We start from the raw sequence: 288,358 nt of genomic DNA on the forward strand, positions 1-288,358 counted from the left end.
CAGTGCCATCCGATCATTTCATTTTCTTAGCGTAAGACTTCCTTCCCTACTTTAATGTGAAATGGCTCAGTGAAATCCATTCCTGTTTCTTGAAAATGTTTCACTGATTTCACACCGTCTCCGGTAAGAGGAGCCTCGATGATTAGGCCACACAAATTCTTAGTAACTTTACAGGGAAGACACTTTCCTAATAATTTTGTTGTGGACTGGCAGGCACGTAAGATCCAGAATTCTTCTCGCAGTTCAGGAGGGACCTTAAAACCACCAAGCTGATGAAGAAGAATTAACACACTTTGTATTATTAAATGAACTAAATGGTGACATCCACCAAGTAAGATTGGATGCCGTGGCGCCTTAGAAAAATCCTTCTACAAAATGTACACGTCCACCTACGTCCGCTTTTCAGAAATGGGGTGTGAAGTTCGTCTGGAAGCGATGCTCTCTGTACTATTTTAATCCAGAGAAGACGTGCACCGTTCACTTCCAAGGTTGAAAAGTTCCAAAGAAATTTTTAAGGTTCCTATGTTTCGAAGGAAATTCAAGGTCCTACCAGTTGCTGGTAGTAATTTCCAGTAAGGAATGTGGTTTCAGACATTGACGGGAGAGCCAAAAACATTTCTCATTAGTGCTTGATGGTTTAACTTCCTTGCCTCTGTCAGTACAACTGAGGGGATGTCGTTTCCTGGACAGGTGTCTGTGGAATTCGCAAGCTATGGCATCTATTGCCACTTGTGATCCGAGGAAAGGAGCCGAGTTGAAGTGATTTCTCTTGAAGGGTGGTCCTCTTGGTTATCATCCCCTGGTTAGTGCCTCCACTGGGAATGCAGTCACATATGTGTGGATCTCTAAAATTCTACTGCAAATGAAAGTTTTCCACTTCTGTAGAGCTTTACGTGTCTATCCTAACTTTACTGAAGAGTCGTCCAAAGAGAGGCAAATTGTCACGTACATCGATATTATGAGGAATGTTGCAGAGCAACGGTGTTCTTACCAACACTGCAAGACGCTCTAGGCTAGGTGCAGACAACTTTACCGGAGCTAACTGCCTGCATTCTAGTCGTACTTTTACTCCATCCCTCGTTAATTAAAAATGTGCCAGTTTCTACATTCCTATAAACTCCGAGTACCTGACCTCCAACAGGTATTTCTCGTCTTCATATTTCCAAATACTTTGAATTGTACTGAATTTGAAGACCACGTAGGTAACTGAATGGTTTTCATTAAAGCAGAGAGTTCATAGCGTAAATAGATAATCCCGACGTCGCCTTGGGCAGCCGCGGTGGGGTCATCCATGTCAGTATTGCAGAGTAGCAGAAATGCAGAGCGCGGAACTTCTTGTTTATGAACATCTAGTTCCCGCAGAGTAGCGGAAAGCAGGAAAGGACACCAAGTGGAGCCAAGATGAAGTCGAACGCAGTACTTCATCTGTCGATTTACAGTCGTCTTCACCAGAGTAGCGGAAAGCAGGAAAGGACACCAAGTGGAGCCAAGATGAAGTCGAATGCAGTACTTTATCTCTCGATTTACAGTCGTCTTCACCAGAGTAGCGGAAAGCAGGAAAGGACACCAAGTGGAGCCAAGATGAAGTCGAACGCAGTACTTCATCTGTCGATTTACAGTCGTCTTCACCTCAGTCAGCGTGTTTGTACCAGAAAACCCTGGTCTAGTCTCTGTCGTAAGTGTTTATCACAAGATGTAGAAATTCCCTGGTACCATCACCAATTATTGCAACTTGCCACAGTCAGAATCTGAGCAGCAGTGATAAGATTCCAGGAAGAAGGGTGAGACCCTTTTCCACAGAATCGTCGAGAGACTAATAATTACGCTCATGTGAAGTCTCTTCGAAAACAATTCTCCAATTAACCTTCCTTCTTTTCTCATTACTTGCCATGTAATGTGACAGATAATAGCACTGGACGAGTATTTGTTCTGGTTCACCCACTTCCACGCATACATTATAATGCAGACTAGCGTTTGCTGATGGCGCATTTTTCTGAAATCGTCTTCTTCCAGTAACCGTGTCTATAGTGACCAGAACCGTTTTTCTACGTTTTGGTGGTTGTTTGTGAAAATTACGTCCCCCTTTCTTGGGATAGTGATAACCGTTCGGCTATTTTCGAGGCGTCGAGATTCTGGAGACTGTTACAGAACGTTAAAATTTTGTAGCTTAACAATTGTCTCTGTAATGGCGTTACAGTTCCCAGAAACATCGAAACGTGTCATCCACAGGAGGGACTGTCGTCCTGGTGAACATGATTTACCATAACTGTTTTCACAGCAGTACCAGCTCAGTTTCCTTTCAGCACCCAGCGTAGTGCACAAGAAATCAAGATCAATGATCCGGCAAGACCTAAGGGGTAGAAGTATTTCACAATCTCAATGGAAATGTCATCGTAATTATCCGTAAGACAGACGTCCCGTAGTTCCCTTGACTCACCTAGTACAATTATGCTGTGTGGCTGTGATGAAGCATAACGAATGACAGTTAACACTATAATGGATGTCCTGAAGTTACTGAAAATATTCTTACAACTTAATTTAGTATCTAATCTGCACGAATATGAAGCAGGTGGCCGTGTTTCAAAGGAGCTAATTGCTAGTCGTCTACCCTCAGTTATTTTCAGATGCACATTGTAACGTGACACCCTCCTCTAGCATTACTTTTCCTCAGCAGTAGTTGTCGGCACCAGTATTCTTTTTCGAATTTTTGACAGTTGAATATTATCTCAGCTGCTTTTTTGAAAACTTTCACGTAATTTTATACACAGTATGTTATATTTCAAGCTAAAATATCTGAAAACGAGTTACTTTATTTTGGATGTTATGATGAAAGCGAATTACTACATTATGCATTTTATGATCGATAACTACTAGTTCTGAATGTACAGTTAAAATTGTTTTTTTAGAGACATTTGAAATTACGAATTATGTGGCACTCTTAAAATTTCTATTATTAATTAAACTAATAGAAATTCATTTTCCAAGAAAAATTGTAAATCCTTTGGAATATTGTTATTCCCGCTGAGTGAGACAGTAGTAAGCATGCCTCTGATGTGTATTTTGTGTCAACAATGTAATTTCGTCTTTGTTAACGTGAAAAATCAAAAGACTGTGTGTACTATGTATTAAAATGTGACAAAATATATTAAAGTAACAACAAAAACTCTGCAACAACAATCTTCAAATTTATTTAGATCAAGTTAACTATGAGGACCTAAAATGTGAGAATTTCAGCTTCAAGAATCAGACCCTCAGGCAAGAAGAACTGGAGCCAAGTCTACGTGAAAAGATAAGTAAACTAGAAAACTTATTTTAATCTTCGCTCCTCTTAAAACTTCATAAGAGACTAATGTGGACAATAGCTGCAAGTAGGCAGGAGGGGGTGGATTACAACATCTTCTATCAGAGGTGCTGCAACCAAGATTGTTTGGCTTTAGCAGTCTAAGACATATCCGGTTAACCCACATTCGTGAAGTTTGAAGGTTAGTAAGATTAGAAGCTGCAATGTCTGTACAGGGGACTTTTCTTCTGGAGAAACTGGCACCACCTATGTTCGCGCATTCGGATAATTGATGATTTTTTTGGGATAAGAATCAACATTATGGTCACCATTTGAACAGAGAAAACAATGATTCTTTGCTTTCAGTTTGTCTTTATGAAGATTACCTCAGCAAATGTTTTCCCGTTTAGTGCCCAGTGGTGTTGTTTCTCGCAAGAAACACAGAATCGCCTTGCATTTCAAAGCCATATTTACTGTTAATCGACTGTGATTCTTTCAAAAACATGCAAATGTGTTTCAGGGGCCGCTAACAGACAGTATCTGTGAGAAGATTTATCACGTCAGGCATGCTCTTTCCTCTTGAATGACGTCCCCGATCTGTTCGAATTGATATGGTAAGTCGTAGCAGTTGGAGTGAGGTGGAAAACTTCCATAGATTCACCATGTATCTTCTGTGTTATGAGGGCTCCACCTGTAACCTTAGGCACTCCATTAATTTAAAATTTCGCCTTCCTAGACTTCTTCCCACCTGCGCACACATCAGCGTGTTGGTTGTTTTTTCTCTGCTTTGAATAGTCCTCCCATAAACTGTCACATAATTTGCTATCCGATGGTCCCAGTGCGGTCGTTAACTGCACCACTAAGCGGACCAGACCTGTCTGTACAGGCTAACCGTTCTGCGCCCACCTTCAGTCCGCAACCACGCGGCTGCTACGGTCGCCGGTTCGAATCCTGCCTCGGGCACGGATGTGTGTGATGTCCTCAGGTTAGTTAGGTGTACGTAGTTCTAAGTCTAGGGGACTGATGACCTCAGGTGTTAAGTCCCATGGTGCTTAGAACCATTTGAACCATTTTTTTCTGCGCTCAAATGTCCACGCTTAAACACGTGACTTGCTGCTCAGGGGAAAATTAATGACTTGCTCTTGCCACATGTACTTAGTGAACCAACCACCGTAAAAACATATTACACCTAATATCTATAATTACTATTCCGAAAATGGAGTAAATACTGAAGTAATGTCGTTCAGTACATCGTTCATAGAAACCAATAACAATATCTGCACTTACACCCGTCACACCCCGTATATTTAAGAGATCGCTACTATAAATATTAATCCGACAAAGTATGTCAGTTGTTCAAATTCCTTACCATTAACAGTAATTTAACTTTAAAAACAAACATTCTAGTATTGCCGTTTTGGTTCCGATTTTTACTTTTATGCTTCAAGATGATTCAGGAAAAGCAGCACATTCACAAAATCATTCAAAGTTGAAAATATCATTAGGTATACAGCCCCGCTGCCTCGCGATTATTTCGCGGTACGTTCTCGCTTCCCACGCCCGGGTTCCCGGGTTCGATTCCCGGCGGGGTCAGGGATTTTCTCTGCCTCGTGATGGCTGGGTGTTGTGTGCTGTCCTTAGGTTAGGTAGGTTTAAGTAGTTCTAAGTTCTAGGGGACTGATGACCATAGATGTTAAGTCCCATAGTGCTCAGAGCCATTTGAACCACCATTTCGCGGTAAACCACGTGTAACCAAGGATTTTGTCGAAATCAGGAGCCTGCAGTCGATTACGAATCAAAGTGCGTATTCTAGTTTGCATCGCTTCTACTTGTGATATCCCTTTACTGTGGAATGATATTAGGGCACTTCCGTAATCGAGCAAGTAATTTCCACTTGTTAGTAAAAGCATACATCGGAGGGTTTACATAATGACATGCACGTTGGCGGAATTACTTTTGATGAACATGTCTGCACTCCTATTTCACCGACAAACAGGCCATCATACACTACGTCGTCCAAAGTATCCGGACATCCAAAAACACATACTTTTCTCATATTAGGTCCATTGTGCTGCCACCTGCCGCCACGTACTCCATATCAGCAACCTCAGTAGTCATTAGACATCGTGAGAGAGCAGAATGGGGCGCTCCGCGGAACTCACGGACTTCGAACGTGGTCAGGTGATTGGGGGTCACTTGTGTCTTGCGCGAGATTTCCACACTCCTAGACATCCCTAGGTCCACTGTTTCCTAAGTGAAGTGGAAACATATAGTGAAACGTACAGCACAAAAGCGTACAGGCCCACCTCGTCTGTTGACTGACAGGGACCGCCGACTGTTGAAGAAGGTCGTAATGTGTAATAATAGGCAGATATCTATTCAGACCATCACACAGGAATTCCAAAGTGCATCAGGACCCATTGAAAGTACTATGACAGAGGCAGGAGGTGAGAAAACTTGGATTTCGTGGTCGAGCGGCTTCTCATAATCCACGTATCACGCCGGTAAATGCCAAACGACGCTTTGCTTGGTGTAAGGAGCATAAACATTGGACAACTGAACAGTGGAAAAATGTTGTGTGGAGTGTCGGATAACGGTACACAATGTGGCAATCCGATGACAGGGTGTGGAAATGGCGAATGCCCGGTGAACGTCATCTACCAGCGTGTGTAGTGCCAATAGTAAAATTCGGAGGTGGTGGTGTTATGGTGTGGTCGTGTTTCTCATGGAGGGGGCTTGCACCTCTTGTTGTTTTGCGTGGCACTATCACAGCACAGGCCTGCAATGATGTTTTAAGCACCTTATTGCTTCCCACTGTCCTGATCTGAATCCCATAAAATACCTTTGGGATGGTTTGGAACGCCAGATTCGTGCCAGACCTCACCAACCGACATCGACACCTCTCCTCAGTGCAGCACTCCGTGAAGAATGGGCTGCCATTCCCCAAGAAACCTTCCAGCACCTGACTGAACGTATGCCTGCGAGAGTGGAAGCTTGCATCAAGACTAAGCGTGGGCCAACACCATATTGAATTCCAGCATTGGCGATGGAGGGCGCTATGAAATTGTAAGTCATTTTCAGCCAGGTCTCAGAATACTTTTGATTACATAGTGTATAAGATGGGATCGTTTTGCCCATCCCACGAGTCAATAATGTACAGAAACGACGCAATTTTTACGTAAGGTTGTAGAAACTTCTCCAGAAACGGATGATAGATATATTTTTTGAGTCTCCAGATGCTGTGGCTGTTGTGTTCATATTCTGACGTCGTTTCTGACCAAATTTGCTACTAACTTTTGGCGACAAAGGAAGATTTCTGGCCGGTGTAGATCCGCGTCAGTCGTGTTCACAAAATCTATTTTTTAATGAGATTTGAAATCTGAATTTCTTTTTCCATTAATTCCATTGTGTTTCACAACGTTAAATATTGATATCACATACTTCCATGGCAGCCAAATAAAAATAAAAAAGGAAGATTGTATTTGAACAGAGGGCACAAAATTTCAAAACCGTTCTGTTAACACGTTATTATACGCCACGCGATTAGCCATATGAAGTCGACTCGAAACTTTGACCATCATTTTATTGGATGGAATTACGCATTGGCATCTAAGACAAAGTAGGTGTCCCTGTGAAAGGACACGGCCGCTTCATTCCCCAACCTTCCCTAATCAGATAGTACCGATGACCTCGTTGTATGGTTCCCTCCCCCAAACCAACAAACCAACATTTATATTCATCATTCTGCCACGATGCCAAGTTCCGAGTGTTTCATAGAGTGACCTCTGGGAGATTCCTTCTGTGGCAGTGTATTCCTTAGGCAAGCCGTTTGATTAGAAGCTGCTTTTGGAATATGATAGAAATACGGAAGGAACTTGAAACCGGTCTGTAGTACTGATTGCTTCGTGTGAATATAGAGTACCTCCTATACTGCCCGCAACACACCGCACTGTGACTTGTGTCGATTTATGTGAATAACACTGGTTACTTACCCTGCACAATCCATCAAAATCAAAATTATTGCTAGCAAGAAGAGATAGACAGAGAGCGGGTGCATGCACCCTACATACGGATATCTACATCTACATCTACATCTACATCTACATGGATATTCTGAAAATCAAATTTAAGTGCCTGGCAGAGGGTTCATCGAACCAATTCTCTATTATTCCAATCTCGTAGAGAGCGCGGAAAGAATGAATGCCTATATCTTCCCGTACGAGCTCTGATTTCCCTTATTTTATCGTGGTGATAGTTCCGCCCTGTGTAGGTCGGTGTCAACAAAATATATTCGCATTCGGAGAAGAAAGTTGGTGATTGAAATTTCGTGAGGAGATTCCGCTGCAACGAAAAACGCCTTTCTTTTAATGATTTCCAGCCCAAATCCTGTATCATTTCTGTGACTCTCTCTCCCATATTTCGCGATAATACAAAACGTGCTGCCTTTCTTTGAAGTTTTTTGACGTACCCCGTCAGTCCTATCTGGCAAGGATCCCACACCCCACAGCAGTATTCTAAAAGAGTACGCACAAGCGTAGTGTAGGCAGCCTCCTTAGTAGGTCTGTTGCATTTTCTAAGTGTCCTGCCAATAAAACGCAGTCTTTGGTTAGCCTTCCCCAAAACATTTTCTATGTGTTCCTTCCAATTTAAGTTGTTCGTAATTGTAATACCTAGGTATTTAGTTGAATTTACGGATGTAGATTAGATTAGACTGATTTAACGAGTCCTTTTTAGTACTCATGTGGATGACCTCACGCTTTTTGTAATTTGGGGTCAACTGCCACTTTTCGCACCATTCAGAAATTTTTTCTAAATCGTTTTGCAGTTTGTTTTGATCTTCTGATGACTTCATTAGTCGATAAACAACAGCGTCATCTGAAAACAACCGAAGGCGGCTGCTCAGATTGTCTCCCAAATCGTTTATTCAGATAAGGACAGCAAAGGGCCTATAACACTACCTAGGGGAACACCTGAAAAACTTCTGTTTTACTCGATGACTTTCCGTCAGTTACTACGCACTGTGACCTCTCTGACAGGAAATCGCAAATCCAGTCACATAACTGAGACGATATTCCATAAGCACGCAATTTCACTACGAGCCGTTTGTGTGGTGCAGTGTCAAAAGCCTTCCGGAAATCCATGAATACAAAATCGATCTACACTAGGCGCAGAACCCATTCATTATTTAGAGCGACCTAGTGGACGGGAGGTAGATCATTCAATCCTCGTGGCCAGCATCTTGTGACGATACCTTTGGCTTTCGGGACTAGAAGGAATACGTTTCCTGCGCGTTACGGGTGCTCCGCTGATGAGACGACCAGTCCCGTTCCGGCTGTGAGGTCGCACGGCTGGGCAGCCGCGTTCCGGGATCCGGTCTTCAAAGGGCCCAACAGCGCAGCACAGCACATCACGTCTTCTTATCAAAGGCATGCATCTCGCGAGTTCAACCGGCCGCGGAACCGTCTCGCTGCGCTGGTCAGCCTCCCGGGTGAACGGGGGAACCTCTTGCAAAATGAGAGAACGTCCTGTCTAACACATCAGGTGGGCCGTCTGTGATCCGCCTTTCAAGTTTCTCTCATTTTCCATTCACTACTGTAAGTTGCACTCGGCTCAGCGACTCGCTCTAAGCACCATTTACAGGGTGTTACAAAAAGGTACGGCCAAACTTTCAGGAAACATTCATGTGGACATGTGTCCGGAAACGCTTACTTTCCATGTTAGAGCTCATTTTATTACTTCTCTTCAAATCACATTAATTATGGAACGGAAACACACAGCAACAGAACGTACCAGCGTGACTTCAAACACTTTGTTACAGGAAATGTTCAAAATGTCCTCCGCTAGCGAGGATACATGCATCCACCCTCCGTCGCATGGAATCCCTGATGCGCTGATGCAGCCCTGGAGAATGGCGTATTGTATCACAGCCGTCCACAATACGAGCACGAAGAGTCTCTACATTTGGTACCGGGGTTGCGTAGACGAGAGCTTTCAAATGCCCCCATAAATGAAAGTCAAGAGGGTTGAGGTCAGGAGAGCGTGGAGGCCATGGAATTGGTCCGCCTCTACCAATCCATCGGTCACCGAATCTGTTGTTGAGAAGCGTACGAACACTTCGACTGAAATGTGCAGGAGCTCCATCGTGCATGAACCACATGTTGTGTCGTACTTGTAAAGGCACATGTTCCAGCAGCACAGTATGAAATCATGATAACGTGCTCCATTGAGCGTAGGTGGAAGAACATGGGGCCCAATCAAGACATCACCAACAATGCCTGGCCAAACGTTCACAGAAAATCTGTGTTGATGACGTGATTGCACAATTGCGTGCAGATTCTCGCCAGCCCACGCATGTTGATTGTGAAAATTTACAATTTCATCACGTTGGAATGAAGCCTCATCCGTAAAGAGAACATTTGCACTGAAATGAGGATTGACACATTGTTGGATTAACCTTTCGTAGAAGTGTACCCGTGGAGGCCAATCAGCTGCTGATAGTGCCTGCACACGCTGTACATGGTACGGAAACAACTGGTTCTCCCGTAGCACTCTCCATACAGTGACGTGGTCAACGTTACCTTGTACAGCAGCAACTTCTCTGACGCTGACATCAGGGTTATCGTCAACTGCACGAAGAATTGCCTCGTCCATTGCAGGTGTCCTCGTCGTTCTAGGTCTTCCCCAGTCGCGAGTCACAGGCTGGAATGTTCCGTGCTCCCTAAGACGCCGATCAGTTGCTTCGAACGTCTTCCTGTCGGGACACCTTCGTTCTGGAAATCTGTCTCGATACAAACGCACCGCGCCACGGCTATAGCCCCGTGCTAATCCATACATCAAATGGGCTTCTGCCAACTCCGCATTTGTAAACATTGCACTGACTGCAAAACCACTACCACTAACCTGTTGATGCTACGTACTGATGCGCTTGATGCTAGTACTGTAGAGTAATGAGTCGCATGTCAACACAAGCACCGAAGTCAACATTACCTTCCTTCAATTGGGCCAACTGGCGGTGAATCGAGGAAGTACAGTACATACTGACGAAACTAAAATGAGCTCTAACATGGAAATTAAGCGTTTCCGGACACATGTCCACATAACATCTTTTCTTTATTTATGCGTGAAGAATGTTTCCTGAAAGTTTGGCCGTACCTTTTTGTAACACCCTGTATACTGAAGCGCCGAAGAAACTGGTATAGGCATGCGTATTCAAATACAGAGATATGTAAATTGGCAGAATACGGCGCTGCGGTCGGCAACGCCTATATAAACAACAAGTGTCTGGCGCAGTTGTTAGATCGGTTACTGCTGCTGCAATGGCAGGTTATCAAGGTCTCAGTGAGTTTGAACGTGGTGTTATAGTCTGCGCACGAGTGAAGGGACACAGCATCTCCGAGGTAACGATGAAGTGGGGGTTTTCCCGCACGATCATTTGACGAATGCACCGTGAAAATCAGGAATCCTCTAAAACATAAGATCTCCGACATCGCTGCGGCTGGCAAAAAATCCTGCAAGAACGGGACCAGTGATAACTGAAGAGAATCGCTCGCGGTAATGGAAGAGCAACCCTTTTCCAAATTGCTGCAGATTTCAATGCTGGGCAGAAAGCCCGAAAGTGTACCCTAGAAGACTGCACGACACAAATCTTTACGCTTTGCCGGGACCCGTAAACGCCGACAATGGACTGGATAACTGGAAACATGTTACCTGATCGGACGAGTCTCGTTTAAAATTGTATCGAGCAGAAAGAGCTATACAGATATGCAGACAACCTCAAGAATCTATGGACCCTGCATGTCAGCAGGGGATTGTTCAAGATGGTGGAGGCTCTGTAGTGGTGTGGAACGTGTGCAGTTGGAACGATATGGGATCCCTGATAGGTATAGACACGACTCTGACAGGTAACATGTACGTAAGCGTCCTGTCTGATCACCTGCATCCATTAACGCATATTGCACATTCCGACGGACTTCGGCAATACCAGCAGGACCATGCGACACCCCACACCTCCAGAATTGGTAAAGCGTGGCTTCAGGAACACTCTTCCGAGTTTAAACACTTTCACTGGTCACCAAACTCCCCAGACATGAACGTTATTGAGTATATCTGGGATGCCATGCAACGTGCTGTTCAGAAGAGAACTCAACCCCCTCGTACTTTTACGGATTTATGGACAGTCCTCCAGGATTCGTAGTGTCACTTCCCTCCAGCACTACTTCAGACATTAGTAGAGTCCATGTCACGTCGTGTTGGGGTACTTCTGCGTGATCGCAGGGGCCCTATACGATATTAGGCAGGTGTGCCAGTTTCTTTGGCTCTTTAAGAGATGCAACGATTTGGCTTTGATGCTCCTGTTACAGCAATTTACAAACTATATACCATAAAACTTTGCAGTAGATTTACTCCAAGCTAAGAGAACATAACGGCCACCATAACATATGGAATAATATTGTGGGACAATTGATTTCAGCTCCAAAGAACCCAGGATGAGTGTTAAATAATGGGAAAAACTAGAGGAGATGTTTATGACATTTAAAGATGCAGAAAAACGTCCTTATCAACATGAGCTTCCAAATGGACTGTGATTCTGATGATATGGAACCTTTACAAAAACGAGACAAAACCAAGAAGAATTGCGATACGAAAAGTTTTATGACTGGATAATATACACTCCTGGAAATGGAAAAAAGAACACATTGACACCGGTGTGTCAGACCCACCATATTTGCTACAGACACTGCGAGAGGGCTGTACAAGCAATGATCACACGCACGGCACAGCGGACACACCAGGAACCGCGGTGTTGGCCGTCGAATGGCGCTAGCTGCGCAGCATTTGTGCACCGCCGCCGTCAGTGTCAGCCAGTTTGCCGTGGCATACGGAGCTCCATCGCAGTCTTTAACACTGGTAGCATGCCGCGACAGCGTGGACGTGAACCGTATGTGCAGTTGACGGACTTTGAGCGAGGGCGTATAGTGGGCATGCGGGAGGCCGGGTGGACGTACCGCCGAATTGCTCAACACGTGGGGCGTGAGATCTCCACAGTACATCGATGTTGTCGCCTTTGGTCGGCGGAAGGTGCACGTGCCCGTCGACCTGGGACCGGACCGCAGCGACGCACGGATGCACGCCAAGACCGTAGGATCCTACGCAGTGCCGTAGGGGACCGCACCGCCACTTCCCAGCAAATTAGGGACACTGTTGCTCCTGGGGTATCGGCGAGGACCATTCGCAACCGTCTTCATGAAGCTGGGCTATGGTCCCGCACACCGTTAGGCCGTCTCCCGCTCACGCCCCAACATCGTGCAGCCCGCCTCCAGTAGTGTCGCGACAGGCGTGAATGGAGGGACGAATGGAGACGTGTCGTCTTCAGCGATGAGAGTCGCTTCTGCCTTGGTGCCAATGATGGTCGTATGCGTGTTTGGCGCCGTGCAGGTGAGCGCCACAATCAGGACTGCATACGACCGAGGCACACAGGGCCAACACCCGGCATCATGGTGTGGGGAGCGATCTCCTACACTGGCCGTACACCACTGGTGATCGTCGAGGGGACACTGAATAGTGCACGGTACATCCAAACCGTCATCGAACTCATCGTTCTACCATTCCTAGACCGGCAAGGGAACTTGCTGTTCCAACAGGACAATGCACGCCCGCATGTATCCCGTGCCACCCAACGTGCTCTAGAAGGTGTAAGTCAACTACCCTGGCCAGCAAGATCTCCGGATCTGTCCCCCATTGAGCATGTTTGGGACTGGATGAAGCGTCGTCTCACGCGGTCTGCACGTCCAGCACGAACGCTGGTCCAACTGAGGCGCCAGGTGGAAATGGCATTGCAAGCCGTTCCACAGGACTACATCCAGCATCTCTACGATCGTCTCCATGGGAGAATAGCAGCCTGCATTGCTGCGAAAGGTGGATATACACTGTACTAGTGCCGACATTGTGCATGCTCTGTTGCCTGTGTCTATGTGCCTGTGGTTCTGTCAGTGTGATCATGTGATGTATCTGACCCCAGGAATGTGTCAATAAAGTTTCCCCTTCCTGGGACAATGAACTCACGGTGTTCTTATTTCAATTTCCAGGAGTGTACTATCACCTGAAGACAGAGGCATTTAAAAATATCAGAGAAGACTCACTAATACTATATACTATATACTAATACTAATACTATATGCTATATACTAATACTAATACTATATACTAATACACCACCAAAGAACACATATGCTCGCCGATGTTACAACTGTCCCACATGGAAGCAAATAAGATCTTGAATCCATGTTAATTACAATGAATAAGATTATTTGGGAAGAATATAACAAGATAATAAGTCCAAAACTAAGGTGATGGCTTGCAATAAGGAGGAGAAGACAAAGTCCGAATTCACGTACGTAATGAGCTAGTTGAGAAGGATGGTTCATTTATTCATTTACGTAGTAAAATCAGTAGGATGAAGCAAGCACGCGTTAGAAGTAGAAATGCTCAAGCAAAATCTGTTTCAAACAAGAGACACAAGCTCTTAACTTCAAAATCAGGCAAAGGTTGCTCAAAGACTAGGTTTGCCATGTGTCATGCTATGGCTGGAAGATGGAGCCTAGGGACTGAGGAACTGAAGAAACTGTATTCATTCGGAATAGGGTGCTATAGACGTATTCTGAAGATGAATTGGTCTGACATAGTTAAGAACTAAGAGCCTGTGGAAAGTCAGTTGCCAACTTATTGGCAATATGATGAACACAATGACAAAAGATATATTAGTGAAAAGAGACCTAAAGGAAGAACACTACTCGGAGAAAAAGAGCAAATTATAAATGATGACGAATGTTAGACAACGAATTCCCCTTTTGTACCAACCTCTTCGTCACAGAGTAGCACTTGCGCCCGACATCCTCACTATTAGTTGGATATATTTCAGTCTCTGTCGTCGTCTACAGTTTTAACCTCTACAGGTCCCTAGAGTACCAAAGCAAAGCCCTGATGTCTTAACATTTGTACTGTCATCCTGTTCGTCCTTCTTGTCAGTGTTTTTCATAAGTCCCTTTTTCCCCAATTACCGGGTGAATTTCCTTATTCCTTATATTATCTGACCATCTAAATGTCAAAATCCTTCTTTAACACGACAGCTGAAAGGCTCCGATTCTCCTCCTTTCCGGCTTTCCCACAATCCATGTCTCAGTGCCATACAATACTGTGCACCAAAAATACATTCTCAGATATGTCTTCCACAATTTAAGGCCGACATTCTGTACTAGTTGACTTCTCTTGGGCATCAGTTCCCCTTTGCATGTCCCAATCTGCGCTTTATGTCTTCCTTACTTCGTGCGTCATGTGTTATTTTGCTTCCAATGTAGCAGAATTCCTGAACTTCGCCTACTTCATGGTCCCCAGCCACACAAATTTGTGCTGTAGCGATAATATCATTTCTCCTACTCCTCATTCCGTCCTTCTGCCAATCCATATTCTGCATTCCTTAGTTTGTTCAATCTATTCAACACTTACTGTCATTCTCCTTCACTTTCATTGAGGATATTAACGTCATCGGTGAATCTTAAAAACGGGATCCTTTCACCTTGAGTTTTAATCCCAGTCTTGAATCTTTCTTTTATTTCCGTCATCGATTCTTCAATATATTGAGTGACCAGTAGGGGCGAAAGACAACATCCCTGTCTGACTCCCTGCTTAATCCGGGTATATCGTTTTTGGTATTCGATTTCTATTGTTCCCTCTTGGTTCTTGGCTGAAATCATTGGGGGAAGTGGCAAATATAAATATTTTGAATATTTTCGTTCAGTAATTTCATATGGAGCAATGTTCTCACATAAATGTTCTCACATAACTGTAATTAAAGGATGAAAGTTTTCATTCCTCAAAAACGCGTTATAAGAATAGTAGTGTTCACCCATAATCGTCTTATAGACATCTGCTTAAGGAATAAGCCTTTTTGACTACTGTTTCACCCTATATTTATTTCCTTGTGAATTTTGATGTAAATAACCCACTTCTGTCGAAAAGAAGCAATGCTGTTCATAAATTCCAATACAAGAAGAAAAGTGAGATTCACTTCGACACATTAAAGTTCCCTTTAACACAAAAAGACGCACAATGCTGCAACTAAATTCTTTGATCTTTACCTCAGTGATGTAAGGTGTGATATACATCAAAGTATATTTTGAAAAAAACTGAAGGATGTAGCACTTGCGCCCTACATCCTCACTATTAGTTGGATATATTTCAGTCTACTTCGTAGAAGGATTTCTATTACTGCAATGTGTAAAATGTGGTGGGTTGGGTTCACGTCTGCAGGATAGCTTGTTCCACGTCATTGCGACTTATCGTGCAAATGATCCATACAATATTAAATTAACTTGTAGAGCTTGTTCGTGTATAGAATCTATGAGTCTTGAGTTATATCACCAGGCCTTCAAGAATATTTCGTCAACATAATGCTGAAAATAGCAAAGGCAGGTAAGTGCGAGAAATATCACAGTGAGCTTAACGGCACATGCATGCAAGTGGCTGCTAAGAATAATATACAGATGAATGGAAAACATAATTGACGATCTGTTAGACAAGGATGACTTTTTCTCTTGGAAAGGTAACGGGACCAGAAAGGCGGTTCCGACGTAGAGTGTGATAATGAAAACAAGACTTTTTAATACTACTACACGTTCATAGGATTTGTTTACCTGGAAAAAGAATTTGACAAAGTAAAATGGTAGCATATAAGAAGGTCGAAATTCTAAGAAAAATACAACTAAATTATTGGGAAAGGCGAATACTACAGTCCCCTTTTTTTTTGCATTTGTAGATTTCTTTCTTAATTGAGGACTGCCTTTACTGCACACAACATATTATTTAAAAGTACTACAGTACCGTACTACAGGTACTCCTATTATAAATAAGGAAACCTTATCGGAAGTGCTACTGTGCTAGTTTTCATTCTATATATATAAATAGCATTTCTAGCTTATCTTCCATTGTGGGCAATGGACTCCCACAAATGGTCGACTGAAAATGGTTGCCACAATGACTGATGGGTATCGTGTTTCCATTTGTTTCCTATCACCCTCAGGAAGTGAAGGAGTTGCTTTACCCCCGGTACTTGCACTGTCTGCAGTAAAGGAGAGTCAAAAAATGGTTCAAATGGCTATGAGCACTATGGGACTTAACGTCTGAGGTCATCAGTCCCCTAGAACTTAGAACTTTAAAAACCTAACTAACCTAAGGACATCACACATATCCGTGCCCGAGGCAGGATTCGAACCTGCGACCTTAGCGGCCACGCGGTTCCGGACTGTAGCGCCTAGAACCGCTTGGCCACTCCGGCCGGCCAAGGAGAGTCAACATCAGTTTAGTTTTACGTTTTTAGTAACGTCGTGTTTACGTGAATGATATAATGTGGTAACAGATCTTCAAGAGAGGAAGTAGAATACCAAATAAAAAATACTGGCTGCTATTTAAAAAAGACGTTCTACAGTTTACATATTCGTAACTTACAAGTTTCCAAGAAAGGCAGTCATTCCTGTTAATGTCGCCCTGGTAGCTAAACAACTTTTACTTAGTGCATTTTTTATTTTGCTTCTGGACAAAATGTTATTTGTGGCGGTCAAGAGAAATATTTCTGTGACGTAAAACTGTTGTTCTCGGTGTCTGGTAAAGAAAACTAATCGGAGCGTAGTACACATTCGAAGGCGAAGTCCGATCACTGGATTCGGTAAGTAGGACCAATTTGTTTCTTAACCAATCCCACTTTTGAATTCAGACGTAGGACACAAATGTGTGCTGTATTGAATCAATCATTAACAATATTAGAATGCTGGACCTGCTCTTAATTTCGCCTTGAACAATTACTCACCAATGGAGAAATGTTATTTAGTATTTTGACCCACGTAGGTGGTATGTGCGAGTGTAAGACCAAACCGTGAATGTAGTTTCCAGAAGTCGTATCGTTCGTATACTGGACTTTATTTTCCATTTTATTTCCTGAGCATAAAATTATTAAAATTTTAGAAATATTTTCAGCCTTTAACGAGTAAAACACCTAGTAGGTACTTCATTTCTATGTGTTCCAAGTCTGTAGTTATATGTGCCACGTTGATGGATGCTAGTTCCGTGAAGTTCAGTCTATCGCATTTAGATGGTATTTTAGAGCGTGGTACGTTTCTTTGGTGTACTTCTCTGTGCATAAAATGCGTAAATCTCGAAGTCCTCAACCTTATTACCAACCCAGCAAGGAAGCTGTTTTAAAAGGAGCCTTAGGAATTCTGCCACGCCCTACAAATCAACAACCCAATAATTTGGACAATTAAAGTAGATGAGTTAGGGAACAATGAGTTAATATGATTTATCTTGCTTGTAACACAGACTGTGAAAAAGATCGCCCATACTGAGTCACTCCTTACACCTAATATTTTGTAAATATCTGTCTTAATCATTTTGTGAAACACTGTTCGTCACTTTCGATATGAAGCAAATGTGGATAGAAACATTGCACACACTGACGAAACTTGTCAGATTGTAACCCAATATTGTGCGGTGAAAAGCGTCGCTTCTCGATACAGTCGGAAGTCCTTGCTGCAAAGTAAGCTGGCTGAATGATTTAAGCAGTTACGCACAGCTTCATAGACTTTGTGAGCCAAATGTGTTGAGCACACAAGGAGGGATGTCCTATCTCACGATTTTATTTTTCTGCCTTTCCTCTAATTTGGTAGTTCTGGCCGCACATTCGTTCAATCGGTATTGGAAGCTTCGGAGGGTATAGTTCCTATGCGAGCTACAGGGATGAGAGCAGGTTACACACATAATGTGGCAAATGCTAGGAGCACAGTTGGATTATCCAACTTTTTCCAATAGTTACTGTGTTTCCCTTGTGTAAATCCACTCTGCTTTTTGATATCAACATCGCTTAGTAATCATCATTTCGCAAATAAATTATAGAATAAGACTGCACAGATATCTAAACACGAATGTTCAGAGCATGTACAATCACTCCTACTTAGAAGAGTCATACACTCACACACCGTGCGGAAAGTAGACGTGTTACGTTAGTAGTGTGATTGCAAGAAACGTGAATAGCTTATCTTAGCTCCTACAGCATCGTCATTGACTACAAATAAAAAAACTCGGCCGCATGATTTTTGTAAATGTGACTATGGTCCACTAGAGGCTCGTGTACATTTAGTGGCTAGACGTGTTCACGCTGACATGCGTCTAGGTTTTAGCTCCATATTGCTCAATGAAACAAGATTTCAAAAATATTAGTTTAAAGTAGTTTTACCCTATATGGAAAAGCAAGATCACTGTCAAAGGCTATAAGTTTTTAACACTACCAAAAATTATGCAGATCACACTGAAAGGTGGTACGAAGTGTTTTCATATTTTTCTCTTTTTTGTGTCGAGTAAATGTTTGAAGGAACAGTAGAAAACAATATGAAATACGAATTTACAGTAGGTGTGATACTTTAAACCAAAGTCTGTTGAAAGTATTGACAACGCGGGATTTTCGGCTTTTGTTCTGTATATGAATGATCTTTTAGGTCGATTTCAATAGTGTCAACAGTGTGTTCAGTTTCAAGCAGATCTACTGCTGTTTTATTTGGTTGTTGAAGGAGAAAGACTCAGTGAACATCTTGAAGTTTAACTTCCCGGAGTTGTAACACACTTTTCATATTTGACGGCAGTCTTGTTTCTCTAATATATCGTATCCCTGAAGCAGAGCCAGAACCACTTTCGTCTTTACTCATATAGGAAATCTGTTTTCAGTGTTTCCACATTCATTTTGTTGACGATGTGTGTGCAATAAAAAGCAGTTTGGAGTAATTTTACCATAGACCACCAGTGAAGCTGATTCTCACAATATCGAGACATGCTGATAGCGTTGCATTGTGTTTTAGCGCTTGTAAGTTTTGCCGTTTATATACAAACATAAACTTCTTCAGGTATGACTACTTCACTATGTCATGACTAGAAGTCTAAAGTGGACCTTGGAAACGTTGATGATGGATCTTTCGCTCTGGAAAAACCTAAAAAAACGAGATACAGACAGTCGATGAACTTTTATTCATAAAATAGGAATAACTTTGGTTTGATGACGTATGTCCTAAGCGGCAGGGTGCAAATCATCTCCAAGCAGCAGTTCGTGGTGGGCACTGAAGCCTAATGAACACCATTCGTGTCACAGGGGAACCTGAATTTTGCTTACTCGTAGTCATAGTACGTTGATGCCTTTGTGCACTACATACTTGCAAACAAATTTTCATTAGCATGTTATGCGTTAGAGTCCTGTCATCAGTGTTTACCAGCCTGTGACTTTGTTGGGAACAGTTCACATGTAAACTTAGTTCTTTGCTATGGAATCCTTTTTTGGAGAACAAATGCACTAAAAATTAACACAGTTTTCAATCTGCACAAAAGAGCCCTAAAAATAATAACCAAAACAAGGAGTCCACCTCATAGAAAAAAATCTGTTCAGACCACTGGGGATTTAAATTACACCACGAGATTACATTAACCAGTCAGTTATGTACGTAAAAAGTAACACCGATAAATATTACACAAATAGCCTTGTCTACTAGCGTGTTGATAATCGTAATAATAATAATAATAATAATAATAAGGCATCTACTATTTCACATGACACTTTAACACTATTGATTTTTCCTTCCTTTTCTCATTTTTTTTTTTTCCTTTTCTAGAAGATTTTATGCCTAAAGACATGCAATGTCTAATGCTAACTTCTTACACCGTTTCTGAGCTCAACAGTTCACACATTATTGAAGAGTGCTGACTCAGTTTTCCAGGGTAGCAAATGGAAGCTGGTGTACACAAAATGGAAACCAAACGTTGTCACTTTGCTCCTGATGTCAGCTGACAGTATGTGTTGTGTTAAATTACGAAATACTGTGTGTAGTGTGCCAGTGACTGATAATGAGAAACGAATGAACAGTGTATCCCTGCCATTTTGCATTATTCAATAACTTCTTCGCTCAACCTTACCGTACACCAAGCATACACCGATTAAGGCAAAACGTACGAAATCTTTGGTCAATGAATGTTGACTCTGAGATACCATCTCAGGCATCTACAACATTATTTATTTGTTCTATTTTTTTCTCTTTAGGGTCAGTGGGAGAACGGGAGGAAATGCCATTACTAGGACGAGTCGCTACATAACATATGGAATGCTGATGCAAATTTGACATCGTGGTAAACAAATAATTATTGCTGTAACATATGAAAATAAGTAACGCATTGCAGTGAAACGATCTAAGCTGCTACAAGGAAATCATGTAGAGAAACTTTTCAGCTGCGTTTTAAAATCTGTGCGATCGAATGGAAAATGGAACCTACAAAGGAAGCATACCTGTCTGTACGACGTTTAGAAATGTGTAATCCACATGTAAATCGTTGTAACTCTGTACCTCTGTCATCTACAACAGACAGCAAGTTCTCTTGATGGAGAATGAAAACATTCTGTTGCCAGAGTTCCGTGTAATCAGAAAGCGTCGAAAGATGTATTCCTTAGCGCCTTCACAACGGGATTGCTATTTAGTAATTACTGCATTATCTACACTCTGATAGACGAAGTGTCAAGCTACATTTAAGGGGAAACATCTATGATATTTTTATAATTATAACATCTTAATTACAGAATTGCAGCTGTTATTTTTAATTTTCACACATCCGATATCACTTACCGCTCCACACCAGTAACGAAAGAAATATTATGCGTGTAGCTTGTAACACTAACGAAATGACTGACTATCCAGACGTTCTTTGTGCGTCTCAAAAAGACAGGGGAAACCGTTATAAACAGCTAATAACGAGAACGTATTGGAATACATTTCTGTAGCCTGCGAGTTTTATCAAATGTAAACTTCATTTTTAGTTATTATACCCCACTGATCACGTTTTTGTGACATTTCAATTTTACAAAAACATGTTCAGCAACTGCAGAAAAACATTCAATGTTTGGATACTTTACAGGAAAACGCACATATGTTAATCTAAAGTAAATAATTAAATGTTAAACGCACCATAGGTCAAAACAGTAGGGAGGAGGTTTGATGCAACGTTATTATGAGTGTAGCTATAGTCATAATAAAATATTATTATTGACACGAAAAGCAAGGCGAGAGAAAACTTCCAGCGATTCAGTTATCAATAACAGGACATTTGAGAGCACTATAAACAGGAGTTACATGTTTACGTCACAACTGCCAAAAGATATAACCTGGTAGTCATCTGCTGCAGCAGTTTTCTATCATCAGCTACCCACCTTACATCACAACAACCCGTTATTTCATTTCTTTTGGAATGCAGCAAAGAACTCCCTTGGTTCATCTACCAATCGTTTGGATACTTTGCAATGTCCACCCTATTTAATTTTCGTTCCAGTCATAATTACGTATTCGACTCAAGGGTGATCAGTGATCCGTGTGTTTGTTTCTCTGTCTTTTTCAACATATCCCAGCAGCCATCGTCAGAACGCTATTAGAACTAAAAATCTGAGTTTCAGTGCAATCCGTCAGAATTGGCAGTACACAATGCAAGCTCATATTTTGAAAACTTTTTCCACTTTTTCAACTTTCTTTTTCGGCCCGCCGTGGATTCCTCTCCTGTTCGAATCTCTTCATTTGAGAGCACCGGTGGATCCAACGACCTCAATTATTTCTTTGTATTTATATCTCTGTCTTCTCTCAGTTTTTAGCCTTCACGGCTCCCTAAAGAACCATACAAGTTATTTTTTGATAGTACACATACCCTATCATTCTGTCCCTTCTTCTTATCGATATTTTCCACATTTTCCTCGCCTCACTAATTCTGCGGAGAACTGTCTCATTTCTTACCAGTCCACATAATTTTTCAATATCTTTTGAGAGCACTACATCTCAAACAATTCGATTCTCTTCTCTTTCCGCAGTCCATGAGTCACGTCCACCAATGCTGTACTCCATAATGCACAATCTCAGAAACATTTTTCTCAAATGTAGCCCGATGGTTGATCGTAGAAGGGTTCTTTGGTCCGGGAATGTCCATTTTGCCTGAGGTAGTCTGTTTTTTTATGTCCTCCTTGCTTCGTCTACCATGTGTTTCCTTCCAAGCTACGACTCCTACTGCACAGTTTACAATAAGGTTATTTCTATTTCCATAAATTTAGTCATAATCAACTGTCCTGAATGTAAAGTTCATCCGTTAGCTTTCCGACTTCAATGTTATCCGTACAATCTCTTTTCTTGTTGACTATCCATTATGGTATTTGATCCTTAGGCCTACTTACATTAGTGTTTTATATTTGGGCCCACAGACGTAGTGCAGTTCTCGATAGAAGTCATTTTCCTGAGCGAAATGGTTTCTTTACGCTCTTCTAATTTCTTCGTTTTGTTCTTGATATTTATGTAAATAATGGCGAATATAAAAATGTTATGACCAAAACGAAAATGTTCAGGTATGGGGTTCTGGAACGAATATCCTATAACTCCATTTACAGACAGTTGATAATACTGTATAAAACTGAAAGAAAAAAAGCGTCAGAACTGTAAAGTAAATTCAAATAATTACACCAATTTGTGTAAGACTGAAGAAAAATTCTACATTGTTCCATAATGGTGCATCGAATGTCACATGTATTGGTTGGACTCAAAGGCTCCCTAGGTTTTTCGTGCGACTCAGAATCAGATGGTGGTTTAAGTCACACATTCTTGTAGTGTGCTTCAGGCTGAGAAAATGTAAATATATACCGTTAGTAAACATCAGAATCAGTAATAACTTACGTCTACGTCTGTACACATACTCCGCAAGCCACAATACCGCGCCTGACTGAGTGTACGTTCTACTACTGCTTATTCACTGTCTTTCCATTTCTACTCGCGAAATGGAGCGACAGAAAAACGAGTGTCTATATGCTTCCGTACGAGCATTCATTTATGTAATCTTATCTTCGCGCTCTCTGGGCGATATACACAGCCGGACAAAAATAAGAGAAGCACCGAGAAGATATAGTCGGATGGCAATGCACTTTCTTACACATACACACCATCAGCGGGTATGAAAGTAACTAGAAATGCAATTCTCTGAGGCCTCTCCCGCCGGAGGTTCGAATCCTCCCTCGAGCATGGGTGTATGTGTTGTTCGTAGCATAGGTTAGTTTGTAGTGTGTGGACTAAGGACCGATGACCTCAGCAGTTTGGTCCCTTAGGAATTCACACACATTTGAACAGTTTTTTGCAATTCTCTCCGACAGAAAGATATCCAGAGTACAGTAGGGCTTTTTGTGTTTAGCTTTGTTACCAGGCGTGGTTCGGTATGCAAGAGTCATGAACAGCGTCAGACGTTGAGTGACCGCTATGGTGGACACGAAGCTTCCAGGCACTGGTGTGAAACAGCGTTTTCAGTACCTGACAGAGTTTGAAAATGGTCTCATTGTGGGCCTTCATTTGGCCAGTTGGTCAAATCGCGCAGTGTCCAGATTTTTGGGTCATTTAAAAAAGGGCTCTGAGCACTATGGGGCTTATCATCTGAGGTCCTCAATCCCCTATAACTTAAAACTATTTAAACCTAACTAACCTAAGGACATCACACACATACATGCCCTACGCAGGATTAGAAACTGCGACCGTAGCGGTCGCGCGGTTCCAGACTGAAGCGTATAGAACCGCTCGGCCACACCGGCCGGCTGGGTAATTTAGATGTCACACTGACCAGATTCTGGACTGCGTGGGAACTTGAGGACTGGCATTCTCGTCATGAAAGTTCCGGTCGAGCACCTCTGGCCACCGCAAAAGAGAACCACCGTATTGTGCACCGAGAGTATAATACTCCCTTCACATCTGCATCTGCTACCTGAGAACAATTAATGGAATCCCTCCGATATTTTACGTCAATACGCACTATTGGCCAGAGACCAACAGCAGCCGACTTGTTAATTATCGTCCCATGCGTACGCTGCCCTTAACGTCACAACACAAACGGCTGCGTTTTGAATGGTGCTGTGACAGGTAAGCACTGACTGGTGATGAATGGCGTCACATTCTCATGAATCGCGGTTCTTCACTACTCTGGTTGAAATTTGTCGGCCAGTATGATGGTGAAGTGGGAAACGTCCCACTCATCCAGTGTCTTAGAGAGTCAAAGCGGATTACTACTCACTAAATAATGCGAGGAGCCATTAGGTATGACTTCAGGTCGCGGCTGGCGCTGGTTCAAAGAAGTCTGATGGCGCAACGGTACGTCACGGATAGCTTGCGTCCTCTTCTGTTAACTCACATGCGAACGCCTAAACAGGACAACCTGTCTCTATGGACTGTCTGCATGGTGATGAGGTGCTCCTATGGCCAGCAAGATACCAAGATGTGTCCCCGACAGAAAATGTGTGGGACCACCGTAGATGTCAACTCAAACCAGCGCCAGTATCCACAATGTCAAGGACTAGCTGCAACAGTTGTGGGCTAGCTTGCATCAGGACATGACACATCGTGGTGCTATTTCTCTATAGGACAACCTATCTCTATAGACTGTCTGCGTGGTTATGAGGTGCTCATATGGCCACCAAGATACCAAAATCTGTCCCCAACAGAAAATGTGTGGGACTACCGCAGATGTTAACTCATCCCAGCGCCAGTATCCACGTGTCAAGGACTAGTTGCAACAGTTGTGGGCTACATAGGCTCAGGACACAACATATAGCGGTGCTGATTCTCAACAGGACAACCTGTCTCTACGGATGTCTGCGTGTTGATGAGATGCTCAAATGACCAGCAAGATACCAGTATCAGTCCCTGATAGAATATATGTGGGACCAGTGCAGACATCAATTCATCCCAGCTCCAGTATCCACAATGTCAAGGACCAGCTGCAACAGTTGTGGGATAGATTGCCACAGGGCGCTACATATGGTGTTGATGTTTCTCAACAGGACAACCTGTCTCTATGAACTGTCTGCGTGGTGATGAGGTGCTCCCGTGGCCAGCAAGATATCAAGATCTGTCCCTGACAGAATATTTGTGGGACCTACGGAAATTTCAATTAACCCCAGCGCCAGTGTCCACAGTGTCAGGGGCTAGTTGCACAGTTGAGGGCTAGCTTGCCACAGGACATGATACAATGGTTTTGTGACCATCCTCCAATCAGAGCAGTACATGCATCTATGGGATGCATGCACCTGTTCATATTGGGGACAGATATTGATTACCTGGGCTTATACTGCCAATTCGTTTGTGATCCTGACTCGATTCTTTAAGCACTGAAATAACATCATGTAGTCTCTCAAAATGTTTCACTTCGTTTACTCCTTCCCATTGTGGGTGCTTAACTTTTTCTTTGTCAGGCAGTGTTTGTCAGTGGCAGAAGGATTGTTCTACAGTCTATCTCAGATGCTACTTTTCAATAGCTTTCTCAATAATATTTCGTGAAAGGGACGTCTTTTTCCCTCCAGGAATTCCCATCTGAGTTCATGGAGCATGGATCCTGTTGATCAAATACGCTGATTAAAAATCTAGCAGCACGCCTCTGAGGATCATCTCCAGATCAGTCTTCATTAATGGAATTGCACAAAAAACATTGTGTTAACACAGATTAATCTGAAAATGATCATCCCTGATAGAAATTGTTTATTAAGTACAATACACAATACAGATTCGATCAGAAACACTTTCCCATGTCCCAGACGCTGCGCCCTCCTCGTGACGATGTCAACTTCTTCAAGAAGACGTTAAGCTCAACAGTCGTCAACTTGGAAATGTTTTAAATCTTAGTATTTAGCTCGCGCTTATAAAAATAATTCGGTGATCGCCTATAGTATAGGAAGCAGCTCAACAAAGTATCAAAATAATTGGAGGGATGGAAAAAATGATTCCTTAGAATAACTACACCGCGTATCGCACGCTTTGTCATTATTTCGCATCACACCTTCACTCCCTTCCTCCAGGTTTCTTACATGCTCTGCTGCCGTAATGCGGAACTAATATCTGAGAGGTGCAGAATAGAATGTAGATAGGACGTCTAGACAAACGGGTTCCGCGCTCTGGAGAAAACTTGTTGTTAACTAACGTCATTACTTCTCATTGTGAGACAGGTTCACTGCTCTTCATTACTGAGCAGAAGTTCTTGCTTTCCGTCTTCTAGGCATAGTTCCGCTACGTACTTTCTATCTAGAATAATCTTGTCTTGCTACAAAAGACATATTTTTTTTCAAATATGTGGTTTGTAATGGCAAACATAAACTTTTGCAAGATGGGCTCATAATACGAGTTTACTCATTCCGGATTTCAAATTTATTTTTAAGGTAACGCCACTGGTAGTTATCAAACGATTGAGTTAAGTGGTACACTGAAACTACATTAAACTCGGCGTTCGAAAGCACCGTCCGTGGTTCACCTGCGGACCATTCAGGTTTAGGTTTCTCGTGGTAGCAATAAAATGTATGTGAGCCTGGTAAACATAGTTAAAAGTATTAAAACTAGGTAGACCAGATTATACCTTTTACTAGGAGAACGCTAGGTCAATTTAACAAGCATGTCGTAGGATGCCATGTCAGACCCTTGTGCTGCTGCTAGCGCAACCTGCCCAAGGCAGAGAAGGCACATAGAGTGCTGAGATCGCTTTCATACTCTAGAGCTGGCAATGTAAGTGATCTGGGAAGGTGATGAATAACGCAACCGGCCACGGATATTTTTAAAATGTTTTATTTCAGTTCCATAGCCGGTTACATTGATGTTCAGGTCAGTAGCATGTCGTCTGTCCTTGCACTAAAAAGGAATATCAGAATATTTAGATCCACTTTATATGCTGGTATGTCAATAAATACAACCTAATATGTCTGCATTTATTTAAATATAAGGTGAAACATTTGTATACACCTACATTACTGGCCAATAAAATTGGTACACCACGAAGACGACGTGGTACAGACGCGAAATTTAACCGACAGGAAGAAGATGCTGTGATATGCAAATGATTAGCTCTTCCGAGCATTCACACAAGGTTGGCGCCGGTGGCGACATCTACGACGTGCTAACATGAGCAAAGTTTCCAACCGATTTCTCATACACAAACAGCAGTTGACCGGCCTTGCCTGGTGAAACGTTGTTGTAATGCTCGTCACAATACGCCAGTCACTACTCTTGATGAACTGTTGTATCGTGTTCAAGCTGCACGGGCAGCTGTACCTGTACACGCCATCTAAGCTCTGTTTGACTCAATGCTCAGGCGTATCAAAGCCGTTATTACGGCCAGAGGTGGTTGTTGTGCGTACTGATTTCTCAGGATCTATGCACCCAAATTGCGTGAAAATGTAATCACATGTCAGTTCTAGTATAATATATTTGTCTAATGAATACCCGTTTATCATCTGCATTTCTTCTTGGTGTAGCAATTTTAATGGCCAGTAGTGTACATATGTTTCAGTACAAAGAGAATTGTTTTTTCATTGTCCCTATGGCTTTCTGGGACTATGTATAAAATGTCGCATTGTAGGCAGCACATGTTTTGTAAATATATCACTGTGCCATGCTTTACAATGTTCTCAGTATATGTTTGAGCTTTAGACATGTGCTTTACACTTCGTAAAGTATATTACGAAACTTTTAGCAGCTGAGAGAAATATTCATTTTGCAAACATACTCGTAACTTCAGTCAGTAACCGTCATTTACTATTAATTTGCGATGAAGGTTGTTATAGCCACTAAAAATGAAAAGCAGCTGTATTTTCATCAAAGTTTTTACATCGGAGAGTGGTTGTATTAGAAGACGAACCCCCTTCGCATGAATATGAACAAGATGTTCACCCCTATTCACGTTGCCCTGCTTACACATAACATGACACTGTCGTAAACTGACGAAAACTTTACTGAGAGAGGTGGTGCATTGCTTTATAAACAAGACTCTTAATAGAGAGGACAACTGTTCATACCTCATCCGGTCATCCATTCTTCGGTTTTCCACCATTTCTCCAAATCACTTCGGGCAAATGCCGGTATGGATCCGATTAAAAGGGCGAAGCCGACTTCTTTCGCTATCCTTAATCCGAGTTTGTGCTGCTTCTCTTATAACCTCGTTCTCGGCGGGACGTTGAACATTAATCTTCCTTCCTGCCTCCCTTCAACTAAATCTGCGTAATATGAATATCTATTTTCAGTCTCGAATGTATTTCACATACGCAGGTGTGTACTGCCTCTTATTCACAATGAATATTTTTAATCGTGCCGCTAAAACACAGGTGCTAATTCTCAGTACTAGTCCGCAACTAATGTAAATAAATATTGGTATTCTGCGACTTCAGTCAATAGTATTATATCTACAAGGGCTATTCGGAACGTAAGGTCCGATAGGTCGCGAAATTAAACGGCATTGAAAATCCGATGAAGCTTTCCACAGATGTGCTGGACAGTATGTCCGCTATGCCTCTCGACCGCATCACGGCGCTCTTTTCAGTTCTTTGTGTAGCGTGAATACATGAACATGCGTAGCACAATAGTCTCCCCCCCAAGTATAGGTACCCGCTGAGAGGTTTCGCCTGATTTCATGCAGCCTCACATAACGTAATGGTGATGCGTTTCCTTTTCCATGATAATTCTCGACTACACACTGCAATGGGAAGGAGGATGACCCTGCGGTGTTTTCGATAGGAAATGTTTGAGCACCGACCATACAGACCTCACTTGGCTCCCTCTGATGTTCATCTCTGCCCACATGAACCGCTATCAAGACAACATTTTTACGCTGTAGACCAGCGTAGAGAAGTGGCGGAGAGCACAGGCAGCTGGCTACTATGATGCAGATATTGGTACAACGCTACGACAAATATAAGAGTGGCGACTATGTAGAGAAGTAGCTGGAAAGTGTAGCAAACTATTGCAGGTAAAACGTTTTTGATTTTCACTGTCGTTTCCATTTCGTGACCGTTCTGACCTTACTTTCCGAATAGCCCTCGTAAATTGCCTTTATTCAACTTATTCAAGCTGGTAATGACGAGTGTTCTAAAGTTAACAAAAGGATTTATTTCAGTTCGCCTGTGATGACATACTCCGTGCTTTAAATCTGATGTATTTCGGCGTAACTACGCTGCATCTCAAGTACAGAATAGTCGTTTGACGCTCTAAGTAAAAGTTATCAAATTTTTAATGAAATTCCCAAAAATATCTTTGGTGATTTTAGTTGTATTGGCATTGGGTCGTGGTCTAAGACATGTTTATACACCTATCGTTTCGTCTCTTAATACTGAAAACATCATCATCAGTTATGAAGATTTATTTAATAGCTTCAAACACAAACAAGCCGACCTGTTTATACATATTCGCGCAACAACTGGGTCGTGACGTCCCCTGCATTAAGATAGCAGGCAGGGATATATGCCTTACACCAAGGCCTATATAACAAAAATCACTGAATTCTACGTCTCGACTATATTATACAATGTTTGGCGGCGGGTATATGGCACCAGTCTTATCGACTTTCGTTCCTGTTTCATTCTTGTACTGAGCGAGGAAATTATGACTGTCTAAACATCTCTTTGCATGGTCTATTCTCGTGGTCTCTACGCGGGTAAGAGTAACACAAGGATGGCAGCATAATGGTTGGTCAGTGAACTGCTGAGCCAATCCGCGAACGTCTCAGTCATAGGTACAAGATGGTCTTGCTGCGTCTGCTACGCAGAGTGCTATCAGTGACCAGGGCGGAAGTGGAGCAGCGTTAGCTACTGCAGAGTCTCAGACACCGTCTGCCTGAGGAGGAAGAAGCCGCCACATGCTCGACTGGGCTGCTTTGAGGAGCAGCCAGCTGGTGTATGGAGCCATTGAGGCGCGACCGCTGAGCCACGCCGGAGTGCCGAGCCGCTAGCAGATGGGCCAGCGCGACTGTTGGTTATCCGCTCGTCACCGTGTATGCAGTACGGCGTCCAGATGGATAGTGAACAGATACCGGCAACGAATGCAGGCTGCGTGTCTGCCAGTTTTCGCTGCTGTGTAAAGAGTGTGAAGTCGGATGGACACCGTAAAATTGCATCCAACGGGTGCAGGCTCTGGGCCTGCCATCTTCTCGCTGCCTTCTACCAAGTACGGCGTGCTGGTTCGCGCTATGATTGTCACAACAGCAAAAAATAATTAAAATAGAGTAATGACATTTCGGGAATATAGTTGTCTACGCAACATACGCGTATTTAAGTGATTATCATTGAAATATCTCAGACTAATCTAAGTGCGAGTAAGCCACAACAAATATGAAATACTGGTACATTAATAACCGACATAACTGCCAGAATGTTCAATGAAACCATGAAAACATGCATGCGTTCTGTTGTACAGGTGCAATTTGTGTAACTGAGTTCTATGCCTATTGCACTTGGTCAGTCAGTACAGGCGTGATTAATGCTGTTTGTGGATGACCTGGAGTTGTCATCTGATGACGCCCCATATTTTCTCGGTTGGAGGTAGATCTGGTGATCGAGCTCGCTAAGACAACATGTCGACACTCTGCACAGCTCACTAGGTTACTACAGCGGTAAGTGGGTGAGTGTTATCCAGATGGAAAACACTCCCTGGAATGCTGTTCATGAACTCAAGCACGACGGATCGAATCACCAGATTGGGGAAGAATTCTGCAGTCAGGGTGGTTGGAATATCCACGAGAGTACTCCTGCTGATATAGCAAACCCCAACCGAGGGTAGATTTACTCTTTGGTCCAGTGTACTTAGCACGCTGACAGGTTGGCTACAGTCCTGCCAAATCTTTCTGCAGTATCGCAGAAGGAACAATCAGCTTCTCGTAGCCCTATTACAACACGTTGTTCATACTCATTTAATGGCGTATGTGTCGCCTTAAAGCCGTTCTTCACTTACATCAACTCACCATACCCAGTCTCAAAGGTAACTAACACTCACGACCGATATACAGTGTATTTAAAACAAACCTGACTTGTATGCTCATAGTGGTGGTGGTGGTGGTTAGTGTTTAACGTCCCGTCGACAACGAGGTCATTAGAGACGGACTCATAGTGGTACTACTAGCACCACTGTTATGGGAAAAGTTCAATAGAGTTCTTTCAGAAACAGAAAATGTTTTCGCTTATGTTGCCCAGCACCTTCGCGGTGTTGCGATTTTTTTCTATCAGTGTATATGTTAAAGTAATTGTCTAGGATAACTGTGGTGTTGGTTGGTTGGTTGGTTTGGGGATGGAGACCAGACAGCGTGGTCATCGGTCTCATCGGATTAGGGAAGGATTGGGAAGGAAGTCGGCCGTGCCCTTTCAGAGGAACCATCCCGGCATTTGCCTAGAGTGATTTAGGGAAATCACGGAAAACCTAAATCAGGATGGCCGGACGCGGGAAACTGTAGTGTTTTTTGCTCGTCCACCCCCAGTTTTAATGAATATTAAGTCTGCCTTACCTTTCATGGATTAGTCCTACCTATGGTTGAACTCATGTAAGTAAATTTGTGTTTCTGAGCGATGAAAGCAGTTCCCATTTGGTTGTTTTAAAGTCTTTTGTACTCTGGTAGTGGTGAGGGTAGACACAGACGGAAGCATGTATATGAGAGTGCTATCACGATTAAAAGATTAATTTGATGGCTATCAAGAATCGAGGGGCATGAAAGGGAAGCAGTGGTTGGGAAAGGAGTGAGACAGGGTTGTAGCCTCTCCCCGATGTTATTCAATCTGTATATTGAGCAAGCAGTAAAGGAAACAAAAGAAAAATTCGGAGTAGGTATTAAAATCCATGGAGAAGAAATAAAAACTTTGAGGTTCGCCGATGTCATTGTAATTCTGTCGGAGACAGCAAAGGACTTGGAAGAGCAGTTGAACGGAATGGACAGTGTCTTGAAAGGAGGATATAAGATGAACATCAACAAAAGCAAAACGAGGATAATGGAATGTAGTCAAATTAAATCGGGTGATGCTGAGGGGATTAGATTAGGAAATGAGACACTTAAAGTAGTAAAGGAGTTTTGCTATTTAGGGAGTAAAATAACTGATGATGGTCGAAGTAGAGAGGATATAAAATGCAGGCTGGCAATGGCAAGGAAAGCGTTTCTGAAGAAGAGAAATTTGTTAACATCCAGTATTGATTTAAGTGTCAGGAAGTCATTTCTGAAAGTATTCGTATGGAGTGTAGCCATGTATGGAAGTGAAACATGGACGATAAATAGTTTGGACAAGAAGAGAATAGAAGCTTTCGAAATGTGGTGCTACAGAAGAATGCTGAAGATTAGATGGGTAGATCACATAACTAATGAGGAAGTATTGAATAGGATTGGGAAGAAGAGAAGTTTGTGGCACAACTTGACCAGAAGAAGGGATCGGTTGGTAGGACATGTTCTGAGGCATCAAGGGATCACCAATTTAGTATTGGATGGCAGCGTGGAGCGTAAAAATCGTAGAGGGAGACCAAGAGATGAATACACTAAGCAGATTCAGAAGGATGTAGGTTGCAGTAGGTACTGGGAGATGAAAAAGCTTGCGCAGGAAAGAGTAGCATGGAGAGCTGCATCAAACCAGTCTCAGGACTGAAGACCACAACAACAACAACAGTGTGTATGTTAAAGTAATTGTTTAGGATAACTGTAGTGTTTTTTGCTCGTCCATCCCCAGTTTTAATGAATATTAAGTTTGCCTTACCATTCATGCATTAGTCCTACCTATGGCTGAACTCATGTAAGTAAATTTGTGTTTCTGCGCGATGAAAGCAGTTCCCATTTGGTTGTTTTAAAGTCTTTTGTACTCTGGTAGTGGTGAGAGTAGACACAAACGGTAGCATGTATATGAGAGTGCTATCATGATTAATAGATTAATTTGATGGCTACCAAGTGATTGTTTAGTAACCGTCAGACTGAACTAAAATTTTCGACTTTCTTGCCCTAGATCTATGTGAAGCATTTCTGTGAAGTGATTTGATAGTATTTTTTAATGTATATTTTAATATGTGTGCCGAAGACGTTTTGTTAAAGGTATGAAACACTGAGTTGTAAATGTTTTTGATGATTGCCAAAGTCAGAAATTTGCTTAACTTATTAGCTAAGATGACCAAATGCAAATGTCGGTTAAATGCCATCATAATTCGTGGCTATAGAATGGCCGTTGGTGCCCAGTATAGATGGTTAATACTTTCACTAGTAAACGATAAGGGGCCGATGACCTCAGCAGTTTGTTCCATAGTACTTACCACCACAAAAAAGTAAACGATAACTTGAAACTTTGTCCAGTATACTCCCCAAGTTGCTTCCACTCACCACCACCGGCACATATACGTTGTCTTTCGTCCAGCGATACTCTTTTCAGTTCGCCAAACATTACTATTACAATTTCATATGGAATATATGGCCACCTGTAATGATAATTGCAGTTTTTCTCTGAAATCGTTCGGTGTCTGATGTCATGCCTAGGTGATGAAAACACAAAACGCTGGAACAGTACCCTGTAATTGTGAAATGATACAGTTTCGCAGACTTTACTGGCCTCACGCAGATATGATTCTATGTATGCGGCGATTGAAAATTTGTACTAAGGCTGGAAATCGAACCCGCGTCTCCTGCTGAACAGGCAGGTGTGTTAGCCACTAAGCCACATTGGCACAGCGGTTCACACAATGACACGGATTACGCTGGTACGCCACCGTCCTCAGTCTAAATTCTCACAGCCGCCACAGTCTACTTTAAATTCCCCCTTATACACAAACAGAATTGCCAAGGCTCTACGTGTTCTGGAATAGCACGTCAGCATCGAATGTAAATGGGGAATCCAGCCTGAAGCCCCGGTGCAGGTATTTATACAAGTGAAATGACACAATTTCAGAGACTTCAGTGGTCTTCTACACATGTTTATAGATGGAGGACGCGAGTGAAAATTTGTACCAAGGCCGAGAATTTAAGGTAGATTGGGGCGACAGTGCGACGAAGAGGGAGGCGTGCCGTGGTAATCCGTGTAGTTGTGTGAACCGCTGTGGCAAGGTAGCTTAGAGGCTAACGCGCCGGCCTGTTAAGCAGGAGATACAGGTTCGGTTCCTCCTTCTGGTACAAATTCCCACTCGCCGCTTCAGTCTATATAGATAAAATCATACGAATGTCTTTCTGAGACCAGTAAAGTCTCAGAAATTTTGACATTTCATTTGTCTAAGTGCCTGCACCTGGTTTTCAGGCTGGATCCCCCTTTTACGGTCGGTGCTGAGGTGCTAAACCAAAACATGGAAACACACAGCAATTCTGTTCGTGTGTAAGGGGGAATTTGAAGTAGTTTGGGGCGGCACTGATAATTTGGGTCGAGGAGGGAGGCGTATCAGGGTAATTCGTATACTTTCTAAACCGCTATGGCAAGGTGTCTTAGTGACTAATGCCCCTGCCTGTTCAGCAGGGGACTCGGGCTCGATTCCCGTCCTTGGTACCAATTTTCACTCGCCACTTCTGTTTCTATACATAAACTCAGTAACTGGTCCACTAGCGACTCGTGTGCAATTTCCTTTGAAGATGCGTTGCATTTTCCTAGAACACTTCGAGCAGACTGAAATCTTCCGTTCGCCGTCCCTAGTACTGGCTTTACGTAATCACATGTTAGTATTACCTTTAAATACTTACGCCATTTCCACGGTACGAGCTGTTTATCACTGGTCTTGTAATCCGATTGTGCACAGTTCTTGCTCTTTGTTACACGCATTATATTTATCGATACTTAATTTGAGCTATCATTCATTGCAGCAAATGTTCACTTTTCCCCTATTCTTTGAGCATTTTCTGCCTCTACACAACAATATCGTCGGGAAACAATTATCGTTTTAGTTTCGTATTGGTTTTCCGCCCGTGTGGAGTTTGCTGGTCTCCCATCGGGCGCCTCCCCAGGTGGCGGATAGGGGAATGCTCACCAGATATGGTGGGTATCGGGGAAATAAAATACCCAGGGTGGACCAAAACTAGCAGCTGCTGCCTTGTAGTATGATATTGGCTTATCAAAGGCTAAAGGAGGAAAACCTTGAGTAAAAATAACCTGGTCCTCCGGGTTGGGGGTTGTGCAGTGGGCCAGCTCCTCACTCACATAAAAACATAAAAATGCTAAAAAAATAATAATATGCCTCGGAAAAATTGGAACTTTGTACGACGAACTGGTGATGAGAAACGGAAAATTATGTTTGGATGCTGGAATGTGCAAGGTATTTCCACTCAAATAAATTTACTACCTGCAGAACTTGACATGTTCAACATGGATTTTGTCGTACTCTCTGAAACAAAGGAGAAGAACTGGATAATTATGTACATATCTGGAGTGGGGTATCAAAAGCAGTAAGAGCCAAAGCAGGAGTCTCCACTATGATAAAGAAATCATGGAAAGAAAGAATCACATGGTTCCAAGATGGCCGCCGAGTAAGTGACACCAGAAACCATTTCCAGAAAATTAAGTGATTTAGACAGGAATATAATTCCGTTTAACTCCGACAACAAATTAAATACGTGCATTAGTGTATCGTTTAGTCCTGCCGTTAAAGGTTTGGCTTTTCTTTGTGTATTTTTTCAGAAAACACGAAAAGATCGTAACTTCGCGAAGTCGCGCTTAGGCTTAAATTTTGTAAACGTGTTTGTTTCTTGTTTCACGGTAATTTACCTCGGTAACAAATAAGTAAACTACCGTAAATAGCGTATGACTTCATTGTTTTAATACAGATTTCAGAAAAACAGCGTAACGTTATATCAGAAACTTGCTTATATACATTTGTTTATAGGCCTAATTCTCGTAACGTTTTTGGAGAATTAAAGTTAAAGTATCTCGTTTAATTGTCCTTTTTTTCATTCCATCGAGTGAAATATATAATAAATAGCGAATACCTTCATTGTTTTAATACAGATCTCAGAAAAACAGCGGAATTTTAAATCAGAAACTTGCTTATATTCATTTGTGAATAGGCTTAATTCTTGTAACGCCTTTTTTGATTTTCGATAATTTAATTGGTTTATTCTAGCTAAACTATTATTTTTGCCATGAGTGAGAAGTGCCTGACTTGCTGTAGAATTGTTAGTTCCGGGGTTTGGTGTGATGGATGCAGTAGTTTTTTTCACTGGGGGGACTGCAGTGGCGTGGGTGTCGGGAAAGTGGATCAGGCTCATCAGTGGTTATGTAGGATTTGCAGCAGAGATAGGAAGATAGTGTCAGGCTAAAGGAAGAAAACCTTGAGTAAAAATAACCTGGTCTTCCGGGTTGGGGGTTGTGCAGTGGGCCAGCTCCTCACTCACATAAAAACATAAAAATGCTAAAAAAATAATAATATGCCTCGGAAAAATTGGAACTTTGGATAACGAACTGGCGATGAGAAACGGAAAATTATGTTTGGATGCTGGAATGTGCAATTTGATACCCCAATTATATGTACATAATTATTTAGAAGATTTAGTTATCTGGTGAGCCCTTCAGGCTGAGCTAGATCAGGCTAGGGAAGATCTGGACAGGTTAAGGAGGGAGAAGGGCAAAGAGAGGTGGGAAGTGGCAACAGGTAGCAGAAGGAACAGGCCTAGAACTAAGTCTGACAGTTTTGTGGTGAATGTCAAAAATAAGTTTGACCTGTTGCTTCACTTAGAAACTGATGAGCCTCAAGCAGAGGTAGGTGTAGACAGGACACAACAAACTTTCAATAATAAATTGAAAAAGAATGTAGGAAAGTCATCGAAAAGGAAGAAAGTTTTGTTGTTAGGCAGTTCTCATGCCAGAGGTGTAGGCCAACTTCTGCAGGAGGAATTAGGACCAGAATACCAGGTCACAAATTTTTTCAAACCAAGTGCTAGTCTGGATCAGGTGACAGAGGATTTAGGTTCACTCTGTAAAGGATTTACCAGGGAAGACACCGTGGTTATTGTGGGAGGGCCAGGGAACAGCATCGACAGAGATCCTGGGTACAGTATAGAGTGTGACCTGGTAAAGATTGCGTCGGCATCGAGACACACCAATATTGAGTTTGTATCTGTCCTGAGACGCCATGACCGGCCTCATTTGAACTCTTCTGTTGGGAGAGTTAATTTGGAGTTGGAACGGCTGCTTGGGTCGGGTGCGGGGGCTCATATTGGTGTGGTTCCTGTTGATCCTCTCAGTAGGTGGGACTATACCAGGCACGGCCTACATCTCAACAGGAAAGGGAAGGGGAAACTGGCTGGGGTAATAGCAGGAAATTTAAGGGGGGGAGGCACTGCCATGAATGGTAAAATACCAGTGGTTACAGGTGTTGGAGCAGCACCTTTTTTAGGATAGGTAAGACAGAAAGATGTCAAGTTCTACGAGAGGTCAGGATTGAAACAAATCTTCAGTTTAGGAAAGAAATTAAACAGCACAATTCTAGCACATTGGATCACCAATCACAGCTGTCAATTATAAATTTTCACCAGTCACCAGAAATTTTATCTCCACCAAGTTGTATCTCAGTCCTAGGTTATTGCATTGACCCAGTTGACATAATCTGCCTCTCTGAACACCATGTGACCACTGGTATAGGAACTAGGCCTAAGCACAATGAGAAACTCAGACAGGAGAGTACTGCAAATGTTAGACTAAGGAAAGGTTCTCATAAAAATATAATTAAAAATAATGTAAGTATATTTCATCAAAATATTGGGATTTTAAAGAATAAAATAGATGAGCTTCTGGTTTGTTTAGAAGATTTAGAAGCTGAGGATGAAATAGATATACTATGCCTGTCTGAGCATCACATTATTACTGATATGGATAAGGTAAATGTAAGTGGATATAAGCTCTCTGCACATGTAATGAGAGAAAATATGGAGAAAAGAGGAGTTGCCATATATGTCAAAAGTTATCATTGTGCAAAAAGTATAGAAACAAAAAAGTTTTGTGTAGAGAAACATATAGAAGCATGTGCCTGTGAGCTTAAATTAAATAAAGGCACATTTATAATTGTAACTGTATATAGGTCCCCATTAGGAAATTTTCATCTATTTCTGAAAAATTTGGACTCCTTGTTGTGCTATCTGTCAGACAGGGGGAAGCAAATTATTATTTGTGGGGACTTCAATGTAGATTCTCTGAAAGAGAGTAATAGGAGAAATGACCTTGAAGTGTTACTCTGTCCTTTCAGTTTGACACCTGTTATTGATTTTCCTACTCGGGTGGTAAAGGATAACAGCTCACTGATAGATAACTTCTTTATAGACCAAGGTAAGTTTAACCAGATAAATGCTCAGCCTGTTGAGAATGGTCTTTCTGATCATGGTGCACAGCTAGTTACAAAATATGACATAGCTCCATTCAGCAATACTAAACAGTCCTCCGAAGTAGTATGTTCAGTCAACGATTTAACAATTGCAAATTTCAGGGAAAGCCTACAGCAGTTAGACTGGGAAGAGGTGTACCGTGAACCTGATGATAATTTAAAATATAATTTATTTCATGACATTTTTGTAAATGCATTTGAAAACTGCTTCTCCAAGAAAATAGTTAAATATACTCGTAAGAAACCTTGTAACAAACCATGACTTACTAAGGGTATAAAAATATTTTGTAACCGGAAAAGGAAAATGTATCTGACAGCAAGAAAGAGTAGTGACCCAGTAACTGTCAAACATTATAAAAACTACTGTGTTATACTAAGAAAAGTTATTAAAAAATCTAGAAGTATGTGTATCATGTCTGAAATCAGCAACTCTGATAATAAAATTAAAACAATCTGGAATATTATTAAAAGAGAAACAGGTCAACCAAGAGCACAGTAAGACAGTATTGCCATCAAATTGAATGAAAACTTTACGAACAAAAAGTCAGAAGTTGAAAATATTTTTAATAATCATTTTCTAAATGTTTTGGATATAGTAGGATCCATGTGTTCATTAAAAGATGCTAGGCTGTTAATGGAAGAGGCCATACATATGCAATTTGATACAATAGAAATCTCACCCACTTCTCCCTCTGAAATTAGGAAAATAATAAACTTGCTTAAAAGCAAAAACTCACATGGAATTGATGGCATTTCCAGCAAAATACTAAAAGCTTGTTCTCAACAGATAAGTAAGATTCTCAGCCACCTGTGTAATAGCTCTCTGGAACAAGGCATTTTCCCTGATAGACTGAAATATGCTATTGTTATACCTTTGCATAAAAAGGGGGATAGATTTGATGTCAACAATTACCGTCCAATCTCCCTTCTAACAGCTTTATCCAAAATTTTTGAGAAAGTAATGTATTCCAAAATAGCTTCGCATATCTGTAAAAAAGAAGTACTAACAAAATGTCAGTTTGGTTTCCAGAAAGGTTTTTCAACAGAAAATGCCATATATGCTTTCCCCAATCAAATTTTGAATGATCTGAATAACCGAACACCACCCACTGGGATTTTTTGTGATCTCTCAAAGGCTTTTGACTGTGTAAATTATGAAATTCTGCAAGACAAGCTCAAGTATTGTGGCATGAGTGGGACAGTGCACAAATGGTTTAATTTGTACCTAACTGGAAGAGTGCAGAAAGTTGAAATAAGTAGTTCTCATAATATGCAAAGATCAGCACATTCCTCAAACTGGGGAACTATCAAGAATGGGGTTCCACAAGGGTCAGTCTTTGGTCCTTTGTTGTTCTTAATATATATTAATGACTTGCCATTCTATATTCATGAAGAGGCAAACTTAGTTCTCTTTGCTGATGATCCAAGTATAGAAATCACACCTGACAAACAAGAATTAACTGATGAAATTGTCAATACTGTCATTCAGAAAATTACTAAGTGGTTCCTTGTAAACGGACTCTCACTGAATTTTGATAAGACACAGTACATACAGTTCCATACAGTGAATGGTATGATGCCATTAATAAATATAGACCTTAATCAGAAGCATAAAGCTAAGGTAGAATATTCAAAATTTTTAAGTGTGTCCATTGATGAGCAATTAAATTGGAAGAAACACATTGATGATTTGCTGAAACGTTTGAGTTCAGCTACTTATGCAATAAGGGTCATTGCAAATTTTGGTGATAAACATCTTAGTAAATTAGCTTACTACGCCTATTTTTACTCATTGCTTTCATATGGCATCATATTTTGGGGTAATTCATCACTGAGGAATAAAGCATTTATTGCACAAAAGCGTGTAATCAAAATAATAGCTGTAGTCCACCCAAGATCATCCTGCAGACATTTATTTAAGGATCTAGGGATATTCACAGTAGCTTCTCAGTATATATACTCTCTTATGAAATTTATTATTAACAACCAAACCCAATTCAAAAGTAATAGCTTTGTGCATAACTACAATACTAGGAGAAATGATGGTCTTCACTATTCAAGATTAAATCTAACTTTGGCACAGAAAGGGGTGAATTATACTAGGACTAAAGTCTTTGGTCACTTACCAAATAGTATCAAAAGTCTGACAGATAACCAACAAGTATTTAAGAAGAAATTAAAAGAATTTCTGAATGACAACTCCTTCTACTCCATAGAGGAATTTTTAGATGTAAATTAAGAAAAAAAAAACACAAGAAAATAAAAAAGTTGTTATATTAACTTAAGTATGTTGTTAAATTAACTTAACTATGTCATGTATTGGAAAATTTGACTCGTTCCACACCATTACGAAATGTCGTATTCATGATCCATGGAACTAGTATTAATCTAATCTAATCTAATCTAATCACAAATTGGACATTCATCAATCAACGTATTATAACTGTTGAAATGACATTATTTGCTAGTGAAGTTGTGATTATTGGCGTATATGCAGCCACGAACGACACAAAAGATAAAGAGAAAGATACATTTTGGGCCACCCTCACGGAGACTATTGAAAAAATCCCAAGAAGAAAGGTACTGATTATCATGGGAGATCTAAATGGAAGAGTAGGAATTAGAGAATCTTGTAGAATAGTAGGAAAACATGGAGAGGGCGAATATAATGACAATGGGGAACGATTGATTGCAATTTGTGAACAATTTGATCTAAATATTAGCAACACATTTTTCAAACATAAGAACATTCATAAATATACTTGGCAACAGAACACTAAAGAACTTAGTTCTATAATAGATTATATTATCATTAGGCAAACAAGTAGTTTCAAAGCAGTAGACGTCAGAGGAGCCCAGTGTGGATCAGACCACTATCTAGTTAAAATGAATACTTTCTGGCCATGGAAGAATGCAAGGATTGATACAAGTAACATAATAAAACGAACCAGACTGAAAAGATGAAAATTAACCTTTTAATATTGACAGCCTACAAGACGAAAGTATCAGAACACTCTTTGCGACCAGGTTGGAAAGGAAACTGGCTGAATCATTTGAAGGAAGTACAGAGGAAATATATGACTATATAAAAGCTAATGTGAAAATCATAGCAACAGCGGTGTTGGGTGAAAAAGGTAGCAACCACAACCGTGCACCAGAGTGGTGGTCAGAGGAACTAGAGGTCCTCGTTAGAGAAAAACGAAATGCGTTCCTTCAGTGGTTGAATGATAAATCAGAAGAAACAAGATCAATATACAAGGAAAAGAAGAATGAAGTGATGAAAAAAAATAAGGATGGCAAAAAATGAAGCATGGGAAAGAACATGTGCCAAGGTGAATAGCAAATTAGGATTTGGGAGAGCAAAAGAAGCATGGTCAGTATTGAAAGGGCTTCGACAGGATACAAAAAGCAAAACTAATCTCCAACTGATAACACAAAAGGAATGGGAAGAGTATTTCCAAAAATTATTAAACGAGGACAGAGAAGAAAATCTAGAAGAAGGAACAGGGGAAGAAAAGGACATGAAGATGATGAGATCCAGATTTTAGAAAGTGAAGTACTTCAGTCGTTGAGGACAGGAAAGAATGGTAAATCAATGGGACCAGGCAATATCAATCTGGAGTGCCTGAAATATGGTGGTGACAAAATTGTGAAACTGATAACACAGCTCTTCAACAAAATGATACATGGAGATTCAATACCCAACGAGATGAAGCTAGGTTACATTAATACAATATTTAAGAAAGGAGATCGCAAAATTTGTTCAAACTATCGAGGAATTTGTGTTACAAACACATTAATGAGAATTTTTGCAAAAGTAATTAGAAACAAACTGGAAAAAAATTTTAGAACCCAAGGAGAACAATGTGGATTCACGGCTGGGAGATCATGTGTAGACCATATTTTCACATTACGACAGATTTTGGAGAAACATAGGGAAAAATCAAAAAATATAGGATTAATTTTCATAGATCTAGAAAAAGCGTATGATACTGTTTCAAGAAAATTACTTTGGAGAGCACTACATATGGCAAACATAAACCCTTCCTTGACTAAAATAATACAACAGATGTATAAAGATAACATTTGCCAAGTGAAAGTTGGTAATAAACTTTCACAGAAATTTAGAACAAGCAAAGGCCTTTTACAGGGCTGTCCCATGTCACCATCATTATTTAAAATCTAAATAGATATTAGCCTTAGAACATGGTCTTGTAAATGTAATAGTATGGGATTAGAAATGAGAGATGGAGTTTACCTACATCATTTATTATTTGCTGATGATCAAGTAGTCGTAGCACAAGATGGGGAGGATGCTAACTATATGTGCAATCAACTAGCAGTAGCATACAAAACTTGGGGTTTGAAGATTAATTACCAAAAAACAGAATACTTGACTAATGATTCAGATGAGCTATACATTGAAGGAAAGAAAATCTAAAAGATAAACACTTTCTGTTATTTAGGATCCATTTTAGAAATCGAGGGAAAATCAGAGCCAGAAATCAATAAAAGAATTAGTAGCGGACGGAGGGTCATTGGGATGCTTAACTCAGTCTTATGGAGCAGGAATGTAATGAGCAGAACTAAAAAATTAATATACAAATCCATATTAGAGAGTGTGGTTCTGTATGGGACGGAGACCTGGACAATTAACATGAAGCACATTAAAAAATTACAAGCTCTAGAGATGGACTTTTTGAGAAGATCGGCAAGAATCTCCAGGAAAGAAAAGATAAGGAACACCGAAATAATAAGGAGAATGGAAATAAAAGAAAGAATATATGACGTAATGGATAGGAAGAAATTACAGTGGTACGGGCATGCACGACGAATGGAGAAAACCAGAATACCAAAATTGATACTGGAGTGGGAACCGGAGGCTAGAAGAAGAAGACGACGACCTATGACCACCTGGTTCCAAAATGTACTGCTCACAATGAGGAGAATGGGCGCAGAGGAAGAAGACACACAAGATTGAAACACATGGAGGAATATTTTGAGAATATAGTTTAAGAACTTTTATTGTTTGTATTGTAATTTCCAAGTAAATTATTATGTTGGAGATAAGCCTCTGTAATGAGGCAAAGCTCAAAATAATAATGAAATTGGGTTTCCGCCTGATACATTTTTAGCGTGCGTCTTAAAAGAGGCTGAACGTAGCTTTGAAGCAGAAGTATTTTTCAGTGTATTAACACATATCGCTAATGGAACGTTACCGTTCGAAAGAGCCAACAAAATTAACAGTGAATTTTCATTTGTTAATGCTATTATGTTCCACGCGTCCCGTGTAGGTATGTGTCTTCTAAGAGATCCCCCGCATTACCGACGCGGAAACCAATAAATCCGCACAGTTGTGCTCAGTGAGCACAAGAGATGGTTCCCCTTTAACTGAATTTGCTTGCTCGCGGCGCGCATCCGGGCAGCCGTCGCACCTAAAGGGACGATTTTCCCACTGTTTAGGCGTGGTCCACCGACTCCCTTTCAGAGCCCGTCCCTTTAATTAAAGATATCTTTCTAATGAGACTTCGCATCTCAATATTGCTTTCGTGTTACGTGGAATGCTCGTTCTTTCATCTGTAATCGCATTTTACGGTTCATTAATTTCATCACCGAGGAGCAGAATCTTCACCGCCAGTCACGGTTCCGACGACATTGGTTCCAGGTAGCGGAACTCGAAACGGTCGTACTCGGAGACGCGACATTTGCGTTTTGATTTACCTGAGTTCAAAACACTTTTTAAGTATTCCTGATTTATGATTAATCTAATTTTCCTAAATAATTTCCGGCTAAAGGCACTGATGGTCTCTTCAGGAGGTCAGGGTGAATTCTCGCCACCTATTTCTTACATTGGGCCTTTCCTGTGTTCCGGTAGACGATGAGTCGTCTTTGCTTTCTACATAAATACTCCGTAAGTCACATTAGGGTGGGTTCTCGCTGAACGACATATCCTGCAACATTCTTTACCATCCTATTGTCCGGATAATAGCAGCAGCAGACTAGGTAATTACTAGGACTGATGATATTTTTAAGAATTGCTTGAATCCGATATATCGATATTTAAAGAAGTATCATTAACGGCGCTCGATACACCGATAAAATTATCGATATATCTCCGTAACATATATCGGCTACACATAGTAAGTATATTGCCGCTTTTAGAGCTGTATATTGATTTAGTATTACATAACTACAAAAATGGTTCAAATGGCTCTTAGCACTATGGGACTTAACATCTATGCTCATCAGTCCCCTAGAACTTAGAACTACTTAAACCTAACTAACCTAAGGACAGCACACAACACCCAGTCATCACGAGCCAGAAGAAATCCCTGACACCGCCGGGAATCGAACCTGGGAACCCGGGCGCGGGAAGCGAGAACGCTACCGCACGACCACGAGCTGCGGACACATAACTACACTGAAGCGCACTACTTACAGAAGTTTTAAACCGGTTGTGAGAAAATTTGAATACATACGAGAGGGAACTACACTGGAGTGCCAAACAAACTGGTACAGATATGCGTATTCAAATACAGAGATATGTAAACAGGCAGAATACGGCGCTGCGGTCGGCAAAGCCTATATGGAAATGAAAGTGAAGTACCACGCTTCTTGACAGAGTGTAGGGGGACGATGCAGGAGACCCGCACCGCCGTACTAGGCAAGGTCCTAATGAAAGAAGTTTGCCATTGCTTTCCTCCGACCGTAGTGGGACTAAATGACGATGATGAAGACGACACAACAACACTCAGTCATCTCGTGGCAGGTGAAAATCCCTGACCCCACCGGGAATCGAACCCGGGACCATGTGCTCGGGAGCAAGAACACTACAGCGAGACCACGGATAACGCCTATATAATACAACAAATGTTTGGCGTAGATGTTAGATAGGTTACTGCTGCTACAATGACAGGTTATCAAGATTTAAGTGAGTTTGAACATGGTGTTAAAGTTGGTGCACAAGCGATGCGACACAGCATCTCGGAGGTAGCGATGAAGTGGAGATTTTCTCGTACGAACGTTTCACGAGTGTACCGTGAATATCAGGACTCCGGTAAAACACGAAATTTCCGACATCGCTGCGACTGGGAAAAGATCCTGCAAGAACGGGACCAATGACAACGGAAGAGAATCGTTCTACGTGACAGAAGTACAACCCTTTCGCAGACTGCTGCAGATTTCAATGCTGGGCCATCAACAAGTATCACCCAGCGAGCCATTCAACAGGACATCATCGGTATGGGTTTTCGGAGCCGAAGGCCCACTCGTATACCCCTGATGACTGCACGACACAAAGCTTTAAGCCTCGCCTGGGCCCGTCAACGCCGACATTGTACTGTTGATAAATGGGAAGATATTGCCTCGTCGAACGAGTCTCGTTTCAAATTGCATCGAGTGGATGGACGTGTCAAGCACATGAGTCCATGGACTCTGTATGTTAGCAGGGGACTGTTTAAGCTGGTGGAGGCTCTGCAGTGGTGTGGGGCGCGTGCAGTTCGAGTAATATGGGACCCCTGATACGTCGAGATACGACTCTGACACGTGACACGTACGCAAGCATCCTGTCTGATCATGTGCATCCATTCTCCTCGTCCTGTTCTCTGCCAGTCAAAGACTGCGACTTTCTTCATTTCTTTATCCCAGCTGTCGGGTGGTCTGCATTGTGTTCTTCGTCTTTCCTGAGTACTTCACTCTAGTACCGCCTTCGTCCAACTTCCTTCTAATTTTCGGGCGGTGTGTTTTGCCGTTTTCCATTTCAGAACCTTTATCCTTTCCAAAACTTCATAAACTCCTGTTGTTCCCCTTATGTCTTCGCTTCGTTTCTGTTCCTCCTCAGTGACGTCTATAAGTGACCTTTGACCTTTCCGCAGCTCACTGAATTGTTCGAAGTTTTCTTTTGAAAAGCTAGTGTCTATACGAAGTTTTACAGCCACATGTTAGTATAGGTTTAATAGAATAAAAGTTGCCACCGAATAATTGTGGAAACATAAATGGGTGGCAGCAGAGCCTATCGGTCCGAAGGGGTCATACCTAAGCCAAACAAACGCGTTGTAGAGTCTAACCAACAACCGGGTCACCCATCTGGACAGCCGACACGGAAGTTCGAGGTAACATCACCCACAGCTCGCTTGGGGCTAACCATTCACGTAATGTTTATGTTGTCAAATTCTCCCACTATGGACTGACAAGCAAAACGTTCTCCTGCTACTGGCCTCTCTGAGAATAATGGAGATACGGGCCTAAGCAAGAGCCTCGTGTCTTAACTAGAATTTGTGGTTTAATGTGGTCAGTGACGTCGATTTCTTAACTGCCTTTTTCGGAACACTGAAGTCGTAGCTTTCACAATTATGGGAAGGAAAAGTTTTCTCTCAGTGTGCGACAGTTTCGAACATGGGTGCCCTGGAGTAAGATACAAAAACAGGTTGTTCGCCTACAAGACCCTAACGACAAGAACGTGGTTGCGTGTTCCCCACTCGCTGCACTGTCCCCTCTCCAGGTAACCAGACCTAAATCCTATCCCATTGGCGCCCTGTCAGGCTAAACATGCGCGCCTAGGACGCAGCACCCTATAGTCCTCGTGAAGGTGGCTGAGTGGTCATGGAGCGCAGTGGTCCCCCAACGTCCTCGCTATCTCATGGGGTCACCACCATGATCGATCGCTACTGGCATCGGTAAGTTATTGTGCTGGTACACGCCACACCCTGTTGTATAAAGACTGGCATCGTGTCGTGAAAAGTAACCATATAGCAAGTACGACACGCGAGTTTCAGCTGCGTTACAAAATAGTTACTTGAAACATTAATTTGATCACTGAAACCAGTTTTGAAGTAGCTGGACGAGTACGACTTGAGAAACACAATTTCCGTAAACGTAACTTAAACTCCAACCGCCGAGCCAGCATCAGCCAATGGTCTCATTGGAGGGGCAAGCGATCAGTTTTTCGGTCTCTTGGTCCTGTCAGTTTTCTTGACCTCTAGCCGGCAGTACTAGGTCAAGTCACTCGTCTATTAGCTTCAGTAGGCTGAGTGCATGCCGTGTCAGTCCCTCCTCCAAGGTAAAATCCGTGTCAGTACCGGGAATCGAAACCGGGTCCGCCACATAGCAAATGGTTCAAATGGCTCTGAGCACTATGGGACTTAACTTCTGACGTCATCAGTCCCCTAGAGCTTAGAACTACTTAAACCTAACCAACCGAAGGACCTCACACACATCCATGCCCGAGGCAGGATTCGAACCTGCGACCATAGCGGTCGCACGGTTCAGACTGTAGCGCCTAGAACCACTCCGGCACCCCGGCCGGCGCCACATAGCAGCCACCCGCTCTGTCCTCTTCTTTTTTATTTTTTTATTACTTTATTTTATTCGCCTGCGATATAGACTATGTTTGCCTACATATGCATATGATTTCTTCTAAAAGGGTGCGGATGCTGCAGCGTTCCAGGAGAAAGCAGGAAGAGCAATCGGCGTCTGAACCGCTCTACGTCGGAGACATTCAGAACGGACATGGCCTTCCTGGTATAACCTGAAGAGGTGCGCGGCTGGCCATCGTACATGACGACAGCCATGCAGCCGGCAATAATCAAGTGCGAATGCACGTGTTTCCGTAGTTCAATTTTTATCTGACCGACACCAGGACGCAGTATGTACCGAACGTCTTCCACGTTTCAGCAACGTGACTGACGATGGTGCCTTAAGGTTTAAAGGAGGCCACCACAACCTTCGACGGTACTTGAAACGGGAGCTCGAAAATCTACAACGATCGGAGGCCAAAACCAGCGTGATCAACCACAACAGTCCCTATATATGTCCGTCAGCGTAGCGGAACTTCAGACCAAGGCTGGCGCCGCACGACGACTGCGCAAAATTCGTCATTCGAGAGCTTTATGTACACATCGTACTGTGGATCTAAAAATGTATTCCGAGAACATTTTGTGGCAGGAGACGCAATTCATCCCATATAAAACTTTCTACATCATACGCCTCCAGCAACTCGTCATCCAAAGGAAAAGTTAATTTAATTTTGGCTTGGTGGTAAGAAAACGCCACGATGGTCAATGAAGTCGGACTCTGAGACAAGCCGTTACGAGGAAGTAAACAAACGTGCGCTCGCTCGCAAGCTGCACAACAGGCGAAACCCAAACAAGGCATGCGCGCCTCAGCACTGCCGACGGCGGGCCAGGGAAGCGACGCTATATCATAAAGATGTATTTGCCGCCTATAAGACTTATAGTACCTAATATAATCTAATCAGTTTCTTATAATAATTTTTTATATAAAATAGACTAAAATCTGTTTCGTCGAGATTTGACGAGCGCTGACGGCTATACACTGAAGTAACAAAAGGATAGCGATATGCACATATACAGACGGTTGTAGTACAAGAAGGTGTAAAAGGACGGTGCATTGGCTGAGCTGTCATCCGGATGATGGCCGCAAGTCGGTAATTATCACATTTTGAAAGTGGGATGGTGTTCGGAACTTTCCATTTCGAAAATCTTTATGGAATACAATATTTCGAGATCCACCGTGTGAAAAGTGTGCCGCGAATATCAAATGTCAGGCATCATCTTTCACCGCCGGCAACGCAGCGGCCGAAGGCCTTCACTTAACGACCGAGAGCACCGGCGTTTGCGTCGAGTTGACAGTGCTACCAGAGAAGAAACACCAGGTGAAATAACCGCAGAAATCAACGTGAAACGTGATGAAGTATGCGATAGGACAGTACAACGAAATTTTTAGTTAAAGGGCTACGACATCAGACGGCCACCAGAAGTGCCTTTTGCTAACAGTACGACATCGTCTGCAGCGCCTCTCCTGGGTTTGTGACCATGTCGGTTCGACCTAGACGACTGGGAAACTCTGGCCTGATAACAAGAATTCCGAATGCCGTTGGTAAAAGCTGATGGTAGGGTTAGAATGTGGAACAGATTCCACGGAGCCTTTGACCTACGTTGTCAATATGGCACTGTGCAAGCTGGTGGTGGCTACGTAATGGTATGGGAATGCATTGCGTCCTACGTCCCAACTGAACCGATCATTGACTATAAATGGTTACGTTCGGCTACTTGGAGACCATTTGCAGCCAGTCATTGACTTTACGTTCCGAAACAACGAAGAAATTTTTATGGATGACTCTGGCCGTGGCCGGCCGAAATGGCCGTGCGGTTCTAGGCGCTGCAGTCTGGAACCGCGAGACCGCTACGGTCGCAGGTTCGAATCCTGCCTCGAGCATGGAAGTGTGTGATGTCCTTAGGTTAGTTAGGTTTAACTAGTTCTAAGTTCTAGGGGACTAATGACCTCAGAAGTTGAATCCCATAGTGCTCAGAGCCATTTGAACCATTTTGAACACTGGCCGTGTCACCGGGCCACAATTCTTCGCGATTGGTTTGAATAACACTCTGGACAGTTCCAACGAATGTTTCAGTCACCCAGATCTCCCGACACAAAATCGTAACGAACTTATGTGGGAGATAATCGAGAGGTTAGTTCGTGCACAAAATCTTGTGCCGGCAACGCTTGCGCAATGACGGACGGCCATAGAAGCAGCATAGCTTATTATTTCTGCATGGGACTTCCGACGACTTGTTGAGTCCATGCCACGTCGAGATGCCGCACTACGCCGAACAAATGGAGGTCCGACACGACATTACAAGGTACCCCACGACTTTTGTCACCTCAGTGTACTGTGCGCGGAACGAGTTTATTACGATGTCCAGACGATCAAGGCCCGTTCACTGCAACAAGAAGCCTCTTGCTACACCACTCTACAGCGGCGACTATGGTCTAATAGGAAAATAATGTTATGAGTGATTTTAAAAATGTGTTCAGTCTCTTCGCGGTCACTCTCGAATCCAGTTCACATTGCTGAGTAAGTTAAGACCATTACGCGACTAAACGATGTGTATCACTGGTGGAAATAAATTGCGTCAAAGTGTTTTGTGTAATGTAACTGATATTATTTTTCCTGACGTGTAATAGGCTTAGATTGCATATCCATAGAGGCGATCTTTCCGGCTGTGCGTTTGTGAAACTTTAAACAACTGGTTAGCTGCAAGTGAAAAAAATTGTTTAGCTTTGTGAAGAGGCGAAGTCAGAAGTGTACATTTTGATTTATAACACTTCGATGATGACAGTTTACAAAAGAATTTGTGTTTCACGGACGGGAAATTTGGCGATGAAAAGTTTACGCTCATATTACTTGGTAAATAATCCTATGGTGTAATGATGCTGAAACATGTAAATTTCAAGTGTTACTGCTAGCGCAGAAATTATCGATTTACCATTTTCTTGAGAGCCCAACGAGGCATACAAAGTTCAAATGGTTCAAATGGCTCTGAGCACTATGGGACAAAGGGGATACGGAATCGGATTTTGGGTTAAAAAATCGAATTTTTTTTTATTGGCGTATTATATTCTGCCATGTTTCCTCTTTAAAATGACGTATCATACATAGCTCTACTACAATTATAACTATTTTATTTTTATATATTTGTGAGATCGGGTATTGCGCTTTAGTTATACACGTCTCTCGTGGCTGACCATGAACTTTTTGGCAGTACCTTTAAAGTGACATGAATTCAAATATCCCGGTTTCCAGCGACTATTTATACACTAGTTGCCCGAAAATGTTTCTCTCTGGTTTCCTCAAGTTACTCTTTGACTTTGTGGCGGGACTGTTTTGTAAACAGTGTGATATAAGAAAGTAGTTGTTGTTGAGTTATTTCGTATTTAGTGCTTCATTTTTCGCAGTGAAAATGCCTAGAGCTAAAGCAAAAGTATTTAAAAAGCGTGTGAACTGGCAAAAGAAAAGAAATAATGATTCATTAGCAAAGCAAAGCAGTTCATCATCATCACTGTTGGAAAATGTGAATCCACTTATTACTGATTTGCCGAACGAACTTACACCAAATGAAAACAGTGCTTCTCATAAAAAACTAAGAGATTTGGAAGAGAAATATAATTTACTTGATAGAGGGAATGAAGTTTTTGAACTCATTGATACGAATATATTGTGTGAAGCTCTTGAAAACAGTTTGTGCTGCAAAAAATGTCATGGAAACGTTTCTCTGAAAGTAGAATCCCATGTTGGCCTGGCTGCCCAGTTTAATTTAATATGCAGTGTTTGTAAATACAGCTGTAAGTTTCCAAGTTCGGTTTCAGTAACTGTAAATAATGGATACAAGAAAACTGAACTTTATAGTGTAAATATTAGGTTAGTTTATGGATTGCGAGCAATTGGTAAGGGCAAAGCAGCTGGTGATATGCTATGTGGTGTTCTAAATCTTCCAAGTGCACCTTCAAAGTTTGAAGCTTACAATTATGTACTAGGATCTGCAGTTGAAGATGTAGCACAGAAGTCAATGCAGGTTGCTGTGGAAGAAGCAGTGGAAGAAAATGACGGCAGTCGTGACCTCACAGTGGCGTTTGATGGCACGTGGCAGAAAAGGGGCCACACCTCCAACAATGGTGTTGTAACAGCAACTAGTGTTGATACTGGCAAGGTTATTGATGTTGCAATAATGTCTAAATACTGTAGGTGCACAGGCAGGCTGAAAAATGAACACAGTGATGACTGTATTGCTAATTATTATGGTAGTAGTGGTGGCATGGAGGTTGCTGGGGTGAAGAAAATTTTTCATCGCTCTTCACAGTGGTATAATGTTCGCTATGTCAAATATCTGGGAGATGGTGACTCTAAAGCATTCAAAGAAGTTTTGGAAAGCAAACCACATGAGACCAGTGTAAATATAAGCAAACTTGAATGTATAGGACATGTGCAGAAGAGAATGGGTGCCAGGCTGAGAAGGTTAAAATCAGTTATGAAAGGGAAGAAACTAGATGATGGGAAAACCTTGGATGGCAGAGGAAGATTGACTGATTCCATAATAGACCACATTCAGAACTGCTATGGCCTTGCAATCAGGCAAAATACAGGCAATCTTGAAGAAATGAGGAGAGCTATATGGGCTTTATATTTCCACACCGCATCCACGGATGAGCATCCACAACATGGTTTGTGCCCCAAAGGTGAAAACAGCTGGTGTAAATACAATAGGGGACTAACAACAGGAGAGAAATACATTCACCACCACAGTCTACCATCAGCCATCATGGCAGAAATAAAGCCCATTTTCAGAGATCTGGCTGACAGAAGTCTTCTGATGAAATGTCTTCACGGAAAAACGCAGAACCCCAACGAGTGCTTGAATAGTGTGATATGGCATCGTCTCCCAAAAACAGTGTTTGTCGGAATTAATACACTACATTTTGGTGTGTATGATGCTGTGGCAACCTTCAATCTTGGAAATATAACTAAATGCCAGGTCTTTCAAAAGTTGGGTATGTGTGTTGGTTCCCGTACGGTACGTGCTATGTTCTTTTTAGATCAGCACAGACTAAGGCATGCTGATAATATAATCAAGACATTAGTGAAAAAAGCAAGACAGGTGCAGAGGGGTGCCAAAAGAAGACTTGAAGATGATTATGAAGACTGTGAAGGGGGTATTAGCTACGGATCAGGAATGTTTTAATCTTCTTTCTCCGTTTCCCGTAAGTTTACTTTTTACTTCATCTAGGAACATTATCTCAGGTACTGGTCAACCTAGCAGTCTGAAATTTTTATGACGTAGTGACATAGGTCCCTATTACATACTGAAACAACGATTTTTTAATTACTTGATTTACAAAAGACTTAGGGGTGATAGTCTAGTAAAAAGCGATGGAAAAAATTTACTTAAAAATAAATGTACAATATCTCTGTAAGAAAATACTTTGACAATAAACTGTTGTTTCAGTATTGTTGTAACATATGAATGCACATACAGTAAAATTTTTACCTCTCTGTCTCCAGTAGTTTGTGAGAAAATGTTCCCTATAGTAGGCATATATTAACATTGCGGGGATAGGTGATTCCGTATCCCCTTAAAACATCTGAGGTCATCAGTCCCCTAGAACTTAGAACTACTTTAACCTAACCAACCTAAGAACATCACACACAGCTATGCCCGAGGTCGCGCGGTTCCAGACTGAAGCGCCTAGAACCGCTCGGCCACACCGGCAGGCGGTATACAAGGGCAGATGGCGCTGCAGACTTAACGATGTACGCTGCTCTGTAGCCGACGCCGCCATGTTAGATCCCCCTGAACGTTGGAATACTGTTTGCGATTTCTTATGGCTCTTAATTTCTGTCGTGCGCATGCAACAGTTGTAAATAGTAAATGTTACAGTGCCTCAGTGCGTAATACAGTGTCAGCAATGGATAGACATTTTTCTGGCCTTATATACATATTATCTCCGGTAATATGACGCATTTGGCCTCGTTAAAGAACAGGGAAAGGCAGGATTCGGTGTGGACGGAGCCGTAATCAGTTACCGTTGGTTGCTTAGTTTTTTTTTTTTTTAAATCACGTTCACTTTATCTGGAAACAATAGCAAATAAAGTTGACAATAAGGAACAATTATCAAATTTGACTGTTAAGGCACAATGTCTAATTACAAGAAAATTCTTAAGCAAGTTGCACTCACGGCTGAAGGCCTTATTGACCAGAAATTCAAATTATTTGTCGGCTGAAGACCCCAATAGTAATAACTCAAAAAACAATTTGATCACTTAAGGCCTGGATAGCAAATTCTTAAGAACCAGTTAAAGTTCTCCAAGAGATACTAAAATATTTTTTAAAAAATCATCAAAATTTCACTACTAAGAGCCAATATCTAATTAAAAATTCTTAGGACCAATTGCATTCACGGCTGAAGGCCTTATTGACAAGAAATTCAAATTATTTGTCGGCTGAAGGCCCTAACAGTAATAACTTAAAAGCTGTTGGACGGCTGAAGGCCTGGATAGCAAATTTTTGAGAAGCAATTAAACTTCTTCGAGAGATTTAAAGAACAATCAAAAATGGTTCAAATGACTCTGAGCACTATGGGACTCAACTGCTGAGGTCATTAGTTCCCTAGAGCTTAGAACTAGTTAAACCTAACTAACCTAAGGACATCACAAACATCCATGCCCAAGGCCGGATTCGAACCTGCGACCGTAGCGGTCTTGCGGTTCCAGACTGCAGGGCCTTTAACCGCACGGCCACTTCGGCCGGCAAAAGAACAATCATCAACATCTCAGTGTTAAGATATTTTGTCTAATTAAATTTTCTTAAGGCAAGATGCACTCATGGCTAAAGGCCTTATTAACAAGAAATTCAAACTCTTTGTTGGCTGAAGGCCCAAACAGTAATAAATCAAAATACATATTTTTTTAAAAAAAAAAAAGTCATCACCATCTGACCAAATCAAGAGAGAAGTGGGCTTCAGACAGTGCTCCAAGGATCGACCTGGGAAAGTCGCTCAACTTCGTAAACGATGAGACAGGCAGCCAAGAGTTGTATTCACTTAACCGGGTGGCAACTCAAACTAGTGACAGTTTAAACGCAGACCAACACTCTTGCAATATCTACCTAACGTCTGATAACCAATAGCCGGCCCGGATGGCCGAGCGGTTCTAGGCGCTATAGTCTGGAACCGAGCGACCGCTACGGTCACAGGTTTGAATCCTGCCTCGGGCATGGATGTGTGTGATGTCCTTAGGTTAGTTAGGTTTAAGTAGTTCTAAGTTCTACGGGACTGATGACCGCAGAAGTTAGGTCCCATAGTGCTCAGAGCCATTTGATAACCAATACAACGATGGAATAACCCAGGCAAGGCGGAACCGGCGGACAGCACTGCGTCTTCAGCATCCGGTGTTAAGCACCTCCAGAAGCAGAAGGAACCACTACGACCATAGTAGTCCAAAAGAAACAAAATATCCGACCACAATAGTCTGTCGAACTACACGCCTTACCGGACACTGCTGCTCCGTCCCAACCGAACTCCCTGTAACACTCCGACCCGGAAAAGCACTTGACGTCCCTCCAAAGACAGTACCACCGTACTTTAAATCGATAACAGCTGCTGCTGCCCCTCGCGGACAGACAACGCTAGCAGACGTAATGGTGCCAGTAAACACAAGAAGAAAACGAGACGCCACTATCCCTATTACACGATGCCAACCTACCAACGGCACCAACGCGAGCCACAACACGGCTCAAATATGTGATGTGAAAGATTGCTGTTGTAACTCATCATTCTCCTAAATACGGTGTGAGGAGATTGATGTTCCGTCTACGTCCACATCCCTCCTAAGCAGAAAACATATTTTGCTATGTCTGCACGGTATCTAATCTTACAACGTCACAACGTTCAGCCAGAAAGCTTTTAGAGTTGGAGCGCAGAGAATCTACAGTCAAATGACAGAAAGAAAACCAGTACAGTAAAAGTAAGGACAGCAACCAAAATCAATGTACTTAAAAGAAAATATGGCATGAATGAGTCCACTTACTGATGAAATGTGCCCTTCACACTTAAGAGTATTACACCAGTATTTCTAGTACACGAGTAAATGACTCAAGCTGTCTCTTTGATCAAAAACCTTCCACCAGAAGCTAATGATTGAGATTCCGACTTGACGGACGTTGGCTTCAATATCGTGACGTAATGAAAACTCTCTTACTTCCTACACGTAAGTGCCTGTTTGAAAGCATCACTGGGCGATGGAGGAAGTCAGTTACTGAACTTTTCGTCCGCCCCGTAGCTGAGTGGCGCAGTCCGCCTTTCGCCGCGGAGCAGCTCGGACTTGTTTACGTCTCGGCTGCGAACGGTCGCGGAAGAAGCGGTGTTTACACCGTCGTCACTCGCGTGTGTTACTGTTTGAATCGAACGCAATGGCACACAATTTCCGAAAAACCACGATACAGTTCACGTTCTGTAACGAGTATGCAAGACCGAAGGCTTTCGAAATCGAACGTTTCTTGAGGGACGAAGTGCATCTTAATTACACGGAGATTATTGGAATTCATTTATCATGCCGGCCGCGGTGGTCTCGCGGTTCTAGGCGGGCAGTCCGGAACCGTGCGCCTGCTACGGTCGCAGGTTCGAATCCTGCCTCGGGCATGGATGTGTGTAATGTCCTTAGGTTAGTTAGGTTTAAGTAGTTCTAAGTTCTAGGGGACTGATGACCACAGCTGTTAAGTCCCATAGTGCTCAGAGCCATTTTTTTTTTCATTTATCAATCGTGAACAGCACTCTTTACGTAAAGATGATTGACGACGCAGCATGTGATAGGATCATTGAAGCTGCCAAACGAGGATTCCAGTTCCGACACTCCGATGGTCATATTGGCGAAGTTTTAGTCGCTCATTCGGGCCTGGGCGTGCGTACGATTCGAATATTCGAGCTGCCTTTCGAGGTAACCGAATCATTGGACACTGAATCACTCCAGCCATATGGCAGAGTTATTAGTCATACGGCCGAACGCTGGGCAAGTTTTAGCACGTATCCAGTGCTCAATGGTGTCCGGCAGGTGCGAATTGCCCTTACGAAACATGTGCCATCGTACATAAACATCGGCGGCTGTAGAGCTATTGTCATCTATGATGGACAGCCCCGGACATGCTCCGGGTGTGGTGGTGAAGGACATCTTCGATCAGCGTGTATGGAGAGGAGACTCGTGCAACTCCCCAGCGGAGACTTCCAGAATCCGACTACACCAACGTCACTGCCGATGACTTACGTGACGGCACTTCGCGGGGAGGTGACGCCGAGGTCGGAGCGCACCATCGAACCGACGCCGCAGTTGATTGAGGCGCCTTCGGACGCCACTGAAGAAGGAATGGCTCCGACCAACCTCCAATCTCAGACACTACAGGTGGTGCAGAAAGAGGATGAGAGCATCACAATAGGCATGGAAGCTGAAGTGGAACGGCCCCAGAGCATTGTGGCGGCGGCGGGAACGCAGGAGATGCAAAATGCGCCAACACCAGAGGCCGAGGTTAGGGCCCGCAAACAACGCTCGCCAAAGCGCCGCAAGAAGCGCCGACTAAACTCTGCGGAGACGCTCCCTTCTCTTCTAGGGAGCCCAGACGAGTCTAACACTATGGCCCTGTCTGACATGGAACCACAAGCTTCGGATGTCGCAGATCATATGAGTTCGGACAGTGAAATGATCTCATATCGTTCAGACGACGCATCCGCTCGGGGGCCTGCTACCCCTTCGGCGGTGGAGTCCACAGCTGCGAAAGAACAACAGATGTCACACATCAATGCCGCACAGGAAAATTTGGAGCACACCAATAGTATCAGCTAGTATGAGCAGGACGACGACATCACCGATGCGGACCATTCTATTGGTGGGGCCTTGGATCCGTACGCATCTCAAGAAACCTAATTCCGCAGGGACACGTTCCTCGGGCGACCCTCGGCGGATGTACAAAGGGACTATCGACACGGTGAAACTTTGTCATTTTAACATCATGTGGAGATTACAGCTACTCGACCCCAGGCACACATAATAGGGACAGTGAATGTAAATACCATTAGATCGCCCGTGAAACAGCAGTTGTTTAGGGACATGATATACGCGTCGGATGTGGATATACTGATGGTGCAGGAAATTTACATTCCTGAGTTCCAGGAAGTACATGGATACATCTCCTACACCTCGCCGCACTCGAACAACGACAGTGGAACGGCGATATTGGTCCGCGACGGGATTCCGGTCCGAGACCTGGCTTATCTACCTTCGGCACGAGGACTGGCGATAACTGTTAATGGAATTCGCATTCTCAATGTTTATGCCCCTTCCGGCACAGACAACAGACGGGCGCGTGCGAGATATTATTCGGAAGAGATTGTGCCCTTATTTACCGGCAGATTCGATCATTTCATTATAGGTGGTGACTTCAATTGTGTTTTAGCCCAAAAAGACCAGACACCACATTACAATACCTGTCGTGAATTGCATGTGCTATGCCGGGATCTGGAGTTAAGCGACACCTGGGACATGATTCATAGGAACCGTGAGGGATATACTTTTTTTACCAGTCACTCGGCGAGCAGACTCGATCGAATATATGTTTCGGTTGGCCTACAGGATAAGGTGGTCGACGCGGAACGATGGCCTGCGGCCTTTACTGATCATCTGGCTTACATTTGTACCATGTCACTCCCTAGGCAACATGTGTGAAGAAGCCGCGGGACATGGAAGCTCAATTCGTCCCTTTTGGCGGACCCCGAATGTCGTCAGAGAGTCGAGGAGGTATGGGCCACATGTCAACGCCGTCTACCAACGTATACCTCCGTGCTTCAATGGTGGCTCGAGTGCACTAAGCCGGCAACAAGAAGAGCTCTAATACAGTATGGTCGGGATAAGGCGAGATGGCAGAGAGACACTCTTGATTATTATTACACCATGCTTCGTGAGCTGTCCTTCCAGGTGCCGTCTGCAGAACATTCTGCGGAAGTTCATCGTGTCAAGGCACAAATCCTATCGATCACGCGACGACGACTGGGTGGCATCCCAATACGGGCAAGATGTCTTGACACCATCTACATCTACATCTACATTTATACTCCGCAAGCCACCCAACGGTGTGTGGCGGAGGGCACTTTACGTGCCACTGTCATTACCTCCCTTTCCTGTTCCAGTCGCGTATGGTTCGCGGGAAGAGCGACTGTCTGAAAGCCTCCGTGCGCGCTCTAATCTCTCTAATTTTACATTCGTAATCTCCTCGGGAGGTATAAGTGGGGGGAAGCAATATATTCGATATTTCATCCAGAAACGCACCCTCTCGAAACCTGGCGAGCAAGCTACACCGCGATGCAGAGCGCCTCTCTTGCAGAGTCTGCCACTTGAGTTTATTAAACATCTCCGTAACACAATCACGGTTACCAAATAACCCTGTGACGAAACGCGCCGCTCTTCTTTGGATCTTCTCTATCTTCTCCGTCAGACCGATCTGGTACGGATCCCACACTGATGAGCAATACTCAAGTATAGGTCGAACGAGTGTTTTGTAAGCCACCTCCTTTGTTGGTGGACTACATTTTCTAAGCACTCTCCCAATGAATCTCAACCTGGTACCCGCCTTACCAACAATTAATTTTATATGATCATTCCACTTCAAATCGTTCCGCACGCATACTCCCAGATATTTTACAGAAGTAACTGCTACCAGTGTTTGTTCCGCTATCATATAATCATACAATAAAGGATCCTTCTTTCTATGTATTCGCAATGCATTACATTTGTCTATGTTAAGGGTCAGTTGCCACTCCCTGCACCAAGTGCCTATCCGCTGCAGATCTTCCTGCATTTCGCTACAATTTTCTAATGCTGCAACTTCTCTGTATACTACAGCATCATCCGCGAAAATCCGCATGGAACTTCCGACACTATCTACTAGGTCATTTATATATATTGTGAAAAGCAATGGTCCCATAACACTCCCCTATGGCACGACAGAGGTTACTTTAACGTCTGTAGGCGTCTCCCCATTGATAACAACATGCTGTGTTCTGTTTGCTAAAAACTCTTCAATCCAGCCACACAGCTGGTCTGATATTCCGTAGGCTCTTACTTTGTTTATCAGGCGACAGTGCGGAACTGTATCGGACGCCTTCCGGAAGTCAAGAAAAATAGTATCTACCTGGGAGCCTGTATCTAATATTTTCTGGGTCTCATGAACAAATAAAGCGAGTTGGGTCTCACACGATCGCTGTTTCCGGAATCCATGTTGATTCCTACATAGTAGGACATAGTACAACAGATCGACGTCAGAGATATAGGTCTATAGTTTTGCGCATCTGCTCGACGACCCTTCTTGAAGACTGGGACTATCTGTGCTCTTTTCCAATCATTTGGAACCCTCCGTTCCTCTAGAGACTTGCGGTACACGGCTGTTAGAAGGGGGGGCAAATTCTTTCGCGTACTCTGTGTAGAATCGAATTGGTATCCCGTCAGGTCCAGTGGACTTTCCTCTATTGAGTGATTCCAGTTGCTTCTCTATTCCTTGGACACTTATTTCGATGTCAGCCATTTTTTCGTTTGTGCGAGGATTTAGAGAGGAACTGCAGTGCGGTCCTCCTCTGTGAAACAGCTTTGGAAAAAGGTGTTTAGTATTTCAGCTTTACGCGTGTCATCCTCTGTTTCAATGCCATCATCATCCCGTAGTATCTGGATATGCTGTTTCGAGCCACTTACTGATTTAACGTAAGACCAGAACTTCCTAGGATTTTCTGTCAAGTCGGTACATAGAATTTTACTTTCGAATTCACTGAACTCTTCACGCATAGCCCTCCTCACGCTAACTTTGACATCGTTTAGCTTCTGTTTGTCTGAGAGGTTTTGGCTGCGTTTAAACTTGGAGTGGAGCTCTCTTTGCTTTCGCAGTAGTTTCCTAACTTTGTTGTTGTACCACGGTGGGTTTTTCCCGTCCCTCACAGTTTTACTCGGCACGTACCTGTCTAAAACGCATTTTACGATTGCCTTGAACTTTTTCCATAAACACTCAACATTGTCAGTGTCGGAACAGAAATTTTCGTTCACCATCACTGGGGAACGTACCTCGATGCACCATGTGTCGCGGAAACATAAGCGTTACCGCCGGGCATTGGTAACAGTGCTCCACGGTTTAGATGGCCGTCAACTGACAACACAACAGGACATTGCAAATGAATTTTTAGAGCATTTCCGCCATCTCTATGCCAGTACACCGACGGACCGTCAGATAGGGGAAGAGATACTGCAACATCTGCAAACGACACTGACAGAGACGGATAAGGCAGCGCTTATGGAGCCACTCACAGAAGACGATATAAAGGTGACACTCACAAAAGGAGCGGCCCATAAATCACCGGGGCCAGATGGGATTACGCTAGAGTTTTATCGAGAATTCGTGGACATGATGATGCCACAGTTGGTGTCGATGTACAATGAGGCGATGAGTCCGAACATGCGCCTACCGTCGGATTTTGTGACGGGCTTTCTTCTTCCCATCCCGAAGATGGCGGGGAGTCGCAGTGTTAATCAATATCGGCCTCTCACTATGCTAAACACCGATTATAACATTTTTGCACGGCTACTAGCGTCTCGTCTCAAGCTGGCGATATCTAGGACAATATCCCCTGATCAGGCTTGCCTAGGGGTGCGAAGCAACATCTCCTCGGCGTTAAGTGAATACCGTGACGTTATCGCCCTTGCGGAAACTTGGAAAATGCGAGCAGCGATGATATCTGTGGACTTCGATCGTGCGTTCGACAGGATAAACCATGACTTCTTGGCGTCAGTCATGAGCCGAATGGTGATTCCACCTGTTTTCATCTCCATCATTATGAGGCTAATACGAGGGGCTACATCGAAGGTGATTGTAAACGGTCGGGAAGCGGGCTCGGTTCCTATTAACAGCTCCGTCCGACAAGGGTGCCCACTCTCCATGATGCTGTTTGCGATAGCGCTTGAGCCGCTGATGTGTGTTATGAGGCGCTCACTTACTGGGATAGCGCTTAATGAGAACTCTTTCGTTTGTCGCGCATATGCGGACGACCTGATCCTTCTTGTCAGATCAGGTCATGAAGTGCATCAGGCTGTTGAATATCTAGACTCTTACGGGACGGCAGAAGGCAGTGTCATTATCATGACGAAATCCAAAATTATGCACATTGTACGGGGTCTGGAAGACATACCGGGACCGTTTCAGACGGTGGAATCGCTGAGATGTCTGGGGATCACATTTACCCGTTCACTACGGCGGTCAGCGGCGGCGAGTTCTCGGCGGCTTCTGCAAAATGTTCGTCTGGCGATACGGAACAACTCACTGAGAGCCTTTGACATGATCCAGCGTGTGGCATACACTAACGTTCACATAGCGTCACGACTGCCCCATTTAGCGCAGATCCTACCAATACCGAAGGGTACTGCAGACCGCCTCATGGCTGCCTTTGGTTACTATGTTAGTACTGGGATGTTGTTTAAGATCACATATGACACGTTAACGCTACAATTCCGGAACGGTGGCCTCAACCTCACAAACGTGCGAAACCAAGCTCTGGCGCTTTACATGCGAGCGATGATACGAAATTGGCAACAACGAAAGCACACCATAACGTCAGCTCTGATAGAAGAACTTGTTCTGCCTTCGTACGAACCCCCTATTGCGGTGGGCAATATTTCGCCTTCTCTTGCACACATTGCCTCATTTCTTGTTGATTACAGTTATGTTCGTCTGAAAGTACCTTCGACGAGAATACCCACGACTCGGGAGATCTATAGGTGCTTGATGGATCACCATGCCCGCAACGTAATGGAATTCAAATACCCGTCGAGAACGTGGAACCACATTTGGTGTGCAGTACATACTCCATTACTGTCAACAGCAGCGAGATCGATGTGGTACATTCTCATAAACCGTAAACTTGTGACCAGGAGTCGATTACATACAATTCATATGGTCGATTCTCCTCTTTGCACAAACTGTGGCCTGTTAGCAACGGAAGAACATGGTTTAGTGTGTGGCGCAGCGAGGGACGTCTGGATGCTGACGCGTCGAATATTGGCCTTCCTTCGGCGCACTAACTACACAGAAATCACATCGAATGTACTTTTTCTACCGGACAAGACCTTTTTTCCGAAACAAAAGAGACGTATGCAGTCAATTGGATCGCTGGACATGCGACGAAATATTTGTATTCGTACGATATTAAGTCCGTGATGGATTATTGGATGTATTTACAAGAACAACACGAGCTCATACGGAGTCATACGAAATACAGGACTTACTTTTCCAATTTTTTAGGAAGTGTTTTTCACAATCCGCCCGACAGCTGGGGTGTCCCAGAACTGAGAAGACTCCTGCAGCAGAACGACTAGAGACAATACTGCGCGGTTCAGTTATATTGGCATACAGCACACTGAGAAGAAAACTGGCCCCTACATGGTCGACGCAGGAGAAATACATAAATACATGCCGCCCACAAAGGCAGAAATGGTCAAGATTATATGGCTGTCTCCCAGATTTATGATGCGACACCGTGTGCTGCAGGGATTGTGATGCAGATGATAACTTCATTTTCACTCCCGCCCGTGACTAGGATTGTCATTTAATTTATTCATGTTACACAAAAAAAAGGGTGGCCTTTACGTTGATTTTCTGGTTTCCAAATTGTTTTTGCTTTGTTTTTGCTGTCTCGATCCCTTTCTTATCCCTAAGATAGTACAATTGTACGAATAAAAATTGTTTGTTTACCCTGCCTTCCTGCTCCCCAAAAAAAAGATCAAAAAATCCGCTTGGAATACGAATTTTTATTTTTTATTTTCACTTTCATTTAACTTTTATGTAAATCTTATTTATGTACACTCCTGGAAATTGAAATAAGAACACCGTGAATTCATTGTCCCAGGAATGGGAAACTTTATTGACACATTCCTGGGGTCAGATACATCACATGATCACACTGACAGAACCACAGGCACAGAGACACAGGCAACAGAGCATGCACAATGTCGGCACTAGTACAGTGTATATCCACCTTTCGCAGCAATGCAGGCTGCTATTCTCCCATGGAGACGATCGTAGAGATGCTGGATGTAGTCCTGTGGAACGGCTTGCCATGCCATTTCCACCTGGCGCCTCAGTTGGACCAGCGTTCGTGCTGGACGTGCAGACCGCGTGAGACGACGCTTCATCCAGTCCCAAACATGCTCAATGGGGGACAGATCCGGAGATCTTGCTGGCCAGGGTAGTTGACTTACACCTTCTAGAGCACGTTGGGTGGCTCGGGATACATGCGGACGTGCATTGTCCTGTTGGAACAGCAAGTTCCCTTGCCGGTCTAGGAATGGTAGAACGATGGGTTCGATGACGGTTTGGATGTACCGTGCATTATTCAGTGTCCCCTCGACGATCACCAGTGGTGTACGGCCAGTGTAGGAGATCGCTCCCCACACCATGATGCCGGGTGTTGGCCCTGTGTGCCTCGGTCGTATGCAGTCCTGATTGTGGCGCTCACCTGCACGGCGCCAAACACGCATACGACCATCATTGGCACCAATGCAGAAGCGACTCTCATCGCTGAAGACGACATGTCTCCATTCGTCCGTCCATTCACGCCTGTCGCGACACCACTGGAGGCGGGCTGCACGATGTTGGGGTGTGAGCGGAAGACGGCCTAACGGTGTGCGGGACCGTAGCCCAGCTTCATGGAGACGGTTGCGAATGGTCCTCACCGATACTCCAGGAGCAACAGTGTCCCTAATTTGCTGGGAAGTGGCGGTGAGGTCCCCTACGGCACTGCGTAGGATCCTACGGTCTTGGCGTGCATCCGTGCGTCGCTGCGGTCCGGTCCCAGGTCGACGGGCACGTGCACCTTCCGCCGACCACTGGCGACAACATCGATTTACTGTGGAGATCTCACGCCCCACGTGTTGAGCAATTCGGCGGTACGTCCACCCGGCTTCCCGCATGCCCACTATACGCCCTCGCCAAAGTCCGTCAACTGCACATACGGTTCACGTCCACGCTGTCGCGGCATGCTACCAGTGTTAAAGGCTGCGATGGAGCTCCGTATGCCACGGCAAACTGGCTGACACTGACGGCGGCGGTGCACAAATGCTGCGCAGCTAGCGCCATTCGACGCCCAACACCGCGGTTCCTGGTGTGTCCGCTGTGCCGTGCGTGTGATCATTGCTTGTACAGCCCTCTCGCTGTGTCCGGAGCAAGTATGGTGGGTCTGACACACCGGTGTCAATGTGTTCTTTTTTCCATTTCCAGGAGTGTATTTGTATAGATGTATGACATTTAAGTAAAACAAAACAAAAAAATTCAGACAGAGATCTGCTGTTTAGGTAATTGTAATTGTAGTGATTTGTCGAGATGGAAGCTCAGTTTCCTCCATTAATTCTACGAGAAAAAAAAAAGTCGTTAGAGCACTTGCCCGCGAAAGGCAAAGGTAAAAAAAAAAAAGTGGTCAGCGTGACAGACTGTCAATCCTAAGGGCCCGGGTTCGATTCCCGGCTGGGTCGGAAATTTTCTCAATTTTCTCCGCTCAGGGACTGGGTGTTGTGTTGTCCTAATCATCATCATTTCATCCCCATCGACGCGCAGGTCGCCGAAGTGGCGTCAAATCGAAAGACCTGCACCAGGCGAACGGTCTACCCGACGGGAGGCCCTAGCCACACGACATTTCCATTTCCACTGAACTTTTCGACAGTATCTGACGGTACCATAGAGAAAAATTTTCCTTACTGTACCATATTCTTCCTCAAATGAGGCGAAACTGTAGATATTCACAAAATCAACGATATACAGCAAACCTGTATCAAGTATCTGTCAAAGTTGTGGTGCTGATAGGACATTTCATAGTCATAAAATTATAAAAAAATACGTGCTAAGAAAAAAAAAAGAAAATGCGTACCACGAAAGAATTATCCGACTGTTACAGGGATTGGTAAATGTTATGTAGACGTACCGGCAAACAAATGATTACCATTTTAGAAAAAAGTGGATGGTTTATTCAAGAGAAAGGCTTTACAAATTGCGCAAGTGAATAACGTTTTGGTCCATCTCTGCGCAGTATGCAAGCAGTTATTCGGCTCGATATTGATTGATAAAGTTGTAGGATGTTCTCCTAAGGGATATCATGCCCAATTCTGTCGAGTTGTCGTGTTAGATCCTCAAAAGCTCGGGCTGGCTGCAGGACCTTTTCAATTGAGAAGAGTTCCGGTGAAGTTGCTGGCCAAGGTGGGGTTTATCAAGGAAGAAGACAAGCAGTAGAAACTCTCACCGTGTGCGGGTGGGTATTAGCTTGCTGAAATGTAAGTCCAAGATGGCTTACCATCGAGAGCCGCAAAACGTAGCGTATTGTCGAAGTACCGCTGTGCTGTAAGGGTGTCGTGGATGACAACCAAATGTGTCTTGGTATAAAATGAAATGGCATCCCAGACCACCAGTCGTGACCAGCAACGGTCAAGTTGGTCTTCCACCACCACCTGGGACTTCTCCAAACACGTCTTCGCTCGTCGTGAGCTCACTGTTTCAATCGGGGCTCATCACTGATGACAATTCCACTCCAGGTCGTGTATGTGCCCAACATCATTGCAGAAGGGCTTTTTGGTGGCAGAGATCAATGGTGGCCGGCGCTCAGGGCGCTGTGAGTCAGTTCCCTTTCTGCGAGCAGCCTATTAATCGCTCTTGAGGTCACTGAAGCACCAGTTTCCCGTCGGATCATAATGACGACTCCGGGACTCTGAGGGCGTCCCTGACGATGGCTCCGTCCTCTCGTTTGTCTTCTCTCTAGGTCGACCGCTTCCATCTTCACTATCTTCGGCCATTGTTCACCCATTTCTGTCAACTTCGTCGAATAGTGGCATAGCTCCTATTCAAATGTCGAACGGTTTTCCGATCACTCCAACCGGCTTCTTTGAGCCGAACTAGACGTCCTCTCTCAAATGCTGACATCTGCGTGCATTGTTCACGCGCCTGTCTGCGAGGTATAGTACACGGAATGCAATTGGTGCAAATGGCTCTGAGCACTAAGGGACTTAACATCGGAGGTCATCAGTCCCCTAAGACTTAGAACCACTTAAACCTATCTAACCTAAGGACATCACACACACCCATGCCCGAGGCAGGATTGGAACCTGCGACCGTAGCAGCAGCGCGGTTTCCGGATTGAAGCGCCTAGAACTTCTCGGCCACAGCGGCCGGCGTATAAATATCAACTTGTGAACAGTTTACATAGCGTTTTCGTCGTGCGCCATTTTCTTTTGTTTCGCACTGTGTTTTTTATCGTCGTTTCGTCTTCAAAGTCGACCAGTTTCACCACGCGCTGTAGCATGTGAGACTGGTTGGACTCTGAGCAGTTCATTTAGAACGGCGTGTTTTACTTTCAGAACGTACGCGTAGTATTTACCAGAAACTAATGACTGCCACTGACAACTTCACCCCAGCCTCAGTCGAACAGCCAGTAACAGGTACTATACAGCAGTGTACACTGGGCTTTCAGCGAAATTGGATGCAATAGTTAGAAAGGACACAGCTCTTTGACGAGATGCGTAGGGTCACAGGAACGAAGGTTTCTGGAATTCATTACACTGATAAACAAGCTATAGATAGTCGTAGCTACTTTTTCTGACGTAGTTGTCTATACTGATTATAAAAGTGTAAACCGTTTTCCTCTAACACGTCTGTCACTGAATATACCGCAAAAAAATTAATTTTACTGGAAAACCATTCACCAATTTTTTTTACTCCCAAGTTTTTAGTATCTTTTTATGCAGTGTCACATAAAACTTTCGTCGTCTGTGAAAATAGTAATATTTAAGGAAGTATGGCATTACTAATCTTTCATTTATTTTTCTTATTTCTTTTCAGTTCAAAGCGATATTATGGCGTACAGAGGCTGCATAAATTCATTAGATCCGTTTCGCTATGTAACAGATAAATCCCTTTGGTAAACATCTATACCCTTCCTGAAGAAAGCGTAGTAACGGTACTACGATTCAGTGGTGGATTCTGGTAAATCCGCGGCCCCGCAGTTCATCTGTTTAACACGAAATGCAACTTATGCGGTTGGATAAGGAAGGCTAAGAAGAACAACCATCTGGCATTCGGAGTTCCTACGGCATAGTGTGAGTGGAGCGATCACACCACAGACCGTTATTTCTGTTTGGCAAATATCACAGAATTTTCCTACAAAACTCGTGCTTGTGTAAGGTATCCAGACGTTCTCTCAGTTCCTTGGCAATTGCCAACTGCATATGATCCGTCGCTTGCCCGATGACAACAGCATCAACATAATATACAATCGATGAAAAACCGCAAGAAGAAAGTTCTCTTTCATCTTCCAGAACTGTATCAGACCATTACTACCAGTCTGGAGAACTTATTTATTTAATGAACAATTCTGACCTTTGTGACCTTGTACGGGACCTGGCACTAACAAAAAGTCAAGCTGAACAGCTCAGTTCATGCCTTAAAGAATTTAATTTGGTAACGCTGGTGCAACAACTTCACATTTTCGGCACCGACACAAAGAACTTGAGAAATTCTTTGCAAAGAGTGAAACTGTTTGCAACTGTGCAGACGTTCAGAGTATCATGTCAAGCTTCAGGGTGGAACACAACATTGAAGAGTGGCGGTTGTTCACCGACTCACCTAAAGCAAATTTGAAGGCGGTTTTATTATACAATGGAACACTACATGCTCAGTACCGGTTGGAATGAGACATATCAAACTATGTCGCTACTTCTGAAATAATACGCTGTAATGAGTATGAATGGCCTAGTTGTGGTGATTTAAAAGTTATAAAAAGAACTGGCCAGTCGGAACCAGGAAATCAGAATGTCCTTGTGCCGTTGGCTGATCATGTCAAAGGTATCATGCCACCGCTTCACATCAATCTGGGGCTCATGAAAAATTTCGTGAAAGCACTTCACAACGATTCACACGTTATCCAGAGTTGAGTTATGCGAAAGTTAGGGATCACCGTGCACCAGTCACGTAATTTCTTTTGCAACACTGAATGAACAACTGCATTCCATTCGTAAAGAACTCTTTAATACTTTCAATGATGTGTTAGATAAGTAGATTATATGCTTCACAGCCCCTATCTTCCTATCTTCTTCCTTTCTGTTATATTAATGTTCTATTTAGATACAAATACCCTTACTCGCAATTATTGTATTTTACGGTTTGTTGTGTATTTCGTAACGTAGTTCCATTTTTAGGTGTTTTATAGTTAAGTGTCCTAGTTCGATGCAGAATATGTCTTAAGATTCTAAATGTAATGTAAAGCCAAGTCTGAGATTTTAATGTTACGCACTCCACCAACAGTTAACCACAATAGCCAGTTTGTTTTATTGTTTTTGTCAATTTAGGATACGCAGTTTTTATCTATTACAGCATTTCTGTTTAATCTTGTTTTTACCATGAAGATTTGGATTTGTTCACTTTTATGATTTGCTGATTCGTATGTGAACGGCTGTATTTTAGTGTTTCCTACTGTTATATTTCCCGGCTACTGTGTGAAAGTAATACGAAACAAACACGATGTAATTGTCAATCCCGTATTTTAATTGCTTTGGTCACACAAAAATATATTATTTGACTTACTTTTGTTAAAAATGAAAACTTGGTTGTATAAGAAACACACACAATGTTATAAGCCTACGACCACAGTTGCTGGACAATAAGTATTTTATGCTTACCTTTCCCCTACAATTATCAGGATCACTGGCTACGTTCTTTTCCAGTGCCTGTCTAGCTATCATAAAGCTCTCATCTGCTAGAATTACCAATAGTATCATGATATTGTGGCTATTTGCGTATCTAAAAAGAAAAAGAACTCTTTGATTTTGTAGTTATCTATACATATTATCCTGACATATGAGTGTTAACTGCGTTCAGCTGAGTGTTGTTCCTAGTACACAAAATCCCTATGTCCATATTCGTAATGTTCCATGTCGCAATGGATAATGTGGAAGTGTGTCGTCTGCGTGGAAGAAACTATAGATTGTACATGTAGAGGCACTAGCTACCCTTGAGCAGCCTCTTGCTTTAACTTGGTCATGGCACATGATGATGAGCAATATTTGAAGTGTTGGCAGAAGAGCCAACACCGTGTTGCTAGAGGAGGCCGAAATGCACGCTTTTAAGCTCACGCAGATTGGCGTGAGGTCTGGAACAGTTAAGGGAATTAATAGTAGCAAATAAAGTACGTAGTTGATGTAATACTTAACTTTAATCCATAATTGGTGAACATTGGTCTGACGATACAGGCATCACAAATATTTATTGATAATGGCGCCTTGCTAGGTCGTAGCAAATGACGTAGCTGAAGGCTATGCTAACTATCGTCTCGGCAAATGAGAGCGTATTTGTCAGTGAACCTTTTCTAGCAAAGTCTGCTGTACAACTGGGGCGAGTGCTAGTACGTCTCACTAGACCTGCCGTGTGGTGGCGCTCGGTCTGCAATCACTGACAGTGGCGACACGCGGGTCCGGCGTATACTAATGGACCGCGGCCGATTTAAAGGCTACCACCTAGCAAGTGTGGTGTCTGGCGGTGACACCACAATATTACCACCAGGGAAAAATGCTGTACAAAAGATGTTGCCATGGTCTATACAATAACAGGAATGTACCGTATGACACTGGGTTAAAGTTTTAATACTGACAAAACAGGGCTGATAACTAAATAAATCATTTTGGTGTATTTTGTTTGTGTGAAAGAGATGTACATATTCTTCAGATTTATTTTCTACCATCTTGTATGTGGGTCCTCAGTGGTTTTACAAACCAGATATTGAACGAAAACCATTTCATGTAAAGCATTTGATCCGTATACCGGTGATATCGTGGTTGACGCTTTTAGGTGAATGAATTTAATGTGTGAATTTAGTAGTGAATTTTGTGTGTGAATTTAGTAGTGGACATTCTCATCCTATCCACAGTAGTGCACAGTAGTATACGCTTTTATGGGACGATAGAAATTTTGTAATGTTAAAAGTATCGTGGTCGCTGAGTAATGCTGTATATCGTAAGAGCTATTTTGTTTAATTATTTGGGACCGGGAACTCCAAGAATAAATTTTAATCAGTGACTCAGGATGGTGGTCACAGTTAATTAATAGACGGCAGCCATTTTTCTTCTGACAGCCTGTCACGTCTTTCTTGTCCGCTTGGGATCCAAATGATTTGCGATAGTTAAAGGATGACGGTATGACAGAGTACGTGAGAAAATTGTACTGTGATTTGGATAGAGCAGAGTCGCTGCCGCGGTAATGTTAATTAAGTGAGTAATATTGAGTCATCAGATATAAAAAAAAACAGTTACGCAAATTTAAAACAATTTAAATCATACTACAGTTGTAAGTTCAGATGCTTAGGGCATAACTGTCGATGTAATCGTTTTTCAGTTACGTTATGATTAAAAGAACACAGTACAGTACTTTGCCGTATGTACCATTAAGAACACGAAGTTAACTTGCTCGCCATATCATGTATCTAGCGAGGTTGTCTGCTAGACAGACAGGGAGAGGTGTACTTGTCGATTGCTATTTGACGTTGAGGACGCCACTATAGGCAAACTAGTGGCTCCTGCCGGTAGTTTTAGGTTCATGTTGATGTCACGTTACTAGCACTGCCAATCTGCCTCTGACAGTTATGTACTCAACATGTGCTTTCAGATAGTCTGAACAAGGTGATGTCTTTGGTATGTAGTTACTATGTAGTAACAAGTGTTTCTGCTTCTTTATACAGCGTGTCACTCCTGTTAGATTTTTTTTGTTTCGGGGCTATGTATCCTACATTTTAAGCATCTCATCCGTTGTAAATGGTTTTCTTGAAAGCCTGTGACTGTGAAAAGAGTGGATTTGTTTACAAATAACTTTTCTGCTAACAATCACGATTTTCTTATATTCATATTTTTCACGACGCATTTAGGGGAATGATTCCAATTTTCATTATGGTTCTCTTTGTACTATGCCATTTTTAAGTAATGTTTTCGATGTGTGCGGTTTTGTTTCGTTTTGTTGACTTTACTGCAATGCATAAAAAGAGCTCAATTTTTAGTTGGTAACCGATTTCTTATATGCAGTTAGAAGCTAAATTTGGAAGCACTTGTGTTTACAGTTTTCTTATAGACCATTTGTACAGGGTCTCACACATGTTAAACATCACACGCAACTTTCAATATACAGTTTACATCGAGAATAACTTACGCAAACAGCCGCTTACAAAGATATTTTTCGATGTAGTTGACAGAGATAATGTTATAGATCTTCCACAGAGTACGATAATGCTTTTGTACAGAAGATATTTATCTTAACAATATGGATTATAATTTACTTTTATCTCTTTTACAGTGGTGCTTATTTCTATGTGCTACTGTTTTTATTTAAGTATATTGTCCAAGTATCTGATGAAATTGACGATTTACTTTCGAGTTCTTCGTTTAACATTTTGTCTTCATATTTCCTGTAATGGAATGTATCTCCAGTTCTTCTAACAAATCCATAACAAATCCATTTCATAATCTTTATTTAGTCGTTGGAGCACTTTAACATTTTGCTCTATTTTTCCAAATGAATGTCCTGTACTGTGTGTGTGTGTGTGTGTGTGTGTGTGTGTAGTTATTGCTGATATTGCGTGTGTATCGAGTGTGTAGGGTTTAATGTGGTAAGCGTACCTGGTGCTGAAATTTCGCCCTGTTTGTTCTATGTGGGACATGGATTATTCCTGGCATGTTACTTTTTATATTCCAGAGTCAGGTTATGAATCGTGATTACACTTTATACTATGTATTAGTTTTTGTCGTAGTTTATTTCATGTAGGAAACCGAACTTTTGCTTTCTGATTTTTGAAAATATTTGCTATCTTATTCGATATATTGTCTATGTATGGGATGCGAGATATACATTTGCTCTTGTCTTTTTCTTCTGTGGTGCGTTTGTGCTTGGATTGTTCTTCTGATGATGGGAAACCCGAAACGCTTTATAAAATGTCATTTGTTCACCAACTGATGACATTTCATTCAGTGGCCTATCCAGCATTTGTGCCCTACAGTTCAACTTTTGCATTATATTTGCATGTTTCTTACACGACTGTTTGCAGCATCTTCAAGGTGAACGTCGGGGCGTTCGTAGGTGCACAAATAAAGAAGGTAATTGCCGATAACAGCATCTAAGACTTGCTGAATGATACTGAAAGAAATCCGTGAGTGGTATTCATATCAGTTGTATCCAGTTTCCCTGGAAATTTTAAATCTGACGATTAAGTAAATATTGTGAAGGAGAGCATCAGAACGTACAAAAAACTCGGTGTCAACAAGTCCCTAAAAATTCGTCTCGTCTTCCCCGAAAATCTGGGTTCAGTCAGCGACGAACATGTTGTACGATTTCACCGGGACCTCTAGGTCATCAAGTTACTGTATCAAGATCTATGGAATGCAGCAATGTTTACTGACTACTGCTGGACGCCACAGCGTGATACGCCAAATGCTCAGCACAAATGCAAGTCTACAGCCAAGAAATTCAAAACAAACATAGATCAAGGAAGTCTTTTCAGTTTGTACGGATTTTATGTTTGTATTATGTTTTGAACTAATATTACTATAAAATATGTGTGTCACGTGAGTCAGTCCCACTGTTTCCTTACTTAATGCCATGTCCATAACATAATTGTTCTAGTGAAATATAAATGCTTGCAAGAGTATACCTAAGCAACGATTAGTGTTGGAGCCAAGTGATTTAGATATTTGAAATCAGCATGTTTCAGTTGTATTACAAAAATGTTGAATACCAAGATATCAGTCAATTACCAAAATTTGTTTTTCAGTGTTATGTGTGCTATTGTGCCGAATTTGCAGGATCTCTTCGTTCTAATAGCGATCGTGAAGCAGAATGAAACAAATATTCCCTTCCAAACTCCACCCTATCCTAGGTGCGAAGGTTCCCCGGATGGAATCTGTTAATTCATAAATTTTCTGTCCATTTAGTGACGATTATGTCACAACATGAGCGGCTCTACACGTGGAAAACCTTTTTCTTCCGCAACAAGACCTTTACACTGCGTCTCGTGTAGATGTAAAATGTTAAACAGTGTCATTCATAGCGTAACGACGCGTAATGGGTTAGGTTCGGCTATGCTGATGTGAAATATTAATTTGAAACTGTAATAATAAAGTGGCTGCGTACTTCTGAAATGTATATTAATGATACAATTAGAAAATAATGTCTGATGCAGCAAGTTGTGTTCACTTTGTCAGAAGAAACAGTGCCCAGTTCTTATTAGAGTTGACAGTTGTCTGTGTACCTCATATGTACAATAACAAAAATTCAAGACGCTAACTTCCATCACGCTGCAGACGAAATACCAGCTGAGACAAGGATACCGTCTCAGTATCTACATTCTTGAAGCAGGAAACTGTTTGGGCACCTAAACACATGAGTCTTTCTAAGATTGTTGAGAGTAGGTAACGATGACTTCGGGTGGCGAGGAGACACAAATATGATCTTTGTGAGAATAGGCATCATTTCCCCAGATGACCGTTAATGAGGGGCAACCTACTCTAGATGAGCTGTACTGCTGTGGGTAATGCCCTCTGCATCATTCTTATATACGAATCGTCAAGGGCTATTGATCATTCCTATCGTATATTACTCATCGGTCTGTCCTGGAACACGGAACCCAAAACCTGTTGTACGTTGTCTATTAAACGATTTCCAGCGGCAACAAAAACTTGATTTTCAGTATTTCGCTCAATTACTGACCGAATTCCAAAATTTCATGTGCTGTCATAATCAGCTCTTTAAGAGGTGTAGTACTACGTTAAAACTTTAACACAATAAGAGAGGTGTTGCGAAATGTCTGGACTTTATTCGTCCGTTATTTGAGGAAGAGAGCACTTAGCGATTTCCGACAAATCTTTTCTAAAGTTTTTCTTTCTTGCATGCTAACGTCAAATGTGTAACACATTACGTCATTTGTAAAATAATCAAGCGTTTAAAGCTGTGTTACACATGGGAGTTCGATGCCTTAAAAATCGGGGTTTACTGATTACTTGCTATATCATTAAAACTGAAACCACGTTCTGGAAGATTAGTTGGCTTTTATGAGTCATAGCTTGCTTAAGCAGCAGTCATGTCGATACGTGTTCCGGCCCACATGGACATTCTTGCTTCCGTTATTCGTTCTTCATATTCTCTTATACCCATCTGGAATTCAATTTTCAATGCCTTTTTATAGTTATAATCATTTTAGGGGTTGTGAGGCTTGCACTTTCTGTTAAACGTGGTAACGTATTTTGTGTCCTTATAATTCGGTCATGTCTATGTTTACACTGTGAATTGAATCCTGACTGGGTCTGTGTTCGCCTCAATATAGATCAATTTGAAATTGTCGTTAGTGGTTCCACACGCCAACTGCATAATCTTGCGTAATCCTCGAGTCCCTTGTTCCCTTGCTCAATACTATGCCTTTTTGTATTGGACAGTGCCATACTTTAACTTACCAAGCAGATAAATGTTCTTTCGTTCAGCGTATGAAGTATATTTGTCACTGTACGCATCACGAGATGTGGGGACAGGCATGTGGAGAGATCCCGTTGCGCAAATTATTATCGAATGTTGATTCATTTCGGGACTACGAGAGCTGTGGGCCTCATCCATTTGTGGCGGTAGTGTCGGCTCTCAACAAGCAAGTGAAAGTATAGCACTTTCACTTGCCTACCAGCAAGAAACAAAGGAAGCACAAGAAAATTAATGAAAGTTTCAGTATTCACTTAAAATAGAGAGGTGTAGCTATAAAACTTGCCTCTAGTTGCAACGGAGTCCTCACTAGAAACACACTTTTAAAATCACGGCTATTGCTGCAGCGGCGTCGCAACTTAGATTAGAATATCTTTTTATTTCTTGGTTTTGCTGCTGCACAGTTTTCGTTGTGTAGACATTTTCGAGTGTATGGTACAGACCGCCAAGCGGACATATTTGGGCTACAGTCGAAACAATGTTTTATTAAATGTCAGGCCAACCACGAAGCTGCATTTTAACAGTATGTGACCAATCTTTGTTTTCACCAGGACCCTGTATAGCTGTGTAACGGCTACACAGGTGGAAGTATTCAGTTGTGTGACAGATAAAATAAAAGGGTATTCTAATCCAAGTGAGGACACACTGTATGGGCAGTTATTGCGCTACAAAAGTACGTTCCGGTGTTACGAGTTGCATAATAAAAGGTGATCGCCGCTGATAGGTATTTTGTTATCCGTAGGTTGTCATGGAAGCCCTAACTAACCATAAGTGAAAGGTGTGAGAGTAATGACAGCATATGTCAGTAGCATGGTGAGATAACGCCACTGGACAGAGGAATTAACGCCGATCGTCAGTCACAGATGACTTGCCTCCCTAACTCTCCCCCGGGTCACACACAACACACACACACACACACACACACACACACACACACACGCACACACCACAGCACAGCTCGGCAGTGGGCGGAAACGTCAATAAGCCAAACAATAGGTGCGTGGCATACGCTATTGTGTGAGATGACAGATTAATCCCGGCAATTAACGCATCCGACTAAATACATACAGGTAGCGCGCGACGCGTGCGGCCGAGTCAACGCAACAGTGCGGGGGTGCCACGCTCAATTTGGTGTGCAAACCCCCCGCGCCGGCGGCGACAGCCCTCAGGGCGGTTGACAGCCCTTCCCCACAGGCCGCAGTTAGCGGCAGCACGCCCGGGGCGATGAAATGCGTCTCCTGTTGCCAATTGAAAATACACACGTTATTGTGGTCAGTCACATTTACTGTTCTTTCCGCTAAGCGTTTCGAAGCATTATAACCCCATCACGAGGTAGATCCATTTCAGTTAACAAAGCATACACAATTTGAATATACGATATTTTGTGGGCAACCTCAAATAGTATCTGGTAGCAGAAGACAAAAGCTATTTTTGCCAATGATGAAAGCATAGGAGCTCTCACTGCGTATATGAAACAAGAGGATAGGTACCTTCCCGTAGTCAAAGGCTGTTTCTCAAGCTGAATTGATCTTTACATTCACTTTTTATTAACTGAACTGAGCAAAGATGGCGTACCCGAAACTAACATGTCAGACATTGGTAATCGTTAGTTGTTTACGGTGTGCCGGCCGGTGTGGCCGAGCGGTTCTAGGCGCTTCAGTCTAGAACCGCGCGGAACGACTTAATTACGTTGTCAAGATGGTCGTGGCCCGTTCACTGGAACAGGAACCCTCTTGCTACACCATTTCCTAGCGGCGACTATTGTCTGATAGGGATAAAGAGAGTGATAGCATGATGTTACGTGTGATTTTTAAAATGTGTTCAGTCTCTTCGCGACCACTCTCGAATCCAGTTCACTTTGCGGAGTAAGTTAAGGCCATTAGGCGACTAAACGTTGTATATCACTGGTGGAAATAAATTGTGTTAAAGCGTTTTGTGAAGCGAAACTGATATTTTTGCCCGGCGTATTTATAGGCTTACATTGCATATCCACGAAGGCAATCTTTCCAGTTGTGCGTTTTGTGAAACTTTAACCAACTGATTAGCTGCAAGTGAAAAAGTTGTTTACCTTTGTGAAGTGACGAACTCAGTAGTGTACATTTTGATTTATAACACTTCGACAAAATAATTTGTGTTTCAAGGAAGAGAAAGAGGCACAAACAAATCTGTCGATGTACGTTCATATTACTTGGGAAATAATCCTATGGTATAATGATATTGAAAAATATCAATTTCAAATGTTAGTGCTAGCGCGGAAACCATCGATTAACCATTTTGTTGAGATCCCAAGCCGGCCGCAGTGACCGAGCGGTTCTAGGTGCTTCAGTTCGGAATCGCGCTGCTGCTACAGTCGCAGGTTTCAATCCCGCCTCGGGCATGAATGTGTGTGATGTCCTTAGGTTAGTTAGGTTTAAGTAGTTCTAAGTTCTAGGGGACTGATGACCTCAGATGTTAAGTCCCATAGTGCTCAGAGCCATTTGAGCCATTTGTTTACTGTGTGTTGTCTTTGTGCGTACGCCCTCTTTTGGTGTCCTGGTTGACGCAGCCGTGTTACCGAGGATTTAAACACACCCTAACTTACAGTCGGAAAACACCTGCTAATTTCCGTAATACAATGCGACAACAGATCACCAAGCTAACACTAAACGACGAGGGTGTGCTAAAACTAATGCCTCCGAATTTTTTTGTCTGAAAACTCTTAAAGCTTTTTTAATAAACCGAACGTTACTAACATTTTGCATCTTTAGTCTTCATGTCCACATATTTATTTCTCAACACAGCCACCCTGGAGACATTTCTCCCAACGAGTGAGACTCTGTTCATACCATCACTGTAGATTGTTTGTCGAGAGGGCTACAATCTCACCTCTACTTGCACCGCTTCATCACTGTCAAAGTGAGGTCCTCGAAGGTCTTTTTTAGTTCTGGAAACAGATGAAAATCGGATAGGGCCAAGTCGGGACTGTGTGGAGAATGATCGTTGAGAGTGAATCCAAACCGTCGGATTGTTGCACACGTCGCAGCGCTCATGTGTGGTAGGGCATTGCCACGCTGAAGGAAAGGGTACTCCTTGTGTGGATGAAGTATTCGAATTCGAAACTCGATTACAGCAAGCGGTTTGTCACGCACCGTTGTAGTTATGTTACACACCCCCAGGTTATGCGCTACAATTAAGAGTCCTCTAGCGGTAGAGGGGTGCAAAAATGTAGACATGTAGAATGAAGATGCAGAAAGTTAATAACGTTTGTTTTATTAAAAGTATCTTAATAGTTTTCACATTAAAAAATCGGAGGCATTACTTTTCAGTACCCCATCGCACACTCGCGAAACGACAGACGAAACATGCGAAAGGTATCGTTTAAAAAGGAGACACAAATTTTTCATTCTACAGGTCTCTTAAGGACCACAGTAGATATAAAACAACACATTACAGGACTGTTCACTTATGACTTTCTTATAATTTACAGACGTTTACTAAAGAATAATGTTTCCACTGAAGAACAAGAAAGAGATAGTAAACAGCAGAAGACACGCTGAACTGCGTTTATCTACATTTTAACGTGAAGTGTTTTTTACTGCGCTAGGAAACAAGTAAATTAATGCGTAAAATAGGAAACGTATGGAATGAAATACCCACATTACTTAGCGTACCAGATAAGCCAACATAACTGTAACCGAAGAGCAAATTTCCAGACAGATGCGATAATAATACAAGTATATTAAACAACAAGTATAAACAACAAGTACATTAAACAAATATTCGTGAAATATAAAGCTGAGTAAAGTTTAACAATGCCAAATCTTTAGAATTCGTGTAAAATTGTTGCACGTCAAAGAAAGCGAGAATGATATTAATAATTAGCAAAAGAAATATATGATTTTTATGATTCAAAAACTAAATATATACTCTCTTTTCTTAAGTCAAATAACTTGCAGTTATATTCAATTTCGGGAGCACTTCTTCATCAAGACATTCCATCTTACATAACTTCATTTAATAGTATTAGTTCTTTTTACATTTATTTCACTATTCTTCAGGTCTCTTGATATTTTGTTAATATTTGAAGCGAAAAAGTATAACTGCTTCGTAAAGTAAGTAGAGAAATGGAAACGGAAATGCCGTGTGGCTAGGGCCTCCCGACGGGTAGACCGGTCGCCTGGTGCAAGTCTTTCGACTTGGCGCCACTTCGGCGACTTGCGTGTCGATGGGGATGATATGATGATGACAAGAACAACACAACACCCAGGCCCTGAGCGGAGAAAATCTCCGACCCAGCCACGAATCTAAAACAGGCCGTTACGTATGACAGTCCGTCGCGCTGATCACTCGGTTACCAGGGCCGGACAGTAGAGAAACAATAACGTTAATCCTATGGCATAGATGACGCTAAGTGATGAGTGGCATTCTTGCCACTAGTGGCGCTAGTGTGCTTCCAACTGTCAGACGGTAACAACTTTCACAGCAATGAGCGTCGCGGCTGCAGATGTTAGACCTGTCGTTCAGATCTTATTTTGTAAAATGTCACTCTCAGCTCTCTTGTAGAAATGTGGTCTGAGAGATTACAGCTGAAGTAAATAATGTACTTATTCAGCAAAAGGGAACATAACAATACCGTGCAAGGTTCGATAGCCGTACTTCTTACAGTGGGAGCTACAAGGGTTCTGAAATTCTTATACTGATTTCTAAGTACATTTACGCCTTAACTGTACTTGACAAATAAACTAAAAATTACATTCATACTAATTACGATTCTAATTATTACGTACACTAATAGCAGCCGAGGACTTGGTGTGAGATTTTGTGTTCTGGTGCTTGCAGAGATAAAAAAAAAATAATTTGCTAATATAAGTAAATATAAAAGAAAAGTGAAATATCTTTTTAATCATTATTTTGCAAATTATGTGATAATCAAGATACAATGATTGAAAATTCTATTAGTAGCGCAAAGGCGATCAATGCTAACTGCGAACAGGCTTGCTAATTTATAGGATGTATCTAACTCATCGGTAAGTCTTTCTGTACTAGCTTCTCTGTTAATTAATTATGTTTATGTAATATATGTAGCCCTCATATGTCTGTACCAATTTAACAATACTTTCAACATCAGAGCTACTAATAAATTTTAATATGATTACGCAATACAAGTAGCGATGGATAAAATTTTTTTAAAAACTAACGGTGCAGATAGCAATAAATTTTAAACTGTACTTCTAGTTATCCGTATCGGTCTTTCAGACCTTCCTCAGACCACAGCTTCAGAAGACGTGCGGAGCCATTACATGGGGCCGCTGCTAGTACCGACTATTACATATCATGAAATGCGCAATGTAATAATGAAAAAGAAAGCCAAGATAACTACAAAACTATAGCCTTTCCAGTAATTTTCATGTAGCAACTCTCCATTTGTGTCGTTGAATCCATCCTTGCAGAGGAAATTCGTGCAAAGCAAATGGAGCTGCACACGGTAACCTACAATATCCAGTAACTGGAAAAAGCATCGACGTCTTCGTCACCACAGACAAGTGCCTTGAATTTCCACTACGGCAAACATTTATCTTATGAGCTGAAAATTACCTTGTAAAATTAAATAATAGTTCTGCTAGAGGCAGATCATCACAAGACTATCTTCTACGACAATGAAGACAGAAACTTGGGGTGAATTGTAACTTACACATAGAAGCCCATTTTTTTTATTTTTAAGAGAACCATCTGATGGTGTATTTCCAATGAACGCACATAGACGAATGGATTACGTTTTACGATAAGGAAATTTTACTTTACCTTTCAGAAATGTTCAATGGGGTCCTTGCCGGATGTACGACAACAATCCAGACGATAGTCAAACTCGTCCCAGACTTTTTCTAGCGTGTCTCGAGTTACTGCGCTCGCAACGTCGCTTTAAGGCGTCGCAACTCATCAAAAACTCTCGGCAGGGAAGAGACAGAGACGGAGTCTTCCACAAACCCACGCAAAGATTTCACACACCGTGAAATCCGGCGACCTTGGGATCGATAGTGCAACGAAATGGTTCAAATGGGTCTGAGCACTATGGGACTTAACATCTGAGGTCGTCAGTCCCCTAGAACTTAGAACTATTTAAACCTAACTAACCTAAGGACATCACACACATCCATGCCCGAGGCAGGATTCGTACCTGCGACAGTAGCGGTTGCGCGATTCCAGACTGAAGCGCCTAGAACCGCTCGACCACTCCGGTCGGCTCGTGCAACGAGATACCTCTTGCTCCTAATCTGTCGATGAAGCAGCATTGTTAAGAAATTCACTTATATACAGGTGCCAGCTAGGTGGTGCTCCATTCTTTTGAAAAATCAAATATTCGCAGAAATGAACAAGCGAGCGAATGTCGGAGTGAGAAAATTGACGGCGTATGTGGCTACCTTATCGGTAATATAGGCTTGTAAAATCGAATCAGTCTTTTAGGAATTGTGTTATTCAGGGTGAACCATAATTTCAGCGACAGAATTTCTGAGGACGATCAGGAATATTTTCAAAGTATTTTGGAACGAGATATTCGTCTCCTTACTGAGCTATTGCACCTCCTTTTTCTTCCTATCCTCATTTATCTCTCCATCTGTATTTTCACTGAAAAAATCTGCACAATAGAAAAATTGTCCGTGGTATGAGCTGTATATTGTTCTATTCCCTCACAGTAGCTGCTGTTGACAACAATTAACGTTCACTTTACTCATTGCCCTCCAGCTTGGATTTAGTGTAGGGCGGTTATGATTAATCTATCGCTACTTGTGAGGGCCTTCGTGAAAAACGTATGATCGTAGGACAATGAAACATTTTTTAAATACACTGCTGGCCACAGTAAATGCAACACCAAGAAAGACAAGAGGTAGCACAACAAAATTTATTTTGTAGATAACATGTTGACCAAGTATCAAATGATTATGTTTACAGACGTCTGTGACATGTGGTTCCTGCCAGAATCAGTAGCCAGAGTAGCCGCCATTGTTGGAGATCACCGCTGCCACACGTCTCGGCATTGAGTCAAAGAGACGTTTGATGTGTTCCTGGGGTACAGCAGCCCAAGCAGTTTCCACACGTTGCCAAAGATCATCTGGTGTGGCAGCTGGGGATGTAATCTGGGTCACTCGTTGAGCAATCATAGACCACATGTTTTCTATCGGCGAAAGATCCGGAGAGCGAGCCGGCCAGGGAAGCAATTCAATCTGGTTATTGACGAAGAACCTTTGGACAATGCGTGCCACGTGTGGTCGCGCATTATCCTGTTGAACTATGGCTGTGGCCGAGCCCTGAAGGTAAGGAAGGACAACTGGCTCCAGCACCTCGGATATGTAGCGCCGGCTATTTAAAGTACCGGCAATGCGTACTAGAGGCGTGCGAGAGTAATATCCAATACCGCCCCATACCATAACACCCGGTGCAAGACCAGTGTGGCGGTGCATAATGCAGCTGTCCAGCATCCTCTCTCCACGGTGTCTCCACACTCGAGTCCGACCATCGTGGTGCTGCAGACAGAAGCGTGCCTCGTCAGTAAAGACAACGTCATTCCATTCTGCCGTCCACATCCGTCTGTCATCACACCATTGGCGACGGAGACGTCTGTGGTTCTGCGTCAATGGTAGACGAAGCAATGGACGCCTTGCGGACAGACCACTCTGCTGTAAACGGCATCGAATGGTACGCGCAGACACTGGATGATGCGTTACAGACGCAATGTGCTGTGATATGTTTCGGGATGTCACTGAGCGATCAGTCACTGCCATGCGCACAATTTGCCTATCATCACGTGCAGTGGTGCACCGAGGTGAATGCGATCGACCACGTCGGTCCGTCGTACCCTCATGCATCCAACGGTCACATATCCGCATTACAGTTGTTTGGTTTCGTCCAACACGATTAGCGATTTCTCTGTATGATAATCCACAATCTCGGTAAGCCACAATCCTTCCTCTGTCGAACTCGGATACTTGATCAAAAGATGTTCGCTGTTGTCTACGAGGCATAACTGATCGTCTTGTGAAACAACCACAAGGTAAACACACGTGCCGAACGTACACTCGTCGAAATCGCCAAGCCTTAAATGGCGCTATGAGGTGGCGCCACAGGCGCGCGTGATGTGCGTCTGCGCTGAAATTCTAATCAGTTGCATATCTCATCGCTGCAAACTCATGGTGTAAATTTCACTTGATTCGGATGCTTCCTTCAGGGTGTTGCATTAACGGTGGCCAGCAGTGTATATGTAAAGGCATGCGGAAGAGTGATGACGAATAAACCACTGAAAAAAAAAAAACACATTTTAATTTCCACACGAAGGAGTAACGCTTGCTAACTGCGCCCCATGCTTACCTTCCAGGTTAAAAACGTTGGTCAGTGTGGCGACCATCAACATTCACAACAGCCTGGCCCCTCACTAGTGATTCTGTGCTGCTGCCCGACACAACGGTGGACTATGGAATGTTCAGTTGTCGTGGCACAGTTGATGCACTGCTTGACGGTCGCACATCGCATCCAGCATTCCCAACCATGACAACAGTAGCTCCTTCAACAATTCGTGGCACAATCGGCTGCGGCCTCTCTGAGGAGCAATTCCCTAATCACCAGTTAATAAACCAAATAATGTTCTTCAAACCTGGTGCGGTATGAAATGAAACGAGCGTTTGGCGTCAGTGGCTGGGAGGCCCCTTGCGGGGCACGTCCGGCTGCCTTGGTGCAGGTCTTATTACATTCGATGCCACATTGGGCGACCTGCGCGCCGGATGGGGATGAAATGATGATGAAGACAGCACAACACCCAGTCCATGAGCGGAGAAAATCCCCAACACAGCCGGGAATCTAACCCGGGCCCGTAGGACGGCAATCCGTCACGCTGACCACTCACTTATCGGGACGGATACCTGGTGCGGTAAGAGGACCGCTTCGTACTGCTTCAACGCGTCGATACTCGGGAAGAGCAGCAGCAATATTTCTGTTGATATGATAGAACAGCTTCACGAGTAAAACCGTGCTCGCCTTGTCGAGACCCATGTTGACTGCCTGCAACTCTGATGCACACTGCTTTTGATTCAAACCTACGGCGACGCACCAATACTGGCACCTAACGGCAGTCATGACATCAACACTACTAACTACATGAATATTGCAGCGCACAATCTGAACATCATTCCTACAAAGTTGCTTGAATTTTCTCATTATGAGAGTGCTGAAGGGCAATCTGTTTTAATTTTTAAAAACCATTCAAAAGCCAAGATCGCAAAAAATATTTTTTATTCAAGGCAAGCGGTTCCAACAATCTTCGGTGTCGTCTTCAGACCTTAAACATCTTTTTGCAGTAAAATATCTTCATTTTACGCTCAACCTCATGTACGAGATGTCAAGTGGATAAAACTCAGCACATTATAAACTTTTGTCATCGCTAAAATATTTAAAAGCACACAGCATCTTGTCCAAAAGGCCATGTCCATATACATATTGCTCACAGATGCTTGTTACATAATACAAATACGGTACACAACAGCACATATGTTTACACTTGCTGGACACATACTAAGCAGTGCAAATCCACTTTAAATGCCATATAATGTCTTCGGTTTTATCCACTTCACATCTTGTGCATGAGGTTCAGATTAAAATAAGCATGTTTTACTGCTAAAATATTTTTAAGACCTGACCATGACAGCAAAGACTGTTGAAGCCGGTTGTCTCGAATAAAAGATATTTTGTGCGATCTTGGCTTTTAAATGATTTTTAACCTATAAAGTTCGGTCTCATATGGTAAATAGTTTTCCATCTACAGTGACTCAAGTAGTGAAAGGTTAGTTACAACCATCCACTACTTCTCGGTTCTGCCTATATAATTTCTTTATCTTTTTTAACCGCCCCCCCTCCCCCTCCATGAACCATGGACCTTGCCGTTGGTGGCGAGGCTTGCGTGCCTCAACGATACAGATAGCCGTACCGTAGGTGCAACCACAACGGAGGGGTATCTGTTGAGAGGCCAGACAAACGTGTGGTTCCTGAAGAGGGGCAGCAGCCTTTTCAGTAGTTGCAGGGGCAACAGTCTGGATGATTGACTGATCTGGCCCTGTAACACTAACCATAACGGCCTTGCTGTTTTGGTACTGCGAAAGGCTAAAAGCAACTGGAAACTTCAGCCGTAATTTTTCCAGAGTGCATGCAGCTTTACTGTATGATTAAATGATGATGACGTCCTCTTGGGTAAAATATTCTGGAGGTAAAATAGTCCCCCATTCGGATCTCCGGGCGGGGACTACTCAAGAGGATGTCGTTATCAGGAGAAAGAAAACAGGCATTCTACGGATCGGAGCGTGGAATGTCAGATCCCTTAATCGGGCAGGTAGGTTAGACAATTTAAAATGGGAAATGGATAGGTTAAAGTCAGATATAGTGGGAATTAGTGAAGTTCGGTGGCAGGAGGAACAATACTTTTGGTCAAGTGATTACCGGGTTATAAATACAAAATCAAATAGAGGTAATGCTGGGGTTGGAATAATGATGAATAAAAAAAATAGGAGTGCGGGTAAGTTACTACAAACACATAGTGAACGCATTATTGTGGCCAAGATAGACACGAAGCCCATGCCTACTACAGTAGTACAAGTTTACATGCCAACTAGCTCTGCAGACGATGAAGAAGTTGATGAATTGTATGATTAGATAAAAGAAATTATACAGGTAGGGAAGGGAAATGCAAATTTAATAGTCATGGGTGACTGGAATTCGACAGTAGGAAAAGGAAGAGAAGGAAACTTAGGAGGTGAATATGGATTGGGGCTAAGAAATGAAAGAGGAATCCCCCTGGTAGAATTTTGCTCAGAGCATAACTTAATCACAGCTAACACTTGGTTCAAGAATCATAAAAGAAGGTTGTATACATGGAAGAACCCTGGAGATACTAAAAGGTTTCAGATAGATTATATAATGGTAAGACAGAGATTTAGGAACCAGATTTTAAATTGTAAGACATTTCCAGGGGCAGTTGTGGACTCTGACCACAATCTATTGGTTATGAACTGTAGATTAAAACTAAAGAAACTGCAAAAAGGTGGTAATTTAAGGATATGGGACCCGGATAAACCGAAAGAACCAGAGGTTGTACAGAGTTTCAGGGAGAGCATAAGGGAACAATTGACAGGAATGGGGGAAAGAAATACAGTAGAAGAAGAATAGGTAGCTCTGAGGAATGAAGTAATGAAGGCAGCAGAAAATCAAGTAGTTAAAAAGACTAGGGCTAGAAGAAATTCCTGGGTAACAGAAGAGAAAATACAAAAATGCAGCAAGTGAAGCAGGCAAAAAGGAATACAAACGTCTCAAAAATGAGATCGACAGGAAGTGCAAAATGGCTAAGCAGGGATAGCTGGAGGACAAATGTAAGGATATAGAGGCTTATCTCATGAGGGGCAAGATAGATACTGCCTACAGGAAAATGAAAGAGACCTTTGGAGAAAAGAGAAGCACTTGTATGAGTATCAAGAGCTCAGATGGAAACCCAGTTCTAAGCAAAGAAGGGAAAGCAGAAAGGTGGAAGGAGTATATAGAGTGTCTATACAGGGGCCATATTCTTGAGGACTATATTATGGAAATGGAATAGGAGGTAGATGAAGATGAAATGGGAGATATGATACTGCATGAAGTGTTTGACAGAGCACTGAAAGACCCAAGTCGATACAAGGCCCCGGGAGTAGACACCATTCCATTAGAACTACTGACAGCCTTGGGAGGGCCAGTTCTGACAAAACTCTACCATCTGGTGAGCAAGATGTATGAGACGGACGAAATACCCTCAGACTTCAAGGAGAATATAATAATTCCAATTCTAAAGAAAGCTGGTGTTGACAGATGTGAAAATTACCGAACTATCAGTTTAATAAGTCGGAGCTGCAAGATACTAACGCGAATTCTTTACAGACGAATGGAAAAACTGGTAGAAGCCGACCTCGGGAAAGATCAGTTTGGATTCCGTAGAAATGTTGGAACACGTGAGGCAATACTGACCCTACGACTTATCTTAGAAGAAAGATTAAGGAAAGGCAAACCTACGTTTCTAGCATTTGTGTACTTAGAGAAAGGTTTTGACAATGTTGACTGGAATACTCTCTTTCAAATTCTGAAGGTCGCAGGGGTAATATACAGGGACCGAAAGACTATTTACAATTTATACAGAAACCAGATAGCAGTTATAAGAGTCGAGGGACTTGAAAGAGAAGCAGTGGTGGGGAAGGGAGTGAGACAGGGTTGTAGCCTCACCCCGATGCTATTCCATCTGTATATAGAGCAAGCAGTAAAGGAAACGAAAGAAAAGTTCGGAGTAGGTATTAAAATCCATGGAGAAAAAATAAAAACTTTGAGGTTCGCCGATGACATTGTAATTCTGTCAGAGACAGCAAAGGACTTGGAAGAGCAGTTGAACGGAATGGACAGTGTCCTGAAAGGAGGACATAAGATAAACATCAACAAAAGCAAAACGAGGATAATAGACTGTAGTCGAATTAAGTCGGGTGATGCTGAGGGAATTAGATTAGGAAATGAGACACTTAAAGTAGTAAAGGAATTTTTGCTATTTGGGGAGCAAAATAACTGATGATGTTCGAAGTAGAGAGGATATAAAATGCAGACTGCCAATGGCAAGGAAAGCGTTTCTGCAGAAGAGAAATTTGTTAACATCGAGTATTGATTTAAGTGTCAGGAAGTCCTTTCTGAAAGTATTTGTATGGAGTGTAGCCATGTATGGAAGTGAAACATGGACGATAAATAGTTTAGACAAGAAGAGAATAGAAGCTTTCTAAATGTGGTGCTACAGAATAATGCTGAAGATTAGATGGGTAGATCACGTAACTAATGAGGAGGTATTGAATAGAATTGGGGAGAAGAAGAGGTTGTGGCACAACTTGACTAGAAGAAGGGATCGGTTGGCAGGACATGTTCTGAGGCATCAAGGGATCACCAATTTAGTATTGGACGGCAGCGTGGAGGGTAAAACTCGTAGAGGGATACCAAGAGATGAATACACTAAGCAGATTCAGAAGGATGTAGGTTGCAGTAGGTACTGGGAGATGAAGAGGCTTGCACACGATAGAGTAGCATGGAGAGCTGCATCAAACCAGTCTCAGGACTGAAGACCACAGCAACAACATCTTTTTTAAAAAAAAGATCTGTTAGTTGTACTCTGTGATATACGCTGGTGTGTAGAAGTTTACTGAGGAAGAGTTGCCCGATATGCACCTCGTGTAAGGGTCTTCAAATGGTTCAAATGGCTCTGAGCACTATGTGACTTAACATCTGAGGTCATCAGTCCCCTAGACTTAGAACCACTTAAACCTAACTAACCTAAGGACATCACACACATCCATGCCCGAGGCAGGATTCGAACCTGCGACCGTAGCAGCAGCACGGTTGCAGACTGAAGTGCCTGGAACCGCACGGCCTATTGGAGTAACAGTGAAAAAAAATCGAAATTACATTGTTACTCTGTAACGAGCCATCGGAGTCCACTGGTATCTTATACCAATATGCTCAGAAAGTATTCGTGAGTCGCCTCCTAAATTTTGACGATGGCGCTCAGATTCACCTCGTATAAATGTATACGAACTTCCAGCGTGCTGGAGTAGCTTGGGCAGCAACTTCTGTTAATCAGAGGAACGAAAGAACAGAGCAAGTCGCAAATTTTTACTTTTTATTCATTCGATGACTAGTTTCGGGCCGAGAATGGATAACTCAGTTATCTCTATGTACTGTAAATGTTCACTGAACATTTTTGACACCTTCGGAAATGCCATTTTCGACATTGTTATGACGACTTGAAAATGGTTGTCGGCCCGAAACTAGTCATAGAATGAATAAACATTAGAAATTTACAACTTGGACTGGTCCTACGTATAAATGTATTTCACTGTATCATTATTACTTTCACATGAGAGTAAAAGGCTTTTGTAATAGCGCGAGTCTAGGCGTTCTTCGCTTTGCGGAAGTTCGTTGACCACGTAATTAATGCAAAGGATGCTGCTCTCACACGGCTTGCCTGTCACGGAACTGAATCCAGTAGCGAAGATGCACCCGCTAATTGCACTGTGGCAACGTTGAGGTAGGGAAGGAAGGAGAATTTAGAAGGGCGGGGGGGGGGGGGGGGGAGAGGGAGGGGAAAGGCGAACCACCTCACAGCGTATAAAAAGACTCCCCGCCGCACACTAGAGCATCAGTCATTGCTCGCTCACAGCAGACCATCGCAGCAGCAGCAATGAGGATCCTGGTAAGTCGAGCAGCACCACTTCTAAGTTGCTAAGGGGCAAGCTATGCAATGTGGAGCATTGTTGTATTTTGCTGGAATGCTCTGGGGTTTACAGACAGGTGGCAGTGCTGAGATAACGCGCTGTTTCGGCGAGTATCATACTGATTATAATCAGTTCGCCAGAAGGCAATGTAGCACGGTACTGTTTGAAACGTCGCAGAATCTCATTTCCGCTATCTGGCTGAAAATGCAAGAGCCTTCCATCAGCAGTGCACACCGGGAAAGTTGATATTCACACATGTCGTACTTCACAGACTCACAGCGTATGTTAATTGGCGCAAATTCGAAATTCTTTTTCGCTATATTGCTCCTCGAACAGTATCCAGCACTTTACTAAATTTACTGGTTATTAAATCTTTCGTAGCACATAGCATTTCTTGAGCTAAGGCTGACCAGCAAAAGAATGTTATCTTCGCTTCTTACCTCACATACACTCACTAAGCGTTTTATCATTACAAGGTTGACTGTTGTTTTTCAAATTTCATTTGTGAAGTTCCTCAGTGGTGTTGTTTCACCAGACAGCGATGTAACGAGTAAATTCCGTTCGCAATGAGCTACTGGTCTAATGCTAAGGTTAAACAATTACTGAAGACAGCAATTTTTTGCATGTACATGTAATGTGTACTAATTCCACAGTTATACAGGACGCGAACTGTACGATGCTCTAGCGATACTCTAACATTTTGCTACGGTTGCATGACAACACAAAAGCCTGTCTCCTCACAAGAGGGCATCGCCTACGAACAATTTTGCTGTCTTTCGGTGTTATAGGTCTATCACACGAAACATTAAATCTTCCACAACTACAGTACGAAGAGACGTGGTGTAGATCTTAAGACACTGGATCCGCATTAAGAAATTCGTACTGTAGGTTCCTTGTTATTTCCCTTGATTCTCTTCCTTCAGTTGCTAATATACAAGAGAGAAATATGACACCAAAAGAGCTAATCTGTATTACAGCTACCGTAATGAGAATGGTCTATCGTCTGTAATTAAGGATATCTCTGCTACAGTGAATGTTGTACCACATTTAACGTGTCTTTACTGTACCTATGTCCCATGAAAAATGATTCAATCCGTCAACATAAATTACTGTTGCTCTTATAATTTAAATAGAGTCTCTGCTGTCTATATTTCCCACGGGTAAGTTAATGACACTGGCCTTTCTTCAGAGGCTGATCAGTGATTAAGATTGGAGAGAATCACTGGTGTATTTGAGCGAGGATTGTTGTTTTTAGTATCTGCTGAACGGCAATCACTCTGTAGACAAGGTGCAAACCAGCTTATAATCTAAATACCAGTGACGACCTTCATTTGACCATAACTAATATCATAAGGAATGTATCTCAGTCTCTATACCATCAAAACTGTGACTCGCAGACAACAAGAACCATACATATTCACTTGCAGGTGGCAGTAGGTAGTAGGCTGCCTAGAAATTTAAAATGAAGAATTCTTCTCGGGTTATTAGCCGAGTGGTGGCGCCGTCTCGTCGCAACTTTTCATTGAGTTTTGTACCCATTATCTTCTGCGAAACGTTGCGACAAGCCGACACCACCACTCGCCTGATAACCCGAGAAGAATTCATCTGTGGAATACGTCAAGAAAGACTGCAGTCGCATAAATTTAAAAGTAATTTGCCATATTAGAACAGATCATGATGAAAATTCCTAGTATCCTGTATGCAATGTATGACGACGCTATACCAGAATTTAAACTTCGTGCTCTGACATATTTATTACCTATGACAGCAGCATATTATATATTCATATTTGCTCTCATTACCTCCTCAACAGGTGTGTGTGTACCTGTGCGGTCTAGCCCTCGCTGTCCTCGCTGAGGAGGAGCAGAAGGTGAAGACAGAGAAGAGAGGACTCTCTGGCTCCCTTGGTGGATACGGTGGAGGCTTCGGTGGAGGCTACGGAGGCGGCTACGGTGGAGGCTACGGAGGCGGCTACGGTGGTGGCTATGGAGGTGGCTACGGAGGCGGATATGGAGGCGGCTTCGCTGGTGGACTAGGAGGCGGTCTTGGCGGTGGCATTGGAGCTGGCATCGGTGGTGGGGCCCCTCAGGTCACTGTCAACAGTGTGCCCGTCCCTGTCCCAGTACCTGTGGAGAGGACCATCCCAGTGCCCGTGAGGGTCCCAGTCACAGTCCCTGTGGAGCGTCCCGTTCCCGTCCAGGTGCCACAGCCGTACCCTGTCCCTGTAGACAACCCTGTGCCCGTCCCTGTCAAGGTCCCCACCCCTGTGTCCGTCCCAGTACCTCAGCCCTACGTCGTTAAGCGTCCAGTGCCCTACGTCGTCAGCGCTGGCCACGGTGGTCTCGGCGGAGGACTCGGCGGTGGTCTCGGAGGAGGCCTCGGAGGAAAATTCGGTGGAGGCTACGGCGGCGGCTTCGGCGGAGGATACGGCGGAGCTGTCGGTGGCTTTGGAGGACTTGGGGGCTACGGAAAATACGGCCACTGAAATCTGATGCTGAACCCAAGAACTTGACCAGTATGCACCACCAGAATCCGTACCATCTGGATGTAAAATCTTTTAAAAATAAAATACTTGGAATAAAACTTTTCTGTCTTATCATACTTGGTGGCCCACACCTACAAAATCACACATTTTTCATAAATATGGTTATTCTACAGCCTGATAATTATTATGTCTGCAACTGCGAGACCGCTATGGTCGCAGGTTCGAATCCTGCCTCAGGGATGGATGTGTGAGATATTCTTAGATTAGTTAGGTTTAAGTAGTTCTAAGTTATAGGGGAATGATGACCTCAGAAGTTAAGTCCCATAGTGCTCAGAGCCATTTCAACCATTTGATAACTATTGTCAACCCTTCTAGGTGAGTAAAATAGAATTTATTTTCCTGTAAGTATTATTTATTTTGTCTCTGACTGTATTATAAAGACGTCTCCTCTAAGAATATTGAAGTTATTCCAAAGTGTTGATAATTCTTCAACAAGCGGAGATGAATATTAAATTTTCTACATAAGCCAGGCACCACAAGGCAACTGGAATATCTGGAGAAATTACTACATGTTAAATGTTTGATACTACAAGCTGGGCTGTATTCTTCTTCAAAGAAACTTTATTTTTACTCTTTACGACTCTTTTCATCTTTTGCGTGGCTGATTCAAGCATCTAGTTAACAACATTAATCTCTGTAATATTTTCTATTTTGTTTAAATGTCACATGTAATTACATGGTTATTATTAATCTGTCACTACTTATTCTTCAAACATTTATTAATGAACTCACTGCTAATCTTTTTAATTCCTAAACATCAGTCTTTTCTTTTATATGCTAGACTCTTTAGCGAAAATAATGTTCAACATCCTAATATACTTTCTGGCTGTGGTACTGTGATACATTAATCTATTATGTTCTCATTTCCACTGTGACGACAAATACAAGATCTTCTCCATGACCTATCGTAGCATATCGTAGCATATTTAATCGGAATCAGTATATGTGAACCACACAAAAAGCTTGTAATCTGAGGATTTAGAAGTCAGCGTCTTTGATGCATGATCATTTTTCGTACATCCAAGTACGTTCTAGCGATATACAATTACAGTAACAATGCAAAGCAGGCATACAGTACTAACACATCGATAGACTTTCCTGCTGTTTCATTCATTTCTGTGTACCACATAACGCAAATAAGTGGACCCAATCTCCTCCTGTATGAAATAGAAAGCGACTGCAAAGGAGAAATTCTACAATTTGAGTTTAATAACATGTATCTTGTTACTAGCATCCTTCCCCAATTGTTGAAGCCTATTGAAACTGTCTTTTGTACTGTGCTACACAGTGGTATGCACAGTTACTAAAGATCTGCTACAGTATAAACACCGTTGCTCTAATTTTAAACAGAATTTGTTCTGTGATAATCTTCTTGTGGTTGCTGAAAAATCTTCAAGTCTACTTGACACAAGATTTCGCTGGTTTTCTTGGTCATCATCTTTAGGTTAAAGGTTGCTGTTCAATGAGATTCAGCAACAGCAGCGTTTCACCTAAATATAACATTTGGGAATATCATCGAAATATTGTCAAATAGACTTGAACATAAGGCTGAAAGACTTGAGAACAGAATCACAATTTATTCTACAAAGTTTACGAAGCGAAGCTCACATTCTTCCAATGAAACAAAAAAATACTTATTTTACAGGTGGCAAGGGCCTTATCGCCCATATGCCTGTTGTACGAGCCTCTTTCATTTCTGTTCATCGAGCGTACTTTTTGTCTCTTCGGTGTTTATGTCACCCTAGTTGTGTCCTTCGGATGTTTTCTCATTACATAATCCTGGGTTTCCCCTTCCTCTCGTTCTATCTATTATCCTGCCGAATGCTATTTTAGGCAGTCGATTTTCTGTCATTCTTGCTATATGGCCTGCCCAGTTTAACCTTCTCTTCTTTAGAACTTCGGCAATGTTACGGTGTTTGTGCAGCTTTCTTATTTCTTATCCTCTATTCCACGTTGTTCCCGCTGTATACCGATTCAGAAAACTTTTTTCTTATTTTTGTTTCGAATATTAACTGTTTCCTTCGTCTTTCTTCCTAAACACTTTCTTTCTAAATACTTCACATCTATGTAATGTTAACAGTATAGTAGTCGACTGATAAAAGTTGGTTTTGAAGATAGTGCAAAGTAATCTTTACTTTAAGATTTTGATAAAACGAAAAAGTGTTTTGTTCGATGTTGTTAGAAGGGCATCTGCTTCTATGTCACTCTATTATTATCACTAAAAATATTCCCTATATACTTGAAGTAGTCGACTGTCTGGAAAGTGAATACCTTTACAGCCAAAGACACATCACTGCGGATTTTCTTCCTTTTGGCCAGATATTCTGTCTTTTCTTCATTACCAAGTAATTTTGTTTTCTCGGTGACTTTGTAATAATTTGGCATTATTCTGATTAATTCTGTTTTGCAAATACTTATTAACGCTCACCATCCACGTTTGAGTCCCTTGTGGAACAGTTTTCCTAAATTCTCTGTCGATCTTCACTAAGACGAGCCTAAATGAAATTGTTGACACTACGTCCTCTTGTTGCAATCTAGTGACCACCTTGAAATTTTCAGTTTCCCGGACTTGTGTCTTTATACGACATAAAGTTTCGGTTATAGACATTTTAACTAATCTGATTAGCTTTGATGGTATTTCAGATTACCTCGTAATATTTAGGAGAGTCTGTCGGTGTATGCTAGCATAGGCCTTTGTAAATGTATAAATAATATGTGGACACATGCACTGAATCCACACACCTTCTCAGTTACCTGTCTTAGAGTGAATAAATGACCTATTGCGGATCTATTTCTGCGGCAGTCACTAATTAGTTCTTCACTTATGGGGATAGTCTGTTTAACAGGCACATAGATAGGATTTTGTAACAGACATCTAGTAAAGCAATTCCTCTGAAGTTATCGCAGGTAAGGGGAACAATTCTTTTTAAATATGTGTGTATAACTGCGATTTTCTAGTTCGCCGGTATGGCTCTTCTCTTACGATTTGTTTCCATTCTTCAATTCATTAGTGTATATCTAGTCTTCACTACAAGCCCTGTTATTGTTTAATTTCTTTATTGCTTGCAGTACTTCATTTACTGATGGGGCGATGACTTGTTAATTAACTGCACCAAGTTATTCAAATTTAAGGGAAGACTGTGCATCGGTGCAGTTGACTAGTCGTTAAAAGTAAGTCTTCCACCTTTCTGTGTATGTCATTCTTGTTGGTCATTATTTTCCCATGCTGATCGTTTATAAAATAGCCTTTTTTAGTAAATCTATCAAAAGATTTCTTTCTATATTTTGCAACATCTGCCTTGCCTAGTGAAGTTTGAAATCATCCTCTACTTCGGTTATAATTCTGTTGTGGTACTTCCTTTTCTCTTGTATTTGAGTCCATTGTATTTCCTGGTGGATTTCATAGTATCTTTCCTTCAGTGCCATAATGTTTCTTTCTTGAATCAAGGTTTCCTCGCATTTCTTTTCTGCAGCACGTGTACTTGGCACTTTATATTAAACCAGATTTTGTTAGATTCTATTCTTCTTCCTATAACTGTGGAAATTACTTCTTTAATACTGTTCTTCAGATGTCTCCATCTGCTTTCGACATCTTGTTGTTCCCTTTTGGCAAAGTTCACCTTATGTAAGGTTACTTTCCTTACTTTTGCCAAGTTTTCTTTTGCATTTTCTTCAGTCATATTTCTTATTTTGTATCTAGTATTTTGCATTCTTTAGTTCCCTTTTGGGTTTTATTTTCATTTCTGGTATGATTATCGTATAGTCTGTATCACAGTCTGCAGCCCTAAAGGTTCTAACATTTTAAACTGTTTCGGAATCTTTTTTGGATAGCTACATGGTCAATACGATATGGCGGCGTCCATGTCCCTAAATCAACGTGTTTTTGTTGAAATTTTGTGAGATCATTACACAACAATAAAATACAATTAACAGTAATTACTGTTAAAAGAAAAACTAAGAACAGAACCTACGCAGCGTAGTGGGGTTCGTGCTTTCAACATCTTTTGCCTGCATGGCAGGCGCAACAGCGATTAGCCTACGATACGCAGCGGACAAACTCCAGTCGGCAGCGACGCTTTGCATACATAGAAAACCACCTAGAATTAAATCCTTTTCAAACTAAAATTTAAAATATTAAATAACAGTGCAGAAAAACACAGTATCTATCTAATTTTAAACACTTCTGTAACTATAAGCTAGTGCAGAAAGTCGTTAACATGTACCTTAGCCTAGAGTCTACCTCGTATCACTGCACCCAAACATTTGGAGTCTATCTCTTCACCAATCATCAGAAAGATTGTCATCGCGAACTGAATTGCATGTAACAAGCTGGATGTTCTGTGTTTGATTGCTTCTAAGAACACTCTTTTAAATGTGAATCAAAAGTTGTTTCTCGGAAAATCGTGGTTTGATGCATTATTCAGTTCCCGATTTGAATAATTATTGCCATGTTTGTGTATGCACCAGACTGTCCTATGATGCATTGTTTCATGAATACTATTCTTTTTACATTTTTTCAGTTGTATGAAGGTACGGAAAACGCGCAAAGGACCAAGGGATTCCCTAGATTAAAGGTTTTTCCCTATACTAAGCACTTCTCACGGTGCGCTCTGTACGAATGTTATTTTAGTAACGTAGCTTAGATTTCTGCTGCTCTGTTGCCTCTATACAGCATAGCAGTCCTACAGAAATGTATTTTGTAGCTTGGCGACATAAACTTTTTTTCTGAATGCGCAGTACTGTCACAACTTGAACACTGGTTTCAAAGAAAGCATTCGATAGCTGATATGATTATAAAATAATTCAAAATAGATCATTGAAATATTCTGAAAGAGAAATTCAAACGTATAAAGACAGATGTACGTATGTATGCGTGCGTGCGTGCGTGCGCGCGCGCGCCCGTGTATGTGTGTGTGTGTGTGTGTGTGTGTGTGTGTGTGTGTGTGTGCGCAGCACTTACGTATGTTCCACATCTCCTCCTAATTCACTGGATCATTTTGCACCAAACTTGGTATACATATCCCTTAGTGTCAGGCAATAATCACTGGGTAAGAACCACCTACCTATCACAGTTCAGGGGATATGACGTCATAAGGAATGAGATGCCCGAAAAACTGCTGCATCGTGCATGATGTTTAAATTTATTACTTCCGTGCTACTAACTCTACCCACAAAAAATTTCGCACACAGAATCCACAAACTCCGCTAAATGCACTTGAAAAATTATATCGTAGTACCAAACATAGCTCACGAGATACAAGACTGAAATGCATGAATAAATGCCGAAACACGCATTGTTTTAATCATGGAGGTAAAGAAAAGAAGGGAGTTGCCGTTACACCACATAATTAAAGCCCAACTCTGGCATATTACGTAGCCCAAAACATTAGGTTCACCACCGTGATCTTTCTCCGTGATGTCATTCAGACGCGCCCGTGCCCAGTTTCGACCGTGCTGCGTGCTTTGAATGTATGGAGACGCAGTTGTTTCATCAAAAATGCCGGGTTGTGTTATTTACGAGTATACTAAACGATCCGCTCGTAAATTAAAGTTTATAGGAATCACATTTCATTCGTAACTGGAGCCGTTCAAGCAATATCTTCTTTCGTACACATGGCTGCACTCTTTACCTTTATTCCTGTAATTGGACTTCAGATTTACTTTACTGTACTCAGTGTCCTTTCCCTCTCTTCTTCCCTGTGTTTCTCATTGCCTACCATATCGCAAAAGCTCTGACATCCGAGCCACCCTGTATCAACGGTTTCGTACCCGCACGCACACGACTGCGTAACCGCTCTGGTTGCTGGGACAGCATCTCATGCCCTAAATTCCTCCCGCCGATCATTATTCATTGTTCACATTGCCTCCCGCTCTAAAAAATATTCTGGCTAGAACAGCCGGAGACAGCGATCGTGTGTGTGTAAGTTTTATGTACACGACTCTGTGAAAGTGCATATGCGCTTTACTTCCTTCTGAAGAAGGCTTTGGCTGAAAACTTATGTGAACACTCTTTTCGTCGTGCCTGCCTGCTGCTCGGCGTGTGAGTAACAGTCTATCCGTTTCACAGTATAGTTATTTGCTCATGAAGTTTGTTGCAAACAATCGACTACATTTCAACAGGTACATTGATGTACATAATTACAATGTCAGAAGAAAATATGACATTCATTAGGCCACATTAAGATTTTCTGTAGCGCAAACAAGATTTCACAACGGTGATATCAAAAGTTTTAATCACTTACCCATTGATATACAATGCGTAACAGACAGGAAAGTTAAATTTGAAGCTAAACTGAAAACGTTTCTGTTTGTCAACTCCTTTTATTCCGCTGAAGGTTATTTGTTACTGTAATTTGTAAATGGTGATGGGTAGGAATTATTAAAGTCCATCTGTCTTTAATTAGAAAACGAGAAAGCTAATAAATGATCAGCATGGAGGCATGCATAGAAAAAAAAAGAAATTGATGTCAGTATACAATGAGCAGTTCCAACTCATTACGATTTATCTTGTAAATGACGTTCGCCTCCGTAGCGTAGCGGTAGCGTTACTACCTACCATGCAGGAGGCCCGGTTTCGATTACCGACAGGGAACTGGGTGTTGTGTGTCCATCATCATTGACTCGCAAGTCGGCGAAGTGGCGTCAACTAAAAAGGACTCCCAATACGGCGGCCGATCTCTCCCGAATTGGGCCTCCCGGCCAACAATACCATACGATCATTTCCATTTTTGTGTAAATGATACATGGAACATGAAACTAACTACTCGTGTATCATAAAACATGGTACCCGCTTATATACTTCGAAACCACAAAATGAAATTCAGAATTAAAATCAATCAGATGATCAAAGTAGATACACAATAAATTTTTCCGAAAACCTGACAGAGTTACTAACGATAAATATTATGGGGAAAAAAGCAAATAGCCTACTGTTGGAAAGGTAACTCTACACCTTACACAGGTTAGGCTATCATTACTAGAAAAATTACTTACATAGATATTAAAGCAAAATATCCATTTTACGGGGTCTTAAGCTTTAGAGACCATTCCCTTCGTCATGTCCGTAGCATTCCACAATGCTGGAAGATATTTAGAAATTATATCTTTTTTTTTCCTTGTAAATTGCTGTTAGTGGCCACACGCTGAACTACTCGTTACGGTAACGTTTCAAGTTGAGAAGATATACAAACTATAGTGAGACTAATGCACTGATAATATAATAAAATAAGAATATTCAGCATGGAGATATAACTCTATACAGTTCTGTTTCTTTGACATTTCAATAATCGACACTCTCCCGTCATGCGCAAGATACGGTGGCATCCCTTGCTTCTTTCCTTATTGTACACATTAATAGGCTAACAAAGCACAAGTTGGAAAATTTCTAGCAAACGCGAACATAAAAATGTTGTGCATACGAGTTGAAAAGCTGAAAATGTAACGAACAAGGAGCAGTCTCAGTAAGCACACAGGCATTGGTTTCAGACTTCCAGCTTCATTTGCTATTGACACAAACAGAGTAAAAGTGGAATTAAATGGATTACGAATGCGTGTTTTTCGAAATATATGAACAAAATACAAGTTAACGAGGCCAAGTGCGTCGTATTACTAGAGCAAACACGCTTTCAAGATCAGAAAAACGATCGAAATATTCTCCCTGACGCTGTGTTATTCATGTAAGCACAGAAACAATGAGCAAAAAGCAACCGTAGTGTGGTGATGTTTTGGGCCACTTAGAATGGCGACAGGCTCCGCCCACTGCGTCTTCAAAACAAGGTACAGCATAAGTCTATACTGCCATCTCCGTTTGTTTTTTTTTTTTACACCCTTGATTTTAATATATTTATTTTCACTACTAAGACTCTCCTACAGTCGAGTCAACTTTGGGAAATCTCTGACTCCTGGCAGCGCTTTTGACAGTTTTCAACTGCGGAATGCAAACGGCTATAGGCGAAAACAATAGCCTTCTATAAAGCTATGAAAAGGCGTTTCCGTAAGGACGCTCACAAACTCCCATTATAGACACGTGAAGCAGTTGCTACCAGCTGCTGGACATGGAACTAGAAATACTGCTTCTAATAAATTTCTGAGTTAAATAAACATTACATAGAATTTTATTTTGCATACTATGTTTCTGTATTTCAATATTTGTGCGTTATGTATATTTCATGTATGACTGTTTCATAATTTCAAAGGTCTTATCTCGAATACAGGGAAACGAACTTTTTTCGCTATTACACTAACAAACACAGTTCTTTTCATTTTTCGTTTCTAATAGTAAATTGGTAAAATGAACACCCAGGCAACGCCGGATTTGTAAGCTAATGGAAAATAAAACTGCGCTTTATGTGTAGTTTTTTCGATACGGTGTACCATAGTAAATGTGTTATCCGATGTTTCGTAAATGTTTGTAAATGTATGCTAATGGGTATTCCTGGGAGTTACTGCCAGCCCTCATCAGGCTTGTTCTCTGAGAACTATTGATCCGAGACTCGCCCTTAAATACTGGTGTAGATGTCGATCTGCACCTCCATTGTCGAGCTAATGTCCAGTGAAAGTTTTATTGGATCTAAAATGTGGATTTTGGTTAATACATTATCGAGGTAAGCCAACGACAGTCCGAGTGGATATACAGCACCTAAGCTGTTACACAAGTGGCGAAACCATCCTAGATAATTGTGTAAACAGCAAATACTTTGAAACTTCCTGGCAGATTAAAACTGTGTGCCCGACGGAGACTCGAACTCGGGACCTTTGCCTTTCGCGGGCAAGTGCTCTACCAACTGAGCTACCGAAGCACGACTCACGCCCAGTACTCACAGCTTCACTTCTGCCAGTACCTCGTCTCCTATCTTCCAAACTTTACAGAAGCCCTCCCGCGAACCTCGCAGAACTAGCACTCCTGAAAGAAAGGATATTGAGGAGACATGGCTCAGCCACAGCCTGGGGGATGTTTCCAGAATGAGATTTTCACTCTGCAGCGGAGTGTGCGCTGATATGAAACTTCCTGGCAGATTAAAACTGTGTGCCCGACCGAGACTCGAACTCGGGACCTTTGCCTTTCGCGGGCTAGTGCTCTACCAACTTAGCTACCGAAGCACGACTCACGCCCGGTACTCACAGCTTTACTTCTGCCAGTACCTCGTCTCCTACCTTCCAAACTTTACAGAAGCTCTCCTGCTCAGTGGGTAGAGCACTTGCCCGCGAAAGGCAAAGGTCCCGAGTTCGAGTTTCGGTCGGGCACACAGTTTTAAGCTGCCAGAAGTTTCATATCAGCGCACACTCCGCTGCAGAGTGGAAATCTCATTCAGCAAATACTTTAATGTACAATCGGGTTACTTTCTGGTGCATATGCTTCCTGAAGCACGAAATGGGAGAGTACAGCTTGCTAAGTATAACTGGAGGAGGTCAGGAAACCGCCAGGGCAGCTTTGAGCGAGGAATTAAAAGGGGGGGGGGGAGAACTGCAAAAATGCAGCTGCTAACACAGAAGGGTAGAAACATAATGCGATCAAACGGCTTCTTGAAGCAGACAAAACCCAGATTTCACCAGGTGACAGAGTAGAGGCCCAAGTAGTTGAAATGCAGCGAAAAAGCTGCTGTCTTAGCATACGGGGAGAATACCTGGGATAGGAGAATACGAAGGGCAGTAAATTCTGCTCCTAGGCGGAACACATTGGTGTGCTTATCAGCTGCATTTAGCGCCAGAACGGTTTAATATTAAGACTTAGAGCACGACTCTTCAAGTGGTAGTGGACATCCAGCCACTGAGTAGCGACTTTTGGAAAGGCAATTGTGTGGGGATAGTTGATAGGATGCGGATATTGTCACAAAACTGCTGCACCGAGAACGCGTAATGGAATACAATGATTCTGGGCAGGGGGTTTGAGAATACTACACGTATGAAAAGAAAACGGATTTATACCAGTATTTTCAATGAGCAACATTTATGGCAATACATTACCAAACTAGGGACTTCTTAGCACGTCAGTTCAACTTCAGATAAAACTTATATCGCCATTTATATTTCATATATCGATATGTGACGGATGTTGTAACACAACAGGAAGTTCCCAGTTTTAATAGCAGAAAATGATTCAACCTCTGTTATCAACTGTTATTATCAAAACATTTAACATGAATATATGTCCTCAAGAAACGTTCAATAAACTAAGTCTTATGAATAATCTAAAAACGGAAATCAGACTAACGTAGTGTTGACTTGTCGAAAGTTCAGGAAACTACGAGTTCTTATCACGTATTGTTGTCCACAGCCGCTAACTGCATCAGATTGTTTTTTTAAGTGGATTAAGTTAACTCATGAAAAGCGTTGCAGTGTTTGCAGCAGAGGGACATTGAAAAGAGTCCTATGTTTTACGTGTTGGGATTTTCATGTGAAAATGTGAAACTACATGTGAAATTTTTTGTGGAATGTAAATAAACCATACTTTATGAGAAAATATCTGTGAACTCCATGCTGAGTCATTTAGCACCCTGGAACTCAAATATGACATTACCCACAGTTCCAACGTCTTTGGATATTGTCGCCATCTTAGAAAACTAATTGAAATTTCTGCAGTTGGTGATGTTACCTTCCTTGCACGTGAATATACATTGCCTACTAAACTGTGAACGTTTTATGCACTGTCAACGTGAACTACAAACATTAATTTTCTAATTGCTAAATGCTAAAAGGAGGGAAAGGCGTCACAATTGGGCAGTGCGATGTTTGTATGGAGCCTGTAACCTCAACGCCGACGGGGTGGCCGAACGGTTCTAGGCGCTACAGTTCGAATCCTGCCTCGGTCATGGGTGTGTGTGATGTCCTTAGGTTAGTTAGGTTTAAGTACTTCTAGGGGACTGATGACCTCAGAAGTTAAGTCCCATAGTGCTCAGAGCCATTTGAACCATTCGTAACCTCAACGAGCGAGACGGGTTGTGAGGCTGGGAGAAGCTATTGAAGCCTAGATCCAGAGAAGAACTGTAGCTGGTAGGGTAGAAGACAGGGCGAACATTGGGGTCAGGAAGAGAGAGATCACGTTAAAATGGTCTTTGCAAGGGATATCAGGCCAGAGTAGGTGGAGGTGGCAGCTGGACAATGTTTGAAAGAGTTGTGGGGACAAATGAGCTATAACCTACGCATTTATGGTCTGTTATAAGCATCTTAATAGGCAACTGGAATTGATGCGTAAAGTAGGGTCGCTGCCGGCGGTCTTCAAGCCGACACATTGGTTCAAATGTCTCTGAGCACTATGGGACCTAACATCTGAGGTCATCAGTGCCCTAGAACTTAGAACTACTTAGACCTAACTAACCTAAGGACATCACACACATCCATGCCCGAGGCAGGATTCGAACCTGCGGCCGTAGCAGTCACGCGGTTCCAGACTGAAGCCCCTAGAACCGCTCGGCCACCGCGGCCGACTCGCCAAATTGTGACGCACAGTAACTACGCCGCAGTCAGTCACTACACCTTTGGAGCTCAGGTGCTATGGGGAGAAGTGGCTACATTGTTTTGAGGTGCTCGGAAACACCCTATCGATTGTTGAGGGACAAAGGACAAATCTTCCATCGACTGAGGTCGATAGATTGAAGCTGTCTAAAAGGTGATGTAGTACCCGGATGGTAGCACTTTGTAGATACATGTACCTACTTCATAAGTCAATCTGACAGGCGGCCGCACCTTCAGCCTCGGAGTTGAGCTGTATTCTGGTGTTGGCGCAGGTGTCGACTGAAGCTGCAACAGTAGTCAAAATTGCTTGCAGTCGTGCATACACGTTTGATGATTCAAAAGACAATCCTGGCGGCGTCACTGAGTTGCCAGCATCTTTACTGGCAATCATCCAGTATGTGTGTGTGGCAAATCCAGACCATCGTGACCAGCGTGTGTAGGACGACGGTGCTGGTAGGGTGGGGATGAGGCAGATACGAGAAGGGGCAGTAGTGTGCGGAAGTAGCGTCCATGCAACATTTCCATTGTAGTCTATCTAGTTCCACCAACGTGCACCTCTGTAAGAAATGAGGAACGTGCTGAACACTCCGTTGGCGGAAGTTGTGTCATAGCGCCCAGGTTCACCATTGGACCCGCGACGAACATGTGCCTCGAGAGATGGCCGAAGTGGCCGAGCGGTTCTAGGCGCTACAGTCTGGAACCGCGCAACCGCTACGGTCGCAGGTTCGAATCCTGCCTCGGGCATGGATGTGTGGGATGTCCTTAGGTTAGTTAGGTTTAGGTAGTTCTAAGTTCTAGTGGACTGATGACCTCGGTAGTTAAGTCCCATAGTGCTCAGAGCCATTTGAACTATTTGTGCCTCGAGAAGGTGTTTAATCCCTTCCTGTTTGCAAATGGTTATTGAAATGTGGGCATTGTCTTTCACAAAACATTTGCGAAGGTCTGCGAGAATGAACACTTGGGGAAAAACTACACTACTGGCCATTGAAATTGCTACACCAAGAAGAAATGCAGATGATAAACGAGTATTCATTGGACATATATATTATACTAGAACTGATATGTGATTGGATTTTTCACGCAATTTCGGTGCATAGATCCTGAGAAATCAGTACCCAGATCAACCACCTCTGGCCGTAATAATGGCCTTGATACGCATGGGCATTGAGTCAAACAGAGCTTGGATGGCGTGAACAGGTACAGCTGCCCATGCAGCTTCAACACAATACCACAGTTCATCAAGAGTAGTGACTGTGGTATTGTGACGAGCCAGTTGCTCGGACACCATTGACCAGACGTTTTCAGTTGGTGAGAGATTTGGAGACTGTGCTGGCCAGGGCAGCAGTCGAACATTTTCTGTATCCGGAAAGGCCCGGACAGGAACTGCAACATGCGGTCGTGCATTATCCTGCTGAAATGTATGGTTTCGCAGGGATCGAATGAAGGGTAGAGTCACGGGTCGTAACACATCTGAAATGTAACGTCCACTGTTCAAAGTGCCGTCAATGCGAACAAGAGGTGACCGATACGTGTAACCAATGGCACCCCATACCACCACGCCGGGTGATACGCCAGTATGGCGATGACGAATACACGCTTCCAATGTGCGTTCACCGCGATGTCGCCAAACACGGATGCGACCATCATGATGCTGTAAACAGAACCTGGATTCATCCGAAAAAAATGACGTTTTGCCATTCGTGCACCCAGGTTCGTCGTTGAGTACATCATCGCAAGCTCTCCTGTCTGTGATGCAGCGCCAAGGGTAACCGCAACCATGGTCTCCGAGCTGATAGACCATGCTGCTGCAAACGTCGTCGAACTGTTCGTGCAGATGGTTGTTGTCTTGCAAACGTCCCAATCTGTTGACTCAGGGATCGAGACGTGGCTGCACGACCGTTACAGCCATGCGGATATGATGCCTGTCATCTCGACTGCTAGTGATACGTGGCCCTTGGGATCCAGCATGGCGTTCCGTATTACCCTCCTGAACCCACCGATTACATATTCTGCTAACACTCATTGGATTTCGATCAACTCGAGCAGCAATGTCGCGATACGATAAACCGCAATCGCGATAGGCTACAATCCGACCTTTATCGAGGTCTGATACGCGATGGTACGCATTTCTCCTCCTTACACGAGGCATCACAACAACGTTTCACCGAGCAACGCCTATCAACTACTATTTGTGTATGAGAAATCGGTTGGCAACTTTCCTCATGTCAGCACGTTGTAAGTGTCGCCACCGGAGCCCGCTTGTGTGAATGCTCTGAAAAGCTAATCATTTGCATGTTACAGCATCTTCTTAGTTTCTTGGTGTAGCAATTTTAATGGGCAGTAGTGTATGATCGTTGCATCGGAGGCAGGAGATCTGGTCCTACGAGGGCTATTCACAAAGTACATTACGTTTTCGTTTGTGTCCGTTAGGGGCGGGGCTAGCGCGGCCCTCTTGGCGTCATGGCATTGCGCCGCTCAGTCGGCATCCTGCCGTGCTAGTGAGAGGTTCGTGCTGTACTCTGTTGAGTTACTGTGACAGTTTGAAATATCAGCGTTAATTGAAAATGCCGCGAAGTGTGAAGTGCGTGCTATAATAAGGTTTCTGACTGCAAAAAACTGTACACCGATAGAAATCTATCGGCAGCTTTGTGAAGTGCATGGGGACGACATAACCACTGAAGGTAGAGTGCGTCAATGGGTTATAAAATTTAAAAATGGCCGAACTAACGTTCACGACGAAGAGAGAAGTGGAAGACCCAGCATAGTGACTGCCGAACTTGTCGAAAAAGTCGATGCCGCGGTCCGTGAAAACCGTAATTTCACAATAACGGAACTCTCTATGAGTTTTCCACAAATTTCACGAAGTTTGTTGCACGAAATCATTACCGAAAAGCTTTGTTACCATAAGTTTTGTGCAAGATGGATACCAAAAATCTTGACAGAGATTCACAAAAACCAGCGAATGGCTGCAGCGTTAACATTTTTGGACGCTTACGAGAAAGATGGCGACTCATTACTCGATCGCATCGTTACTGGTGGCGAAACATGGGTTAAGCATGTGAATTGCGAGACAAAATTGCAGTCAATGCAGTGGGACACACAAATTCACCCCAAAAACCCAAGAAATGCATGCAGACAATGTCGGCAAGGAAGGTGATGGCGACTGTCTTTTGAGGCAGAAAAAGTGTAATTTTTGTGGATTTCCTGGAAAGAGGCACTACAATAAACTCTCAAAGGTATTGCCAAACTCTGCACAACCTCAGAAGTGCAATAAAAAACAAGCTCAGGGGAAAGTTGGGCTCAAAGATCTTGCTGATTCACGACAACGCCCGGGCCCACACGGTAAATGCCACTCATGAAGTTCTCGAATCTTTTAAGTGGGAGTTGTTTCCTCATCCGCCGTAAAGTCCCGACCTGGCACCGAGCGACTTCCACTTATTCCCAGCAATGAAGAAGTGGTTGGCTATGCAGCGTTTTGATGACGACGCACAGCTTCAAGAAGAGGTAACCACGTGGTTGAAGGCGCAGGCGGCCGAATTTTACGACGAAGGAATTTCCAAGCTCGTCCATCGCTATGATAAGTGCCTTAATTTAAATGGCAACTACGTAGAAAAGTAGTATTTAAGTGTATCTAATAAAAAAATTCCAAATACTTTATTTATTTTTAATTCGAAAACGTAATGTACTTTGTGGATAGCCCTCGTATATCCATCAAGAAAACGTGTTGGTTTGTACTTACGGTGATTTTTCCGTTGATTTCTCGCTTACATCGTGCTTTCAGACGGCATTCTATGATGTAAGCGAGAAATCAGCAGAAAAATCACCGTAAGTACAAACCAACCTATTCTTAAACAATTGTTTTTCGATCTAAAAAGCATATCAAAATGTAAATAAACTTAATTACAGACGACTGATGATGCATTACCCAATAAAGCGAAACGCGTCTGGTGAAAAAATCACACACTTTTTTAGTTGCAACGACATATCAAAAATACCCTCCTGAATTATAAAGCAACTACGGACACTATGACCACACAAATGAAGAATTTAATGTCGCCTTGTCAAGCATCTCGTTCTGACCCCGTCTGTGACCAGGAATAACCAATCCGTCTCTAGTTATAAGACAATATTTATTACGCTTCTCAGTACTTCTAGCTACATTCGCTACTGAAACTGGGACGGATTTGGTATTGAACCTAATAGCTAGTCGAGTGAGAAAAACCTTGTTCGAACGAACGTTTCACGTAAACCCACTATTCAAGTTTTATGTACCATTTACTTGTGTACACAGTCTTGTAATACTTCACAAAGGGCAACATTTTCATCCTGGACTGCCGTTAAGTGTTTTTATTCAGCACGATCGCGATTTTGGCCTATTGTGGCACTTTCAAATGATAGCGTGCTATGAAGTGCATCAATGTGCAGCTTCTTTTAAGAGGTCACTGTTCTCATGTCAAGCATGTTTAAATGTGTCACGTATATTTGGATACAAATAGCAAATTTAAACATGCCATATATATAGAAATGACGATGAGACCTATCTTATTATACAAATGGCATATGTAAACACGGTTGACACGAAGACGGTGTCTTCCCTAAAATATTAATGCATTAACGCACTTCATAGTGAGTCTCACTTGAAAATGACGCTAGACTGAATCGTGATCGTGTTGAATAAACACATTTAATAACTGTTCACGATGAAAATATTGTCCTACCTTTCGTTCACTCACCATTTCACAAACAAGTAACTCTACAGGATGGTTATAATTAAAGTGCTGCTACTCAGAGAGGACCAGTGTGGGCTGTACTTATTGTGTGACAGCCAAACTTAGTAGATATTATAATGCGTTAATTCGGAACCGATTTACGCTGGAAAAAATTGGTCTATTTTTAACCAGCACGTGCAAATCTAGCACTGTGAATGCAGGAAAGCAATGTATAAATGTTTACTTATGTAACAGATTAGAAATGGGACGTAGGCAGGAAATGTCAGACAAGTGAGAAAGGCATAATTCTGATTTTATTATTAAGTGCGTCTTGCACATTTCGTTCCGTATGAGCACCGGAGACGCTGACGACATCCTTAGAGCGCCAATTTTCCCCTGTTTGCCAAAATTTGAACTAATTTTTTCCAGCGGAAATTGGTTCCTGATTAACACATTAGCATATCTAACATGTTTCGTTGCCGTACGATAGTTACAGCCCGCCCTGGACCTCCGTGAGTAACTGCATGCCATGCTAGTGTAGTTCCTCCTACCCTGCAGCGCTGAATCATATCTCTCTTGCAGCCCGACCACTGAATCATATCTCTCTTGCAGCCCGACCACTGCACACTCAGTTGCAAGAAAATGTTTACTCGCCACAGGGCCTAACGGCCACCTATTAACTTACATCTCGATCAAATATTCTCTCATTCACGTTCTGCACTTTGAAGCAGCAGCTCGAACTTATGATATAAAACAGTTCGTCTCAGGATAATGTTTTTGGAAAAGTAGATGCTTAACAGTGCACGTACGTAAGCAATCGGTTCCTGTTATTGCCGGCTGCGCGTATTGACATCGCGAGCGTAAATCGTAAACACATAGGCAACTGCGGCCTGAGTGGCTGCGTCATTGTAATACACCGAGCGACGACAGTACGCGAGTAACCTGTGCAGATGTTATTGCAACTCTGTTAACTGTTACGATGGAAAGGAGATTTACTATAGCTGAACAATGGGATAAGAATTTAATTTACGGCGAGGCATAAGGTGTTGCGAGGGCAGCTGTACAAATTTATCGAGAACGCTTCCAACAACGACGACTTCCTGCACGAAAGACATTTGCTGCTGTGCACCAAAGGTTTGTGTCATTGTAATTCAAATGGCTCTGAGCACTATGGGACTCAACTGCTGTAGTCATCAGTCCCCTAGAACTTAGAACTACTTAAACCTAACTAACCTAAGGACATCACACACATCCATGCCCGAGGCAGGATTCGAACCTGCGACCGTAGCAGTCGCACGGTTCCTGACTGCGCGCCTAGAACCACGAGACCACCGCGGCCGGCGTCATTGTAATTCTCTACTTGTATGCGATTATTATGCATTTACATCTTAATTAAGTACAGTAGTTATCTGCACCTTTGTAAATTTTTGTCCGTATGCGAAACGTATCTTCTGTTCTGATATGCTTTCCGTTTTTTTTACATCATGACAGAATACAACTGACGAGTACGTATTTAATTTCCTTAGATTGAGAGATACTGGCTCTTTACTGCCCCGCGCAGAAGGCAGAGGCCCACAACGCGCCAATCGTACATTGGAAGCTGAGGAAAGAATTGTGGACCACATCCACGAGGATTCTTCTCAGAGTACTAGAACCATCGCCCGCCACGTGGGTATATCGCACACTGCCGTTCATCGCACTTCGCAAGAGGAGCATCTGCGGCCTTACCACATTCAACGCGTACAAGCATTGGAAGAACAAGATTTCCCTCCACGACGTGAATTCTCAGAGTGGTTTTTGTTACACAGTGCGCAGCATGATTTTTTCGGTACCACTTGATTATCACACCACGTCGTTGTACGCGTCTAATGATTTCAATCCTCTGGTCGGCTCGTTGCCTTTCTCTGGCCGCCTCATCATTGTAGGCAATAAGCTCGGTACGCCGTGTACTGAGAATTGCGTATACTATCTATCCTACGAACATTTTTTTTTTTGTCATCAGTCTACTGATTGGTTTGACGCGGCCCGCCACGAATTCCTTTCCTGTGCTAACCTCTTCATCTCAGAGCAGCACTTGCAACCTACGTCTCAATTATTTGCTTGATGTATTCCAATCTCTGTCTTCCTCTCCAGTTTTTGCCCTCGACAGCTCCCTCTAGTACCATGGAAGTCATTCCCTCACGTCTTAGCAGATGTCCTATCATCCTGACCCTTCTCCTTAGCCGGCCGGAGTGGCCAAGCTAGGCGCTACAGTTTGGAACCGCGCGACTGCTACGGTCGCAGGTACGAATCCTGCCTCGGGCATGGATGGGTGTGATGTCCTTAGGTTAGTTAGGTTTAAGTAGTTCTAAGTTCTAGGGGACTGATGACCTTAGAAGTTAAGTCCCATAGTGCTCAGAGCCGTTTGAACCTTCTCCTTATCAGTGTTTTTCACATATTCCTTTCCTCTCCGATTCTGCGTAGAACCTCCTCCTTCCTTACCTTATCAGTCCACCTAATTTTCAACATTCGTCCATAGCACCACATCTCAAATGCTTCGATTCTCTTCTGTTCCGGTTTTCCCACAGTCCATGTTTCACTACCATACAATTCTGTACTCCACACGTACATCCTCAGAAATTTTTCCTCAAATTAAGGCCGGTATTTGATATTAGTAGACTTCACTTGGCCAGAAATGCCTTTTTTGCCATAGCGAGTCTGCTTTTGATGTCCTCCTTGCTCCGTCCGTCATTGGTTATTTTACTGCCTAGGTAGCAGAATTCCTTAACTTCATTGACTTCGTGACCATCAATCCTGATGTTAAGTTTCTCGCTGTTCTCATTTCTACTACTTCTCATTACCTTCGTCTATCTCAGATTTACTCTCAAACCATACTGTGTACTCATTAGACTGTTCATTCCGTTCAGCAGATCATTTAATTCTTCTTCATTTTCACTCAGGATAGCAATGTCATCAGCGAATCGTATCATTAATATCCTTTCACCTTGTATTTTAATTCCACTCCTGAACCTTTCTTTTATTTCCATCATTGCTTCCTCGATGTACAGATTGAAGAGTAGGGGCGAAAGGCTACAGCCTTGTCTTACACCCTTCTTAATACGAGCACTTCGTTCTTGATCGTCCACTCTTATTATTCCCTCTTGGTTGTTGTACATATTGTATATGACCCGTCTCTCCCTATAGCTTACCCCTACTTTTTTCAGAATCTCGAACAGCTTGCACCATTTTATATTGTCGAACGCTTTTTCCAGGTCGACAAATCCTATGAAAGTGTCTTGAGTTTTCTTTAGCCTTGCTTCCATTATTAGCCGTAACGTCAGACTTGCCTCTCTCGTCCCTTTACTTTTCCTAAAGCCAAACTGATCGTCAAATAGCGCATTCTCAATTTTCTTTTCCATTCTTCTGTATATTATTCATGTAAGCAGCTTCGATGCATGAGCTGTTAAGCTGATTGTGCGATAATTCTCGCACTTGTCAGCTCTTCCGGTCTTTTGAATTGTGTGGATGATGCTTTTCCGAAAGTCAGATGGTATATCGCCAGACTCATATATTCTACACACCAACGTTAATAGTCGTTTTGCTGCCACTTCCCCCAGTGATTTTAGAAATTCTGATGGAATGTTATCTATCCCTTCAGCCTTATTTGACCGTAAGTTCTCCAAAGCTCTTTTAAATTCCGATTCTAATACTGGATCCCATATCTCTTCTAAATCGACTCCTGTTTCTTCTTCTATCACATCAGACAAATCTTCAACCTCATGGAGACTTTCAATGTATTTTTTCCGCCTATCTGCTCTCTCCTCTGCATTTAACAGTGGAATTCCCGTTGCACTCTTAATGTTACCACCGTTGCTTTTAATGTCACCAAAGGTTGTTTTGACTTTCCTGTATGCTGAGTCTGTCCTTCCGACAATCATACCTTTTTCGATGTCTTCACATTTTTCCTGCAGCCATTTCGTCTTAGCTTCCCTGCACTTCCTATTTATTTCATTCCTCAGCGACTTGTATTTCTGTATTCCTGATTTTCCCGGAACATGTTTGTACTTCCTTCTTTCATCAATCAACTGAAGAATTTTTTTCTGTTACCCATGGTTTCTTGGCAGCTACCTTCTTTGTACCTATGTTTTCCTTCCCAACTTCTGTGATGGCCCTTTTTAGAGATGTCCATTCCTCTTCAACTGTACTCCTGCTGCGCTATTCCTTATTGCTATATCTATAACGTTAGAGAACTTCAAACGTATCTCGTCATTCCTTAGTACTTCCGTATCCCACTTCTTTGCGTATTGATTCTTCCTGACTAATGTCTTGAACTTCAGCCTACTCTTCATCACTACTATATTGTGATCTGAGTCCATATCTGCTCCTGGGTACGCCTTACAATCCAGTATCTGATTTCGGAATCTCTGTCTGACCATGATGTAATCTAATTGAAATCTTCCCGTATCTCCCGACCTTTTCCAAGTATACCTCCCCGTCTTGTGATTGTTGAACAAGGTATTCGCTATTACTAGCTGAAACTTTTTACAGAACTCAATTAGTCTTTCTCCTCTTTCATTCCTTGTGCCAAGCCCATATTCTCCTGTAACCTTTTCTTCTACTCCTTCCCCTACAACTGCATTCCAGTCGCCCATGACTATTAGATTTTCGTCCCCCTTTATATACTGCATTACCCTTTCAATATCCTCATACACTTTCTCTATCTGTTCATCTTCAGCTTGCGATGTCGGCATGTGTACCTGAACTATCATTGTCGGTGTTGGTCTGCTGTCGATTCTGATTAGAACAACCCGGTCACTGAACTGTTCACAGTAACACACCCTCTGCCCTACCTTCCTATTCATAACGAATCCTACACCTGTTATACCATTTTCTGCTGCTGTTGATATTACCCGATACTCATCTGACCAGAAATCCTTGTCTTCCTTCCACTTCACTTCACTGACCCCTACTATGTCTAGATTGAGCCTTTGCATTTCCCTTTTCAGATTTTCTAGTTTCCCTACCTCGTTCAAGCTTCTGACATTCCACGCCCCGACTCGTAGAACGTTATCCTTTCGTTGATTATTCAATCTTTTTCTCATGGTAACCTCCCCCTTGGCAGCCCCCTCCCAGAGATCCGAATGGGGGACTATTCCGGAATCTTTTGCCGATGGAGGGATCATCATGACACTTCTTCAAATACAGGCCACATGTCCTGTGGATACACGTTACGTGTCTTTAATGCAGTGATTTCCATTGCCTTCTGCATCCTCATGTTGTTGATCATTGCTGATTCTTCCGCCTTTAGGGGCAATTTCCCACCCCTAGGACAAGAGAGTGCCCTGAACCTCTATCCACTCCTCCGCCCTCTTTGGCGAGGCCGTTGGCAGAATGAGGTTTTAATAATACAAAAATATAGTACATGATACAAGAAAATGTCATTAGACTTTTTTTATCAAGCACACCGAGATGTACCATCTGTATAATTTTGGCGCCTTATACCGTTTACACCATATATATATATATATATATATATATATATATATATATATATATATATAGAGAGAGAGAGAGAGAGAGAGAGAGAGAGAGTGAGAGAGAGAGAGAGATTTGTTGTCAGGAAATACTTGAAGAGACCTTCACTGATTTACTTCAAATTTTTACCCAGTACTCTAAAATTGTCAACAAATGTCTCAAAAAATTTTTGACCAGTTTCTTATAAATTTTTGCACAATACTATAACAAAAATGCACGATACTATAACAATCAGGCGGACATACCGTCATATATGTATGTACATAAAGGGGAAACGTCGTTAGCGAAAGTTCTTCTTCGAAAGACTACAAATTTTTACATGATACTGTAATAATAATTCACTTGGATATAAGCTAAATATTTGTTTAAGAAACCATGAACTGTTTTTCTGTTAAAATCATCTGCGAGTAAAACTGAACAGTAGGTGAGAAAAACTGAATCCATCTTTTACACTTTAGTCCGAACACTTCTTATTGATTCTTCTGGATTCTTACGCATATTGCATTTTACTATTTTTTTCCTATAGTTTACATCTATGTTTCTTTGAATTTCGAATATTTTGCACACTTTAACGCAGACAACCCGCTTTTTCTGTGGACACAAACCTATGAACGCATCTTGATTTCTCATAAGTCTTATATCCATCATCGAGCACAACGACAACAGTGCGTTTAATGGAGCCAAAATGTGTGAAACATTTGGCATGAAAGGGAGCTGTTGATACGGTTTAGTAGAATAACATTCGCCTACTGTCAATGACAGACTGAGCACTGATAGCCTTAAGATCCCTACAAGCTCTGAGAGATCCATCCAGTTTTGTGAATTAATGTAAGAGGTGCTACCCACGGGCTAGACTGGATTTTGGTTGTAGATGTTCATATAGTTATCATTGTCCCCATCAGAGGGAGTGACAATACTTTCCTTATTAACACTAAACAACACATAAATAATTGTACCACCCATTACTATTTCCTCACTGAAGAGTGCTGAACACATGGCAATGGATCCAGTGCTACAAGCACCGTAAGTGCTCTGTCGCTAGACGCAAGCTACGCAACGATTGGAAATATGACGAATCATAACTCTTTCGCAGTTAGACAGAAGTTAGGAAACAGAGTGACGTATACAACGCTGAGGAACATATTGAGACGATCGTACCAGTTATTACTTCTACAAGTGATTCCCATCGTAGACAGCTACACGTGAATACATTTTACCCAGTGGAAGATTTAAACTATCAGCATCTCCTGTTGACTCTTGAAGCTGCCAAGAAATAATTTGTAAGGCACAGTGAATAAAAAATAGTAGTGAAAGAAATAAAGATCTACAACTGCTAAACCAAGACTACCTAATATGCTACTGAACCTCTACCATGTTCTAGGCGCTTCAGTCTGGAACCGCGCGACCGCTACGGTCGCAGGTTCGACTCCTGCCTCGGGCGTGGATGTGTGTGATGTCCTTAGGTTAGTTAGGTTTAAGTAGCTCTAAGTTCTAGGGGACTGATGACTTGAGATGTTAAGTCCCACAGTGCTCAGAGCCATTTGAACCATTTGAGCCAACCTCTACCATGTGCTGCGCGGTTGTAATTAAATTGGCGGCGTTGAGAGTGGTGCAGTGCGGGCCCTATACATCGCAGGACGCTGAAATATCGGAGGTGCATTCGCAGAGTATGCTGAAAAACATTATAGCTCTGCTGTCCACCATCAGGCGAAAATTTCGCTCTGTAAGCTGTTTGGGTGCTGGCAGGTGACATATGTCGCCCCTCTTGCAAGAAAATAATGGTGTGGACACAGTTTCTTTCTTGAAAAACTGGAATCGGATGTTGCACGAGGAGGATCTTATAACATGTAGATGTCACTGTATACCTAACAGGACCGTGAGGCTTCATATCTTAGAAACAGAAGAAGGGAAAAAAGGACTGATAATGAAGGAGCTTGTGAAACCACACCACACAGTCATATAAGCTGAGTGCAGTGGATGTCCATGCACAACATATAGTGGAATAGAGCCACCAATGCGATATTTCTAAACATTCATGGCACCGTGCATAGTGTAATGTACCTTGTACGTCCAAAGAATCTACCCCGGCCACATTTCATCCATTTCTGTGTGTGCACAAAAAAAGAAGGACCAAGTCACGGTGTTGTAGGCTGTCTTGTGGCTTCATTTGGTGCACATTCAGAATCTTCTATGGGTACCAGTGTAAAATGCGCCCCAAAATCTTTTGCACTGTTGACCAGGAGAGAGACGGTACCCTTGACACAGCTCGAGGACTGGCTCCAAAATTCGAGGCATGTGTTGTACAGAGGGTAACAGCTATAGCAACAGCAACGACTGCCATACAAATGAGCCGCCTCCCTGTCCTTGCTGCACCGCCTAACTAACCTGTTTTTCAGAATTCTTCATCATATTGTCTAGCCAATTTATTGACATGGGGCATCTTCACAACTGTTTCTGTCGGCGATATTCCGGGAGTGCAACGCTGCTACTTTTTTTTTAATTCAGCATATTCCACAAGCGCACCAATTAATGAATATCCCTTCAATGTATACAGCTGGCACTGCATCAAACAGAACGAGGTCAGTTTAATCGTAAGCACTCGGTGTTAGTAGCACAGTAATAACAAGCGTTGGTCTACTTTGTGCTGCTTTCAATCAATCCAGATTAACATCGTTTTCAGCGTAACGTTTCCATACAGGAATAAGTCGGCACGTTGTTGTGACCTTCAGTCCGACGACTGGTTTGATACAGCACTCACCTATCTAGCGCAGCTGCGTTCATCTCTACATAACTATTGCAATCTACATCCAATTGAACGTGGTTGCAGAAAACAAGTTTTCGTCCTCCTCCACAATCCAGTCAAACCTCCCTTTCCAGTTTCCTCCGTTACCAAATAAAGTACTTCTTGATGCCTCAGAATGCATCTTATAAACGAAACCACATTTATTTAGTATACATTTGTTTCCACCCCAGTTCGATGAAGTACTTCGACATTTTTCTGTGGAACTACATTTCAAAAATTTCTGTTCTTTTCTTGTGTGAACTGCTTGTCGTCCGTGTTTCGCCTCTGTACAAAGCCATGCTCCAAATAGTTTTTCAAAGTAGTTACTAAACTTTAAATTTATCTTCGAAGTTAAAAATTTCTCATTTTCCATAAACGCTTATTTTGCTATGCCACTCTACATTTCGCATTCTCTTTACTCCAGCCATTGTCAATTACGAGTATGTACGACCTTTAATGTTTCATTTCCTTATAGAATACCTTTACTACATAAAACTGTTAGCTCTTCGTGTAAAAATATAAGTTAGTTTCTCAAAAAGTATAAGAAAAATATTGAAGAAGTGGCAATGTTCGCAGAACTACACTGAAGAACCAAAGAAACTCGTACGTCTGCCTAATGTCGTGTAGGACCCCCGCGAGCACCCAGAAGTGCCGTAACACTACCTGGCATGGACTCGACTTATGTCTAAAGTGTTGCTGGAGGGAACTGACGGGGTGGAGAGCACTTCTGAATAGAACGTTGCAAAGCACCCCAGATATGCCCAATAATGTTCGTGTCTAGGGAGTTTGGTGGGCAACGGAAGTATTTAAACTCAGAAGAGTGTTTCTGTAGCCACGCTGTAGCAATTCTGGACGTGTCGTATTGTCCTGCTGGAATAGCTCAAGTCCATCGGAATACACAGTGGACATGAACGGATGCAGGTGATCAGACAGGATCCTTACGTACGTGTCACCCGTCAGAGTCGTATCTAGACGTATCAGGGGTGCCATATCACTCTAACTGCACACGCCCCACACCATTAAAGAGCCTCCACCAGCTTGAACAGTAGCCTGCTGACATGCAGGGTCCATGGATTTATGACGGTGTCTCCAGACCCGTAAACGTCCATGCGCTCGATACAATTTGAAACGAGACTCGTCCGACCAGGCAACATGTTTCCAGTCTTCAACAGTCCAATGTCGGTGTTGATGGGCCCAGACAAGGTGTCAGGCTTTGTGCCGTGCAGTCATCAATGGTACACGAGTGGGCCTTCGGTTCCGAAAGCCCGTATCGATGATGTTTCGTTGAATGGTTCGCACGCTGACACTTGTTGATGGCCGAGCATTGAAATCTGCAGCAATTTGCGGAAGGGCTACACTTCTGTCACGTTGAACGATTCTCTTCAGCCGTCGTTGGTCTCGTTCTTGCACAGTCTTTTTCCGCCCGCAGCGATGTCGGAGATTTGATGTTTTACAGGATTCCTCATATTCACGGTACATTTGTGAAATGGTCGTACGGGGAAATCCCCATTTCATCGCTACCACGGAGCTGCTGTGTTTAATCGCTCGTGCGCCGACTATAACAGCGTGTTCAAACTCACATAAATCTTGATAACCTGCCATTGTAGCAGCAGTAACCGATCTAACAGCTGCGCCAGACACTTGTTGTCTTGAATAGGCGTTGCCGACCGCAGTGTCGTATTCTGCCTGTTTACATATCTCTGTATTTGAATACCCATGCCTATACCAGTTTCTTCGGCGCTTCAGTGCCATTCAGTCCACATTATTTCCGCAAGTTGATTATACCACTGTCTATTAGCATTTTATAACAACAAAAGAAGGGAAGAATTATTTTTCACAGTATGTATAGTTTCAAATAGCTGTCACCACAGTCTTCTGCATTTATATATATAAAAAAAACACCTTGGCATAATTTCTTCATCTACATCTATATTCCGCGAGCCAGCCTACGGCGTATGGTGGAAGGTACCTCAGGTAGCGCTGTTAACCGTCCCCCCATCCAACCCCTTCCATTTCTGTTCCAGTCGTGAATGGTTTGCGGGCAGAACGATTACCGGTGAGCCTCCGTGTGGGCTCGAATCTCTCTAATTTTACCTTCGTGATAGTTTCGCCATAATACGTGGGAGGAAGCAGTGTATTGGATGACTCTCCACGTAATGCATGATCCCGGAACTTCAGCAGTAAACCATATTACGATACAGGACGCCTCTCTTGCATCATCTGCCACGGGAGTTGGCTGACCATCTCCATGACGCTTTCGCTCATGTTAAACGAACCTGTAAATAAACTCGCTGCTCTTCTTTGTATCTTCTCTGTTTGCTCTATCAGTCCTATGTGGTACGAATCCCTGGATGACTAGCAGTATTAAAATATTGGTCGAACGAGGTTTTTGTAAACGACCTCCTTTGTGGGTGAAATACACTTCCTGATGGTTCTTGTTGTGGGTTGGCAGGAGAGCCAACACCGGGTTATGAGAGGAAGCCGAAAGGCACGCGTTTTAGCTCACGCAGGCTGGCGTGAGGTCTGGCAGGTCAAGGAAATTAGAATTTAGAAAAACGGACGTAGCTGGTGGAATACTTAACTTTAATCCATTCACGATGAGCGTCGCTCTTGACTGTACATTATTCACAATATCAATAGTAACTGAACATGGCACCTTGCTAGGTCGTAGCAAATGACGTAGCTGAAGGCTATGCTAACTATCGTCTCGGCAAATGAGAGCGTATTTTGTCAGTGAACCATCGCTAGCAAAGTCGGTTGTACAACTGGACGAGTGCTAGGAAGTCTCTCTAGACCTGCCGTGTGGCGGCGCTCGGTCTGCAATCACTGATAGTGGCGACACGCGGGTCCGACGTATACTAACGGACCGCGGCCGATTTAAAGGCTACCACCTAGCAAGTGTGGTGTCTTGCGGTGACACCACAGTTCTTCCAACGAGTCTTGCCTCTGCTAAACCTGCCGTTCGTTATTATCATTTATCGCGTCAACCCAAAGCGATATTTATAGAATGTCATGGGGAAAGTTATCTACGTCCGAATTCGGATGTAAGTTGAGAATAATTTACCGAGAAAAACAACTGTTCGTCTTATTATACAGTATCCTGAGAGCACATGGTTTTGTATAAATGGTAGCATGACCAGAATACCTGCTGTTACCTTCGGCTGTGACTAGCGCAGCGTACGTCAGAAATTAGCATTCCTAATATCGAATTAACACCGTATGTGGTCTAGTACACAGCGACCAACATATCTGTTGCTATAATCACACTGACAAACAGGCTTGAGGACGGGCGACCAATAGCAGACATGAGCCAAGACAGATGCAAATACAAACCGAGGCTGGCCTCTAGTCAAAAGTCACTCACAGCAACTGTGCGACTTTCTCTCTCTCTCTTTCTCTCTCTCTCTCTCTTTACCCGTAAACAGCTCACCTGTCTTCATTAGTGTATTACAGAGATTTCCCTTAGCAAGTACTTGCACCTAACATTGAAAGTCTTTGGCTGTAGCGCTAGTCTCCTGCTTGACAATCCGCTACCTTTTGTCGTTGATCCCAGCCGACCCTTGTTCCTCCACGTAGGCACCACTGCAAACATCATTGCTGCCACAGACTTTCAGTGAGTGGCGTGCTGCTTCGCCAGTTACATAGGAAATCGGGATGTTATCTTCCTTTTGCAGTTAACGTAAGTAACACGAAAAACAAACAATAGTAATTATACTTTATTACGAGTACAGGTTAATAATATCACATACAATTTTATTAGAAAGTGATGTGTACCATTTATCAGTATAATTCGTGGATAATGCGCATTTTTTCATAACCCAATTGTGTAGTTCCACCGACTTCGAAATAAAATAAGAAGATGGAAGAAGGATGCCAGAAGCATTAACTCACTGTCTCATTACAATTCTGTGCTTGAGCCGCCGTCACAGCAAGTTTACAGGACACAGACATTATTACATGGGGACGCTGGTGGAACACCGCCACTGGGCTCTTGAGAGGCCTACTTCAGTGGTTAAGATCACATTATTGTGTTTAAAACCGAAGAAAGCGTAACATCCCAACCGCTTAAGACTCACAAGAAAGCCCTTGATTGCGAGCTCACAATAGGCTAGTGACGTTTACGGCATTCGATTCCTCACATGTTGTCTACCATGCAGCCAAAATAATGGCTCCTAATGGGAGCAGGGAGCGGTTGAAGATATCCTTTGATGAGCATATCATGAGGGTACGGGGCTTAGTTGAACTGTTTAGTTGACGAGTAACTGACAACAGTACTACTGTGTTAGTGGTGTTGATACAAAGCAGAGCAATGGCAACGATAAACAAAGCAAACATCGCATGATATATGCAAAATTATCCCATCGTTCAGTAATGAATCTGTTTTCAACTCCGACCAATCAGGATTTGAAAGGGAAATGCATATGAGAGGAACCTTGGGAATTAGAGTTACCAAGAAAGTTGTATAAATATTAACTGACATTAATGCCTTAACGCATTCGAATCCAATTATGCCGACTGTTAATCAGGATGGTAAATTGGCTGGGAAGTTAGTTATTGTTCTGCGAGAATCTGGAGGTGCTCTGTCCCCTACGATTCTTTCGAGTGCACGTGGTTTCTCCAGGGCAGTAGGGGATGTCTACGTCGCAGCAAGCAAGAGAGGGAAAATTGGCGTAAGAGAGCTACAACTATAGTATGAGCACTGCTTTTGGCCAATAGCTGGTTAAAATTATTTGCTTTTGCTTGAGTCCTTGACTGCGTATAAAAATCAGATTCCTTTATAGCAAATTATACTCCCTGAAAAGTGTGTCACATTGCAGGTCATACCACCTGGAGCCAATGGACAAATTCAGCTTCTGGATGTTCGTTTCTTTCTATGCCTATGGAACATATTATCGTATTAGCTGCAGTTACGTACGTATTAAAGGACAGCCAGTTTCACGAATTCTCCACGACGGACTGTTTCGCATCCGGTCACATGCTATCACACTTCATCAGTTTGCATCACCTTGTTGCACAAGTATGATTCTGTACGCATTCTTTAAGCCTCTACATCTAACTGAACGTCCTGCAGGGTTCGTAACTCCAAATGAGTTCGCCTTCTATCTTGATGGTGCGAACCTTTGTGATCACTGTGGCGACATTTTCAGTCGGTGTTCTTGGTGCAAGTGCGTGGTGATTTGTTTTGAGCATTTCTTGAATGTCGACTATGTCCATTTTATGAAATGTAATACATACGTCGCAAAGAAAGATGATCTCTGCACTTCCTGTCATTATCATTAACACACTTCCAAATGAGACTCACAAAATATTGAACACAGGACCCCACACTCAACGAATTTCTTGTCAGTTCAACTGTGTCCCTCTACAGAGAAGAATTTTGCGGGGAAAGAAAAGCTGTCTGTGTGTGTCTCTCGTCGTCCCTCTGAGGCTGTGGTAGGCAGGACTACGTTCTCGTTACCTACGGGATGCCATCTTTACACAAGGGTGTGACGTCTGCACGACACTGTGCCATGGTGTCCTCCCAAACATTGTCTGTGTAGTGCCAGGGACACTATACACTGAAACGCCAAATAAACTGGTATAGGCATGCGTATTCAAAAACTGAGATGTGTAAAAAGACAGAAAACAGCGCTGCTGTCGGCAACGCCTATATAAGACAGTAAGTGTCTGGCGCACTTGTAAGATCGGTCACTGCTGCTATAATGACAGGTTATCAAGATTTAAGTGAGTTTGGACGTGGTGCTATAGTACAGTGCAAGAGCGATGGGACACAGCATCCCAGAGGTAGAGATGAAGTGGAGACTCTCCCGTGTGACCATTTCACGAGTGTACCATGAATATTAGGAATCCGACATCGCTGCGGCCGGAAAAATATCATCCAAGGACGGGACCAACGACGACTGAAGAGACGTTCAACGTGACGGGAGTGCAACCCTTCATCACACTCCTGCAGATTTCAATGCTGGGTCATCTACGAGTGTCAGCGTGAGAACCATTCAACCAAGCATCATCGATATGGGCTTTCGAAGCCGAAGGCCCATGCGTATACCCTTGATGATTGCACGACAGAATGCTCGCCTCGCCTGGACCTATCAACACTGACATTGGACTGTTGATGACTGGAAACATGTTACCTGGGCGGACGAGTCTCGTTTCAAATTGTATCGAGCGGATGAACGTGTACCGGTATGGAGACAACCTCATGAATCCATGTACCCTGCATGCCAACAAGGGACAGTTAAAGCTAGTGGAGGCTGTATAATTGTGTGGGATGTGTGCAGCTGGAATGATACGGGAGCCTGATACGTCTAGATACGACTCTGACAGGTGGCACGTAAGCATCCTGTCTGATCACCTGCATCCATTCATTTCCATTGTGCATATCGACGTACTTGGGCAATTCCACCAGGACAATGCTACATTCCACAAGGACAGAATTGCAACAGGGTGCCTCCAGGAACACTCTTCTGAGTTTAAACACTTCCGTTGGCCACCAAATTCCCCAGCCATCATTGGGCATGTCTGGGATGCCTTGGAATGTGCTGTTCAGAAGAGATCTCCACCCCCTCGTTATCTTACGGATTTATGGACAGCCATTCATGGTGTTAGTCCTCTCTGGACTACTTCAGACATTTGTCAAGTCCACGCCACGTCGTGTTGCAGCACTTCTGCGTGCTTTCAGGGGCCCTACACGATAGGCAGGTTTTCCAGTTTCTTTGGCTCTTATTATGACCAACTCCTTAATAGCTTGTTTGTCGTTCTTTGGGACGAAATACATCACTGATTTTGAGAATCAGGTATCAGACAAATCATTAGTATGTTTGTGGGCCATGTGGCATTCACAGGTCATATAATTCGAGTAAATAACGGTCCACTGATTTGCGTACGCGGTGATGGTGCTCGACAGACACCCAGATGGGTTCCATAGGATTTACATCAGGCGAATTTGGTCGCCGAGATATCAACGTGAGTTCACTCTAATGCTCCTCAAACCCACTGTAGCACCATTCTGGTTCCTAGAGAAGGACAGTTATACTGCTGAAGATGACATCACCACCAGGAAAGATATCAAGAACGAAAAGACGCAGGTGTTTCACAGCCATCAGTGTGTCTTCGGTTACCACCACAGGCCCTATGCAATCGCAGAAGAATGTCTCCCACAACATTTTTCAGCTTCCACCATCCTGCTTCTGGGCGCGCTGCACGTTAGAGCCGCCGTTCATCTCGATGCCTGCGTTTGAGGAGACCACCATCGACCTAGTGTAACAAAAATGTGATTCATCGGAGGAGCCGACAAGTTTACATTGATCGATGCTGGAATCCCGATTGTCTCGTGCCCACTGCAATCGTAATTGACGATGTCGTTGGGTCAACATGTGATCACATGGGGGATGGTCTGTGCAGAACGGCTGAACGTCCTCTCGACGACGACATTAGTGGAGACAAAGTACACACCCTGACCGGGTAAGGATAAGGATAAGGATGGATACTGGATGTGATCTTTTCAAAATAACTAGAAATCGCTTTAAGCTCTCCACGTAAACTACAGAAAGTTTAGATATGGTGAACTGAACGAATACTTGAGCCTCGCTTCCTTCGTTACAAATGCTGTGACTTAGCAACTACGTTACCTCATTCTGTACTGTAACAGGGGCTTTGTACTTAGTGTCTATTCATCAAACTGAACAGTTGGTGTATCTTGGACTCTTGGACGCTAATAGAAACGCACTGCTATTGGTGCCACTGGCATTGTGTCTCCGTATCACGTTTTAAGTCTGTTGGGATACTACGGTAACAGATTTAGATATTACCAAAAGTGAGTTTCCCATCCCCCTGAAAAGTCGCTTGACTGCTGAGGACAACTTACGAAATACGTATAGCAGTCAGAGGGAAGGTCTTACCGGAGACAGGTTGCTATTCCATCCCTTCAGATCCTTATGAAGAGAACAGAATGTATTTACATTGTCTAGATGACTGAAGAGTGCGTGGTCATTGTAGTGTTCTGTTTGTGTTCCCTTGGCCGAATATACAATGAAATGATGATATACAGTGCTTCTGACAGGCTTCTGTCTGGTTTGATGCGGTTCTCTACGGTTTCCTCCCATGCTGACCTCTTCATGTAAGAGCTGCACTTGCACCCAAAGTCCTCAATTGTTTGTTCGAAATATCCGAATCTCTGTCTTGTATATTTTTTAGCTAGCCTCCAGTATTCTGGAAGTTATTTCTTGAAAATACATGTTCCTCTCGTCATAGATTCTGTGAAGTACCTTCTGGTTTCTAATACTAGCAGTCCACCTAATTTTCTGTTACATCACATCTCAATCGCTTCGATTTTCTTTTACGGTTTTCTCACTGTCACCACCACAAAAACCATATACCCCAAACGTACATTATCAGAAATTTCTTCCTCAGATATAGGTCAATGTTTTATACCAGCAGACTTCTCCTGGCCAGAATTCCTGTTTGACTGTGCCCATACCCATACATTTTTATTCCTTGCTTCATCCATCATGTGTTATTGTGCTTCCATACAAAAGAATTCCTTCGCCTCGGCTACATCATGGTTCTCAATTAAATTTATCGCTATTCCCGTTGCCGCTGATCTTCATTACTTTTGTCTTTCTTCGACTGACTCTCAGTCTGCGCTCTACATTGTCCATTCCATTCAACTAGTTCTGTAGTTCTTCCTCATATTTTTACAAATGTACATATTTCACAAATGAGCATATGTACATATTGTATGTTACCAGTCTTTCTCCCTATCTTGAGCTGCTTTCCTCAGAATTTTGAATATTTTATACCATTTTGTATTCACAGATGCACTCACTAATAATCTCGTGATAATATTCATGCGAAGGCATATTCATTTATTAACCATTTGTTCGTTTTATGATTGTTTAATGAAAACAATATATTATGATAAACAAATTCTAAAGCAAACGCTGTGCTATATCAGTGTTCTTAATTTTTAACGGCCTGCTATTATCTGATTTTACACAGTTCTGTAAACTTTAATTCATCTTCTTTCTTACGTCGTCCCGTAGATACAACAGCATTACCTCCACTGGAATAACTCGTATGTTGTAGTCATTTAACTCGTAGTTTTGCCGCTCTGAGTGGCCGCGCGGCTAGAGGCACCATGTCACAGACTGCGTGGCCCCTCCCTCTTGCATGGATGTGTGTGATGTCCTTAGCGTAAGTTAGTTTAAGTAGTGTGTAAGTCTACGGACCGAAGACCTCAGCAGTTTGGTCCCTTAGGGATTCACACACATTTCAACAAAACAATGGTTCAAATGGCTCTCAGCATTATGGGACTTAAATTCTGAGGTCATCAGTCCCCTAGGACTTAGAACTACTTAAACCTAACTAACCTAAGGACATCACACAAATCCATGCCCGAGGCAGGATTCGAACCTGCGATCGTAGCGGTCACGCGGTTCCAGACTGTAGCGCCTAGAACAGCTCGGCCACTCTGGCCGGCTTATTTGAACATTTGAACCCACACGTAGTTCATTTGAAAACAGACTTTTGCCACGATTCTAATTTTATTGTGCTATCAATATAATTGTGATCCATGAACCAACAGCAGCTTTCTTATGTTATGTATGATCTCGCATGTTTTTCTTTTCCTCCTCCTATTTTGACTATAAATCCTAATTTTTCAGTAATGTATTAAGTAATAATCCACTGAATAGTCTCGATCTAAGACTACGTAAACTCACAGATAAGTTTGTCCTTAGTTTCTTGTTTGCTTTCCCTTCTGTTGTGGAAGACGTAGTCTACCAATGTTTTAGTTCGATTCCACCATTAGAGAGAAGCGCATGCACAATTAAAATGATCCAAAGTCGGCACTGTTTCGAGCTGCTTAATTTTTATCTAGTTGGAATTCATTAAGACTGAAGAAATTAGATATGGAAAGGACTGGACTTGTAAAAGGACGAAAATGTTATTTAATAATAACTAAACATCGCATACTCAAACGTTGTTGTGCCGAGTCTTCGTGCACAATAAAAATAAAGAATGGTATATACAATACTATTATTACAATTTTGCATGTGGCGCTATTCCCACTTAAATTTGTGTACCCAGCACCTTTCTTTATTCTGTGATCCAAATTATTTTTGTTAGATCTGCGCCACATTTAACTGCCTTCCGTCTCTGGAACAAAATACATCACTGAATCTGCTTATCAAGAATCTGATAGTTTGTTGGTAGGTTGCCAAGGTTCGTGGCCTTAGATGTTCATCTACAGCTCACGTAATTCGTGCAAAAAATGGTCCGTTGTTTTGCGCACGCAGTGACGACTCCCGATAGCGACCCAGGTGGGTTCCATACATTAGGTGAATTCGGTCCCAAGACATCAACGCGAGTTCACTATAATGCTCCTCAAACCGCAGTAACGCGGTTCTGGCCTCGAAATACGGACAGTTATACTGCTGAAAGTTGCCATCGCAGTAAGGGAAGACATCAAGCATGAAGGGATGCAGGTGATTCTCAGTTGTCAGTGTTCTTCGATTACTATTACCGGCCTCATCCAAAAACAGGAGAATGTCACCCATACCACAATGCTGCTCTCACTACCCTGCGTCCATGGCGCGCTGCACGTTTCGAACCGCCGTTCGCCTCGATGACAGCGTTTGTGGAGACTACCGTTGGCCCAGTGCAGCAAAAATGTCATTCAACCGAAGAGCCGACACGTTTCCGTCGATCGATGGGTGAATCTCGATGGTCTCGTTCCCACTGCAGTCGTAAGTGACGATGTCGTTGGGTCAACATGTTAACACGTAGGTGTGGTCTGCTGAGCAGCTCCATGTTCAACAGTGTACCACAACGAAAGGTGTGGTCCGAAACTTTGTACGTGTACCAGCATTGTGCTCTTTTGGCAGAGATGTCACAGATCACCATCTATCCTATTTTGCAGAGCAGACAAGCTTCCGAACCCCACGTTCTGTCAAGAGTCGCGGACGTCCAATCATTTAGCGCCTAGTGGTAGTTTCACCGTTCCGTACGGCAGTAGCACATGAACATTCGACCAGCTTTGCCGTTACGAGATACTCCTTCACAGACTCTGCGTAGTAATAATCTACAATTTGTCAGAATCCGTATCTCAATGGATATCCTCATTTTCAGCCCATATTTTCGCTAGAGTGATCTCCCGTCAGCGTCTGCTCCGTGAGCCGTGGCGAGCTGGCGCCAGTTTTATTTTGTTCATGTATCGTTGAGATCGATTGTGGTTGAGGTAAGCTATCTTTGCTTTTCGCGTGTCTTATCTTGCGGCTTCGCAGGCAAAGCGAGTTGGTTGTTAGCCTTCGACGGGAACCCTCGAGATCTCGTGTCATTCGCCGTTGATACGAGTGTCAACGGCTGCCGAACGAGTGTGATGACCGTTACACGTTGTGGCGTGAAATTGGTTGGACGTTTTGCCGACATGGGCAGCTTGGAGATACAAGTTCTGTGACTTCGCTGGGAACAAAATTTGAAGGGAAGCGGTGAAGCTGTGGAAACCGCTCCCTCGTATTGTGTACCTGATATGGAGTAATTCGTCGTAATTGTTTGTTCACCGATGCACTCAGAGATTTTGAACTTTATTATTATGGGAGACTTTCTTGGCCTAGTTAAATAGTGGCCGTTATTTGAAAATTTACCCAGAAATTTTTTTGTGTCTCTTGCAATCAAATGATTTTATGTTGCTGTTTTTAAAGTCTGCACTCTATTAATACTGTCGTCTATTTGTAAGTGAGCCAAAGGCTCTGCCCAGAGTTTCTATGTTTCAGAGTTATTGGAATGTCTTTGTGATTCGGGCTGAAACTTTAAATTGTGCCAGTGCCTTGGCGGGCAGTGAAATGTCATCCGATATCTAGGCCTGGCAGTGTTTAAGAACCTGGCCACTACCAGAGTTGATCACATATGCCCTTACAAAGTTTAGTATTTTTCTTCCGTCCTTCAAGGCGGGTTAAGCTGGTAGATATATTTTTTGTATGTAACCTGTTTGTATATGAACTTGTTGTCTTCAATATTACTCACTGGCAACTGGCTAATCTTTAAACTGCATAGCATCCGCTGAGTTCCTTGTGCAGCTTTTTCTAGTAATTTTTTATTAACACGTCTGAGTACGTAAACATTTATTTTTTTAAGCTCAGTGTCTCTGTTGCAGTTACTTTTTAATTAAATGATTCCATCATGTTTGTAATGGCATCTTAGTTTGGCATTAGTGCTGAAGCGTTATTAAGTCACCCTTTACCTGTAATTGTCTCATTATATCGATTTTGAGGGAAGTCCTACATGGGAGTTTGAAGTTCTCAAGTTTGTCAGTAACCCCCTTTCCTTAATTTGAAATTGTTATAGCACTGAGTACGTTGGGTTTCTAATTGTATTTGCGAAGTTTTATCTAGTGGCTCGTTCACAATTTGTAATTCTCAAATAATTTTTTTAAAGGCGTAATGCCAATAAAATGACCTAATTATAAAGTGTGACTACCAACTATGATTCCATCCCACTTCCTCTTTTACGGTATTGAAGACATACTGTGCAAGTGTTGTACGACTAAGGAAATACGTATCACTCCCCTTACATATTTTTGTTACCGCGTCAGGCGACCCTAACGCCACCAGAAGGCATCCAACGTCGCAGTGGACAGAGACCATAATGTCTTGGCTTATCAGTGTATACTTCATGCTAGTAGGAACGGATCTTTGGCTTTCTTAGCGCAAGAAATCCAGAACTTCCTGCAGAGCAGTAGCCTTTCCCCTTATTCATCATTCTCCGACATCTTCGTCTAACAAACAAATCAGATTAACGAAGTTGGAACTATCGCTGATAGTTATCTCTCATAATTAGCGCAAAACCTGTAGACAATCGCACTAATTTTCACCGAGTAATTCTCAACCCGTTACCGACAGCTTACAACGTCCCATCACACCGCACAGCTTCCGTATCAGCGAAGGTTGTTACGCTGTTGTGCAGTTTCTGTGAAACAGGACGCCGTAATTGTGCTGTGGTGAACGTGGGGCAGGCGGACGTTAGCTTGCTAGAGGTATAAAAGCTCACCACCGCCTCGCAACAGCATCAGTCATTGCTCGCTCTCAGAAGAACACACAAGCAGCAATGAGGATCCTGGTGAGTACTGACGGTACATTCTTGCGATAATATACCAACCTCTTCCAGGTAAGATGATAACAGATACCGTACAAACTGCTTGTACGAACCGTAATGCACTTCTGTCACTAGATATGAGCTCCAAGATAATAGGACTACCAGAGGACATCGAGAAAATACAATGAAGGGCCATATGAAGGTTTATAGGATGGAACCTGGATAAAGTCATTTTTGGCATTAGACAGCGTCTCCTGTAAGACTATAGAATAAATACAAAGCCAAGACAGATCGTGACAAAAATGCTGAAAAATCTGAGCTATCAGGCATTCGAAGCAAAAGGGCCTGATGGCCAACGAAAACACAATTACATGAAAACTTCCTCCGTCAGACACCTAGAAATAAAAATATAGATTAAAATTCAACATAAATTTAACGTCGAGATTATTAGAACGTTTTTCTTGTTAAAATTAGATCAGTAGAGGAAGATTTCGACCACAGGTTGTTCTGTCAGCCATCCCAGTAGTTGATCTAATTTTGTTGACCACTTCCTTTTGGGCTAATCTGACTTGTTTCCTCAATAATACAGGTCCTCGAATTTAATGAATCATCTCGCGTGATGAATGCGAATGCTTCAGATACCGGTCCCCTATCATATCGCTGCAGTTCAGTTTAGACTAATAAAAACTATAGACGAGAAAATTGCCTGCCAGTCATCCGAGAGGCATTCATGAAACGCAAAGAAATGATGGAGACGTGTCGCAACAAAACTACCATTTTCTACAGATCTTAAACATAATTACGATGTAAGGAGCCAGAGGTAGTCATCTGCTCGAGAGGTGAAAATCAAATACTATTCTTTAACATCATTGATATATGGTGCTAAAATATTTAACATGAATTGCACACATTTTCAGTTACATTTCGTTCGTCAGCCAGACAGTAAAGTAGTATTTCAGTATATCATTCATGGGTTCACTTTCAACATTTTGTGAAATACATGCTCTAATTTTCCTGCTTGAAGGTCGGATAAAAGGTTTTGTAATGATATCTCTACCCATAACACCTACGGCGCGCTGATTTATTGGTAAATAACTTCAAGTTTCACTAGCGTCACAACCCCTCACTTTCTGTCGTAGTTTCTCTTACAAATTTTCTATCAGAAAACCGTGAAACTTATTAAGCACATATTCATTATTTTAACAAGATTTTGTTTCCAATGTGTCTTTCAGGAACGTCCATCATTGATCCTAACATCACATGATGGATATTATGCTTGAATATATATATATTAATGCTTGAATATATCTACTGTGGACCGAACCACTGAGGGCTACGGTGAGACGAAGCCTCTTCGTCGTTTCTAGCTCCCCAGCTCAATACACAATACACAAACTGCAAATAGATCAAAAAGTCCTATGTAAAGTTGGCAGTCTTACCGGTATTTATATAAGAAAAGGCGACTGGAGAGGTATCTTGCTGTATGATATTCGTGCATTTTTGTGTAGTTTAATAGTAGAGCAGTTACGACCATTTTAAACTGAAATTTGTACTTTTCATAGTATCAGTTCAGATGTCTTATGAACAACAAAAGAATGATGTAACACAGACATTTCTCTATCAAAATTGTTGAGAAATGTGCAAAAGTTGAAATTAACGGTAGCTAATGTTGCAGTTTAGTTTCGCTCAGCTGTGCGATATTTGCTTGGCGTCGGAACTCATAATTCCGTGACGACAGGATTCCAGGCTATTTATACCAAAAACTACAGGTTATATGAGACTGAGCACTATAAAACTGTGGTCAGAGTACACACTCGTTTCAAGCAGCCCCGGTCTTACGGTTGTTGTACGAAAATGTATTTATAAAATAGCAAAGAGTAACGAGAGTGATCTTTACATCAAATTATTTGTAAATTATAAATCTCACGAGTGAAAATAATGTCAGTTAATTTTTTTCCCTTCGGACAGAATCTTGTATAATGTTACTATGTAGGTTTTCATAGTCATTTAAATTAAAACTTCTGGGCTGGAGACTGTGGTCGAAATATAAAACTATTCCTCAAAGTTTCATCTGCGTCTGTGAGAGACGTCTTCGGAGGTTTTAACCGAAGGAAATCTGATATATTGATGTATTCCACGGCAGTACACGTTTATTTGGATATATCACACACCAGCAAGGATAGTAAAAAATCAAAAATGTAATACTTAGGAAATCTCGCAGTAAAGAATTAATTCTGTAAAACTTACATTGAAATAGCGTAACCTTTCTTCAAAATTCGCGTACATATAGCTGGAAGTAGGTTCCATTAGATACTTTGTATACTTAGGGGCACTTTACACGTATTTTTCAGTGACATAATCTCAAGAAATTGTTCTTGCCAGGTTGCAAAATGTCGTATTATTTACAAATTTTCACAATTTTATTGAAAATTTAACTGCATACACAATAACTCTTTGAGTTAGAACTGATTTTCTGCAATAGAAACAAGTTCGACATGTAAATCAGTCAACAAATATCAATAAAAGTAGCTTCTACAGCTAAATGAGAACGTATCGGTAGTGTTTAAGCATGTAATATTACAAATTTGTATCCACAATCCTAGCATCATAATGGTTCAGTTACAAATATCTGAATCTCAACAGGTGTGCGTGTATCTGTGCGGTGTGGCCCTGTCCGTCCTAGCCGAGGAGGAGCAGCCAGTGAAAGAGAAGCGAGGACTCTCCGGTTCACTGGGTGGTTATGGTGGCGGCTACGGTCTGGGAGGTGGCTACAGTGGTGGCTATGGAGGCGGCTACGGTGGCGGCTATGGAGGCGGCTACGGAGGTGGATACGCTGGTGGACTCGGAGGCGGCCTTGCAGGCGGCATCGGGTCCGGCATTGGAGGGGGACAACCACAGATCACTGTCAACAGAATACCTGTCCGGGTCCCAGTCCCTGTGGAGAGGATCGTTCGAGTGCCTGTGAGGGTCCCATTCACAGTAACTGTGGACCGGCCTGTCCCTGTGCAGGTGCCACAGCCGTACCCTGTCCCTGTAGACAACCCTGTGCCCGTCCCTGTCAAGGTCCCCACCCCAGTGTCTGTCCCGGTTCCTCAGCCCTACGTCGTTAAGCGTCCAGTGCCCTACGTCGTCAGCGCTGGTCACGGCGGTATCGGAGGAGGCCTTGGCGGTGGTCTTGGAGGAGGTTACAGTGGTGGCCTTGCTGGAGGATACGGTGGAGCTGCCGGTGGCTTTGGAGGACTTGGGGGCTACGGAAAGTATGGCCACTGAATTCTGGAGCCAAACCCAACAACTTGACCCATACATGCCACCAGTATCCATAGTAATGGAATGTAAAAGCTTTAAAAATAAATTTTTCAGAATAAAATCTTTTCACTTTTGCTTGTCCCACCATGCAGTAAGTGCATTTTGACACACTCACCTTTCACGGAAATGAAGGACAGTAAGTTATGTAATCATTCTGCCTCTATTCACTCTGTCAAACAAGTTTTATCTTCCAATGTATGACACTGACGTTTGTCGTCCAAGAAAGTTATGTATTTTTAAGGTTTTTGTTGCTGCACGTTATACATGTTTAGCATATATTTATTCTGTGTGGCTGACACATGAAATCAGTCGAGTATACTGATATATAACGTAAACTTCCTCGTCTTGTGGAGGGAAGACCTAAAGTAATTTTGTGTTCTTATACATTTTTTTACACCTTTTCTTCTTATTTTCGCTTTCATGTCTTTAATTTCCCGCTTTGTTGACGAGTATATTTACTATATTTGACAGCAGAGACTACTTTTGTTGTGGGTTGGCAGGAGAGCCAACACCGGGTTTTAGCTCACGCAGGCTGGCGTGAGGTCTGGAACAGGACAAGGAAATTAGACTTTAGAAAAAACGGACGTAGCTGGTGGAATACTTAACTTTAATCCATAACTGGTGAACGTCGCTCTTGACTGTACATTATTCACAATATCAATAGTAACCGAACAGGCCGCCTTGCTAGGTCGTAGCAAATGACGTTGCTTAAGGCTATGCTAACTATCGTCTCGGCAAATTAGAGCGTATTTTGTCAGTGAACTATCGGTAGCAAAGTCGGTTGTACAACTGGGCGAGTGCTAGGAAGTCTCTCTAGACCTGCTGTGTGGCGGCGCTCGGTCTGCAATCACTGATAGTGGCGACACGCGGGTCCGACGTATACTAACGGACCGCGGCCGATTTAAAGGCTACCACCTAGCAAGTGTGGTGTCTGGCGGTGACACCACAACTTTATTACTTGTCGAGACGTATGTGTCATCATTAAGCATGTATGTCACTGATACTGACATCATAGTGACTAAAAGCAAGCACAATCACATTCACAGACACGCCCATGTAAGACACCAAGCCAAAACGCTATGACTACCCACAGCTCACAACTGACTGGCATTGCTAACTGGGTTGGCTTTTAGTCAAAGTATTGAAAGTCAGTATCAGATTATCTTTAGTGCTTCAGAGGTCAGTACAACATTTACTCTGATCAGAACACATTTACAATCCTCATTTGATGAAAGCCTTTAAGAAATACAACCACCAAATACCGAATCATAATAATGATATATGTATTTGGCTTTTCAGTACCAACAATATCATACACTTTCTGCGTAATTAGTGAGTACTTGGATAAACCTCTCACATTTCATTCAGCAAAAATTACATTAAAAAAGTTAAAAATTAAAAAAATACTCTCGAAATATAATATTCATAGCTGTGGGTTCCACGGGTCAACGAACTACGATCGGGTAGTGGTAAGGTGCCGAGCTCAAATAAAACGAAACATTAAACAGATTTATTTCACAAAAAATTTAAGGATACCTAAATATAGTGAACATACGTACCAGTAATGCAGCTAAAGTCAAATTTTTAGAGATAGAAGTTAACCGAGAACGAAAAATTTTCAAAATATCTAAATCTAGAAAACACAAGAAACACTAGTGCAGATATTATGCGGACAGATATTATGCGTGGCAGTCAGCCGCGACCGTTAGCAAACGAGAAATTTGACTGCCGGAGCGGAGAGGAGCGTTGTGGGAGAATAAGCACCGCCTCCTTCTCGAAGGGTTGCCACCCTACGCTCACTTTCTGTGCTTCCACGAAAGCAGATTGTTGTGGACTGACAAGACAGCCAGTCCACAGTGACGGGTAACCGAAAGGCACGCGCTTAAACTCACGCAGGCTGGCGTGAGGTCTGAAACAGCATACGTAATGAATGTTATAAAGAAAAGTACGTAGCTTCTGGAATACGTAACTTTAATCCACAATTGGTGAACATTGGTCTTGTTACTGTACATGCTTCATTAGATACATAGCAAAGGATAAATGGCGCCTTGCTAGGTCGTAGCAATTGACTTAGCTGAAGGCTATATTAACTATCGTCTCGGCAAATGAGAGCGTATTTGTCAGTGAACCTTTCCTAGCAAAGTCGGTTGTACAACTGGGGCGAGTGGTAGTACGTCTCACTAGACCTGCCGCGTGGTGGCGCTCGGTCTGCAATCACTGACAGTGGCGACACGAGGATCCGGCGTATACTAATGGACCGCGGCCGATTTAAAGGCTACCACCTAGCAAGTGTGGTGTCTGGCGGTGACACCACAATATTACCACCAGGGAAAAATGCTGTACAAAAGATGTTGCCATGGTATTTACAGTAACAGGAATGTACCGTATGACACTGGGTTAAAGTTTTAACAGTGACAAAACAGGGCTGATAACTAAATAAATCATTTTGGTGTATTTTGTTTGTGTGAAAGAGATGTACATATTCTTCAGATTTATTTTCTACCATCTTGTATGTGGGTCCTCAGTGGTTTTACAAACCAGATATTGAACGAAAACCATTTCATGTAAAGCATTTGATCCGTATACCGGTGATATCGTGGTTGACGCTTTTAGGTGAATGAATTTAGTGTGTGAATTTAGTAGTGAATTTTGTGTGTGAATTTAGTAGTGGACATTCTCATCATATCCACGTGAGCGTAATTCTCAGTGTCTGTTGCTAGCTACGTCGTCTGTACAACTGGGGCGAGTGCTAGTAAGTCTCTCTAGACCTGCCGTGTGGCGGCGCTTGGTCTGCAATTACTGACAGTGGCGATATGCGGGTCCGTCGTATACTACCGGACCGCGGCCGATTTAAAGGCTACCACCTAGCAAGTGTGGTGTCTGGCTGTGACACCACACAGATCTCACATAATGGTCGTAGAAACCGCCGATTCCTTTTGTTGTTGTGAGAGTCGCATTCGATTCTCTTTACGCACGGAGATTAGTCTCTTCACTCATTTCAGACTAATAAAAAAAGCAGTCCACAACAGAAAGAAAATTGGACTAGACAAAGCATTTGGTAGTGGCTACAGTGCAATTATTTGCTTCGGTTGGCGTTGGTAGTTCAGGCCCGACCTCTACCGGCATCTTAACGTAACCGTAGTTCAAAACATCTCCCCACTCAAAACCACCACTGTATAGTGTCCACAAAATAAAGACAAATGTCTATGGGCTGATGTTAACTGAGAATAAAAGAAAAGAAAGTTTTAAAAATACTTAAACTTGTATAATACAAGCACTAGTAGTAATGTTAGAGACTATCATTTCTATCCAAATGGCCACGCCAAGGGGCCCGGGTTCGAGTCCCGGCTGAGGCTGGAGACTTTCTTCGCTCAGGAACTGGGTGTTGTGTTGTCCTCATCATCATTTCATCCCCATCTCTGACGCGCAAGTCGCCCAATGTGGCGTCGAATGCAATAAGTACTTGCCCTCGGCCGCCGAACTTCCCGAATGGGGGACTCCCGGCCCACAATGCCGCACGCTCATTTCCATTCCCACCACAGAGGCTGCCCCAAACGTTTACAACAGCTTCCTGGTGCTCCAAGATTACACTAACTCGGTAGTACGAATGCCGTAATTGAACCCTGTTTCTGCATATACTCCACGATGGCAACATTTACATCTGATACCAGTGGCGAGTACATCTCTCTAAATCTGTAATTGTGTGCTTGACACAAACTTAAACTTGTACAAGATCTTGGAATAAAAGCTGCAGGTAAAATGGAAATGAGCGTACGACATCGTTGGCAGGGAGGTCCCATGCGGGGAAGTTCGGCCGAGAAGTGCAAGTCTTATTTCAGTCGACGCCACATTGCGTGACTTGCGCGCCAGTGATAAGGATGAAATGATGATGAGGACAACACAACACGCAGTCCCCGAGCGAATAAAATCTCCATCCCAGCTGGGAATCGAACCCCGACCCGCGTGCAGGGGCGGCGAGCACGTTAGCACTCAGCTAAGCAGGAGGACCTTTTGCAGGTTAATGCAGCTGCAGTGAGGACACAGCGGCCACACAAAATAATCACGTTGTAATTCGGCAGTCGGGATTTTCTGTTTAAATATACTGTCTAACTACGAATAATCACAGCCGGCACATCGGATACTGTAACCCCGTTTTACAACGAACATTTTTATAAGCACACATGGAAGACGTACTTCACTTCCGTGAGCACAATTTTGAAATTGATATTAGAAGAAAAAACAATATTATCTATATCCTAACTGGAACGTTAATGTAGATATCGCCAATAATTTAGTATTTTCCAGCTCTGCATTTACGTAGTAACAAATTAACATAGCAAGAGAAAAGCATTCATAGACCCATTAATACGAACTACATTAACAATCATGCATAAAGACACTATTGCAAACAATCGTAAATATACTGTGCCGCTAGTAACAATCTGAGAGCTGCTGTAGTGACTATTAAATACCAAATATTGTCAGGAAGAATTCATGCATTGAAGTAAATTAAATTTTAGTGCCAAATACCAGTACTGAAGCATACTTGTACGTCCCTTTCAACGTAACAAATAATATTGCCCTAATATGATGTGTTGACATATTATTAAAATAAATTTGCTTAATTGACTTTAGGTGACAAAAGCCAAAGTTCAGAAAAATCATTGAGTGTTGCATTTCACAAAATTCATTGTCCTGCTGCTCTGCGTAGAGGCATTGTTTGAAGAGAGAGCAATGACTTCTGCAGCATACTGGCATTTTTTCTCTATGTCTCAGTGTCCCTGTAGCGAGTTTATGGTTAACAAACAACCCATTATGACAAACATTGTGATCTCAACGCATCACTGTTGTTATTGTGATCCTCAGTCCGAAGATTGGTTTGATGCAGCTCTCCTTGCTACACTATCCTGTGCGAGCCTTTTCATGTTCGCACAACTACTTCAACCTACATCCTTCTGAACCTACTTACTGTATTCATATCTTGGTCTCCTATGATTTTCACCCACCCCTCCAGGACTGAACTGGTGATCCTTTAATGTCCCAGAACGTGTCTATCAAAAGATTCCTTCTTTTAGTCAAGATGTACCACAAATTTCTTTTCTCCTTTGTACAGAACCCAGATGGCAGTTATAAGAGTCGAAGGGCATGAAAGGGTAGCAGTGGTTGTGAAGAGAGTGAGACAGGGTTGTAGCCTCTCCCCCATGTTATTCAACCTGTATATTGAGCAAGCAGTAAAGGAAACAAAAGAAAAATTCGGAGTAGTTATTAAAATCCATGTAGAAGAAATAAAAACTTTGAGTTTCGCCAATGATATTGTAATTCTGATAGAGACAGCAAAGGACTTGGAAGAGCACTTGAACGGAATGGACAGTGTCTTGAAAGGAGGATATAAGATGAACATCAACAAAAGCAAAACGATAATAAAGGAATGTAGTCGAATTAAGTCGGGTGATGCTGAGGGAATTAGATTAGGAAATGAGACACTTAAAGTAGTAAAGGAGTTTTGCTATTTGGGGAGCAAAATAACTGATGATGGTCGAAGTAGAGAGGATATAAAATGTAGACTGGCAATGGCAAGGAAAGCGTTTCTGGAGAAGAGAAATTTGTTAACATCGAGTTTAGATTTAAGTGTCAGGAAGTCGTTTCTGAAAGTATTTGTATGGAGTTTAGCCATGTATGGAAGCGAAACGTGGACGATAAATAGTTTGGACGAGAAAAGAATAGAAGCTTTCTAAATGTGGTGCTACAGAAGAATGCTGAAGATTGGATGGGTAGATCACATAACTAATGAGGAGGTATTGAATAGGATTGGGGAGAAGAGGAGTTAGTGGCACAATTTGACTAGAAGAAGGGATTGGTTGGTAGGACATGTTCTGAGGCATCAAGGGATCATCAATTTAGTATTGGACGGTAGCGTGGAGTGTAAAAATCGTAGATGGAGACCAAGAGATGAATACACTAAGCAGATTCAGAAGGACGTAGGTTGCAGTGGGTACTGGGAGATGAAGAAGTTTGCACAGAATAGAGTAGCGTGGAGAACTCCATCAAACCTGTTTCAGGACTGAAGACCACAACAACAAGAACAACAACTGTACACGATCAGTGATTTAATTTTCAAATGTAAAAAATACGAAGGAAAATAAAAGAAATTTCAATACAATCGTGTCACTACACATATTTATTGTATTTGGCAATGAGCGAGTACTTTCCAATACCTATTTTAGATAGTGATAACTAAACCCACTCTGACAAAAGCACTGAAAGAGGTAGTATTAACGTTTTAACAAAGCTAGCTTACCATAGGTACCCTGATGTTTAAAAGAAATGTGCTTCGCTTCGTATTTTCCACTCTCAAGTTGTCATCAGTAGAAAATCGGAAATGATATAAAAATCAATAGTTCATGAACTGACAGCTCCACAATGTAGTACTCCATCCGTCACCAGTACAGGATTTCTCGCTTTATACAACAGTATTTACCTCTAGCGACTGTTTACATTACATTCATGTAGTGCAGCACATCGCATCAAGCTGTGGAAATCCACAACACGTATATGCTTCGCAAGGAATTTTCTCTCTGCAGCGGAGTGTGCGCTGATGTGAAACTTTCTACCAGATTCAGCACTGGTTTCGAAGGTAGGAAAGGAGGAACTGGCGAGAGTAAAGCTCTCCTTGGGAAGCTGTCTTGGTACTTGCCCGCAGAAGGTAGAGGTCCTGAGTTCGAGTCCCGGTCCAACATACAGATTTAATCTATCAGGATGTTTTATATGTGCTTCAGTTTGTGACAGTTATAAGGCATAAGGAAATATCCTTTAGTAATAAAGACCATGATTTTCCGCTCTTCTGGCCATCAAACTACTAAAATCGTGTCTTTCGTCGCCATACATACACTCCTGGAAATGGAAAAAAGAACACATTGACACCGGTGTGTCAGACCCACCATACTTGCTCCGGACACTGCGAGAGGGCTGTACAAGCAATGATCACACGCACGGCACAGCGGACACACCAGGAACCGCGGTGTTGGCCGTCGAATGGCGCTAGCTGCGCAGCATTTGTGCACCGCCGCCGTCAGTGTCAGCCAGTTTTCCGTGGCATACGGAGCTCCATCGCAGTCTTTAACACTGGTAGCATGCCGCGACAGCGTGGACGTGAACCGTATGTGCAGTTGACGGACTTTGAGCGAGGGCGTATAGTGGGCATGCGGGAGGCCGGGTGGACGTACCGCCGAATTGCTCAACACGTGGGGCGTGAGGTCTCCACAGTACATCGATGTTGTCGCCAGTGGTCGGCGGAAGGTGCACGTGCCCGTCGACCTGGGACCGGACCGCAGCGACGCACGGATGCACGCCAAGACCGTAGGATCCTACGCAGTGCCGTAGGGGACCGCACCGCCACTTCCCAGCAAATTAGGGACACTGTTGCTCCTGGGGTATCGGCGAGGACCATTCGCAACCGTCTCCATGAAGCTGGGCTACGGCCCCGCACACCGTTAGGCCGTCTTCCGCTCACGCCCCAACATCGTGCAGCCCGCCTCCAATGGTGTCGCGACAGGCGTGAATGGAGGGACGAATGGAGACGTGTCGTCTTCAGCGATGAGAGTCGCTTCTGCCTTGGTGCCAATGATGGTCGTATGCGTGTTTGGCGCCGTGCAGGTGAGCGCCACAATCAGGACTGCATACGACCGAGGCACACAGGGCCAACACCCGGCATCATGGTGTGGGGAGCGACCTCCTACACTGGCCGTACACCACTGGTGATCGTCGAGGGGACACTGAATAGTGCACGGTACATCCAAACCGTCATCGAACCCATCGTTCTACCATTCCTAGACCGGCAAGGGAACTTGCTGTTCCAACAGGACAATGCACGTCCGCATGTATCCCGTGCCACCCAACGTGCTCTAGAAGGTGTAAGTCAACTACCCTGGCCAAGCAAGATCTCCGGATCTGTCCCCCATTGAGCATGTTTGGGACTGGATGAAGCGTCGTCTCACGCGGTCTGCACGTCCAGCACGAACGCTGGTCCAACTGAGGCGCCAGGTGGAAATGGCATGGCAAGCCGTTCCACAGGACTACATCCAGCATCTCTAGGATCGTCTCCATGGGAGAATAGCAGCCTGCATTGCTGCGAAAGGTGGATATACACTGTACTAGTGCCGACATTGTGCATGCTCTGTTGCCAGTGTCTATGTGCCTGTGGTTCTGTCAGTGTGATCATGTGATGTATCTGACCCCAGGAATGTGTCAATAAAGTTTTCCCTTCCTGGGACAATGAATTCCCGGTGTTCTTATTTCAATTTCCAGGAGTGTATTTCATGTTTTTTGATTAAAACATCGTCAGTGATCTGAAAACTGCACACACGTACCTTACTTGCTTCTCTTGTTGTGGGGGTACAACATATGCTCGTTTATCAAACTACTGAAGTGGCATTGCAGCATTTCTTCGCATGTTTCTTGCTTACATTATGTTAGCTGTGCGCTTTTATGTACCTTAATAAGTGTTTTCCCTATGTTGCCCACAATGAGATAATGTACAAGTTAGTCACTATTAACACCAATTTTTAGAAGGTCCTGCCTTCTGTAATCTTCAACGGAATTTGAGGATGGCATTTAAACTGCTTGCAATTTTACTTCGTTTACCTTCCAGTCACCTATAACCCTTATCTTTATGACAGTATCACTTTTTTATAATTTTTTTCGTTTTTGAGTTTTATGTTTCACGCTCATTTATTGTAGTGCATTAAGATATAAACTGATAAGTTAAAACATTATGATCACTGACCACTGCGACGTTAGAAGCCGCCTGGCGGCATTGCTGGTTCCTGACGTTCTAACAAAGGTGTGTAATCGGAGTGGACACGGACGGGGGATCACACTAGCAAAGACAGGGGCTCCAAATAGGATAATCTATTGAAATAAGCGACTGTGACAAAGGGAAGGTTATTATGACGCAGAGCCTGCAAAAGTGTATCTCGATAAACGTCGAAGCTGTCGAAAGTTCACGTTACACCCTCGAGAGAATCTACGAAAAGTGGCAGAACTGCAATGAAAGTACCACCTGTCGCTAAATGGTTGGACATCCACGACTCTTCACAGAACGTGGTGTTCGTATGATATCTGCTCCGTAAAGTAGGATAGATGGTGATCTGTGGCACGATGCTGGTGCACACGCAAGTATTTCGGAGCACACAGATCATAATACGTTGTTGAACATGGAGCTCCGCAGCAAAGCATCCATAAGTGTTTACATGTTGACCCAACGACATCATCAATTACGATTCCGGTGGGCACGGGACCATCGGGATTCGACGTCGATCAACGGAAACGTGGCAGTTCTTAAGGTGAATCACATTTCTGCTACACTACGTCGATGGCCGTCTCCACAAACGGCGTGTCCGCAGCTCGTGGTCGTGCGGTAGCGTTCTCGCTTCCCGCGCCCGGGTTCCCGGGTTCGATTCCCGGCGGGGTCAAGGATTTTCTCTGCTTCGTGATGACTGGGTGTTGTGTGATGTCCTTAGGTTAGTTAGGTTTAAGTAGTTCTAAGTTCTAGGGGACTGATGACCATAGATGTTAAGTCCCATAGTGCGCAGAGCCATTTGAACCACAAACGGCGTCATTGAGGTGCATGCCGGCTCGAAAAGTGCAGCGCGCCATGGACGCATGGTGGTGGTAGCAGTATAATGCTATGGGAGATATTCTACTGCGCTTGCGTTGGACCTATGGAAGAAATCGAAGATACACTAACAGCTGCGAACCATCTGTGTCCCTTAATGCTTGATGTCTTCCCCGACGGCGATGTCATCTTTTAGCAGTATAACTGTCAGTTTTAATATAATCCATTATGGAGTCGAGGTAGCAGTTGTCGTTATACTGGTTATCACTGTTAGCATTCAACCGCGATTCTTATACATATATTTTAACAACGCGTTTCAAGAGCCAATGCTCCCATCATCAGGTTGTAAAATCTATGTCATGAAATTAAACGGACTAAAAAGACAAAATACCATGACAAATAGTTGGAAAGTCCATAGAATAAAACAGAATTAAAAGTATATTGGACTGTGGGTCCTCGTCTTACATTGAAGTTGTTGACACCAGTCGATGCCCGTCCCATAGCTACCAAATATGCTGTCGCACTGTGCCGGCTCGGGAGCTGTTGTGGACTGACGTGCCTAGGTGTTGTGGCGTGGCTACAGCCGTGTGCTTAACGGTAACGCTATGCTATTGGGCGCATGATTTCCTTATTGCATTGGTCTGCTATTGTTAGCCTCTCGCCACTCCGTCAGTGACATGCTACGAGTTTAAAGTCGCATACCTACCCTAAAATAATTCTAAAAACCCGCTAAAAAATCTCATTTCTTTAAAACTGTCAGTGTTACAATGGTTTGAGGAGCATTATAGTGAACTCACGTTGACGTCTCGGCGACCTAATTCATCGGATGTAAAGCATATGGAATCCATTATGATCGCTATCGGGTGCCATCACCGAGTATTTTTTCACTGATTTTACCCAGATACAAACTTTTCAAGATCGTCTTAGAAAGACAGACATAAATATGAGGCTGAACAATTAGCACAGTGCTATAGCCAAATAAATATTATGACATCAGATGGTTCAAATGGCTCTGAGCACTATGGGACTTAACTGCTGAGGTCATCAGTCCCCTAGAACTGAGAACTACTTAAACCTAACTAACCTAAGGACATCACGCACATCCATGCCCGAAGCAGGATTCGAACCTGCGACCGTAACTGTCGCGCGGTTCCAGACTGTAGCGCCTAGAACCGCTCGGCCAATACTGACATCTCTTTGCACAAATAGCACAGTGCTATATTTAAACAAATACACATCATACGTTGAACAATTAACACAGCATGATATTTTAACAAATACACAAATATCTCAATTTAAACGAATAGCACAGTGCAATAAATCATATGCTGTCTACGTTATACCCGCATTATTGGTGTCTGATGTCACTATAACGCTGCCCCTAGTAGCCCCTAGTAGAATTGTAAGTAACGTCGAAAACCCGACGTACGTACACAGACACGATATCGTTAAATTTAAACTCTAAACAAGTACCACCAAAAATAAAAATGTGATGTCACAGTATGTGAAAACAATGACTTCGCTATAAGAATGCACACACCACATTAGTAAATAATGGTGGGAAGTAGGAGTATATACCCCCACAACACATCGCTATGCGTACGCTGTAAACAATTTCCCCACAACTGATACTGAATCTATGAAGAAACGCACAATATTTTAAAAACAGAAAGAACCTGTGCATATATTCCTCACCATGCCCACTCACGACTTTCCAGATCACTAGCTGAGGGCTGTCACCACCTTCTGCCCACAATAGTATCTCCAGCCACAAAGTAGGTGGCAAGCTGCAACAAGCATCTCGCACATGCTACCAACGGTCACAGAATTCAATGTACTGATTATGTTATTGGAGAGACATACTAACAGGGAGAGAAGAGAGAGACAGTCACCCATGGTCAACGTACCTCAGCTCACAGAAGACAACGCACCTTGAATTCCAGGAGCACACATATCCATTTCCTTATGAAACCCACGACGGTGGCATCAGTGGACCATGATAAAACACACGAACGTTACCTATACATACGCGAAGCAGGGCCCAGAGGAGAATACAGCCAGTCTTGAAGAAAAATACAATTTCTTTTGTTGCATTTATCTTTAATACCTGAGACTACTACTTGTAAACGTAAGCATTGTCCATAGCCTCTGGTGGGCCTATTTGCACCGACCGGCCACCGTGTCATCCTTCGCCAATGGCGTCATTGGATGCGGTATGGAGTGGTGTGGCGTCAGTACACCGCTCTTGCGGCCTTCATTAGCTGTTGTGTAGTCTCTGCTACTCGGTCACGTAGTTCGTCAGCATCATGAGGCTGAGTGCTCCCGGTTCGATTTTTCCCAACAAGGAAAAATTCCTGGCGGCACTGGGGTTGAAGACCGGGTTCTCCGCATGACAGTCAGCTCCCTTAACCACTCAGCTATGGGGGCAGACAATAGTGCCAGTAATGACTTGAAATTAACAACAACCTAGATGTACTGCTATTATCACCAAAGTATCCTGTGCGGCAACAAGCTTTTCTAAGTCAACTGCACTTAAAAAAACGTTCTGGTACTTTGGCGGTGTCAATTCTGTATAAAGTGTTTTCTGTTGATGACAGTCTTACTATACTAAAAATCGTGATGTAGTCACTAAATTGGCTTTTTGTTTACAATTACAGAGGTAATCAGTAGTTGCTGTATCACATGTCATTGTGCAAGGCTTGTTCTCACGTTGACTCCTACAATGTATAGCCAGTTCTTTTTGCTTACCAGAAAAAGAAACACGCGAAAGGCGAGATAAATAATAATATTTGTATGGCCTTTCAATAATACCGTGATTCCTCATGTATTGTATTGTATTGTATTGAACTTGGGACCTAGAAACGACGGAGAAACTTCGTCCCCGCCATGCCCTCAATGGTTCACAACCCCACAACAGGCTACAGCACTCCACTCACCACACCGCCGCCCCACACCGAAACAAAGGTTATTCTGCGGTTGGGCCCCCAGTGGACCCCCGGGAACGTTTCACACCAGACGAGTGTAACGCCAAATGTTTGTGTGGGAGAGTAATTATGGTGTACTCGTGCGCGGAGACAGCGATTGCACAGTAATCGCCGACATAGGGTAACTGAGGCGGAATACGGGGAAACAGCTCGCATTCGCCAAGGCAGGTGGAAATCTGCCTTTAAAACCATCCACAAACTGGCCGGCACACCGGACCTCGACTCTAATTCGACGGGCGGATTCGTGTCTGGGATTGGCACGCCTTCCCGCCCAGAAAGCAGTGCGTTAGACTGCACGGCTAACCGCGCGGGCTTCCTTATGTAACTTTTTTCTGTCTCGTATTTCACACACACTTGGAGTGGATGGCCTGGATTGAAACTCTTTACAGACACTTATCGGCGAGTTTGAAGATGATTCTTATCTGGGAGGCGCAAGAAAACCTGATGCACACGCATGCAAGTTGAAGCCGCGAGGTGGAGCTCACCGATTCGGCTCAAATTGTGTGAACAGAAGCAGGCAGATGCCTCTTTAAATTTAATAGAATATCTCACCTAAGCAGGCCGGAACGCTCTCAAAGATTTTCGAATAGAGTGTAACAGATTTTTCAGTACTTTATTTTAAAGGGCCACAGCGCAACAGTTACGCACACGCTGCTACCGTTGTTTTATTTCTTCGTAATGTCATTGCTCATTGTTGTAATGCCCTGGTCGTCATTGTTCACAACACCCTCGTGTGTCGTGAAGGCTTCCCATTTTTCGGAATTGATGAATGTAGTTTTGTCATTTGTAGTGCCACGTTGTATTATTTCTTTCCTCCAAATCTGAAGGCTTTTTTCCGAGATTGGGAACTTCCACTTTGGATGAGCATCAGCAAAATCGACGCCGTTCGTCTTGTCATCCAAGGACACCAAAGTGCGAGAGAAATTTTCATTAGGAAGATAACCACTGTCGTTCACGTCTGTACTTGCAGAAGGAACCTATCACAAATAAAATAAGGCTGCGTATAGTAAAAGTGTGGTTGAGCAAAGAGAGAGAGGGAGAGAGAGAGAGAGAAAGACATAGAGAGAGAGAGAGAGAGAGGGAGGGAGAGAGAGAGAGAGAGAGAGAGAGAGAGAAACAGAGAATGACAAAATCCGCATACTTATTCACAATGATTTTGTTCATCAGGTTCGATATGCTGTATAGTATAAATCTTCATCATTTATTATGAACTAATGATTCATAATTTCAATAACCTCCTCTGCAGCTGCTTGACACATACCTATTACTCATGGACCCACAGACCAGAGGAACTGTTGAAAACAATACCTTTTCCTTTCTAAATTGAAATAAATTGAAAATGTGTAATAAAAAGCAATAGTGAATTTTTTTTCTTAAATCTTTATCAACAGTTATGGTTTTTATGTTGTCACCAATCACTTCACTGCCAGAAATTTCTTTTTGGTTTCCACTTTCCAATAAAATAAGAAGTTTTCACTGAAATTAATCATAGATGCGTGAGGAGACGCTCTTCATAATAGTAGAGACCATCACAAAATGTAAGAAAAGAAATATGGTAGGGACCGACTTACGAGATTTGAAACAGCTGCCAGAGTCATGTGCTCTGAAAGCACGAAAGAGAACAAAGGAAAAAACAGAGTGGGGATATGACTACAACATAACGTTACTACTGAAGAACAGTTTAAATCACAAACTGTCAGAAATGTATCATTTAAAACAATTCTTGTTTACATATATTATTTAATCAAGTTTAAGTAATCGTAACTAAATTGAATGTAATATTTTTACGTATATAAATTTAACTGTTTAAGTAAATTAAAATTTTATATTTTACTCCTTTTTGTTGCTCAAAAATACCTCTACCCTATTCAGAAATCTCTTTTCTCTTTTCCTACGGCTTACTCAAACGAAATATTCTAGGAACCTGAAAGGGGCTTCTGCCCACTTTTACTCACATAGTATGAACCAAAACGGCGAGCCTCGTCCCGCCCCCCGCCCCTCCCCTTGTAAGTTCACATCTCCAATTACGTGGCCTTATTTACCAATTATTTTGAAAGAGCTTACTTTCTCATAATGTCTCGTAACCTTTTGCATTTCTGCGTCACCAGATAAATTAATTTGCAACCAAACACTCCAACGGTACTCTAGAGTGACAACTTTTTCTTTCGAAATGCATCCACAAAATTAGTGTAATATTAGAAAGGAGTCTGACATATGGATGAATCCATAACTCCATCACCACATGTCTCCTTCAACTGTCGATGAATTTCAATTGGTTTCACACCACGCAAATTCAGAAAACGAATGATTGCACGCTGTTCAAGTAAGGAAAACGTCGCCATTTTAAGTATTTAAAACAGTTCTCATTCTCGCCGCTGGCGGTAAAATTCCATCTGCCGTCCGGTGCTGCCATCTCTGGGACGTATTGACAATGAATGCGGCCTCATTTAAAACAATGCGCATGTTTCTATCTCTTTCCAGTCCAGAGAAAAAAAAATCGGAGGCCTTAGAACTTGAATGCACCCCGTATGAACACCTACTAGATGAGAAGAGCAGCATCCAACACCTTACAAGAGAACAAAAATAATGTAAATAGAGATTTGTACGTAATTTCCTGTCTGCAGACGAGTACAAATATGTTATCTGGGTGGGAATCAAAGAACATTTCTATGGGCTCTGTGGCACAAAGCCATCTGATGATACAAGATTTTACGTATGTGTATCACTCGAAGGTACTACTACTTTATCAGAACCAGTATCCGAAGAAGAATTAGGAGACATAATAATAAATCATGCCAAACTACAGGAGTCCAACAGCTGAAGGTACCCCCTACGAATTTTATAAAAATTTCAGACCGATCATCAGGAAAGAGTTCATGGAGTTAGTGAGGGAGAAACAATACTGCGGCACTTATACTCCGAAAAAGGACCTGGAGTAATCACACTCGATTCCCCAAGAGAAAGAAACCACAATGGATAACAGGTTTCATACCGACAATGTTGTTATGTGCAGACTCGTGAGTCACATTTCCTGTCATAGTGACAAAATTTAAACTGACCTCTGAAGACTCCCTCAGGCCATAAGAAATGTATAGCATGCCAACCAAAAGCATCATAGGCGAAATTGTTCATTAAAACATACTGCATTCTTCTCATGCCAGTATGTCAAAAACATTAGCGCTACTGAACATCGATTTAGAGAAAGCAGTCGGGAAGGCTAGCCATCAGTACCTGTGTCGCTCGAATTCCGCGTAATAACCTATGTCACATTTACAAACCTACATTTACATGTACATAGCTACACTACAAGCAACAGAACGGTGCGTGGCAGAGGGCAGTCATTTTCTTTCCTGTTCCACTCGTAAATAGAGTGAAGGAAAAGCGATTGTCAACATGCCCCTGGATGTCCCCTTATTTCTTGTATCTTATCTTTGGGGTTCTTACGCGCAATGTATGTTGGCGGCAGCAGAATAGTTCGCCAGTCAGCTTCAAATGCCGGTTCTCTAAATATTCTCAATAGAGTTTCTCGAGGAGAACGTCGCCCTCCCTCCAGGGATTCCCATTTGAGTTCCTAAAGCACCTTCCTCACATTTAAGTGTTGCTCGAACCTACCGGTAACAAATCTAGCAGAGCGTCTCTCAGTTGCTTCAATGTCTTCCTTCAATCTGACCTGGCACGGATCCCAAACACTCGAACAGTACTCAAGAATAGGTCATACCAGCGTCCTATGTGCTATCTCCTTTACAGGTGAACCACTCTTTCCTAGAATTCTGACAATAAACCGAGGTCGACCATTCGCATTCCTCACAAGATTGTTCCATCCTCATATCGGTTTGGAATGGTACGCCCAGATACACTACTGGCCATTAAAATTGCTACACCAAGAAGAAAAGCGGATGATAAATGGGCATTCATTGGACAAATATATTATACTAGAACTGACATGTGATTACATTTTCATGCAATTTGGGTGCATAGATCCTGAGAAATCAGTACCCAGAACAACCACCTCTGGCCATAATAAAGGCCTTGATACGCCTGCACATTGCGTCAAACAGAGCTTGGGTGGCGTGTACAGGTACAACTGCCCATGCAGCTTCAACACGATCCCACAGTTCATCAAGAGTAGTAACTGGCATATTGTGACGAGCCAGTTGCTCGACCACCATCGACCAGACGTTTTCAATTGGTGAGAGATCTGGAGAATGTGCTGGCCAGGGCAGCAGTCTAACATTTTCTGTATCCAGAAAGGCCCTTACAGGACCTGCAACATGGGGTTGCGCATTATCCTGCTGAAATGTAGCGTTTCGCAGAGATCGAATGAAGGGTAGAACCACGGGTCGTAACACATCTGAAACGTAACGTCCACTGTTCAAAGTGCCGTCACGTGTAACCAATGGCACCCTATACCATGATGCCGGTCGATGACGAATACACACTTCTAATGTGCGTTCACCCCGATGCGACTATCATGATGCTGTAAACAGAACCTGGATTCATCCGAAAAAATGACGTTTTACCTTTCGTGCACCCAGGTTCGTCGTTGAGTACACCTTCACAGGCGCTCCTGTCTGTGATGCAAAGTCAAGAGTAACGGCAGCCATGGTCTCCGAGCTGATAGTGCATGCTACTGCAAATGTCGTCGAACTGTTCGTGCAGATGGTTGTTGTCTTGCAAACGTCCCCATCTGTTGACTTAGAGATCGAGACGTGGCTGCACAATCCGTTATAGCCATGAGGATAAGATGCCTGTCATATCGACTGCTAGTGATACGAGGCCGCTGGTATCTAGCACGGCGATCCGTATTACCCTCCTTAAACCACCGATTCCATATTCTGCTAACAGTCATTGGATCTCGACCAACGCGAGCAGCAATGTCGCGATATGATAAACCGCAATCGCGATAGGCTACAATGCCAGGTACGCATTTCTCCTCCTTACACGAGGCATCACAACAACGTTTCACCAGGCAATGCCGGTCAACTGCTGTTTGTGTATGAGAAATCGGTTGGAAACTTTCCTCAAGTCAGCACGTTGTAAGTGTCGCCACTGGCGCCAACCTTGTGTGAATGGTCTCAAAAGCTAATCATTTGCATATCACAGCATCTTCTTCCTGTCGGTTAGATTTCGCGTCTGTAGCACGTCATCTTCGTGGTGTAGCAATTTCAATGGCAAATAGTGTATTTAAATGCCTTGACTGTGTCAAGCAGGACACTAGTAATACGGTATCTGAACATTACTCGTTCGATCTTCCTACATCCTCATTAGCTTTCATTTTTGCACATTTACGGCTAGCTGACATTCATCAAACAAACTGGAAATTTTGTATAAGTCGTCTTGTATGCTCCTACAGTCACTCAACATCGACACCTTACCGCACACCAGTGTATCATCAGCAAACAACAGCAGATTGCTGTCTACTCTGTCCGCCAAATCATTTATTTATATAAAAAACAGTGATCCTATCACTCTACTCTGGGGCACTCCTGACGATACCCTTATCTCTGGTGAACACTCGCCGTCGAGGACAACATAACGAGTTCTGTTATTTAAGAAGTGTTCGAGCGACTTACGTATCTGTAACCTTATTCCATATGCTCCTACCTTCGTAAACAGTCTGCAATGGAGCACCGTGTTAAGTGCTTCCCGGAAATCTAGAAATATGGAATCTGCCTGTTGCCCTTCATCTGTAGTTCGCAGATATTATGTGTGGAAAAGACAAGGTGAGTTTCGCACGAGCGATGCTTTCTAAAACCATGCTGGCTCGTGGACATACGAAGCTTCTCAGTCTCAAGAAAATATATTATATTCGAACTGAGAATATGTTCAAGGATTCTGCAGCAAACAGGCATATTGCTCTGTAATTCTGCTGTTCCTTCATTTATCCTTTTTACGTACTGGAGTCACCTGCTCCTTCTTTCAGTCGCTTGGGATTTCGCACTGGGTGAGTTATTCACTATAAATGCAAGCTAAGTAAGGGGCCAATGCTGTAGAGTACTCTTTTTAACACCGAACTAGGTGATTACCTCCACCTTGGTTCATCCGGCACCTGGTAGCTTGTTTTCAAGATAGCAAAATTCCTTCACTTCTTCTACTTCATGGACCTCAATTTTTGGTGTTAAGTTTATTGATAATCCAATTTCTGCTACTCTTCCTGACTTCCGTGTTACTCCAGTCTACTCTCACTCCTCATAGCGTGTGCTCATAAACTGTTCGTTCCATTCAACAGTCCGACAACACTTCCTCATACTGTTACATGTATGTGTACTGTACATGCATACATTGTTCACTACTGTATCTTACACATTTTTGCAATAGTTTACTCCGCTTTTCGTCAGAATTTCTATCATTTTGCACCATTGTACGTTGTTGGATACACACACTAATGATCTTGTGACAGTTTTGATGGCATGATAAATTCATTTATTCATCATTTTATGATTGTTAAATGAACATAGCCCTTTGTGTGAAGCAAATTCGAAAGCATAACCTGTGCTGCATCACTGTGTTTAATTTTTATCATCCTGCTATGATGCTGCTTATAATTTGTTTTAATTGCATTCATTTCAATTTTCTGAATGTCCACATTTCCGTGAATCTTACTGAAACTCTTTTCTCACTCTGAATCCTACATAAACTGCATTGCTCGTATGCCATGTTTATAAAAGTTGTAGTTCATTTGAAATTTGACTTTGATTACGATGATAATTTTTTTCTTCTATTGGTATAACTATGAGCTGAAACAGGTTGTTCTTCTGTGAAGAGACATTAATTTCTTCCGTAGCCTTCCATCTTAGGTAGAAATTCTGTTGTAAGTTTTCAATAAAATATTAAGTAATCATTCAACGAGTAAACTTCTTCAAATATTACGTAAACTGACAGATAAAGATCAAATATACCTCTCTTCCTACCTTCTTATGTTTTCACTTCAATGGAGGAAGATGGTGTGTATCTATATTTTCCGCCGTCAAAGAGAAACACGAAAAAATTGGTTTGTAGCGGGCGTTGTATCAAACTGCACAATTAATTTGATTTCGCTGAAATTCGTTAAGACTAGTTAAATTAATTATGAGATGCTTCTGAGGTGTAAAAGATTGAAGAAATTATTTAATAATTAAATTTCACATAAACAAATGTAGGTACAGGAGTCTTGCAGAAGAATAAAAATGAAAAAGTTATATATTATTATTATATATGACATTAATCCCCTTTAAAGTTTTATTCCCGAGTTCTTTCTCTATTTCGTGGTCCGAATACTTTTACAAGATCTGCCCCGCAGTTAAATGCCTCTTGTGGGTCGTAGGATTGTAAATTATAAAATTTCAGGGAAACAGCAGCAGATCTATAGTTTCTTAGCGCAAGAAGTCCTGATCCTTCTGCAGACCCCCTGTTCATCAGTCTCCCACATTTGTCGTCTAATAGGTGAATTAGAGACAGTATCCGTGGTCTAGGGATGCCGGGACGGTAGCTCAGCGTGCTCGGTCAGAGGGCGGAGGAGCGGATAGAGGTTCAGGGCACTCTCTTGTCCTAGGGGTGGGAAATTGCCCCTAAAGGGGGAAGAATCAGCAATGATCAACGACATGAGGATGCAGAAGGCAATGGAAAACTCTGCATTAAAGACACGTAACGTGTATCCACAGGACATGTGGCCTGTATTTGAAGAAGTGTCATGACGATCTCTCCATCGGCAAAAGATTCCGGAATAGTCCCCATTCGGATTTCCGGGAGGGGACTGCCAAGAGGGAGGTTACCATGAGAAAAAGATTGAATAATCAACGAAAGGATAACGTTCTACGAGTCGGGGTGTGGAATGTCAGAAGTTTGAACGTGGTAGTGAAACTAGAAAATCTGAAAAGGGAAATGCAAAGGCTCAATCTCGATATATTAGGGGTCAGTGAAGTGAAGTGGAAGGAAGACAAGGATTTCTGGTCAGATGAGTATCGGGTAATATCAACAGCAGCAGAAAATGGTATAACAGTTGTAGGATTCGTTATGAATAGGAAAATAGGGCAGAGGGTGTGTTACTGTGAACAGTTCAGTGACTGGGTTGTTCTAATCAGAATCGACAGCAGACCAACACCGACAACGATAGTTCAGGTATACATGCCGACGTCGCAAGCTGAAGATGAACAGATAGAGAAAGTGTATGGGGATATTGAAAGGGTAATGCAGTATGTAAAGGGGGACGAAAATCTAATAGTCATGGGCAACTGGAATGCAGTTCTAGGGGAAGGAGTAGCAGAAAAGGTTACAGGAGAATATGGGCTTGGGACAAGAAATGAAAGAGGAGAAACACTAATTGAGATCTGTAACAAGTTTCAGCTAGTAATAGCGAATACCCTGTTCAAGAATCACAAGAGGAGGAGGTATACTTGGAAAATGCCGGGAGATACGGGAAGATTTCAATTAGATTACATCATGGTCAGACAGAGATTCCGAAATCAGATACTGGATTGTAAGGCGTACCCAGGAGCAGATATGGACTCAGATCACAATATAGTAGTGATGAAGAGTAGGCTGAAGTTCAAGACATTAGTCAGGAAGAATCAATACGCAAAGAAGTGGGATACGGAAGTACTAAGGAATGACGAGATACATTTGAAGTTGTCTACCGCTATAGATACAGCAATAAGGAATAGCGCAGTAGGCAGTACAGTTGAAGAGGAATGGACATCTCTAAAAAGGGCCATCACAGAAGTTGGGAAGGAAACCATAGGTACAAAGAAGGTAGCTGCAAAGAAACCATGGGTAACAGAAGAAATACTTCAGTTGATTGATGAAAGGAGGAAGTACAAACATGTTCCAGGAAAATCAGGAATACAGAAATACAAGTCGCTGAGGAATGAAATAAATAGGAAGTGGAGGGAAGCTAAGACGAAATGGCTGCAGGAAAAATGTGAAGACATCGAAAAAGATATGATCGTCGGAAGGACAGACTCAGCATACAGGAAAGTCAAAACAACCTTTGGTAACATTAAAATCAACGGTGGTAACATTAAGAGTGCAACGGGAATTCCACTGTTAAATGCAGAGGAGAGAGCAGATAGGTGGAAAGAATACATTGAAAGCCTCTATGAGGGTGAAGATTTGTCTCATGTGATAGAAGAAGAAACAGGAGTCGATTTAGAAGGGATTCAGTATTAGAATCGGAATTTGAAAGAGCTTTGGAGGACTTACGGTCAAATAAGGCAGAAGGGATGGATAACATTCCATCAGAATTTCTAAAATCATTGGGGGAAGTGGCAACAAAACGACTATTCACGTTGGTGTGTAGAATATATGAGTCTGGCGATATACCATGTGACTTTCGGAAAAGCATCATCCACACAATTCCGAAGACGGCAAGAGCTGACAAGTGCGAGAATTATCGCACAATCAGCTTAACAGCTCATACATCGAAGCTGCTTACAAGAATAATATACAGAAGAATGGAAAAGAAAATTGAGAATGCGCTAGGTGACGATCAGTTTGGCTTTAGGAAAAGTAAAGGAGCGAGAGAGGCAATTCTGACGTTACGGCTAATAATGGAAGCAAGGCTAAAGAAACATCAAGACACTTTCATAGGATTTGTCGACCTGGAAAAAGCGTTCGACAGTATAAAATGGTGCAAGCTGTTCGAGATTCTTAAAAAAGTAGGGGTAAGCTATAGGGAGAGACGGGTCATATACAATATGTATAACAACCAAGAGGGAATAATAAGAGTGGACGATCAAGAACGAAGTGTTCGTATTAAGAAGGGTGTAAGACAAGGCTGTAGCCTTTCGCCCCTACTCTTCAATCTGTACATCGAGGAAGCAATGATGGAAATAAAAGAAAGGCTCAGGAGTGGAATTAAAATACAAGGTGAAAGGATATCAATGATACGATTCGCTGATGACATTGCTATCCTGAGTGAAAGTGAAGAAGAATTAAATGATCTGCTGAACGGAATGAACAGTCTAATGAGTACACAGTATGGTTTGAGAGTAAATCGGAGAAAGACGAAGGTAATGAGAAGTAGTAGAAATGAGAACAGCGATAAACTTAACGTCAGGATTGATGGTCACGAAGTCAATGAAGTTAAGAAATTCTGCTACCTAGGCAGTAAAATAACCAATGACGGACGGAGCAAGGAGGACATCAAAAGCAGACTAGCTATGGCAAAAAAGGCATTTCTGGCCAAGAGAAGCCTACTAATATCAAATACCGGCCTTAATTTGAGGAAGAAATTTCTGAGGATGTACGTCTGGAGTACAGAATTGTATGGTAGTGAAAATGGACTGTGGGAAAACCGGAACAGAAGAGAATCGAAGCATTTGAGATGTGGTGCTATAGACGAATGTTGAAAATTAGGTGGATTGATAAGGTAAGGAATGAGGAGGTTCTACGCAGAATCGGAGAGGAAAGGAATATGTGGAAAACACTGATAAGGAGAAGGGACAGGATGATAGGACATCTGCTAAGACATGAGGGAATGACTGCCATGGTACTAGAGGGTGCTGTAGGGGGCAAAAACTGTAGAGGAAGACAGAGATTGGAATACGTCAAGCAAATAATTGAGGACGTAGGTTGTAAGTGCACAGGAAAGGAATTCGTGGCGGGCCGCATCAAACCAGTCAGTAGACTGATGACCAAAAAAAAAAAAAAGGTGGACCAGTTCAACGAATCAGGGAGTATCACTAATAGTCATGTCTCATTACTATTTCCAAACAATCTGTAGTAAAATACAGCACTAACGTTAACCAAGTATTTCTCCACTCGTCTGTTAACTACGTTCCGTCACACTGCACAGCTCCTGTATCAGCGGAGGCGGTTACGCCGCTGTGCAGTTTCTGTGAAAGCGGGTGCCGTGACTGCGCCTTAGTGAATGTGGGGGAGCCGGATGTTGTCCTGCTAAATGTATAAAAGCCCGCCGCGGCCTGGCAACAGCATCAGTCATTGCTTGCTCTCAGCAGAACACACAAGCAGCAATGAGGATCCTGGTGAGTACCACAGTAAATACTTGCTGCAATGTACCACACTCTTTCAGGTCAACCGCAGATGGGAACGGATACCGAATGAACGGCTTGTGTGACCTGTAGTTCTCGAAAGAATGTTTTACATGTCGGAAGATTGTGAAACTAATCAAGTGTATATCCATCATGTTTAACAACATTTTATTTCCAGTTAATCTTTCAAAAATGTCTATCATTATTCCTCCACATGGCGAACACATTTTTTGATATCTTAGTGTGGTTAGAAACAGTCTGCAGGGTAGGTTTGCTGAAAAATAATTGTTAAGAAGAAAATTCGATATGTACTTGATAATTGATATGTTGTATAGCTCTATGGTCTGCATTGAAATACACATTTGCAGGGGACCATTCTATGTCTAATTTTCATAGTTTAGTGAAAATTTAACTGCATCCACTATAGTTCCTTGAGTAAAGTTGATTTTCTGGAACAGAAACAAATGCTGCACGCAAAACAGTTAACGGATAACAGGGAAAGTATTTTCTACAGATAAATGGGAACACTTCTCTAGTGTGTAAGCATTCAACATAACAAATTGGTGTTCACAGCTCTATTATCTATCATAGTATTTTCGCTACAAATGCCTGACTGTCAACAGGTGTGCATGTATCTGTGCGGTCTGGCCCTGTCCGTCCTAGCTGAGGAGGAGCAGCCGGTGAAAGAGAAGCGAGGACTCTCCGGTTCACTGGGTGGTTATGGTGGCGGCTACAGTCTGGGAGGTGGCTACAGTGGCGGCTATGGAGGCGGCTACGGTGGCGGCTACGGAGGTGGCTACGGAGGTGGATACGCTGGTGGACTCGGAGGCGGCCTTGCAGGCGGCATCGGGTCCGGCATTGGAGGGGGAGAACCACAGATCACTGTCAACAGAATACCTGTCCGGGTCCCAGTCCCTGTGGAGAGGATCGTTCGAGTGCCTGTGAAGGTCCCATTCACTGTAACTGTGGACCGGCCTGTTCCTGTCCAGGTACCGCAGCCGTACCCTGTCCCTGTAGACAACCCTGTGCCCGTCCCCGTCAAGGTCCCCACCCCAGTGTCCGTCCCAGTTCCTCAGCCCTACGTCGTTAAGCGTCCAGTGCCCTACGTCGTCAGTGCTGGCCACGGCGGTATCGGAGGAGGCCTCGGTGGTGGTCTCGGAGGAGGCCTCGGTGGAAAATTCGGCGGAGGCTACAGCGGCGGCGTTGCTGGAGGATATAGTGGAGCTGCCAGTGGCTTTGGAGGACTTGGGGGCTATGGAAAATACGGCCACTGAATCCTGGAGCCAAACCCAACAACTTGACCCATACATGCCACCAGTATCCATAATAATGGAATGTAAAAATGGTTGAAAAAATAAATTTTTCTGAATAAAAACTTTTCACTTTTGCTATATTGTCCCACCACTGGATGAGGATACTTTGATATCCTCTCAGGAAAATGAAGGCAAGTAAGCTATGTAATCATTCTGTCTCATGTTCACTTCTTCAGGCAACACCCATTTCATCTCTCTGTGTACGAAAACGTTTGTCATCAGAGTAAATAATGTATTTTTAAGTTTTTTGTTGCAGAAAAGTGTACAAGTTTAGTTTAAATTTATGTGATGTAAATGACACCATAGTCCACTCAAGAAAACTGAAATCCTTTCAAGACAATCTCATGTAACCTGAAAGGAAGACTTAAAGAAAAGCTCTGTGCTAATACATTTTCTTCCTAACCTCTTCCTCTTTTTTCTATTTTATGTTTGTAATTTATCGCTTTAATTGCATTTGAAAAGTATATATACTTTATATCGCAGTGGATACTGCCTTATTACCTGCCATCCATGGTCGTTGTGTCAGCATTTAGCTTGGACATCACCGCCACTGACATCACAGCAACTAAGAACAAGCACCATGACATGCACATCCATTCCCATGTAAGTCTCCAAACTAATTATGACTACTGAGAGTTCACTACGTACTAGCATAGCTAACTGGGCAGGCTATAGGTCGAAGTATTAAAAGTCAGTGTCAGACTATCTGTAGTGCCTTACAACATGTATTCTGATCACTGAAGTCAATATTTGGTACTTTTTTAAGGATTAATCATTTACGTTATAAGAATATGGAATTCCTAATAACAATAATTATATGTGTATTTGGTTTCTTAATTTCTATCAATGAATATGAACACCAACAAATTCATACATTTTCTATGTTATTTGAGATTTTTTCGAAAAACTATTCGCATTTCAGTTATTCAAATCCATATGTACAACAGCAAAAACGTAATAATAAATGAACGGATTGGCCAAATATATTTTCCAGTTTGATAGTTAATTAGAGGCTCCGAGGATCACTTTTCACTATAAACAGTGACGTGGTGATACATATTAGTTTACAGAACATTAACGTTTATAGCATTTCACCCTTGGATGCATGAGTGCCTCAAAACACAAAAAATGCATGAGAGGGGTCCATAAAACAAAATAAAAAAGTAATTACTAGAGAAATGTTACCAGATTTAATAGGTTTGGTAACAGAATCAATAATAAAGTAATTACGATATTGTAACTTTCATTTTAGTAACAAAATACAATGTCAAATATTGTGTTAAAGTTTTTCTGAGATTAAACAACAAACTTACAATTTTATTGAACATATACCAGAAATTCTTCTCATGAAAAATATATGCCTCAATTTGTTGCATGTTTGATTACTTTTTCTGTCTAATCCATGCGAGCTCGCAGAACATCTTATTTTTGTTGATCTTCATGTTTCTGCAATCTCTGGTTAGTGGCAATACAGTCCAGTGATCTGAGCAATATGACACATTTGTTCGTTTTGAGCACATAACCTACAATTCTAAAATTATCTTCTAAGTCTTATAATGCAGAAAAAACTGGTCCAAACTTGGAAGCCTTCATTTATAGTGAAATTCCTTAGCTCCCACATTGTTTCGTTTCCAAATGCTGTAATATTTACCTGCATCACATCTTCAAATAAAAGATCACTTGTGAGAAACTTTTATAATGTTTGTTGATGTGTCTCCCAATGGCTTTATTAGCGTCTTTAATGTAGTAGAAGCAATATTCGTATTCAGAATGAGATTTGCACTCTGCAGCGGAGTGTGCGCTAATATGAAACTTCCTGGCAGATTAAAACTGTGTGCCGGACCGAGACTCGAACTCGGGACCTTTGCCTTTTGCGGGCAAGTGCTCTACCAACTGAGGTACCCAAGCACGACTCACGCCCCGTCCTCACAGCTTTACTTCTGCCAGTGCCTCGTCTCCTACCTTCCAAACTTTACAGAAGCTCTCCTGCGAACCTTGCAAAACTAGCACTCTTGAAAGAAAGGATACTGCGGAGACATGGCTTAGCCACAGACTGGGGGATGTTTCCGGAATGAGATTTTCACTCTGCAGCGGAGTGTGCGCTGATATGAAACTTCCTGGCTGATTAAAACTGTGTGCCAGACCGAGACTCGAACTCTAGTTCTGCAGGGTTCTCAGAAGAGCTTCTGTAAAGTTTGGAAGGTAGGAGACGAGGTACAGGCAGAAGTAAAGCTTTGAGGACGGGGCGTGAATCTTGCTTGGATAGCTCAGTTGGTAGAGCACTTGCACGCGAAAGGCAAAGGTCCCGAGATCGAGTCTCGGTCCGGCACACAGTTTTAATCTGCCAGGAAGTTTCATATCAGCGCACACTCCGCTGCAGAGTGAAAATCTCATTCAGGAAACATCCCCCAGGCTGTGGCTAAGCCATGTCTCCTCAGCATCCTTTCTTTCAGGAGTGCTAGTTCTGCGAGTTCCGCAGGAGAGCTTCTGTAAAGTTTGGAAGGTAGGAGACGAGGTACTGGCAGAAGTAAAGCTGTGAGGACGGGGCGTGAGTCGTGCTTGGGTAGCTCAGTTGGTAGAGCACTTGCCCGCGAAAGGCAAAGGTCCCGAGTTCGAGTCTCGGTGTGGCACATAGTTTTAATCTGCCAGGAAGTGTCAATATTCGTATTTTTTTTTTCTCTGATCACAGTCCAAAAAATGAGCTCATTTCATCAAATGTAATATTCTGCCTATTTTTTCTTGATACTAGCAATGCACGTACCTTCTAAAACAACGCAATGCACGGCTCCCTGTTACATTCTTTGCGAGATGAAGTAGTGCCATGGGTTCTCAGAGTGGCAGCTGCGCAACGTGTTTCTGCTTCAGGGGAAATTTTCACGGTATTTTGTACTCGAATTCTGCTGCTTGGTGGCGGTGTTTTTTTGCTTCACACAATCCATCGTTACCAATAAATAAATCGACATCTCTACAATCTGCGTTCACTTGGAATGCTAGAAGACACGGTTTGCATAGTGAGTCTAATCGTCAAACGAAACGTATGGTCACCTGAAACAATTCTGACATAAAGAAATAAATTTACTTTCCATGAGAATACTCAGTTGTAGCTTTTTCAGAACTTCTGACTTCTCACGTATAAGTGTAGGTGTGTCCGCCCCGATAGATAGGTGGTCAGCGTGATGAACTGCCGTCCTATGAGCCCGGGTTCGATTCCCGGCTGGGTCGGGGATTTTCTCCGCTCAGGGACTGGGTGTTGTACTGTCTTCATCATCATTTCAACCCCATGCGGCACGCAGGTCGCCCGATGTGGCGTCGAATATAATGAGACCTGCGCCAAGGCGGCCGGACCTGCCCTACAAAGGACCTCCCGGCCAATGACGCCAAACGCACATTTCCATTTTCAGTGTAGGTGCACCGTGCTCGTAACCGTTGTCAGCAATCTTGTCAACATAATGTGCCATTCAGACAAATGTAAATAAACTGTCCGACACGTGGTTTTTTTCATAGACAGTTTAAAATACCTCTGTCATTCATTACACGTGTAGGAATAAAAAATTAATCAAGAAAAGTAATTAATATGAATTGCGCCAAATAATATTATTCCTAAAGGATGTTAACTGCTTTCCCAAGGATTATACAGAACGTAAACAACTGCAATACAGTTTATCCATAAAATCGAAGACTCCTGTGTCCAAAAGACCCCCGTTTGGCATCCAAGGGTTGAATAAGACAATTACTGGCCATTTACAGGTCATTTCGCATAACATAATACAATATTTAGTTTAATAACACGAATAAGTATGCGACGCTTTCGTACTAAATAAACTAGTATGTCAGGGAATGGCTGTCGTGATAGAGGGGACTGTAGAGGAACAAAACTAGAGGGAAATAAAGAGAGATGAATAAATCTAACAAAATAAATGCGGAGGACCTTGGGTGAAGTGCGACAGAGAGGGTGGCACAGAAGACGACGTCGTGGTGCGCCCCATCAAACTGGCTGTATTACTAACGATCAAAGTAAGCTAGTTTCTAAACATTACTCCTTCAGTGGAATAAACTGAACTGCCTGTAAAGAACTACTTCAGCTAGTTTCGGATCAAGTCCTGCTGCAAGAAGAGTTGCTAACCTGTGTTCTGAACAAAATTGTGATGAAACTGGAGCTTGCTTCGTAAAAACAATAACCCTTGTTATAACAGATATTGTATTGCATGATCTACGAGGTACAGGTGGAATGGTGCCTAGGTGAAACCAACGGACCCATTCCCACTGACGACCGCATGGGCAGGCACCTGGTGTGCATGACGATTACAGACAGAACTGTCAGACCAGAGATTCAGCACGGCTGTGGCGCGGCGCATGGCTGCTTCTGCAAGCACCATTCGTCGCCGCCTGAAGACGCAGTTAGCATTATCACGCTCCCATTACTGCTGCACCGAATGTTTACCTCTGCAAGAGTACAATGGATGTCTAACGTGGTGGGACGAATGCCACGTCGTCATCGACCGCTGTTCCTGCATTTCACGCCACCTTGGGAACGTTTGGATCTCATACCAACGCGTAGCACATCTGTCGAATTTCATAATTCTGTGGAAAATAATTTGTATTTCTTAAAGCGAACGTAACAGTACAGTTCGAGAAAATGGAGTCGAAGTTGCAGATTAATGCCACTGACGCCTAACTTAGCTGCAGGGAGAACAAAACGGCCACACCAACTGGGGAAGTCAGAAGTTCTGAAAAAGCTACAACTGAGTATTCTCATGGAAAGTAAATTTATTTCTTTATGTCAGAATTGTTTCAGGTGACCATACGTTAGAATTTACGAGGGCCTTTCAGTAAGTAATACCCCACATAAAAAAAAGTCGTTAATGTACGTAGACAAACAGCCTGGTTGGTGCTTCACATTTGATGTTTGTTCTGTGCGCCGAAGAAGTTTCGAACCGTTCTGGCACATGGCAGAGCCGAAGTACAGCTTCAAAATGGCGTCTAAATGTGACACGTTACAAGCAGCGTGCTGTTATTTAATTCTTGTGTGCACAATAAGAAACCGTGGTGAACATCCATAAACATTTGTGTGCAGTGTATGGCGATGCTGCAGTTGATAGGAGTACAGGTGAGCGATGGGTAAAGATAGTTACAGCCTCAGGAAATACAGAAACAGAGCTCCATGATCAGCCACGCTCGAGACGTTGTGTCACAGCCACTGCTCCAGACATGTTGAATCGTGCGGATGACATTATTGGTGCCGATTGCCGCTTAAAGATTCTCTATGGGGAACATACTTTGAAGATGACGAGAGTGTGAGTCGTGTAGTGAAAACATGGCTACATCTACAGGACAAGAGCTTTTACCATCAGAGAATACATGCTCTTCCACAACGTTGGCGAATGGCCAGAGAACGCGATGGAGACTACGTATTAAAAATATGATATGGGCAACACATGTTAATGTATATTGTCACCAAATTCTGACTCTTAACAACAAATATGCTCTGAGAAAAAAAATGTTGGACGTTAGTCGCTGAACGACCCCCGTACTTCTTAAGTATGCTGTTTCAGAATAATGACTGCAGGCATGTCGTACACTCTAACGCCTTACTATGACAAAAATTTGAATAAACACATAGTGGGAGAACTTTACTTTCACGTGCACAATTTTGAATTTTAAATGAGGAGAAAGAATAATTTCGTTCATACATTAACTGGAAGGTTGATGCCGATAGTGTCGATGAGTTACTGTCCTCCAGCAACGCATTTATGTGATAACAACTTAATATATCAATAAAAATCATACGCACATTCATATGAACGATATCATTAATCATACATAAAAATAATACAGTAAACAATCTTAAATACATTATGCAACCAGTAATATTCTCTGGCGTGACTGTAACGACTTTTAAACATTAAATATTGTCAGGTAGAAATCGTGTAGCGAAACAAAGAAAATTTTAGTGCAGTTACGCGAAGTAGTGCCCTTAGGATAAAAGTGTGGAACAGATTAACTGAATTGTTAAGGCTTTCGTGGACACTTGTTCACAAAGTGCCTATTGGCTTCTGTCACTGCAAGTTGAGGCAGGTGGAGAAATCGGCCGTGGCAAAACACGCACAGATTGAGACCGACCACTTAATAAAATTCGCCGATAAGGAAGTTCTGGCTGTAGAGAAGCACTATCACAACCGCTTGTTCAGAGAAGCTGTAGAAATACAAAAACACGCAATCAGCTTCAACAAGAAAGAGGAAATCCCTAAGGTAAACGAATCCTGGCTTCCAGTACTGCAGCGAACGACCGTCGCAGGTAGCAAGAGGAGAACCGCACCGGAAATGACCGCGGGGAAGCCCTCGGACATCGGCGCGACAGGTAAGTATAGTCTGCGGCCGCAAGCTCGGCTCCAGTTAACCACCGGCAATGAAGGGAGAAGCTTTGACAATGCCAGCCACTCATGCTGGCGAAACGTCAGTAAAATCATCAGATGAACGTCGGCCGAAGAATCCGAGACAGAAGCCAATAGGCAGTTTGTCAGGTTAACTGAACTTGGGTAACCAGTACATTATCTATTTATTGATGGCATAACTAAGAAGCATCATACAAATATAAATTTGATTTATTCTTAGCAATAATTGTGTTAACTAAATTTATTCAAATTGAATATCATGCTTCCTGGACTAAATTTTACTTCAAAGCGATAAAAAAGGAGTGATAGTACAATATTTATTTCAATTTAGCATCGTGTATAATATTGCATAGCATAGGACAACAAGCCAGCGCTAGCAAATTTACAGCTATACTAGACTGAAACGAATCAAATGATTTACTATGCATACAATTAAAAACAACAGAGAACAGTAAGAAGATAAGTGCAGTAAAATGCGATTAAGAACGAACCTTCCATTTGCAGGAGCCAGGATGTTTCCCGTCTGAATATTGCTGTCACATATACCTTGGTATTCGAACCTCAGTCCACCAACACTCCAAACGAGTCAAATAATTTACTATGCATGCAGTAACACCAGTTAAGAACAGTAAGAACATAAATACAATTAAATGCGATTAAGAACTGAGTTTCCTGTTTGTAGGAGTCTCGATATTCATCCGAGTTCTGCTGTCACATTCACCTTGGTATTGGAAGATCAGTCCACCGATATATAAAGGCACTAGAAATACCTCAAAAACTAACCTGAAACAGCTCAATGTTAGCAACAGAAATAACTGTGCCTTCTACTAGTAACAAGAACTACTGCAGGTGCAGGTGACCAGTAAAACAGTACTACTAGTCGTAACATGTAAAATTTTGAATCCCGGCTGTCCACTGACCACAAACACACTTTCAAGTTCCATTAAAATTATACTCCTCAGTTCGGTTAATCATTACCATCCTCTATAGATAGCTGTTAGATCATTACTGTTATATTATCCATCAGACTACAGTACCTGTTCACAATTGAATGTTGCTTTCCACGATCAGTTATGCACACGTCGCGACCACAATGTAACTCCGTGTATGTGACGTACGTGGATCATAGACACACGTACTTCCAATTTCTCAGTGAAGGCATCTCGCAGTGCAGAACATAAGATTTTCATCTTACTTTTCAAAAATTTATCGAAATGAGATAAATGCTCCTCTAATGAGTATGTGTTCCCAAGAGTAACTGCGGGCTAGACTGCAGTGGCACCCCGACCAGTGGAGAAACACATGTAGCTCAGCAGTAAAATCCGCCTCCAAAACACACTTTGCCGATGACCTTCACGCCAATCTTCCATGAAAAGTGGTCATACCTGACCTTGATACTTAAGCACCCTTTCACAATCAAACTCAATTTTTCTGTAGTCAAATATTGTCACTTATCTACTACTAACCTTTCCTACTGATGTTCCTATAGCAACTTACAATAAACTGCAGAGATCATGCTGCCGAAATTCCAACAACGTGTAGATTGGTTCATTATTTAATGCCGTGGCCGTGCATACAAACGGTGAAAGTGGACTTCCTTTATCCTTGAAAACACTAAGCAACCTACAGTGTCATTGCTGTAATCATCATAATTCTTGTTTTCGGCCCTCCTTCCCAACACATTTCCTTTTCACAGTTTTGAGCTTGCCACAGTTCCAACACATCACCTTGAATGAGTCTCTTTACATACGTCCTATGAGTTACCGTTTTCTTTGAGTGCTTTTCTATAAAAGTTTTTTCCCAAGCGTCACCTCTTATGGTGCTAGTGTCCCTCCGATAATCCATAAATTCAGTTGCACGTATTTGCTGTACTACTTCTTATAATTGAACCAATATCTCAGGGATTCGACAAAATGCCGCTCTCTGTCTACACTCGGGATTCAACATCTCTAAAATATGACTTTCTATATATTCGGTTTATTTCAGTTCCAGTGCCACCATACTCCTTTCAACTCGCTCCATATAATTTATTTATACTTTGTCAATACCCTATTCACTACCTAACTGACGACAGATTAACTCTTGTAGAGCTGTTGGCGGATTTAACCTACAAATTCTAGAACGGAATTTTGTCCAAATACGAGTATTATTTTCCGTTATGGCCTCCTATACTTCTTCATGCAATTTATCCTTTACCTTAACAGTAAATGATCGTAATGTTCTGGCGTAAAGTCAAGCGCCGGCACGCCATTCAGGAACGCTAAAGCAGAGAGGACTGTAAAGAAGACGTCAGCCAGTAGTATGCTGACCGACCCCTCTCTAGGACGACAATAAGACAGCAGCGGCATCTAGGCAAAGAGAACATAAGCGCGGCCCAGTTGAAGACTAGCCGTTCTACGAGCTTTACAGCAGCGACTTACGAACTATATAATTTCACTTGTATTAGGAATTGTCTATACTGATGAGATTTCTTATTTTCTCTGTCACACATTGCTTGCAACACATCTGTTGTGTACATAGTTCCGCGTAGTCAACACGTACACAACTTTTCCACTAAAGCGCGCCCTGCTAAGCACAACAGTGCAGGCGCAGCACTCGTCCATCTCCGCACTACGAGATGGCGCTGCCTTAGAGACGGACCAAATTCTGCTTCCGCCGATCCACATACTAATATGTAACGCAGCCAATGAGATTGCTGCTTTTGTCCTCACTGATCACACACGCACAGTGATACCTGAACGCGCGAGGTATTATAACGAGTGTACAGACCTCTGATCAGTCAGTCTGCATTAGTCTGTACAATTCTGCATTTATCTGCACCTGTCTGTACCAGTCTACATTAGTCTGTAACCAGTCTATAGTCAAGTTTCAGTCTGCACCTAATAAGATTACCATATTCCTGTACATAGCCATGAAGATAAATGAATGGACACTTTGTCAAGTATCAGAGATATGTGGGAATAAGATTAACGTACTAAGACCAAAGGAACTTCAGATTGTCAATTGTAAACAGTATCCAGAATCAAGTTACGTAATGTCTATGCTTTTTATTATTTTAATAAATGTGTGTGAAAATTAATCAAGTTCTGTTTAAAGTTGATCACCGTCAATCTGCTACTCTAAGCGTGCAAGTGGCATTTCTATCGTCTGACCTAACGGCAGAAGATAAACACGCCACGATAAGACCACGAGACATATTGCCTTCTTCGTTAGAGCGACAAGTCAAATAATCTGATGGTGTGTGTGTACCGAAGGTCTTACAGTACGCACACCACAACATCATTGTGAATTCTCAAAGTTAAGTATTGCCATTTATCTTATTGTAACAAAAATTCATTAACACCATTTTCTTGAATTGTTGTCTAGCGATCTGAGAAGCAGATTTCCTAGGCAACACGTACTTGGTGAGTAGGCAACATCAACGTCACTCTTTTCCAAGGCACGGACTATAGTTTGAAACGCCACCGTAAATTACAAAAAGTCTACTGCATGGTCAACTGAATTCAGACTTAAATGAGAACATTAATTCAAAAAATCCTGTAATGCATTCTGCAATATAGCAAACGAGGTATCAGGGATCATTTACCCTGACTCATTACTGTAAACTCTCTGATTAACTTCACTGCCAAACTCACTCCGTTTACGTTTACAGGCCTGAAACAATTCGATAATAGTATTATTGTAGGTCTAACAAACACTGTTTGTGATTCTTGCTCACGCCGATTAGCTCAGTCATTCTGTCCCCATAATGATTAAAACGGGCCTGCAACTGAGCATTCAACTATCGTCTTCTTGCATGTGCTCAAACATTTCTTCGAACGGAGCACAAGTTGCGGCAGCAGCCAAAATTACACTGGACTCAGTAATTGGTTGCACCACTATGTTGCACGACTATTTTGACACATTTGTACGACCAGATAACGGATAATACATATGGGCACTAGGTTCGAGCACTGTAATTTGTACATTAACTCGCCTTGTCTCAGGAAACCCCGATCTCTTACATTTCCAGGCACTCTACAAGATATCAGCAGGAAAAGTAACAAGGGACATAAAATTAAGACCGAAGCTTTCCCTTTCCAGGAGCCTGGATGTCTGTCATATGAATACTGCCATCACATACAATCGATCAAAGTCCGTAAAATTATACAGGAAACATAAAACACTTTGGGCCACTGGCTCAGTACCGGCAGTTATCAACAAAGTCTATCGACACACTGCACATGGCTAAGTTATTATATAATTAGAGTTATTGTATCCATCAGATTATAGCACCTGTTCACAACTGAACGTTGCTTATCACGATCAACACATCTTGTCCAGGATACAGCTCCATGTGGCTGACGCAGATGGAACATAGACACTATTAACAAATCCATAAGCCACAGGTTACAGCGTCTCATGAGTGCTTAGTATTGCAAGTCCACACTAACTCCGTGTGTGCGAACGGTCACATATCAACAGAGCCGCTTTCAGCTCCCGACAACCACCTTTGTCCCCATGGCTCCACTCACTGCCCACAGGACACAGAAAGAAAATCAATTCCGAACCAGAGAGACAAGCTTCATTCGCTATCAGCAAAGTACAGGAAGTGCTGCCAACTTAGAAGGCTATATCCAAACAGTGCCACACTCGGCACAGGGTCAAGAAACATTGTCGAAGCAAATTTGCATTTCCATTTGAAAACAATAATTAATATTGTTTTAGTACCGTGGGTTAAAAACTATTTACATCGTGTGGCGTCACCTGCAAGTCTATCCAATGTATGGCGCGATTGGCAGCGCGGAGTGGCCGCACGGTTAGAGGCGTCATGTCACGGATTACGCGACCCCTTCCGCCGGAGTTTGAGTCCTCCCTCGGGCATGGGTGGGTGTTGTTCTTAGCATAAGTTAGTTTAGGTAGTGAAAAGTCTAGGGACCGATGACCTCAGCAGTTTGGTTTCTTAGGCAGTCACACACATTTGAACATTTCTTTTAATGGCGCAATTTATTCAGCCGATATGAATGTAATGTAAACAGAGACAATAATGCCGGTAACATTATATGCCATTTCCTCGAGTCTAATAATATTATGTGACAAATATTGTAAATATTTTTCACTACTCTAAAAGATAAAGAATACTATATTTCAGTAGGTTCCATGAAAGAATGGAACTTAAAGTGTAATATAATGTTGGTCACATCTGTTTGTTCTCTGTTTGTCGCTTTTTATCTCTCTCCTGTGGATCGACGTATGTATAACAAGCTATCTGTATGAGCTTCAAGGTTACAGTTTATTGTCAATTGAAGTATCTTACGTTTCCTTTCAAAAATACCTCTCCCTCCACTTGAAATTATGTAAAGGTAATAATAACATTGCTGTCGTTTGCCCATCTGGCTTTAACTGTTTCGATGACGCCTAGTCCACCATTAAGTGGACTGAAAAGTATTTCAGTATTTGCGAGATTCACTCACAAAGGAAAATAATTCTAAGTAATTTTATGAATTTTTACAGTCAGTTTTCAATATTAAAGTTAGTTAATATTTTTTATTACGAAACTTATTCAGAGATTTAACACCGCAGGGCATAGGTAAAGCTTCACCTCTGGTTTAAAATATTTTCAGTTAACTGAAAGGTTTAAAATGTTAACCCAATTCTTAAAGAGATAAAGTTAAAGAAATTCTTTGCAATTATTTCAAAAATACGCCGGTGTATGTACATAATTTCTTTCTGCGTAACATTAGATTAATTTGCTGGGAAAAGAAATCATTTCATGCTCTATATTATCGCTGAGTTAGTTGCAGTTTACGTTTCATTGTCATTCATTGAAAGAGAGAGTAACATTTCCATCAATAATAAATAACTTTTTGCCTGTGTATTGAGATTAAGTCACGCTACATATATTTTAGACGCATTTACTCGCATTCAAAATATGCGTCGTGTTCCAAACCAATATTCAGAATATAAACAGCTACGTTACATTAACATTGCAATAGGTTGCGACTGACGCCTGCAAGCGTATTTAAAACCGCACGTATCAATCTGCTCTGATTTTTACGAAATAACCACAAACATTACGCAGAAAGGAGGAAATGGTACAACAGGTAAATTTGCTGAAATCATTTTTAATTGATGAAAATCGAAGTTCATAGTAATGTTTCAGAACTACACTTTACGAGGTTTATTGGCCTATTTATCTTTGCAGGTGCGTTTTGAAGTGGATATCATGACTATAGTGTCTGACTAGCATTTTACTCTCTCTTCCTCAGTGTCTCTGTGTCGAGTTGATGGTTAATAATCATTGTGATAAACATCTTCCTCCATCACCTCAATGTATCACCTCAATACATAACCTCCACACGTATTTATAAAACTATATGTCTTCCACAAACACACACAGCTGCATGGAAAAGCACACTAATTCCCTCACTGCCAGAAACAGACGGCTCATCTCTTTCAAAAATACTAAACGTTTTTGACCTGTTTGCTGTACTTAATTTCTAAATGTTATCAAAAACGTTTTTCTTTAATCCTTAAAGAAAAGTATAAAAAGTGATAAAGAGAAAAATTACAACTTTGTACAGAAAAATAAAAACATTTACATAAGCAGTTGATCACGACACTAACATATAGCGCTACATTTTATGTTCACAGAACATTTGTATGTATACTGAGATACTTCAAAATTAATTAAGAAATTAACAAATAATGGAAATAAAATAATGTGTGTTGATACCTCGAATTTATACATGTTTTGAGTTTGCATGTTGTCTTGAATTTACTGTCTTATTGCAAGAAATCCCTTACAGCATGTTTCACATTCTTGAGAAGCGGAGAGAAGGGGCAGACGGACTATTTGGAGCCATAGTAAAGTCAAACTATCTAAAGAAGCAATGTTAACGTGGAGAGTGCAAAAATGGAACTCCGCTACTTGGTTTACTCTAACAGCGTTCATAATTCCACTATGGAAGGTACGCTAGATAGCTTCAAATAGCGGGGTTTGTTATAACAACAAAATATCACAAAGAGGTTAAAAATTTTGAAGGACGAGAAAAAGTTGTAGGAGGGATTTAGCAGTAGTATCAGAAACCAAATAGAAACAGCAGATGTATTAGGACATGTCTGATTATGTTACACAACGAGGTTTCACAAAAGTAGCGTGCCGTAGCAAGTATATCTGCACTAACAGACAAGCGCTGCTGACATAACATAATTTGCTGTAAACTTTTAGTTAAATAGAAGTAAAATGGGAAGAGGTGTCTAACGATATTATCCATGTGAACTTAAGGAGATAGAAATGATCAAGATAAGTTTACGACAATAAGGAGCACGTCTTTTAAATTAATACTTAACTTCATTATTAAATTTTTGTACTTCGAAAGAGAAAAGAATTTTTTTTTACTAGTACACATTCATAGGAAATCATGAAAGTACAGTCGAATTAAATCGAATATTATTACACTACAGTACACACAATTACCTGCATTAATACACAGGATATCCCAGGAGGAATGATTAATATTCGGGGATGTGACAGGAGCGATCATTCGGCCGGCCGATGTGGCCGAGCGGTTCTAGGCGCTTCAATCAGGAACCGCCTTAAATAATCTCGATCTGTGATTACCCAAACTAACAGATGAGGATCAGAAACACATGTGTGACTGCCTTCTTAAGTTTTCCTTTCCTTAGTGTATCAGTTTTTAGGGAGCTCCATTCCGCCATTAGTGAGAAACGGGAAAAATAATGGTTATAGTCGTCACTGTTTCAAACAGCACAATTAATTTGATTTGACTGAAATTAATTCAGACCAATGGAATTAATTATGAGTAGATCTGAAGATGTAAAAGATTGAAGATATTATTCAACAATTAAATATTGCATACTGAAACGTGCGAATTTTGGAGATGATTAAAAAGAATAAAGGTACGTAAAACATTGCTATTATTATTTTATATGTGACACTAATCCTATTTAAAGTTGTTTTCCCTGGTCCTATCTCCACTTCGTGGTCCAAATTATTTTTGCAGTGTCTGTTCCTTATTTAAATGTCTTTCATGAGGCATACGAACTATAAATTGTAATGTTTCACGTCAGTAGGAGTGGATATTACATTTTCTTAGCGCAAGAAAGCCACAACTTCCTGCATAGCATTAGCTCCGACATCTGTCGCCTAAATAGTAGACCAGATTAACGGATCTGGAAGTATCGCGAATAGTCATCTCTCATAAATAAAGGTTTGTGATCAGGAAGGGAACTAGTTTATCAGCAATTTTGAGAAAAACAAAAAGAACTTTATAAAATACATAATTTTGCAGTATGCTTAAATTTTTTGTACACTTAGGGTGCTGTAAATCGTTACATCATTAGAAGAAATCTTTGAATTCGAGGAAGTTTTACAGTCTGTAAAATGAGTTCAAAAACTGTCAACAAGTTCCCCTTTTGCACTGAACAGGAAGGCCCATTTTGAATAAGTACACGGTATGAAAATTACCAGTACTTAATATTTAATCGCTTTGTACAACGACACACTCAAGTAAACATAACTGAACAGAATCAGTCTTCAGTTAAAATTTCCGGGCTGAGAGGCCGTGGTCGATGTATAAAGTTTCCACCTGACGTTTCGTCTCCATCTACGGGAGACATCTTCTGAAGTCGTTCGGCTACTGCCACTGAGGCTCCAGGTACTCTAGCATTTATAGAGCGCATAGAGGGCACCACCATTCGTCACGTGATGCCGACGGTATGCCTATCTTTGGAAGGCGTCATCATTCTCGATTAAGAGTAATCGATTGTCATTCTGCTGGCGCAACGTCGGCATCCATATTTTGTCTAACTTTAAAACTTCCCCTTTTCTATTAAAATTGTTATAGTGTTTGTAAAACTCTATTGCTTCTCTACAGATTCGCGCATGATAATGGGATGTTCGTACTAGAACGCTTGTGGTGTGGACGCATGGTGAAGAAGAGTTGGATGTCTTCTTGGTGCATCTGAACAGCATTAACCCGAAGATACAGTTTACGATGGAGAAAGAGAGCAACGGTTAACTCAATTTCCTGGATGTGTCGGTAATTAGACGGGTGGATGGGACGCTGGGCCACAAGGTATATAGAAGGAACATCCACACGAATCGATACCTCCACAAAGAATCTAAACATCATCCTACGAAAAAATCTTGGTGGACAGAGCAAACAAAATCAGCGAGCCGGATTACTTACAAGATGAACTAAATCACATAAGGTCAGCCTTCATGAAAAATGGATATACCAGCAAGGAAATTGATCGAGCCCTCCATCGAAGAAGAAAAGAAGCCAGAAGTCCAGAGCAAGAACGGTCACCTACTGGAAAAGTTTTCTTGCCGTATCGAGAAAGTCCTGGCAAAGTATGGGATCGAAACAATCTTCAGACCCACCAAGAAAATTAAGGAATATTTAAGAACTGCAAAAGACGCCCGACACCCCCTACAACACGTGCGGTATACAAAATTCCATGCAGTTGTGGACAAGTATATATTGGAACAACGAAAAGAAATATAAACACCCGCTTAGCCGAACATAAAAGAAACTGTCGCTTAGGACACACCGCAAAATCGGCCGTAGCTGAGCATGTTTTTCGAGATGAGAATCACGAAATTAAATTTAATGAGACAAGCGTTCTAGCACGAACATCCCATTACCATGCGTGCATGTATAGAGAAGCAATAGAGATTCACAAACACCATAACAATTTTAATAGAATAGAGGAAGTTTTAAAGTTAGACAAAATATGGCTGTCGACGTTGCACCAGCAAAATGACAATCGATTACTCTTAATCGAGAATGATGACGCCTTCCAAAGATAGGCATACCGTCGGCATCACGTGACGAATGGTGGTGCCCTCTATGCGCTCTGTAAATGGAGCCTCAGTGGCAGTAGCCGGACGACCTCAGAAGATGTCTCCCGCAGATGGAGACGAAACGTCAGGTGGAAATTTCATACGTCGACCACGGCCTCTCAGCCCGGAAGTTTTAATTGAAGACAGCACCGGCCGTGAAAGCCTACATTGTATGACTGAACAAAATCAGATTCATTCTAGTGGTTTCAAAAACGATATTACAAGCAAAACTGGAATCAGTCCGTATCCCATGCTTCACTTTCTGAATCTTGCGGTTTGGTTGTCCTCTGTCAGAAAATCGCCCAACAATGATCTTGAAATAATCATGGTGTTCTAAAGGCATGAATTCAAGCATTTTAGCAACATCATTGGCCTTGGCAGTTTTTATTGGTAATAAGTCAAAGTAGTCTGGGGGCGCACCTGACGTAGTAGGATGCCTACCAGTTTTTAGAAGTGAGAAAACGTACGTAACTATGCCCCTGCAATGGGGAGCTATTATTAGACATTTTACTGTTGCAGAGAACGCAAACATTTTATGTAAAGCCACAGCTCAATTATTCCCATTTACTACAACAAATTTTTTGAAAAAGGAATTACAATTATTAGCAAAATCGAAAATTATACCATTAGTACATATTTGGGACACTTACATTGTCGGACTAGTACGTGACATGTCATACCATCGACCATTGTCAAGGGGTATACGCCGTATCTTGATTTTTTTTTAATTACAAAAAGTCTCGATCGCGTGCCATGCATGAACGACCATGTGCAGGAAACATATGGCGTACTACAGAAACATTACTGTTGTAGACCAAACTGTACCAAAATAAACAACTGTTTGATTCCTATTTTGGCGTGTAGAAGCCTCTAAGAAAACAGTTTTCTTACAGTAGTAGCTATACGATTTTCAGTAAAACTCATTAGCAGAGAAGCAACTTAGTTTGCGCTTTTCCTAGCAGGTGTCTCATCATGCATATAGAAGAAGGCTTTATCATGTAAAAACCTGTGTATACCAGAAACAAAAATTCAATGTTGCTTGTAAGACAACATCTCCCCAACGCTTATATGTGGCACTCGAATGTTCTGCTTTTGCTTTCTTCTGCCTTTAACTAGTTCTTCACAACTTTCCACACTGATATAAAACTCTTTCACTCTTAACTTGCGAAGTTATAGCTCCTTTTCCGGTTGTACCTTTGAAGCTATGTTTGTTTCAATGTTGAGTTTAAATTGTTCACAATTACCACGTATATCCACTTTAGGTCGGCTAAATCCGTAGCTGAAGAGATCTTTGAAATAACAGTAAAAATAATCGTATTTCTCTTTCGGATTGAGTGTATACTTATCAGCTCCTCTAGATTTCATATATTGATAAATTAAGTACATATCTGTAACATATTTCTGCATGAATAGCTACCATAACCTCGTAACTGATAAGTCGCAAGACAGATACTTCTTTCTTCTACCAGTTTTCCCATAATGAGCAACTCTGAACGAAAATGAACGAATAAATTGCCCTATTAAAACATTGGTATCCTGTGGAATCTTGCGCTGTTGGTTGTGTTTTCCTAGACCATCTGATAGGGAACACACACCCTCCTGGACAAAGTCTTTCCAGTCACCGCTTAATAATGCCTGGAATTGCGGGAAATGCCTTTTTGCAGACGACAGGGTCTCGGAAACCAACTTTAACCTAAGTCGGAATAAAACTATTGATATATTGGTCGGTGTTGGAAACTATTATTCTGTTGTTTTATGATCTTTGACATGTAAGGCCCTATGAGGGAACTCAGATAAGTGTCCTGTCCATTTTTACTTACTCAATTAAACTCGCTCAATAATAAGACCTTTGAATCATTAGATATTTTAATGAAACATGTTCTTTTGCATTTGTAGGTAGGAAAAACGGGACAATTACTATTTGATATTGATCTTTTAAGAGGACATTGCAGCCATCACTCAGCAATGTATTCGGTGGGTTCGTGAACGAATAAGGCGGCATGAATTCAATATTTATTTTTCTCATAAATGGAACATAAGTATGTTTTAAGATTACATTAATGTGAAAAGGAGCGAAAGTTTCGTAAATATCAATAATTAAACTTAAGTATACAACCCGAATAAATGAATAATATATTATTAAACATAATTATCTGTAATCTGCACCTGTTTGGAACAAGTTCTTCTTTCGAATGCTCATGTTACTCGATATTTACTTTCTTCAATTTCAGGTCTTCAGTTTTTTTTAACGAATTCAGAGCTTTTATCGTTACTATCAGTGCCATGGTTGGCTATTTTGCCACTGCTACAAACACATGAAAGGGAGTGAGCAGCACTTTTCCCATCAAGCGGCAGAGAGATTCGTGCAAGAAGAGGAGCTGTCAAATGACAAGTCCTCTTTTTTCCAATTTAACTCAGGAATTTTCCTAAGAACCCAGTTGGCAATAAGTCTCGTTCTTACGTTAAGTAATGTCTAATGCACTAGTCATGTGACGTAGCATGTGAAAGTTGCTGGATTTGGACGGGCTACTCCTGTAACTGAAATATCAGATCTGAAGATGGTTCTGAATGGACCGAAATCGGTCATATGAATAAAAAATTTGCAATCAAGACGGATTTTAAGTAACATTGTCCAACTATTTAGCGGCTAGTGGTAGTTTCACTGTCCTTCTACCTCTTTCCGTAGATGCTCAAGACAGTAGCACGATAACAATCAAGCAGCATCGCCGTTTTCGAGAAAATCGTTCAGAGGCTCTGGGTAATAATACTCTGCCCGTTTTCTAAGTCGCCTATCTCAATCGATTACCCCATTTGCAGCCCATATCTTCGCTGGGTGTTCCCCCGTCCGGGTCTGGTCCGCTTACATACTTTTGTTGTCACGTACCCGCAGAGCCACCAGGCAGCATATAATGTCGCGGTGGGCAGTGGTCACAAAGTATTGGCATTTCAATATATGTTTATGTTGAGGGTCAACTGTCAGTCCTTGCACAAAGCGTCGATTCTCTGCAGGTCTTCGCTATAATTTTTTAGTGTTGCGTCTTCTCCTTGTACAATAGTACCACCCGCGAAAAGCTTCGTGGAACTTCCGATGTTGTCTACTATTTTTTAAGGTAATGGACCTATAACGCTTCCTTGGGGTACCCCTGAAGTCAGTTTTACATCTGAAGACTTAACTGAGAATAACTTGTCTTCTGTTTGCTAGAAACTATTCAGTGCAATAACACAACTGACCTGATATTCCATACACACGCGTTTTGTTCATTAGACGGCAGTGCGGAACTGTATCGAATGTCTTCCGAAAGTCAAGGAACACGGCATCCATCTGAGACCTGATATCTACCGCCTTTTGCTTATCTTGGAGGAACAGAGCGAAGTGGATTTCAGACGCCCAGTGTCTTAGGGACGCATTTTGAGACGGCAGAGATTTTAGGTCCCAATAAATATCTTAATACCCGAGCTACAACTGACCGATGTCAGAGGCATATGACTAAAGATTGTGCATGTGTTTGATAATCCTTCCTCAAAACAGAAATGATCTGTACTTTTTTCCAGACATCAGGAACACTTCTCTCCTGCAAACACCTACAAAAAAATGGTTCAAATGGCTCTGAGCGCTATGGGACTTAACATCTGAGGTCATCAGTCCCCTAGAGTTAGAATTACTTAAACCTAACTAACGTAAGGATATCACACACATCCATGCCCGAGGCAGGATTCGAACCTGCAACCGCAGCGGTCACGCAGTTCCAGGTTGAAGCGCCTAGAACCGCTCGACCACAACGGTCGGCAAAAACCTACAGTACACTGCTGTTAGAAACAGGGAATGTTCTTTCACACATTCTCTGTAGAATCGTTTCGGTATCCTATCAGGTGCAATGTTGGGTCATTTCAATTTATTTTCTATCTCATGGCTTCTTATTTCATTATCATCCATTCTGCCGTTCACGCGACGAGTTGAAGGAAGTACTACAGTGCGATATTCCTCTGTGCAACAGTTTTGAAAAAAGGCTTTTAGTATTTCGGCCTTTCATGTGTCGTCCTCTGTATCAAAGCCATTATGATTGCCGAGTGTCTGCAAAAATGGTTTAGGTTAGCTTACTGATTTGTCACAACGCTAAAACTTCTCAGGGTTTTCTGTCAAGTCGGTAGACAGAATTTCGCTTTCGAATACGTTGAAAGCTTCACGCATAGCTCCCAATGCGCTGTTTTCTGTTTCCTTTGGTATTTGTTTCTCCGTGAGGCTACGTTTAAATTTGCAATGAAGCTTTCTTTGACTTCGTAGCAGCTTCCTAATATGGCTGGTGAAGAACAACAGGTTTTTTTTTCTTCCCTCACAACTCTGCTCGGCTCATAGCTGTAAAGCGTATTGTATGAGGGCGTGCTTAAATGTAAAGCATCCGAATTGTTTTTGCGAAAACTCTTAAAGCTTTTTAAATAAAACACACATTATTAGCATTCTACATCTTTACTCTTCATGTTTACAGATTTATTTCCTAACTTAGTTACCCTGGTGACGAATATATTCCTCGAAAGGAGAGAGCCGCCCTGGGTGGCCGAGCGGTTCTAGGCGCTACAGTGTGGAACCGTGCGACCGCTACAGTCGCACGTTCGAATCCTGCCTCGGGCATGGATGTGTGTGATGTCCTTATGTTAGTTAGGTTTAAGTAGTTCTAAGTTCTAGGGGACTGATGACCTCAGAAGTTAAGTCCCACAGTGCTCAGAGCCATTTGAACTATTTGAAAGGAGAGACCAGTTTGTTGATACCACCACTAAAGAAATTTTTACTTTGTTGACGGAACCCCAACCTTACCATTACTTGCACCGCATCAACATTGTCAAACTGAAGCCCTCGATGGTGTTCGCTTGCTTGGGAAACAGATGAAAATCTGATGGGGCCAAGTCGAGACTGTATGGAGGATGATCGATGACAGTGAACCAAAGGCGTCCTATTGTTACAGATGTCGCCACCCTCGTGTGCTGTTTGCCATTGTCATACTCAAGGAGAAGGCGCTCCACGCGTGGAGGGAGCCTTCGAATTAGAACTTCAATTACAGGACATGTTTCTCATACACCGCCATGTTACACACAACAATTCGGAGCCGTCTCGCAATAGAGGGTTGCAGATATCTAGACGTGACGAATAAAGATGTAGAACTTTAATAACGTTTGTTTTATTTAAAAAGCTTTAAGAGTTTTCACAAAAGAAATTCAGAAGCATTAATTGTCAGCATGTCTTCGTACAACGCTGTTGAATATGCCTACATCTACATCTAGATCTACATGGTTACTCTTCAGTTCACATTTAAGTGCCTGGAGAGGGTTAATCGAACCATTTTCATACTACTTCTCTACCATTCCACTCTCGAATGGCGCGTGGGTCAAAGGAACACCTAAATCTTTCCGTTCGAGCTCTGATTTCTCTTATTTTATTATGATGATCATTTCCCCCTACGTAGGTGGGTGTAAACAAAATATTTTTTTTTTCATTCTGACGAGAAAGTTGTTGATCGAAATTGCGTAAATAGATATCGCCGCAAAGAAGACCGCCTCTGTTTCAGTGACTGCCACCCCAATTTGCGTATCATATCAATGACACTCTTACCCCTATTGGGCGATAACACGGAACGAGCTACCCTTCTTTGCACTTTTTCGATGTCCTCCGTCAATCCTATCAGGTAAGGATCCCTCACCGCGCAGCAATATTCCAGTAGAGGACGGACAAGTGTAATGTAGGCTGTCTCTTTAGTAGATTTGTCCCATCTTCTAAGTGTTCTGCCAACAAAGCGCAGTCTATGTTTCGTCTTCCCAACAATATTATCTATGTGGTCTTTCCAATTTAAGTTGTTCGTAATTGTAATTCCTAGGCATTTAGTCAAATTGACAGCCCTTAGATTTGTGCGATTTATCGTATATCCAAAATTTATCGGATTTCTTTTAGTAACCATTTGGATGACCTCGTGTTTTTCTTTGTTTAGTGCCAGTTGCCACTTTTCGTACCATACAGAAATTCTCTCTAGATCATTTTGTAATTGGAATTGATCGTCTCATGATTTTACTAGACGGTAAATTACAGCGTCATCTGCAAACAATCGAAGGGAGCTACTCAGATTATCACCTAGATCATTTATGTAAATCAGGAACAGCAGAGGGCCTATGACACTACCTCGCGGAACGCCAGATATCATTTCTGTTCTACTCCATGATTTAGCATTTATCACTACGAACTGTGATCTCTCTGAGAGGAAATCACGAATCCAGTCACACAACTGAGACGATACCCCGTATGCTCGCAATCTGAGTAATAGTCGATTGTGAGGAACGGTATGAAAAGCCTTCCGGTAATCTAGGAATATGGAATCGATCTGAGATCCCTAGTCGACAGCACTCATTACTTCGTGGGAATAAAGAGCTTTCTGCCGCGCGGGATTGGACGAGCGGTCTGAGGAACTGCAGTCATGGACTGCGCAGCTGATCCCGGCGGAGGTTCGAGTCCTCCCTCGGACATGCGTGTGTGTGTTTGTCCTTAGGATAATTTAGGTTACGTCGTGTGTAAGCTTAGGGACTGATGACCTTAGCAGTTAAGTTCCATAATATTTTTCGCACATTTGAACATTTTTTGAAAGAGCTATCTGTGCTGCACAGTAAACGGTATTTGCTGAATCCGTGTTGGTTTTGCATCAATAAGTTTTTTTCTTCAAGGTGAATCATAATGTTCGAGTACAGTATATGCTCCAAAATCCTACTGCAAATTTAGGTCAGTGATATGGGTCTGTAATTCAATGGGTTACTCCTATTTCCTTTCTTGACCTGTCCTACTTTCCAGTTTTAAGGAACAGGTGTATATGATTATCAATAAAGGCGATAGTGTGTCTGCATACTCTGATAGGAACCTGGTTGGTATACCATCTCAACCGGAAGACTTGCCTCTCTTAAGTGATTTGAGTTGTTTCGCAACACCTAAGATATCCACTTTTATGTCACTCATGCTATGAGCTGTTCTGGTTTCGAATTCTGGAATATTTACTTCGTCTTCTTTCGTGAAGGAATTACTGAAAACTGTATTTAGTAAATCCGCTTTAGTGCACCATCATCGGTAACATTTCCGTCGCTATCGCGCGGTGACGGTATTGACTGTTTTTTGCCACTGGTGTACTTTACATACGACCAGAATCTCTTTGGGTTTCCTACCATATTTTGAGACAATGTTTCATTGTGGAAACTATTAAAAGCATCTCACATTGACGTCCGCACTAAATTTCGAGCTTCCGTGAAACTTAGCCAGTCTTGGGCATTTTGCGTTCTTCTGAATTTGGCATGCTTCCGCAACAGTGTTCTGACGTGTTTTGTGTACCACGATGGATCAGTCCCATCTCTTATTAACTTATGTGGTATGGAGCCACCTATTGCTGTCGATACTGTATCTTTGAATTTGAGCCGTATCTGGTCTGCACTTACATAATTAGCTTGGAAAGAATGGAGACTCTCTCTTAGGAAGGCATCAAGCGAATTTTTATCTGCTGTTTTAAATAGATATATTTTGTGTTTATTTTTAGTGGTTTTGGTTGATATGGTTTTGAGCCTCCTTGTGTTCCCTAATCCCTGTATCCGTCATGACGCTCTCTATTAGATCAGGATTATTTGTGGCTAAGAGGTCAAGCGTGTTTTCACAACCATTTACAATTCGTGTGGGCTCATGAAGTAATTGTTCAATGTAATTCTCAGAGAAACTCAACGCTGTTAGTGCTCGAGATGATTGCTTCGTGCTGGCCTTTCAGTTAACCTGAAATCTGTTTCTTGTCACTCCTCCTAAGCTAGAGGTTCTTCCTGCCTTTCTTTATATTAATATTTACAGCCATATTCAGTGATGCCGTAACGGCGTTGTGATCACTGATTTTCTGTTGCACTCTGAGTACCAGCAGATCTGAGATCTTCTTCACTTTTGTATTGACATCTTACTACTTTCCATAGCTCCACATAGCTCCTGTATCAGCGGAGGTAGTTACGTAGCTGTGCAGTTTCTGTGAAACCGGACGCCGTAATTGCGCTCTGGTGAATGTGGGGGAGTAGGCGGGTATTTGGCCTGCTACGGGTATAAAAGCTCACTGCTGCCTCGGAAGAGTATCAGTCATTGCTCGCTCTCAGCACAACACACAAGCAGCAATGAGGATCCTGGTGAGTACCGACAGTAAATACTTGCTACAATAGAGCCCCCTCATTCGAGTCTAGTGTAGATGCGTTTATGCACCTAAGTATGTGATACACGTTCAATAGAAACATCGAGCGAACGCAAAGGAAGACACATGAGTCTTATCAAGGTTTGTTGGGTTGAACCTCAAGAAAGACATTTTTGGCATTAGACAACGTCTTCCGTAAAACTAATTAAGGATTACAATGCCAATGTTTTGAACCATATGCAGCACTCCTCCACGAAGCGAAGAAACAGGTCAAGGTTTCTTTGAGAAGGAGAGATCACGGCAAAGAATACCAAGAAAGCTGAACTATAAAACATTCGATGCAAAAAGCCTGATGGACAACGGAAACACAATTCGAAGAATACTGAACTGTCAGTCACGCGAAGCAATAGGCCTAATGGCCAACGGAAACACAATTCCAAGAACATCTCTTCAGGCACCCATTTACAAATTAGAATTTAACACAAATTTGACGTCAAGGTTACAAGAACGGCATACTTGCTATGACTGGAAGGATGGAGGAAAAGACTGACCATGGGTTTTTCCGGCAACCATCCCAGTAATTGTCTGATCTAATTTACGGAAACCACGGAAAACGTCAGATAGGGTGGTACAGCTTATTCTTTTCGCGAATACAAATTCTCGAAACCATTGCACCACCTCGCTTGATGAATTTAGGTACAACCCGAATGCTTCAGATTCGGCCCCGATTATCGCTGGAGATCGACTTGGACTAATAAAAAAAATGTAGACGAGAATAATAAACTGCTAGTCTTCCCCGAAGCCTTCACGGAGCGGAAAGACATGATTAAAATGTGACGCAGCTGACCTGGAACATATTTACAGTTACGGAGTCAGATATACATATTTTGTCTAGAAATGAGAATGTAATGTTCCTATACTTACCATGTCAATGCTACCTGTAGATTAAGTACTGAATGTGAATATCATATATTCTAATTTCGTTCGTCAGTTACGTAGTAAAGAATTATTTCGATAGGTTATTCATGGCTCACTTTCATTAATACATAAAATTTATGCTTTAATTTCCCTGCTTACAGACGGTATAAAAATATTTACTTTATTGGCTTTACATATATCACCTAAGGTGCGCTGATTTATTGCGAAATAATTTTGAGTTTTGCAAACGTCACAATCCTGTATTTTTTGTCGTAGCTTTTGAAACTTATAAACTGGTTACACATACATTCATCGTCTTTAGCAAAAGTTTCTTTTCAGTGAGTTAAGTATTATTCCTCCCACCGCATGCTGGACATTAATTATTTGAACATGGAAGAAACCACTTAGATACAGCAGGGCTGCTCCATTGTAGCAGGAAATCTGGTTCCAATTACTCTCCAAAACCGTTGCCCTGTAAAAGAGCTTAACTAAGTCATTTAAACTGTGAAAACCAGTGTAACAGTAGTTTTCTGTTTCCTAAAAAAAGAGTCAATTTTCTATATCATCACATAATGAAGCATCATTTTCTCTTTACCCCTCCATATCTTTTAGCACAAGAAACGTGCACTGTTTCTTTAAATCTTTGTCATAAGTATAAGTAGTATCCAGCAAAATGCAAAATGTCGAAATATCATATACTCTCTTCGAAAAGTTGGTAACATTCTGGATATCTGTGTTATGTAACGTCGACCTAAGGTTTCTAATGATGCAGCTATATGAATGGGCAAGTAATCTTGCTCTATAAGTAAAATTCGAGCATTTTCTGTGTAGTCTACATCAGAGCAGTTGCGACTATTGTAAATAGAAGTATGTACTTTTCTTTCTGACATTCCAGAAGTCTTGCGAACAACAGTGAATGATATAATAGTGACATTTTACTGCAGCAACAGTTGCGAAATGTCATAATGTGAAATTAAAGGCTAACGGTCCAGTTATTTCACCTAGTCCAAGCGCAGTTGCACAATGTTTACTCCGCACTGGAACTCACAGTTCCATGCCGTCAGGTTTCAACATAATTCATACGAAAATATACCGTTGAAATATTACTAAGCATCATATCACAGGGTCAGAGTACGCCGTCGCACCAAACGATCCCAGTTGCTACGTCCAATCTGTGTATCAGTACGCAAAACAAGTCGTGAGTTGAAAAAGTACAACAAACTATTCCTAAATACAATTCACATGCATGAAAATTTTATCTGTTAAAATTTCTTCATTTCAGATAAAATCTGATATCATAATGCTACGTAGACTTTTACGACTAGAGTATATTTCTGTTGAAACTTTCAGGATCAGAAGCTTCAGACGTCTTCTGAAGTAAAAACGCAACTGCTATTTTACTTTCAAAGATGTCTCCCGCAGTCACAGACGAAACGCCAGAGAATAGTTCTATATCAGATTGTTGCAATTGTTCGTAGCGTTTTTTCGTTAGTTTAATAAACACAGCGGATACAAATAACAGAGACTAGTCTTCAATAATACAGTATATTCTCCTTCATTGCTTACAACAGTCTGCTAGCACTGGGTAACATTTCTATTTCGCGACTGTAGTAATCACGTGGTTTTAAAGCGAAAAACTCGTCGACGAATGTTCGCAGCGTATTTTCATCAGGAAAGGACGTTTATTGAAGGCTGTTCAATAGAGAGGGGAACAGCTGAAAATCTGAGGACGCAAGATCAGGTGAATGCGATGGATGCGGAACGACTTTCAAATCCAACTGCTGTTAGTCTGGCAGAATGCGGGCTGGCGTTATCGTAGAGTGGCAACATTTCACGAAGTCTTCCTAGTCATTATTACTGGATTGCTTCTGCAAGACGTCTCAGTTGTTGACAACAAATGTCAGCAGTGATGATTACACCTCGGGGAATCAATTCGTAGTACATTACACCAGATAAATAACATTATCTTTTATGTATGCGCACAGGATTTTCTATGGGGATTTGCTGCTTTGTTTGGACCTCCAAATGACAGAACGATAATATCTAAATTAGCAGCAGCGAACTACAAATAAAAAGTGACAATCGATAAATAAACCCATAGTAACCAGAATACCCACATCCGACCGATAGATCTGTACCTACAGATTGGAAAATTGAGCAGGTCGCACCAGTGTTTAAGAAGGGTGCTAGGAGTAATCCATCGAACTACATACCTATATCATTGACGTCGGTTTGCAGTAGGGTTTTGGAGCATATACTGTATTCAAACATTATGAATCACCTCGAAGGGAACGATCTATTGATACGTAATCAGCACGGTTTCAGAAAACATCGTTCTTGTGCAACGCAGCTAGCTCTTTATTCGCACGAAGTAATGGCCGTTATCGACAGGGGATCTCAAGTTGATTCCGTATTTCTAGATTTCCGGAAAGCTTTTGACACCGTTCCTCACAAGCGACTTCTAATCAAGCTGCGGGCCTATGGGGTATCGTCTCAGTTGTGCGACTGGATTCGTGATTTCCTGTCAGGAAGGTCGCAGTTCGTAGTAATAGACGGCAAATCATCGAGTAAAACTGAAGTGATATCAGGTGTTCCCCAGGGAAGCGTCCTGGGACCTCTGCTGTTCCTGATTTATAAATGACCTGGGTGGCAATCTCAGCAGTTCTCTTAGGTTGTTCGCAGATGATGCTGTAATTTACCGTCTAGTAAGGTCATCCGAAGACCAGTATCAGTTGCAAAGCGATTTAGAAAAGATTGCTGTATGGTGTGGCAGGTGGCAGTTGACGCTAAATAACGAAAAGTGTGAGGTGATCCACATGAGTTCCAAAAGAAATCCGTTGGAATTCGATTACTCGATAAATAGTACAATTCTCAAGGCTGTCAATTCAACTAAGTACCTGGGTGTTAAAATTACGAACAACTTCAGTTGGAAAGACCACATAGATAATATTGTGGGGAAGGTAAGCCAAAGGTTGCGTTTCATAGGCAGGACACTTAGAAGATGCAACAAGTCCACTAAAGAGACAGCTTACACTACACTCGTTCGTCCTCTGTTAGAATATTGCTGCTCGGTGTGGGATCCTTACCAGGTGGGATTGACGGAGGACATCGAAAGGGTGCAAAGAAGGGCAGCTCGTTTTGTATTATCACGTAGTAAGGGAGAGAGTGTGGCAGATATGATACGCGAATTGGGATGGAAGTCACTAAAGCAAAGACGTTTTTCGTTGCGGCGAGATCTACTTACGAAATTTCAGTCACTAACTTTCTCTTCCGAATGCGAAAATATTTTGTTGAGCCCAACCTACATAGGTAGGAATGATCATCAAAATGAAATAAGAGAAATCACAGCTCGAACAGAAAGGTTTAGGTGCTCGTTATTCCCGCGCGCTATTCGGGAGTGGAATGGTAGAGAGATAGTATGATTGTGGTTCGACGAACCCTCTGCCAAGCACTTAAATGTGAATTGCAGAGTAGTCATGTAGATGTAGATGTAGATCTAAAACAGAAGTCCATGAAATTATGCACCAATCTCATACATCGGCCACAACCGTTATGACCTGAAGTTTTAACCAAAAGAAATCAGGTATACTGCATAATCCTCTGGTCTGTATTGCAATACACATTTACTTGGATATACGTCGTAATTTCAACATTCTAAGTTTAATTTTCATAGTTTCACTGGAAACTTAATTGCTTCCACCATAATTCTTTGAGTAACAGCTGATTTTCTGCAATAGAAACAACTGCTGCACACAAAACTGTTAACACATAAGAGTGAATGCGAAATTTCTGTAGTGTGTCAACATGCAACATAACAAATCAGTATTCACAGCTCTATTACCTATCTGATAGTTTGATTACAAACGTCTGATTCTTAACAGGTGTGCGTGTTTCTGTGTGGTGTGGCCCTGTCCGTCCTAGCCGAGGAGGAGCAGCCGGTGAAGGAGAAGCGAGGACTCTCCGGTTCGCTGGGTGGATATAGTGGCGGCTATGGTCTGGGAGGTGGCTTCAGTGGCGGCTATGGAGGCGGCTATGGTGGCGGCTATGGAGGCGGCTATGGAGGCGGCTATGGAGGTGGCTATGGAGGTGGACTCGGAGGCGGCATTGCAGGCGGCATCGGGGCTGGAATTGGAGGGGGACAACCACAGATCACTGTCAACAGAATCCCTGTCCGGGTCCCAGTCCCTGTGGAGAGAATCGTTCGAGTGCCAGTGAAGGTCCCATTCACAGTAACTGTGGACCGGCCTGTCCCTGTGCAGGTACCACAGCCGTACCCCGTCCCTGTAGACAACCCTGTGCCCGTCCCCGTCAAGGTCCCCACCCCAGTGTCCGTCCCAGTTCCTCAGCCCTACGTCGTTAAGCGTCCAGTGCCCTACGTCGTCAGTGCTGGCCACGGCGGTATCGGAGGAGGCCTCGGTGGTGGACTTGGAGGAGGCTACAGTGGCGGCCTTGCTGGAGGATACGGTGGAGCTTCCAGCGGCTTCGGAGGACTTGGAGGCTATGGAAAGTACGGCCACTGAAATCTGCAGCCAAACACAACAACTTGACCCATACACGCCACCAGTATCCGAAAAAATGGAATGTAAAATCTTTTAAAAAAATTAATTATTTAGAATATAATCTTTTCACTTCTTCTTCATTTTCCTAACACTGAGAAAGTATACTTTGATCTCCTCATCTCACAGAAAATGAAGGAAAGCAAGTTATGTTACTATTCTACCTCATATTCAGGGCAAAACAATACTTATTTCATTCTCTATGATGTGATGTTTGTCGTCGGAGAAAAAAAATGTATTTTACACTTTTTTGTTACTGCAAAATATGCAGATTTAGCTTCTTCTTATTGGATGAAGATGTCACAAAAATGACTTGCATAAACTGAAATCATTTTGGGAGAACCTCATATGATGTGATCTTTCTGGTGTTGTGGAATAAAGACTTGAAATGAAACTATGTGCGTATACTTATACATGTGCTTCTTACAGATCTTCTTCTTCTTTAGGTTTTTGAGTTGTAATTTCTCGCTTTGTTGATGAGTCTGTTTGATTTATATCCCACTGGAGAATGCCTCATTACCTGTCAATTGTGACAGTTATGTCAGTATTACGTATGAGCATCACTGACGCTAATATCGCAGTATCAAGAAGTACCATCACAAACACATCCACGTCAGTGTAAGACTCGAAGCCAATACACTATGACCTCTGAGAGCTGACCAGCATAGCCAATTAGTCTGGCTGTTAGCCAAAGTACTAAAATTCAATGTCAGCGTACCTTTAGTGTTTCAACGTTAATTCTGAGAATAAAACCTTTAAGATACACTAGTATGAAATATCTAATCACAATGATTGTTTGTGTACTTGGTTTCTTAATTTCTTTTGCAATAGCTGTTCACATTTCATTCAGTGAAATCTATACTTACAAACAAAAAATAATAATAAATTAACACACTCCCCAAACCTGATTCCCAGTTTGACAGTTAGTTACAGGTTTCATAGAGCACCTTTCTCGATGAACAGTAATGTCATGGAACATGTTAGTTCACAACGTATTAACATAATTAGTTTGGTATGGCTGGTTACTCGTTGTTTACAAATGAGTTCACATTATAGAATAGAATATTTAGTTTAAGGAAATGTCATTGTGTAGATAAGCTAAGACGTCAGAGAATAGCTTCCATTGTACGAGCGAGGACCATAGCGGGCAAAAACTGTGGGAAAACACAGACTTTGCACTATATCAGACAAATAATTGTGGACGTTTAGCGTAAGTGCAACTCTGCCTTGATGAGATTGGCAGCGAAGAGGAAGTCGTGTTGGATCACATCAAACCAAACGTAATGTTAATGACTCAAATAAAAAAAGCTTGTTTGCAAATAACAATTCTACGGGATGGAATATATTGTGCAGAATGAACTACATAACCTACTTCAAATTTCGTTTTTCTATTATATGAATAGCCAAGCTGTGATCTGGACAAAACCAAGACGAGATTGTAAAAAAAAAGAAGCCTCAATAACGTGTGTTTTGTATCACGTCATCAATGTGGGACAGGTGGATAAGGGTCTAGGTGAAGGGAACTGTCCCATTCCCACTAACGACCTCTTGAACAGACACCTGATGCTCATGATGGGTACAAACAGAACTGCCACATCAGTTACCCACACTCAGGAGTTTAGGGCTTTGGCGACTTATGTTTCTGAATCAGCAAATACAGTTCGACACCGCCTGCACTGCGGTGCAACTACGTCAGCTCCTATTACTGAGGCTGCCCCAAATGTTTATCACAGGTTTCTGGAGCTCCAAGAGTGCAATGGATGTCGAACTTGGTAGGACGAATCTCATGTCGTCGTCGAAACCTATTCCTGCATATAGCCACACGATGGCAATATTTGCTTCTGATACCTATGCAAAGCACATCTGTCTATAATTATGTGACAATAATTTCAATTTATTAACACAAACTTAGCAAGAAACCACTCATTACTGTGGGATTAAAGTTGCAGTTTAATGCCAATGATGCCTAGCTAAGTTTCAGTGAGGACACAACGGCCACCCAAATTGGGCAGCCCGTAGTATAACCGCCGGAATTTATTGCTTCAGTGCTTCAACACTTCAATACTTCAATACTACAAATAATGATCACGGGCACGCCTAAAACCTGACGTCGTGTTGTAAGGAAAACTTGCATAAACACATGATGGAAGTACTTTATTTTCGTGTGCACAATTTTGGAACTGAAATTAGACGAAAAAATTTTGTTCCTGTGATAACTGGAAGACGGATGTAGATATTGTCAATGATTCAGTATCCTCCAGCAATGCATTTATATAATAAGAGTTTAACATGTCAATAGCAAAAAATTCTTACACACATTCACGTTTACTACATTATTAATCACGCGTAATAATACTGTAAACAGTCTTAAATGGGTTTTGCAGCTAGTAACATTGTGTGAAGTCACAGAATGATTTTTAAATATTAAATATCGTCAGGAATAATTCTTGTAGCGAAACAAAGTAAACTTTAGTACTGTTATGTGAAGTAGGGATCAGTTAATTGAATTGGGTTAACAGTACACTATTTATCCATTCATTGATCACAAAACTAAGTAGCATCCTACAAGTATAATATTGATTTGTTCTAAAAAAATTCATTCATTAAATTGATTTAAATCGAATAGCATTCTTCCTGTACAAATTTTAATAGCATAAAAAGGAAGGGTAAGAGAATAATGCTTTTAATTTAGCACCATATTCAATACGGTAATACAAAGGACAACAAGCTGGCGCAAGCAAATTAATAACTATATTTAGTCCAAGAGCATCAAAAAATTACCATGCAACCGATTAAAACCTCTTAAGAGCAGTAAGAAGATAAATAAAATTAAAATGAAGCTTTCCTTTTCAGGAACCAAGATTCTTGCCATCTGAATACTGTTATTAGATACAACATGATACTCGAACCACAGTCGATCAACCCAAACATGAACAAGAAATATCTCAGAAACTAATATGAAACAAATCAGTATTACAAACAGAGAAAACCATGTCTTCTATTAGCTACAGGGACTACTACAGGTCTGCATCCGTGCAACAATACCGTTAATTGTACTGCACAAAATGTAGCATCCAAAATGTCCACTGACCACATACACTCGTTGAAGAGCTGTAAAATTCTACAGCAAACATTACTGTAGGCCACCAGTACAATACATTCATTTTTAACACACTATGAACACACTGCATGTAGGTTGTCGCAAATAATGCCAGACATAGTATCCATCGGATTACAGTACCCATTCACATCAGAATGTTGCTTGCCACAGTTACTTATGCACTCATTATGGCTACTATGTAACTGTGTTTATGACCTAAACAGAACATAGACACTTTATCAGTAAATCCATAACCTACAGGTTGCAACGCCTCAAGGCCTCTCAGCTCAGTAACCTCACACTAACTCCATGTATGCAGATCGCCACATATCAACACCTCCTGGCCTAGCTGCCAGGCAACTGCCTCTGCCCTTGTAGCTCTTCGAAATAGTGCCACACTCAGCACGTACTTCCTCCCTCCCCCCACCCTCCTCCCTCCTAAACCGGCAACCTGCTATGGAGAATCAGACTAGCACTTAGAACCTGGGTTAATCTCAGAGAGGTGAAACCTAATTTCCTTCCACGTAACTAGATCACTGAACAAACAAATGAAGGAGGTATAACCTTTTAACCTCCAACGGAACCTTAAATCTGGGCAATAATTTCTTCCTCGCCCTTACAGAATTCCTAACAAAAACCTTGTACCAACTCACTTTGTGTTTGGTCACCACATTACAGTGTTTGGCTACCCTCTTGTGTGTATGCTGAATATTCCTTTTAGCCGACCCCCATTGTGCAACCATCTGTTGAACATCTCTCTTTTGAAGGAAGAGGTCATCAATAGACCGAAATCGCACAGCACAGTCGCTGTACAGTAGCCCAAAAGCAAGGTGATTACTTTCATGAGGAATGGTGTTAAATACCATCGTTAATCATCCACTTTGGTTCCATCGTTAACCATCCACTTTGGCTATTACTCTGACAGGCTATTGGGGCTGTCTAAGTGTTATATGAATGTGCTCCGCATGAGATGGATTAAGGTATCAAGGTTGATGTTATTACACGACGCACTCCCATGCCCAGCCAAAATTTATTGAACGTATGTGCAGTAAATGGAGTCGCATTATCAGTTACTATAGATTGAAGAGGTCCAGAGGTACCGAAAATGCCCTGTAAACTTTGGATCACTACTTAAGTCGTCACCAAAAGTGTAGGCAGTAATCAGACGAAGTCTGATTTTCTCGCATGCCTTATACACTGCTAAATGTGCTCCCACAAGAGATTCATACAGCTACAGAACCAGATCCTTGGGCACAACTTTCTTAAAGTGATTATTCCTGCATGATGTACAGCATACTACTTTCTACTCTCAAAATAGAATTTCGTATTTTCACCTTTCTGAACCCTCTACTCGAAAGATGCATGTACATAATTTTATAGGTAATTTTCTTGTTTGTGGATGTCTTACGACACGCATGTAATATCTGATCGTTTAGTTGCGCGCGCACAGACGCATCAGAAATGCTGCCCTCCACGGAGGCTATTTAGGTCATACTTTTAGGCAAAGATGCGCCAGTGTTGATCACGGGCAGGGGAAGTAGGAGTTGTAGTGCGGTGTTATGGCAGTTAGCTTGTACAGGAAGAACGCAGAATATGCTCTTGAGAACTATTTTATTGATCTGATGGAAGGTATTATTATTATTATTATTATTATTACAAAAGGAGCATTATCATTATTCATTGAGATGGGTATACTAAGATTCACGCTGTTCTGAGAAGAATGGGATTTAAGTTAACAAACATATGTTACTTGATTACGGCAGCATTTAGTTACGCATTGTTGGTTCAATACAGACACACAAAGCAGGAATTTCTTGCTGTTTTTGTAAATTCTATCCAATTATTGCTAAAGGATCTGAAAAGAAGAAAAGAATTTAATCATTAGCACGATGACTTTTGTGTTAGAGTAAATTTTCATGTTGAGCTACGATTTCGTATTTCTCGTCTTGGTTTTACGTAACTGTAATTTGTAACGAAATATTATGTTCTTATTGGTTGCCAGCTCTTCAATGGTGAAATTTTGTAAATGGAATTGTGTCAAGAGATTCTTGGGGGGGTGGCGACAGGAATGACATCCGACCACCCTCTGACATTAACATCGCTAAATCCATAGTAACATGGCCGACCCCGCGTTGAATTGTGACAACGGCCCAATGTAGATGAAATAACAATGTTGCATATAATTACTCTCATTAAAGTTCAAAGTTATTTTTTTTGTAACAGACAGTGTTTGAAACGTCCCCTTTGAACAATTTATACATGACTGTGCTTAAACTGACATACAATATTTTTAGCGCAACGCAATCTGACTTTCAAAAATCCCCACAAAAGAATGGCCCTGACTAACATTAACCTATACGTTTCACAAATCACTTACCTCACAAAAATCTTGGTTACTCGAACTACTGCAATACAGCGAGCACCACTACTACCAGCTAAATAAAAGATTCAAACTACGGAAGGCACTAACTACTGATAGGGATAGTTAGCAAATGAAAGATATTAATAGAGAACAAACAATGTACTTACCTTAATATCATAAAAAGTCATAATATGTATAGGAGTTCATAACATCCATTCTTACAAATATCAAAACTCCGCCATTTCTCTCTCCACATCCACCACTACTGGCGGCTCACCTCCAACTGCACAACGCTACGCGCTGTTAACATCCAGCTGCCCAACACTACAAAGGCATATATTCCAACAACAATGCAAACCAGCCACAGACTGCACACAGCACATACAGTGATTTTCATTCAGAGCGCTACGTAACGTTGCCAATAAAAAAAAAAACATAAACAGCCTACTTACATGTTGATTCAGACAGATCATATTTCATTTAGATTCACGCAGTCAGCTTTGGTTCTCATTCTCGCTGACAGATTTAGTTCTTGAGAGTAAACTATTTCTTTCCTATTAATGGAATTTTTCGGTATGTAATAGCTTACATTCAGAAAGAGACTGTAAATTCAGGAAGAGGCAATTCAAAACCAAAGCGAACAGGTGCACATTCACATAATCTGTGTTCTCTTTTTTATTTATTTAGTTAACTTTCATCCTCAGTTTCATTATTGCTTTCGTCTTGATCATGGAACTCCCTAATATAATGAAATAGGTGCTGAATCTGAGTCAAAATCGAAGTCACCATTGGACCTGAACAACAGTCCTGCACTAGCCTATCGTCTCCTGGGTTATTCTCACTACATTCAAACCTACGACTTCATGCCAAAATAACTGCCAGAGGTTCCAAATCAGAGTACCTTTTTCCACTCCATTTAATTGCCTCGATTCATAGGCTTTGTGTTAATATTCCCTTCTTGCTGTTGCAGCGGGACCAACTACCCCTAAAAATGCTTGGTTTAATGCCAAAACTGAGACTTCTTGGGATGATCCAAAAGAAATTTACGTCATTTTTTGCTCATGACGTCAGCAAAGAGGCACGTATGAAAAGTAAATTTATCCTGGCGCATATCAAGTCATTGTCATTAATAAATAATTGCTAACGAAAGTTGCCTTTTGTCAATAGACATTAGGAGGCGTCTACTGGTAATAAATATTATCTTTTATTAATTTTACAATGCCAGGAAACGTTGATAGTTATAAATAAATGAATAGCTTTGGCATAATCGAAGATTTACGATCTTATACGAATTATATCTATTTTAAGCTGAAGTTGCAGACTGTGCGCCATAGTCGGGAGTCGTCGATGGAATGGCTTTCGATATAGTCATGGAGTAGACCATGCTCTCGTACCGTTAATAGTTAGCTTATAATCAGTGTGAACAAGTTCATTTTAGGGTGTTTCTTAAATAAACGCACCATAATGGCAGCCAGTGAAAATTTATTTGCACAAAAATACTTCTTCCCGCTTCATTACGTGAAACATACACAGCACTTTCAGAATGCGGCGGCCCTGCTTCAGCTCTGCAAGGGGAGCACCTCCACATAACAGGTAGGAAGAATTTCTAGGCGCGGCTTACTAAATAAGTCAGAGGACGGACTGGCCTAATTATCGAAAAACTCGGGTGGGAAAGCGTGGCCACTTGTACTGTACGGCCCTTATACCGCTACCTATGGACTCACCGATTAAACTGAGACATTTCTGGAGGTTTAGTACGAATGGGGGTTCTTGCATCTCTCATCCCTGGCGGGAAATGTATCTCGCAAATCTGGATAGATTACAGTGGATCCTTTTACCACGTCTTCGCAATTTGGACAATTTGTGGTGGATGCCTCTTGCACTTGACATCTTGTGACTGAAATACGTCTGAACAGAAATAACTTGTGACGGAAAAAACTGATTATTGCAAATTTATGGCCAAATAGGAAGTGCCATTTCGATGAAAAAGAAGCGGGAAGTAAACAACAAATGTTATAAGTGATTGAAATGTGTAACACTAAAACCGTGTGAGTCAGGTAATGTAGGAAGTGTGTCACGTAAAGTGATAAGTCTCACATAGCGAAAAATACAATTCGCGTCACTGGAGTACGAACATTTCGCGAGTGAAGAGTAGTGAACGATCGTGGAGAAGAGATCGTAGAAGAAGAAAGAAGACAGCGACGTCCAACATAGTAAGCAAGCCGCGTAACCGGAGTAAACAACGCGACGCAATGGCACTGCGTTGATAGCAACTCAGCTCAAAACAGCAGCTGAGGAGGAGTGTGCTGGAGGCGCTCTAACTCGGGTACGGAGTTCGATGCACTGTGTCAAAGGAGCATTACTGCATCCTGTAAAATACATAATTTTAAAAGTAGGTTAAAGTGACAGAATAGTGTTGTATGTAGTCAGTGTTAGAAGTACTAAAAGTAAAATGAGCATACCAAATATTTGCGAGAATGTGGCTTAGGAGACCTCTGACTTATCAGAAACGCATGATTTATTTCCGCTGTAGTCAGGATAAATGACATTCTAGGCAACGAGCGGCAGGAAGTCCCATTAAATGCTTTAGATACCACAGAAAATGCTGCTGAGTCAGAGACTCAGACAATGGTTAAGAAAAATATGACGACAGAAAATGATCGTAATAGAATTAATGGTTCAGACTTTAATATGGAAGCCGTTTTTTCAGTTATGATGAGTAAACTAGAGGAAAGTGCTAGAGAAACTAAACCAAAAACTGGAAACTACTAACAAAAAAACAAAAGAAACTGATAGGGAAACTAACAAGAAAGTACAAGAAAATAACCGATAACACAAAGTAACCAATAATACAATAGAGGAAAGTGCTAAAGATACTAAAGAAGATAAAAATTACGGAAGAAATTAATAAAAACACACATGATAAGCTAGATAAATTTATTATAGTTATTAAGCAAAATTTAAGAGTGGTAGATGAAAAAACTGAGAATATAATCAACGAACAGCGGGCAGTGGCTCAAAATTATGAATAAAAGTGTCACTGCTGGGGAAGTAGCCGTAGTAAATCACAGTAAATTTATTAAATAGTTACAACACAGTGTTAAAATTTTAGACCAAAATTGTCTTAGAGAGACTGAAGAATATAATTCGTTGATTTCCAAATTGACGACCGTGCAGCTTCTCTAGAACAAATGATAGAGAAGCTGCACGGTCATCAACGGTATCTATTCATTCGAGAACAGTTACTATGTTCATATATGGTTGAAGGCTACCCGGCCATTGACCTTCGTCTTTGCTAATGAGCACAGGTTACCCAAACTCTTGCGGGAATCGTCACCTTAGTGGCGCGAGTAATGAGTAGATGGGCAAATATCTATTAGGAACATTACGTACGTAGATTGTGGACAGTTGGGAATGTGGGTCTCACGGGAAGCGTAGCCGGTACGGTAGCTCAGCGTGTTCGGTCAGAGAGCCGGTTGGCCTCTGTAATAATAATAAAAAAAATTTAAAAAAATTGAGTGTAAGGATCAACAGACGAACTTGAACGGATGTCATGTGTCGTCCGCAACGACCAAACACAACAATCAATAACGACCAAAATGAAAAAAAGAATAAAGAAAAAAGAAAAAGTCTGCCATGTAAGCAGGAGATCCCGGGTTCGAGTCCCGGTCGGGGCACACATATGCAGCTGTCCCCATCGCGGTATATCAACAACACCTCTTGGGAGCTGAGGGTTTCAATTAATTATCATTTAATAAATATTTGCTAACAAATGTTGCCTTTTGCTACTCGGATATTAGGAGAAGTTTACAGGTAATAAATGTTATCTTTCGGTAATTTTACAACGGCAGGAAACGTTGATATTAATAAATAAATGAATGACTTTGGCATAACCCAAGACGCACGATCTTATACGAACCATACCGACTGCATGCTCAGGTTACAGATTTTGCGCCAAAGTCGGCAGTCGTCGACAGAATGCCTTCCCATTAAGTCATACATTAGACTAAGGTCTCGTACCGTTAAAATTTAGCTTACAATTAGTGCGAACAAGTTAATTTTACAGTGTGTCTTAAAAAAAAACACCATAATGGTATCCCATGTAAAAATTATTTGGGCAAAAAACTTCTTCCCGCTTCATTGCGTAAAACATAGACAGCAGGAGGAGCAGCTTAATTTTCTCAAAACTCGAGTGGGAAAGCATGGTCAGTGGTACGCCCCTTTTACCACCATTTACGGACTCACCGGCTAAACTGAGACATTTCTGGACGTTTAGTACGAGTGGGATTTCTTGCAAGATGAATCCTCCAAGTTTCTACTAGCTTGGTATGCTTTTTTATAAAAGTTTTACCCATCTAAGTCTCTATGCTCCCACATTCTTCCTCTTACTACGCAGTTATCTCTCCGTTAATCCACAACTTCAGTTGCCTGTATTTGCCGTATCACCTCATATAACTGAGCCAATGTCTTAGAGCTACAACAGAATACTGCTTTCTGTCTACTCTCGGGATTCAGCCCACTAAAATATAACTTACATCCTGCTCTTCAGTTTACATCAATTCCAAGGTCGTTACACTCCTTTCAACTCGCTCTTCACTATTAACGATTCGTCAGTGCTCGGATTCTACCTTTATGACGACAGATTAACTCTTGTAAAGCTCTGAGCGAAATAAACCAACAAATTCTAACCCAGATTTGTTGCCATGTACTATTTTCCAGTATGCCCCGCAATACTTTTTCACACAGATGATCCTTCACCTTAACGGCGATAATGTTAAAGCATCTACATCACTCATTTCAAAGACATACTCTATACTGAAACCCCATAGGCTCGATTAAGAGGTCAACTGAATTAAAAGATAAATGAGAACATTCACATCCTGGAACGGATTCTCCAACATAGGAAACATAGTGTCAAGGATCATTCACCGCGACGCACTGTCGAAAACTCTCTGATCAACTTTACCAAACTCACTCAGATTTTTATTACTGGCTTGGAACCCCTACATTAACAACGTTATAGATCTCCAAACACTGTTCCATATCGTTTAGCTCAATCATTCTGCCCCCATAATGTTTAAAAGGGTCCGGCCACCTCCATACGTACAACCGTCCACATCTTGCAGGAGCTGAAACATTTCTTCAAGTCAGGCAAAAACTGCAGCGGCAGCCAAACTTACCTCACTGGGCGCTGTAAATTGTTGAACCACTGATGAATTTCTATTTTGGCATGCTTGTTCAACCAGCTCACAGGCAGTACCTTTAGGTTCTTGCTTTCGTCACTATAATTCACAAATTACCTCGCCATGTCTCAGGAAGCCGGATGCTTTACATCGCCAGACAATCTGCAAAATATCAATAGCCTAAGCAAACGGAAAGCTACAGTAATTCCGTAGAAAAAACTATTGCCCTCTCAATCAACCGTGCTCTGCTGCCATATGTTGCGTGAAGTAGCGCACTTAGATAGAAAGGTGGAATCCATTGACTGAGTTCGGGTTAACCGTGAAACACTTATTCATTTATCGATAACATAAGTAAGCAGCTTCCTAGAATTATGAATTAAAGCGTAACAATAACAAGATAAATACAGTTAAGAACCAAGCTTCCCCTTTGTAGGAAGCTAGAAGTTTGGCATATACTGCTGTCACATACACTTGTTCAAGGTCTGTAATAACACATCAGACATAAAACACTGTGGACCATCAGATTAATACAGTCAATTGTTAACACAGTCAGTCGAAACAATGCACATAGGTAGTTATTAGATATGCCGATTAGAGTATCCCTCAGATTACAGTAGCCTGCCTGTCCAAAATTGAATGTTACTTGCCACGATCAATTCTGCGCATATTGTGCCCATAACATGACTCCATGTGTCTGACATACACGGAACATAGACACACTATCAGCAAATCCATAACCCACAGGCTGCAGCGCATCAAGACTGCTCAGCTCCGCAAGGACACAAGAACTCCGTGCATGGGGACGGCCACATATCCGCAAGCCCGCTCTCAACTCGGAAACTACGGCCGAGAAATCGCGTCTGTCCTCGCAGTTCATGGCCAACCTAGAAGATTAAGTCAAAATAGGGTCACACCTCGGAGCAGTACCTAACAACATTGCTGAAGCCAGTTTGTATTCTCATTTCAAAATAATAAATTACAAGGCCTGTTCAGAAAGTAAGCTCCGATTGATTGCCAAATTGAAACCACAGTGAACATCAGAAATGTTTTACTTGTAACAATTAGCTACACCTTTCAGCTACTTCTCTACGTAGTCGCCGTTCTGACTTAGACTTTTGTCATAGCGTTGTACCAACTTTTCAATAGCCTCATCATAGAAGGCAGCCGCCAGTGCTTTCCGCCAATTCTCCACGCTGGCCTACACCTCGTTGTCTGTGTCAAAATGTTGTCTTCAAAGACAGCGGTTCATGTGACCAGAGATGAAACTCAGGGGGAGACAATTGCGGACTGTATTGTGGGTAATCTAACATTTCCATTTGAAAACAATGCAGGAGCATCTTCATTGCCCCTGCAGAATGCGGCTGAGAATTGTCGTGAAGACGAAACAGCACGACAGTTATGTAATGTTAGCTGCATAGCTTCAGGAGAAATTTCACACCAGGCCCTCATACTTGGCGGCAGACACTATTTTCTAGACATCTTTACGCACTCACTGCGAGCTCAGAAATGAGAAGAGCGACGTGATGCTGACTGGGGTTATACTAGAGACACTACCCAACACATCTGTGCAAAGCTTTATCGGATTTTCATAGTCGTTTCCATTTCGCGACCGATCGGAGCTTACTTTCTGAACGCCCCTCGTATATTGTTTATTATCATGGGTTAAAAATTATTTAAACGGGCAACTTTGCCGAAACCACTCTTAACCCTGACGAAAGTAAGAATTCAAAGTAATCATTGAGAGCTACGCTTTACAAAGTTTGGTGGCATACTTATTGCTGTATGCACATTGTTGTAGCGGATATAATGACTTTAGTGGTTGACTGGTATTTTTCACTTTCTCTTTCAGCGCCTCTGTGGCGGGTTTATGACTGATAACACGTTGTGATAAACATCTCCCTTCATTATCACAATACATCGCCTCCTCACTATAGCGTTTCTTTTTAAATCAGAAGCTAAAATTTGGCACAGAATTACTTTCTTTTTATGAGTGCGCGATGTGTAAATGTAAAGACTTTGAATACGGTGCATATTTTTAACTTAGAAACCTGGAGGGCTAGATGTACGCAAGTTATTTTTTGTCCACTTTTTTTCGTGTGTCGCTTCCTTGCTCACTCATCTTTCTCTGTCCAATTGTTACAGAGGCAATATGTAACAATACCAGAGAAGGAAAGTTGCTACTCACTATATAGTGGAGATGCTGAGTCGCGATAATCACAATAAAAAGATTCACACAATTAAAGCTTTCGGTCATTAAGGCCATTGTCAGCAGTAGACACACATACACTCACACACGCACAGACATACACACACACACACACACACACACACACACACACACACACACAGATACTCACATAAACGCAACTTGCACACACATCTGCAGTCTCAGAGAGCTGAGACCACACTGCACTGGCCGAAAGCTTTAATTGTGTGAAACTTTTTATTGTGCCTATCGCGACTCAACATCTCCTCTATATGGTGAGTAGCAACTTTCCTTCTCTGGTATTGTTACATTCCATCCCGGATCTTCCATTGCTTGATTTTTGCCAGTGGCAATATGTAAGTTATTCTACTGTCACTTACGAAATAATAACTTGAAAATTGCTTCGCGGTGTTTTGTTTCTTTATGTCCGGTGACATAGCTTATTTGAATTCATATTTCCTTTATGAAGTATTTTACTTATATTGATAGAGGCTGTTTTCTTCAAAAGGTTGTTCACTGATAAAATGATCCGAGCTTTATTTGTCCTCTTTCGTTAAACTTTCTGTTATTAGAGAAAGAACCTATCTTCGTCAATGTAGGAATCCGATTATCTTAATTCCTTCGTTATTTTAGTGCAAGAACTTTATTAAATTTTCACTTCGAGCGTTCCTAAGGAATGATGGCAAACGACCAAAACATGTTGTTCTGAGACGTAATACTTTTTATTTTTCACCGATGAGAAACACTGATGATATTTCTTTTTTTATGTTACGACAGGTTACTCATAAAAAGGGTAAATGCCGAGTATACAACACAATGAAAATCCCACCGTTGTTCTAAAGCGCATTCTTGCCACGACAAAAATAGGAACGCGCAATTTTGAATCATTAGCAGTTCTTAACGTTGTTCAGCTGGAAAACTGTTCTACTGTAGAACTTTCTCCTTCGAGTGGGCACATTTCAGCTCATATATGGTATACCTCAAGTAGCATCTTTTACTCCAGACACCACAAGCTTACACAGCTGTATCGAGAAAACATAGACTCTCATACAAATCACAGACAAACTCAAAGGATCGATAAGTGATTCGGCAATAGTATAGAAAACCAAGTGGAGGCAGCAACTGTTTTAGAAAGTGTCTGATTGTTTTACACAGAGAGGTTTCACGAGAGCAGCGTTCTGTTACAGTTATGTCTGTACTAACAAACATCAGTTGCTGTGAACAAACAGGTAAGCCACTTGCAGTGCGAACACAGAAATGAACACAGTACTTTTACGATAAGCTGCAAGAATATTTTAGTTGAGAAAGAAAAGTCATTATAGTCTGTGATATCTCAAAGCGCTAGGTGGTAACAGATTTCGGCACTACAACAGGACCAAATAAAAAGCGTCTCAGAAATTGAGATTAAACGTTTTCGTATTTCCAACGGCCAAGAATTTTTATTTTTTTATTTTCTAGCAGTACACAGTCAGAGCAAAACGTGGAAGTATCGTCGAATTAAATCGAGCTCTGTTACACTACCGTGCATACACTCTAAGACAAAAAAAAAGACGCACCACGAAGGAATTTATCGAATGGTACGGAAGCCGGTATATGTGAGCTACATGTACAAACAAACGAATGATTATAATTTCAGAAAAAATGTACGATTTGTTCAAGAGAAAGAGCTTCACAAATTGCGCAAGTCAGTAACGCGTTAGCCCACCTCTGGCCGTCATGCAAGCAGTTACTCGGCATTGAGTGAGTTATTGGATGTCCTTCTGAGGCACAGCGTGCCAAACTCAGTCCAACTGACACGTTATATTGTCAAAAGTCCGTGCTGGTTGTAGGGCACTACCCATAATGCTCCAAACAGGGCCCCGCTCACAGTGCTCCAAACATTCTCAATTCGGGAGAGATCCGACGACCTTACTGGCCAAGTCAGGCTTTGGAAAACGTGAAGGCAGGTATTGGGAACGCTGGGAGGTGAAGAGAACGGCACAGAAGAGTAAGTCGAGATGGCCGCATAATACCAGAAAGGGAAGCTGACGGCAGGAGAAAATAATTTCTCCTGCACTAGATAATACATTTCTACAACTCGACAGTGCTCTGATCGGTGCCTTTTCGCTCACTGTGACAGAGCTATATGGACAAGGAAGGGAAACCCCAGCTCCAAAACTCTCCAAATATCCACGCAAAGCAGATCCCAAAGAGCGTTCGTTCATAAATTTGGCTAGGAAAGATAACCGTCGATACCCTACAGCTATTCCCGTCTCAAAAAGAATTTTAAGCCACAAAGTGGGTACCATGTGAGGGTACATAGAAGTTTATCATGGTTGAATTTTAGCCATAGCTCTGATGTGAACTCGTAGGAGACCTCGTAACTGTATGAGGCGAAATACCTGTGAGACTCTTTCCTCTTGATGACTTTTGGTGTTACATCGTCCTTGCACTACATGTTAGACAAGCATTGCGCTGCATCACCCAACTGCAGTTTAAGCCCCACTGCAATTGTGCACACTTCCTCTCCCGTTTCTTCCACAGGCTCGAAAACATATGACTAGTTTTCACACGCAGAAGAGTAATTCTTAGTATTGTGTTTAGGTAGGAACGGGGAAAAAAGTTGTTTTAATATGCTGAAAATCCAAATCTTATACATGTGCTTATTAACGACACAGTGAAGCACATTATTTTGCTTGCGTACGACTATCTCATGCGCATTGTTAAAATGTTGATGTCGTGAATTTCCAGTCTCCTAATTCACCCTAGTGTTTCTTCAAGTTTTGAATATATTTTTAGTGTTTCCAAAGATCAATGACTTATGAAAAGGGAGAAGGTAGGAAGATTCGGGCTAAACACCTTGTCTACGACTAGGTCACAACAGTACACGCTCTGGCTGAATGAAGACGAGGAAGTACATCGGTTGCGTTCTTCTGAAAAGAACTAGCCTTGCATTCGCTTTAAGGGTTCTAGGAACACCGCAGAAAGCTCTGATATGGTTGGATGGATGAGATTTTGAACCTCGCTCCTTCGTTTCATACTGGCGACAGAAAAAGAAAGGAAGAGATATTTAATTTGCAATTTGCTTCAATGAATATTAAACTTGAAGCATTAAAGTTGGAATGAATGTCATTTAACTGTTAAGTTAAATAATGTGCTTCACAGAGAAGTTTCGTCTTCATTAATACAGCCTTTTCAATGGATCTAAAGTTGCAGGACCGCACAGCTATGCCTATGTTCAGTAAGTTTACTTGGATGATGTAGGTTCGAACAGTCGCCGTAATGATCAAATGGTAGCGATAGGAAGCTGTAGCCTCAACACTACGCAACGCTACTGTTGCACTTCCCTCTCCCGAAAAATTTATTTATTCTCACGTTAGACATGCATGGCCAACTACACTCGTGGCACACTCTGGGGTATATGAATGTAGTCCTCTCAATTATGGGGGAGAAAATAATAGTAAATTACAGTTCCATTGCAAAGACGGCCTATAGCGACGCTTGCAATCTAAAACGCTCATAAAGCCACTGAGAGGAATGTCTAGTCGTGCGTATATGTAAACTTGAAGCACAAACTTCCGAAGGTGTTAAAATGGTGAACTTGCTCGCCTTTGAAAAATATTTATTTAGACAGTAGTTCTCTTTAACAAAACAACTACTTGCGTATTTCTATTCAAAAGATATTACGTCTCCGTGTTTAATGAAACTTCATTCTTTAAGCAAATGCGTAATGCAATCATACAATTAGATCCGCTCATACAGCACGTATTTCTAGTCCAGTAGTTCAAGCCATAGCACAAAGTATTATTAAGCCAGTGTCAAGGACACTGTAACAGCAAGAAGTAGCATCACCTCCACAAAGATTATTCTCGCAGTCATTTTCTTTGGCTTCCGCAAATGCGTTATTTCTCAAGTGCGCACAGCGTCGAGTTCGTAGAAATGGAAATGTCGTGTGGGTAGGGCCTCCCGTCGGGTAGACCGTTCACCTGGTGCAGGTCTTTCGATATGACGCCACTTCGGCGACCTGCGCGCCGATGGGGATGAAATGATGATGATTAGGACAGCACAACACCCAGTCCCTGACGCGGAGAAAATTGAGAAAATTTCCGACCCAGCCGGGAATCGAACCCGGGCCCTTAGCATTGACAGTCTGTCACGCTGACCACTCAGCTACCGGGGCGGACTGTAGAATTAGTCTGTATCATGAAGCACTGCGAACACAGGTGATACACACAACCCATCTCAAAATTAGCTAAATTACAATTTGTGCCGTATAACACTGTCAACACAGCTGACATACACAAACCATCTAAAAATTAGCTCGTTTCTAATCTCGTAAGTCGATTCGTGTCAATAGATTCGGATACAAATCAGATGGCTTAACTGCCGTTCTACTCACTATGCGCAGTGATAGGTACTCTGTGCTTCTATGGCGGTTTTCTCAAACGCAAACAGGTGGATGTTTCATGGACTCGTACATACAAATACGAGTGCCGTTCAGTAAGTAATGCAACACATTTTTAAGTTTCCGCTATTCCATCTATAAAAACGGAATCTTATAGGATACCTTTGTTGCCTGTCTGGCAGACAGTTGAGAACTCTATCACTCAGAACGTATCAAGTTCAAGTTTCTGTCATATGTTAAGGTCTACGGTCCCTTGACAATGTAAAAGTTTTAAGCGTCTAACTGAATTCAGTCAAAATATGCGGCCTTTTACGAAAACTCACTCATGGCAACTTATCGGGTTCTTCCCGTCGACCTACAATCATGAAATTTGGCAAGAAGCAACGTATCACAGGACACGTAAAGGGAAAATCCGAAACTGTTCGTTTGTAATCATACTACACGAAAGAAAAATATCTCTTTTCTTTTGTTATACGACTTGATATTTGAAATTGAAACATTCTCGAAAGTTTTGGAATTCCTGGTGCCGATGTGTCTTCAATGTCGGCAACAGGCCAACATGGTCAATATCCTCGCTTCCCGGAGTGGATTAACTGTCTACATGTATAATTAAGTTTCTACTGGGCAATTGTTTTTCTCGGCCAGTTTCGGTTGAAAAAATGCGGCATTTGTTGTGGGACATCGAGGAATATACTCGCTTTAGTCCCTAAACTTTCATGAAGTTCCAATTTGTGGCGGCGCTATGTGTAGCTTTCAAAATGGTGTCCGCAACGGAGGTGCGTTCCAAGCAGTGAGCTGTCACATAATGTGTTAATCGTGGAACGCTATTAGAACAACAGATCAACATGTTATCTGAAGTCAACGTAGCTCCATACAAAGTCGCTTAACTGTTGGGAACGGTTTATTAAATACACGTAGCTATCCCATGAACGGTTCTAGTGCACAAGAATTGCTGTTGTCCTGCTCAAAACCATTATGAAGTGGAGAGAATGCATTTGCATCGCGTCAAAGTACTCTGTCCTCTTTATTACGTTCGTCTTTTTTCGATTTACTCTCAATTTAGAATATGTGTTCACATATTCTCCATTCTTTTCAGTAGGTTCTGCAATTCTTCCTGATATTGTCACTTATGTACATATTGTTCATATGGATATAATTACATATCCTATAGATCACAGTGGTTTTTCTCCGAATGTAAAACATATTACATTGTCGTACACATACACGCTAATTATCTTGCGACAATATTGATGGTTTGATACGTTCATTTATTAACGATTCGTTCATTTCACTGTTATTAAATGAACATGAGGTATTGCGTGAAGTAATTTCGAAAGCAAAACCTGCACTGTATCAGTATTCTTAATTTATAATACTCTGCTGCGACGCTACTTACAATTTTTCAGTTGCAATTATATCGGTTTTCTGATTGTCCACTTTTCCGTAAATTTAAATGTATCTTCTTTCTCATTCTACAAGGAAATTGTAACCTCCTAAGTGTTAAAAATATATAATAACCTCCCAACAGTAAAATAAAATATATTTATATTGCATTCACATTTAGCGTAACCTCCCCATAAAAAAAATGTGACTCATAAGTAACCTTTCAATAATTAACTGTGAATTTAAACTGGTAAATTTTGGACGTCAACAGTTCTGCGTCATGGCCCTGAAAATTCATTCTGAATAAATTGAAAGTTCTTACCTCAATAAAGTCGCCGGATAACGCATATATATCTGCTCCTATAAGAAATTTTTCTGGCACTGCCCAGTGCAATGCTGGCCGATGGATTTGTCATGTATAAAAAGAAACAACTGATTTTTCCTAAGAAATTTTTCTGGCACAGCCCAGTGCAATGCTGGCTGATAGATATGTCATGTATAAAAAGAAACAGCTGATTTTTCATAAGAAATTTTTCTGGCACAGCCCAGTGCAATGCTGGCTGATAGATTTGTCATGTATAAAAAGAAACAACTGATTTTTATTTACAATAATCGGGATGACCATGGATTGGAGAAATTAGTAAATTCTTTAAATTGAGATGAATGATTGTCAAAAGTTAATTTTTATAAGAAAGATTATAATTAAGAGATTTTTTAAAAACATTTACATGGAATTTCATACAACAAAAGTACATATGCGCGAGGCTGCTTTTACCTTATACTACATCGCTCAGGCACCGCCATCGCTCCCCACGACTGGCCCAGCCAACTCCATACACCAGATACGAACAGCTAGCTACTACTTACTCCTACTAACACCCAGTTCCTACTGCAGCCAACACTGCTCTCTGGTCTGAGATTCTCTTACAGCTTACATATCGCAGGCAGCGCGTGAGTAATCCATCGAAATTACATTTGCTCAAGTGCGCTAGCAATAAATCCCTTAGTCATGTACCTCTTACAAAAAAAAAAAAAATTGGCAGCGATGGTGAGTCATTTGGACATGCTATGAGCAACAAATTTTTTTCTATAATCTATTTAGTTTACTAATTCTACAGTCACAGAGTATATACATATACATAACATTATTGATAAATAATGTAAGTACAGAACATATTAAGAAATGAGAGTGCACACGCACTGAGTACAGAACATATTAAGAAATGGCATAGTGTATACGAAATGAGTAGAAAATATATTAACGAAAGACATAAAGTGCACACGAACTGTATAAGTCTTTAACATTTTTACATGAACTAATCACATTAAGAGATGAAATTAAGTGCACACACACTGTATAAATCCTTAACATTTTGTGCAAGAACTGAATACATTAAGAAATGAAATAAAGTGCGCACACACACTGTATAAGTCTTTAGCATATTTAGGAGAACTGATCATATTAACAAATGAAATGAAGACACACACACTGCAAAAGTCTTTAGCATTTTTTACAAGACCTGAATAAAGATGGAAATAAAGTACACACACACAGTAAAAGTCTTTAGCATTTCTACATGAATTAATCATATCAAGGAGTGAAATAAAGTGTACATACACAGTAGAAGTCTTTAGCGTATTTTACATGGCTGATCACATTAAGTGATGAAATAAAGTGCATACGCACTGTATAAGTCTCTAGCATTTTACAAGAACTAGGACAGGAATGGAAGGATAGCATCATGGTTTTAGCACAGTGAGTTGCACATAGCTGCACTAAAAGTCCATATCTTTCTACAGATGCACAACACCAAGTGAGACAATCTGAAGTTCTCTTCCCTGAAGTATTTATCAGTGTAGTCAACACACTGAAATGTTGTATTAATACTGTATGTTACCATTTTGGTAGTACATTAGGTACACCAAACACTAGGACCATAATAATATCTCCATCGTTCAAGGTGGTGGACAGCTTGATATGCCAACACCACATTCTTGTACAATCCATACTCTTACATCAACGTAGAATTCGTGCGAAAACCAAATATTGTGCTCCATGATCATGAGGATGGACATGACATACGGATATAGCAGTAATTGGTGGTAATTAGGTCAGAAGGTGAAGGATACATTAGTGCTTATGCTAGTGATCATTCAGAATTACATTAGTGTATCAACCGATTTGAATAATTATTGGCCCTGATTCGCTATTTACTGAACATTTATGTAGTATGTATGGAGTATTACAGAACATTATTCATAAGTCATCTCATTACAGTAATTATTGGCATAGCATTTATGCATAAGTCACCTCATTACAGTAATCATTGGCATTCATTGGTCAGTTACTAAACATGTATGTAGTATGTATGGAGTATTACAGAACATTATTCACAAGTCATCTCATTATAGTAATCATTGGCATTCATTGGCTATTTACAAAGCATTTATGTAGTATGTATGGAGTATTAAATAACATCATTCATAAATCGTCTTATTACAGTAATTATTGGCATTCATTGGTCAGTTACTAAACATGTATGTAGTATGTATGGAGTATTACAGAACATTATTCATAAGTCATCTCATTACAGTAACCATTGGCATTCGTTGGCTATTTACAAAGCATTTATGAATGGAGTATTACATAAAATCATTCATAAGTCATCTTATTACAGTAATTATTGGCATAGCATTTATGCAGTATTACAAAATATCATTCAGTATTACTCAGAAGTCATCATTCAAAGAGTTAGTCTGTGTAGCATCAAGCTGCTAGTGTTTATATATATCATGCAAGTGACATAAGACATATTTCAAATGTAAGACATTGGAACTAGTATTCAAGGTGTTTAGTCCTATAATACATAGACATAATGGAATCCATACATAAGAGAAATTTGCAATATATTTAGGACTAGAAATATATCTTAAACTGGTAGCATTATTTAGTTATACTGGTAATAGTTGGGATTGGTAATAATTTTTTTTGTGCTAGCAATGCATTGCGTTAGGATCGATAATTGCTGGGGCATGAAAATATTTGCTTTTGACTTATTGCTGGAAATAAGGATTAATAACGTCATTCGTCATGAGTCAGCTGTAGCAAGGTTATTAAACAAGTAGAGTATATGTGATCACATTCATAAAGACAGACACAACTGGGTAAAAAAAAATGCAAGTATTAGAACAGGTTTCATAATTAAGTGCTTATAGCATGCTAACATCATGAAAAGCTTCTCCTGGAAAAAATACAAAATGGATTATTGAGCTGAAAGAAGATATGTATATCATGCTGAAAAGTAGTAAACTTCGAATTAACAGGTAATGAAACGTGTACTCAATGTGTATGTACTCTAGCTGTCTTTCCCAAAACATTCAGTCATTATACTATGCGACATAAGACACACTGTCAAAAGGAACTGCAACAAATACTTAAATAACTACATAGCATTTCTTAACTAACGGAAAATATATAAACTTCATCATTATCATCATACGCAAAGAAAAACTTCATTATTCATATTACCACAACTTCATATAACTACTCATCATTATTTATTATCATCTACAAAAAACGGACACTTCATTATTCATTATTCATATTCATATTACCATATTCTTCATACAACTATTCATCTTCATTTATTATCTTCTGCAAAAAATAGACACTTCATTATTCGTATTACCATTTACTTCATACAACTATTCCTTATCATTCATTATTTCACATAGTATAGAGTTTCTTACTTCTAGCATATTTCATCACTAAAATTAATATGTGTAGTTCTGTCTGACAGCCTGCATCAATCGCCTTGTATTCTGAAAGAAAAATAATTAGTTAGGACTGCTATTATACAGTGTGTATAGCATATTCTTGTTAATGCTTGTTAATTCTGATCCATTTACTCTTCATGACAAGGTATTTCATTTTCTTTCGTTCATTCCAACTGTGAAATTTCCATTTCATAGTAAACCACTGTGGTTGTTGAATTTATTTGTTTTACACGGTATTGCTTTCTGAAAATGATGAATAAGGGTTAATATCTTGCATTTAAATCATATAACCATCAGATGAAAACTTGTTTCTAGTGATATAACTAAGCATACAGCATAGCAAGACAGAAAACGTATTAGGTCAAAAAACATAGACAATTCTCGAGTGCAAAAATTGCACACACAGTATCATAATGTAGTAGCAAAAAATGTAGAATAGTCAAGATATTGAGATATCATAAGGCAAAATGTCAGAGTCAACTGGTGTTTGTTACATCTTAAAGATTTCATAGTTCATACCGAGAAAATTCTACTTTCAATACGAAAACCATCATATATACATAAAAATGGAAAATGTGCACAGTCTGATATATAACGACAAGAAAAGCGACCTGCTAACCTTACCTTGCGGGGCACTTGCCAAGTAATATATATAATTATCATGGCATTACAGTGTGATAAATCATAAAGTATGTTCATTCAATAAAGGGTTTAATATTGGAAATATGGTGATTGCCCTTGCTTTTTCTGGTTCTCAAAGTTTCTACGTGTACTACAGCGGGTGAGGAATGCTGCGAATTCTATGTGGACCTGCGTATAGAAGCTTAAATTTACTGCATCTGCTTTTTCCTCTGTTGGATGAATAATGCGTGTGTACTAATATCTTCTGTCCAATGTGAAAGTCACGGCGTGTACAAACCTGTTTTCGCTGTCTTCTCCGCGCTCTGCGGCACGTTTGATGTTGTTGAGCGCAATGTTAATTCTTTCATGGTGGCGTAGTCGACGAGATGTAGTAAAAGACACTAATTCTGTAATTTTGTTAGGTGGTTCAACATTTTTCAATATAACAGTCGGAGATATCATAGTAGATTCATTTGGTATGGAGTTAATTACATCCTAGAATGAAAGTATGTGTGTATCCCAATCAATATGTCTTTTATGGCAGTATATTCTACATAGTTTACCAATTTCTTTCACCAGTCGCTCATAAGAGTTCGAAGAAGCGTGATACCTGGATATATAGATCGTATAAATGTTTCTATCTCGTAACATAGTGTCCATATCGCAGATCGAAATTGTGGTCCATTGTCGGAAATTACTTTCAATACATGCCCTACATGGAATAAAAAATGTTTTACAAATGCATTCGAAATAGATTTAGCAGTAGCTTTGCGTAACGGAGTGAAGGTAACAAATTTCAAAGTTAAGGATGTAACAAAAACCTCCATTAGTTCTGGGAATCGGACCAAAAATATCTCAATTTAATCGGTACAATCGGATGTACCGGAGAATATGTGAAGTCGTATCTGATTCAGCTTTCAGGCAGATTTTACATGACGCAAAAACTCGTCGAATACGTTTCTCCATGTTGGCAAAAAACAGTTCTGCCTCAGTACAAGAAAACATTTTCTGCCTCCATAATGTGCGTAACTTAAATGAGTATATCAAATTAATTTGTTCACAAGTTCGTCAGGAATACATAATAACCAGTCGTTGCTGTCAGGGTGAGAGCGGCGAAACACAATGTTCTTGCGTACAGTATAAAGGTTTCTAATGGTAACGTTACTCCTATCTTGCCAAAGGTGTTTAATTTCTTTCCATACGTTGTCTTTGCTCTGCTCCTGTGCTATGTCTCGTAATGAGGACGGAATGAAATTTTCGAATGCAACTTGTGGAATATACATGACGTTAAAATTTGCTTGGCAGAAGTTGGTTGCGATGTCTTGCTGATTGTTGCTGAGAGAACAGGATAGTGCGTCTGCTACAGTATTTTGTGTACCGGGAATGTGATCAACTGTAAAATTAAATTCCTGTAAATAAAGTTTCCAGCTGCTTAATCTGTCATGTGTAAACTTAGCGGAAAGTAAAAACTGTATAGCTCTGTGATCTGTGTAAACGGTAGAATGTCTTACATAAAGAAAATGCCTAAATCTGGTAAATGCCCTGTGTAAACGGTAGTATGTCTTCCATAAAGAAAATGCCTAAATCTGTTAAATGCCCATACAACACATAATGTTTCAGGTTCTGTAACAGAGTAATTGCGTTCAGCAGGTGACAGAATACGACTTGCAAAAGCGATGTTTTTAATTACTGTAGTACAGTCTTCTTCAATTTCCTGAAAAATGTGTACGCCTAGAGCTGTGTTAGAACTGTCGGTGGCAATGGAAGAAATTCTGGTAGGATCTGGGTGTGATAAAAGAGGTGCATTCAACAAGGCATGTTTCAAATTAACAAATTGAGACTGTGCTTGGCTATCCCAGGACCAACTAGCGTTTTTACCCGTCAACTGGCATAATCTAGGGGTGTCTAAGGCAGAGTAATGAATAAATTTACGGAAAAAGTTAATTAATCCCAGGAAGCTCCGTAGTTGTTTCTTCTTCGTTGGAACAGTAATGTCATGTAAAGCTTGAAGGTTTTCCGGGTCTGGCGCAATGCCTTCTGCTGAAATTAGATGTCCAAGAAATTTTATAGAAGTTTTACCAAAGTGCGATTTGCTAAGACTAACTGTGTGTCCTTGTGCACGAAAAGTTTGCAACAGTTGTTCAAGAATCAAATTGTGTTCAAACTAGTTAGCTTCTGCAATAAGGATGTCGTCTACATATGTTGTGATTCTATCTTTAAGTTCTGTCGGAAGTATACTTTTCAAACCGCGAATAAATGCTGCTGAAGAAATTGTTAAACCGAACGGTAATTTGCAAAACTGGTATCAGTCACCAAAACAGAGAAATGCTGGGTACTTTCTGCAGTTCGGATGGAGCTGAATTTGCCAAAATCCCGATTTCAAATCTAATGTGGAATACATAGCAGTGCCATGAAATTTCTGTAAAAGTTCTTCTGGTGTCTGTGCGCGATCTGTTTCATTAATAATAATGTCGTTGACATGACGCGAATCAAGTACGAGGCGAAGTGATCCATCCTTTTTCTTAACAATATGGAGGGGGTTTATGTACGGACTAACTGCCGGTTCAATAATTCCTTGGTCAAGTATAGCTTGCAATTCTTTCTTAACTTGTTCTCTGTGAATATATGGAATGGGATAATGTTTGGCTTTAAATGTGTCGTGCTGTTTAACTTTAAATTCATACATGAAACCGGACATAGTACCAGGGACGTTGTCAAAAACTGGAGCCTGCTGTAAAAGAATATTGCGTAGTTCAGTACGTTCGTCATCTGTGTTTTCGTTGCTCTGTTTTACCTTCTTAGAAATCATTTGCATAACGTCATAGTCGACTTCGTCTGATGTATTGTAGTTGTCTAGATACGTATCTGTGAACAATGTGGAATGACAGTCTATGTTACGCGATGTAGAAATGACCTCTGTTCGATTAATTGACTGTTCGTCTGCAGATAAAGGTGCTGAAATTCTAATGCCAGTTGTATTTTTTCATCCTTTAACATTAAATAGGAATTTTGAAAGTCAATAATTGCGTCGTGTTGTACCAAAAAACTCCTAACTAAAATAATGTCAATAAGGGAACAATCCAAAAATTTGAGTGGAACGTATGACCTTATCATTTGATAAGTGTGTCTGTAATTTTACATCTGCTCCTTTACCAGATACTGCTACTTTTACTTTAGTTTTGCCTAATGGTAACGTAGGATAGGTGTTCTCTTTGTTACATTCATTGAAAGTTTCTTCATTTATAACTGACATAGGTTATTCAGAATAGATTACTGCTGAAAATGTGGTTGATCCAATCCTTACTTCAATGACAGGGTGGGAAATGATTTTTTGTATAACTAGTTTTTCATGCAAAAGTGTGTCTCGGATGTCGTCAAAAGTAATAACATTTTCGTGAACAAGATTCTGTGTGTCAAAAGTATTGCTTACGTTGCTGGAAGATGCAACCTGTACTGTATCTAGTCAAATTCCTTCTGACGTGCTTTTATTTGTGGGAAGATGCTGTGGAATTTCGACAATTTGCACTGTTCTGTTATTTCTTCTTGACTTGTTAGGTTCGGGATGATACCGACTGTCTGGTTCATTCATGATAATCTGTTGTTGCGGGTGATTCTGCTGCTGGTAAGACCGACTGTTACTTTGAAAACTGTGCTCATTACTTTTACGTCTGTCATAATAATCATTGCTATACGGCGCATTGCGATAAGAGTTGAAATAATGTGTCTTCTGTACGTAGTGATTTTCTTGTTGCTGTGCGTTACTATTTGGTGAAGCCGACGCTATACGTGTAGGTGGCGAAACATTAAAGCTTGGTTGACCTCACACATTACATTGTTGGTTAGGTATGCTAACCGGCTGGTTTTGTTGCTGTTGTGGGGAAAAGCCTCTGTTGTTGCCAAAATGTGTTTGCTGTTGCTGACAATTTTGATGATACTGATAATTAAAATTTTGTCTGTTATTAAAATTCTGGTGGTTGTCATTCCTGCAGCGTCTATCACCTTTGCAATTGAAATAGAGTGGTTGAACATAATCACTAAATGTTTGCTGGCCTTGGTTGTGATGTGAAAAATTTTTGTTTATGAAAGAATAGTCTGATTGCTGAACTTCCAAAAGCTGTAACAGATGTCAAAATGCCGAAATATTTTCTTTCTGCTGACCTGTTAAAAGTGATACTCATAACGATCGTGGTAATTTAGAAATACATAATTGAATAAGTGCTGATTCAGTGTATGGCTCACATAAGTATTGGTTTTTTTGTACCATGTGTTCAAAAAATTGTTTGACAGTGGGAAAATTTCAATTCTCATAATTCGCTAAGCTAATTAATTGATCCTTGATTCCGCGCTGTGTCGTCTTCGACCAATACGCTGACAAAAAAGCATTCTGAAATTCTTCTACCGAGTAGCATTGTCTCGCGATCGGTCTCATACGAGTTGCCGGTTCGCCTTCCAAAAAACTGTAAATAAATTCAAGTTTATGTGTTACGGGCCAAGTTGGTGGGAAAGCAAAGCTAAATTGTTGTATCCAATCCAAGGGGTGAATCTGTGTTCTGTCATTCAAAAATGCCTTAAATTATCTCACGAATAGAAAGTGCTTATAATCAAAATTATCATCTTTGTATGTCTGAACAGGTTCAGGATTGTATGATAACCTGTTTGTCTGTGACTGTACGGAATCTAAGTCACTTACTGTCTGTAAATTACCTAAATTATACTGGCTGTGTGAGTGTGACAAATGTTCGGAGTGTGGAGTATGCTGCGTCGTGTTAGAGGCTGAAACATTTTTCATCTCTGTCACTTCGTGCTGTAAAGATGACAATTTTCTATGTAATGTATTATTGGACGAACCTATCTCATTGATTGTCTGCTATAAATTTTGGAATTCGGGTGTTTGATTAAACGAAACTGGTGACGTATCGTCTGATTTGGTGTCATTGTTATTTTCGATAACATCAATACGACTGGCCAATTCATCATATTTTTCAGTCAGTGCTTTTACCTGATCATCATTTTTAGTGTCACAAGCATTAATTTGTTTTTGCATTTTACGTGTGGTTTTGTCCAATTTCTTAACGTCTGCTTTAATGGCATCGGTATCCTGTATTAATTCTAATTGTTCAAGTCTGCTGGTCACTGTCTGAAAGTCTACTGTGTGTGTGTCTGTTTTTGTTTTAAGATCAGAGATTTCATCATGTGATTTGGTGTTCAACTGTTTGATAGTATTGATTTCGTCTGATACTGTAGCAATGTTGTTGTCTTCGTATGATTTTGCTTCCGTAAACAATTTACGCTTTTCTTCCTGTCTCTGTGCACCAATAGCTTCCATGACTTGTTTCTTTACTTTTTTCTGTTACTGTATGAGTTTACGGTAACGCGTTTCACTATTTTGAAGGTGGTGATTAAAACGTTCGTCAATTTGGTTGTTTTCTTGTTCAGATTTCTTGTCGACTTTCACATCCAATGTGCGTGAAAGTTCTGCTGACATTAATTTAAACCCGTCGCGTAACTATGTTGCGTTTTCAGAACATTGTTTAGCGACTGCACTAATTTCATCTTTAAGTAATTTCGTTGTGGCTGCATGTGTATTACTTAATTCTTGTGCAACAGATCTGATTTCTTCCCTACTGTTCCTAGCGCAAGCCTTAATTTCCTCACATAATTGTTCTTTAGTATCATGACATTGCACGGCAATGGCTGTAATCTGTTCTCTGAGTTGTTTGTTCTGTTTATTAAGGTTGACGTGTTTTCCATTCAACTGTATCAGATTTCCATTAAGTTGTTTATCGATTCATTAAGTTGTTTGAAATTGTTCTCTTGTTTTTCATTCGACTGTTTGTGATTTTCATTAAGTTGTTCGTTCGATTCATTAAGGTTGTCTTGTTATTCATTAAGTTGTTTGTTCGATTCATTAAGTTGTTTGAAATTTTCATTAAGTTGTAGCAATACTGCCATAACTTGATCCATGCCAAAATTAGCGACTCTATTTTCTGTGCTGTGTTATGGTGTATCTGCATATGTCACGTTTTATGTAAGGATTTGCTCATTGTCCGATTCACAAAAAGGTTTACCAATCGGATGTGCACTGATGGTCACTATATCGGAATCAAATAAATCTGACATATTTCGAGTACATTATTCACCTTTGTTAGAAACATTTGTCTGTTCACTGTGTAAATTTTGCAAATCAGGTGTGTCAAATGGCCCGCATTCATTGTAACAGAACATGCCGTGTCATCAATTGTCGTTAAATTAAGTGTGGACATGATTGAATTTGTTTGTTCATCATCTGAAATAAAATCATTACTGGTGGTCGGCACACACTGATTATCTGTAATTGGAGGATTATCATTATGACACTGAGTGCCACTAGTATTATCGGTCAAATTATTCAGTTCGGCTTTTTCACTCATTGCGCATCGCGATGTACTGTTAGCAGTTTTTCGTGGCATTTTCACAAGTCAAAGATAAGCACAAAATCAAACAAAGCAAAAATGGACCAAATACAATAACAACAAAGAGCAATAAATTGCCGATGATTTGTGAAAGAAATAGTAACAAATTAGTAAATGCGTTGCACCAGATGCAAACTACATTTAACATTAAGTAAATAAGAGCAGATATATAACTGACTACTTCTCAGAAATTCACAAAAATACAATCCTGGCAGGGTCGCCAAGTGTAACCTCCCAAGTGTTAAAAATATATAATAACCTCCAAACAGTAAAAAAATGTATGTATATTGCATTCACATTTAGCGTAACCTCCCAATAAAAAAATGTGACTCATATATAACCTTAACTGTGAATTTAAACTGATAAATTTTGGACATCAACAGTGCTGCGTCATGGCCCTGAAAATTCATTCTGAATAAATTGAAAGTTCTTACCTCAATAAAGTCGCCAGATAACGCATATATATCTGCTCCTATAAGAAATTTTAATAACTTTAATAATTTTAATAATGCTGGCCGATAGATTTTTCATGTATAAAAAGAAACAACTGATTTTTCTTTACAATAATTGGGATGACCATGGCTTGGAGAAATTAGGAAATTCTTTAAATTGAGATGAATGATTGTCAAAAGTTAATTTTTATAAGAAAGATTATAATTAAGAGATTTTTTAAAAACATTTACATGGAACTTTATATGACAAAAGTACAAATGCGCGAGGCTGTTTTTACCTTATTCTACAGCACTCAGGCACTGCCATTGCTCCCCACGACCGGCCCAGCCAACTCCATATGTAAGTAGGCTGTTTAGGTTTTTATGTTGGTAACGCCACATAGAGCTCTGTATGAAAATCACTGGCTGTGCTGTGTGCAGTCTGTGACTGGTTGGCATTGTTGGAATTTGCCATTGTAGTGTTGGGCAGTTGGATGTGAACAGCGCATAGCATTGCACAGTTGGAGGTGAGCTGCCAGCAGTGGTGGATATGGGGAGTGAGATGGCGGAGTTTTGAGAGCGGATGATCTGGACGTGTGTCCATCAGAGACAGTAAATTTGTAATACTGGATATCATGAATTGTTATATGATGAATTTTTAACATTATTAAGATAAATACATTGTTTGTTCTCTATCAAAATCTTTCATTTGCTAACTATGCCTATCAGTAGTTGGTGCCTTCAGTAGTTAGAGTCTTTTATTCAGCTGGCAGTATTGGCGCTCGCTGTATTGCAGTAATTCGAGTACCGAAGATTTTTGTTAGGTAAGTGATTCATGAAAGGTATAGGTTACTGTTAGTCATGGCCATTCTTTTGTAGGGATTATTGAAAGTCAGATTTCGTTGCGCTAAAAATATTGTTTGTCAGTTTAGTGTTGATCTGAATAAGTAAAGAGAGAACTGTCTGAGTATGTACAGTTTTGCTCAGATGTTTGCAAATCATATAACGTAAGAGGTTTATTAGCACAGTAACTCATTAATTTTTCTAAGGGGATGTTTCACATACACCAGACACGACTGCTAGCTACTACTTACTCTTACTAACAGCCAGTTCCTACTGCAGCCAACACTGCTCTCTGGTCTAAGATTCTCTTATAGCTTACATATCGCAGGCAGCGCGTGAGCAATCCATCGAAATTACATCTGCTCCGGTGCGCTAGCAATAAATTCCTTAGTCATGGACCTCTTACAAAATTACTTGTATTTTGTGCTTATGTAAATAGGTGTTTTATTGACATCCACCGAGAATGACATGTTGTGTTCTGTTTACTTGAAACTCTTCAGTCGAATCACACAGTTGATATGATACTCCGTACTCTAGCATTTTGCTCTTTAAACGGCATTGAGGAACCGTATCGAGTGCCTTACGTAAGCCAAGGAACACGGAATTTATCTGGGTACCGGTATCTACCGTCTTCTGGATCTCGCAGACGAACACAGCCACCTGCATTTTACACGGTAGATGTATTCAGAACCCTTGTTGATTTCGGCAGCGGAGATTTTCGGTCTCTACAAATGTCATAACATGCGAGCATAAAACATGTTCCAAGCTTTTACAACTGATTGCCGTCAGAGATATACGACTGTAGTTGACGTGATTGCGCGATGAACTTTCTCGACAACGGGAATGACGTGCTCTTTTCAAATAATTACTATTAAAAACAGTCTTGACCACAATTTATTTAACAAGGTGACCGGTTTCGACCACTACTGTGGTCATCTTCAGACCATTGAGTAGGAACCTCTTTGTTGGAGAATCACCAACAAAGAGGTTCCTACTCAATGGTCTGAAGATGACCACAGTAGTGGTCGAAACCGGTCACCCTGTTAAATAAATTGTGGTCAAGACTGTTTTTAATAGTAATTATTTATAAGACATTGATCACTGCTGTTCCCATAATGCATTCAAAAGTAATTCTTTTCAAATAATCAGGTACACTTCGCTCCTGCATTGCTGTTAGAAGGAGAGCAAGTTCTTTCGCGTATTCTATGTAGAATCACTTTGGTATCCCATCAGGTCCAGTGTTGGGCGATTTCAGTTGCTTTTCTATCCCATGTCCACTTATTTCGATATCACCCACTCTGTCGTTCATTCGACGAATTGAAGGAGGTGCTACAGTGCGATCTTCCTCTGTGAAACATATCCATCTAAAGCGCATTGTACGAAGGCGTGGTGAAAAGTAATGTCTCCGTGAAAACACTTAAAGCTTTTTAAATGGTTCAAATCGCTGTGACCACTATGGGACTTAACTTCTGAGGTCATCAGTCCCCTAGAACTTCTTAAGCCTAACTAATCTATGGACATCACACACATCCATGCCCGAGGCAGGATTCGAACCTGCGACCGTAGGGATCGCGCGGTTCCAGACTGTAGCGTCTAGAACCGCTCGGCCACTCCGTCCGGCTTTTTAAATGAAACAAACGTTATTAACACACTACATCTTCACTCTACATGTCTACATATTTATTTCTCATTTCAAGAGCCTGCAGTTGGAGAAATGTTATGTGAAGTAGTGAAGTGCATTAAGTTTCTCCAAGTACAAAATTGTTAAGGCTTTCGTGGCCACTTGTTGACAAACTGCCTATTGGCTTCTGTTTCCGGTTCTTCGGCCGACGCTCATCTGATGATTTTACTGGCGTTTCACCAGCGTGAGTGGCTGGCACTGCCAAAGCTTCACCCTCCATTGCCTGCAATGGAGGGTGAAGCTTTGACAATGCCTGCCACTCGTGCTGGCGAAACGCCAGTAAAATCATCAGATGAACGTCGGCCGATGAACACGAGACAAAGCCAATAGGCAACTTCTCCAAGTAGTTCCAATCCCGACAGCAACAGCCGAAAAGTCATTTAGCGTCCTTAGATGCCTGAAGTCGTATCTCCGATCAACAATGGGACAGAAGCAATTGAACAACTTGGCTGTTCTTCATTCCAACCGAGATGTTTTGGATGAACTGGATATCCGACCAGTCATCAACGACCTCATATTCAGTAATCTAGTCAGACGGTCGACATTTGCACCTTTCTAAAGACACTCTGGCCCTAATAATGGCATTTAGAGCAATATTTAAAAACTTTATAAAATAGAGAATACATAGTTTCGAAATATTAGTACTAGTTTAATACTGTAATACTATATTACTATAGTACCGTATTAGTTATTCTGAAATACCCTCTATTTACATACTTTTTGACTGAAAGTATTAGGCATACTGTAGTAACTTTATTAACTGTATTAAAGCATTAACTTTGAGATATTGCTTTTATTTAACGAACCATGAGCCTTATTCAAAGTAAGCTTAAATTAGCTATTTCACTTACTAATCGAAGAGCTATTACTGTGCGACAGCAATATTTTATGTTTTATTCTTATAATAATAGTTTAGGATTTATTTAAATATAATTTTAGTCTTTTCAGAGCTACACATTCACTGCTCTGTAATAGTCTATTAGCATGGTTATTACTGTAAATAAGATTAGCTTTTTACGAAAATACCGTGCGTGTTTATGTTTTGTTTCTTTTTTCAAAGCCAAAATATGAGACAGGCTTGTCGAGTTTCCCGGAGTGTCGAGTTATCGAGAGTTACGTCTTCTGGGTTCCAATGTCGTTCATATGCCTTTAAAATGCTAAAAAAACTTTAAAGCTCATTGTTTCTCATCTAAAATTTAGAAAATTTCCCGAGGCAGGACCCTCAATATGCCCCCCCCCCAATACTTTTTATAAGTCCCCCCCCCCCTGTGTGGAAACGGCTGCTCCATGTGTTGACGAACTCTCTGAATTATAAACTCGGTTACAGTATGCTTTTTCTCATGTACCGACATGGTTATGTTACACACTGCAATGTTGCAACGTGCAATTTTGAGCCCTCTAACAGTAGAGTGCTGCAAATATGTGGGCATTAAGAATAAAGACGTGGAATGTTAATAACATTTGTTTTACCTAAATCGCTTTAAATGTTTTGACATAAACTATTCTGAGTAATTACATTTCAGCACGTCATATTCAACTTTCTCTATTGACATTCAGCGTTGTTACGGGTCGAGATGGAAGTTTCGTGCTGGCCGCTCAGGTAATCTGTTTCTTGTCGTTCTTGCTAAGCAGAAAGTTCTTCTTGCGTTTCATTATATTAATAGTTACAGCTATATTCATTGATACTGTAACGGCATTGTGATTAGTGACTGTCTGTTTTACGCTGAGTCGAAAAGTTCGGGTCCTTTTGTTGCCATCACATCAAAGAACTAAGATCTTCTCCACTCTCGTATTGACAACCTACTACCTTCCATCGCTCCACTTATTGTTAGCTTACGTATCAGCGGAGGCAGTTACGTCGCTGTGCAGTTTCTGTGAAGCAGGACGCCGTAATTGCGCTCTGGTGAGTGTCGGCGATGCGGATGTTGGTCTGCTAGAGGTATAAAAGCTCACCAGCACCTCGCAGTAGCATCAGTCATTGCTCGCTCTCAGCAGAACACACAAGCAGCAATGAGGATCCTGGTGAGTACTGACAGTAAATACGTGCCACAATAGAGAGCACAGTTTATGGTCTATTGCAGATAGGAATGGATACCGAATGAACTGATTGTGCGAACTAATGCCTTTGTGTTTCTAGGTATGTGACTAAAATTCGTTAGAAACTACGCGAACGGACGAGTAATCTTGCTGTGTAACTAACATTTCTGTAACCTTTATGTAATTTGACACTACAACAGATACGAGCATTTTAAATATAAATCTCTACTTTTCTTGATAACATTTAAAAAGTCTTACGAACAACAGAAGAATGATATGAAAGTGATATTTTACTACTTAAGCAGTTGCGAAATGTGCAAAATGTGATATTAACGGCAATTTAGTTTCACCTAGTCCACGCCCAAATGTACGATATTTACCTGGTATTGTAATTCTTAATTCCGTATAGTTCAAGACAAATTATGCGAAAAGATACTGTAGAAATATTATTTATCATCATAAGACGGCGATAAAAGAACGCCATCGTTTCAAACACCGTCGTTTGTTAAATCCAATCTAGGAAAATGCAGCTGTAAGTCGGTACACAAAAAGTAACTTCTGTAAACTCTATAGCAAACTAATCGAAAATTACAATCCACATGTATGAAAGTTTTATTAGTTCAGATGTCTTACTTTCAGACAAAATCTGTTATAATCGTACTACATAGGCTTCCACGAGTAGTATTTACTTCAGTTAAAACTTCTGAGCTGTTAGGTAGAGGCCAATACATAACATTTTTGCCTGACGTTTCGTCTTAGACTTTGAGGGACGCCCTCAGTGGAAAAAAGGCAACTACCTTTTCCTTCTAAAGACGTCTCCAGCAATGAGAGACGAGACGTCAGAGAATAGTTTTATATGTCGACCAAAGCGGCAGTTTTAACCGATGGAGGGTGGACCATCTGAAGAACTATACATTGGGTAAAAATAGTGTGTAATAAAGTTCGTAAGCTCAAAGGGGGGCATCAAATGATGCACGTGACCCCCAGCCCCCACCCTCTTGAGTGGGGTGTGGGGCAACTTTTAAATCTTAAATGGGAACCACCATTTTTTATTGCAGATTCCGATTCTCCATAAAGAAGTAATCAAGTTTTATCTGAAACGTTATTTTAAACCATTGACAGATGGCGCTGTAATCGAGAAAATTAAAATTGGGGAAGAACCCCGATTTATTTAGAATGATCCGAGAAGGACGCATCAAATCGATACAAAATGTGCACCAATTCTTTCATTACGTCGAATTAAGCTATATTTTTTAAAAAATGTATGCTACCCACAACAGTTTTTCGATAGAGGGAGGCGGAATGGTATCAAAATATCGTTAGGGAACTCTTCACAGTTGCATAACTCACCTGACTGTGGCGTTACCGTGGCCAAAATGCGAACTATGGCTTAGTATAAAAGCCAGTGCAATATGATCAGACGTCACTTCACTTTCAGATTGTGAACCGTAAACATCAACCGACGAAAGTGAATTATTCTTTAGCAAAACATGGCTCACTAACCTCCTACAGAGATTGTCGATATGATGTTAATTTTGGGTGAATGCCATAACAATTACGCTGCAGCTGCGCAATTGTATGCGGATCGTTTCCCAAACAGACGATATCCGAGCAGAAACATTATTCGACATCGAACTCAACGAGTTTGAAATGGAGACATGTACCGTCCACCTCGTCATCGCGAATACAACGAAAATGACGCTCGTACCCTTACCGTTCTCGCCTATGTTCAACTGGATCCCTAAATGAGTAGTCGTACGATTCATAGACAAACTGGAATATCTATATCAACTGTTTTGATGATTTTGAAGCACATAAATATCATGTGTATCGTATCACACTGACACAGGCGTTGATATGCAGATATGCAGATATGCAGATACCGGTGCATTTCTGCCAATGGGCCTTGGAAATGATGAGAGGTGACAATGATTTTTTTAGATCGTTATGTTCACCGATGAAGCCACATTCAAAAACAATTACGAATTAAATCGTCATGATTGTCATTATTGATCCCTTGTCAATCCACACTGGCACAGACCCGTTGACAATCAACACAAATGGTCGTTAATGGTCTGGCGTGGAATTTTAAACGGTTGCTTGATAGGGCCGTATTTTTTTTTTTGACCGAAATGTTATTCGAGAATCTTATTTACAACTTCTCTACGATGATTTGTTGGAGCTAATGGAAGATGCTGATTTAGAAACTAGGCAACGAATGTGGTTCCAACAGGACAGAGCAGCTCCCCATGATGCTAAAAATGTGCGAAACGTCTTAAATTTACGGTACCCTGGTCGGTGGATAGGACGCAGCGGACCAATTCAGTAGCCTCCAAGTTCTCTTGATTTTTTCTTGTGGGGTTATTTAAAAATATTGTTTATGAAAGACAGCCGACAATCAGAAACGATATGGAGCAACGCATTCGAAGAGCGTGTGCAGCCATACCACGCGATGTGCTGTTCAAAACTGTGGACAACTTTCGCAGACGATTGACTTTATGCATTGAAGCAAATGGGGATAGTTTTGAACAATTTCTACGTGGCTAATTTCATTAATTAAGCACCCCAAATTGTGAGAGGCAAGAGGACTCACACTATTGAAGCACTCCATGGGAACATCATTCTACTACGTCCATGTCATTGTTCCTGGGTAACGCTAAAAGTAAGATACAGTACAGTTTGTACAAAAATAGCTTAATTTTGCGTAACGAAGGAATTCGTGCACGTTTTTTATCGATTTGATGCGTCTTTCTCGGATAATTGTAAATACATCAGAGTTCTTCCTCAATTTTAATTGTTCCTGATTTCAGCGACATCTGTCAATGGCTTAAAAACATGTTTCAGACAAAACTTGATTACTTTTTTTATGGAGAATCCAACTCTGCAATAACAAATGGGTGTTTCCATTTAAGATTTAGAAGTTGCCCCCGCCCCACCCAAGGGGGCGGGGGCTGGAGGTCACGTGTAGTATCATTTGATGTCCCCCTTTGAGATTACGAACTTACCTTACCTACTATTTTTACCCGATGTATAGTTTTCGAGTTGTCATCCGAAACTTCTGATGAACAAGGTGCGATCGGTCGCCAAAATGAAAACCAAAGCGAAAATCAAAAATGTTTTATTCGCGACAGTTAGTCATATATTCCAGCTATCTTCATAAATAATCACCTCTCCGACTTAGGCATTTTTCGCGGTGTTGTACAAACTTTCCAGAACCCTCGTCACAGAAAGCAGCCGTCTGTGATCTCGCCAATTCTCTACGCTGGTCTGCCTTTCAATGTCTGTGCCAAAATGTTGTCTTGGTAGCCAGCGGTTAGTGATCACTTCGCGCTCTGAACCGAAAAGAGTGACGGAAAGCGAGCCGGCCGGAGTGGCCATGCGGTTCTGGACGCTACAGTCTGGAGCCGAGCTGCCGCTACGGTCACAGGTTCGAATCCTGCCTCGGGCATGGATGTGTGTGATGTCCTTAGGTTAGTTAGGTTTAGTTCTAATTTCTAGGCGACTGGTGACCTCAGAAGTCGCATGGTGCTCAGAGCCAGTTGAACCATTTTGAACGGAAAGCGACCGACAGGTACGCTAAAGACACTGCCCAACACATCTGTGCAAAGTTCCATCAGATTTTCACAGTAGTTTTCATTTCGTGCCTAGTCGGACCTTACTTTCTGAATACGTCTCGTATGTACATTCCTCTAGGCTCCACTGCAATACACATCTGTTAGGATATGCGCCATGGTTTCTACGTTTTGTGTCTGATTTTTATAGTTTCATTGGAAATTTAACTGCATACATTGTGTCTCATCGAGTAACAGTTGTCTTTTTGCAACAGAAACACCTGCTGTGAGGGAAACAGTAAACACGTAACAGTCAGAGTACTTTGTATAGAAAAATGAGAACACTTCTGGAGTGCATAATCATAAAACATTACAAATTTGTGTTCACAGCTCTATTACCTGTCTGATAGTTTGATTACAAACGTTTGATTCTCAACAGGTGTGCGTGTATATGTGCGGTCTGGCCCTGTCTGTCCTAGCTGAGGAGGAGCAGCCGGTGAAAGAGAAGCGAGGACTCTCCGGTTCACTGGGTGGCTATAGTGGCGGCTATGGTCTTGGAGGTGGCTACAGTGGTGGCTACGGAGGCGGCTATGGTGGAGGCTATGGAGGTGGCTATGGAGGAAGCTACGCTGGCGGAGTCGGAGGCGGCCTTGCAGGTGGCATTGGGGCTGGCATCGGAGGGGGAGAACCACAGATTACTGTCAACAGAATCCCCGTCCGGGTCCCAGTCCCTGTGGAGAGAATCGTTCGAGTGCCTGTGAAGGTGCCATTCACAGTAACTGTGGACCGGCCAGTACCTGTGCAGGTGCCTCAGCCGTACCCTGTCCCTGTAGACAACCCTGTGCCCGTCCCTGTCAAGGTCCCCACCCCAGTGTCCGTCCCAGTGCCTCAGCCCTACGTCGTTAAGCGTCCAGTGCCCTACGTCGTCAGTGCTGGCCACGGCGGTATCGCAGGAGGCCTCAGCGGTGGTCTCGGAGGAGGCCTCGGTGGAAAATTCGGCGGAGGCTACAGTGGCAGCTTGGCTGGAGGGTACAGCGGAGCTGCCAGTGGCTTTGGAGGACTTGGGGGCTATGGAAAATACGGCCACTGAATTCTGGAGCCAAACCCAACAACTTGACCCATACATGCCACCAGTATCCATAGTAATGGAATGTAAAAACCTTAAAAAATAAATTTTTCACAATAAAAATTTTCCACATTTGCTTTATTTTCCCGAAAGTACACCTTCATATCCTATCAAAAAAGTGAAGCAAAGTAAGTTATGTAATCATTCTACCTCATATTCACTGCTTTAGACAACATCAGTTTCATCACTTGATGTACCAAAATATTTGTCGTCGGAAAAAGTAACGTACTTTTCATGTTTTTGTTGCTTCAAAGTATACAAATGTAGCTTATCTTTATTTGGTGTGGATGACACAAAAATCAATCGAATGAACTGAAATCCTTTCAGGAAACCAGGACGACTCATGTAAAGTAACCCTCTCGGTGTTGTGGAAGCAAGACTTGGACTGATGCTACGTACTTCTTTTCAGTTTTAGGGTTGGAACATCTCGTTTTGCTGATAGTATATTTACTTTATAGCCGAGTGGAGACTCATTACTTGTTGTTTATGAAAGTTATAGAACTGTTGTTTATGGTCACGAGCAGCAGACATCACAGCAGCTAAGAAGCAGCACCATCACACACATACACATCCACGCCATTGTAAGACTCGAAGCTAATACTCTGTGACCTCTGAAAGCACACCAGCATAGTTAACTGGAGTACCTGTTAGCCAAAGTATTCTAAGTCAGTGTCATTCTATCTGTAGCGCTTCATAGTTCCCATACAACATTCATTCATGAGAATAAAACCTTCAAGAGGTTCCAGTATGAGATACCTGATATGAATAATTATAAGTATACCGTATATGGTTTTTTTTTATTTTTTCCGTGTTTACAAGCACCAACAAAATCATACACTTCCTGTATAATTAGGAAATCTTTGGAACAAATGTTCATGTTCCATACCATAAAATCTACATTTAGAATCGGAATAATAATAATAATATAAACAGTTTGTTCAAAATTGCTTCCCAATTTGAGAATTACATGTTCCATGGGCCACTTTCACGTTAAACAGTAATGTCATGGAACAAGTTAGTTCACAGAGTATTAAAGCAATTAGTACTGAAACACGGGTGTTTTCTGACCATTTACAGATGAGTTCAAATAACAGAAAACATATTTAATTAAAAACAACAGTTTGTAACACTGGCTAATAAATGAACTATGACGTCAGAAAATACGTTCCATTTTACTAGCAGGAATCATAGAGGGTAACATAGAAAGTGGAATATATTCCGCAAATAACTGCAGACATTTGGTGTAAGTGCTGCTCTGACATGATGCTGGCACAGGAAAGGGGGTTGTGGCGTGCTGCATCACATCATACGGAATACTAAAGACGAAAGGAAAAGAAGCTAGTTTCTAAGTAAAAATTCTTCGGTATAGAATGAATTGCTCAGAGGAATCCACTTAAGCTTCTTTCAAATTTAGTTTTTCTGCGATGTGGGCAGCGAAACTGCACTGTGGATAAAACTATGATGAAACTAGGAGATTGGTCTGTAATAAAATAAGCCTGATAGTGGATATTGGATCACATGATCACGGGGTACAGGTGCAGAGGTGTCTAGGTGAAGAAAACGGGCTGCTATTACTGAGGTTGCGCCAAATATTTACCACAAGTTCATGGTGCTGTAACAGTGCACTGGATGTTAGACTCATCGTCATCGAACCCTGCTTCTGCATACAGCTTGACGACGGCATCATTTTCTTCTGATACCACAGTGGACAACATCTATACGATTCCTATTGTTATGCGGCAGTACTTTGCATCCATTAACACAAACTTAACGTGAACTTAGTCAATAATTTGTAACCAAAGTTGCAGTTTAAGTCACTTGGACAGACTATCTTTAAAGTATGTCCGTCAGCTTTATGGGTCGGAGAGAGGAGGGAAAGGAGAGGCAGGGCTTAGAGCTGTCGGCTCAGAGACTGCGAAATTGAAGGTCTACTGCTGGGCTTACCCTGCACAGCGTTCGTAATGACGCCTTTGTCCATGCACTCTCTGTTCAAAAGGATCTAGACACCTATTATTGAACATATCTCTTCGTCTTTATGATGACTTGAATTCTGCTAGCGATATTTTCTTAATATGATTTCCATAGGAGGTCAAATGTATTCGGTACATCGATTCCAAGTATATAGCGCAGATGCTGATGGTACTAGTCGCTTTTAATCATAGTCCTCGTGTTGGCCATTTTTAAAGCTTATTTTCACTACGAACAGTTTGACTGAATCGTAAGGTCATATCAGTTCACCCTCTTATTTCCTGTTTTAATTTTTTCGCTGTTATTGTTATGTGAAGTGCCACGATTATGTGAGCTCTTTGTACATTCTAATACTATACAAGTCATCTCTATAACTTTGTCTGTTATGTTACGGTTTGTTGGACATTATGACATGTAGTCAGATTTCAGAAGCGTGTGTATTTCCCAGTGCATTGTTTTTATACGAATATTCTTTGTCTCAGCCAACAGCTGATGGACTTCACAGAGTAAGCTCTTCCTCGCACGCTACCAAAAGACTTAACAATGTTAATTTCGTACATTTGTCTTCGAGGGGCTTGAAAGGGTGCAGTGATTGAAAAGGGAGTGAGACAGGATTGTAGCCTATCCTCAGCGTTATTCAATCTGTATATTGAGCAATCAGTAAAGGAAACAATACAAAAATTGGGAGTAGGAATTAAAATCCATAGAGAAGAAATATTTGAGGTTTGCCGACGACAGAGACAGCAAAGGACCTGGAAGAGCAGCTGAAAGGAATGGACAGTGTCTTGAAAGGAGGATATAAGATGAACATCAACAAAATCAAAACGAAGATAACAGAATGTAGTCGAATTAAATTAGGTGATGCTGAGGGAATTAGATTAGGAAATGAGACACTTAAAGTAGTAGATGAGTTTTGCTACTTGGGGAGCAAAATAACTGATGATGGTCGAAGTAGAGAGGATATAAAATGTAGACTGGCAATGGCAAGGAAAGCGTTTCTGAAGAAGAGAAATTTGTTAACATCGAGTATAGATTTAAGTGTCAGGAAGTCGTTTCTGAAAGTATTTGTATGGAGTGTAGCCGTGTATGGAAGTGAAACATGGACGATAAATAGTTTAGATAAGAAGAGAACAGAAGCCTTCGAAATGTGGTGCTACAGAAGAATGCTGAAGATTAGATGGGTAGATCACATAACTTATGAGGAGGCACTGAATAGAATTGGGGAGAAGAGGAATTTGTGGCACAACTCAACTAGAAGAAGTGATCGGCTGGTGGGACATATTCTGAGGCATCAAGTGAGCATCAATTTGGGTACTGGAGGACAGTGCGGAGGGTAAAAATCGTGGAGGAAGACCTAGAGATGAATACACTAAGCAGATTCAGAAGGATGTGTGTTGCAGTAGTTACTTAGAGATGAAGAAGCTTGCACAGGATAGAGTATCGTAGAGAGCTGGATCAAACCAGTAATAACAACACATGTTTGCCTTTGCTACAACACTGATTATGTTTGATCATACATATATTCTTTACGATGTAAATTTATGTACGAATATTATGTATGATTTGTAATTGTTACATTCCTTAAATGCGGTATTCACTGATATCGAAGAGGCCATTACACTTAGCGCCAGCTAGTTTGGAGCATACGCACCGCACTCCTTAGAATTACGTGTAAGACAATTAATTTATACGTCAAAAAAAGATACAAGAACACTGTCTAGTTGATATTGCATGATGTTCACAATGCAAAATACCTTTGTAATGCCAAAATATGATGTATCTCAAGCACCACGTGTAAGTTCCACCTAATGGTCTCCGTTTATCACGGCGCTCGTGAGTGCAGCCAAATCATTTTGTACCTGAATTCCATGATATTTAGGCCGATAAAATACTGTGTATCTATATTAGACCCATTCTGCTGCTTTTTATTCATAAAACATGACGTCATGCTTTTCGGTAACAGTTAAGTTTCATTCGCTTTTCATGATGCTCTTATTATTTTGGATGTTATGTTTTTCATTGATACCCACTTCATTGTATATCCTTTGAAAATTGCTTAACATCGAAACCCTTAATGTGTACTACAGCCAGTAAAATACTGTGGTGAACACAAACTATTTCATTAAGGTGCAAATACGAATGAAAAGAAAATATATTTCATGAATGTAGCAATGAACTAGTACTTTCTAGTACAATTTTATGAATCGATACCGGAACCTACAGTGAAAAAATTAATCAAAGAAGTGATATAAACGTACTAACAAAACGATATTACCATAAGAACCCTGCCATTTAAAAGAAAAGAAGCTTTATGTGACATTCCCGCTCCCAATGACATCAGTAGACTAAAGGAAAATGTAAAAAATCAATAGACTTCATTCACGTACCTACAGCAAATATAGAATTGCTCACTTTGTATTTAACTCTAGCGAGTATTTACATTCTGTTCATATACTGCACCAGACCGCGTCAAGTTATGCTTCCCAAGACCTACATATGTTTCAGTTTGTAACATTTGTAAAGAATATCTCATCCCAATTTAACTAAATATCTTCATGAGACACTAAATCAAATATCTTCGTGGGATACCTCTCGACGGTTAATACCTCATAAAGTACGTAACCACTACGTTTTTAGTTTGAAGGACCATTATATTCGTTGCTGCTGTACTGATCACGAAACTGCTAAAATCGTGTCTTTCATCACCACATAAATTTCATGTTACTTGGTTAAAACACCGCCAGTGATCTAATAATTACACTTAGGTATATGACTTGCTTTTCGTGGGGCTGAGTAGTGCAAAAGCTGCTGCTTCCTCAAACTACTGAGGTGGCATTGCAGCATTTCCTCGCATGTTTCCAGCTTGAATTATGTCGTCTTGCACATTTAGTTACGTTCATATTTACTGTACTGCATCATGTTATCTAACTCATTATTCAAATTACACTAATAATCACACTGTAAAAAGAAATTAATTGCTAAATTACGCAGATATCAGGCAACACGCTCTGGCTATTGCTCGATATTTACTATCGTTTTCTTTTCACTCGATATTTTAAAATGTATTGTAGATGATTATGCTGTGATCTGGCCATCAGTGAACAACAGAGTTCATAGTGTCTCAAGACTGTTTAAATAAATTCCAATGGAGTGTTTTAATTTCCATAAGATCATTATAATAAGTATCTGAATTAAGTAAGAGAGACGATATACTACAAGTACATCCATGCAAACCTCTACAGGTTTTGGACGTCGTAAATCTTCTTCTGCGTATTTAGCCTTAGGAGATCCCTAATTATAGAAAGTCAGTGGTTCATTATATTCACAATGCTTTTCAGTCACATATTGATTGCTACAGACATTATTAATCTCTTCTAAACATATTTTTCTCCTGTGTCACAGTTACTGCAAGTATACACCTAAGTCTGCTGCTAAGCATTACCACATATACTTTATATGTGACATTTATCAAGCGTTTTCCTCTACCATTATCACAGTTACATCCGTTTTTAAAAGCCGAAGCAGCTGACGGATAATAGTTTGCTGGGAGGTCTACTGATAAAGAGTAGGAATTAGTGAATATACCATAAGCTTTGTTTTTCAGGTGTCCACCACATTTGCTTTACAGCTTTTCAATTGAGCTATTACTGTTTACAAATTATTACAATCTTCTTTCATTGAAAGAAATGTTTCATAGATTCATATTTTCTTCCTTTTATAATGTTGGATCGAAAGACCTATAGGTTCTATGTGCCTCTCTCTTGTTTCAAGTTAAAGCGAGCCTTTCTTCACCTTCGTTTACACGATTTAGAGGCCTTGATTTGGTCCGTCCTGCATATATTCTTGTGTTTCTTTTTCTCGAGACGTTACCGACGACAGGAAAGCAGGAAGTTAGCTTCATTATTGGTGTAGTGACCGTGTGGCCGGCATAATAACGCCGGGAACGGCGCTGTTAGGCAAATGGCTCGATTAGGATGCGGCGTGGGTCCTATACGGACTCAGCGCCCTAAGTGTTCCATAGCCTCGAAACGCAGTAGCAGCGTACACCCAACTGAGCGTCAATGGGCGTGTTGTGAACTGCTGGCCGTTCTGGGTTTAAACCCTGCGCGATGCCGGACATTTATTTATTATTATGTTAATTCAGTACGGCACGTCAGCTAACCACAAAAAGTGACTTATCAATACAAATGCAAAGGGTTATACAATGATACACGAGTCCAATATTTATCAGACTTTGTGAAGATGTTCCTCACGTAATGTGTATGAAATGATTAAACTGTCATTCCATTCAGGACTGATGACCATTATACACGGTGTTACAGAGGCACGAATACATTGTTGCATTCATTGTGGCATGTAAGCAGACAGCCTCAGATCGTCAATCTGAGGTATTTCTTGCCACTCCTGAAACCCTCTGCGTATTAGTTCGTGAAGACTGCTGCCTTGAGGCTGACTTGAAAGTATATACCACTTCCCATCATATCCTAGGCATGCAAACTGGACGACCGATCAAGTCAATCGAGGTTCCTTGAGTCCTTAATGTATTTATTATGTGAACTCCCGCGTGATGTCACGCATTATCCTGCTGAAATATGTTACTTGGTACTATGTTCATGAAGGGCGCGACAACATGTTGTACCACTCTCGTTCTTCAATATTTACCTAACAAATTCTGTTATCATATCCTCTAGTACTCCACACCATGGTTCCAGAAGTTACAGAGATAAGGGTCTACAGAATTAGTGCTTCATTGACTTTTCACCAGATCCTCTACGAACTTCTTGGCGTCTGGCCGTCACCATAAACAGAAGTGAAAACCAGCAAGTGCCACTCAGAATCCCAGTGGACTCTGGCTGTACACCAGGCATGTCTCTGTTGTCAGCGGTAAATGGCGCTTGGCAACAAGAGGTAAACCAGCTTCCAGCAATCGGTTCCCGACTTTTCGTGGTAAAACCGTGCCGGTAACCTCTTCCCAGTTTCAGCTGTTGTCATCCGTCCGTTCGGCAAAACTGGAAGAAATAATCCTATAATCTTCTAATGCTGTATCACTTCTGGAAACCCCATGCCAACTCTACTTGGAACACTGTTGTGTGAGTCCACCTCGCCACTACCCGTTCTGCAGTCCAACTGACAGCTGTCCGTTAGATTTGTCGATATGGCGCCCCAATGTCCATCATGCCAATAATTCGACGTATAATAAATTCCGAAAGATGAAAATAAGTTGCACATGTACGCTGTCTGGACATTCTCTGTTGTAAATTCCACGTGAAAATTACTAATAACATTAGACACACCTCTCAGTCATCATATACTCACACCATGCCTCATGTGTACGAATGAGTTTTTTTGAACTAGAATTAAACTCGCATAGGGAAGATCTGTAATCAATCTATCTTTCAGGGATGAAAAATGAAAGCGGTTGCGAGCTGGTGTTAAGTGATAAGGTACTGGACCAGAATAAGTTTATCAAAATTTAAACAAATCGCTTTATTTAAACAAGCAAAAACTTTCACACGAAAACAAGCTCTGGAATAGCTTAAAACATATCGGCTCAAGCAGTACACAACACCAGAATTTATTAATACGATTTTACGAAAGGCTGTTGGTGGCAAAACGTACTAAATGGCCCAACACAGCAATTAACTGACGTCAATATTAAGCAACACTGCCAACAAGATTTATTATTACAGCGTAAGAAAAGCAATTGTTGGCAGAATTTAGAAGAACAAGCACAAAGTTAAACAGCAACTGCCAACAAGATTTACTTCTACAACATCATGAAAGGAACTGTTGACAGAATGGAATGGAATTATCGAATGACTTCAACGCTATACGGCACCTGCCAACAAAAGAACTATTTTTCAATAAACTAATTGGCGTAACTAAAAAGAAATTAGTTTAACATTGACAGTTTAATTGAAAGTTAAATTTAATTCGGAGTGCGTAGCCGACCGAAATACGGGACCAAATGTTTTTACTCGTACCGGACCAGCAAGAAGCCTTTAAATTACAAAGGTCAAAACGAACAATACACATTTTTAACCAGACAACTTAATACAGACAAGGCACTCAAATTTGGCGTGACCAAAACCGAATACCTGAAGCCGTACAAAATTCTGCCTGTAAAATGAGACTGTCGGACGGTAACAGAAGCCGAAACAGAGCAGAAATTTTTGTCTTAGCGACACTAGGATAAACGGCTAGCCAGGCTAACTAATTTCTCAGCTTCATTAGCGCAGATTATGGATAAAACAAATCCCAGTCAACTATCTGTTTCAGTAGAGGCGTTACTTATAATATTCTGATCCTGGTTCTAGGGTCCATGGCATAAACAAAATGAACAGACGGAATTACAAGTCCCCCTTTCTGTAACACACGAGAGACAGATCAAAAAATTATGCACTTGGTAGTGCCGAGATAGGAACTGGTGCAGTGTCCCAGTCAGGACGTAAAGAGGAAGGAAAGTCAGTCTGGAAATCATAACTCCCTCCGAACAGGCCTCAAAAGACCAAATGGAACCGACCAACCACCGGTTCATCCTCAACAAACGGCGTCAATGGATCCAGATATGGAGGAACATTTGGTTATCATACAGCTCTCCCAACTGTTGTCAATTTTTGTGACCAGAGCCGCCATTTATCAGCGAAGTATCTCCTCAATTGGCCTCACAAGGGCCGTGCGACTCAGCTTGCCAACCGTTCTTGTCAGACGCGAACGGTCACCCATCCAAGTGCTAGTCAAGCCGACAGTGTTTAACGTCGGTGATCCGACAGGAACCGGTGTTTATTACTGCGGCAAGGTCGTTGCCAATGGAGCAAATAGCGAGGCACACAACTGGCGCATTGGCACACCAACTCGAACAAAAAGCACAGAGTGTCACTGCAGTGGATTCATTGCATCATTCTGACTGTACTGCAACTGCCGTAACAAAAAGTAAATCATATACAAGAAAGACTTTTAGCCAACTGGCACAACAGAATGTGGCAAGCTGAAGAACTGAAAGCCATTCTTGGTACTCCGCAATATGGTGTAAGGCGCCTACAAACTTAGAAAGTGGGGCCAAATTCGCCCATAGCCATAGCTCGATAACGTCATCAGCATTACCCAACCAGCATAAGCACTGGGACTTCTGAAGCAGACATTCCATTCTATTCAGTTGCCAGTGGTAAGTCGTCAGCCAGTGTAACAGTCTTGTGGGACACAGCGAATCCACTTCGAGGCTGTTCCATGATGTGCAGCCCAATATTTACCTGTTGACTTCAGATACAAGAGAGTAACCAGGCTGATGCGCTCCACTGCTGTGGAATACCGCTGCTGCCTACTTTGCCACTAACTGAGCGTCTTCGATCCGTATCCCCCTAAGGGTCCAACGATGATGACGTGCTAGCTTCCGGCCACACACTCCTTCCAGGAGAGGCGCATTAACACACCTGGAAGCAGCTACTGGAGTCTTAGCCTCCTCATGTTGGGAGGCCGGGGTATGCTTCCGCTTTGCCTGCATCATCCGGTGTGGAACTGTTGGCTGCAGACCTGTGTGCGATCTCATCTTCGAGAGAAGTACGCCATGACGTTGGCGTCCCGGCTGGGCGGACAACGCCTGCAGACCTCCAGGTCTGCATTTTGCATGACGTCGCCCCTGGTGAAGGTGCTGGTGCGACATGCAACGTAAACTCCACTGTGCTAGAACTACACTACTGCCCATTAAAATTGCTACATCACGAAAATGACGTGCTACAGACGCGAAATTTGACAGACAGGAAGCAGATGCTGTGATATGCAAATGATTAGCTTTTCAGAGCATTCACACAAGGTTGGCGCCGCTGGCGACACCGAAAACGTGCTGACATGAGGAACGTTTCCAACCGATTTCTCATACACAAACAGCAGTTGACCGGCGCTGTCTGGTGAAATGTTGTTGTAATGCCTCGTGTAAGGAGGAGAAATGCGTACCATCACGTTTCTGACTTTGATAGAGGTCGGATTGTAGCCTATCGCGATTGCGGTTTATCGTATCGCGACATTGCTGCTCGCGTTGGTCGGGATCCAATGACTGTTAGCAGAATATGGAATCGGTGGGTTCAGGAGGGTAAAACAGAACGCCGTGCTGTATCCCAACGGCCTCGTATCACTAGCAGTCGAGATGACAGGCATCTTATCCGCATGGCTGTAATGGATCGTGCAGCCACGTCTCGATCCCTGAGTCAACAGATGGGGACGTTTCCAAGACAACAACAATCTGCACGAACAGTTCGACGACGTTTGCAGCAGCAGTTCTATCAGCTCGGAGACCATGGCTGCGGTTACCCTTGACGCTGCATCACTGACAGGAGCGCCTGCGATGGTGTACTCAACGACGAACATTGGTGCACGAATGGCAAAACGTCATTTTTTCGGATGAATCCAGGTTCTGTTTACAGCATCATGATGGTCGCATCCGTGTTTGGCGACATTGCGGTGAAAGCACATTGGAAGCGTGTATTCGTCATCGCCATTCTGGCGTATCACCCGGCGTGATGGTATGGGGTGCCTTTGGTTGCCGTGTCGGTCACCTTTTGTTCGCACTGACGGCACTTTGAACAGTAGACGTTACATTTCAGATGTATTACGACCCGTGGCTCTACCCTTCATTCGATCCCTGCGAAAGCGTACATTTCAGCAGGATAATGCACGACCGCATGTTGCAGGTCCTGTACGGGCCTTTCTGGATACAGAAAATGTTCGACTGCTGCCCTGGCCAGCACATTCTCCACATCTCTCACCAACTAAAAACGTCTGGTCAATGGTGGCCGAACAACTGGCTCTTCACAATACGCCAGTCACTACTCTTGATGAACTGTGGTATCGTGTTGAAGCTGCATGGGCAGCTGCACCTGTACACGCCATCCAAGCTCTGTTTGACTCAATGCCCAGACGTTTCAAGGCCGTTATTACGGCCAGAGGTGGTTGTTCTGGGTACTGATTTCTCAGGATCCATGCACCCAAATTGCTTGAAAATGTAATCACATGTCAGTTCTAGCATAATATATTTGTTCAATGAATTCCCGTTTATCGTATGCATTTCTTCTTGGTGTGGAATTTTAATGGCCAGTAGTGTAGTTACTATTTCTCAGCCACGAGCGCCACTCTACTGCCTTCGGTCAACGCCACAGAGAAGCTACTTGCGTTGTATTGATGGTGAAAATAAACCCATTTACAGCTAACACTGCGTCAACGAGGCCGTAGAACGTTTCACCGGACCATACTCCCCCACTCCGATCTCGGCATCCTGCGCCAATAGAGACCATAGCTTCCTGGATCTCCACACATGTATTGACGCTTTATGGGTTTTCCATACGATAATCTATGTGTTAAGTACATCATAACTTGATCGGACACAATAACTTCCTCTGAATGAGTGTCGCGTTGTATTTAAGCATTCTTTGGTGGTGTGTTTGTGGCCGATGCTGAGTGGAAAAACATGAGCAATTTGCGTCTTGCATTGTTCAGTGCTTGTTAGTGGGGCATCGCCCACAACACTAAGCTACACAGCATAAGGAAGTTGAAAGTATCGCCCATAAAACAACCTTACTAATCCCCATTTCGCTGTTTCCCTACAAGCATGTTGCAGTGTAATCTTTATTCAAACGCCTCTTATTAAAACCTGTTTTAAAGAAAAACAAAGGGTAGCGTACATATCTGATCCATGGTCAGGAACACCCAGTGACACGGATAAAGCCATAAGCAACTATCTGTGCAAGGTTGAAATGGTTCAAATGGCTCTGAGCACTATGGGACATAACTTCTGAGGTCATCAGTCCTCTATAACTTAGAACTACTTAAACCTAACTAACCTAAGGACATCACACACACCCATGCCCGAGGCAGGTTCAAATGGTTCAAATGGCTCTGAGCACTATGGGACTTAACATCTGTGGTCATCAGTCCCCTAGAACTCAGAACTGCTTAAACCTAACTAACCTAAGGACATCACACACATCCATGCCCGAGGCAGGATTCGAACCTGCGACCGTAGCAGTCGTGCGGTTCCGGACTGAGCGCCTGAACCGCTAGACCACCGCGGCCGGCCCCGAGGCAGGATTCGAACCTGCGACCGTAGCAGTCGCGTGGTTCCAGACTGTAGCGCCTATAACCACTCGGCCGCTCCGTCCAGCTCTATGCAAGGCTTAGAAGTTTTCATACAGAGGTTGGTAATTTTGTATAAATCAGTGCGGACACCTCACGTTATTCTGGTACGTAATGAGATACCTTTCCTTCAGGAAGATGCAACGTGTGATCCGAAATCAGAGTTGTAGAGCTGTGTTTACGCCTGCTAATGAGGTGATAGACTTAGAACCAAGTGTACATTTTCTGTAGGCTTATGACCTAGCTCTGTCCGATATCCAATTTCTGCCCAATTTTTTTCAGTTAGTCGTCTCTACATTCTGGTCATCACGTCCAACTGTAAGATAATGTAATGAACATAGCTAACAACGTGTTCACTGTTGCGTTATGCTCCTTGCATCCTTTGATGATGCACTATGCGCGTGTTCACTCTCTCAGCCAACATTTTATCATTTTTACGTCGTCTGTTTCGGGGAGTATAAACAAATACACAACTGATCCAAGTGGATTTTCAATGTTTGTGAGCACACAAGTCTTACTTAATACGTTATACAATATGTTACTGACACGTGCGTATCGATGCACTCGTAGATTCAGTCGCACCCTTAGCGCCCAAAAATACTTACGCCATCAGGTAAGTGCTGATGGCGGGATGGTCCTTAGGGTCGTGGGCCTTTAGAAGGTAAGGTGTATACGCGTCCGAAGAGTGAGGGGACGGAAAAGATACTTACTGGCGAGAGGGTGCGTGGTGCTACAAGGGAGGTAGGTTCTCTGGCACCACTGGGAGTGAGCAGGAGGTATGACCGGCGGACACATACGGAAGTCCGATGGTTGTGGCATGGTGGAAGCGTGGACAAGTGCCGGAACTGGGTTCCGTCGTAGCAATGTGAGCGGTAGTTATGCACGGAATTGCCGTCGTGATTGTCATCCATAGTTTAAATTTGGCATGTTTGTTTCCTTGTTTCTGCAACAGTGTTCTAAACCGTTTTGTGTACCAAGGAGGATCAACTCCGTCGTTTGTGGTCAGTGGTTCACTGCACTTAACTGCTGCTGCGCTTTGCTGGTTTTCGCCAGGAGTTAATTGCTGAAGAAAGAACTTCGATACTCCTTAGTGAGCTGCTTGAATGTAGGTTTTCCTCTGTCACTATTTCATCAGGGAACTGACATCAAGCAAATCACTACCCTGTGCTTTAGCCACTTTGTTACCGGTCGTATGCGTACGCCACCCCCCGAAGCTACTTTGTATGTGGTAATTTGGGTTCACTGTGCACTCATTCTCTTAACATTAGATATTCGTTGAATAGGTCACGTGTCCACTATACGCAGTAGGAGGCTACACGGGTAACAGAGGCTGTGTGGCATGGATTGGGCGGTTTTTTAGGTTAGAGGGTCTCGGGGCAACACAAGATGGGCTTCAGTCACAAAGGGTGCAGGCTGAACACAGGAAAAACGTAGATACTGGAAGCACCGGTATAACAGTTGTAAATTGTCGTAACTGTGTTGGGAAACTACCAGAGCTCCAAGCGCCAATAGAAAGCACTGATGCTCAAATCGTTATAGGCACTGAAAGTTGGCTAAAGCCAGATGTAAGCTCAGCCGAAATTTTTGCGAAGAACCTAACGGTGTTCCGAAAGGATAGGCTAAACACGGTTGGCGGTGGAGTGTTTGTTGCCGTCAGAAATAGTTTATCTTGTCGCGAAACTGAAGTAGATACTTCCCTGAGTTAGTATGGGCAAAGGTCATTGTGGCAACCGGAATAAAATAATAATTGGATCCTTTTACCGACCTCCCAATTCAGATGTTGTAGCTGCTGAGAGGTTCAAAGAAAACACGAGTTTGATTTCAAACACGTACCGGGCTCATATGATAATAGTTGGTGGTGACTTTAATTTACCCTCGATATGTTGGCGAAAATACAAGTTTAATTCCGGAGGTACGCATAAAATATCATCCGAAATTGTTCTAAACGCATTGTCTGAAAATTATTTCATGAGCCCACGTGAGTAGTAAACGGTTGTGAAAACACACTTGACCTCTTAGCAACTAATAATCCTGAGTTAATAACGAGCATCAAAACCGGTTCAGGGATTAGTGAAAACAGAGTTCTCGTAGCGAGATTGAATATTGTAATCCCTAAATCCTCGACAAATAAGCAAAAAATATACCTGTTCAAAAGAAGCAGACAAAAATTCACATGACGCATTCCTAAGAGACAATCTCCACTCATTCCAAATTAATAATATAAGTATAGACCAGATGTGGCTTGGATTCAAAGAAATAGTATCGGCAGCAGTTGAGAGATTTATACCAAACAAATTAACAAACGACGGAGATGATCCTCATTGGTACACAAAACGGGTTAGAACATTGTTGCAGAAACAACGAAACAAACATGCCAAATTTAAGCAGACGCAAAATCCCCAAAATTGGCGATCTTCTACAGAAGCTCGAAATTTGGCCCGGAGTTCAATGCAAGATGCCTACAACAGTTTCCACAACGAAACTTTGTCTCGAAACCTGGCAGAAAATCTGAAGAGATTCTGGTCAGTTCAGTGACTTATAACAACACAGTTCCATATTTATTCACATCAAAACGCAATCCTCGAAATGTTTGAGTCTGATATCGTTCAACGCAGTGTTTCACCAATGACCCAACGATCAGCGGCTCTGTACCCACGAAAACTGTCTTAGGTAATGGGGAGACCAGAAAAAGGAAGTGAAACATTCCCCAGTCGTAAACTTTCAATGCATAGTAACAACGTATATACATTGTGAGTCATGCTGCGAATGGTGGTAGTATTACTGATTCTGAAGAAAAATTTCATGTGGATATATGCCCTATTGTGAATGGTTTCCGAGACGTAAACATTTAATATCACTTACGTGCGTTTTTCAGGAATAACTGGAAAAACCACACCCTCCAGCAAAAACGTGACGCTGTACAAAGCTGAACTAAATTAAATTTCGTAGAAAAATATTCTACTCATTTTTTTCCCTGGAATTAACCGTTTGCGCGAAGATAGCACAAGCGACGTGTATATACAGTAACCTAGGTAGTTTTTGTAGGCCAATTTAAGATGGGTTCCCGACTTGATACACCACAAGTGTCTTGCATCAAATTGTTCATCTCAACTTCATCAACATTATTATTGTATGTTGATAACAATGACAATATTTGAAACCATTCAGAATAGGGTATACGTCAACATGAAGTTTTTTGTTCATAATCGCTAAAACTATCATCCCTCAAAAAGCATATACATTTCCTCCTGATTCTCCTGGTTCACGCTATATATACTTAAAATCTTGTTTTCAAATTTGTGAAGACTTTCTTAAAAATTCTAATTTATGTATGCACATATACGAGGGCTGTGTGGAAGTAAGGAACGATCTGTCGCGAAATGGAAACCACAGTCAAAACAAAAAACAAAAAGATGAAGCCTTGGACAGCTATGTTGGACAGTGTCTCTAGTATTCACCTGGGTAGCGTCACGTCGTTCGTAACAGTTCTGAGCCCACAGAGAGCGCGTAAAGCTGCCAACTAAACAGTGTGTCCCTTCAAACACAGGTGCCCTCTGCGAGATTTCGCCTTATTGAACAATGCTACGGCAAGTGTTAAGACGAAGCGGCGACTATGCAGAGAAGTAGTTGTAAGCTAGGAAGGAGTAGCTAATTGTTGTAAATAAAACAGTTTTCATTTTCACTGTGGTTGTCCTTTTTGCGTCCTACCTTCCTTTACTTTCCTAATAGCCCTCGTACTAAAGCAAAAATAAAGAAAAACACCGATAATGCTGTAACTTCAGCAAAACTTTCGTGGGTATGAGAACGTAAAATTGTCTTTGCTCCAGGCAAAACCTATCCAAAAGCACATTTAAAACTGTCTTAGTTCATCCAAGACTATAAACGCTGTGCACTGTTCGCAGTTCATTCAATATTAATGATCGTCTTTCTGCAGTTCATATCGATACATCGAAACACAAACACATTGAAACATTTATGTCTAGACATGTGTAATATCTGAAGGTACTGACGTTTACTATTAAAAACACTGCACAAAACAAAGTAAACCAATAATTAACGTTAAAAGATAACAATAATATAAAAATCAACACAAAACTCACTGATAACTCATCTTTTACTGTCTGTTAACACTTACCATTACCACTAGCATCCACACGTGCGTAGGCACAGACGAATTTCTTTATTATGATTAAAAATCTAATAGTTTTAGGTGAATTATGTAAATACAATAGTAGTCAGTTGAGTGAGATGTAAAGAGGAATCCTTATGATCAGATGAATATAAAGTACTAAATACCTTGCCAGTTAATCATATAATGGGCGTTGCCGTCAATACGAAGAATAAAGCAGCTCGTCCGCCTAGGTAGCTGGGGGGTCAGCGTGGCATATTGGTAACCCAAGGGACCCAAGTTCGATTCCGAGGCGAGTAGAAGATTTTCTCCGCTCGGAGACTGGGTATTGTGTTGTTCGTACATTCCTATCGTCATTACTAGCACGATAATCGCCAAAAAAACACTTCCAGATCGTTTTCCCACTACTGAGATGGCTGCATTGGCACGAATGGAAAGCCAATTAAAAAAAAATTAACCACACAAACATGCCGTAAAGTACCTAATTATTGGTCCCAAATTTGATCTGAATGTAACATTCGTTATCATTAAACAGATTTGTACGTCTAAATCAGAGGCTAGCCCTAATGATGAAACAGAAAAGAGTGCAGGACAAAAACTGGCAAAAATCAGCGCGATGTATGTCTGCAATTGTATTGTTCTGTAGTGGAATATGGAAGTTTTCTTCTTTCGACAGCTATATCACTCCTTCCTGAACCAGCTAATGCGTCTACCTATTACATAATAGCATCAGATACGATTGTTCGTCAGAATATATACAATGATCATTGTGAGAGGAACTTTTCCTGAACATTATGTTAGCGAAAAATAACTGTGCAACATCGTTAGCTCAATTGTAGTATGACATATTGCTGCCCGATCTACTAATGTGTCTCTTTAGCACTGAACACGTAAGGGAAGTTCAGTCTACAACGAGGACTAAATAGGTTACACGTAGTGTCGAAAAGGAGTGTAGAAATAACGGAGTTAACTTTCGTCGATAAAAAGTTTTTAAAGCGTCTTTGTGAGGAAATGTAAAACCGCTAAATGTGAATGAAGTGAAGCTCGAAAATGAAAATTTACCTGAAAAGTTCTGACACCATTAAGTCTAAAATTGCTTCGGAACGTAATGAAACAATTATCTCTTCTTGCTTTACATTGTTCACATTTTCTTCTGTTTTAAAATACTCCCTGGAAATGAAATATACGGGTCGACCAGTTCGAGAATTATTTCATGTCAAAAGCGCTAACAGATAAGACCACGCAACTTTTTAAATTGTAGAGCGGAACAACACAGTTTGTATTTTCGTGAGAGATTGCTTTTAATCACACACATAACCTTAATTATTGCAACCACACACTTAATTAGTAGTCGAATTCTTAGATAAGTCGTTAATCTTAAATTTAGACTCTCTCTCTCTCTCTCTCTCTCTCTCTCTCTCTCTCACACACACACACACACACACACACACACACACACACACACACACACACACACGAATACATAAATACATACACACTTTTTATATTAACCTGCGACAATGGAAATCCCAGAAAGGAATTAAAAATAGTTAAGATTCCCTATTGCCGACGAAGGTTATTTACCTTGGTAGTAAGGTGAATGCTGAAACTGGTAATCCCTTCCCACTTGCTGAGGGATCAATTTGAGCAACGTATTGCTTATGCAAATCTGGTAACGTCAACAGAGGGGCCCGCACCGTAGCCTCCTTCAAACCCTAAAATGCCGATTGCTGGGATTCGCCCCACTGCAATTCACAACTCTTTATGCGTAACTCATTCAGTGGCCTGGGCAACAGAGTAAATTTCTGAACGAATTTTCTAAAGAAATTAACCATTCTGGTAAATCTTGCCATGTCTTTAACATTTCTGGGAGAAGGGTCAATCACCTCTAGTAACCTCAGTACGTTCAGGATCGGTTCTAATTTCCCAATGTGATATGATACGTTCAAGAAATGACATTTCGGAATCCAACTGTCACCTCATCTAGTTTAACTATCAATCCCACCTTCCTAAGAGACTTAATCTTTCCTCTCAAGTATTACACGCATTCCCGCGAATGCTTGCTGAAAGTTAAGACATGGTCCAGATAATGATATACGAATTTAACCTTAATATCAAAAAATAATATATCCAAAGGTCGAGAAATACCGCCACACCAGTTGCCTTACCAAAAGGCAACTTGTTAAACTCAAATTCCAATCCGTAGCTAACGCCATAATATGCTTCCACTCCTCATCTAGCACGAACTGATGCAAGTCAAAGGTGCTAAAAGTATAGGCGCCTGTAAAGTAGCCAAAGAAATTATGGAAATCAGACAATGCAATGGAATGGAGGCCGACCTTCTTCTTACGTTCTCTGTAAGCAACCACAGCTCTCGATTTGCCTGATCGTTCAAGCAAGATGACGATGTGGTGTTGAGCGCAGTTCGGAGTCAATCTGGTTTGTCCAAACAAACCCGACCCCAGAATTGGCTCAGTCGATAGGCCCTCAACTACCTTTAACTTCCGCATAAACTTGCATATCCTCAACGTAACTATAATCCATCCCAATATCAGCAATGAAATTGAATTTGCGGTTAAATATAAAGTGTTCACCGGATCAAAACTTGGCCAGACACGTACTTTTGGTGAGTTTTTAAACTACTCCTTACTACCTGTGCCTAACAACCCACATATAGTTCACACAGGAGATTTCTGAGTATCGTACTGCGTCATAAGGTAAAAAACTGTAATGGCGAATCAACGTTTCGGCCACGGCTACAGTGGCCTTCTTCTGGTTTAATTCAGTACGATACTCAGAAAGCTTCTGTGTCACATGAATCTCTGGAAGTCAATGGCATTATATTAACCTACATATCGGTTCGTTATTTATATCGCAGCAGACAAAAGGTGTTCTCTGCCGGTGATCCCAATATGTGACTTTTACTCCAACCGGGGCAGCGATGGAACTGATCCGGCTCGCTGCACCCTAAGGACACAGTCAACTGTTATTATTGTTCAAAGCTTTTTGCTGCGGGCAGTCTCTCCAGAAGCACCACATCACTTCACATAAGAAACAACCATAGTGTTTACTACACATCTCTCGCAAACCCTTATCATCTGCCGCATTCACTTGGGATTAGCGAAATTCCTAAACTGAAATTCCTAAATCCGAAACTCCTAAATCTGATAGGCTAAATCTGTGAAAGCACTGAAGTTACAAGAAGGAGGCGCCAACAACACCCGCATCCCGTCAACATCTTTAATGTCTTGAATACGCTGATGAGCCAAAACATCGTGACCACCTGTTTAATATCTTGCTTGTCCGTCTCTGGAACGAAATACGTAACTGATTCTGAGTATCAGGGATCCGAAAGTTGGTTGGTAGTTTTGTGGAGATATGTGGCAGTTATATGTTTACGCACAGGTCACCCCAGATGAGTTCCATAGGATTTACCTCAGGCTAATTTAGTCGCCAAGACATCAGCGTCAGTTCGCGACAATACTCCTCGAACCACTACATCACGGTTCTGGTTCCAAGACAGTTACACTGTTGAAAGATGACATTGCTGTCCGGGAAGACATCAAGCTTGAGGGGAAACAGGTGGTTCGCAGCTCTCAGTGTGTCTTACCACAGGTCCCTTGCAAGGGCAGGAGAATGTCTCCTATAGCACAATACTGTTGCCACAACACAAACCTGCGTACGTGGCGTGCTGCACGTTTCGAGCAGCCGTTCACTTTGATGTCGACGTATGTGGAGACCACCATCGACCTAGTGCAGCAAATGTGTTATTCACCTGAAGAGCCGACACGTTTACACTGCCCAACGGTCGAATCCCGATGGTCCCGTGCCCTCTGCAATCGTAACTGACGATGTCGTTGGGTCAACATGAGAACGTGTGGGGGTGGTCTGCTGCGGCGCTCCATGTTCAACAATGTACGACGAACGGTGTGCTCCAAAACACTTGCACGTGCACCAGCATTGTGCTCTTTCGCCAGAAATGTCACACAGGTCACCATCTATCCTATTTTACACAGCCACCTCGTCCAACCACTTAGCGCCTAGTGGTAGTTTCTCTTTCCGTAGATGCCCACGACAGTAGCACGTGATCATTCGACCAGCTTCCCCGCTTTCGAGATACTCGTTCACAGGCCCTGCGTAATAATAATCTGTCCTTTGTCAAAGTCGCTTATCTCAATGGATTTCGCTATCTGCAGCCCATATCTTCGCTAGGGCGATCCCCGCCCGTGTCTGCTCCGCTTACATACTTTTGTTACTACGTCACGTGCCCGCAGCACCAGCAGGAGGCATCCAACGTCGCGACGGGCAGTGGTCATAAAGTTTTTCCTCATTACTTTTATGGTCTCAATGACAGGAATACAAAATACACGAGTAGCGGTGCGAACTCTGCTAACTTTTCCTCCGGAGTGCTCATTTACCGTTTATCGCCAACACAGCTCCTTGCTATCCAATTTGCCAGACTATCGGTAGCATGTGGATATATTAGCTGTAAAATATATATGTCCCACAATTTAAAAATGTTCCTGTCCTCAAGCATGTCAGTTTATAAAGGCATTTCACAGTATCAGGAGTGGAATCAATAGAGAGCACCTTATTGTTAAACACTGCTGCTATCAGTTGGTAATACTAGCGAACTGCATCTTCCAACCTATAACTTCCTCTTCCGCTAACTCTACCTTCCTACTTTGTGTAATCCAATCTTCCACTTCTATGTGCCAGCTGGTTTGGCTTCCTTGCACTGAACTCACTGATAATAATTTTTGTGATTTTGAATACTAACCTGGTCAACCTCTCATACAACTAATTTAAAGCAGATCTATTTTCTTCTCTAACACTTACTAATAGTTCACTAATCATATTCTTATAATACATAGCCCTTACTTGTAAACCATACACCTGGCCGAACTAGTAACACTGACAGCGCTACTCACTTCCTTGCGCTGCACTTCAGTTAACTACAGCAGCTCACCCATGACCTTCTGAAGCTTGTGGGATAGCTTTGCCACCGTGCTGGCCGGTACTCACCCACACACCGTCACCTCACAAGTGAACTCGTCCTTCATAAGCCAAGCTGTGCCTGGCGCGTCCCTCACCGCAATGACTCAAACAGTACACAGGACAGCAAGACACTACGTCTCATAATATTCTAAGGTTAGTATCCTTCTGTGGATAACGCACACAACAAGGAGAGAAGTGTGCCTAGGTAGACGAGATCAGCACAAAGAGTAAATCTGAAATGTCCTGTGACGATGCGTAACTAAGTCCACTGTGAAGAAGTCCTTGAAATTCGATAACGACGATGAACAGAGTATTCCAGACAGTCGGCAGCAGCTGTGATCCTGACGAAGGCGTGAGATTGCGCTCTTCGATGGGTAGCGGATGCGGCAGGCCTTATGGCATGAATCGTAGACTTGAGACAGCTGGTGGTCGTGTGGAACCCGCAGCTGAACTGACTTTCGAGGGGTTGAGTGGCGATTAAGTTCCCGTCCACGGAGGAACACAGGCGTGCTGTCAGATAGACACGTGATAGGGCAGATGCGAATACGTGCCAGCAACTGCAGCACAGTTAATCGCGACCCGAACCCCACGTAACAGTGGGACATACACTTCCGAGACGCTGTGCTGGCTACAGGAGGCTTGGGGCTGAACAGTTCAAAGGCTCTTTTGACAAACAACTTGCAAGGTCCTTGCTTTGCTCACGGAGCGTAAGTGCGAGTGTGGTGGCCGAATATTCAGGGTATTAGTCCTGTATACACTAAGGGGACAAAATCGTGGGATAGCGATATGCACATATGCAGATGGCAGTAATATCGCGTACACACGGCACATTGAAGACCCAAAGAAACTGGTACACCTGCCTAATATCGTGTAGGGGCCCGGCGAGCACGCAGAAGCGCCGTAACACGACGTGGCATGGACTCGACAAATGTCTGAAGTAGTGCTGGAGAGAACTGACACCGTGAAACCTGCGGGGCTGTCCATAAATCCGTAAGAGTACGAGGAGATGCAGATCTCTTCTGAACAGCACTTTGGAAGGCATCCGAGAGCTGTTCAATAATGTTCATGTCTGGGGAGATTGGTGGCCAGTGGAAGTGTTTAAACTTATAGAAGAGTGCTCCTGTGTTCCTGGAGCCCACTCTGTAGCAATTCTGGACGTGTGGGGTGTCGCAGCGTTCTGCTGGAATTGTCCAAGTCCTTCGGAATGGCCACCCGGAGTAGCCGAGCGGTTCTAGGCGCTACAGTTTGGAACCGCACGACGGCTACGGTCGCAGGTTCGAATCCTGCCTCGGGCATGGATGTGTGTGATGTCCTTCGGTTAGGTAGGTTTAAGTAGTTCTAAGTTGTAGGGGACTGATGACCTCAGTGGTTAAATCCCATAGTGCTCAGAGCCATTTGAACGAACCTTCGGAATGCACAATGGACATGAATGGATGCAGATGATCAGGCAGGATGCTTACGTACGTTTCACCTGTCAGAGTCGTACCTACGCATGTCAGGAATCTCATATCACTCCAATTGCACACTCCCCTCACCATTACTGAGCCTCTACTAGTTTAAACAGTCCCCTTCTGACATTCAGGGTCCATGGATTCTATACCCGTGCACGTCCATCCAATAGATACAATTTGAAACGAGACTCGTCCTACCAGGCAACATGTTTCCAGTCTTCAACATTCCTTTTGACGGGCCCCAGGTGAGGCGTAGGGCTTTGTGCCATGCAGTCATCAAGGGTGCACGAGTGGGCCTTCGCCTCCGAAAGCCCATATCGATGACGTTTAGTTGAACGGTTCGCACGCTGACACTAGTTGACAGCTCAGTATTGAAATCTGCAGCAGTTTGCGGAAGAATTGCACTTGTGTCACGTTGAACGATTCTATTCAGTAGTCGTTGGTCTCGTTCTTGCAGGATTTTTTTCTGGCCGCAGCGATGTCAGACATTTGACGTTTTATCGGATTTCTGATGTTCACGGTACACTCGTGAAATGGTCGTACGGGAAAATCCCCACTTCATCGCTACCTCGGAGATGCTGTGTCCGGTCGCTCGTGCGTGAGCTATAACAACACGTTCAAACTCACCTCAATCTTGATAACCTGTCATTGTAGCAGCAGTAACCGTTCTAACAACTGGCCCGGACACTTGTTGTTTTACAGAGGCGTTGCAGACTGAAGCGCCGTATTCTGCCTCTTCACAGATCACTGTATTTGAATACGCATTCCTATACCAGTTTATTTGGCGCTTCGTTGTATAAAAGGACAGCGCATTGACGGAATTGTGAGTTGTACTCAGATGATGCATATGAAAAGTATCGGGTGATCAAAAATTCAGTATAAATTTGAAAACTGAATAAATCACAGAATAATGTAGAAAGAGAGGTACAAATTGACACATATGCTTGGGATAACATGGGGTTTTATTAGAACAAAAAAAAATACAAACGTTCAAAAAATGGCCGACAGATGGCATTTCATCTGATCATAATAGCAATAATTAGCATAACAAAGTAAGACGAAGCAAAGATGATGTTCTTTACAGGAAATGCTCAATATCTCCAGCATCATTCCTCAACAATAGCTGTAGTCGAGGAATAATGTTGTGAACAGCACTGTAAAGCATGTCCGGAGTTATGGTGAGGCATTGGAGTCGGATGCTGTCTTTCAGCATCCCTAGAGATGTCGGTCGATCACGATACACTTGCGACTTCAGGTAACCCCAAAGCCAATAATCGCACGGACTGAGGTCTGGGGACCTGGGAGGCCAAGGATGACGAAAGTGGCTGCTGAGCACACGATCATCACCAAACGACGCGCGTAAGAGATCTTTCACGCATCTAGCAATATGGGATTTTTTTGGTTCTAATAAAACCCCATGTCATTCCAAGCATGTGTGCCAATTTTTACCTCTCTATCTACATTATTCCGTGGTTTATTAAGTTTTCAAATTTATTCTGACTTTTTGATCACCCGATATTCTGACGTGATTATGGCCGCACAACAGGAATTAGCTGACTTTAACGTGTCAGTGCTTACAGACGAACAACGCTGCGTGAAATAATAGCAAAAATTACTGTGAGACGAACGATAAACGTATACTTTAAGACACTGCGGCGAAATTTGGCATTAATGGGCCATGGCAACACACGACCGGCACCAGTGCCTTTGCTAACAACATGTCATCTCCTGCAGCGCCTCTCTTGTGCTCCTGTCCATGTCGGATGTACCCTACACTTCTGAAAAACCGAAGTTTCGTCAGATGTGTACCGATTTCAGTTGATAAGAGTTGATGGTAGGGTTCGAGTGTGGCCCAGATTCCACGGAGCTATAGACCGGCTCTGTGCAGGCCGGTTGTGGCTCTATAATGCTGGGGGCTGTGTTTACAAGGAATGGACTGTGTCCTTTGTTACGGCTGAACGGATCATTGAATAGAAATGCTTATGTTCGCCTACTTGGAGACCTTTCACAGCCCTTCATGGACTTCATTGTCCCAAACAACGATGGAATTTTTATGGATGACATTGCGCCGTGTCACTGTGCGACGATTTATCGCTACTGATTTGAAGAAAATTCTGGAGAATTTGAGCGTATGATATGGCCAGTCATTAATCGATAGGTCAGTTCATGCACAAAATTATAACCGGCCACCCTTTCGCAACTATGGACAGCGAGGCTCAATATTTCTGCAGGAGACGTCCAGTGATTTGTTGATTCCATGTCATTTCAAGTTGCTGCATTACGCCAGGCAAAAGGAGCTCCGACGCGATATTAAGGTATCCCCTGACTTTGTCTCTTCGTTGCGAAACACAAAAAAATGGCTCTGAGCATTATGCGACTTAGCTTCTGAGGTGATCAGTCGCCTAGAACTTAGAACTAATTAAACCTAACTGACCTAAGGACATCACACACATCCATGCCCGAGGCAGGATTCGAACCTGCAACCGTAGCGGTCACGCGGGTCCAGACTGAAGCGCCTAGAACCGCACGGCCACAGCGGCCGGCTGCGAACTACAGAAAAGCTATTAGACGACGACCCACGATGGCACAATGCACAGCCATACACTGCCACCAAAAACTAGTGTGGGATATAGGTGCAGTCTGGTTTGGGTTGGGGGCTGTGCGGACGTGGGGTTCAATTCAATGATTATTTTATGAAGTATCCCAACCTCAAATAACGCACACAACTGGGCAACAGCATAACAATTTACAATATCCAGCACTCGGCCATAACCAAAAATAATTACTGTAACAGTTATTTTGCCAAACAATACTTAATCACATCTAGGATCAGTAAATATAACCACAAACTTCACCTCTGTCTACTATTACCACTGTCACCAGACAACTAAAACACCAGCTATCTACAACACCAACTACCCACACTTATGTCTAAATAACTTCATAAACAATAACATACGTAACAGCTCTTTCACATAACCACAATAAAAACAAAACCTTAATGCAATAAGAATAAGCCCGAGACTCAATCAGATAAGATCAATAATAAAAGAAATTCTTAAAAAACACAGGAGTAACTATCTTATTTATGCTCTTGGCAATAAACAATCAGTTTTTGCTTAACAAACTTCATGGAACCTTCAGCGTAAAATAACAGTGTTACGCCTACTGTGCCCCATAGGACACACGCTCCACTTGCCATAAATAACCAAAGCTACCTACTCAACTTACACAAACTTCCGTGCAAGAAGTTGTTTACATCTGGCTACACTCGCTGCACGGTTTGCACATAACACGGTGTGGCGCCTTAGTCACATGCCGCCAGGATCCCACCATTTGTTGTGATAGCACTCAGTTAGCGATCCTTATGGAATGTCGAAGTTGTTCATTCATCTCCACTGGAATTGTTGAGTGTCAGTCTTGGAAAGACAGAAACTGTTCTTCCGGGTTGTTCTCCACACGGCACCACCGTCTCGACCGTGGGCTTGGCTCCGCCTAGAACGTCTTTGTGTCACACCAGCCACTGACCATGCCTCTGTCCGCTTATGCCTCCAGCTAAACCACGATGGTTCAAATGGTTCAAATGGCTCTGAGCACTATGGGACTCAACTGCTGAGGTCATGAATCCCCTAGAACTTAGAACTAGTTAAACCTAACTAACCTAAGGACATCACAAACATCCATGCCCGAGGCAGGATTCGAACCTGTGACCGTAGCGGTCTTGCGGTTCCAGACTGCAGCGCCTTTAGCCGCACGGCCACTTCGACCGGCTACCACGATGGTGCTCACCTGGTTAATGAGGGCGAAGAATATAGTTGTCATTAGTATTTCGCTATCGTCGACAGCAAATACCATGACTCGAGGAAATAAGTATTCTCCAACATCTGCACTGTTAGTGCATTAAACATAGACAGATAAATGTGGTGAGAAATCAAGCTACATGTAACTACTCTATAATGAAGGATTGGAGACCACGGGCGCATTATACCAAAACACTTAAAAAATATCCCTGAAAAACTTTCAAGATGATGTTGGTAGATGTCACGTCCACCCCGTGTATCTGATGTCATTTTTCACATTTTATGGTGATGAGAGAAGGAAGAGGGTGAAACTGAAGGAGTGAAACCTGATGCTGGCACAAAACCTACTCCTCCTCCTCTCAAACAACAGATAGGGCACCTCCCATTATAACGTTCCTGTCCAGTCACTATCAACAGAGTCACATGTCCTAGTTTTGTGAAAGACTGCAAACGAATGGTCTTTTTAAGTGCATGGCCATTGAGTTATATTGAATTGCTATGGAAGTGCGAATAATAAAAAACAAAGCAGATGCATCTAAAGACATATATATAGAGGGCAGAAGGACGTTCTTTCTTTAACGTGAACCTATGTTTTTTGTAATTTTAACATAATTTTTTGATACTGTCAAATCGGATGCACGCATGTTTACGAATTTTGCTAATAACTTACGTAATTTATTGAGGTTGCAAACTGATCACAACAATTGTGGGGTTATCTTAATATTATGCAAATATGTGTATATAGCCTTAGTTTTCTGGGGTGGGGGGGGCGGATATTCTTTCAATATTTAACATGGATTCAGTGGTGTGTGATGACATGTAAAATATGTAACGACTAGCAGCAGCACGCACTCGGACTCAGGTTTCTTTGGTCCATAGTCTTCCGAAGTTGGAGGCTTTCGTCTTTTCCGAGGGTAATTATTTGCTAAGTTTGCTTAGCAGCAGTCGAAACATTCTAAGCGGCGCTTTGGACGAAAACTGTCACAGTCCGTCGGAGCTAGCACAATGGACTCGCATCCGAGAGGACGATGGTTCAAATCCGAGTCTGGCCATCCGGATTTAGGTTTTTTGTAATTTCCCTAAATCGCTCCAGGCAGATTCCGGGACATTTCCTTAGAAATGGCACAGTTAGTGTCCTTCCCCATCCTACCATAATCTGAGCTTGTGCTCTGCCTCTAATGACCTCGTTGTCGCCGGGACGCTAAACACTACGTAAGTAGGCTGTTTAAGTTTTTATGTTGGTAACATCACGTAGCGCTCTGCGTGAAAATCACTGGCTGTGCTGTGTGCAGTCTGTGGCTGGTTGGCATTGTTGGAATATTTGCTATTGTAGTGTTGGGCAGTTGGATGTGAATAGCGTGTAGCGTTGTGCGGTTGGAGGTGAGCCGCCAGCAGTGGTGGATGTGGGAAGAGAGATGGCAGAATTTTGAGAGCGGACGATCTGGACGTGTTTCCATCAGAAAAAGGAAATTTGTAAGACTGGATATCATGAACTGATATATATATGATGACTTTTGAATATTATTAAGGTAAATAAATTGTTCTCTGTCAAAATCTTTCATTTGCTAACTATGCTTATCAGTAATTAGTGCCTTCAGTAGTTACAATATTTTATTTAGCTGGCGGTATTGGCACTCGCTGTATTGCAGTAGTTCTAGTAACGAAGATTTTTGTGAGGTGAGTGATTCATGAAAGCTATAGGTTAGTGTTAGTCAAGGCCATTCTTTTGTAGGGATTATTGAAAGTCAGATTGCGTTGCGATAAAAATATTGTGTGTCAGTTTAGTGTTGATCAGAATAAGCAAAGAGAGAAATGTCTGAGTAGGTTCAGTTCTGCTCAGCTATTTGAAAATCAAATAACGAAAGGGTCTTGTGGTATCACCGCCAGACACCACACTTGCTAGGTGGTAGCCTTTAAATCGGCCGCGGTCCGTTAGTATACGTCGGACCCGCGTGTCGCCACTATCAGTGATTGCAGACCGAGCGCCGTCACACGGCAGGTCTAGAGAGACTTCCTAGCACTCGCCCCAGTTGTACAGCCGACTTTGCTAGCGATGGTTCACTGACAAATTACGCTCTCATTTGCCGAGACGATAGTTAGCATAGCCTTCAGCTACGTCATTTGCTACGACCTAGCAAGGCGCTATTACCAGTTACTATTGATCCTGCAATACATGTACCGTCAAGAGCGATGTTCACCATTTATGGATTAAAGTTAAGTATTCCAGCAGCTACGTCCTTTTTTGCTAGTCTAATTTCCTTGTCCTGTTCCAGACATCACGCCAGCCTGCGTGAGCTAAAACGCGTGCCTTTCGGCTTCCTCTCAAAACAGGGTTGGCTCTCTCGCCAATCCACAACAGGTCTTACCAGCACTGTCATTCATAATCTTTCTAAGGGGACGTTTCAACTAATCTTCCTTCGTTCGGAAAAATATGATCCATGGAAACTGAACAAACGTTAAAATCTCCGATACCGTAGCATCCCGCCAGAGACATAGAGTAACAGAGGCAACAGATTAGCAAACTATAAACCATAAACTGCAAATGAACAGAGTTGCAATTCTCTGTGACAGATACAGTGGGAACCTGAGTGGTTTAGTGCTGTTCGTGTTTATAGTAGTTAATAGCCTGATAAGGCATATGAAGGGTATGTAGAGTGCCAAAAGTTGAGTGATCACTGGGAAGGACACGGAGATAGTGTAATCAGCATCTGACAGAGCTTGAAATGGGCCTCATTTGAGTCTCCATTTGGTACGCTAGTCGGATCGTGCAATATGAACATTTTTTGGGCATTCGGATGTGTCAGTGGTCCCATGTTGTACCGAATGAGAACGTGTGAGGAGGGGGGGGGGGGAGGGGGGGAGACTCGTCGTCTAAGATCCAACCGGCCGCAACTGACCACCGCTGTGGAGGATCACCGTATTGTTTACCAACTACATTATAAACTTTTTAAATTTTCATCTGCAACATTCATTGTCATCCTACACTACTCATCGAAGACTAGCAGAGGCCAGACTATGAAATTACCGTACCATGCACAGGCCGCTATTAACACTAGAATATAAACGCTGCCTTAGGAGTGACGCCGTGACTGGGCAACATGGACTGAATGTTGACGAATTGCGACGGGTAGTGTTCAGCAACGAATCGCAGTTCTGCTCTGTCCACGATGACCATCGTCGGCGAGTTTGACGGCGACCTGCGGAGAAAACCCATTCTTCCAATGTCTTGGAGAGGCAAAGTGGTCTAATCCCTGACGTCATGGTGTGGCTGCTGAGGGAACCCTTACAGCAGAACAGTACGTCACAGGCATCCTTCGCCTAATTTGCTACCTCTCGTGCGATAGTATTGTGGTGGTATTTTTGCACATGACAATGCTGAAACGCCCTGCTAATACCGCAGGAGAGGACAGATAGTATAAATTGTGGAAACGGGGCCAAAATGAGGGCTCTCAATTACACTCTAACATCCAACTTTATTATTTGATCAAACATTATAGACCCCAAAAAAATTAAACACACACACACAGCTTTAATCCTTGGGACTTAATTACCGGCTGAAAGCCACTTAAAGTTAAAAACGGGTGAAGACCAATAACTTAAAACGCAAGCATATTCAGAAATTTAACAGGCAAGCCTTATCTTAAAACAGTTCTTTAGTTACGCTGAAGTAACCAAGTTAAATTCAAATCGGCTGAAGGCCTAACACTTAAAACACCATAACATTATTTTCTTTAAATACCAAACGCCTTACGTGAAACAGTTCTTTGATTTAGGCTGAAGGCCTTTAGAGCAACAGGACTCAAACTCAAAATCGGCTGAAGGCCCAAGACTTAAATTTCAACAACATTAAAATTTTTAAAATGCCCAAGGGCTTACGTGAAACAGTACTTTAAACTAGGCTGAAGGCCTTAAGAGCAAAACAACTCTAATCTTTTAAAAATTGGCTAGAAGCCATACAAGTACAAACAACAAGAACATTTTTTTTTAAATAGGGCAGTACGTGAAAGGGTGCTCAGATGTTCGAGAGTCGGCCTGGAATTCAAACACTAACTCTCGCTTAGGTGAGACAGGCAGTCGGCCCAACCATTTTCAATCCGCTGGGAACCCAACCGACAGACAGTCAACAGACCAATGATCAAGATCAGTTCCACTCCACACTTGCACCAAAACTCAAGCGATGCTAACAGCGGAGACTGGAACAAGAACCAGAACGGATCACAGACAACCAGTAAGTGGTGGACGACTTAAATACACGTCGTCTAATCAGACGACCGACCAAACGGGCAAGTAAGGTCTTTGCCACTCAAACGTGTGTGCCGGCAATCGTCGGGTGAGTGATGGCTATCCTGTCCTTCCTCGCTAGTCCACGCCAAGCGACCAATTCAGAGCCAGTACGCCGACAACCTTTAAATAACTTGTCAGTCAAACCACATAAACTACACACAGATTCACGAACACTTGCACGAAGAACTAGACAATGCTAACAGCAATGACTGAGCGAAACAAGGACGAATCACGAGTCGGCACACACAGCCACCCCATTAGCGATCGCCGGGCAAACACACGTCGTCCTACAAGACGACCGACCGACGATCAACCAAAGTCGTCCCCACTCAAAACATGGGTGTCGGCAATCATCGGCGAGTGATGGTTATCCGCGCCTCCCTGGCGCTGCATGCCCCACTGGTGTTACAACGCGACTGTGCCAACCGACCAACTGCTACACATCAGCACGGAGAGAGCACTAAAATAATTGGGCAGTGAACATCACAGGCTACACAGAATTTCACAAACACTTGGACAAAGAACGAGACCAATGCTAAAAGCAGAGACAATGCAGTCACCAGGATGAACCATGAGTTGAGACACACACCCCCAACCCATAAGCGATCGGCGAGCAAATACACGTCGTCCGGTAACACGACCAACCGACGATCAACCAAGACCGTCTCCAGCCATGTGTGCCGGCAACGGTCGGGCGAATCATGGCTATCCGAACCTCACTGCCGCTCCAACCCGACCGAACTTCTGCCGCGTCCCAACTGTCCGACTGCCATGTTCGAAGTCCACTGCTGACGCGTTCCAACTGACTTCATTGCCCCTGTCCGAACTGCACAGCTGGCGCGTTCCAACACCTTGGATGACACACGACGACCAAGAAGTAATAGCGGTCCAGCAAAGATAATATGGCAGGGTCTATAGCGAAAAGCGCTGCTGCTGCCGCTCACGGGCAGGCAAGGCAGGAACTCAGTGACACCAGTAATTAAAACATAACGGTAAAACAGGGTGTTAAATAAGAGATGGCACGAACACGAGCCACGCACGACTCAAATGCTTGTCCGCACATGGCATTTATCTATGTGAACTCTAAGTGTGATGTTGATGTACTTACGTGGCGCCGGTCGCTGTGGCCGAGCAGTTCTAGGCAATTCAGTCCCGAACCCACGACTGCTACGGTCGCAGGTTCGAATCCTGCCTTGGGCATGGATGTGTGTGGTGTCCTTAGGTTAGTTAGGTTTAAGTAGTTCTAAGTTCAAGGGGACTGATGACCTCAGATGTTAAGTCCCATAGTGCTCAGAGCCATTTGAACATACGTGCCCTGTGAGATCCCCAGGTATGTCCCTGATAGAACATGTAGGGACCACTTCAAATGTCATCTACCTCCCCCTGTCAGTATACAGAATATGAAGCACCAGTTACAAAAGTATTAGGCCAGTTTGCCTTAGGAGAGGATACGACGCCTTTATGATACCCTTCCAAAGCGAATCAATGCATGCATCCATACCAGAAGGGGTACAACGTCATATCGCTAATTGGGCTCATACTGTCAAGTTCTCTGCGAATTTGACTCGTTACTGCAACCAGTGAAATTACATCACATAATCTCAAAACCAGTGAAGTTTCATTTCGTTTCCTTCTCCACTTCCGGGTGCTTCACCTTTTCTGTCAGGCAGAGTAGCAGACATGCCTCTCTTCTTAACTCAAATGAATGATAAAGTGGCTTGTCGAGTCTCCTAGAATGTCGGTACAAGCATCATTCATTTTAAAAATACAGACTGCACATGTCGTAACGTTCTTCATCAATTTTCTTCTTACCATTGCAGGCATTGCTCCATCTGTGCCTTAATATCAGTACGTGTTCAGCATGTTGATCTTCTGTTTCCAGTTCGGTCCAGAGTTAACACTTCGTGATTTTACAACTGAGTGCAGCTTCAGCACATTATTCTTTCTTTTTATAAACACACACCAATAAAAGGTTTGCATCACTTTAGTTCCGAAAGGTCTGGAACCTGTACAGAAAATTGTAATAGAGATCAACATAAACATCATTTCCGCCCTTTTTACTGCTCATGAAAACCACACAATGCATGTTGTATCACCACTCAGCGAGACCTTCAAGGTGGTGGTCCAGATTGCTGTACACACCGGCACCCCCAATACAAAGTAGCACGTCCTCTTTCACTGATGCATGCCTGTATTCGTCGTGGCATAATATCCACAATTTCATCAAGGTACTGTTGGTCCAGATTGTCCCACACCTCAACGGCGATTCACCGTAGATTCCTCAGAGTATTTGGTGGGTCACGTCGTCCATAAACAGAACTTTTCAATCTATCCCACGGATGATCGATAGGGTTCATGTCTGGAGAACATGCTGGTCACTCTAATCGAGCGATGTCGTTATCCTGAAAGAAGTCATTCACAAGATGTGCACGATGGGGGCGCGACTTGTCATCCATGAAGACGAATTCCTCGCCAATATGCTGCCGATATGGTTGCACTATCGGTCGGAGGATGGCATTCACGTGTCGTACAGCTGTTACCGCGCTTTCCACGACCACCAGCGGCCTACGTCGGTCCCACAATATGCCACCCCAAAACAGCAGGAAACCTCCACCTTGCTGCACTCGCTGGACAGTGTGTCTAAGGCACTAAGCCAGACTTGGTTGACCCCAAACACGTCTCCGACGATTGTCTGGTCGAAGGCATATGCGACACTCATCGGCGAAGAGAACGTGATGGCAATCCTGAGCGGTCCATTCGGCATGTTGTTGGGGCCATCTACACTGAGCTGCATGGTGTCATGGTTGCAGAGATGGATCTCGCCATGGACGTCTGGAGTGAAGTTGCGCATCATACTGCCTATTGCGCACAGTTTGAGCCGTAACACGACTTCCTGTAGCTGCACGAAAAGCACTATTCAACATGGCGGCGTTGCTGTCAGCGTTCCTTCGAGCCATAATCCGTAGGTAGCGCTCATCCACTGCAGTAGTAGCCCTTAGGCGGCCTGAGCGAGGCATGTCATCGACAGTTCCTGTCTCTATGTACCTCCTCCATGTCCGAAGAACATCGCTTTGGTTCACTCCGAGGCGCTTGGACACTTCCCTTGTTGAGAGCGCTTCCTGGCACAGAGTAACAATGCGGACACGATCGAACCGAGGTATTGACCATCTAGGCAAGGTTGAACTATAGACAACACGAGCCGTGTACCACCTTCCTGGTGGAATGACTGGAACTGATCGGCTGTCGGACCCCCTCCATGTAATAGGCACTGCTCACGCATAGTTGTTTACATCAATGGGCGGGTTTAGTGGTATCTCTGAACAGTAAAAGCGACTGTGTCTGTGATACAATACCCACAGTCAACGTCTATCTTCAGGAGTTCTGGGTACCTGGTGATGAAAAATTTTTTTGATGTGTGTATCACTCGTGTCGCACTATCTTGAACCTAACAGACATAACGAAGTGCTCGTCAAATTAATTGCCGACGCTTACCGCAAACATAACGGCATTCAAACGTCAGCACGATCCTCGTGAATATCCCTTGATTCCTGTCTGTTACAACACGGGAACTGACTCTGTGTGCTCGTGTTATAATTTATGTCCAATAGCTATCTGCAGAAAAGCTTACATTGTTAAAATGCAATCCTGTGCACCTATAAACTTCCTTATTCGAGAGTAATATACAGCCATTTCTCCAGACATTACCTGTTGCACAAATAATTTTCTAATTGCGAAGAAGTTTGTTCGGCCTGGTTGTAAATACGTATGAAACTGTACAACTGGTGAAACTTCTGGCAGATTTAAACTGTGTGTCGGACCGAGACTCGAGCTCGGGACCTTTGCCTTTCGCGGGCAAGTGCTTTACCAGCTGAGCTACCCAAGCACGACTCAGGGCCCGTCCTCACAGCTTTACTTCTGCCAGTACCTCGTCTCATACCTTCCAAACTTTACAGAAGCTCTCCTGCGAACCTTGCAGAACCAGCACTCCTGAAAGAAAGATTCACATCAGCGCACACACTCGACTGCAGAGTGAAAATCTGGTTCTGGAAACATTCCCCAAGCTGTAGCTAAGCCATGTCTCCACAATATCCTTTCTTTCAGGAGTGCTAATTCTACAAGGTTCGCAGGAGAGCTTTTCAAGTTTGGAAGGTAGGAGACGAGGTACTGGCAGAAGTAAAGCTGTGAGGACGTGCCGTGAGTCGTGCTTGGGTATCTCAGTTGGCGCTGGTTGGCCTCTGTAATAAACTGAGTGAAAGGGTTAACAACGAACTTGAACGGATGTCTAGTGGCATCCGCAACGACCAAACACAACGATCAACAACGAACAAAATGAAAAAAAAGAAAAAAATGTTGGTAGAGCACTTTCCCGCGAGAGGCAAAGGTCCCGAGTTCGAGTCTCGGTCCGGCACACAGTTTTAATCTGCCAGGAAGTTTCACATCAGCGTACACTCCGCTGCAGAGTGAAAATCTCATTCTGTACCACTGCTGGTCGAGTTAAGGATTAAAACTACGACTAAGTTACACTCTGTGTGTGTGTGTGTGTGTGTGTGTGTGTGTGTGTGTGTGTGCGCGTGCGTGTCTGCGCGCTCGCAATTATACAGTACATAGAAAATTATTTTTCAGTTTTCTGAAGTAATGTAATGTTTCAGATAGGTCTGCGCATTCTAGGCTGTACACTGCTTAGTATGCTTTTGTTTGCAAACTGTAGTGACGAGCTTTTCCAAATTCGCTATTTTCACAAATCCTTTTTAGTACTGAAATAATAAGATTAATTCAAACGCAAACGCAAACAAAAAATTTCACAACTGTAATGTATTTCACACATCGATTACGCATCAACTGAAGCATTCCAACAAGAACAAACAACATTTGCCGAGCGAGGTGGCGCAGTGGTTAGACACTGGACTCGCATTCGGGAGGACGACGGTTCAATCCCGCGTCCGGCCATCCTGATTTAGGTTTTCCGTGATTTCCCTAAATCGCTCCAGGCAAATGCCGGGATGGTTCCTTTCAAAGGGCACGGCCGACTTCCTTCCCCGTCATTCCCTAATCCGATGAGACCGATGACCTCGCTGTCTGGTCTCCTTCCCCCAACCAACCAACCAAACAACATTTCTTTTTTAATTTCATGACGTCACAGCTCCGGTTCCAGAATTTCGTAAAGCTAGAGTTCCCCTGTGTATCGATCTCTGTTCTGTAAATCTGGTACCGTTATTCATCTATTCAGTTTAAGTTGGGAATATTTGATCGTAAAAATTCGTTAAGGTTTTGTAAGAAGTTTACCGTGTTACATTAGAAGATACGAATGCAGGTAGATAGGTAAGTTTACGAAGTGTAACGTGGTGTATTGGTAACACTGGTGGAGAAACAGAACCTTACTTTACTTCTACAATATCCATTTTTGTTTCAGGACTTAATTATCAAAGTTGTCTATTGTCAAATGTAAAGGCGCGAAATGTATTTTCTCGTTTGATGTCCCCAGTGATACGTCCTGCTAATTGAAACACTATCTGCTCTCTTACTGCACTGGAAAACTGATTGTTCTATTGCTGTGTTTATTTTCTGGGACGAAGAACAAAGCCTCGACTGGATCGCAGCTTCCAGTGTCGCGCGTCTCCCGTGTCTCGTACGTCAAGGGGATTTCGAGGGTAATCCGGGTCTGGGCCCTTCGGTCTCCTGTTTGTCTGGGAAAATAAAAGAACATCTCCGGACGACGTTTTTCCCCAATGACAACGCTGGAGAGAGACGATCTGACGGCACAGTGAGAAATTAACTTAGTCTTATTTTCGATAGAAAGAATACTGATTTCTCCTAAGGAGAAAATCTTAAATAACTTTTAAGGTCGTGACAATAATTAAGAGAATTAACTGGATATGTGAGCACTTAATATAGCACAATCGTTATTAGTTTAAGTAGAAGAGTTTAGAGAAATTTCTAATTAGCATAGGTCACCCACAGTATCACACTCCTAGTTTTAAAAGGTACAAAAGTCATTTCTTAGTGTAGGATGTTACAGAACATGGCAGTAAAAGTATAACATATTTCGTCATTGTACAAATTTTCGGTACAAAGACATAGGAACAACTTCGGCTTTTAAAAATGCAAACTTAAGCAATTTTCGGATTTTCATAACGGACTGAAGAACACGATTTCAGTATGTTTCAAGAAGCGAATGCCAGTAAATAATTCATTCAGCTAGTTGAGTTATTTTTGTATTGAACTATAAGAGAGTATTCTGAAAATATTCCGGCCTAACAAGGAAATAAGACTTTTTTATTTTTTTATTTTTCTACACAGTCTTCTTGTACATAAACATACTTCTCCCAGGAAGACTCCCACATCTTTAACCCGTCCAAATAATAGTAAGTGTCATTATATGCAAAATAGTTTTTTACGAAGATGATTGTCTCTTCTTCGACTTCAACTTTTAGCCGAGGGAACGAAAACAAGCCGCTTGGGCCTAGAACTGTTGAGTGAGGACGGTGCTCAAATAGTTGAAACGGAAATTCGTAGCTGCCCGGTCCGCAGCTCGTGGTCGTGCGGTAGCGTTCTCGCTTCCCACGCCCGGGTTCCCGGGTTCGATTCCCGGCGGGGTCAGGGATTTTCTCTGCCTCGTGATGACTGGGTGTTGTGTGACGTCCTTAGGTTAGTTAGGTTCTTTGGGACTGATGACCATAGATGTTAAGTCCCATAGTGCTCACAAGGAAACCTCCCCATCGCACCCCCTCAGATTTAGTTATAAGTTGGCACAATGGATAGGCCTTGAAAAACTGAACACAGATCAATCGAGAAAACAGGAAGAAGTTGTGTGGAACTATGAAAAAATAAGCAAAATATACAAACTGAGTAGTCCATGCGAAGATAGGCAACATCAAGGATAATCCGAACCCAGGAGCGCTGTGGTCCCGTGGACTACTCAGTTTGTATATTTTGTTTATTTTTTCATAGTTCCACACAACTTCTTCCTGTTTTCTCGATTGATCTGTGTTCAGTTTTTCAAGGCCTATCCACTGTGCCAACTTATAACTAAATCTGAGGGGGCTGCGATGGGGAGGTTCCCTTGTCAGAGCCATTTGAACCATAATCAGCTGCCCGGAATTTCACGCTGGTAAATAATGGCGCAGAGTCTCCGTACACATGGTACAACTCGCGTTTAATTTGTGTAGGCATAACGCCTTTCAAAAACAAGAATCTAATGACAACTTGATAGTCAGTTTTGTCCATTTTCATAAAAACACTCGAAGGGACTGTCAAACAATACTTCGAATCCAAAATGGCTGAAAACTAGGTAAATGTCTCACTGCAAATGCGCAAACAAATTCCTTAAAAGTGATGCCATCCCCACGTTGAGGGCGGAAACTTTTCAGACTTCTCTCGTATCATACGCACATTTAAGCGAACTGGACAAAAATTAGTCGTTGTCTGGAGACATCGCGTTAAAACTGTCTAACCGAGCACCTACCCCTGCTAATGGCCTCAAGCCGACGAAGAAGAGAATCCCCCGGTTTCTAGAGGTATGCCTTATGCTGCTGAAACCACCCACTGATGACGTCTCGCAGAGCTACCAAATTTCGGGAATGTTGATTGCTATGTGTCCTCGAAGTCTTTCGCGACGGCATACATGAATAAAACTTTCTCGGTTTTCCAGCCGCGTCAATTCAGATAAAATGCTCGAGCTTTCGATGGCCATCTCCGCCATCGTCGTCAGGAGCTCACGTCGTCAGGAGTTCAAGTCAGTGAACTCTTGACGACGATGGCGGAGATGGCCATCGAAAGCTCGAGCATTTTATCTGAATTGACGCGGCTGGAAAACCGAGAACCTTTGATTGCTATGTTGCACCCACTGTTCAACATAGTACCAGCCAGCATTTAGAGGGCGTGTCGAAGTGCTAAAGGGCATATGGATGTTTGTGTAACCAGGAAAGTATGCGTGTCGGCCTGAGAAGACGGCTCTTCTCATCGTCAAAGATAGAAGTGGGCATCATGAAGACGAGGAAGCAATTGTAACAGTTGGGTACAGAGAATGTTGACATAATCAGCCTAGTTCATGTTCATGGTAACGTGAATGAATGGAGCTAACTTACGTTACGAAACACACCACCAGAGCATCACAGAATCACCTGATTCCGGCATCGAGTAAACCCTCCAAACATTGTGGGTTAGACGTCTCTTTGAGCCGTCAGTGCATTCCAAAAGGCGCAAAACTATCACCCTTAGCGTCCTGCTACGTGCCACCAAGGAGCTGCTGTCCAGTTCTCGTGTTGTTTGGCTAACTGATGACGTGCGGCTTTATGAGCTACTGTGAGAAAAAGCTTTTGCGACGTGCAAGACTCCAAGCAAGCGCTGCATTCATTTTATTTCGCAATATTCGCTCGGTAACTGTCTGAGTAAGCCTTAAATTTACTGACAGCGGCAACTCTTGCGTGTTTCAAACCGATTGTCACTGGCAAGGCCTGGTACTCGTCCACAGTTGAGTCTTTTTATGACCATTGTTCTTTTACCACGTTACATTTGAAAAGCGGTAAATCATTCAGCTCGTCTCTTTTCATTTATATTTGATAAAATAATTCGATCGCATGCCATTTGAGCTAGATAGGGTGTAACAATATAAAAGTTGAGATGGGTCAATGAGATTGCAGTAGTTCTATGAGATCATTTCATCTCCTCCTTTTTAACATTCTGAACTGATGCTGGCTCTCTGGATGAGCTTTAGAACTGAGAAGTACTGAGGATACAGGAGAGGGGAGTCGCAACTGCGGTACACCGAAACCGACCCCCTGTGGGACGAGGGGCCGGGGCGGAACTGCTAGCAGAAAATGGACAGGTAGAAGCTGCTCTCGTGTTGTCTTGGGGAAAGTCTGGCTCGGCTAGTATCATACTGGCGCCCGGCTTACTGTGTAGTGAACTGCACATATACACTTAGGACGGTCGAACTGAAAGCATCCAAGCAGGTATCTGCTAAGAAAAGTACATTCAGTTGATAAAGGTCTCGTAAAAAATAACAGGTTCAGAAGAAATAAAAGAGGACCCCGATTGGTGAAACTGATATGACGTCAGGAGAACGTAACACATAATGCGAAGTTTTCATAGAAAAGTGAGAAGGAAGTAGAAAGCACTGGTTTTTAATGACTCGCCTCTGATGGAGAAAGATTTTGTTGTAGGAAACAGTTATGCCACTGGCTGACAGACATAACTTTAAGAGAACTGGTTGCCGAGAATCTTGGCAGGAATAAGGTGCAGTCGATTCTTTACTGACTCAAAATCAGGAATTCGTCTCTGAACTTAGCACTGAACGCATCTGTACTCCACAGACTTTGCTCTCAACTGGAACAGCAGGCTCCTCCAGTAGTAGAGTTGGTCCAGCGTTTAAGATCTCGGCAGAACAGTTCCAGCAACGAGCTTGAAATCAGGCAGACACAGTGTCACCGATCTGTTCATATCGCACCGCCGAAAATGATGAGCTTAACTTGCAATTCACTCGTGTTAGGACCATCGCGGACTGAAAGTCCACAGTTGTGTTAAGACTCTCTTTGCCACGTTCATCAGTGCATTCTCCGTTGCAGGGAATTTTAAGTTTCTTGTACAATGTAGCGTACTAACAGAAATAGATGTCAATGAACTAACCTCATAGGTAACTTAGTAAATCGAAGCAACATGTAGAATTAAAATAGTAGAAAAATCTAGGGATGCCCATAGTGGAATAGTAATAAAAATATAAACACAACCTGTAGTAAATAATGTATGTTACTGCAGTAGCTGTATTGTGAATGTAAACTTATGACCCACTAATGTAGTTAGGTAGTGGGTTAATCATGTATCAGATGTCGTTTGAATAAAGAATTAAAAAAAAACAGACAGTCACTGTTAATTACATGAGTCAGGACGAGTTAAATTTCACGAACTCAGGTATACGATTATAAGCTAATTCCAACACCCACTGTGTAACATTGCAAACCAATAGTTCACTTATGTACTACTCACAGCTCATATTCTATGCTTGTAATTCTCGTGATTTTACCACTTATTTCGAGGGATGTGAAGTCTCATGACTTCTTGCAATAAACTAAAGAGTACACTTGAATCGTGTCTTTGAATGGAGTAGATGTTTCCTTCCGGATCACATTTAATATTTTCATATGATAAAATGTACATTTTCCATCTTAAGATTCACTGCTAGGGCCACGATCTTTCATAGCGTTGATAATTCCGTTGCGTACATTTATTCCAATATTGGGTCTCAAGGGTGTGTCTGTATCACGATTACCTCTGATTCAGTTCATTCTCTCACGCATGCGGAGTTTTTCACATGGTTGCGAGCGATGCAGTATTTCTTGCAGAAACACTTAACAGCCCGCGTTGATACAAAGAGAAATTGAACAACTTCATTCACGATATGGTACTAGACACATCCGAATACGATAACTTACTACCATTCTGTCACTTCTCCATGTCAACTCATATTTCTGGACTGATTCCAAACAACAGAATCACACACACGCACATACATACATACGTACATACACATACACACCTGCATCCCTACATACACGTCACTTCATTGCCATAGCTTGTGTCAGCACTGGAGAGTCACAAGGCCATTTGCTAACAGTTGTCCACCCTTTACGGCGACCAATGTTGTCTTTTAAGGTTCAAATGGTTCAAATGGCTCTGAGCACTATGGGACTCAACTGCTGAGGTCATTAGTCCCCTAGAACTTAGAACTAATTAAACCCAACTAACCTAAGGACATCACAAACATCCATGCCCGAGGCAGGATTCGAACCTGCGACCGTAGCGGTCTTGCGGTTCCAGACTGCAGCGCCTTTAACCGCACGGCCACTTCGGCCGGCTGTCTTTTAAGGGATTGACTAACATTTTACCGTGTGTGATTACTGTAACTTACGTTATTTTTTCAACTATCTCAAAAACAATAAGACTCATTATTGGACATAGGTTCAGCGTTTTATGCAAAACGCTGCTTTTTATTGTTACTCGAAAAAGGTTCAGCACATCTATATCATCATTAGTGGGTTTTGTTTATTGGACAACAGTAAAAGAGAACATATTTTAGGTTGCAACTGAGCTAATAAAATGAGGCCCTTGCTCTTACCTTTATTTTACATTTTATGGGTTTGCAGGCCCATCTGTACGGTTGCCACACCAAAATCACGTTTTTAAAAAATCAAGGGATAGGTTAACTCGCTGATAAATTAACATTCTCAATGTTTGATTTCCAAATGACAAGCTATCAGTGCAGGCACCATACAGATGGTCCTGAAAAACGATATAATGTTATCCTCAAGGTAGGAACAAAAACGAACAAAAACTGTCCTTAGACCTCATTTTGTTAGATCATTTGAAACCTAACATATGTTCACTTTTACTGTTGTCCAATAAACAAAACCCACGAATGATGGCACTGAGGTGCTGAAACATCTTTGGGTATCAAGAAAAACAGTGTTTTGCATAAATGGCGGAAGCTATATCCATCATTTTTAACTGCAAGCACAGAAGAAATACAAGAGCTCCAACTCCGAAAGATGAAGTAAGACCCCTATTCACGACGCCACTCGAAACTGTAGTTGCCACTGTAGGTGGCGGTGGCACTGTACTGAGTACCGAGTGATTGATGGCGTTTTAAATCAAGGATGAACGTGCGAGATTTCCCTTACAGTGCAGAAAAGTAAAGGGCCGAAGGTCGCAGAGCGCTTTCAGTGGAAAAGTCACAGTCTTAGGAAAAGAGTTTTGGCAGCAAGTGTGAGAATCTCGCAGTGGCCTTCTGTACAATGCCAAGGTGATTTGCGATCTCTTCCTTGAGCATTTTTTTCCCCATAAGTCTCCTGACTGGTTTGATGCTGCCCCCCACCATTTCGTATCATATGCCAAACCACGTTATTTCAAAGTGTCACTTTCACCCAACATCCTCAATTACTTGTGCATATATTTCAATCTCTGTCTTCCCTACAGATGTAACCCTCTACAATTCCCTCTGGAGCCATGGAAGTTATTCCGTGATGTACTAACAGATGTCCTATAACCCCGGTCCTTTTCTTCTTCTTAGTGTTCAACATGTGTTCCTTCCCTTGCCGATTTTCTAGAGTTCCTCCTCAGTCTGCCTAATTTTCAACATCCTTCTACAGCCCCAGATCTCAACCGCTTCGATTCTCTTCTTTCCCGGCTTTCACAGTCCACAATTCATTTCCATACGGTGCTGTGCTTCAAATGTACACTCTCGAAAATTTCTCCCTCGAATTAAGGCCGATATTTGATACTAGTAGACTTCTTTTGGCCAGCAACGCCCTGTTTGCATGTGCTAATCAGCCTTTTAGGTCCTAATTGTTAACAAAATTCCTTTTCTTCATCCACCTCGTGGTCACTCGATAAGTTTCTCGCTAATATCATTTCTGGTACTCCCCGTTACTCTCAGGTGTCTTGGACTTATCGATAATCCATATTCCGTACTCATTAGACTGTTCATTTCATCCATCTTTTTCTTCTCTTCGTTTTCACAGAGGACAGCAACATCATCAGTGAATCTTGTCATTGATAAACTGTCACCGTGAATTTTAACCTCATTCGTGAACGTTTCTTATGTTTCTGCCATTGTTTCTTCCTCGTGTAGACAGGGCAGCAATAGCGAGAGACTTCAGCCCCGCACGTTTTTGATTCCGAGCGTTTCGCTCTTGGTCGGGCATTCCTTCCATTCTCTGCTCATTCTCGTTCATAATGTTTATTTTCTGTATTTCCCTACAGCTTATAACCCTACTTCTTAGAACTTCGAATATACTGCACCATTTTACGTCGTCAAGATACGCGGATCCTAGGAACCTGTCTCGATTTTTCTTATCTCTTGCTTCCATTAACAAGGCAATGCCAGAGCTGCCTCACAGGAGCCTTCACCTTTCCTAAAACCAGACTGATCGCCACCCAAGAGAGCCTCAATTCTCCATTCGTCTGCATATTATTCTAGTCAGTAACGTTGATACAAGAGCTGTTAGGCTGATTATAGGATAGCTTTCACACTTACCTGCTCTTGCAGTTACGAAGTTTAAATGTGTATTTCTGTCAAGTGGTTGCCTATGACGTGTGCTTGTACATTGTAGTGGCTTTCGGGACGCACCCATTCAGATATCTTAATAATGGAATGTCAATTGTAACGATACGAACGTAACGACAACACACCTAGTCTCCGAGAGGAGAAAATCTTAACGTTATCCACTGAACACACCACTGCTGACAGTGCCACATGCCCTCACTTGATGAGACACAGGGATTTTGGAGTTTTATCAAGGGTACTGTGGTAAAGAAAGGTAATTATGAATTTCACGCTATCGCCAACAAGTGGCGGTGCTAAAGTCTTCCACAACTAGGAACCGAACTCACTACCTCAGAGTCGTGCGCCAAGTGCAAGTGTGCAGCGGTTGCCGGTATTGTAAAACTGCGTGATAAAAACAAAGCTGTTTCCAAAACATCTATTCGCCTGAAAGTGATAGAGTGAAAATATTTTCCTTAAACAAAAAATTAGCATACCTCTAGATTTTAAAAAGTGTAATATGCGGGACATAGATGAAATATGCTGTAAGATCATTCACTTGCTCTGCGAAAATGAATGTGTAAAGAACGCAATGGGCATTTGTGACTCAGCGTGTATAGTGGAATCCTCGCTGCTAAATGGTGACTGCACGATTTATTTTATCTGTTTCGATACTACGAGGGTCGTTCCGAAAGTAATGCCTGCATTTTTTATGATGATTTTGGATGTCCGCATCAGATGTCGTTGGTGAAGTGCTAGTGTTTGACCCGTCCTCTTTCACTTGTAGATGGTTCAGTAGTTGTGCGGTAGTTGGTGCCAGCAGAAGAGTGTTTCGCAATGGAGTCTGATATGGACGCGCGTATAAAACAGCAATGTGTGATTGAATTCCTCACCACTGAAGAAATTGGCACAATTGAAATCTATCGATGTATATGGAGACTATGCAATAGACGTGAGCAATGTGAGGCGATTGGGGTTGACTTTTCAAGGTGGTGAAAAGGGTGTGCATGAAAAGCCACGGCTGGATCGACCCTGCACAGCCGTCATCCCTCGCAATGAAGAGCGTCTTGATCAACTCATCCGTGCTGACCGGCGGATAACGACCAGAGAATTGTGTGCAACGCTGAATGTCAGCTCAAACGCTTTGGAAACAATGTTGGATCATCTCGGTTATCGTAAATTCGGTGCGAGGTGGGTCCCACGCATGCTTACAGAAGAACAAAAAAACTCACCGAATGGAAATTTCTCGGGACTTGCTGAACCAATATGAAGCTGTCGGTGACAATTTCCTGAGTAGCACCATCACCGGAGATCAGACGCAGTGTCACACTACGAGCCGGAAACTTAAAGACAGTTACGGCGCGGGGTAGCCGCGCGGTCTGAGGCGTCTTGTGGTCCACGTGGCTCCCCCCGTCGGAGGTTCGAGCCTCCCTCGGGCATGGGTTGTAACCTCTCAACAGTAAAAATATTTATATAACATTCACATTTAGTGTAATTTAGCACAGTCAAAAATAATTTATGCATAACATTCACATTCAGTGTAACCTCCCAAATCACATTCTCCCCAACAGTATAAATACGTATCCTACCAACACATAAATTTCGTAACCTACCAACAGATTATTATTCCGTAACCTCACAATAATATCGTGACTAACCTCTCAATAAAATTGTGGCTCACTTATACTCTTGTAGTAATTGACTGTGAAATTTTGGACGTCAGCTGTGCTGCATTATGGCCCTGAAAATTCATTCTGAATAAATTTAAAATTCTTACCTCAATAAAGTCGCCGGATAACGCGTATATATTTGCTCCTATAAGAAGTTTTTCTGGCACAGCCCAGTGAAATGCTGGCCGATAGATTTCTCATGTATAAAAGGAAACAACTGATTTTTCTTTACAATAATCGGGATGACCATGGATTGGAGAAATTAGTAAATTCTTTAAATTGAGATGAATGATTGTCAAAAAGTTAATTTTTATAAGAAAGATTATTATTAAGAGATTTTTAAAAGCATTTACATGGGACTTGATATTACTATAGTACATATGTACGAGGCTGCTTTTACCTTATACTACATCGCTCAGGCACCGCCATCGCTCCCCACGTCCGGCCCAGCCAACTCCATACACACGACTGCTAGCTACTACTTACTCCCACTGCCACACAGTTCCTGCTGCAGCCAACACTGCTCTTTTGTCTGAGATTCTCTTATAGCTTACATATCGCAGGCAGCGCGTGAGCAATCCATCGAAATTACATCTACTCGAGTGCGCTAGCAACAAATTCCTTAGTCATGGGCCTCTTACAGGGTGTGTGTGTGTCGTCCTTAGAGTAAGTTACTTAAAGTTAGGTTAAGTAGTGTGTAAGCTTAGGGACCGATGACCTCAGAAGTTTGGTCCCGTAAGCCCTTACCACCGCCAAAAGACAGTCCATGGAATGGCGACATGTGAATTCTCCGTCAAAGAATAAATTCAAGACACAGCCGTCTGCAGGCAAAATGATGTGCACAGTCTTCTGTGATAGCCGGGGTATGGTTCTTCTGCATGTCTTGGAGGCTGGAGAAACTTTCAGTTCAGCACGCTACAAGACGCCACTGACCAAGCTGAAAACCCGAATTTCCAGGATAAGGCCGGAGCAGAAGACCAACTATCACCTGCAACATGATAACGCCAGGCCCCACACCAGTTTTGCGATCACACAACTGTAAATGGTAAAATTCAGCTGGACTGACTTACCAAATCTACCGTACAGTCCCGATATAGCGCCTTCAGACTTCCATCTCTTTGGGCCTCTGAAAGATGGACTACATGGCGAACATTTTCAAGGCTCGGATGCTGTTGTCAAAGCTGTAACGAAGTGGTCAACCTCAGCTGGTTCCGATTTTTACATGTGTGACACGTAGGCTCTGGTTCATCGTTGGCAAAAGCGCATAACGAATGATGGTGACTAAGTGGAAAAATGGCACCGGCCGGAGTGGCCAAGCGGTTCTAGGCGCTACAGTCTGGAACCGCGCGACCGCTACGGTCGCAGGTTCGAATCCTGCCTCGGGCAGGGATGTGTGTCATGTCCTTAGGTTAGTTAGGTTTAAGTAGTTCTAAGCTCTAGGGGACTGATGACCTCAGATGTTAAGTCCCATAGTGCTCAGAGCTATTTGAACCATTTGGAAAAATAGCAGTCTGTAACTGAAATATTGCTCTATTTAGCTGGGCTGTTGTGATTTCTGTATCTCCTGTAGTTTCCATGAATAAAAACAGGAAGCAGTACTTTCGGAACGACCCCCGTACAATAATTTGTTAAAATAATGGTCCATGCAAATCGTTTATTTTGGAACTGTCAGTTACTTTCTTGTGCCTTTCATAATTATTGACGCTCCACGACGAGACAAAATGATACTAAAGGTGTCACAATTTTTTGTTTGGTCCTCAATAAGAACAATGATCAGTTCTGTTGTTTTACGAGAAGGAATATGCGTCTACTATCAGTTAGATGTTACGCTCTTGTCTCACTTCAGCTCGAAGATTTACTGAATATTTACTGTACAACATACTTCATTACAACAGATCTTCAACACAAAGGTAACGTTGCACCGGAGATTGCAAGATACTTACGGATGAGTTATTTATACAGAGCGTCTGAATTCCGGATGCGATTTGGACAAAAATCACTAAATACCTGAACACCCAAGAGGTTTTTCGTTTACATTAAATGACATTGTCAGTGCACTTTATAATCAAAGTGTTAAAAACAAATTACACCACACTTAACTTTTTATTTTAGACACAAGCACATTTTTGATATGACAACAATTATTAAAAGTGCCTGTCATACATTATCCGTCATAAGCTCCTACAATAGAACAAGAAAAAATCTATGTTACAAACTTAAATCTGAAAGCTTTTTTGCCAGTTCTTTTCATAATTAACATAAAGGAAATACATCAAGTGAATTTCTATAGATCATAGGTGTTGTTCCTGAACGATGCGTTGTCATATAAATCTGAAATTAACACCGGAGAACAAAGAAGTAAACTTAAAAAATACAAATAGTTACAGTTAATTAGATTAGTAGTAAAAAAAATACATTTAATTCAAGTATTGTAGCGTTCCTATCTGTCTTCAGACATGTTCAAGTGACTTAAAACTAGCCGTTCCTCACATATAAATGTAAAAATCGTAATAGAACTTCAAAGTGATATAAAAAATTACGTTGCAGTACTTCTTTAAAAAAATTATGTTGTTTTAGATATAACAAAAGTGTTAAATACTAAGTAGGAGATTTTTTTACAGTAAAACACGCCAGTAATAATTGTTTTCATATTATAAATACGATTGTGTCTAAAATGAAAAGACGTGTATAATACGTCAGTCACTCTCCCCCATTGACAGAACGTCGTTTTTTCACAAACTAAAGGAACGGATTGTAGAGTGGGTACTATACCTAACAGGTGATAATTTTCTACGAATAATGTAACTCAATTTTTGATAAAGAAGAAAGGGGATCGACAGGAGAGGGTTTCATCGACGTACGTGGTGCCACAGATGACTCAGCAACCACGGGGTTTGCAACACACCAGTTATTCCAGTCGTCATTCTCAGAAATACTTTCGGTGTCCCATTAAGCCGGTACAGCTTACTCGCGTAGCGAAACGGTTGCGCTGCGCTGGAGCTCCAACGAGTCAGGAGATGGTAATTGCTCAGAGTGAAGGTGGGAGAGCCCTGTATAAAGAGCTCACCAGCGCCTGGCAGCAGCATCAGTCATTGCTCGCTCCCAGCAGGACACACAAGCAGCAATGAGGATCCTGGTGAGTACATTGAATAACTCAGTAATCACAGTTCTGAACACACTATAAAATTATCGGGACGGAAAGAGATTACTCCTCATATCAGTTCCCCAAAGTAGACACAGTAGTGGGTACCACACTTGCCCAACAGGACATTTTTATTCTGCATGTCCATCGATTCAGAGATGGTTCGGAACCTCGGCTGTTAAGTACACAAAGGCAAATCAAACACCTTTCGCATTCTAAATTTCCAGATTGTTATTTTATTGAGCTACCAGTTTCGGCGATATTGTGCGCCATCTTCAGGTCCCCTCCAACCTCGGTTACGCTCAAAATAGGGACCAGCATTCAAAGACTGGTGCCTGTAGTATTTTGAGACAGTGATCACTTCAGACGTCACCTGCCGACTGTTCGAACAGTGCACAACACTGAACAGTCGGCAGGTGATGTTTGAAGTGATTGCTGTCTCAGAAATCTACAGACACCAGCCTTTGAATAGTGGCCTTTATTTTGACCGGAACCGGGTTGGAAGCTTCCTGCGCATCGATCAATGGACATGAAAATGGTGTAATATATCGCTGACACTGGTAGCCCAATAAAATAAAAAAAATTGGAAATTTAGACGGCTGAAAGGTGTTTGATTTGACATTCAAAACATTATAGTGCCCGCCGACCAGCTGTTATATCGCGCTGATGAGTATTTCAGTCACAAATTGGATATTTAGTGGGATTTCTATCCAATGGTATTACACTCTACAGTAAATGGGTACTCATTTCAGAGGTGACATTCTTTCTTCTTGCGTCTCATACAATATTTAAGTGCATTTACTTTATCTCAGTTGCTCAACCTCCCGCGTTTCTGTCTGAGGGTGTTGTGACAACCACATATTCCTGTAACCGTTCACGTATATTGTTCTAAAATACTGTAATTCTATCCAACTATGCATTCTTTTTTATAAATCAGAGATAAAGTGCGACAACTCAGTTCATTTCAGACTCCTTTGGAAACTATGAAATAAAATTCCACATAGTAAAATTTGGTTCTGATGTAAAGCGACAGACACTTTCGGCCACAATACCGCCTGAGATTACCCATCCTTTTTCGTATCTATCGTTCACCTGTATTTAGTTTGCCAGCGTCGTTCGCGTGGTTCAAGTTATCTTACTTGGTTTCTCTTTTAGAAACTGTCCCCACGTTTACTTACATGTACTGGAAGTCAGAACCATCTCTTATTCGCAGTGACATAACAGATTTTGTTGTGGATGGCTTCCACGTGCGAACTGTGCAAAGCCTGATACAATTGCACAGTTCATCAATTTACTGGCAATTTTTTAAAAACCCTTTTGAAGTATTTCATTCGACGTGAGAGATCAAAATAACTCCATTCTGATAACTAGTTATTTTCTTCTTTTGAGCTGTCAGTCTTCTGACTGGTTTGATGCCTCCCACCACGATTTCCTCTTCTGCGCTAAGCTCTTCATCTCACAGCACCACTTGCTCCCTAAGGTCCTCAGTTATTTGTCGGACGTATTTCACTCTCTGACTTTTTCTGCAGTTTTTATGCTCTGCAGCTCCCTCTAGTACCACGGAGCTTATTCCCTGACTTCTTAAAACATGTGCCATCATCCAGTTCCTTCTTCTTGTCAGTGTTTCCCATATGTTCCTTTCTTCTCGGATCCTTCCGAAATCCTCGTAACACCTTATCAGTCCACCTCATTTTCAACGTTCTCCTATGGCACGCCATACAATGCTGTGTTCCAAACACAAGTTCCTAGAAATTTCTTCCTCAAATTAATGCCTATGTTTGATGTCAGTAGCTTCTCTTGACCACGAATGCCATCTTTGGCTGAGCTAGTCTGCTTTTTAGGTCTTCCTTGCTTCGTCCGTCACGAGTTATTTTGCTTCCAACGTAGCAGAATTTCTTAACTTCGTCTACTTCATGATCAAGAATTTTGATGTTAAGTTTGTCACTGTTCTCTTTTCTGCTGTTTCTCATTACTTTTGTCTTTTTCCGATTTCTTCTAAATCCATATCTTGTACTCATTAGATTGTTCATTCCATTCAACAGCCATAGTAAATCTTCTTCTCTTTCCCTGAGGACAGAAATGTCATCAGCGAATCTTATCATCGATAGCCTTTCATACTGAATTTTAATTCCACTCTTGAACCTTCTTTCCTGCTTGATTTGACGGTAGGGGCGGAAGACTGCATCCCTGCCTTATACCCTATTTAATCCGAGCACTAGGTTCTTGGTCCTCCAGTCTTACTGTTCTCTCTTGGATTTTGTACTACTGACTTCCACTACACTTACTCATATTTTTCCTCAGAATTCCGAGCAGTTTGTACTATTTTACATTCTTTTTGTGCGTCGCAGATCCTATGAGCGTGCCTTGATTTTTCTTGTCTTGCTTCCATTATCAAGCTCAACGTCAGAACTACCTCTTTGGCACCTTTACCTAACTGTGGTCTAACCTGTAATTAATTACATCGTCCCATATACTCCACTAAGCCTTGTAACTTTTTGCCAAGAAAGAAATAGTTTCATAAATCATCCGATAAAACAAAAGTTTGGTACACACCACAATAAGGTTGTGTTTCATTTTGGTGTTGGTATTTTTCTTGTGATTCTTCTTTTTGTATGTTTTTAGCTTTTCCAGCCCCTTTCAGTCAGGTTCAATCAACATCTTCCAAACATGATTTGCTTGCAAACAGAACCGGCTGCCTGTGAGCATCTCTGGATACTACACTGATTTAATAAATCATATGGAAGATTAGTTTCTGGAGTAACAGAGAACTATACGAAAAATAATTTGATTCATAAAACACGCCGTAATCCTGATGTAGTGCTTGTTTGACGACACAGAAGTGACGTCACTAGCCACATGAATATACAGCGTGGTCCATTGATAGCGACCGAGCCAAATATCTCATGAAATAAGCATCAAACGAAAAAACTACAAAGCACGAAACTCGTCTAGCTTGAAGGGGGAAACCAGATGGCGCTATGGTTGGCCCGCTAGATGGCGCTTCCATATGTCAAACGGATATCAACTGCGTTTTTGTAGATAGGAACCCCCACTTTTTATTACATATTCGTGTAGTAAGTAAAAAAAATGAATGTTTTCACTATTCATAGTGAGTTAGTTAATTTTTTGTTTGACACTGAGTAACTTTGTAATTATAATCTGTTTCCATTGTACACTTGTGTACTCACAATGAGGTTTACATGCTCCGCATATCAACTACATTTCATTTCCATATCACAATGAAATCACTCAACCTTTTTATTGAGAAGTGGAGTTCTGACATCCAGAAAGCAGTAATGCATTTCATTTCTATATCACAAGAAAATTACGCAACCTTTTCAATGAAAAGTGGAGTTCAGACATCCAAAAAGCAGCAATACAAAAAAATTAGTAATTATTTCTTTCCTGTGTAGCACACACCTGTCGACCATGCATAATCTGACTGTCAGTAACCTTCAAATCTGCTGTTTTATTGCAGCGCAAAGAATTACTGTTTGAAGGAGGTGCTGTTCCTATTGTTTTTCAAAACAGCCATTATCTGATCTGTAATGACATCTTGCGCTGTTTCAGAATTAACGCAACACGCTTGCATAGCCAGTACACACAGTTGTACAGAACATGGTATTTTTCTCAACAGGTGTGCGTGTACCTGTGCGGTCTGGCCCTGTCAGTCCTGGCTGAGGAGAAGCAGGTGAAGGAGAAGCGAGGACTCACCGGCTCTCTGGGAGGCTATGGAGGTGGCTTCAGTGGAGGCTACGGAGGCGGCTATGGTGGTGGCTTTGGAGGCGGCTATGGAGGTGGTTACGGAGGCGGCTACGGAGGCGGCTACGCTGGTGGACTCGGCGGCGGACTTGGAGGCGGCATTGGGGCTGGCATCGGTGGTGGAGCACCGCAGGTGACTGTCAACAGAGTCCCCGTCCCTGTCCCAGTGCCTGTGGAGAATACCATCCCGGTTCCAGTGCGCGTCCCAGTCACTGTCCCTGTGGAGCGGCCTGTTCCCGTCCACGTACCGCAGCCATACCCTGTCCCCGTAGACAACCCTGTGCCCGTCCCCGTCAAGGTCCCCACCCCAGTGTCTGTCCCAGTACCTCAGCCCTACGTCGTTAAGCGTCCAGTGCCCTACGTTGTCAGCGCTGGCCACGGCGGCTTCGGCGGAGGTCTCGGCGGTGGTCTCGGAGGAGGCCTGGGCGGTGGTCTTGGAGGAGGCCTCGGAGGCAAATTCGGCGGAGGCTACGGCGGCGGCTTCGGTGGAAGCTACGGCGGTAGCTTTGGAGGACTTGGGGGCTACGGAAAATACGGCCACTGAAACCTATGGCTGAGCCCAACACCTTGACCTGTACACGCTACCAGGACGTGTCCTGCATACATGAAATGTAAAACAGAAATAAACTGATTTGTATAAATATCGCTTTTTTTCTTTCCAACTTCAAAAATGAGTGAATATCGTATGAATACCTAACCAAGCATGTAACAAGTAAATCAATTGCAGGATGAAAGACTATAAATAATAGTGCAGCACCATCTACGATCCACGTCTTTGCTTCCTTAGATCTAGTAACCTACTCATCTGGCCAGTTTTTTGCGATCTAAAATGTAGTGTCTCAAGCATAATTTGCTACATATTGCTTACACGAAATATTAACAGTCGAAGTTGCACAGAATGGCATGGAAAACTCTGTAACTCTAATTCCAAGCCATCCAGGGATCGACTTGACACTTAACCATCTGAGTCACAGATACACAGAGAATGAAGCAGACGATAAATCTACCAGAAGAGCCACAAGTGAGTAAGTGCACATGTACTATAGCAAGAATATTTTATGTCATATAATAGTGCTTCAAACTCCTCATGAAATATAGTTTAAATCACTCGTTTTTACCAGTTCATTTTCTTATCTCAACCGCACAAGATTGACTTTCATAACTGACATAGGAGTATGAAACTGGTATAGCAATTGCAGCTAGACTTTCTACTAATTCTTCATAACTGTCAAAGCTGGAGCCTGTTTCTGAGATACAAGTACAGGTTCGACGAAAGTTGCCATGACATAGAAGTGCAACTGGAACTGTCTTGTTGACAGAAACAAGCAGTAACACAAATGTTTTTCAAAGGAAGGAATATTAGGGTTAAACGTGTGTACAGTTTTGTAGCCAAAAGACTGTCTACAACTTTTTTTTTGGTCATCAGTCTACAGACTGGTTTGATGCGGCCCGCCACGAATTCCTTTCCTGTGCTAACCTCTTCATCTCAGAGTAGCACTTGCAACCTACATCCTCAATTATTTGCTTGACGTATTCCAATCTCTGTCTTCCTCTACAGTTTTTTCCCTCTACAGCTCCCTCTAGTACCATGGAAGTCATTCCCTCATGTCTTAGCAGATGTCCTATCATCCTGTCCCTTCTCCTTATCAGTTTTTTCCACATATTCCTTTCCTCTCCGATTCTGCGTAGAACCTCCTCATTCCTTACCTTATCAGTCCACCTAATTTTCAATATTTGTCTATAGCACCACATCTCAGATGCTTCGATTCTCTTCTGTTCCGGTTTTCCCACAGCCCATATTTCACTACCATACAATTCTGTACTCCAGACGTACATCCTCAGAAATTTCTTCCTCAAATTAAGGCCGGTATTTGATATTAGTAGACTTCTCTTGGCCAGAAATGCCTTTTTTGCCATAGCTAGTCTGCTTTTGATGTCCTCCTTGCTCCATCCGTCATTGGTTATTTTACTGCCTAGGCAGCAGAATTCCTTAACTTCATTGACTTCGTGACCATCAATCCTGATGTTAAGTTTCTCGCTGTTCTCATTTCTACTACTTCTCATTACCTTCGTCTTTCTCCGATTTACTCTCAAACCATACTGTGTACTCATTAGACTGTTCATTCCGTTCAGCAGATCATTTAATTCTTCTTCACTTTCACTCACGATAGCAATGTCATCAGCGAATCGTATCATTGATATCCTTTCACCTTGTATTTTAATTCCACTCCTGAACCTTTCTTTTATTTCCATCATTGCTTCCTCGATGTACAGATTGAAGAGTAGGGCAGAAAGGCTACAGCCTTGTCTTACACCCTTCTTAATACGAGCACTTCGTTCTTGATCGTCCACTCTTATTATTCCCTCTTGGTTGTTGTACATATTGTATATGACCCGTCTCTCCCTATAGCTTACCCCTACTTTTTTAAGAATCTCGAACAGCTTGCACCATTTTATACTGTCGAACGCTTTTTCCAGGTCGACAAATCCTATGAAAGTGTCTTGATTTTTCTCTAGCCTTGCTTCCATTATTAGCAGTAACGTCAGAATTACCTCTCTCGTCCCTTTACTTTTCCTAAAGCCAAACTGATCGTCACCTAGCACATTCTCAATTTTCTTTTCTATTCTTCCGTATATTATTCTTGTAAGCAGCTTCGATGCATGAGCTGTTAAGCTGATTCTGCGATAGTTCTCGCACTTGTCAGCTCTTGCCGTCTTCGGAATTGTGTGGATGATGCTTTTCCGAAAGTCAGATGGTATATCGCCAGATTCATATATTCTACACACCAACGTGAATAGTCGTTTTGTTGCCACTTCCCCCAATGATTTTAGAAATTCTGATGGAATGTTATCTATCCCTTCTGCCTTATTTTACCGTAAGTCCTCCAAAGCTCTTTTAAATTCCGATTCTAATACTGGATCCCCTATCTCTTCTAAATCGACTCCTGTTTCTTCTTCTATCACATCAGACAAATCTTCACCCTCATAGAGGCTTTCAGTGTATTCTTTCCACCTATCTGCTCTCTACTCTGCATTTAACAGTGGAATTCCCGTTGCACTCTTAATGTTACCACCGTTGCTTTTAATGTCACCAAAGGTTGTTTTGACTTTCCTGTATGCTGAGTCTGTCCTTCCGACAATCATATCTTTTTCGATGTCTTCACATTTTTCCTGCAGCCATTTCGTCTTAGCTTCCCTGCACTTCTTATTTATTTCATTCCTCAGCGACTTGTATTTCTGTATTCCTGATTTTCCCGGAACACGTTTGTACTTCCTCCTTTCATGAATCAACTGAAGTATTTCTTCTGTTACCCATGGTTTCTTCGCAGCTACCTTCTTTGTACCTATGGTTTCCTTCCCAACTTCTGTGATGGCCCTTTTTAGAGATGTCCATTCCTCTTCAACTGTACTGCCTACTGCGCTATTCCTTATTGCTGTATCTACAGCGTTAGAGAGCTTCAAACGCATCTCGTCATTCCTTAGTACTTCCGTATCCCACTTCTTTGCGTATTGATTCTTCCTGAGTAATGTCTTGAACTTCAGCCTACTCTTCATCACTACTATATTGTGATCTAAGTCTATATCTGCTCCTGGGTACACCTTACAATCCAGTATCTGATTTCGGAATCTCTGTCTGACCATGATGTAATCTAATTGAAATCTTCCCGTATCTCCCGGCCTTTTCCAAGTATACCTCCTCCTCTTGTGATTTTTGAACAGGGTATTCGCTATTACTAGCTGAAACTTGTTACAGAACTCAATTAGTCTATCTCCTCTTTCACTCCTTGTCCCAAGCCCATATTCTCCTGTAACCTTATCTTCTACTCCTTCCTCTACAACTGCATTCCAGTCGCCCATGACTATTAGATTTTCGTCCCCCTTTACATACTGCATTACCCTTTCAATATCCTCATACACTTTCTCTATCTGTTCATCTTCAGCTTGCGACGTCGGCATGTATACCTGAACTATCGTTGTCGGTGTTGGTCTGCTGTCGATTCTGATTAGAACAACCCAGTCACTGAACTGTACACAGTAACACAGCCTCTGCCCTACCTTCCTGTTCATAACGAATCCTACACCTGTTATACCATTTTCTGCTGCTGTTGATATTACTCGATACTCATCTGACCAGAAATCCTTGTCTTCCTTCCACTTCACTTCACTGACCCCTACTATATCTATATTGAGCCTTTGCATTTCCCTTTTCAGATTTTCTAGTTTCCCTACCACGTTCAAGCTTCTGACATTCCACGCCCCGACTCGTAGAAAGTTATCCTTTCGTAGATTATTCAATCTTTTTCTCATGGTAACCTCCCCCTTTGCAGTCCCCTCCCGGAGATCCAAATGGGGGACTATTCCGGAATCTTTTGCCAATGGAGAAATCATCATGAAACTTCTTCAGTTACAGGCCACATGTCCTGTGGATACAACTAATAAAGTTTTTGAGATCCTCTGTACATTGTACACTTAGCTTATACATTCAACACTAAGTTACATAAGGAAAACATTTGGACCTGTGGCATGTACAGCTATTTTACACATTTAGGTTATCAGTTATTGCTCTCTTCGCTGCCAAAGATATTGCTATAAAATAGCTCAAAACTCGTTTTAAGTCATGTACATACGTAGGTGTCCGCCTCCATAGCTGAGTGTTCAACGTAGGTGTCTGCCATGCGGAGGACTTGAGTTGGATTTCTGGTACCATCAAAGATTTTTCCCTCATAGGGATTCTTGTACGGGGTACACTCAGCCTCGTGATGCCAATTTAGGAGCTACTTGACTCGGCAGTAGCGGATCCACAATCTGGAAAATCTGTATGGCGAGCGGGAGAACTGTGTGCTGACCACATGATCCTCCATATCACAACCGCATGACGCCTGAAGGCAGAGCGTCAGATGGCAGCCGGAAGACATCTCTTGGGCCTTCAAGGCCTGGATAAGGAGCTCGGAAACATACACTGACCCAAAAAAATTGTAACACTAAGAAGGAGATGTGCCACATAAAGGAAAGTTTGTAGGCATTTTTGTACATCTGAAAGATGCAAATTTCGCCCCAGTGGTATAACAATGGCACTACTAGCGCCGCTATGAGAACGGAAATCAGGTTTGCTTTAAATACGTAATGTAAAGGTCGAGAGTTAGTTACTTCGAGTCTGGACATGATGAGTTGATGTTAATTAAGAATGCGTTTAAGGAGACATAAAAGACGCCATTGTCAGCACCTCACTGAGTTTTAAAGAGGTCGTGTAATAAGGCTACGAGAAGTTGAATGTTCCTTCGGCGATATTGCAGAAAACTTGGTAGAAACTGCAGACGACTGCAGATGACTGCTGGCAGCGGTGGGTATGAGAATGTACGATAGCATGAAGATCAGGCTCCGAACTTCCACGCGGCACTACCGAGGGGGAAGTCCATCGTGTTCGGCGTATGGTTCTGGCGAATCTTATTGCAACAGCAATTTGAGCACCAGTTGGCACCACAGGGACACAACGGACTGTTACAAATCGGTTACTTCAAGAGTAGCTGCGAACCAAACGCCATGTAACCTCGTAACGTGGATTCCGCTGACCGCAAACCACCTCCATTTGCGACTTCACTGGTGTCGAGCGAAATGTCACTGGAGGTCAGAGTGGAGGTCTGTTGCGTTTTCTGATGAAAGCTGTTTCTGTGAACATTGTGCCATACCATTGTAGCAGGCTGTTACAGCAACCGGTTTAGAAGTGTTTCAGAACAAAAACAGTCTCGATTGTGGCTCAAATGGCTCTGAGCACTATGGGACTCAACATCTTAGGTCATAAGTCCCCTAGAACTTAGAACTACTTAAACCTAACCTAAGGACATCACACACGCCCATGCCCGAGGCAGGATTCGAATCTGCGACCGTAGCAGTCCCGCGGTTCCGGACTGCAGCGCCAGAACCGCTAGACCACCGCGGCCGGCAGTCTCGGTTGTGAAATTATTTGTTGTCAATGACGTCCCCCCCCCCCCCCCCCCCCCGTTTCGGGCATCATCAGATTGTTTACAACAAGAAGAAACCAATGAATTAGATACAAATGGAGAAAAGGGGCGTGGTGCTATCTTACGCGGTTACGCAGACAACGTGAACTAAAAGTAATGAGCGGCGCACGGCTAGCCTTTATCCCAACTATTGTTTGTCATATTCTATCACGATACTGCCGGCTCGTTTTCTTATTCCATTTACTGGCGCCACTAACTTCCTCCCTTACTTGCCGGTGAGCGGCAGCAGCTGCGCGTATCGATAAGTGCACTGTCGTACCATCTCAGGAGCGACCGATAGTATTTCCGGGTCGTCGCGTGTCTGCGAGTGAGTTGGACCAACAGTGCAGTCGGGACGCAGCAGCAGTGAGGTCGGGGACGGAGCGCCGGTGAGGCGCCGACAGCCAGTGCTCGCCGACCGCTGGCGATACACGTGAACTGTCCGACGGCGGGAGATTGGAGCGGGACGACCGTTGGTTGGTCATTCCGTTTGTCGTCTCATCGGCCAACGTATATTTGGTCCTGTCACCGTTTCCGGGCCTGGGCAGTTGGTCGGTTGCCGTGGAGCAGCGGGGAAGTCTCCGTGGCGGGTGTCTGGCTGTGGCCTTGCGGCGTCCACGCGCTGTCGGAGTGTGAGGGGCTGTTCCCATTGCTATGAGGTCCGTGGCTCACCGATCCCAGTCACGAAGGTTGAGTTTTTACTTAATCCGGCAGCCAGCCCGAACTGGTCACATTGTGTCGTTTGAATTAGTTATCCTGTCGCTTAGTACGTTGACTGTCGGCCGTTTGTGTTGTCGTCGGATCGTGAATGATTAGCCCGACTGCCTGTCTCACCTAAGCGAGCGTTAGTGTTTGAATGCCAGGCCTACCCTCGAACATCTGAGCGCCCTTCGGTGTACTGCCTTTTTCTTTTTTTGTTCTTGTTGTCGTTACTTGTGCGGCTTCTAGCCGATTGTTAAATTAATATTTTTTTGCACTTAAGGCGTAAGATTCTTTAGGCCTTCTGCCTAATTTAAAGAACTGTTTCACGTAAGGCCGTTGGCATTTAAAAAAAATTTAATGTTGTTGAATTTTAAGTGTTGGGCTTTCAGCAGATTTTGAGTTTGAGTAGTTTTGCTCATAAGGCCTTCAGCCTAATTTATAGAACTGTTTCACGCAAGGCCTTTGGTATTTAAAAAAAGTTAATGTTACGGAGTTTTAAGTGTTAGGCTTTCAGCCGATTTTGAATTCAAATTGTTTGCTCTGAAAATCTCAGATTCTTTGGGCCTTCAGCTTAAATAAAGAACCATTGTAAGATAAGGCTTGCCTTTTAAATTTCTAATTGTGAATGCGTTTTAAGTTATTGGCCTTCAGCCGTTTTTAAATTAAAATGGCTCTCAGCCGGTAATTAAGTCCCAAAGATTAAAGCTGTGTGTTTTTTTAAAAAAATTGTTTTGGGCACTTGTAACGTCTCATCATATAATAAAGTTGTATGTTGGAATGTAACTGACAGCCCCTTATTTTGGGTTTAGTGGGGCGTCTCAAGTACTAAAAACTTACCCGAACTTAGCTGGATACGTGACCCATCAGTCATAAGACCACATATAATGTGAGATAAACACCAACGTAAGCGGATACATAATCCATCCGTCATGAAACATCTAAACCATGTAGTGGACCTAGTGAAAAGAGAGAAACAAAATAATACCGAGGAAGTAGAAATATGTAACGGAAAAATTTACCACGTTTGTGGCATATTACCTTGAGCACACCAGCTGGCCCCGCAGTGGTAGTATAAGATAGAGCGACGCTTACAAAACCGCGGTAGAAGCAGCACATGGCACAATGTCTGTATTGTCGCGCACACAAACAGTATGCAAGTCGATATACAGGTGTTGCGTATAGTGCAGCTAGAAGTACGCAGGTGGCACGCAAGACCGGCGTAAGGCACATTTTCGAAAAATAAACGTGCGTAAATTAGTAAATTAAAATACGTATAAGGAAACCAATGCAGAAAGATAAAACCCAAGAATAAAATAAAAGTACCCCCATACAAATAATAGGTAAAATTATTACACGAAAAGCTAATCAAAATATGTTATTGCAAGGGAGTAAGACAGCTGAATTTTGGAGTACATTCATAGCGTATGCATTTTGAATGAATAAACTTTTCTTCCATTTCTTCTCTTTGTAGACAGTGACGATGCCCCAAAAGGGTGAAACTTGTCATTGACAATAAATAATTTCCCCACCCAGACGGTTTTTGTTCTGGAAAACCGTTTCTGCCTTAGTGCCAGTAATGACCGTGTTTTGGTTAGGAGGATGGCAGCTGAGAGCCTGCAACAAACCTATCTTGCGTGCTAGACACACTGGACCTACACATGGAGTTATGATGTGGGATGCGATTTCATATGACAGCAGGAGCTCTCTCGTGGTTATCCCACACATACTGATTGCAAATTTGTACGTCAGTCTGGAGATTCGACCAGCTATGCTGCCTTTTCCAGCAGGATAACGCTCGTCCACATACTGCTGTTGTAACCCATCATTCTCTACAGAGTGCCGTCTTGTTGCCTTGGCCTTCTCGAACACCAGATCTGTCTCCAAACGAGCACGTATGGGACATCATCGGACGAATATTCCAGCGTCATCCACAAACAGCATTAATCATCCCTGTATTAATCAAGTGCAACAGGCATGGAACTCCATCCCACAAACTGACATCCGGCACCTACACAACACGATGCGTGCTTGTAGTCAACATTCTGGCAGTTACACCGGTTATTAGTGTACCAGCATTTCACATTTGCAATAGCTTATCTCACGCTTACATTAATCTTGCGATCTTAATCACTTAAATTTGTTACCTGGACAAATGTATTCCAGAAATTTCATTACTCGTCCTTAACTGTTTTTTGATGCTGCGATTTTTAGGTAGCTTATTCTTGCTATCCTGAGCGCTACTGAATCGTATGATCATTACAACATCTCACTCTATCACAGCTACATGTCACGGCGATCTAAACTGCTGACGAGTCAAAAGCGTCACCACAACAAAATTGCTGCCACACTCCCTTACAAGA

The 288,358-nt window shown here is 42.1% G+C and overlaps 4 protein-coding genes across 4 annotated transcripts; all 4 read left to right on the forward strand.

Annotated features, from left to right (window-relative positions):
* The first annotated feature begins 89,566 nt into the window (after positions 1-89,566).
* Positions 89,567-227,019, forward strand: LOC124776048. Its single transcript, XM_047250888.1, has 11 exons — positions 89,567-89,613; positions 91,449-92,112; positions 132,412-132,737; positions 132,825-132,985; positions 156,475-156,592; positions 157,222-157,375; positions 157,713-157,934; positions 182,252-182,325; positions 187,127-187,752; positions 222,162-222,246; positions 226,252-227,019. Exons 1-11 carry the CDS (start codon positions 89,602-89,604, stop codon positions 226,900-226,902), a joined length of 3,093 nt encoding a protein of 1,030 aa, XP_047106844.1. The 5' UTR covers positions 89,567-89,601; the 3' UTR covers positions 226,903-227,019.
* On the forward strand, positions 129,634-133,095 carry LOC124777629 (cuticle protein 79-like). The gene is made up of 2 exons (XM_047253103.1): positions 129,634-129,752; positions 132,372-133,095. Exons 1-2 carry the CDS (start codon positions 129,741-129,743, stop codon positions 132,996-132,998), a joined length of 639 nt encoding a protein of 212 aa, XP_047109059.1. The 5' UTR covers positions 129,634-129,740; the 3' UTR covers positions 132,999-133,095.
* LOC124777628 (H/ACA ribonucleoprotein complex subunit 1-like) lies at positions 156,549-157,973 on the forward strand. The gene is made up of 2 exons (XM_047253102.1): positions 156,549-156,592; positions 157,222-157,973. The coding sequence occupies exons 1-2, from the start codon at positions 156,581-156,583 to the stop codon at positions 157,870-157,872; spliced, it is 663 nt and encodes a 220-aa protein (XP_047109058.1). The 5' UTR covers positions 156,549-156,580; the 3' UTR covers positions 157,873-157,973.
* A 48,446-nt stretch (positions 227,020-275,465) lies between the features above and the next one.
* Positions 275,466-279,938, forward strand: LOC124777631 (glycine-rich cell wall structural protein-like). Its single transcript, XM_047253104.1, has 2 exons — positions 275,466-275,529; positions 279,173-279,938. The coding sequence occupies exons 1-2, from the start codon at positions 275,518-275,520 to the stop codon at positions 279,839-279,841; spliced, it is 681 nt and encodes a 226-aa protein (XP_047109060.1). The 5' UTR covers positions 275,466-275,517; the 3' UTR covers positions 279,842-279,938.
* The last annotated feature ends 8,420 nt before the right edge of the window (positions 279,939-288,358 follow it).

Source organism: Schistocerca piceifrons, chromosome 2 (genome assembly GCF_021461385.2).
Source record: "Schistocerca piceifrons isolate TAMUIC-IGC-003096 chromosome 2, iqSchPice1.1, whole genome shotgun sequence".
Lineage (NCBI taxonomy): Eukaryota > Metazoa > Arthropoda > Insecta > Orthoptera > Acrididae > Schistocerca > Schistocerca piceifrons.

Bases quoted from the DNA above. Each gene is read 5' to 3' on its own strand.
- LOC124776048 (XM_047250888.1), top strand. The intron at 92,113-132,411 runs GCCACTGAAATC...TGTCCGTCCTAG, and splicing joins TGGGGGCTACGGAAAATACG to CCGAGGAGGAGCAGCCAGTG. The intron at 157,935-182,251 runs GTAAAAATGGTT...CGGGTATAAAAG, and splicing joins AGTATCCATAATAATGGAAT to CTCACTGCTGCCTCGGAAGA.